The 283,324-nt window shown below is 35.8% G+C and overlaps 31 protein-coding genes and 1 long non-coding RNA gene across 54 annotated transcripts; 12 read left to right on the forward strand and 20 right to left on the reverse strand.

The window, feature by feature from the left end:
• Positions 1–853: 853 nt before the first annotated feature.
• Positions 854–5,703, forward strand: LOC109008125 (70 kDa peptidyl-prolyl isomerase-like). The gene is made up of 12 exons (XM_018988109.2): positions 854–1,058; positions 1,185–1,271; positions 1,690–1,950; positions 2,983–3,060; positions 3,170–3,256; positions 3,371–3,565; positions 3,660–3,746; positions 3,842–4,002; positions 4,419–4,541; positions 4,659–4,805; positions 5,060–5,187; positions 5,380–5,703. The coding sequence occupies exons 1-12, from the start codon at positions 896–898 to the stop codon at positions 5,477–5,479; spliced, it is 1,617 nt and encodes a 538-aa protein (XP_018843654.1). The 5' UTR covers positions 854–895; the 3' UTR covers positions 5,480–5,703.
• Positions 5,704–8,712: 3,009 nt separating this feature from the next.
• LOC109008126 (cytochrome P450 98A2) lies at positions 8,713–11,992 on the forward strand. The gene is made up of 3 exons (XM_018988110.2): positions 8,713–9,447; positions 10,697–11,094; positions 11,216–11,992. Exons 1-3 carry the CDS (start codon positions 8,796–8,798, stop codon positions 11,858–11,860), a joined length of 1,695 nt encoding a protein of 564 aa, XP_018843655.1. The 5' UTR covers positions 8,713–8,795; the 3' UTR covers positions 11,861–11,992.
• A 6,569-nt stretch (positions 11,993–18,561) lies between these two features.
• LOC109008127 (cytochrome P450 98A2-like) lies at positions 18,562–21,832 on the forward strand. The gene is made up of 3 exons (XM_018988111.2): positions 18,562–19,172; positions 20,441–20,838; positions 20,986–21,832. The coding sequence occupies exons 1-3, from the start codon at positions 18,686–18,688 to the stop codon at positions 21,628–21,630; spliced, it is 1,530 nt and encodes a 509-aa protein (XP_018843656.1). The 5' UTR covers positions 18,562–18,685; the 3' UTR covers positions 21,631–21,832.
• Positions 21,833–22,184: 352 nt separating this feature from the next.
• Positions 22,185–24,667, reverse strand: LOC109008128 (cysteine proteinase inhibitor 12-like). 2 transcript variants are annotated; one of them, XM_018988112.1, is made up of 4 exons: positions 24,220–24,667; positions 23,671–23,890; positions 22,818–22,963; positions 22,185–22,611 (listed from the first exon to the last, which is right to left on the reverse strand). In XM_018988112.1, the coding sequence occupies exons 1-4, from the start codon at positions 24,427–24,429 to the stop codon at positions 22,474–22,476; spliced, it is 714 nt and encodes a 237-aa protein (XP_018843657.1). In that variant the 5' UTR covers positions 24,430–24,667; the 3' UTR covers positions 22,185–22,473. The 2 variants fall into 2 exon arrangements, with proteins under 2 accessions (XP_018843657.1, XP_018843658.1); XM_018988113.2 differs by having other exon boundaries at positions 22,818–22,948; positions 24,220–24,649.
• A 1,359-nt stretch (positions 24,668–26,026) lies between these two features.
• Positions 26,027–26,701, forward strand: LOC109008115 (zinc finger protein 6-like). The gene has a single exon (XM_018988096.1). The coding sequence runs from the start codon at positions 26,027–26,029 to the stop codon at positions 26,699–26,701; it is 675 nt and encodes a 224-aa protein (XP_018843641.1).
• Positions 26,702–29,926: 3,225 nt separating this feature from the next.
• LOC109008130 (Werner Syndrome-like exonuclease) lies at positions 29,927–30,853 on the reverse strand. Its single transcript, XM_018988114.2, has one exon. It carries the CDS (start codon positions 30,725–30,727, stop codon positions 30,092–30,094), a length of 636 nt encoding a protein of 211 aa, XP_018843659.1. The 5' UTR covers positions 30,728–30,853; the 3' UTR covers positions 29,927–30,091.
• Positions 30,854–45,546: 14,693 nt separating this feature from the next.
• Positions 45,547–49,011, reverse strand: LOC109008131 (phosphatidylinositol 4-kinase gamma 8-like). Its single transcript, XM_018988115.2, has 4 exons — positions 48,825–49,011; positions 48,442–48,491; positions 48,140–48,262; positions 45,547–47,704 (listed from the first exon to the last, which is right to left on the reverse strand). The coding sequence occupies exon 4, from the start codon at positions 47,640–47,642 to the stop codon at positions 45,948–45,950; it is 1,695 nt and encodes a 564-aa protein (XP_018843660.1). The 5' UTR covers positions 47,643–47,704; positions 48,140–48,262; positions 48,442–48,491; positions 48,825–49,011; the 3' UTR covers positions 45,547–45,947.
• A 1,121-nt stretch (positions 49,012–50,132) lies between these two features.
• On the reverse strand, positions 50,133–61,885 carry LOC109008132 (4-alpha-glucanotransferase DPE2). The gene is made up of 23 exons (XM_018988119.2): positions 61,530–61,885; positions 60,900–61,296; positions 59,255–59,372; positions 59,094–59,149; positions 58,842–58,969; positions 58,605–58,731; positions 58,323–58,519; positions 57,833–57,911; positions 57,682–57,720; positions 56,392–56,511; positions 56,168–56,269; positions 55,986–56,069; positions 55,650–55,892; positions 55,073–55,198; positions 54,850–54,924; positions 54,656–54,727; positions 54,399–54,518; positions 54,111–54,208; positions 53,676–53,835; positions 53,466–53,564; positions 52,752–52,949; positions 50,776–50,869; positions 50,133–50,644 (listed from the first exon to the last, which is right to left on the reverse strand). The coding sequence occupies exons 2-23, from the start codon at positions 61,251–61,253 to the stop codon at positions 50,406–50,408; spliced, it is 2,928 nt and encodes a 975-aa protein (XP_018843664.1). The 5' UTR covers positions 61,254–61,296; positions 61,530–61,885; the 3' UTR covers positions 50,133–50,405.
• Positions 61,886–72,781: 10,896 nt separating this feature from the next.
• On the reverse strand, positions 72,782–74,765 carry LOC109008133 (polyol transporter 5-like). The gene is made up of 3 exons (XM_018988120.2): positions 74,612–74,765; positions 74,062–74,408; positions 72,782–73,876 (listed from the first exon to the last, which is right to left on the reverse strand). The coding sequence occupies exons 1-3, from the start codon at positions 74,763–74,765 to the stop codon at positions 72,782–72,784; spliced, it is 1,596 nt and encodes a 531-aa protein (XP_018843665.1).
• A 6,383-nt stretch (positions 74,766–81,148) lies between these two features.
• Positions 81,149–86,634, reverse strand: LOC109008135. Its single transcript, XM_018988124.2, has 5 exons — positions 86,079–86,634; positions 84,242–84,354; positions 83,791–84,162; positions 81,978–82,761; positions 81,149–81,566 (listed from the first exon to the last, which is right to left on the reverse strand). Exons 1-5 carry the CDS (start codon positions 86,332–86,334, stop codon positions 81,499–81,501), a joined length of 1,593 nt encoding a protein of 530 aa, XP_018843669.1. The 5' UTR covers positions 86,335–86,634; the 3' UTR covers positions 81,149–81,498.
• A 10,100-nt stretch (positions 86,635–96,734) lies between these two features.
• LOC109008134 (transcription elongation factor SPT6 homolog) lies at positions 96,735–109,547 on the forward strand. Of its 3 annotated transcripts, none has more exons than XM_018988121.2 (17): positions 96,735–96,904; positions 97,009–97,101; positions 97,965–98,094; positions 98,539–98,611; positions 98,735–98,888; positions 98,959–99,085; positions 99,182–99,431; positions 100,034–100,240; positions 100,330–100,458; positions 100,572–100,958; positions 101,030–101,140; positions 101,238–102,017; positions 104,911–105,052; positions 105,140–106,314; positions 107,090–107,299; positions 107,918–108,407; positions 108,726–109,547. In XM_018988121.2, the coding sequence occupies exons 1-17, from the start codon at positions 96,874–96,876 to the stop codon at positions 109,241–109,243; spliced, it is 5,007 nt and encodes a 1,668-aa protein (XP_018843666.2). In that variant the 5' UTR covers positions 96,735–96,873; the 3' UTR covers positions 109,244–109,547. The 3 variants fall into 3 exon arrangements, with proteins under 3 accessions (XP_018843666.2, XP_018843667.2, XP_018843668.2); XM_018988122.2 differs by having other exon boundaries at positions 98,962–99,085; XM_018988123.2 differs by having other exon boundaries at positions 98,738–98,888.
• Positions 109,548–110,172: 625 nt separating this feature from the next.
• LOC109008138 (nascent polypeptide-associated complex subunit alpha-like protein 1) lies at positions 110,173–116,980 on the forward strand. Its single transcript, XM_018988127.2, has 4 exons — positions 110,173–110,362; positions 115,561–115,642; positions 116,194–116,321; positions 116,441–116,980. The coding sequence occupies exons 1-4, from the start codon at positions 110,303–110,305 to the stop codon at positions 116,771–116,773; spliced, it is 603 nt and encodes a 200-aa protein (XP_018843672.1). The 5' UTR covers positions 110,173–110,302; the 3' UTR covers positions 116,774–116,980.
• A 603-nt stretch (positions 116,981–117,583) lies between these two features.
• LOC109008136 (probable E3 ubiquitin-protein ligase RHC1A) lies at positions 117,584–119,860 on the reverse strand. Of its 2 annotated transcripts, none has more exons than XM_018988126.2 (2): positions 119,721–119,860; positions 117,584–118,724 (listed from the first exon to the last, which is right to left on the reverse strand). In XM_018988126.2, exon 2 carries the CDS (start codon positions 118,703–118,705, stop codon positions 117,764–117,766), a length of 942 nt encoding a protein of 313 aa, XP_018843671.1. In that variant the 5' UTR covers positions 118,706–118,724; positions 119,721–119,860; the 3' UTR covers positions 117,584–117,763. The 2 variants fall into 2 exon arrangements, with proteins under 2 accessions (XP_018843671.1, XP_018843670.1); XM_018988125.2 differs by having other exon boundaries at positions 117,584–118,761; positions 119,721–119,832.
• A 12,517-nt stretch (positions 119,861–132,377) lies between these two features.
• LOC109008139 (calmodulin-binding protein 25-like) lies at positions 132,378–133,635 on the forward strand. Its single transcript, XM_018988128.2, has one exon. It carries the CDS (start codon positions 132,653–132,655, stop codon positions 133,367–133,369), a length of 717 nt encoding a protein of 238 aa, XP_018843673.1. The 5' UTR covers positions 132,378–132,652; the 3' UTR covers positions 133,370–133,635.
• Positions 133,636–139,509: 5,874 nt separating this feature from the next.
• LOC109008140 (putative FBD-associated F-box protein At5g56700) lies at positions 139,510–143,158 on the reverse strand. 2 transcript variants are annotated; one of them, XM_018988131.2, is made up of 4 exons: positions 142,162–143,158; positions 140,676–141,643; positions 140,408–140,575; positions 139,510–140,304 (listed from the first exon to the last, which is right to left on the reverse strand). In XM_018988131.2, the coding sequence occupies exons 2-4, from the start codon at positions 141,627–141,629 to the stop codon at positions 139,954–139,956; spliced, it is 1,473 nt and encodes a 490-aa protein (XP_018843676.1). In that variant the 5' UTR covers positions 141,630–141,643; positions 142,162–143,158; the 3' UTR covers positions 139,510–139,953. The 2 variants fall into 2 exon arrangements, with proteins under 2 accessions (XP_018843676.1, XP_018843675.1); XM_018988130.2 differs by lacking the exon at positions 142,162–143,158 and having other exon boundaries at positions 140,676–141,962.
• An 873-nt stretch (positions 143,159–144,031) lies between these two features.
• Positions 144,032–147,405, reverse strand: LOC109008141. Its single transcript, XM_018988132.2, has 6 exons — positions 146,888–147,405; positions 145,853–145,940; positions 145,266–145,360; positions 144,693–144,765; positions 144,518–144,610; positions 144,032–144,411 (listed from the first exon to the last, which is right to left on the reverse strand). The coding sequence occupies exons 1-6, from the start codon at positions 147,388–147,390 to the stop codon at positions 144,244–144,246; spliced, it is 1,020 nt and encodes a 339-aa protein (XP_018843677.1). The 5' UTR covers positions 147,391–147,405; the 3' UTR covers positions 144,032–144,243.
• Positions 147,406–148,108: 703 nt separating this feature from the next.
• LOC109008117 lies at positions 148,109–155,519 on the reverse strand. Of its 2 annotated transcripts, XM_018988098.2 has the most exons (14): positions 155,371–155,509; positions 154,336–154,597; positions 153,602–153,644; positions 153,388–153,414; positions 153,176–153,268; positions 151,854–152,047; positions 151,107–151,278; positions 150,871–151,005; positions 150,326–150,445; positions 149,895–149,915; positions 149,576–149,634; positions 149,352–149,442; positions 149,081–149,183; positions 148,109–148,250 (listed from the first exon to the last, which is right to left on the reverse strand). In XM_018988098.2, the coding sequence occupies exons 2-13, from the start codon at positions 154,548–154,550 to the stop codon at positions 149,088–149,090; spliced, it is 1,266 nt and encodes a 421-aa protein (XP_018843643.1). In that variant the 5' UTR covers positions 154,551–154,597; positions 155,371–155,509; the 3' UTR covers positions 148,109–148,250; positions 149,081–149,087. The 2 variants fall into 2 exon arrangements, 1 of the variants encoding a protein (XP_018843643.1); XR_004801196.1 differs by having other exon boundaries at positions 149,352–149,634; positions 155,487–155,519.
• Positions 155,520–156,939: 1,420 nt separating this feature from the next.
• On the reverse strand, positions 156,940–160,031 carry LOC109008142 (protein PLANT CADMIUM RESISTANCE 10). 2 transcript variants are annotated; one of them, XR_004801035.1, is made up of 4 exons: positions 159,752–160,031; positions 158,682–158,927; positions 157,715–157,941; positions 156,940–157,125 (listed from the first exon to the last, which is right to left on the reverse strand). XR_004801035.1 is itself a non-coding variant. In XM_018988133.2 (4 exons), exons 2-4 carry the CDS (start codon positions 158,903–158,905, stop codon positions 156,955–156,957), a joined length of 570 nt encoding a protein of 189 aa, XP_018843678.1. In that variant the 5' UTR covers positions 158,906–158,927; positions 159,752–160,027; the 3' UTR covers positions 156,940–156,954. The 2 variants fall into 2 exon arrangements, 1 of the variants encoding a protein (XP_018843678.1); XM_018988133.2 differs by having other exon boundaries at positions 158,734–158,927; positions 159,752–160,027.
• A 1,130-nt stretch (positions 160,032–161,161) lies between these two features.
• LOC109008144 (heavy metal-associated isoprenylated plant protein 45-like) lies at positions 161,162–162,124 on the forward strand. Of its 2 annotated transcripts, none has more exons than XR_004801210.1 (3): positions 161,162–161,279; positions 161,380–161,486; positions 161,784–161,843. XR_004801210.1 is itself a non-coding variant. In XM_035688977.1 (3 exons), exons 1-3 carry the CDS (start codon positions 161,202–161,204, stop codon positions 162,104–162,106), a joined length of 498 nt encoding a protein of 165 aa, XP_035544870.1. In that variant the 5' UTR covers positions 161,162–161,201; the 3' UTR covers positions 162,107–162,124. The 2 variants fall into 2 exon arrangements, 1 of the variants encoding a protein (XP_035544870.1); XM_035688977.1 differs by having other exon boundaries at positions 161,380–161,473; positions 161,781–162,124.
• Positions 162,125–162,540: 416 nt separating this feature from the next.
• Positions 162,541–164,665, reverse strand: LOC109008143 (membrane steroid-binding protein 2-like). Of its 2 annotated transcripts, XM_018988135.2 has the most exons (3): positions 164,299–164,649; positions 163,823–164,177; positions 162,541–163,216 (listed from the first exon to the last, which is right to left on the reverse strand). In XM_018988135.2, exons 2-3 carry the CDS (start codon positions 164,155–164,157, stop codon positions 162,937–162,939), a joined length of 615 nt encoding a protein of 204 aa, XP_018843680.1. In that variant the 5' UTR covers positions 164,158–164,177; positions 164,299–164,649; the 3' UTR covers positions 162,541–162,936. The 2 variants fall into 2 exon arrangements, with proteins under 2 accessions (XP_018843680.1, XP_018843679.1); XM_018988134.2 differs by having other exon boundaries at positions 163,823–164,665.
• Positions 164,666–168,284: 3,619 nt separating this feature from the next.
• LOC109008147 (phosphatidylinositol transfer protein 3-like) lies at positions 168,285–177,589 on the reverse strand. 4 transcript variants are annotated; one of them, XM_035688245.1, is made up of 7 exons: positions 177,332–177,589; positions 174,742–174,840; positions 173,885–174,061; positions 170,818–170,916; positions 170,450–170,692; positions 169,313–169,712; positions 168,285–168,748 (listed from the first exon to the last, which is right to left on the reverse strand). In XM_035688245.1, the coding sequence occupies exons 2-7, from the start codon at positions 174,811–174,813 to the stop codon at positions 168,708–168,710; spliced, it is 1,032 nt and encodes a 343-aa protein (XP_035544138.1). In that variant the 5' UTR covers positions 174,814–174,840; positions 177,332–177,589; the 3' UTR covers positions 168,285–168,707. The 4 variants fall into 4 exon arrangements, with proteins under 4 accessions (XP_035544138.1, XP_018843688.2, XP_035544137.1 ...); XM_018988143.2 differs by having other exon boundaries at positions 174,742–174,851; positions 177,332–177,588; XM_035688244.1 differs by lacking the exon at positions 177,332–177,589 and adding an exon at positions 176,862–177,325 and having other exon boundaries at positions 174,742–174,851.
• A 1,570-nt stretch (positions 177,590–179,159) lies between these two features.
• On the forward strand, positions 179,160–184,260 carry LOC109008145. Of its 2 annotated transcripts, none has more exons than XM_018988139.2 (3): positions 179,160–179,615; positions 179,790–182,282; positions 183,113–183,198. In XM_018988139.2, the coding sequence occupies exons 2-3, from the start codon at positions 179,840–179,842 to the stop codon at positions 183,121–183,123; spliced, it is 2,454 nt and encodes an 817-aa protein (XP_018843684.2). In that variant the 5' UTR covers positions 179,160–179,615; positions 179,790–179,839; the 3' UTR covers positions 183,124–183,198. The 2 variants fall into 2 exon arrangements, with proteins under 2 accessions (XP_018843684.2, XP_018843682.2); XM_018988137.2 differs by having other exon boundaries at positions 179,161–179,615; positions 179,790–182,428; positions 183,113–184,260.
• An 8,352-nt stretch (positions 184,261–192,612) lies between these two features.
• Positions 192,613–192,981, forward strand: LOC109008116 (uncharacterized mitochondrial protein AtMg01250-like). The gene has a single exon (XM_018988097.2). The coding sequence runs from the start codon at positions 192,613–192,615 to the stop codon at positions 192,979–192,981; it is 369 nt and encodes a 122-aa protein (XP_018843642.2).
• A 2,156-nt stretch (positions 192,982–195,137) lies between these two features.
• On the reverse strand, positions 195,138–204,690 carry LOC108984836. Of its 2 annotated transcripts, XM_035688930.1 has the most exons (6): positions 204,369–204,689; positions 204,093–204,263; positions 203,794–204,012; positions 203,542–203,631; positions 195,748–195,867; positions 195,138–195,355 (listed from the first exon to the last, which is right to left on the reverse strand). In XM_035688930.1, the coding sequence occupies exons 1-6, from the start codon at positions 204,672–204,674 to the stop codon at positions 195,311–195,313; spliced, it is 951 nt and encodes a 316-aa protein (XP_035544823.1). In that variant the 5' UTR covers positions 204,675–204,689; the 3' UTR covers positions 195,138–195,310. The 2 variants fall into 2 exon arrangements, with proteins under 2 accessions (XP_035544823.1, XP_035544824.1); XM_035688931.1 differs by lacking the exon at positions 195,138–195,355 and having other exon boundaries at positions 195,761–195,867; positions 203,497–203,631; positions 204,369–204,690.
• Positions 204,691–204,770: 80 nt separating this feature from the next.
• On the forward strand, positions 204,771–212,943 carry LOC108984835 (regulation of nuclear pre-mRNA domain-containing protein 2-like). 6 transcript variants are annotated; one of them, XM_035688924.1, is made up of 9 exons: positions 204,771–205,003; positions 206,243–206,369; positions 207,701–207,948; positions 208,956–209,012; positions 209,291–209,443; positions 209,541–209,697; positions 210,407–210,552; positions 210,743–210,778; positions 211,370–212,943. In XM_035688924.1, the coding sequence occupies exons 2-9, from the start codon at positions 206,291–206,293 to the stop codon at positions 212,243–212,245; spliced, it is 1,752 nt and encodes a 583-aa protein (XP_035544817.1). In that variant the 5' UTR covers positions 204,771–205,003; positions 206,243–206,290; the 3' UTR covers positions 212,246–212,943. The 6 variants fall into 6 exon arrangements, with proteins under 6 accessions (XP_035544817.1, XP_035544820.1, XP_035544819.1 ...); XM_035688926.1 differs by having other exon boundaries at positions 204,795–205,003; positions 210,407–210,546; XM_035688927.1 differs by lacking the exon at positions 208,956–209,012 and having other exon boundaries at positions 204,794–205,003.
• A 339-nt stretch (positions 212,944–213,282) lies between these two features.
• Positions 213,283–217,933, reverse strand: LOC108984832. The gene is made up of 2 exons (XM_018956900.2): positions 217,401–217,933; positions 213,283–213,948 (listed from the first exon to the last, which is right to left on the reverse strand). The coding sequence occupies exons 1-2, from the start codon at positions 217,674–217,676 to the stop codon at positions 213,757–213,759; spliced, it is 468 nt and encodes a 155-aa protein (XP_018812445.1). The 5' UTR covers positions 217,677–217,933; the 3' UTR covers positions 213,283–213,756.
• Positions 217,934–225,525: 7,592 nt separating this feature from the next.
• Positions 225,526–226,911, reverse strand: LOC108984834 (kelch-like protein 8). The gene has a single exon (XM_018956903.2). It carries the CDS (start codon positions 226,844–226,846, stop codon positions 225,755–225,757), a length of 1,092 nt encoding a protein of 363 aa, XP_018812448.1. The 5' UTR covers positions 226,847–226,911; the 3' UTR covers positions 225,526–225,754.
• Positions 226,912–228,314: 1,403 nt separating this feature from the next.
• LOC108984833 (protein GID8 homolog) lies at positions 228,315–236,627 on the reverse strand. Of its 2 annotated transcripts, none has more exons than XR_004801046.1 (7): positions 236,167–236,627; positions 234,703–234,862; positions 234,512–234,618; positions 232,871–233,002; positions 232,283–232,439; positions 228,800–231,429; positions 228,315–228,712 (listed from the first exon to the last, which is right to left on the reverse strand). XR_004801046.1 is itself a non-coding variant. In XM_018956902.2 (7 exons), the coding sequence occupies exons 2-7, from the start codon at positions 236,215–236,217 to the stop codon at positions 231,308–231,310; spliced, it is 729 nt and encodes a 242-aa protein (XP_018812447.1). In that variant the 5' UTR covers positions 236,218–236,257; positions 236,425–236,627; the 3' UTR covers positions 228,321–231,307. The 2 variants fall into 2 exon arrangements, 1 of the variants encoding a protein (XP_018812447.1); XM_018956902.2 differs by having other exon boundaries at positions 228,321–231,429; positions 236,167–236,257; positions 236,425–236,627.
• Positions 236,628–247,507: 10,880 nt separating this feature from the next.
• Positions 247,508–251,291, forward strand: LOC109019721 (serine carboxypeptidase-like 31). Of its 3 annotated transcripts, none has more exons than XM_019002070.2 (10): positions 247,508–247,891; positions 248,510–248,617; positions 248,913–249,008; positions 249,230–249,322; positions 249,425–249,510; positions 249,655–249,954; positions 250,141–250,271; positions 250,358–250,453; positions 250,569–250,674; positions 251,042–251,291. In XM_019002070.2, exons 1-10 carry the CDS (start codon positions 247,582–247,584, stop codon positions 251,198–251,200), a joined length of 1,485 nt encoding a protein of 494 aa, XP_018857615.2. In that variant the 5' UTR covers positions 247,508–247,581; the 3' UTR covers positions 251,201–251,291. The 3 variants fall into 3 exon arrangements, with proteins under 3 accessions (XP_018857615.2, XP_018857616.2, XP_018857619.2); XM_019002071.2 differs by having other exon boundaries at positions 251,054–251,291; XM_019002074.2 differs by having other exon boundaries at positions 249,308–249,322.
• A 758-nt stretch (positions 251,292–252,049) lies between these two features.
• Positions 252,050–256,359, reverse strand: LOC109019723. Its single transcript, XR_004801189.1, has 3 exons — positions 256,127–256,359; positions 254,363–254,559; positions 252,050–252,387 (listed from the first exon to the last, which is right to left on the reverse strand). It is a non-coding gene; the product is annotated as an uncharacterized LOC109019723 (long non-coding RNA).
• A 778-nt stretch (positions 256,360–257,137) lies between these two features.
• On the reverse strand, positions 257,138–263,003 carry LOC108980515 (S-linalool synthase-like). Its single transcript, XM_018951454.2, has 12 exons — positions 262,620–263,003; positions 262,052–262,250; positions 261,697–261,917; positions 261,419–261,542; positions 261,043–261,158; positions 260,673–260,902; positions 259,532–259,656; positions 259,043–259,144; positions 258,666–258,881; positions 258,415–258,544; positions 257,865–258,110; positions 257,138–257,759 (listed from the first exon to the last, which is right to left on the reverse strand). Exons 1-12 carry the CDS (start codon positions 262,942–262,944, stop codon positions 257,259–257,261), a joined length of 2,535 nt encoding a protein of 844 aa, XP_018806999.2. The 5' UTR covers positions 262,945–263,003; the 3' UTR covers positions 257,138–257,258.
• Positions 263,004–269,118: 6,115 nt separating this feature from the next.
• On the reverse strand, positions 269,119–274,154 carry LOC108980512 (S-linalool synthase-like). Its single transcript, XM_018951450.2, has 12 exons — positions 273,759–274,154; positions 273,378–273,576; positions 273,025–273,251; positions 272,337–272,460; positions 272,088–272,203; positions 271,749–271,987; positions 271,126–271,241; positions 270,883–270,981; positions 270,440–270,655; positions 270,216–270,345; positions 269,858–270,103; positions 269,119–269,745 (listed from the first exon to the last, which is right to left on the reverse strand). Exons 1-12 carry the CDS (start codon positions 274,081–274,083, stop codon positions 269,224–269,226), a joined length of 2,559 nt encoding a protein of 852 aa, XP_018806995.1. The 5' UTR covers positions 274,084–274,154; the 3' UTR covers positions 269,119–269,223.
• Between the last annotated feature and the right edge of the window lie 9,170 nt (positions 274,155–283,324).

A 283,324-nucleotide genomic window follows, 5' to 3' on the forward strand; every position in this document is an offset into this window, starting at 1 on the left:
GAAAAATGGCCCAAATTCATATTGAAATGCAATATATAAAGGGTAATGCTAGGATCCCACTGGGGGATCCGTTCATTTTTCCCGTTCAATTTTTTTTTTTTTAGTTTTTTTTTATGTAGTGATTAAGAAAATGTTATTTAATAATATTGGAAGTTTTTTTCTTTTTTAAAAAATATTTAAAAGTTTTAAAAAATGATGTGAAAAAAAAAAATATAATATTGATAAATAAACAGTTCATTTGTTTTCGTAGATGAAATAAGATGAGATGAGTTGAAATTAAAATTAAAAAATTAAATAAAGTATTGTTAGAATATATTTTTTAATATTATTTTTATTTTGAGATTTAAAAAAATTAAATTGTTTATTTTATTTTATATTAAAAATTAAAAAAATTATAATAATTAAATGAGATGAGATAAAATATTTTCAGATAACAAACAGGTTTTGTCCCTTGTCATGCTTTACCTTCCGATTGAAATGTAAGCTGCTCTTATTTTTTGGATTTGAAGCGGTATCGATTTGGAATTCGAGAACTCTATTTTTTTTATAATATATTAAATTATCACTTATTTTAAAATTTTATATTTATTTCAAAAACTTAAATTTGAAAAAACTAATTTAACTATTTAAATTGTATTCTATTTCTATCCCATAAAAGAATAAAAATACGACCGCATGAGTTATAACATTGCTCCTTCCAAACAAATAGAAAACTACTCGGTTGGCTCGGTAGATACCTCGTCCGAGTGAACCAGTGAGTCAACAAACCGAGTTAAGTGCCACTCGTCCCCACAGAAAAATCTTAACTGAATGCTCCAAATGGAGGGAAACCAACAACGGCTTATCTTTTTTACTTGAAACACAAACACACACACACACACAATTACTCATTTCAATGGCACTCTCTTCTGCAACTTCCTCTTTGGAAGAAACTGCCATTCAAATCGAAGATCCTGGATTACCAGAGATGAAGGTAATCGGAACCCAAGGCCTGAGAAAGCAGATTCTCAGGAAAGGAAACTCATGGCAGACTCCATTTCCCGGGGATGAAGTGGAAGGTAGTGAAAACAGGGCACCCTTCGAGAATTCACTTTGACGTTTAGGGTCTTGTCACTCTGGTATCAATAATCAGTTAGCACTCGTTATATCTGCGTGTTTAAGTCTAACTCTCTTTCGTATTTCAGTTCTTTTCAGCGGGTGCATTGAGGGCGGGGATTGTCTCTATCCGAGTCGTGATAAAGGAACTCCCTTTCGTTTTAAATTAGGCCAAAGTAAGTGGTCTGACACTCAAAGATCCATGGTGTTGAACTATTTCTCATTTTCCTATATTTATCTTAGTTTATGTAGGATGAAAATTTGAATGAACCGGAATCTAATTATGGAATCTTATTGGAAAGACAATTTATTGTAATTGCTTTGGTTTTGTCTCCCATTTGCTCGATGAAATTCAGAGTGTCACCATGCAATAGAGGGAGTATCAAGCTAAAGAGAAACTTCACAAATAGATGTTTTTGTATCAATTCTTGATACTTGCTCTCGTTCTCTAGTTTTTGTGTGTAGCATTGAAGAAGAAAACTAAAAGATTTATCATTTCTTTTTATTTGGAGAGACAATAGTTAATTAGATCTCGTTTGCATTTACTAGGTGTCGTTAATATGCTTCATTGCTTCTTTAACCTTTCAATTTCAGATGAAGTTATAAAAGGATGGGATGAAGGGGTCTTGACTATGAAGAAGGGTGAGAGAGCAATCTTCACAATACCACCAAACTTGGCCTATGGGGAACTCGGCTCTCCACCCCTGATTCCTCCCAATTCAACTCTCATTTTTGATATTGAAATGCTGTCTTGGACCACTATCAGAGACATAACTGGTGATGGAGGAATACTGAAGAAGATAACGAAGGAGGGTGAAGGATGGGCTACTCCTAGAGAAGCTGATCAAGTGCTAGGTAATATTGACAGTGTTGGAAAGTTTTTCTTTTCTTTTGTTAATCATAAAAAACAAAAACAAAAACAAAAATACAGTTATGCATCATTGAAGTTGTTTTTATATGAACAAACTACAATCTTGCTAAGCTTTGCCATTAACTTGTTAACAAACCCCAAGTTACTGTTTTAGCTTGGAAGGATGATGGACTATACTTCCTATCTTCATTGTATACATCACTGTGAAGCTTTTGAAATTTCTTGCGTTAATTCCATAGAAATCCAATCCTCAACTAAGTTCACATGAGAATTCTCATTGGCCCGGCCAATCTTCAATTAAGTTCATAATCAGAATTATTTCAGATATCAAACTATACGTGCCAAAAGGAGTATTAGAACTTTTTTGTCCTTGCATTGATATTCACTGACACGGTGAGATTTCTGAATGTATCGAAAAGAGAGAGCTTACAAAGAATTAATTCTGAAAGTACGTAGTGCTAAATCTACTGTACATCCTCACAACTATTTTTTTCACCTATCGTCGAGAAGAATTAGATATCTTTTGGTTAAATTCTGATTAGACAGATTTGCTGTTGCAAACTCCAACGCTTTTAGACTGGAGTTTGGCTTGATGTGGCCCTCTTTTCATTACATTTTTAGAGTTAATGGTCTTTATTTTGTCTATGGACCTGTTTGACATATCATTTAGTTTATTTTATTTGTTTTTGTGTGTGTCTGTCTTTGCTTTGATGTGTGAGTTTCAAACCTTTTGGACATTTTATTTGACTGGTTGGATTCTAATAACTCCTTTGGAACCTGATCTAAACATACATGGAATGTTCATGAGAAGTTGGAATTAGACTTGGCTACTGGATGATCTTGGTTGGCACTTGGATTTCTTAAGAATAACATTAAGCTTTAAGAAATGATTATAACGTGATAATGAATAAAAATCTGAAGTTAACTATCAAGATCACCATCTGTGTTGATATTTGCAAGTTATTGTCAAAATTCTGGAAGTGCTTGATTACACCAATTTCTTTCTATCTTTCCAGTGAAGTATGAGGCACGACTTGAGAATGGAACAGTTGTCTCGAAATCTGAGAAAGGCGTGGAGTTTAATGTAGGTGATGGTAAGCTGAACTTGCACTGTAATTATTATATATTTAAATTTCTTTTCCTTAAGAAAAATGATGAGTTTTCCTGTTACTGGAAGGTTTAGTTCATTCTTTTGTATTCCAGAAACAGATTGTCTTTGCCCTGCCTTAAGCAAAGCAGTGAAGACAATGAGAAGGGGCGAGAAAGCGGAACTAGCTGTGAAGTTCTCTTGTAAGTTTTTGGAGTCGCTTGCTTCCTTTTTAGCATTATGTCCTAAGCTAAGCTGACAGTCTTTGTTCACCAATCACCATGTACTGATATCATAAGTCATTCATTCCTCTCCAGATGGCTTGAGACAAAACAGAAATGAAGCTACAGAGATTGACAACGGTGTCCCTTCTGATTCTAATTTATCCATCGAACTTGAGCTTTTGTCCTGGAAAAGTGTAGTTGATGTCACCGGAGATAAGAAGGTTCTCAAAAAGATCATGAAAGCTGGTGAAGGTTTTGACCGTCCCAATGAAGGATCCTTGGTAAAAGGTAATATTGCTAACAATACACACAAAGTTTTTCAATTTATCAAGCTAGATATAATTCAATAATCCAGAAAGTTCTTATACTTCAATTTTCCCAGTTATATACTTGGGAAAACTTAAAGACGGAACCATTTTCGAGAGGAAGGGATCAAATGAAGAACCTTTTGAGTTCACAACCCTGGAAGGTGCTTTTTTTTTCCCCAACTGCAACACCTTTCGTAATGAGCATCAACCATCTCTTGTAAGTTGTAACCTTGCTACCTGCGCTTTATGCCTACAGAACAGATCAATGAGGGTTTGGACAGAGCAATCATGACTATGAAAAGAGGAGAACAAGCGGTAGTGACTGTCAGCTCAGAACATCATGTGGATAGCAATGACGTTTCTGGAATTGCAAAAGAAGAGCTCGTTTATGAAGTCGAGCTGATCGACTTCATTAAGGTTCTCTGTTCTTATAGCTCCTATTCCACTTCCACTGGGAAATTGAAGTTTAAATCACTTTTGCAATTTGACTACAGATTCCTTTAATTCCTTCAAGCACAAAATTTCCCTGGTCAGTATTCTAACAAGGTGTGCAGATGGCTTTTCGCTGACATGTTGGCAAGATTCCTATCACAGCCTGTGATGTAGGCCAAAGATGATGTGATTGAGTTTATACTATTCTTACACTCCTATATCGTATTTATCCCACTAACCTTATGTGGCACTGTAATTAACCTTTAATTGTTTTCTTAAAAATAAAAGAGTTGATCAAAGTGTTGTGGATAGTGCTACATGAATTAGCTGGCATGTCCAACCATGCTGTGTATGCTAACTATGAAGCGTTTTCTATTTCTGATACATTGTTCTGTTAACAGGATAAACCGTTTTGGAAGATGGAGACTGAAGAGAAAATAGAAGCATGTGAAAGGAAGAAAAGTGATGGAAATGTTTTGTTTAAGACTGGGAAGTTCTGGCGTGCCTCTAGGAAGTATGAGAAGGAAAGTAATTCCTCTGATAGGAAAATGAATCTACTTTAAGAGATGGACAATATATTGTGTAACATTTTTTCTGCAGACTGGCAGAAATTGAAGTATCTGCTTCATTTCTATTTGCAGGCTGCAAAGTATGTTGAGTTTGACCATACTTTCACTGATGATGAGAAGTCTACTGCAAATGCCCTATGGTTGTCATGTAATTTGAACAGTGCTGCTTGTAAACTTAAGCTGGGAGAATACCTTGAAGCTTCAAAGCTATGCACAAAGGTTCTTTCTTTCCCACCCTCCTTTTACTCTCTCCTTCCACCCATAAACACACCAAATCTTCCTGTGATATTGCCGTGATGAGTTGCTCTTAGAACACTGGTACTGATACATGTGATACTTGGAATAACTTCGTCGGGTGGAAATTAATTGATGGAAGGCCAGAAAGGTCTTCTTATGGAGAATACTTCACTATATTTATGTCTCTTGTTGGATACTAATTATGCATACTTATTTATTTAATTGCATTGTATCAGGTCCTAGAACGTGATCCATACAATGTCAAGGCTCTATACAGACGATCCCAAGCATACCTGAAAATATCTGAGCTAGAGAAAGCTGAGGCTGATCTTAAGAGAGTTCTAACCATTGATCCAAATAATAGGTATGAACCTTGTGACGCCCATCTTTCATCTTTCATCTTTCTCTCCGCTTCTCCTTCCTCTGCTAAATTGATTTTATTGACAATAAGGCAATCTATTCACGTAGATACTTACTCAGCAATTTCTGTGCTTACATTCTCTATCAAATTAATTTCCTTTTTATTTCATTCCTTGATAAAATTTTGAATTAACAGAGACGTGAAGCTCGTTTGCAAAGAGTTAAAAAATAAGCAAAGGGAATACAGTAGATATCAAGCTGAGATTTTCAGCACAATGCTTTCAAGAATGGGATAGCTAGCTAAAACTATTAACATCTTGTCTAGTATTAGAAGCAAACCTTCGCCGGTGCTGGAGTCAGATTGGAGTAATTTCTTACGTTCATTTGGCACCAACTAATTTCATGTGGTGGCTCATTGTATGTTAAGTAATAGCCTTGTATTGTTCTATTCATGATACGAAACATGTTCTCTACTTGTAGATCAGTAGCCAGTGACAAAGGAAATCCAGCTTGGCCTCGATTTCCAGTCCAAGGGACTAAAAATTATAGTTAGATATTAGCTATTTTTAGGGCTGAAGGTTGGTTGGTCGAAACCGACCGAATAGTAAAATAAAAAAAATATTTATATATATTATTTATATAATAATTATATAATTAATTATGTAATTTTTATCTAATCTATCTCTATTTATAATATAAAATTTTAAATATATAAATTGTAATTATGAATTAATATTAATGTAATTAACTAATCTACATTAATAATTTACTTAATTTTAATTTAGTAATTTTAATAATTCTTTTAATAATTTATCTAAAAAAAGAAGAAGAAAAAAAATAATAAATAATTAAGCTGGATCGAACAGACCGATCAGAATTTTGATCCATCACCCCTAGATCAGACCGACCGATTTACACCCCTAACTATTTTGACCAAGGTTAGTTGGGTTTATAAAAATTTGTGAGTAAGGTTAAATATAGGAATATGGTGTTCAAATTTCTCAAAAGTATTTTGAAAAAAATTAAAACTTCTAATAAAAAATTAAATTTTATCATATGAATCTTACTTTTTTTTCAAAAAACTTACACAGAACTTACACATTTTATAACTGTGTAAATCATTTTCCAAATTTAAGCCTGGTTTACACGAATCATAACATAGCATTTTACAAAGAGAAAAAAACACACTTTTACTCAAGAACGGGACCCATCGATATTTAGCCAAGATATGAATTACCTCTTTTAATTCAGAAGTCAGGGCAATAGTTCCATTTATCCAAATTCACCCATCATTTTCATTTATTTATGGGTAGGAAAAGTCATAGATTCAGAAGTTATCGTTACTTCCATACGAAATAGTAATAACAAAATAAAATAAGGTCCCAAAGTTGTTTAGATAAACTTTAGAATAATATTATATACAATCGTAAAATATACAAGTATCATACAGTCATTTTAAAAAAAAAAAAATTCACTAGTAAACTTTTTTTTACGTGAATATTATATTTATTTATTTTTAATAAAATAATTATGTCACGTTTGCAAACTGACGACACTGCAATTATCACTTTTCTGAACTTTATACAATCCAAGTTTGCTTTACTATTAATTTACAGTACCATCCATCCATTTTGGGGAGTAGCTTTCATTGCTTACACAAACTAGTGGGGCTTGACTTTGCAGCACAATTCATGGTGGTTGATTTGGTCACCATTAAGCAAGGTTAGGTGAACCCAAAATTGGATGGTTTCCCCTGAATTCCCCCCATAGCACCATTATTATCTCCCGTCGTCTCACCATCCCACCAACTCTCGTGGACCCCGGGGCTGCTCCAACTATTTTAAATATTAATACCAACTTTGACCCACCAACTGGAAAATAATAATAATAAATATATAATATTTTTCACAATATATTTCATAATCATATTTTAAAATAAATGATATTATTATAAAATATCATATAAAAATAACATTACTTTATAAAACTATCTTCATTTTACATCATATATTGTGAAAATTGTTGTAAACAATATTGTTTCTATCATTACTCTAATTGACATAAGGTTCTAGTAGGTACTAGCTATTTAAGGCATTATTAGAGTCACCGTTCTCGCAGGATGCTAATCAATATGTACCTTAATATGTTGACCCATATAGAGATGAAAAATTCTATTTATAAACTTAACACAATACACACTATTATTTTTATTATTTTTTTTAATTTTTTTCTCTTATCAAATATATAGTATATAAATTATAAGTAGAATAATTCAATTACTTTTAAAAAAAATATATATACATATAATATGTATAGTGTGTGGAACTTGTGAATAGTAAAGCTCTATATAAATTGCTATATATATATAAATATATATATATATATATATAGTATCTCTGAGGTTTGAAAAATTGATTGGTCCGGTCAGGAGCACTCACTCCTGGACTTCTGGTCAAAAAAATTAAGTTTTGGTTTATAATTTTCAAGTCATTTTATCCGGGGCACACATATCAAGATTTTTGCATATTTATTTAGGGAGTAATGAAATGTAAAATAATTTTTTATAATATATTTAATAATAATATTATAAGATGAGGATATTTTTATAAAATAATATTATTTTTATAAGATATTTTATATAAATACTCTTCATTTAAAATATAATTATAAAAAATATTATGTATAAATCATTTTTCTTCTTCAAACTATATATCAGCGTTGCTTGAAAATGTCATCCATCATGAGAAGCTAACGCAGATCTCATTTAGGGACCCTATTTAGACAATCTATTAATATCCAAGAGAGCTATTTGTAATTCTTGAATTAATAGCTGAATCTTTACCAATTAGTAATGGAGCAGTTGTAAGAAAAGAAGGAAGATGAAAAATGGCAATTGGCAGGTCAACCGTCAAAGTGAGTACTCTGCCTCTTTTGTATTTATAAGCTTATGGTATTATTTGTTATAACTAAAATGATACGATAATGACATATATATATATATATATAGTAGATAAGTACGAATTTCAAATTACAAAGAATCTGATGATGGGTTAATCAAAAATACAAAACTGATGTAAGAAACACTATCATTATTAAGGTTAAGGTACGTTCAGATTTTAAATTTATCTCAATTTATTATTATAATTTTTTTAAATTTTAATATAAAATATAATAAATAATTTAATTTTTTTAAATTTTAAAATAATAATAATATTAAAAAATAATATTTTATAATCTCAATTCAACTCAACTCATCTCAATATTCAAATCCAAATTACATGAATTCTGTTACTGTTGTATGGACTCTGTTTCTGACGTGGACACGGACTCGGATAATACTTCAACAGCTAGCAGTATTATCTCACAATTTCAAATAAAGGAGAACAACTTATAAAATGAATTAATTATCTTTTTGATTTGAGAAATACTAATTTTTGTTCAAAAACTTCAATCTGTGGGCTATGGAGCTGATAAATATTACAAGGGTCAATTTACTTCACCAACCATTGATTCCTCGACAAACTTCATTTTCTCTCACCCACTAATTTTCACCTTACCAACCACGCCAAAGTGACACCGCATGAACAAAACCCGCCACCATGATCGGTCCACATGTCGTACGCCCTCATCTCTATCTGTTTGCAGATCACAACTTGGACTGTAGTTCATTTCACCAACTCCATCTCTAATATTTATCCACCTCTCTCCAACCATTTCTTTGGCTTCGGCCTCGTCACAAAGCAATTTCTACATTTTCATCATCCTCGATCTCCTCCAATGGAGCCTTTCCTTCTAATACCCATCGCGCTTGTCACCCTCTTCCTCGCATACAACATCTATCAGCGGCTTAGATTCAAGCTCCCACCGGGCCCTCGCCCGTGGCCGATCGTTGGAAACCTCTACGACATAAAGCCAGTGAGGTTCCGGTGTTTTGCCGAGTGGGCTCAAGCGTACGGCCCAGTTATATCGGTGTGGTTCGGATCGACGCTAAACGTGATCGTGTCGAACTCGGAGTTGGCAAAGGAAGTGCTCAAGGAAAATGACCAGCAACTGGCGGACAGGCACAGAAGTAGGTCGGCAGCTAAGTTTAGCAGGGATGGGAAGGACCTTATCTGGGCGGACTACGGTCCTCACTATGTGAAGGTCAGGAAAGTGTGCACCCTTGAGCTTTTCTCGCCCAAGAGACTCGAGTCTCTTAGACCCATTAGGGAAGATGAGGTTACAGCCATGGTTGAATCCATTTTCAACGACTCCACCAATTCTGGTACGCCTCCTTTTGTTCTCCTTTTCGTTTAACTTTCTTCCTTTCTCGTTTGAAAAGACAATTACTGATTACATATACAAATGAAAAGAACAATATCCTATCGATGATCTCCTTTTTCTACAGTAAATTATATTCATTTGGTTAGCTGCATGAATTTATTTGTGCTGTTTATATTATTATCTTATGGTTTCAAGTAAAGATAATTGCATAATTTTTTTTATATATTCATGGTTTAAAAGGAGGGTATGAGAAAGACAGCACGAAGAGATTATAAACTCATATGATTTCATTATTATTATTATTATTATTATTATTATTATGTAATTTTGCTAAAGTATTTCTCACGTAGGGCCTATTATTATTATTATTATTATTAAAGCAATGTTAAATAAGTTTTATTATGTATAAATTTTACATATTATATTAAAAATATAGGATATATTATTAAAAATATTTTTTTAAGTGAATTTCATATCTATCTATTTTTTTTTTTTTTTAAAGTTAGATATAAGCACTCTGAAATTATAAATAGCCCAATATCATTTCTATTATTATTAGCCAAAAAGTCTCAAGTACAATTTTATCGATGACACGGAACGGTGGCACAAGGCCTTTGCAAGTTGCAATATTTGACTTGGTTTTTCATTATCAACCTTCCCAACTTAAAAAGTTAATGAAAATCCGCCTTTTTACGCATCAATGGATTGGCCACCTGCTTTAAAAATAAATAAAAATGGCCGACTTTTCTTGTCGAGAGCTTGAACGTGCTAGCTAGAGAGTGCTTGCCATTTTTGAAAGATACCCTTGGTTTGACTATTCTGGTTTGGTTATACAGATTAACATAAAATAAGATGAGATATATATATCAAACTTTTATAAAGCGTGGCCCTGCCTTGACACAGAGCAGCGACAATCTACCCATTTTCTTGGCTCTTCCCAAGCGATACTGTTTCTATCATTCCCATTCCATACCATAAAGTATAAAGAATTCTTTTTCCTATTTCTGCCAGAAATCTGCTGGACGAAGTAATGCACACCAAATGCACAAAATGGGATCTTGCAATATGCAACATGATGATGCCACTACCATGTCAGTCTATCTAAAATTAAAAAATAAAACTTGTACATATAAATTTGTAAAATACGCAACAGAAACTTGTTTTTATGACTACTTGCTTCCTTTTTTTTTTTTTTTTTATACAACTTATTCAGGAAAATTAGCTATAAATTGTCATGTTACTATATGCAGATACTAAGGGTAAAAGTTTGTTGGTGAAGAAATATTTGGGAGCAGTGGCATTCAATAACATTACAAGACTGGCATTTGGGAAGCGGTTTGTGAACTCTGAGGGCGTAATGGACGAGCAAGGGTTAGAATTCAAGGCAATCGTGGCCAATGGGCTGAAGCTTGGTGCATCACTTGCCATGGCAGAGCACATTCCATGGCTTCGTTGGATGTTCCCTCTTGAGGAAGACGCATTCGCCAAACACGGCGCAAGGAGGGATAGACTCACTAGGGCTATCATGGAAGAGCACACTCAGGCACGCCAGAAGAGTGGTGGTGCCAAGCAGCATTTCGTTGATGCTCTGCTTACACTGCAGGACAAATACGACCTCAGCGAGGACACCATCATTGGACTTCTTTGGGTAAGAGAAAAGCATCAATCCCATTTCCCTTCTCTTGGGTTGATAAATTAGAACATACATACACAAGTTCTTTTGGTAGTTTGCAATGCATTTACATTTTTGCATCCTATGCGTTATGCAGGACATGATCACTGCAGGCATGGATACCACCGCAATCTCAGTAGAATGGGGCATGGCCGAGCTCATCAAGAACCCAAGGGTACAACAGAAGGCCCAAGAAGAGCTAGACCGTGTCATTGGGTTCGAACGCGTAGTGACAGAAGCTGACTTTTCGAACCTACCTTACCTGCAATGTGTAGCCAAAGAGGCACTAAGGTTGCACCCTCCAACCCCGCTAATGCTCCCCCACCGAGCCAATGCCAATGTAAAATTTGGTGGCTATGACATCCCTAAGGGATCAAATGTTCATGTCAACGTTTGGGCGATTGCACGTGATCCGGCAGTGTGGAAAAATCCACTTGAGTTCCGGCCGGAGCGGTTCCTTGAGGAGGATGTTGATATGAAGGGCCATGACTTCCGGCTACTTCCATTTGGCGCCGGCCGGCGAGTGTGCCCCGGTGCTCAACTTGGTATCAATTTGGTCACGTCCATGCTTGCTCACCTACTGCACCATTTTGTTTGGACACCACCAGAGGGGATAAAGCCAGAAGAGATTGACATGTCTGAAAATCCTGGACTGGTCACTTATATGCGGAGCCCATTACAAGCCATGGCTGCTCCCAGGTTGCCAGCCCACTTATACAAACGTATGGCGGTCGACATGTAGTTTTTCATTTTGTTTGTTATAATCCTCCTCAATACCTAGCTTTTATGCTATATATGAACTTCGTGATGAAATTGTAATTTGTTTGAGATTTTTTTATATAAAAAGGAAAATGTGATTTCTTTTTATGCATAATTGTTATTGTTCATGCCTTTAACCTGTGTTGTTTTTTTCGAATGAAATTTAGAAGTTGTCATGACTAAATTACTTACTAAAAATGCAGGCGAGAGTTCAAAACAGGATTTATGCATTCCGTCAAGCAATTATATATAGACATTTTAAGCGTTGATCAAGTAAACTATATAAAGGGGGAAATAGGGGTGGGAATTTGTGTTTGCGAGTCATATTTAAGGGTGTAATTGGTCTGATTTTAGACAAATTTAAGACCAAACTGATGTATACCGATTTTACATTTTTAATAACCGATACCGCACCGATTACCTTCCTAAATCAGTATTTTCGGTTTTACCGGTCCAGTTCAATTCGGTTTTCCAGTTTTAATCAAGTACCAATTTGTCAATTTTTTTTTAAAAAAAAAATTATTATAAAAAAACTGCAATAAAAAATCTGTTGTATAAAAAAATCTGCTGTGTAAAAAATCTGCTATAAAAAAACTGCTATAAAAATAGAAAATGAAAATCTGCTGTTAAAAAAAAAAAAATCTGCTATAAATAAAATTGCTATAAAACAAAAAATGAAAATCTGCAATAAAAAAAATCTGCTATAAAATAAAATCAGCTATAAAATAAAACAAATCCGAACGTCCATATGACAAATTTGAAATTTACAAGTCTATATTATAAGCTACAACACAAGTTTAGATTATAAGTCCAAATTACAAGCTGCCACATAAAGTTTAGATTACAAAATAAAACTAAAAATGAAATAGTAACAGTCTCTTCAAGTGTCCACATTACCAAATAAAAAGACAATACCAACATTAATTGTTTACACAATAAGAAAAATACAACCAAAACAAAGAGTTATGCACCAAACCACGGTCCACCAATTCCAATAGTCCATTCAAACAAACCTTACAATTGTATCAAAATAAATCAAACAGTTAATTCCAATTAAAAGTTATTAATTATATTAAATGGAAAAAAACTTGAGTAAAGAAGTGTAAAAAGTTGACCTACCTTAATCATCACCAACCGAAGAAACAGGTTTTAAAGAACTCCCAACTTCTTTCATGAGCTTTACACAAAATGGAAATAAAAAATAAAAAGCATAATAACTAAAACAATTTCAAAATATGATATACAATATAGAGACAGTAAAATAAAATGTGAATGAGGCTACATACCTGTATCAAAGTTTTCAAAATCCTCAACATCATCCATTAAACTGCGAATGCTAATCGAGACAGAAGAAGAATGTAACAAATTTTATGCACAAATAAGGGCTTCTACCATAAGTGGAGATAAGCTACTGTGGAAATGATCAAGTACTTGACATGTTGTGCTAAATGCTGACTTAGAGGCCGCTGTAGACATCGGAACTGCAAGAACATCCTGCACAACTTTTGAAAGCACGCGGTATCTAATGGAATTAACCTTCCACCAAGTCAATAAGTTGAACTTAGGATCATCTTCTTCACATTTTTCAGAAAAATACATCTCCACTTCAGATTTACTCTTCGAAGAGTTTTCTGACTCCAAACGCTTCTTAAATTGAGCAAATTTAAATGACCTCATATCTTCTACCCGACTAGTTGAACTTGTAGTACTAATCTCACCCTCGCCTGATTGGCTTATAGTTTGAACTTATATCCTAACATCACCTCCGTCATTTTCACAATAACTATTGTATAAACAAGTCAAGGCATCTTTAACCCGGTACTCTACCACCATATCAACAATCGAACTGTTATCAACATACATTTCTTCAAAATAAAATGCTAGACATCACATTTTATATTGAGGATCAAGTGCCAACTCAACATACAACAAGGGACTCATTTTTTTAAAACTTCTCAATACTTCTCAAATTTAGACTTCATATTACAAGTCATTGACCTCAAATTATGTGGCCCTTCCACACACTCCAAATTAATTGCATCTTGAATTGTCATTAGCTCCAGTACAAAAGAATTGTAAGTGACATAATTGGCCTCTAAGAAATGCAAGTTTGCACCATAAAAAAGTTTAAATTTTTTTATAAACAACATACTCTTAGCCAAGTCATCCCTGGTTGGAGTCCCTAACTTGGATGTCACTTCTTTACTCAACTCACTAATGCCATCACCATCCTCACTATCATCCTCTCCAACACTCTTAACATATCTCGAATCTTCATCCTCTAGCCGTTGAAATGCTTTTTGGAACTTTTCAGCCATATTAAACATCAAATAGGTAGAGTTCTAACGAGTCGCAACATTTAAGTATACGTGACTTTTACAAGTAATATCTTCACTATCACAACATTGCTTAAATGTGCTTACCTTTGTGGAGAAGATTTCACATACTTCACAGTCTCTCTAATTCTTGTAATTGATTGATCAAATCTTTCAACCCATCCCGAACAATCAAGTTCAAGATATAAGCACAACATCTCATATGCAATAACTCATGTTCTAAAACCGTATCATTTCTATTCCTTGTCATTTTTTGATATACAAAATTATTTCATTATTTGAACTTGTATTATCAAGTGTAATTATAAATATTTTGAGCCTCCCCCATTCAATTAAACACATTTCAATTTCTTACTTAGTGTCTCATCCTTATGGTTTTCCACCTTACAAAAATTAATAATTCTTTCGTGCATTTTCTAATTTTCATCAATAATATGCATGGTGAGACACATGTAGTTAAAATTTTGCACAAATATCTATGTATCCATAGTTCGACAAATTCACTGTCACTAAAGAGCACTTTTCAACTTGTCTTTCTCTCTCAAATAAAGTCTAAAAACATCTTTTGTAACTGTTATACGTGATTGAATCCACACCCATCTAGATTGCACAACAAGCATAAATTACATTCATCTAATTACATTCAGAATAGTTTAGATTAATACATTCATCTAATCTAATTCAGTTTAATTACATATAGAAAAATTCCAATCATATCTTAATTTTTTACCTTTTCTATTAAACATCAAACACATCAAAAGTATGGATTGATTCAGTTTCAAACTTAGTTTTAGAGCTTATTATATATGATCTACTAAAATCGTAAGTATTATTAATTAGGGAGATTCCAGCAATTTTAAACAAAGACAAAACATCCATGGACCATCATGACCGATTCTAGATCCAAACATAAAAAAATCAATATGTTCATTCTCCTAGTCCTTACATTTCTAACGCTTTCTCACCAACCAAATAGAGTCACAGACGATAAAAAAAAATAATTCAAGAATCATCGAAAAAATGATTCCATTGGGCTTTCTGGCCCGCTGGGTCTTGGGCCTTTTTGGCCAATTGAGCTTCCCTTTTTTTTTCTCAGTACACATACTTACATAAATAAATAAAGTTTTGATAAAAAAATAAACTATACTTTAAAATAGTATAAAATAACTATTTTTTATTGATGAGATTCACCTTTTTATAAAATGCTCGTATAATATTTGTCTATTTGAATAGAAAATTTTTATTCATAATTTTTACACTATATATCATACATAATTTTTTTATTTTTTTAATTTTTTTCTAACTAAATATGTAGTATACGGATGATGAATAAAATAAATCAATTAATTTTTAAAAAATAAAATAAAATAAATAATATATAATATATAGTGTATAGTACATATGAATGATAGAATCAAAATAATATATATCTTTACTCGTAAATCTCTACTAGTGCATTTTTGGACCCCCAAAACCCTAGTGCTCTGTCCTACCATGTGGTACATTGGGACGACAAGGAATTCAGAGACTTTATCATGTCCTTTAACTCGTCATTAATTTGTCAACTACTTCAGTTGCTTCATTAAATTGAATAATGCTACTTATTCCGTAAATGGGTCTCGATAATTATTTATTTAATAATTAAAAAATTATTTTTAAATGATATTTTAAAGGTGTAAGAATATAACAAAATTAAAAAAACTCCAAGTAATTTTATCGGGACCCATCCTCTCCTCGAACAACACGGACCACTCTTGTAAATTGATGGGTTTGCTCCTTTGTGAATCCCACATCGGTGGGAGAAAAAAGAGAAGGAGGCCCCATGGCCTATAAAAGGGAGGCTTAGCCTCTTAGTTAGGTACACCAAATCATAAGCTTATTTAGTAACTTGTGACTCTAGTAAAATTCCTCTTTTAATTTTTCTTGTAAAAAGGAAAGAGGTGAGAGTTAAAGTTTTACTAGTGGGGAAGCTTTGTGGGTGTCATTTGGAGTGAGGAGAAAAATTGTGTGATTGTAATAATTTTTCACATAGTGTATTTTCTTCTCTGGGTCTGGTGGTTTTTTCTTCTATTTTGGGAGTTTCCACGTAAATTCTTGTGTTGTTATTATTTCTCTATTTTTCTTCATATTTCACCAAAGGGTGGATCCTAAGGGGTGAATTTAGGAGGTCTAAATTCCCAACAAGTGGTATCAGAGCCACTAGGTTCTTTTTGGTGGGTGGAGCTTTGGTGTGGTAGTGTGGATACGTACAGTCTAAGGAGGTTCTGTCTAAGAGATTGGTATTTAAGTGGTCCAGTGTGACCCTCCAATCTTTCCTGGGAACCTTGAAGTTCTGTCTAGAAAAGAATAATCTTTTCTGGGAACTTACTTAGTGAGTACCATTCATTTCTACGGTAAAATTTATCGAGGCAATGTCAGGAAGTAAGGTTTCAAATTCTATCAGATATGAGGTGGAGAAATTTGATGGGAGAATCAATTTTGGCTTGTGGCAAGTTCAAGTCAAGGATGTTTTGATTCAATCAGGATTACACAAGGCATTGAAGGGCAGACCAACCCCTGAAGTCAGCAGTGATACTAGTGTGACTGATGAAACAAAGAGCAGATCTGTAATGAGCGATGAAGATTGGGAAGATCTGGATTTGAGAGCAGCAAGTGCAATACGTCTGTGCTTGGCCAAGAATGTTCTTGCAAATATACATGGAATATCTACGGCAAAGGAACTCTGGGAAAAGCTAGAAGAGTTGTATCAGACAAAGGGCGTCTCAAATCGGGTGTACCTAAAGGAGCAGTTTCATTTAAGGAGATGTTTGGATTCGAAGATGACTTGAGATGAGCTGAGATGAGTTGAGATTGATTGTGAATAGTAATGAGATGAGTTGTGAATAGTAGTAAAATTTGTGAGTTAAAGTTACTGAATAGTAATGAATAATAGTGAGATGAGTTGAGATGAGTTGAGATGAGCTGAGATGAGCTGAGATGACTTGTGAATCCAAACAAGCCCTAAGTGTTCTCAATGGTATTGTCTCTGAGCTAGAATCTATTGGAGTTAAAATTGATGATGAGGATCAAGCCTTGAGGCTCATCTGGTCTCTTTCATCTTCCTATGAGCATATGAAGCCTATTTTGATACATGGGAAGGAGAAAATAATTTTTTCAGAGGTTACCAGTAAACTCTTTTCTGAAGAGAGAAGACTAGGTGGTGGAAGAAATGGTCCACCTGTGAACTTAGCAGTGGTAGTAGCTGGTAATGGGAAGAAGAAGAACTCCATGAAGATGAAAGTAGTTTGCTGGGGGTGTGGACAATCTGGGCACGTCAAGAAAAATTGTCCAAGAGGTGGAGCAGGTTCGGCAAGTGGCTCCAAGTCAGTAAATGGAGATACTGATAATGAAACTAACGTTGTGTCCCTCTCCATGGAAGACGATGTCTGTTAAAGGGACATGTACATCCTCATGACATGCCATTAATTCCCAAAGTTGTCATGATAGAGGATGTGTTAATGTTAGCTGGTCCACAAATTTGCACACAAGCATTAGTTTGGCATTAATGTAGGGTGTGTGGTGGAAATTTATATCGATAGCTGATGAACTTCCAGAAAAGCCAAACGTGGAAGTTGCACCATAATTTTTCAGCAAGGTTATTTTCGACATGTGCCGAAATTGAAATGCTTGGAATTGGTTTATTCTGAGTGGGTATGCTTTTATGGTGGAGCATGATAGCAGAAGCTATGAAGATCTTCATTGCGGTGGAGCGTGGCTGTGGGATCAGCCAAAGTCGCAAGGTGGAGATTGATGGGTTTGCTCCTTTGTGAATCCCACATCGGTGGGAGAAAAAAGAGAAGGAGGCCCCATGGCCTATAAAAGGGAGGCTTAGCCTCTTAGTTAGGTACACCAAATCATAAGCTTATTTAGTAACTTGTGACTCTAGTAAAATTCCTCTTTTAATTTTTCTTGTAAAAAGGAAAGAGGTGAGAGTTAAAGTTTTACTAGTGGGGAAGCTTTGTGGGTGTCATTTGGAGTGAGGAGAAAAATTGTGTGATTGTAATAATTTTTCACATAGTGTATTTTCTTCTCTGGGTCTGGTGGTTTTTTCTCCTATTTTGGGAGTTTCCACGTAAATTCTTGTGTTGTTATTATTTCTCTATTTTTCTTCATATTTCACCAAAGGGTGGATCCTAAGGGGTGAATTTAGGAGGTCTAAATTCCCAACATAAATTCCTTCTCCACATTACTTCTTGCCCCACCTAACTGTCTCGTTTTGTCCTCCTCTGTTTTGCACGGTCAAAACGGAGCATTACAGTACAATTAAAGACGATACAAAAGCGTTAAATCATTAAAATTGTCCTAACAAAGTACGTTAACGAGAACTGATGAATTTAATAGAGTCAAAGCCAATAACTTCAGCAGTATAATTTCTGCTATATGTATCGACTTCTTTCCTATCGACCATTTCACCTCCTTATCTTCTTCTTCCAATGGCTCTCCCCCTAATACCCATCTCACTTGTTATCATCCTCTTCATTGCCTACAAGCTCTACCGACGGCTTAGATTCAAGCTCCCACCAGGCCCTCGACCGTGGCCGATCGTCGGCAACCTCTACAACATAAAGCCAGTGCGATTCCGGTGCTTTGCCGAGTGGGCAGAGGCCTACGGCCCCGTCATATCCGTATGGTTCGGGTCCACGTTGAACGTGATCGTGTCGAACTCGGAGTTGGCAAAGGAAGTGCTGAAGGTACATGACCAGCAGCTGGCTGATAGGCACAGGAATAGGTCAACGGCTAGGTTCAGCAGGGATGGGAAGGACCTCATCTGGGCGGATTATGGGCCTCACTATGTGAAGGTCAGGAAGCTGTGCACCCTTGAGCTTTTCTCGCTCAAGAGGCTTGCGTCTCTTAGACCCATTAGGGAAGATGAGGTTACAGCCATGGTTGAATCCATTTTCCAGGACTGCACCCATCCTGGTACGCCTTTAGATATTTCATTTAACTAACCTCAATCAATTTCATCCCACGTTGAATTAGACTGGCTAAATTATTATTCTTTCTTTATTATTTTCAAAGTTTCCTAGAATGCACACATTGAAAACGACGATGACCATTGAGGGAGGGAGAAAATAACAATTAAAAATGACTTGCCTAGAGCTACAGTTCCTTACATATTTGTTGAACAAGTGTAGCAAAAATTCATCTTGATTGATCTATATATGCATAGCTAAGCCAATGTAGAGTTTTTTTGAGACATCTTGATTTATCTCCGAACTTAACGCATTAGACAACCTCCTTGTTAATTTGTTTGAGCTTGTGAGCACGTGCTTGAGAGTGGCTTTTGCTTCAAAAGCATTAATTATAAATGAAAAATACTATTATGCCGCTTGAGTTTATCCACTCACTTTTTACAGTTCATGTATTTAATTTTTTTTTATTTAATGATTAAAGAAATAATTTTTAATGTATTAATATATTTTAAAATATATTTAAATATATTAAATAAATAAAAATAAAAATTTGTGCTAGCGGCACGCACAGCCGTCATTGCTGGCTGCCCTTGACTCATTATAAGTTTAGTTCTCGTTCTCGTGTTGTCTTGAAGTACTCAACTGATTCATCGTAGCTTATTTAAAAGTTACAAGGCACTTTGAGTTTGAATATATAAGTTGACTTTATTATAGGATTAGTTAACCAAGCTACGATGAATAAGTTGACTTTATTATGTGATTTATGATGAGCCTATTTGCATAAATGATTTTTTGAACATTCACAATGTTTTTTGTTACTTTGTTATTTTACTTTTGTCTTTAGATTGGTTGCAAGAGTATTATGTTCTAATCAAATGATACAATCTTATAATTAATAGGTTTCGAATAATGTAACAAGGTTTTAGTTATGGCCGGATTTCAAAGAGATTAGGCATATGCATTGCGACTCGTATTTTAAAATTGAAAAGCTATGTTAAAACTTTAATGATAATTTGGATCGGAGGTCGTAAATAGGTATTAGTTTGAGGGGTTAAAATAAAACATTGCTCTCCCTAATAATACAATTAACACGTCCGTATATATATTATTAAAGAAAAAAAAAAGACCTCGTACATGGAAAATCACGAGTAAATGATACGCAACACATGAAAATTAGCTGGCGTGCATGGGGTTTGGCATTGGCACAAGCTTGTCTAACCCAAATTTATTTTATGAGTAATTGTACATATGTTTCTACATGACATGATGATGCAGATAATTCTGGTAAAAGTTTGTTGGTGAAGAAATACGTGGGAGCAGTGTCATTCAACCACATTACAAGGCTGGCATTTGGGAAGCGGTTTGTGAACTCAGAGGGGGTAATGGACGAGCAAGGGTTGGAATTCAAGGCAATCGGCGCCAATGGACTGAAGCTTGGTGCATCACTTGCCATGGCAGAGCACATTCCATGGCTTCGTTGGATGTTCCCACTTGAAGAAGAGGCATTCGCCAAGCACGGTGCAAGGAGGGATAGACTTACTAGAGTTATCATGGAAGAGCACACTCAGGCACGCCTGAAGAGTGGTGGTGCCAAGCAGCATTTTGTAGATGCCTTGTTTACATTGCAGCAAGAATACGATCTTAGCGAGGACACCATCATTGGACTCCTTTGGGTTAGTACTGAAATTTAAAAAAAAATAATAATAATGAAAAATATTACAAAAGTTAGTTCAGGAATTTGCATTAATGCATTAATTACATTTAATTGCTTGAAAACAATTAGATTTAAGTATTTTTAATTCTACGAGTTGTATATGCAGGACATGATAACTGCAGGCATGGATACCATCGCAATCTCAGTAGAATGGGGCATGGCCGAACTCATCAAGAACCCAAGGGTGCAACAGAAGGCACAAGAGGAGTTAGACCGTGTCATTGGGTTCGAACGCATCGTGACTGAAGCTGATTTTTCTATCCTACCTTACCTACAATGTGTAGCCAAAGAGGCACTGAGATTGCACCCTCCAACCCCACTGATGCTCCCCCACCGAGCTAATGCCGATGTCAAAATTGGTGGCTACGACATTCCTAAGGAATCAAATGTTCACGTAAATGTTTGGGCCATAGCACATGATCCAGCGGTGTGGAAGAATCCGTTCGAGTTCCGCCCAGAGCGGTTCCTTGAGGAGGATGTTGACATGAAGGGCCATGACTTCCGGCTACTTCCATTTGGGGCCGGCCGGCGAGTGTGCCCTGGTGCTCAACTTGGTATCAATTTGGTCACGTCCATGCTTGCTCACCTATTGCACCATTTTGTCTGGACACCACCAGAGGGGATGAAGGCAGAGGAGATCGACATGTCCGAAAACCCTGGATTGGTCACTTACATGCGGACACCGTTACAAGCAGTGGCAACTCCCAGGTTGCCTTCACACTTGAACAAACGTGTGGCAGTCGACATTTAAATTTTGTTCTGTTTGTTGTTATATCCTCCTCAGTTCTTTTAGTATTATCAATAAGTTTGAATGAGATTGTAGAAGGATAAATATCATTTGCATTTATCTTTATTTTTCTGTACAATTATCATGCCAGATTTCATCTCCGTGTTGTTTTGAATTGAGTCTATTAGATGTCATGGTTGGAATAAGAAATGTCGTGCATTTTAAATGTTCATGTGATCTAAACGGGGAAAAGAAGAAAAGAGAAGAACAGCAAACCGCAAAACATGGTGGATTTACAACAACTAAAAAGGGGTCATTTGCATGAAAGATACATATAATTCCTGTTTTTTTTTTATCAGTAAAAGTAAATATATAATTCCTGTTATTTGCATTAGAACTCCCAATTCCGTTGAACATTCTGGGCATTTGTGATACTATCACCCTTTCATCTCATGAGTAGATTAATTTTAATGACACAATAAATACATTCATCTGAAACACACACACATTAATATTAAGAAACTCTATTGTAGTGTATCATTCCTGGATCGGAATTACAGAGCACTGTCACACAAAGGGAAGAAAAATATACCAACATGAACTATAACTGAAACCACAAAACTGAATAAGAAACCAAAGTTGCATGTATAAGATACTCTGTAGGTGCGATCAACACGCATATTTACACATACAAATCAAGCCAACTTATTAAACTTATTAGTACAAAAGGTCAGAAGGATTTAGTTCAAAACATATATACATAATAGGCTGTGCCAATGCCTTTTACTTTCTTTAATCGTCACATTGTCATAAGTAGCACCATAACTCCAAAAACATATTTAACACATGTAAAGGTGAATGCGAAATTCAGGAGTTATCTTGTTCAAACTGACCCAAATAGAACTTTCCATCAATATTCTTATTTACTTCAACCCTAAACTTCACTTCCATAATTCCCCTCCTCAGCTTCAGTAGCAGATCAAATTTGGCATGTTCTTCAATGACCTGCATTTAACCAAAGGCAAAACCCGATTTCTGGATTTTAAAAACAGCACTTAACCAAACATGTTCCTTCAGTCAGAAACCAAACGTCTAAAATTTGAATATAGGAATCCAAATGGAAGGAATGAAAAAGTAAGATGAGTTTGGCAAGAAGAACTCTATCCCGGCTGCATATATATGAAGAAATCAAGAGTAGAGAAAATGCCAACCTTGGCCTTAGCTAGAAGAATCTCTAGAAGTTCATAGGGTGACAACGAGTTGGACCTCTGCTGGATGGACTTAACAGCATGATTTGCTGCGTCTAGAACCTCGGGATCATGAGTAGGCACTGTTCGCCAACCTGGTCCATGGCCATCTGAATGATTTATGGAGAGGTCCAAGTTAAACACTACTTTAGAAAACAATGAAAGAAAATGACTCCAGAGGTCACCAGTACAAGCTCTTAGATAGAGATGATTCCAGGGGCAAGGCACAACAGGAGAATATGTTTTCAAGAGATAAGAGCGGGGAGGCCTCGGCCCTAGTGGGGAAGAAAAGAAGCTTGGATGGTTACAGTATTTTTTATATACTCGTAATATGGTTCACAGCAAAAGTAACTTATTTATATTCTTAAAAAAAAAAGGATAAACTTTATTTCCTACGGTTGGAACAGAACGAAACACGGAATTTTAGATTGCGAATCACAAATCCCCTAGTCCAACAAAGTTGCTATCTTTGGTTTTCCCTCTACTCTTGACAGAAATTCCACGAGTGCTTATAAAAGTGAGAGCACTTCCATACTTTTCACAATCGGATTGTGCCCTATACTCAATCTATATTTGCATAATCTATTAGACTATCATAATCTTCCTCATTTGGCTAAAAATGTGGAGGGGAGAATTTTCTGTAACACCATCAACTTTAGGGGAATTGGAATTATTGGATATACCAATACCTACGTCATGCACTGTCACTGTGCCCATTATAGATACTTCACAGATAATTACAGAGCTTAAGGGGGGAAGAATAAACACCCAGTAAGTGAAACACAGGAACTTAGGAATAGGTTGAAGTAGTAATTACCACGGTTAGCACCCATGTCTGATTGGGTAAATAAAGGGGCATCATGGGCATGCTTAAATTCCTGCAACTGCATGAAGTTCATCCATGGCTTCACCCAGACTTTAGCTTCGTATATTGTCTTCTTACCAGCATCAATCGCTTCCAGAGTCAGATGGTATATCTTACCGGAAACCACCTGCTCTTTGGCCTTCAAAACCCTTGCAAACTCAAGAAGGGTATTCTGCACATGAACGTAAAGGATAGCACAAAAATTCTTAATTAGATGAACTCTCCTATTTAAATTACAGTAAAATAAATAGATAATTTTTTTCACAAGTAAATAGATAATTTTAAGGACCTTTTTAGATAAATCTCCAATTTTTTTCATGTTTTTTAGAAAGCATATTGAGTGATTGATCACATGGGTGTATGGAAAACAGCAATAACATATGGGAAACAGAGAAAATATCCACTAAATCTGACGGCACAAACAAAACCTAGACAATAAATTAGAGGCCCAAGAGAAAGAAATCAAATAAGGTGGAGAAATGAAAGGGGAGAAAGACAGACCTCTTTCTTGTTGTGCTCTAGGACGGCGAAGCGTGCGACGCTGTCGATCTCGGCGCTGTTCTGAGAACCCTTGCAGTCGTGAATCCCTCCAAGCTTCATCTTTATGAGTTGGTCGTCTCCAAAGCAGTGCCCTAATTCACAGACCCCAGAAAGCATCACCAAAAGGCTCAGTAACACAGCCGCAGATAACCTAATAATGGTCAGCTTCATCTTCGTAATGTTTGAATGTGATGGTAGATGATAAATCTATTCTGCGTCCTCCAAAGCGCTTTGCTTTACACCCCCAAACGAGAGAAAAAAATATATATCTAAAACATGTCGGTATCGGAGAGCGTCGCGGAATACAAGGAGAGTCCTTTGAACGTTAAAACACGTTAGTTGGGTGACTCGACTTCGAGGCTTCTTGGTCGTTAAGGAAAGCACGGAAGAGTGGAAAGAGCCTTTGGGCGGGTTTGAAGTTGAACTGAGGATGACAATTGACAAACAACATTCGGAGTCGGGTCAGATTGCCATCATCTTAAAACTCCGGCTCACTAGAGACAGACCCTTTACGATCTAGGCCCGCCCGTTTAAGATCGGCCCAATCTTTAATATTTTTCCCTCTCGAACCAGTGTTTTTCAAAAACGGGTACGATTAATATAAGAGCATTGCTATTCATAAGTCTATACACTACACACTATAACTTTTTTTATTTTTTTTAATTTTTTCAAAGTTTTTTTTAGTTTTATTATTCTTAAAATAATTGAATTATTCTACTCATAATTCATATACCACACATTTAATAAGAGAATAAAATTAAAGAAATCATAAAAAATATGATGTGTGGTGTATGAGGCTTAGGAATATAATTTTTCTTAATATAATAGTTTGTAGATAGAACAAAGATTCATCTAAAATTAAAAACGAATTTAGATACTATATATATATATATATATATATAGAAGAAGAATAAATTCTGGCTTGCTCAGAATTTATAATTAGCAAATATCAAAACTTGAATAAGTATATACTGAGCAACCGTACAAATTATAAATAAAAAATATAGAGGTGGTAGGAGGTATGAGTAAATACAATGGCTGAATCTGGCAGCATCTTTTGCTACCTCCTCCTTCTATAAGTACTACTGTTTATGCATGCATGTGAAATTATGTAATCTGGCTTTTTTTGGTGCTGCATTCACTACTCATGAAGACATATTCATGCAGATCATCATCAATTTCTTCTACATGATTACTTCTTTTTTTCTGATCTCTCTCTCTCGCTTTTCTGAAAGAATTAAATGACCATGTTAATTAATGATAACGGCATCATGAGTAAGTTTAATTCATTAATACTTTATATTTATTATTCATTCTCATACATTTTTTTTTTTCATAAGATGTGTGGCGATAAATAGTTAAATTTTTTTTTCATATATATAATTAGAGAAAATATAAATCACACTCTACTGTGTATAACACACTCTGCACACTAAGTGTATTTGATGAAAAAAAAAAAAAAATCACAGCACTGGTATGCTGCCGCTATGGGCTGATGCCCAGAAGAGCTCATATAATTATATCCCTCTCTTTCCCAGAACCCGGCCGTAACTTTTTCTTGCTGCACGCACAATCATGATAATGTCCGGCTGCTACACGAGATCAAACTCCCTGCACTGAGCTGGAATATTGTGATCTGAAGCTTCCTAATATTGTTCAGGCAGATCATGGTTCTAATCCGACACCGAATCTATTATACTGCTTGAACGCTAGCTCTGCACAGTCGCCAGGATCTTCGAGCGAGGCAGCACGCCTAAAGGAGCCGGCGATGAAGCGGATCTTCTCTTGCAAGTACTGCAACAAAAAGTTCTCCAACTCGCAAGCGCTGGGTGGCCACCAAAACGCCCACAAACATGAGCGAGCTGCAACGAAGAAAGACAACGTGATATATGTTCCACTTCTTCCTGCTTTTGAACAGTACACGGATCATCGTCCTCTGTTCAACCATCCGTATTTGGCTATGGCTGCTGCAACCGTACCTTTGCATGGATCAATGATCAGCGAAACCCTAGGGATTCAGCGACACTCAATCATGATTCATAAGCCGTACCACAGAAGAAGTGACAGTACCTGGCCCCATGGGTGGAAAAGGCTGGCCAATGTCATGAGCTCTCAAGCTGCAATTATGGATGATCGATCACAGTACTACCTACAAGCTGCCAGTACTCAATCACTACATCGTCATGTCTTGGCCAGAAGTGGTGAACTCCGACCGTTGGACATGACTGTCTTCAACACTAGTAGTACTACTAATGCGACGTTTAATGGCCGCGTGGTGCCTAGAGGCCGCCGTACTATTTTTCTAACAACGTCGCTACCTTTCTCTAATAGGAGTGACAGTAGCAGCAGTTCTAATTCACACAACCAGCAGCGTGAAACTACTCCAGTGGCAGAGGTGCTCGACTTGTCCCCAACTTCTTTCCTACCAACTTCGCTTTGCTAGGCTAATTAATGAAGGCTGCAGCAGTACTGATCTAAAGTTTAATGCATGATTGTATTTTCTTCAATAGAATATGGTGCCTTTAATTTCTAGAATGAATTATTTTCTAATTTATAAGTTTCTAAATTCTAATAATTAGTCCCTGGCCTATGTTGAACTGCAGTCCTATACAAAATTTTATATTGTTTTGTTTTTTTTATGAGATGGTTGGGGTTGGGTTTTTACTGGTCATTATATATATTCCATTAATTAAAGTTTGGAAAACACTACTTTACCCATTTTGTTTGACCGCCCTATTTGATTGCTGGACATATTTTTTTATTTATTTTTACTTAATAATTAAAGAAGTGATTTTAAATGTATTGATGTATTTTTTTTATTTTTTAAAAATATTTAAATGTATTACAAAAATGTGAAAATGTAAATAAATAAAAAACGCCTGGGCAATACGCCCGCGGTAAAGGTGGGACGGCATAATAGCCCTACCCTTAAAGTTTTATCGGACGACTTCCCAATCTTAAGAGGGAAAGTGGTCTTGGAAAAATATTTTATGAAAAAAAAATAATTTGGCCAGCAATTTGAACTGACTAGATTTAGCCAGTCAAAAACATGAAAATTAAAATTACTGTAAATATGTTGAGTTTGATGTGAATGCATTTTATGCAAGCTAGTTAAATTTTGACTATGCCTAACTCATTACTAATGCTCTAAACTCATAATCTAACACAATTTCATGTGATACATTAGATTTAATTTATAATAAAAATAACTTTATAATTTGACATACCACATCAAACCACGTCAGATTATAAATTTACTTTTATGAAATTCTTTCATGACTAAAATATTTTTCAACATAGAGAACTAATTCTCAAACGTCATCAAACTTTAGAAACCAGTGACTGTTTATGTTAGATACTGGAAAAATATAATGGAACGGGACTTGACTCATTTTGTGTCACCGGCCTTAACACAAGCATGGCTTTAGAAACCACATGAATCGTGGTGTTAACGCAAATTGATTCGTCTCTAAGCAACTCAATTGCTCGAGTTCTGTCGAATGAATGAAAGCTTTAACAAAGAAAATAGCTTTTTGTAGTGTAATTTTTAAAGAACATTTGAAAATAATATCCTCCTGCTTTCATCAAGCAGCTCGTTCGGGCCTGCTCTCGCAAGTGGTATATGACCGTAGTAATGGGTCCCACATGAGTTAAGAGGCACAAAGTAGCTGATTATTCTAAATGGGCCTAGCTCTCCCTCATCGGTTATTTAAGCCCATCACATCCATTTTCAAAAAACCATCTTGGTCTCAAGATAATGATTTATAACCTGAAAAATATTTTATCAGTCATGTTATCTCTAATTAAGACGTATTTCAGCAAAATTCAATACAACAAAATTGGTTAGTAATTTTTTATCTAAACAAAATATTTATATATTTCAAATAATTTTTTAACACTTATATTTAAATATAATAATGTGTTACATTAGTCTATCAAAATTTAAAGGTTTTCCAATTTACAGAAAAATAATAATATATATACAAGTCCAAAATGCACAAGTCTCACGCATGCCTTTTATCTCTAAAAGATAATTGTGTCACAAAAAGATCATACAAAATATACTCACAAATTGACATGATTTTATATGATACATTAAATTTATTTTACAATAAAAATAATTTTATAATCTAACGTACCACATTAAACCATATCAGTTTATAAATTTATTTTTGTGAGATCTTTTTGTGGCTAAAACATCTATCTTTATAAAAAGTGAACTTCACCCTGAAAGAGTCTTGTCCCAAGCGTTACTCATATATACTTAACGGGAATTTTTTTGTTCAGTAATTTCTTGTCCTAATTTCCTGTTCAGTACACGCACACACTAGTAAAACAATTTGATAATCGAATTCAGAGAATCGGAAGCATTGATTTCTATGAGTACTTCATCTCAATTTTCAATATTAAAAATAAAAAAGAAAAGCGCTATATGCTGTTACAAAAAGGAAGCCATCCCTGTCACCATTGCAAGGGAAAACAGAGTGGAGAAAAACAAACCAGAGAAAACCATGAAAAGCTGGCGTACACAACAGTAATCTAACATAATTAACAACTTCTTAAGATGTAATGCCTTGTTGAGATTAAGGATGAAAGGCTGCAGAATCATAAGAAACTGTATTCCCTAACAACTAAAAACCTGAATTTTCAAACATAAGGCTGTCGATGAATTCACAAAACCAAAACAATTTTCTTGACCAATATGTGCTCTAAACCATCTTTGAATCTTTGTTATCTAGCATTGGCCGGATGGTGCACATGACACTCAAATGTCCAATTCCTAGGTAGGTTTTCTGAACATTTTTCCCACAGGTTTATACAAGTAACCATCAATTCAAAATCTAGTTCAGAGTCTTCAGACCATCGCTCTTGGTATGTAACAAAATGCTAGTCTGTTTGTAATGGCTCGATGACAACAAGCCCATTGGATGAGTGATTCTGAAGAACATCAGACTAGTTAGAGGACCCTCAAAACCTTGCATTAATAGGATTTCATGACCGACCTTATTTGTAGTACTAGCTAGAGGATTGATTCATGAAGTAGGCTTGAACAGCCATTATAATCCCACATAATAAGCACATTTTAGCTTTGTAGTAACTGGAGTGAAACCGATGCTATCATAATTGCAACATCACAACTTTTAGACTCGACACTTCCACTACCACAATTCTAGATGCCATGGTACCGTCACCACCCCTAAATTCACAAAACAATATCACTGTAGCTGTAAACCGCAACTCCAAACGAGAAAATGACGAGGCGCCTGCACTAATAGCATGGCTAATGAGAGTGTGTAGCAACCCATGTATGCCCATAGACGGCTACTTTCTTTTCTTTTTTTTTTTTTTTTTTTGCACAAAACAAGAGATTATACCCCCAACAAAATCAATTGCACACAACATGTCTTTTACCAAGTTAAACTCGCCACCGTGTAAGGCGCAATCCAAGGGTACAAGTAAAACACTTCAAAAGCTGTACCAAATTCTTAATCTAAATCCTGATTTGAAAAGGGCAATAGAAAACCACAAATATTGCCTAGAAGTTTCCAAATGCGAGAAAGAAAATGTCAAGGGACAATCCTCATCATCATCATCACATGATAAACAGAACTCAACAACACCATCATGCATGCTAAAAACAAATGTAAATGATGAAGGACCCAAAATATAATTTCACGTGAGACAGAAAATGGCAATTATCATCGAACCAGTCCAAACCCAACCAAACATACGCACACAGACACTCACACAAAAGCATCCCAAATCTTCTTCGAAAGCCTGTCCAACAAAAAAAAAACCACCGACAGCCACATTTAAGAATTTCAAATGAACCCTAACCCGCTGCATTCAATTGCCGCCCAATCTCAAAAGATAGAAAGGCATCAAGACAAGCATACTGAACCTGAGCACAAGTGAGCCACTCATTGTCCCAGCGACTCATCGTAATGTTCCTCGGCTTCTCAATCCGTTTTCCAAGCACCTCCCAAGCCAATTGCTTCAACCCAGCATTCCTCAGTTGCGTCGTCCCCAACTCCTCCACGGCCAGGAGCCGAAGATCAACCACACAGGCTACTTCCAGCCCATAATCGTCAAGGAGCTTTTCGACGTCGCTCTTAATCCCAACGCCCACAAACGTGAAATCCGTTTGGCCCAGAAAATCAACCAGAGACTGAGGAATGTAAGGGGCGTGGATGAGTTGGAAGATGAGGCAGCGGCGGCCCACGCAAAGTTGCAGTGTGGCGACAGGGTTCTGGACGTGGCGATTGAAGCTGGGGCGCCACTCAAGGTCAAGTCCGACGACGAGACGGTGAAGGCGTCGGCGATGGATACGGTAGATATCAGAAATCCAGGAGTCGACCAAGGAAGGGGAGCAAGTGAGGAGGGTTCCGATTTGGTCAGAGTCGAAGGACACGTCGTAGAGGTTGTGGGTGTCGAAGGGTAGTTCGTAATCGTAAATACTGATTGCCATGGCAAACAAATTTGCAGATAGCAATCGAGAGATCGAGAGAGAGAGGGATGAAACACTTGAAAGAAAGGAAATAAAAGCAAGAAAGGAATGAAAGCGTAAAGCTAGATGTTTGGGGTACAAAAGTCCTACGATATAGCAGTCTTATAAAGGAAGTCTTTGCTTCTTCGGTTTCTTCCCGCGCAAAGAGAATGATGGGACTCGTTAATGTTGAACAGTCACAGGCTCTGGTTTTATCTCACTCTCAAAGCCCAAACAACATTTTTAGATTGCAGATCATGATTTCGAGCCCTCTATCCCTCCCCAAATTGGACCCTACTTTTGTCTAATTTATTTTTTATTAAAGAATTTCTCTTTTAAGTAAACGCAATCACGACTTCAAAAACGATTAAACTATATATATATATATATATATATATATATATATATTCTTAATTCTTATACTTAAAAGCATCTATAAGATATGAATAATAATAAACAGTAATAAATAGTAATAAATGTTTAATATTTTTATTTCATCAATGCCCTTGGTATTTAGGTGTTGTTAGGATCTTAGCCTTATTTTTTGTGTTTTACTTTTTTCAATTTAACTTTGTCAGCCACTCTTATTTGATTTGTCATTACCATTTTAGTCTTCTGGTTTCATCAACCAATTCTTCATCTTGAATCTCTAGATTTGATTTAACGGTAGAGGTTAAAATATTAAAAAAAAATTAATTTAAATAGATAATTAAAATATAAATATCATATCATACATTTAAAATTAACTTTAATTTATAAAATACTAATCTTTCATCATTAAATAAACGATGAATTTTTGCTAAATATTTTTAAGAGAGTCAAATCATATAAATAATTAGAAATTTTAATATAATTTAAATCTCATAATAATTAGGCTATTTACTAATCAATCTTAGAAACTATTTTAATCTTGATGATTGTGAACTAACATCTAATTCAATTATTCAAGATTTTATGTTGCATGTATGGAGTCAAAATTTATTTACGCTTTGGACATATTATTTTCAAGAATTTTTTTTTTCCAATTAGGCAAATGTGGCAAACGTGCTTTGCACGTTAATCCACTGTTAGTGTGTGTGTGTGTATATATATATATATATATATATATATATATATGAAACATGCTACTTTACCCATTCTATTTGACCCTCATTTGACACTTCATGTATTTTTTTTCTTTACTTCATAATTAAGAAAGTGACTATTAGTATTGATATTTTTTTTATATTTTTTAAAAATGTTAAAAAAATATGAATAAAACAATAAAAAAAGAAACTTTTAACTAGCGGTAACTGGGCCTGTGCATAAAAGGCCATAAACAGATCCATCCGCAAGACCCGCATTTTTCAACCCGAACAAACACGGGTTAATCGGGTCAAAAGTTAATTACGGGTTTTATACCAACAACCCGTCGAATCTGTCAAAACCAAAAGAAAAACCCTATCAAAGACTCAAAACAAAAACACCTCAAACTTGAAAACGAAGACTCGCCATTCGCCATCACCATCTTCTGTGATTGCAGAGGTGCGTTCTCTCTCTCTCTCAGGGTAAGATTTAGATTTTGTGCTCTTGGGTAGGCCCGTGGGTCGAAGAGGGGGTGGTGGGGCTGGGGATGTGTTTGGGACTTTGGGTCTGTTGCGGGATGAAGGGAGAGAACGTGGTGGGTGTTCTGTTAAGAGCAGTCTGAATATTTTATGTGCTTAAATACTACTGCTGGTCTTTATTTTAACTTTAGCCATCTCAGTTGCACGCCATCTACTGTTGTATTCCTTTTTCCTTATCTCAATAAGTACTAAGATGAACTTGGACTAAAGCAAGTGGTGAATGGCATATTCCTATATTTTTTAGTGATATAGCTGTAAACTGAAAAATCATGCTCCTTAGTCTAATTGTGGTGTCTATAAATGTTGAATGCTAATTATTTATTCGAATCTAGCTATATTTGTTAGTCTTTTGAAGTTCAATTTGGATTTTTGCCGTAGAAGACCCTATTCTCCTAGTTATTAATAGGAATTTTGCCGTGTATGGTCAATGGGTAGTGTTGATGTTGTATTTTGAGGGTCTGGGCAACTCCACACCCTCGATATCCAAGCGCGATCCTGCACAGTCAAAATGGAGAAAGGGGACCTTGAGGTCCATTAATCATCCGATGCTTAAGTCAGTATATGGAGGGAAAATTTAAGTAGGGAAGCCAGAACCAGGATGATAGTATTCTTTTCTATATATCCTTACTTGTCATTGGGTTAACCCTTATTTATAGTTACCATGTTGAATTTTCCCATGGTGGTGCTCTGGGTAGTGTGGGGCAATTCGCCCTTTGTATTTCATTATCGAGCAGCTTTCACGTTGTTCTCTCACCGAGCAACGATGGTCCCAGGCCTTCTCTGTTCATTACTCTGGTCCCGAGCTGCATTCAATGCCGCATATCCTGCACCCTGGGATGCATTTAATGCGACATGGCCTCTACTCTGGGCCGCATTAAATGCAACGTGGCCTCTGCTCCGTGTCCCTTCCGTCTGGTGATGCATGTCACCGTTTTCTTTTCTTTTTCCCTAGTCTTCCTCCAGATCTCCTCTCTCGACTCGATCTATTTGTCCAAGTTCCAATCTGGACTTTTACTTTCCTAGCCCGGGCTTATGTGACCGGGTTGTGCCCCATCGTCAGCCTAGCTCCCGCAATGAACACTCCCTGCCATCCTGGGCCCAAGTTAATAATTTTTATCCCCCATCACAGGTAGAGCCCTGGAGTTTTTGAAAGAAATGGTGACTTATAATTGCTTGATTGATGGGTATGTTAGTTTGGGAGATGTGGAAGGAGCAGGAGGGGTGTTGAGGTTGTCAAAGGAGGACTTCGAGGACTGCGGTGACTTACACCCTTTGTTTATAACTTGTTTGAAAACACCCTTTGTTTGTGGAATAGTTGAATTGCATGGTAGTTTGAAATAATACATAGTAGTTTGAAAATACCTTTTATTTTGTGGAATACCTAGCTATCTGCACTATAATTGAGTTGTGTCAATGTGCTATTATTATAATAACTAAATAAATAAATACATTGTGGTTTTTGTTTCCGATGGGTAGCTTTCCTAAAACTGGTCTAAATACATTGTTTTTTTGCTGAAATTATGTTATGAGGTTGAGTTTGAGGATATGTACAATATAGCTACGTATAACAATTGGTATCACTTGAACCTAAGTACTGAAAAATATAATTTTTTTTCCCTCTCATATTCATTATGTTGGTGCAGCTCTTTGTTTACACTGCTTATGATGCTGTTTTTAAAGTAGTGATTTTTCCTCTCCTTTTGTTTTTACTGTTTTTTGCTATGAACTGCAGATCAGATCATATCATCGAATTATATTTACGATACATGTAAGTTATATTACAGTATTAGCATCACTAATATATTGACTTTTGTATGTTATATTATATGTCAAGGCTTATGGTCTGCATGATGGTATGCTTTTCATCTTCACTCATTTGTTATAGAAATTAAACCACTTTGTGTTGAATTAAATTATTCGATGTGCTATTATTGATTTGGTGTTAGAATTTTTCATAATGACAGATATAGAGGAAGAGATGGGAAGCTATTGTAATTTGATCGTTGGATGCTCCTTAGTCCTTTATTAGTTGTTGTTCATATTCTTATAATTTAGATAGTTTTTGTAATAGATGGCTTTTATACATTTTGTTTATTAGTGTTTTTGTAATAGATGACTTTTGTACATTTTTTTTATTAGTTCTAAGGAAGGACCTGAGGTGATTACTAATTAGTGGTATCATGGGCAGTATGGATAAAGTCCATCCAAGGGTTCCTTATTTTTATGAAAGTTTATTTTTTAGTAAGTATTGTTGAAGTGAAGTTGGTTGCTTTTTTATTACATTGTTATGCATGGTGGTTGTTGTTTTTAATTAGATTATTAACAGGATTTGAATGCAATGTGATAGGCCTGAATAGTTATTTGCATATGCTTCTTTTTAATTCACATCATGTCTTTGCACCTTTACTTCTTTCTTGGAAGAATTAATATTATAGTTCTTCTAGTTTATTTGTTTTTTTTCATCTAGTTTATGTCAATAACCGTAGACATATTTGGATTGTTTACTCATTTTGAATTATACTATCCACAAAATGTTTCATGAACTTTCAACTTGTTGGATTACCTCCTGCATATAATAAGTTCATCTTTATATTTTTGAGATCTTACTGTCTTGTTTTGCATGCAATAATCCGTTCATTCAGCTGGTAACTTAACACAGGTCACCAACATTTAAAAAAAAAAAAAAAAAAAAGACCCCGACCCGCATATTACGAGTCAGATCAGACCGTTTTGGCACGCAAATAGTCTCAGGTCGGACCGAACCGGGTCCAAACCTGGTTAGATGGTATCAGGCTGCAGCCCTAGCAGTAACAATAAACGGTACATTCTAAGTGACAGAATAGCACCGCTCATATATATATATATATATATACACATGATAATGTCTTGTCCCCTCAACCGATTGACACATAATCTTGTTGAAATCGAAACTACTTCTATTATTATAAAGTCCATGGACCCACTTGAATTGGTTCATCAAACAATTTTGATTCCTATTATTCTTTATAGTTTATATGAAGTTTAGAACTTTTAACTCTTCACCCCGAGCTTCATACATTTTCCCTATTATAAAATCCAACTACTTTTCTTATATATAAAAATTTGTCAATATTTATTGTTTAAAATAATACTATATACAAATTTAGAGTATGCCAATCAAAATATTTGTAACTCATCACTTTCAATAGATAGAGTTAATTTGATACGCTATATAAAAGTTTCTTGACCTCTTTCTCCAATCATGCAAAAATATAGATGGTTTCATGAATAACATATAAACAAAATAAGATAAATGAGAAAAAAGATAATGTCATTGAATTAAAAAAGATTTATTCTTAAGTCGATATGTAGAACTCACATAGTAAACAACTTACATGACATAATTTGATTTAAAAATAAATCTTAAAATTTGAATATTACAAATCAAATATTACTATTTAAATAATATTGATTATGTACTCTACACACCGACTTTAAAATGAAATACCTGGTTGATTAAAGTTTTAAATCAAGATATCAATATTGATGTTCGAGTTTATCTATTATATATTGACTCATATTTCTTATTTAAATTTAGTAACATAATATGTATATAAATTAATTATAAATTTTAATTTGGCAATTGTGAGTGAGTAGAGATATAATAACGAAAATACCAAAACAAAATCCAACTAGTAAGGATATTTTTGGGATTGGGTTAGAGTCAAGTTTTTGTCTTAATAATCTGTTTTTTATTTTTATTTTTATTTTTTGGTGCTATTTTTATTATATTTGGGATGATTGTTAGAGACTCTCACTTTATTGAATATTATATTTTTATAACCATTTAGTTTATCTATATAAAGCTTAACTTGTCGAGAAGAGGGGAAAAAAAAACTAGCAAGGATATTTTCGTAATTTCGATATCGCCACGTTAAGTGGCTGCCCCAAAGAAGAGTAATATTTCCTTGGTACATTCTGCTGCGTGCGTGGCCCCCAATATGGCTGAGAACACCAACACAGACCAACAAGTGATCTCCACACTTCGACGCCCAGCACCTTCGGAGACACCAGACTCCGGGCACGACCCACCACCGATCTCCCCCGCATCCGACTGCCACGACCCTCAGAAGGAGGACCCCGACAGTACTTCCCGACAACCCAAAAGGCGCAAGAACTCCCCCAAAGCTCTGGATAACATCCCTGAATCAGCAAATTTCAACTTCACTTTTGACACCAAATTCAACGGCTGCACTCTCCAGTTCACACCCAAATTTGGGTCCTTTAATTTGCTGGAACTCTCCGAGAAGAAAATCAAAGAAGGAACCGGACAGCAAGAACAGAAAGAAGGAGAAGAAGGCCGCGAGGTCGACCTAATTGAAGGGAGAGAGGTTGTCAGTTCATTGAGAACTGTTGATGGGGTTAAAGGGGTTGAATGAAAGAGATGGGATTCAAAGCGTAGTTAAGTTCTACCCATGTGATTTTCTATGTAAGATTGGCTCTGAAATTCATGGTCGTGAACGTGTTGGAATCAATCCAAAAGCTCAATTATAATGGAATCCTTCTTTCTTCCTTTTATTTTATTTTATTTTATTTATTTTTTACTTTCTTTTTCATTCCGGGATGGAAGTGGCTTTTCTGTCTTCTGCTGGCTTGCTAATGCTTGAAGACCAGTGGGATTTCCGAGTAAAGTTTTAATTTTTAATTTTTAATTTTGAAGTACAAGTGTGTGGGGACTCACATGCACGTGCATCTCCTTTTATTTATGGAGAATGTTACTGAGACTGAGGGTACGTTTGGGTGTTGAAAAGTGTTGAGAAGTGTTGAGAATGTTTGTGAATAGTTATGAGTAGAGATTGGAGTGAGTTTGTGGGTCCCATTGAGAGTATTTTGAGTTGTTTGGATGTGTGAAGTATGTTGAGTTGTTGACTTTTGAGTAGGTAGTTGAAAAATGTGTGGGTCCCATAAATATTATAGTGATTTGATTTTTAATAATAAATATTATAATGATTTTATTATAGTGATTTTTTAATATTAATAAATATTGTAGTGATTTTATTTTACTTTTATATATAATAATGATAAATATTATAATGATTTTATTTTTAATTTATATATAATAATGATAAATATTATAATGATTTTATTTTTAATTTATATATAATAGTGATAAATATTATAATGATTTTATTTATATATATATATATAGTGATAAATATTATAGTAATGTTATTTTTTATTTATATATTATAGTGATTCTATTTTTAATTTATATATAATAATGATAAATATTATAGTATTTTATTTTTTATTTATATATAATAGTGATTTTATTTTTATTTATATATTTTAGTGTTTTTATTTTTTATTTATATATAATAGAGATAAATATTATAATAATTTTATTTTTTATTTATATATTATAGTGATTTTATTTTTTATTTATATATTATAATGATTTTATTTTTTATTTCTATTTAATAGTGATAAATATTATAGTAATTTTTATTTATTTATTATATATTATAGTGATTTTATTTTTTATTTATATATTTTAGTGATTTTATTTTTTATTTATATATTATAGTGATTTTATTTTTTATTTATATATTATAATGATTTTATTTTTTATTTATATTTAATATTGATAAATATTATAGTAATTTTATTTTTTATTTATTATATATTATAGTGATTTTATTTTTTATTTATATATTATAGCGATTTTATTTTTTATTTATATATAATAGTGATAAATATTTTTTATTTATATATTATAGTTATTTTATTTTTTATTTATATATTATAGCGATTTTATTTTTTATTTATATATTATAGTGATTTTATTTTATTTATATTTAATAGTGATAAATATTATAGTGATTTTATTTTTTATTTATATGTAATAGTGATAAGTATTATGGAATGTTTGTGAATAGTTATGAGTAGAGATTGAAGTGGGTTTGTGGGTCCCATTGAGAGTATTTTAAGTTGTTTGGCATGTGAAGTATTTTCAAAAGTACGAAAATACTTGAAAAGTGTTGAGAAACTTTTGGTACCCAAACATAGCCTCGAGAGTCGCCGGATGGCCTACCATTTTTATGGGTCCATTGTCCACGCTATTATCTCACTGATAAAAACGATATGTTTTTATTTACATCCCTCTTTATTTTTGTTCGAAAATGGTGGAATTATTTCCAACCCTCCATCAAGCTTCCCATTTCCACATCTTTATCAACTTCGATGCTTACAGCTACAGTATTTTATGGACTCCATCATTCAAAAAACAGAGTGAAAGAATAACACTTTCAACGCGAAAATAAATACTTCTCTCTATGTCCTTTCTTTTTCCATTGATTGATAAAGGAGTGTCAGTTGAGTGTCAAAGTTAATACGAGGAAGCGGGTGGGGCAGCTGATTCCTTGGTCCAATGGCCACCTATTGCATGCGTCTTTTTCGACTTCTCTTTGACCAAAGCCGCCCCTTTTTTGAATTAATCGAGGCTGCGGGTCAATTTAAGCTTCTCATATTCCAAATATTGAAATCACCGTTCATTTCAAAAGGTTGAATAAATAAAAAAATATAAATTTTATTATTTATTTTATATTTTAACATTTTTAAATTAAATATCTATATTTTTTATTTTTAAAATGGAAGTTTTGAATTCAAAATCCTCTCCTTAAGTGTATAAAAAAAAAGAAAAAATTCTCCTCATGTATGGTCTAGATTTTCATCTCAATAGATATTTTATGTATTTAAAATATTTAATTAAATAAGATAGAATATATAGTCAAGATTTAAATTTAAGACTTGATAATATGTAAAAATATTATTTATCTCAAAATTTTAAATTGATAAAAAGAGATAAATTTTATTATTTATTTTATATTTTAACTGAAAGAGAAATATCTACACGCAGCAATCAGAATCAGCATCACATTGATCTGGCCGATCGAAGGCTTCAGTAACATCATGAATTAACTTTTTTTTGCCATTTTAATGTAATAAATACATAAGTTTTCCATTGCTTAAGTTTAACGAGAAAGATTTAGTACCAATATTTTACCACGTCTACTATCATTATAACCATCAGCAATCTCCAAAACTGTAACTTTTATTGCTTATCAACAGATTTCATGATCAGTGATTATGCAAATATTCCAAACTCCTCATATCCATATATATCCAAACCAGCTTGTAGATTCAGTTAGATAGGTCTTGCGAAATCTATGATCGATAGTACTCATCTCGATCCCTGGCCTATTATTATTAACAGCATGCGCCCTACGTTTGCTTGCAAAGATAGAGTGAATATATACGTTTTTAAGGAATTGTATGCATTAGTTATTATTTACTTTCACATCTTATATCTTATAAATATTTTTTTCATAAGGTGTAGAGATTTTTTTATAAGATGTAGAGTGTGCAATACTGAATAGTAATTAATAAGAAGAATTTTTTTATGTTCTTTATCGTTCCAATTCAGTCCAGACTAGTACACCCACTTCAAAACCGTAAATATAATATTTTTTTTTTTTTGGTAGAAACGTCTTTTTCCTTTGCAGAGAAGGCTGATAGAATGATGCGATTTCTAGAACTCATTTCTCCTTGTATATAACTGTACTAGTGTAGCAGATATATATAGTTGTTACACACTTCTAGAGAGTCCGAAAAGAATAAAAAGTGGTTACAACTTGAGGTAAAAAACAGAAAGAAAGATGTCTACGGTGCCTCTGCAGTAGTACTTGATTTCTCTGCAGTGATGGTTGTTACACTTGATTTCTCTGCAGTGGTGTTTGTTGAGGCATCAGTAGAGTCTATGTTAATACGTCCCCTCGAGTCCAAGGGTGTATCAACAACCTTGAGACTCGATCGAAGTCTGAAAAATCTGTCCGCAACTAATGGTTTGGTGAAAATATCAGCGAGTTGGTCATTAGAGCTGATGAATGAGATCTTTAGAGACTTGGCAGCAACTCGAGCTCGGACGAAATGAAAGTCGATCTCCATGTGCTTTGTTCTTGAGTGAAAAACTGGATTGGCAGCCAAGTAGGTGGCTCCAATGTTATCACACCACAGTGTTGGGGCATGATTAAGAGGTAACCCGAGTTCTGAAATGAGTGTCTGAAGCCAGATTAACTCAGCTGCTGAAGAGGCGACAGCTTTGTACTCTGCTTCGGTGCTAGATCTTGCAACAGTTCGTTGCTTTTTGGAGCTCCAAGATATCAAGTGGTTACCCAAGTAAATACAATATCCACCCGTAGACCTTCTATCATCCGGACATCCAGCCCAATCCGCATCCGAATAGGCATGCAGTTCAAAAGAGGATTGAGAGGAGAAGTAGAGTCCATGATTGATTGTGGCTTTTAAGTATCGGAGTATGCGTTTCACAGCAACCCAGTGAGGTAATTTAGGTGAGTGCATGAACTGACACACCTTATTTACCGCATAAGAGATATCGGGTCTTGAGAGAGACAAATATTATAAACCTCCAACGATGCTTCTATACATGGTGATATCATCAAAACTAGGAAAATCCAGCTTAGAGAGTTTTGAAGATGCAGCCATGGGTGAAGTGACAGGCTTGGCATGAAGCATATTACTACAGGTAAGAAGATCTTTAATGTATTTTCGTTGGGATAATAGCAAACCATGACTCATTTTAATAATTTCCAGCCCAAGAAAATATGAAAGAGTTCCAAGATCTTTTACAGGAAAAGCCAAACTTAAGTTCTGAATGAAGGTATCAATAGCCGTAGGATTAGAAGCAGTGATTATGAAATCATCGACATACACTAACAAGTAGATGTGCAGATCACCAAGATGAAGTGTAAACAAGGAAGCATCGGATTGAGAAGCCACAAAACCGTAATCTAACAACCATGAGCTTAGTTGAGCAAACCAGGCCCGTGGGGCCTGTTTGAGGCCGTAAATGGCCTTATGCAGCTTGCAAATATAATCAGGGAATTGAGGATTGATAAAGCCTTGAGGTTGATGCATGTATACCTGATCTGTGAGTGTTCCATGAAGGAATGCATTCTGAATGTCAAGTTGTCTGAGTGGCCAACCCCGAGCAACAGCGATGGACAGAACAAGTCGGATCGTGGGAGCTTTTACCACAGGGCTAAAAGTCTCATGAAAATCGAGACCTTGCTGCTGATGGTAGCCTTTGGCTACAAGTCTGGCTTTTCTCCGTTCGATAGTCCCATCGGCATGAAGTTTTGTTTTGTATATCCACCTGCAACCGAGAACATTGATAGAGGGGTTAGGAGGAACTAAGGACCAGGTGTTATTTTGGAGTAAGGCATGATACTCCTGAGACATTGCTGCACGCCATGATGAGTGCTTAGAAGCTTCAGTATAGCTGGTAGGAGATTCTGGTGGAGAGATCGTAGTAGTGAGGCATGACCGTGGAGGGAACGGGATTGTGCCATCCAATCGAACACGAGGTCTAGATGAGTTGGTCTGTGCACGTGTGATTATAGGTGAGCGAGGTGGAACGAGTATGGGGGTGCAGCGGGTGCTGAGGAATTAGGGATTTGAATGTGCGAATTAGAAATTGGGGAAGGAGAAGGAGAGACAGACGGGGAGGAGGAATTATTTGGTGAAGCTATTGGGCCCGGGCCGAGGAGTGAAGGAAGTGGACTAAGAAAGGGCAGGGAAGCTTGAGTAGAAGTCGGGTTAGACTGGGTGATGGTCGGGCTGGGCTGAGATGCAGAATAGGGAAAAAGGCCCTCATGAAATATTACATCACGGGAGTAGTACAACCGATGGGTTTGTAAATCCATGCATTTATAGCCTTTGTGTGTGGAACTATAACCTAAAAAGAGACATGGGGACGACCGATACTGGAGTTTATGAGAATTATAAGGTCTTAGATTTGGGAAACATTGGCAGCCAAAGACCTTAAGAAAATTATAATCCGGATCATGATGAAAAATTTGATAAAAAGGAGATTTATTTTTGAGAGTTGATGTGGGTAAACGATTGATGAGATAAACCGCAGTTTCAAAGGCATCAACCCAAAAGGTAAAGGGGAGAGACGATTGGGCCAAGAGAGCAAGCCCAGTGTCGACTATGTGACGATGTTTTCTCTCGACAAGCCCATTTTGTTGATGGGTATGTGGACAAGAAAATCTATGATGAATTCCAATTTTTTGACAATGAGACGTAAGAGGTTTGAACTCACCACCCCCATCGGTTTGAAGAGTGATGAGTTTAGTGTTAAAGAGACGTTCTACATATGGCAAAAAAATTGAAAAGGCATGTGAGACATCTGATTTTGCTTTTAAAGGATAAAACCAAGTGTACCGAGTGAATTGATCTACAAATGACAGATAATATTTAAACCCTTCTCTAGAAACAGAGTGGGCTGGGCCCCATACATCCGCACAAACTAATTCAAGTGGTTTAGATGAATGGGCCTTCGTTGAAGAAAAAGGAAGCTGATGAACTTTCGCAAGCAGACACTCGGTGCACTGAAAAGCAGACTCGGGTGAGGAGACTTTCAAACAGTTGGAATGCAAGATACGAGACAACGTGGAGAATTGAGGATGACCCAGCCTTCGATGCCATTGAGAGAGAGAGGTTTTCTCGCCTAGATGAGCTGATGGAGATGGAGAGAAGGAGGAGGTGGAGGGCTGCACAGATGGAAAAACGTAGAGCCCATCACAGAGTGGTCCGGTGAGGAGGGTCTGCCTCGTCGATATGTCCTTCACAGAAAAAAAAGAAGCATGAAATTCAAAGAAACAGGAATTATCACTACAGAATTTGGACACAGAGATGAGATTCTTGGTGATGTTAGGAACGTGAAGCAAATTTTTAAGTAAGAAATAAGAGGATGTGGAAGATAAGGAAGAAGCACCCGTGTTCTGTATTGGAAGACCCGATCCGTCCCCTACACACACTTGATCACTACCACAGTATGGTTCTGAAGAGAGATTCAGATTATTGAAGTCATGTGTGATATGGTGAGTTGCAGCGGAATCTGGATACCATGTGGACTTCTGAAAATTGCTTGGTGTGGTGAAGTTGGCTGAGAAAGATGTTGGTGCAGCGTATTGATAGCTATGGTCAAAGCGATGGAAGCATTGTAGAGCCACATGACATGCCTTCCCACAAACCTGACAGGATGGGCGTTGTGTGGGTGCTGAGGGATTCTGCACTGCTGGAGAGAAGCTGCGACCACCACGTGAAGGATGACCAGATCTTCCTCTGCCATTGCGACCCCGTCCACCACGGAACTGATGACGACCACGTCCACTGGTATTGGTAAAATTCGCAGATGGCTCAACCGAAAAAGATGTGCGTGTACTATGAGCAAGCCGACTTTCTTGTACTAGCAATAGTTGGTATAATTCATTGGGAGAAATCGGCTCAGCTCGTGTTGTCACAGAGGTGATAAAAGCATCATAAGCTGGGCCAAGACCAGTGAGGAGATAAGAGACAAAATCCGGATCTGGTAATGGAGAACCAGTGGCTGAAAGAATGTTCGCAAGAGACCGTACTTTACTGAAATAATCAGTAATACTTTGGTCACCACGGGTAAGATTGGCTAATTGGAAACGGACTTGAAACCGCTTGGCTTGAGAGTGGGACGTAAATAGAGAGGAGAGGGAAAGCCACAGTGCACGAGAAGTGTTTGACGAAAGTACGTGACCAAGCACGGACTCCGAAAGAGATGAGAATAAAATACTGAGAACAGCCTGATCAATACGTTTCCAGGAGGAATACGCTGGATTAGGTGCAGTGGAATCGGGAAGAAATGCTGGAGGAGCAGTAAGTGTCCCATCAACATACTGATATAAATCTTGCCCACAGAGGTAAGTAGAGATTTGGACTTGCCATAGTGGATAGTTATCAGTAGTAAGTTTGGTGGTGACAAGGTGCGAAAAGGAAGAGATGTTTGCAGAGGGAGGGGAGGGAAGGGGATTAGAGACTTCCATGGATCATATTTGCAAAGACTGTCAGTCTCTGGCTCTGAGATACCATGATAGAATGATGCGATTTCTAGAATTCATTTCTCCTTGTATATAACTGTACTAGTGTAGCAGATATATATAGTTGTTACACACTTCTAGAGAGTCCGAAAAGAATAAAAAGTGGTTACAACTTGAGGTAAAAAACAGAAAGAAAGATGTCTACGGTGCCTCTGCAGTAGTACTTGATTTCTCTGCAGTGATGGTTGTTACACTTGATTTCTCTGCAGTGGTGTTTGTTGAGGCATCAGTAGAGTCTATGTTAATAAAGGCAACCTCAAAGCCAAGAAACTTTGTATTTTTGTTCCCCAGTCCTCCCCCGTCCCCTCTTTTTATACACTCTTGTTAATAATTCCATGTATGCATGCATTTTCTCTACTTTTTATTCATGTCTAGATCAATCCCTGGTTTATATTTAAGATGGACCCAGATAACGACATCATGATACTCCCTTCTGAGGGCATCATACTGCATGCATGACAAATGGAGTATATATGTAGCTAGGTATGTATATAAGAAAAATACTCTAACCACAAATAGATTACGTACACAAAAATAATTTACAAACCGATGTGATTTGATATAGTTCATCAAATGATAAAATTACTTTTATTGTAAAACAAATTTAATGAATTACATAAAATTACGTCAGTTTGTAAAATTATTTTTATATAATCTCTTTATGGCTATAGTAATACTAATTTTTTACGTAGATACCAATATATTTACTCACTTTTTTTAAAAAAAGTGTGTGACGCATGCACTTTATAACTTGTAATATCATATATATATATATATATATAATATTATTGTTGCTAATTAATTGGTCTTTGTCCATTTAAATTCTATATACAATATAGGATGATATCTATGCCGCTGTGTGTGTATATATAATATATATCATCGGACCAAGCAGCTAAGCAAAGGATGGAAAGAAAATAAAAAGTTGTGGTAGAGATGAAATCCAAGATTGTGATTATCATGAAGTTAATTCTTGCAGTTACGTACGTGATCATCAGATTAGGATGAGTACTACTACGTACTATACATATCTTGTTATTCAAACTAAATATTGTATATATGTTGAATAGGACTTAATACTGTACAGACGACTATTCTGATCATGAATAAACGAATACAGTTTATATGGCATCCGGCACTATTTATATATATATATATATATATATATATATATATATATAATCGATCGAGTAATCAGCACCATGCATGCAATATTCTCATGTAATTTTATTGTAGGCCAGAAAACATTGATCAATTAATAATATCAAACATGAGTTCATGAAATACAACTCAAATAAACCCAATAAATATTATAAATCCTTCCAAAATGAAGTATTCAAGAAGGACGTACGGGTACTCTTTGTAATTATAAGTTTACAAATGAAAATAAGACACAACATATAGATAGGGAAAGGTACGTAAAAATGGAAGGATGGCATTTCACCAAATCTCTTTTCCACTCCTGCCCTATATATTATAATAGCCTTTTATCTACAATTCTACACTAGGCGGCCTCTTGCGATAATATTATATATACATGACATGAGTTCGGAACAGGTTTATACGAGCAATAACGATTAGTATCATTCATATATCTCGCATCTGTTTCCTTTATATATTCCCTCAAAACTTGCAAGAAGTTCCTAACCTTTGCTTCAAGCTCGTGCACTTTTTGCCTTCAAATACCTCGGGCAAAAGCTCCTCGAAAATCTCCAAGAACAATTCCCATTCATTTTCGCTCATGTCTTCCAAAGAAATTTCCCCCATTTGATCACTCTCGTGGTTAGGTACCGAGAAACTCATGCTCTTCATGAAACCCCCTACCTTACGATTGTCACAGCCATCGTTGTCGTCGCTGCCTTGATTCTCCCTGACATCAAAGGTTTCGTGAAAATGGTCTTGATTTTCCTCGTGTATTAATGGAGGCAATACTGCCTCAGTATTCATCGACCCTGTTGATGAAAACCTTGATATATTAAGTGGCTTAGCTACCACAGTATGGCTCTTCAAGAGTTGTGGAAGATCTAAGAAATCACTAAAACTATCTCCGTTTTCTTTGTCAAATTGAAATATTTCCTCTTCTTTTCTTGTTTCTTCTTCGCTACAATCATCATAAAGAATATTCGGCAAGCTAGCCTTGGCTTGGGCGCAGAGATTCTCGAGGATACTCAAATTTTCTTCCCCGCAGCCAAAATCCCGAGTCATCATTTCACCAATATCGGCAAGACAAAGCCCAGTTGCTGCTGCTCGCTTCAAGAAAATAGTGCAAACCACGAGTACCCGGATAGAGGACTCTCTTATAGAAGGAAGCTCAGTCCTTAGAAGCTCGGCATCTTTAAACGGATCAAGGTTAGAAATGTACTCAATTTCGTACTCGGAGAAAGGAACCGAGGCTTGAGGCCAATGCAGCCACTCAAAATATGGATCATCAAGCCATTCAGGGAGGCAAAGCCCATGGTCAATGGGGACAAGCTCAGCAACCCCAGCCGCATTGTTATCATGCTCATGCTTCTTAACAAGTATGTTTCCAGCATGTCTATCAAGATTCAGGAGTCTGATATCGAAAGCCCCTATCCGGTGAACTGATGACACTGAGAAGCCAGAAGAGCCTAACTCTCCTGCATCGTATTTGTGGTCTACAAATCGTTGGAGTGAGGCAATCTTACGTTGTGCAGCCGGAACTTTGGCTTCAATATCATTAACGGCGCCACAGAATGCAACGCGAGAGATTTCTACTAACGCTGTCGGAGGAACCCCGGCAAAGCCGCCATGGTCAAGAAGATAAGCAGCCGATTCACGAACGCCGGCTTCACCTATCCTGACTGAGCGTTTCAACCCAGGCTGGCCGAGCATCAGACCGCCAAAGCCTTTTGGATTGTTAAAAGCTAGAGGTTCTTCGTCTATTGGCTTTGCCACAGCAATATTATCGCCATTTCGGCTACGCAAGAAGTAGGCACCGCCTAACCCACTTGACACCTGCATGGGATCGACTCCAGAGGCCAGAGCTATGGCAACTTCAACCACGAGAGCACGGAGTCTAGGATCCTGACGGCCACCAAGAATGTCAATCCTTGGATTTGCGTCGAACTCTTCCTCCACTGTGGTGGTTATGGAAAGGCATGGGGTGGATAAGCTTCGGTGGATGTTATCGGCTTGATCAAATGCTTGCTTTAAGGAATGGGTTAGATTGTTTTGGCTATGTTCAAGAAATTTCTGATCGAGGTGAGTATAGGATTGGAGTCTGCATCTCTGGGATCGGCTAAAAGGCTTAAATCCATGATGTTGATCGACCGCTACGGCCATTTTGAAGAATCTCATGCAGGTGAAAATGGCAGCAGCGGATGCCAAGGGCAGCTGATCTTCTCAGAGGACCCCCCACCCTGAGGATTAGAGTTCCAATGCAGGCGTATTTATTAGTCAAGTAATTAAGCACAATCATCTAGGATTATAATTAGCAAGCAATGCAAACTACACGTACGTGATCATATATGTGTATCAGAATAAAGAATCTCATGCTTTTGTGACTGAATCACATAATTAATGTCTTACATTTTTCATTCACTACAAGAAAAGCGAATTTCGTAGTAAATAATTTTTTATAAATAAACGTTTTTCTTGTAGTAATTTCTTTAACAATATTGATCTAATATCAACAATTAAATTATCATTCTTATAATTAATTAGATATATAACAAACTTAAAAAGCCTGGAATAGGGACAAATGACAATATATATATATATATATATATATAGTTTTTACAAATGACAGTACTACTACTACTACTAGTAGGCCAGAAATGATTTTATCACGTTACCCAATATTGGCATACACAGGGTCGACTCCCAAAAGTCTTAAACTGGGATCATTCCTTTATGCTGGGATCAATCGGACTACCGGCCAATTTTCACCCAATATTTGTTCTCGAATCCAACATAACCTGAATGTAGTCCAAGTGCGAAGGGATCATTAACCCAAAGAAAAAAAAAAGAAAGAAAGACGAAAACCATATGATCGATATATCACATATATATATATATATTGATGTTACGTTGAATTGAATGAATATTCACATATACATATATTGAAAGAAGATGGACAAAAACTATACAGACGTACATGAGAGCCAATTATCCTCAAGTCGTTCGCACATAAATCGCCACGATTTTCTGAAACATATATAAGAATTAATAGATCAACATCATGCATGCACGAGTACTAGTAATAATTCTTTCAACGTTGAAACAACCTGTTTTCGAAAGAAATTATAGCTAGTGTATGAATTATATCGAGTTAATTGAAAAAATCAAAGAAAAGGAATCAGAGAAGAGTACATGCACGTACGGTACATCGTACATGAATGCATGCATGTGATGATCACATTTTTTTCGTATAATCCAAAGCAAATACTACGAATATATACACATGCATGCACAATTAACCGACGTACGATCAAAGAAATTAATGAGAGAGGGGGCAGAGAGAGATAGAGAGAAGCAGACCCTGAACACTGGTTAAGGCATTCAGGTATACGAACGAACAGCAACGGGAGCGTGACAGAACCAGATCACCAAATGATCGATGAACCCCCACCACCCCCAGCACTACCACTATCTAATATTGTGTCTGCCCGCGCCCCTCCCTGGCCTGCTGCTCTCCCCTCTTAATTTCTATTTTCCATTCTTATATATGTTTCTTCGTCGTCGTAGATTTATTTTTAAATTGCTAATTAACAATTGACCTCTCTCTCTCTCTCTCTCTCTCTCTCTCTCTCTCTCTCTCTCTCTCCCTGTGACTGTGAAAAAGGTGTGGTCGTCGTACGTTGTCCATCTCTTTCTGGTTCTTGGAGTTTAACCTGGGTCCTGCATGCGTGCCTCATCTCAACCGTCCATACATAATTAGTTTCTTCCTAAATAACGTCTACATTGTTTTCCCCGTGCTCCTATTTTCTCTCTTGCCAAACGGTTTCCTATTTCCGACATTAACGTCGCGCCATTCTTTTTTGAGTCTAATTAACTGTATTTTTGGTCGGTGATCCAATCTTTATCTGCCACCTAACGCAAAGATATGGAACTAGAAGCGTACTACGTACCTCACGTGGCTTAGTCTGGTTGGTTTTGTTCCATGACATCTTTTTTTTTGCTTTTTCTAATTTCCTTGTTTGGACTGGTATTCCGGTGGTGCAGGCCCAATCACTGCAGCCTGGCAATTTGACCAAAATCATACCAGTCTAGGATGAACCAAAAATAATACCCTCTCCCACTCAAAAAAACCCTTTAATCCGAAAGTATAGGGATTTGACACTCATTTTATCACATTGTCATCCTTCTCCATTTTCTCATTTCTATTTCTATTTTTTTTTTATAGGATCCTATTTCTATTTTATTGTGTTTGCAAAATCATCATTTGTCTCAAAATTTTAAATTAATAAGAAGAGATCAATTTAGTTATTTATATTTATTCTAACACTTTCTCTCACGTGTGCATAGACTCTACTTCAATAAATAGATCTAATATGTGAAATATTTAATTAAATATAATTCAATTTAAAGTCAAAATTTAAATTCAAGACGTCTACTCTGATACCACGTGAAATTATCACTTATCTTATAAATTTAAATTAATAAAAAGATGTAGATTTAATCACTTATATTTATCTTAACCGATCATATAACATTATCCATAATCTTTAGATAAACTATTTTTTAAAAAAAGAAAATTAAAAATTAATGGATAATGCGTCGTTAGAATGTAATAAATAATACCATAACTCTAATTTGAAGGTTACTAACTACAATATCCAAAAAATAGAATTAGAATGGCCAAACTTTGAATAAAAAATATAGCAAGCATGCTACGCTGCTTTTTGCTAATAACCAGACTTTCACTGATGAGAAAGAATACTTCCTCCAGGAACATTGTTACTAACTAGCATCTCCATTATTATTCCATCATATTTTTTAACAATGTGAGGATTTATGAAGAGAGGATGAACATTATACGAATTATTGTGAGAATTTGGATGATTCAAGAGGGGGGTGGTAGTTGCAGGCGTATAATTAAAATATGCAGGCAGCATTAATTTAGTGGACCACCAGAGTCTCCTTTTGTGGAACGGCAGTTAACTCTGATGCCACCGGCAACTTTTCCTTCCCATTGGGAACCAGCTGTTTCTGATCAGTACTCGTGGCTGCTGTTTCTTCATTCACTTGAACTTCATTTTCTCCCACAGGATATGATCTTCCACTACCTCGTACGAGGTCTTTAATGGTGGTTTTGAGTTGATTGTCCTTCATCAACGATTCCAGCGTCACATGTACACCTGAGAACAACAGAATCCCAAAGAGAAATGAAGAAAAGATCACGATATGCAATTCTAATATCTCAGGTGGAAACAGAAGCACAGCTTGGATAAACTTAGTTTAGTCTTTAATAGAGAATCTCGATACATACGGTATCTCCAGTAGTGCTTTGGATTTGTGGGGTCATTTATTGTTTCCTCTGCTGCAGGCCGTGTTGTGTATTCTTCTTTCAGTGCCAACAGATCCTGATCACCAAATGACACACATAATTTATATATATATATATATATATGCAACTGAATACACGTTTATCAATCAGTACGACGTTTAATGCATGAATACAATCACAGGGAAGCCACAGGGATTTTTAGTATTGTGTTCCATACTGGACTTCCCACATCGACATTGAAGTTTTGAATGCGAAGTTGGAAGATATGACACAGTGTGTTCTAGAACAGCACCAAAGAACGTCTAAGTCCAAGTTAAAGAGGGTGGCTCATCTTTCTGGTTTGACTGTTGGCTTTCGAGTGGGCCTCTCAGTGCTTCAAATTTTTTAATTCAACAACCTGGTCTACATATAAAAGACGTGTGGGTGGATGGAAGGTGGGATGAAGAGCAACTTGTGACTCTGGTCGGAGAGGAGAAAATGAGGCAGATAGTGCATCAAATTAAATCTGGGAAGGAGGGACGGGATATGGTCATTTGGAAGCTTGCCAGTGATGGAAATTTCTCCTCGGCAAGTGCATGGGATGTTACTCGGATAAGAAGAACTGAACAACCAGGGATGGAGTGGATTTGGCATAGTGTTGTGCCCAAAAAAATTGCAGTTTGTATGTGGAAAGCTTAGGTTAATGGCTTGGCTACGGATGATCGGTGTCAGTCTCAGGGCATTCACCTTGCGTCACAATGCGATTGTTGTCCTTTAGGAAGTTGTGAATCTATTGATCATGTATTGGTCTCAGGGGAGATAGCAGTACAAGTCTGGGAATTTGCTTAAACAGAATTGGGAATTCCGCTTTTGATGACATGGTCTTGGTGGGCGCAGGTGCTGCACTGGTTTTCTTTGGCCAAAAAGTCATCTCAACGTGGTGTCCTCATTGGCATATTACCATGTATTATCACATGACAGCTTTGGTTGCCGCGCTGTAAAGCACGGATGGAGGGAGTTTCCGAGTCGCCGGAGAGTGTATGGCTGGCAGTCAAGGTGTGGTTGCGGAAGCTGTCTGCCATTCTTTTGAAGAGCAGGTCTCTCTCCCCTGTTGATAGAGCAGTTCTCCAGGCCTTGGAGATACCTATCTGTCAAGTGAAGAGTAGAAGGTCCAAATTGATTTTCTGGAAGAAATCATCTGAAGGTTGGATCAAGCTAAACGTGGATGGGAGTTGTAGAGGGAACCCTGGCAACTGTGGTGGTGGAGGGGTGATAAGGGACGGTTTGGGAAATTTTATTGGAGCTTTCTCTGCACATTTTGGTCATGGCACAAATAATATGGCAGAGTTGCGTGCTCTGCTAGTGGGAGTGTGCATGTGTAAGGACATGGGTTTCACACAGTTGGAAATTGAGTGTGATTCAATGGTTGTTAACAAGGTGTTGGCTAGGAAGTGTTTGTTATGATACCTGTGGGATTACTGGGATGAGATCCTGTCGCTGCTTCATGGACTTCGGTTTTCCATTGCTCATCAATATAGGGAAGGCAACACCTCGGTAGATTTTCTTGAGCGTCAGGGGGAGGAAGGAAAGGAAGGAAGATACACGGATTGGCATTCTCTACTAAGGCTTTTGAAGGGTAAGCTCAAAGTGGATAAGCTGGGGCTACCAAACTTTAGAAACTGAGGTTTTTCCGATGATGAACAGATTTCAGTTTGGGTCGATATGGTTTTTGGTAACTATTTTTCTAATGTGTATTCAGATAGGCTTGTTTAGATTGTTTGCTTGTTTTATTGGTTTTAGCTTATTGTATAGGTCTGTTTTGATTTTATTAGTTTTGATGCATGGGATGATTTTATTTGATTACTTGTAAATCCCATGTGGCCTACTTGTTACCACGGTTTTCCTCCATCACAAGTAGAGGCTTTTAATAAAATTGGACCCGTCCTCTTTGAAAAAAAAAAAAATCACCATCACAATACCTGAAGAGGGAAAATCGCCCACATTGATGGGGCTTCCACATGTTGCCTTAAGATGAAATGTGCAATATCTGGAACGCATTGACTCGGCGGCAACATGTCAGACCCAACTACATTCTTAAAGAATCGACGTCTTCTTTCTTCATCTTCTTCCCACCAAGCACGGAGGGTTGAGCAGTCATGGCAGGATGGAGCACATACCTGACAAATAAGATGAAGATCCTATAACTTAAGTAGGAGGTATTTCAGCAACAAAACCAGATTGCGATATCCAAAATCCTGAGATTTATCAGGAAAAAGAAAAGGGGCTATTAAGTTCGAAGATTTGTTGTACATGGTTCACACAACAAATTCTGAAACCATCTATGCCAAAAGAAAAATTACATGAATAATACAAATGCGAAATATGAAATCAAATCCTGCTCTGCCACTGCATTCTAAGTGTTCGTAATGAAAATATTTCGTGTTTTTTTTTTTTTTCAATTTGCAATTATGATTCCAGATATTACGCCAGAAGGCTAGCCAAGAAAAATAAACTACTAGTATTCCATTCAAGTAGCACCCATCTGCACCCAAATATAATGGCTCAAGATTGACGAACAGTATGAAAAGGTCTTACCATCATATAGTATTGTACTGAAATGATCCATTTTAGGACTCCATAAAATAATGTCATAAATGGGCACATAGTCGACTAGCAATATCACAGGATCTTACCGACATGTAGCCATATTGAGAAGGAATACCAAACTCCAAATCAGGTTCACTAGGCATACGTTGAATGCGCAAACCTATTAGTGCCAACTCTTGCATGACCTGCATCAAAATTAAACTGTTAGAAGACATTTTTAGTCAAACACAGTCCAAACCAGAAAGATGACTCTCCGTAGGAAAAGGGAAGAACCAGGAATTGCTCTATGAACATACAGGGTGGACACAAGAAGGAATAAGACCCAGATCTTCCCCGCAGGCTAACATATCTGATGCGTCAAGGAGGGCAGGCAGGGTCTTCAAAGCATTTTGCCGCCACAGACTCTCTTGCCGATGGAAATAGTAATCATAGTATAATCTTTTCAGAACATTTTTGCTGTTTCATTGAATGGCAAGTAAGCTGTTATGTTGGTACGAGATTTGAGAAAAGGGAAAGTAGAAATAATTCTTTTGGCCACCGAGAAAAGTTAACCAACATTATTCAACTATGGATACACATAAATAAGTATAAAATGCAGTGTTTGCTAAAGAGCTCTCAAGTATATGTATGGAATAACCTTTTTTTTTATAGGTAAATGTATGGAATAACTTATCAAAAAGTATATGTATGGAATAAGCTCATTTCCCACACTAAAAAGAGATCTCAAGTACCTGTGATCATCCAAATCCTTAAAATTTGAAGTATCCTCAAGATTGAAACGAGGATAGAACTTCCTTGGATCCTCTGAATCTCTGATAAGAACTATATTCTGCAGGAGCAATTGAAAAGTTCAAATCTAAGACTAGGTAACTAATGGCAATTCTAAACAACCCACATAACACTAAATACAAGTTCCCTGTATATAATCCACCTAAAATGATTAACAAACAGTTCATGAGTTGAGATAAAAAAAAATAATAATAATAATAATAATAAAATAGTTCTCTCTTTGAAATTACCCGAAGAAGATCAAAAAGATCATGCCGAGTCTTGTTTTCACTCTCCAACAGCAATGAACTTTCTGCACATGACTTCAGCTTGGCAGCAATTTTTTTCTCCGTATTGCAGTCCTCTTTAAACTAAAGAGAAAATAAAAACTATTTTGTGAGGCCCCTCGGTCTGATGTTTGACAGAAAATTCTGAACTAACCCTCCAAAGATAACGATTAATCTAGGAAACATATAAATCACTTTATCCGATAAACTATTAGTATCACCTCATAACAGTGCTTCTGATATTCATTAAGAAAATTTGAGGCAATAAAAGTCCAATAAGCTCCAAATTTATGCTGAATCGACAAAGAAAAGAGATAAACATCAGTATAAAAGTGCAGAGTAAAACCTTACAACAAAGAATTGAATAAGTTAGGTTTGGAGAAATCAGATTACAGCTAACAAGAAATTTAGTAACCTGTAACAATTCCTGCCGAATATATGGACGACTCAAGCGATCAAAGTCCCATATTCCTTCTCTTTCAAGTTCTTCCTACAGAAGAAGAAAACTAATTATGAATAGAAACACTGAATAAACAAGAAAAACCAACTGCTTCTCTTTGCAGCTACCATGGTCTACCTTCTACCCTCATTTATCCTAAGAATAAACTAGCTCCTTGATTGGAAAACTATAACTTTACCTGACTCAAAGGGATAGAAGGTCGAAACTTTCCAACTAGACCTGTCATGGCATGTTCTGGAAGCTCCCAGATTCGAAAGAAACCCAATATGTGATCAATCCTGTAAGCTGTAAAGTATTTTGCCATCTGCATAGGAACAAAGACAAAGAACCTTTGGCTTATACATGAAAGTTAGGGAAGGAACACAATACTAAAACCAGGGCACAATGAGGAAAGGACATTTTACGGGTAAATGAAACCATCCACCATGGGTTACAACCGCTTCATCACTTGCACTCATATACTTCAACTTGCAACTCGGACTATGTTTTAAAATTTCAGAATCATTTTACACCTCTTCCATAAAAAATAGTTGTTAACAGGACAAAACCAGATGTGAAAAGACATGAATACCCTTAAAAGCTTATTTTTAACATCAAGGATAAATTTTTTCTTTCCACACACGTCCATTCAAATTAACACCATTTTTTTTTTATGGATGGGCCCAAACACAAATGACACTCTGTTAAAATTTATAAGCATAAAAAAAAGGAGATATTCTTGGGGTAAAATTTCATCTACTTTTAGATAACAAAACCTGGGTTAATCGAGCCCTCCACCAAGAATAGTTGTCCTTTGACATTTCCTCCCAGTTATAAGTAGGGAATCCCCAGTTCTGCCCATTTTTATCAAAATAATCAGGAGGTGCTCCGGTAGATGTGTTCATGCGAAATAGATTTGGATGGACCCAGGTATCCACACTGTTTCTGTCAACACCAATAGGGAGGTCTCCCTTCAATACCACTCCTTTCTTTCTAGCATATCCCGCAGCGGCTGACAACTGTCATTATGTGATGTTAGATATCAATCAGATGCCTTTTTGTTCATTAGCGTGAATTGATGTAGAAATATGAGACAGAAAAATTCTACTTACTTGTAAATGTAAATGGAATTGGATATAGTAATGGAAGCAAATTACGTCATGGTGCAAGCTGTCTTTTGCGACTAATTTCTCAAGCTGAAAGCAAAGGGAAATTATTGTAACAGATATGGAAGTACCTGCAATGAAAAAATCAACTCCCCGCTAGACTGAAAATAAGTCACAAGTATTATTACCTTATTTTTTGAATACTGGGAAAACCGACCCCATTGGCTATGATCTGATGTTTCAAAAAAGTCCCGCAGAAAACAGAAGGCCGCATAGGGTTTTAACCAATCCTTGTCCATTAAAACACATAATTCAGTATGGAAATTAAGTTTCAAAAGAGAGCAACTGAAAATAAATTAAGTCCAAATGCAGCTAGCAAATGGAAACAGTATAATTCCAAAGACAGAAATACCTCATTCTCAGAGAAATATTTCTGAAAGGATTTGGAGTGAAGTATTAAATCTTTCTCCCGGGCAAAAATTTTCTTGGCAATTGAAAGTTTAGTAGCCATAGTAGCCTCATAATCAACATCCTGCATAGATACAAACCTAAATGTATTAGTATAAATGGATAGTACGTGGAAGAATGAACCATCATTACCATAAATTGGCCAGTAAAAATTTTATAATTGTCCGTCATGCACCAGAAAGATAATCACCACAGATGAAGATGACACAACTTGATCTTTTAAAATATGTAAATGCAAATAGAGCAATACGAGATTCAGCTTCTTAATATTTTTATTCTTTTCAAACCAACCCAATTTCCTTTTCTTTATAAATAAACTGTTGTGTTTGAATTCTGTTGGATTAATTATTCAAATCATTGCTGAGGTCAAGAATGTGGGTAAAAGTAAAACAATAATTTTTTTTTTAATTTTTTTGTCTTACATATATAGCAGATTAGGGCATTTATTTAATTTTTTAGCTAATTCCTAACAGAATTTCAAGTAAAATTCGTTATCATATATAGATTTGAAAATAGATGTAGCAGATTCTTCATCACAGAATTTAAAGTAAAACTCGTCTCCTTTTCACTGAAAACGAAAGCAAGCTAAAATGCATCTAGCCAAGTAAGGTAAGTTGCATCCCAGCTAACGATTTATTCAGGGGTTTTTGGACTTTTCGGCAGACCAACACTACCAGTTATGATAGTATCATGCAAAACAAGGGGTGAGGGTTCACTTTCAAGGGACGCTTGATATGAACCCGTGGCGCACCAACGCTACACAAATATACGTACCAAAATTAATTCAGGGATGTAAGCAATGGAGAAGTATGTACTATAAAGCCTCATTTGGAGAATGGGATAAGACGAGAAATCCGTAAATAGTAGTGAAATTGTTTGAGTTAAGATGTTTTATTGGATTTTGGGAAATGAGAGAAAAATTTGAATAAAAATATTATAAAATTAAAATATTGTTAGAATATAATTTTTTAATATTATGTTTGTATTGGAATTTGATAAAGTCTTTTTTTTTTTTTTTTTTTTTTTTTTTTTGTGTTTTGTTTGGAAGTTTGGGAAAGTTGTAATGATTATGTAATGATGCTTTGTCAACAGCTATAAGCAAGTATCAACTAGAAAAGGCATCTTCATTCAAGGTCTGGGGAGCTTGCTAAAAATGTTACATATCATTTGGCAAAATGGATAACTAGACTATATAATGCCAATCATCACAGGAAAAAAATGTTGGAATGGTTACCTTTCCATCCAACCGTTGTTTTGCCTCCTGAATCTCTTGCTGTTAAGAAAGAAAGGAAACAAGGCAAGACAAGCACTTCAGGTATCCGCATAAATTATGGGAAAAAGTGTCCATTTGTTTGAATGAAAAATTAAAAGGTCAGGCACATCACCTTGATATCATCTGGAATACTTTCTGAAAGTGCCTGAACTTTCAGGTATAATGGATGCAATGCAAATACAGAAAGTGAGCTGCATGATCAAGACAATAGAGGAAAAATGTTTGTCAGATCACAATTGCACATCTATGACAATTATTCAAGTATATTTGAACTGAAAAAAAGAATGTGACAGAAAAGTGTAAGATGTCATTAATCTCATACAGAGACAATACAAAAGAAGCAAGAGGATTCATGAAACTAATCCAAGTGGTAAGTTCAATTTCAACAACCCTAATTGTATTGAACTCACCAAAAAGACAATGTGAAACATTTAAAGTATCATTACTGTCTAACAATGAAGACTAGAAGAAGGGGATTCGTAGAAGTAGAGAAAACAGTAGGTTACTTCCATTTCTTGCCAAGCGGCCGGGCGAAGCTCTACAGCCCAAATAATAATTTTTATATGAAACTTGGGCTTGAGCATACCAGCCAAAAGTAATACCTGTAAGGATATGAATCCCACCACATCCCATGCACGGATGTATCGTTGATTGGTAAAAGCTGAACTAAATGGAACCCAGAATCCACAGCCCAGTCAACAAGTAACTTCAGGTCAAGGAACTCTCCAACTCCAAGATCAGATTCCGACCTAACAGAAAACATGGGCACTGCAACACCAGCACCACGCCAAGGTAATTCCTGACAAAATAATTCAATAGATAAGAACCAAAGCTCCTCAGCAGCACAACAATCACGTGTATAGAATATAGGTCCAACAACATACTCGAAACAAGCCATCTGAAAGGAAAATGTATCTTGGTTGATTATCTGAGGAGCCAACTGCTAGTTCCCGATTGGGACCTGTTTCTAAAGAGAATTTTCCTGCCTTTCCATACTTACTATACTTAAATGTGGAACAACCATCAAGGAAAACTGTTGATGGGATGGTAAATTGGCAGATGTGCAAAGGAAAAAATGCACTATGCTATCAAATTATTGAAGATGAAGGCAAAAAGGATATTGTATTGGTAGATCACCCTTTCGTAGCACACAATCACCTTGCCAGATTGAATTACCAGCATAGCTAAGTTTAAACCCATCCTGAATCTTCCATTGTCCCAACTTTACATGGCTACCTATCACATAAACCTGCACAAGTCCGGCTTCAATTATCTAACAAGAAGCGAGGTGGAAAAGATTATCAACAGAATTTATACATATCAAGTTATATTCAAAAAGCAGTAAAAATCTCATCAGAAGGAAAGAACTATACTGATGTGTCTTCTTCTACATTTGGGCAGCAAATTTTGAATTGGATGAGAAGTGTATCTGCTGACAAACAGAAGTAAACAATATATCACTAAGAAAAAACCACTGTTCACAACTGAATAACACATCGGAAGTTGCTAAAGTGCTCCAACTGCATTCAATTACCTTCCCCTTCCAGGTTATTCTGAATGGAACCTAGAGGTCTCTCTACATTCAGATTCCAACTTCTGTTAAAGATGACATTTTTGAATGCGCTTCTGAAAGGGAGGTCATCAGAACCAGTCTGGATTTGTTCGAGACAAATTTTTTAGTAAAATTTTCAATGTCAAGAAACAAACACTACTGTAAGTAAATTATAGAAGCCGTATAAAAAAGAAATTACAGTTGAATAATTTTCATCTTAAAAAAGAGAACCATGGTAAAACCTCAACCCAATGTCTGAAGGGATGCTATTCAGACGGAAGCTAACCTAGCTGAATCTGAGTCAACCAAAGCTACAATAGCTTGAAATTCTCTGATGCAAAATGGGGGAGACAACCCCAATCAATCTAGGAATCAGCGGGCTGAGGTATTCAAGGAAACTCGAAGCTTTAGCAACATAATATGTCACTTTGTCTAATGCAATCTTAAGACACAAGAATAATTGTGTTCAAATGAGGAAAGGCTATTACTTCTTTACCGCAGTGTTGAGCAGCCACCTTTCATACGGTATCACATATTAAACAAAATAACATGATATCTATGAATATTGATTAAAAAAGGAAGGGTACCTAAAAGTTATTGATCATGAATGTGTTTCTTATTGCTACTGTAGTTACTACCATAGTGGAACTAGATCTTCCGTCCTTTTGTTAAATTTCCTCTCAAGATTTGTCTTAAATTCTCTGGCATCATGACTTATCCTCTGAGCATGATGGAAGACACATTTATTCATCAACAATCAAAGCATTGAATATTGGGTTCAAGTTTTCCAATAAAAGCTTACTGTGGCAGCACTAGGAATATCTAAGGAAAACTGATCAAGAGAAGCATGTGATTACAACATATAACGACATGCGTGACTTCTTGACTTCTATAAAGTGATCTATCGCTCCCTTTTTTATGTCCTCGTTAATATTTTTTTCCTTGATTACAGAAAAGACTCTCATTCCATTTGATGACAGAAAAGAATGAGAAATAAAACTAAATTATGGGGGAAAATTCAGATTTTACAACTATGCTATGCTCGAGTGGTTATCCTGAGAAGCTTTCCTTTCTTACCCTTTTAAGCAACCAAACTACATAATGGAATAAGCAGAGATTAGTGAATGTGAGCATCTACTTAGAACTTGCAACAAAGAAATAAAAGTCGGGGGCCAAGCCAAAAAAAAGAAAATTACAACAAGGCACTTTCAACGAACATGACATCCATAGGAATATAGTAATGCTACAACTGGTTGCAGAGAAACAGAGAAAGCCAGGAAAAAGGAGGAAGTTTAGAATTTTAAGCCTTTTGTTTTGTACTGTGAATAGATTCCAGATTTGATTCAAAAGAAACTAAAAGTTCCACCTTCCAAAACGAACCAAAGCAAAAAGGTACAAAGAAGAGATTATTATAACGTCACATTTTCGATAAATTGAACTTGTTATAATCGAAGGACACTCTGAAAATTAGAAATACCCAGAGCAGAAATCTCGTGGAATCTGAAACATCAGCAATGACTATGATGCCACTAAAAGTAGCTACGTTGTACTTTCAGAAGGAATATAAAGAAACCTTCAAAAGTAGTTAAATGCGTAAAGCAATTTAGAGAGAGAAGCAAAGCAGCACCTGCCAAAGGTCGTGGAATTCCACGACCTCACCATGCTGAATCCCCTCCGACAGGAGCAGTTTTCGTCTCTTTCCCATTTCCCATCTCAGAATATTCTTATCATCGTCCACCACATAATAATTATACTCGCACCCGAAACCACTCGGAACCGCAACACTTCCAGTCCATACGAGCTCGTCACCTTGATGAACAGGGTTCAGTAACAGGCCCTTCTTGACATTCCATGAACCAAGAACTGTCTCAGAGCCGCATACAAGCAGGCTCTGACCCCAGTGCGTATAGTATGGCAATCTGAAGCTCACATTCACTGATTTCGTTGACTTGGTCCCAGAAAGCAGTCCCAAATTCATCATTTATTTGAAAATTGGATCTGCCCCAGATGAAAATCCTCAATATCTAGCATAGCCCAAGCGAAACTTGTTAGTATTATGATACACAGATTGACTTGCAGATTCAACCAGAAAATACAAGTAATTGACAAAACCCAGAAAGGCGGAGATAAATAATTCAGAGAATTGAGTCGAGCTTCTACTTGCTTTAAGAGAAAATGATTAGGACCCAGATAAAATCCTCGAATTTTAGATTGAAACTAATCGAATTCAAATGAAACACGAACTACTAGTAATCACCTTTACTTGAATTTGAAGATATATATTTCCACGTTAACTCGGAGGAGTGATGGTTTATCAACGAGAAGGAGTGGAGAAGAAACAAGGGGCTCTGAGAGTGGAGCTTGTTCGGATCGAAGAAACAACAGAGAACACAAAATATAAAATGTTATCACTTTCCCTAGTCCAGATTTTTTGGTAGAAAAAAGTTGATAGATTTTAAGCGTGAAGATGTGAGCGACACAGACAGATGGTGTTTGCGGTGCCGTGGAATTATTTAAGATATTTTTTTCAGGAGAAAACTGGAAGGGAGTGTCAATTATCTTTTTGTAGGAATAGCAATCGATGATGCAGCTTTCACGGGAGAATCACACAGTGACAGTTGGCTGAGAGACAGAAATTGGCGCTCCTCCGACTGTGTCCACATCTCTTTTATTTAGTTGCAAACAAAGGTGTTTAAAATCCGTGATCTTCCATTGCCATTTTCCTTTAATTTTTCTTAACAAGTGAAGGTATTATTAGGTTGATTTTTTCAGAGTCTGATATTTATTTCTCTTAGCAGAAGTAGCAGAGATGGGTGACATTTTGGGTTGGTAGTAGAATCATGGTTTTCACACTCTGTTTTGTGGTCTTTTACTTTCTTTTCTTTTTTCGATTAATCAAAATATAAGTGAGAAATTAGAATGCCGATCCCTATTAAAACCTTCCAATATTTTTTAAAGGAGAAAAATATAACACTAGTAGAAAATAAATATTACATGTATTAATAGAAAATAAATGTTACATGTATTTTTTAAGGAAAATAAATTAGGAGCCCCAGAAAACAAAACAAAAACAGAGGTTTTGTCCTTTTCGGCCCACTCTTCCCGACACACTCTTCCTCAAGGAGCCGACACTTGGACATTACTCTATTCGTATATACGAGAGTAAAATAAGATGAGAATATAGTATATAATATTACTCTATTCGTATATACTAAAGAACTTCCACTCTATATAATAAAGCTCTGAAAATATTCTTAAGAAAGTATTTCTGAGAGAGAAATGGTCTGAAGAATATTTGAATTTAAAAAATCTATTCATCATCCTAACTTTCATCATTGTCTCATCATCTCATGATATGGTATTAAATGATAAGTTTACAAATAAAATATAATAAATAATCTCTAATCATCTAATGACACATCATAAAATAATAGAAAGATGATAAAAATTAAAATGATGAGGAGCATTATTCATTTGAATTTGTAACTCACCTCAACCCATTCCTTCTCGTTATTATAATTTTTTTCAAAATAAGATGGCCCAAACTCACTTTAATGGGTTTTGCTCAAACAAAATCGTTCCTATTTATTGTACAGAGATTGACTCTGTAATCTTTCTCACCTTCTTTTCTTTTCACTTTTGGGCTTGAGAATGGCCCAATATGTATACAAGTACGGAGACTAAAGCAGTTTGACCCAAACTACAAGAAGTTTGAAGTTACACGGTGGAGGAAGTCAACCAAAAACTAAGGAATTGTTTGGATAATTAGTTGATCTAACTTATCTCATCTTATTTAATTTAATTATTATAGTTTTTAAAATTTTTAAATAAAATATAATAAATAATTCAACTTTTTTAAATTTAAAAACAAAAATAATATTAAGAAACTTTATTCTAACAATACTTTATTCAATGAAGACCTACGGATAACATGATTAACATAATCATGTTAGTATATATTCACATAAAATATAATAAATAATTTAATTTTTTCGAATCTTAAAATAATAATAATATTAAAAATTAATATTCTAACAATATTTTATTCAACTTTTAACTTTCATTTAAAATCATCTCATTTCAACTCACTATCAAAACCACACGTCAATTTTCTTTCTTTTTCTTTTATCAAAGAAAAATGAAACAATCCAACAAAACAGCACAATATTTTATTTTATTAAAAGGGATGCTATACAAGAGGAGCCCGGTAAGACGGAGGAGGCCAAATCCACAATAGTACTCTTCTGCATGGGGTTCGAAAATGGCATTAAATTCAGTTTTCCGGTCAGCCATCCCGATCAGTTAGTTATACAGGACAGGGATGGATCGAGATGTTTCTTTAATGTTGGGAATATTTGCAGAGTATTCACAAAAGTGGCCATGAACCAAGCCGCTAGCTCTACTACTGTCAGTTATGTGTTTAGCTAAAGATCAAAGTGATTTAAGAAAACAAAAGAATGCTAGTCATCATTGATTTTAGATGGATATTTAGATCCATACACTTATTCTCCGCATGGTATTAAAAATTCAGTAAAAACAAGTTTTTATCTCAGTTTCTATAACTGTTCATCCAAACGGGTTTTTTCCCAGCCCAGGATTGCAAAACCCTGATACACCCGATCCAGTACCTGGTTTTAAACCCGAAACCCTTTTCTTTTTTTTTAATAACAGAAACAAATATACTTAGGTCCTTTAGGAAATTTCCTATATAATTTGGTTGTCGCTTTCTCAGTTTTATTACTTCTGCAGTTTGTTTTTCCCACCCAAGCTCGTTCTAAACCTTATTTATTATAATGTCTCTGTCATACGAATGTAAAATATATATCTTCCTATTACTTAAAAGTGTCTATATTTATACTGTTTATTACTGTTCATCATGTAATGAACAGTATAGAGGCTTTTTTTTCGCATGTTTTTTTTCACATATCTTATTACTATTCATCAACAGTAATGATGAATATTAATAAACAGTAAAAAAGTTTTTTTTTTCTTCGCATATTTGTTTAGTTTTTCTGTTTTTTTTTTGTTTGTCCGTGTGAATGTCAATGTGCGACGTAATACTACAATCGTGCGTGGGGAATGAGAGAGAGGGAGAAAGGAAAAGTGAGGAAAAATATTAGTTTTTGGATTTTAAATTTCAACCCTTCATCTTTAATCTTCAGATTTAATCTAACGGTAGAAGTTTAAATATTGATTTAAACTAACGTAAAATAGATAATTAAAATATAAATATTCTATCATACACTTAAAATTAACTTCAATTTATAAAATACTAATTTTTCATCATTAAATATAAGATAAAGTTTTACTGAATATTTTTAAGAGAATAATATTACATCATACACTAAAAATTAACTTTAATTTATAAAATACTAATTTTTCATCATTAAATAAATGATAAAATTTTACTGTATATTTTTAAGAGAAAAAAATTATCTAATTAATTTGAATTTTTAATATAATTTAAATTTCATAACAAATGATGAACATAAATAAATATTAATTTTATTCTTATACATTAGACTATTTTAATATTCGAAATTACACTTTATTTTTTTCTTCAATTTGATAGATGTGGCTAACGTGCTTTTTTTTATCAATTGGAAAGTCTTACGCCATACAGGATTTTACACAAGTACCACTAATTTCAAAGTAACCAAGCTCATTCTAGAGATCAGCGCAATCACTAAATTAAATAAATAGCACAAACAGAAAAAAATAATAATAAATAAAAATAATAATAAAATATGAACTAATTAATTATGTTGTCTGGCCGATCTGACGCTTCTGTCCTTGCCGACCTTACTATACTAGGATGTCAATTAACATTTTATATATGTGTGCGTATATATATTTCCTTATATTTAAAAGTGTGTATCGTCTGATGAATAGTAAGATGAACATCAATAAACAATGATAAACAGTATTCTTATTTTACGTTTCCCTTCTTCGTCCATCTCTACATCCTCACAGCAGTCCTCTTCACAAAATCACCATAAAATATCACAAAAATTATTACAAAATACCATAACAGATCACAAAATCACCGCATACAATATCTTAGTTGAATTATATGTAATGATCAATAAACGGAGAGACCCATTTCAGGAGAGGGAGTTGCGAGGAGACGAGGGCTGCCATGAGGGCTTCGATGGTGGCTTGGGTTCATGGGGGTGGTCGCCGGAGGAAGAGGAGCTCGATGGTGGTGGTGCGGTGGCGTGGGGACAACGTACGGCAGCAGTATGGTGGAGAAACTGTGTGAGACCCATGCGGGAGAGGGAGTTACGGGGAGATGAGGGTTGCCATGGGGGCTTCGACGGTGGCTTAGGTCCATGGGAGTAATCGCCGAAGGAAGAGGAGTTCGATGGTAGTGGTGCGGTGGCGCAAGCGTTGAGACCCATTTCGGGTTGCTCGCGTGCGGCAAAGGGAGGAGCTGCCAAGGGGCTTCGACGGTGAGGTTTGCTCGCCGGCGTGAGTGGAAGCCGGTGACGTGGTCGGTGACACCCACGGTGGCGTACGGCTGTTTGAGGGAGGAGATCGAGTGAGAGAGAGAGAGAGAAGCCGTGGCTGAGTGGAATGAGAGAGAGGTAGAAAGAGGAAGTGAGGGGAAAATAAATTTTTTGGGATTTAAATCTAACATTTCATCATAACTCTCCAAATTTGATCAATGGTGAAAATTTAAATACTGATTTAAATTAATTCAAAATAGATAATTAACATATAAATATCATATCAAAAATAAATTATCAAATTAAATTTATAAAATACTAATCTTTTATCATTAAATAAATAATGAAATTTTGTTAAATATTTTTAAAAAAGTAAAACTATATAAATAATTAGAGTTTTAACATAATTTAAATATGATAATATTCTTAATTAACTAAAGAGAACTGCTATAGCTACTGAAAAAGTAGTCTGAAAATGTGTCCTGAATGTGTATTTCACTTTTTTATTTTTTATTTTTTATTTTTTTCATGTATTTTTGTAATCATCATAAACATTTTTAAAAAAAATAAAAAAATTCACAACATCATTAAAAAATACTTCCTTAATCGCTAGGTAAAAAAAAAAAAAGGTGAAAGAGGGAGAAAGAGTAAGCGAGATGAAAATGAAACTTTTTAGGATTTAAATCTAACCCTTCCTCATAACTCTCCAAATTTGATCAAATGGTAAAAATTTAAATACTGATTTAAATTAATTTAAAATAGATAATTAACATATAAATATCATATCATAAATAAATTATCAAATTTAATTTATAAAATACTAATATTTCATCATTAAATAAATGATAAAATTTTGTTAAATATTTTTAAAAAAGTATAAATATATAAATAATTAGAGTTTTAACATAATTTAAATATGATAATATTCTTAATTAACTAAAGAGAACTGTTACAACTAACGAAAAAGTAGCCCGAAAATATGTCCTGAATGTGTATTTCACTTTTTTATTTTTCTTTTCTTTTTTTCATGTATTTTTTTAATCATCATAAACATTTAAAAAAAAATAAAAAATTCACAACATCATTAAAAAAACACTTCCTCAATCACTAGTAAAAGAAAAAAAAATTAGCCAAACGTCCCTTGGACGTTACCCTGCTGCTAGTATATTCATAAACATCAAAACATTCAAATTGAAAAGGAAAAAAAAAGTACCGGGTTATGTGTCCTAAAGAGGGAGGCTTCTGTCACACGCGTTAGAGCATAGCAAAGCTGAGGAGTGATTTGGGCTGATCGTGGGCCAGGGCACGGAAGGCTTGAATCGGATACAACAAGTTGGACCCGTTATCTTGGGTTGGGCCCATTTATCCAGTTATCTTCTTTAATTGTAAAGCTTTAGACGGCTCAGTGTGTTTTGTTTAATTGTCTATTTTAACTTTATGTCCATTTTACCCTTTTAGTTGGTTATGAGTCATGCATTGTGATTGGTTAATGCACTGCAAGCTATTAGTGGATTTCGTTGCTATAAGGTCTGTAAACGCCAGAGAACAAGACACTTAATTACTTTATGATCAAATACAATTTCCTATCCAATCATTTCCTTCTTTTTCTCGTGTATTATGGAGGATTCTCACCCTCTAAGTGAGTAAAATCCTAATTTTTCATTTCCAGCAAACTGTGTGTTACAAGTCTAGTATTAGAGATTTCGATCTCATTGTGCTCACTATGACAAACGACACAAGATTAAGTCAATTACAGGATGACTTGGCAAATCTCAATAGATCAACAGAGTTTCAATTCAAAACAGTAGAAACAGAAATGTTGGCATTAAAATGCCAATCTGATGCTATCATACAATAGCGCTGCGATGAGTGTTGAGCTGCAGAAGCTGAACCACAATTCTCAACAAGGGGAGACTTCTAACCACTGCCACCGCCGTCGGGAATAATCTCTAGACTCTAGAAGAGAAGTAATACCAAGGTCAGTATGCATAGATTTTCCAAGTTTTAAAGGGGAAGATCCCACCGGGTGGCTTTATAAGGCTAATTATTTCTTTAAATTTTACAACACACTACCACAACATAAGCTGAGATTGGCATCATTCCATATGGAGGGCCAAGCCCTCATCTAGTTCCAAGACTTAAAGGAGTCTAGAAACTTGGTCCACTGGGAGGGATTCACTCAAGCTCTTTTAACTAGGTTTGGACCTAGTTCATATGATGAACCCATGGAATCTTTAACCCATTTAAGGCAGTTTAGGAAGTGTAAAGGACTACAAGTGCAAGTTTGAGGCTCTGTCAAACAGACAGAGGGGTTTATCTATGTCTTAAAAACTCAGTTGTTTCTTAAGTGGCCTCAATGATGATATAAGGCTACCAGTAAATATGTTCAAACTAGAAAATTCACTCACTACATACAGCCTAGCAAAACCCAATAGGAACATTTAGGAGTGACAAAGAGGAATTCCAAAGGGCTACTGCCCTTACTAGAAGGCATATCACCAAAAAACCCTTACAATAACCCAAACACAAACCCAAAAGGACCTCCCAAAGCCTTAGTTCCCATCCAAAAAATAAACTTAATCTAGATGAAAGATAGGAGAGACAAGGGATTGTGTTACTACTGTGATTCAAAATGGAACCCAAACCACAAATGCTCTAACCCTAAACTGTTCCTAATTGAGGAAGTGGAGGAGGATTCAGAGGAGGGGAGTAACCCAAGGGAAAACCATGTGTAGGAAGAAGTTGGAGAAGCCCAAAACCTTAATATCCAAGCAGAAATTTCCTTACATGCCTTATTAGATTCCCAAAATTCTAAAATCGTGAGACTTAATGGGAAGGTGGGAGACCAGGAGGTGGTGATATTGGTTGACTCGGGTAATACCCATAATTTTATAGACCCCAATGGTGGTAAAAAAAAAAGGGGACATTTTTGTGAAAATGGAGGATAGGGTTAAGGTCAAAGTAGCCAATGAAGAATTACTATGCAGTGAAAGAAAATGTCATGAATTGAGGTTCAGGATGCAGGGAAATAATTTTTTTGCAGAAGTGCATGTTCTAGTGCTGGCTGGTTGTGATATGGTGCTAGGGGTGCAGTGGCTAAGAGAGTTGGGACCTATACTTTAGAATTTTACAGACCTGACCATGGAGTTTAAACAGGGTGTTAACTCTATTAAACTGAAAAGCTTGAGCCCTACAAACAGTATTGAGTTTGGGGGATTAAATAAATATAACAAGTTGGAAAAAATAAGCCTATTGCTGCAACTATTGGAGGAAAAAATAGGTTTTGAAGGGGAACAGATCCATGAGCATATACAGGGCTTGTTAAGCCAATTTTTTAATGTGTTTGGAGAACCACAAAGGCTGCCACCTCACAGGACACATGATCACTTTATCAACATGTTGCCCAACACTCCACCTATGTTAGTGAGACCATACAAGTACCCTTATTTTCAAAAGGATGAGATAGAAAAAATCATCCAAGAGCTGCTAAGAACTGGGGTGATTCAGCACAGTTAAAGTCCTTATTCCTCTCCGGTATTATTCGTAAAAAATGATGATAGGTCATGGAGGATGTGTGTGGACTATTGGACCCTTAGCCAAGCCACAATCAAAGACAAATATCCTATACCAGTAGTCGAGGAACTGCTGGATGAGCTAAGTGGGGCTAAGGTGTTTTCAAAGCTGGATTTACGCTCAGAATACCATCAAATCAAGGTAAGAGAGGAGGATATCCCTAAAACGGCCTTTAGAACACATGAGAGCCATTCTGAATATTTAGTTATGCTCTTCGGGCTAACTAATGCCCCATCAACTTTCCAAAACCTAATGAATGAAATATTTAGACCCTACTTGAGAAAGTTTATTTTGATATTTCTTAATGACATCCTAGTATACAGTAAAACTGCTGAAGACCATGGGCAGCATCTGAAATTGAGTTTAGAAACACTAAGAGCACACAACCTACTTGCTAAGCCTTCTAAGTGTAGATTTGCTTGTGCTGAAGTAGCATACTTAGGACATTTAATATCAACTGAAGGAGTGAGGGCAGACCCAGAAAAAATTAGAGCTATGGAGGAATGGCCTTCTCCCAAGACACTAAAAGCTCTAAGAGGATTTCTAGGTCTTACGGGGTATTACAGGAGGTTCGTAAAGGGATATGGGGGCATTGCTGGATCTCTAACCAATTTGTTGAAAAAGAACCAGTTTATATGGACCCAAGGGATGCCTTTATTAAATTAAAGGCAGCAGTCACTAGACTACTAGTTTTAGCCCCCCTGACTTCACACTACCTTTTGTTATGGAGTGTGATGCATTGGGAAGAGCCATTGGGATTGTGTTGATGCAAAGAAATAGGCTCATTGCCTATTTTAGCCAAGCTTTAAATGGAAGGGTGTTGGCTTGGTCTACATATGAGAAAAAATTGTTTGCCTTGGTGGTTGATATCCAGAAGTGGAGACCTTATTTGATTGGGCAGATTTTCACAATAAGAACAAATCATCAAAACCTCAAGTTCCTACTTGAGCAGAAAGTGGGCACCCCTATGCAACAAAAATGGGTGTCTAAGCTACTGGGCTATGATATAAAGGTGGAGTATAAAAAGGGGACTAAGAATCGAGTGGCTGATGCCCTCTCAATAAGGGATGAAGACACTAAGGAAGAGTTGGAAATGAGAATCTCTGCCTTATCAGTACCTACTACTGACTGGTGGGAAGAAATTAAAAGGGGATACATCCAAGACCCCTACACAACCAATCTGCTAACTCAGTTTAAGGAAGGGCAGTTACCCCAGAAATTTGTAGTAAGGGATGGCCTCTTGTATTATAAATAGAGACTGTGCGTGGCTGATCATGGGGATGTAAGATTAAAAGTTTTACAAACCCTTCACAGTAGACCTTTAGGGGGGCACTCAGGGTATGACAAAACCATTCATCAGGTGAAGAGGGAATTTCATTGGCCAGGGCTGAGATCTGACTTAAAGAAGTTCATAAGGGAGTGTGAGGTGTGTCAAGGGGTTAAGGCAGATCAGTCAAAGCCCAGTGAGTTACTATAGCCCCTTCGCATTCCTTCACAACCATGGATACACATTACCATGGATTTTGTGGAAAGATTGCCTAATTCCCAAGGATTTAACAGTGTATGGGTAGTGTTGGATCGACTTACGAAGTATGCACATTTTGTCCCCTTGACACATCCCTTTTATGCCAAAACAGTGGCATAACTCTTTGTCAAACATGTGCTCAAACTTCATGGTATGCTTCAATCTATTGTGTCAGACAGGGGTAGCATATTCACCAGTTTGTTCTGGCTAGAATTATTCAAGATACAGGGGATTCAATTGGCTTTCAGCACTTCTTATCATCCCCAAACTAACGATCAAACTGAAGCAGTAATTAAAAGCCTGGAAAACTACCTAAGGTGCTTTGTGGGAGATCAGCCTAAGTCATGGGCTCACTGGATACCCCTAATCGAGTGGTGGTATAACACTAACCACACTCCTCTACCCGGACTATCCCTTTTGAAGCTCTCTATGGGAATAGCCCTCCTAAGTTACTGCCCTATGTCCCCAAGACTACTAAAGTCGAGGCTATAAAGGAGAATCTCAAAACTAGGAACCAGATCATGCAGTTACTCAAACAAAACTTACACAAGGCACAACAGCATATGAAGAGATATGCAGATTTAAAATGAAAAGAGCGGTCTTTTGAAGTGGGAGAGCGGGTATACCTAAAGCTTCAACCCTATCGGCAACTGTTAGTGGCACGACGGCAAAGCTTGAAGCTTTCACCTCGATTTTTTGGGCCTTTCAGATCACCCATCGAATCGGGGAGGTGGCTTACCTGCTTGAGCTTCCTCCATCGTCTTCCCTCCACCCATATTTCATGTATCGCAGGTTAAGAAAAAACTAGGGCATGGCGTGACAACTCTACCCATACTGTCTCCAGTCGAGTCAGAGGGCGTAATCAGGCCTGAGCCATATGAGATCATGGCCAGAAGAATGAGGAAAAGCAAGAATCAGCCTCTGGTGGAGCTCTTAGTCTGCTGGTAGGGACAACAGAGTGAAGATGTGACGTGGGAGCAGTATCACGAACTGAAGGCAACCTACCCGCACCTTGTGGGCAAGGTGTTCTATAGAAGGAGGCTTCTATCACACGCGTTAGGGCATAGAAAAGCTGATGAGTGATTCGAGCTGATCGTGGGCCAGGGCACGAAAGGCTTGAATCGGATACAGCAAGTTGGACCCGTTATCTTGGGCTGGGCCCATTTATCCAGTTATCTTCTTTAATTGTAAAGTCTTAGACGACTCAGTGTGTTTTGTTTTGTCTATTTTAATTTTATGTCTATTTTACCCTTTTAGTTGGTTATGTGTCCTGCATTGTGATTGGTTGACGCACTGCAAGCTGTTAGTGGATTTCGTTGCTATAAGGTATGTAAAAGCCAAAGAACAAGGCACTAAAGAATTACTTTACGATCAAATACAATTTTCTATTCAATCTTTCCCTTCTCTTTCTCGTGTATTCTGGAGGATCTAATTTCCCATTTCCAATTAACTGTGTTACATCTACATCGATCATAGTTTAATTAATTACCCACCCCCCACGGCAGACATCAGCCACTCCTCATAATTCATATTAAAGCAAAGCAACAAATGCCAAACATCCAAGCTATTAATTTAAGATATCAAAAAAAGAGAACCAATAATACTAAGAACAATAATGTAGTAAATTCCTTTTCCATTTAGTCATTAATGCTTGCATGTGTGTACTTTTTTAATTCCATTTAGTCATTAATGCTTGCATGTGTGTACTTTTTTAATTGCACTTATATATAACTCGCCATCAGGCATCAACCCATCAACTTCAGTAGCCTTCTCCATATCATTAATTAACAATACTAATGATATAACTTATCAAAAAAAAAACAATACTAATGATATACACAATCGTAAAATATGCAAACATCGCCCAAGCATTTTCTAAAAAAATAGTCTTTTACGAAAAGATTCAGCGAAGAAACATGTTTACTCGCCCTTTTAATCTAATTAAGTCTGCCCGTTAGTACTTCACTGAATTTGACCTCTGTTGTTCCCATTACTGACTTCCTTGTTCAGATCATGATTTTGCTGCTGCTTCTTCTTCTTGAATTCAGCAAACTTCCATCCGAAATTTCCGAACAACCCCTCCATGTCCTCGAGGGTTCGACCTTGTGTTTCTGGCAGCATGAAGTAAAAGAAGAACCATGATACCGTGGCAATCGATGCGTAGAGAAAGAATGCCCCACCGAAGGTGATTCTGCGGCTCAGCAAGAGGAAAGTCATGGAGATGACCCCACTCGCCACCCGATTCACCGCCACTCCGATACTGGTGCCCTGAGCTCGTAGCCTCAACGGGAAGATCTCTGAGCTGTATACCCACGTAATGGGCCCCATCCCGATGGAGAAGAGCGCAACGAATGCTAGAACCATGGAAATGCACAGAGCCACTGCCCACGTTAATTTTGTATCCGAGTGTTCGACGATCGTCATGCCCGTTCCGAGCATTGTGAGAGAAAAAATCATGCCGGCAACACTGCTGAGGAGCAAGGGTCTCCGTCCGATCCTGTCCAGCAAGAACGTAGCCACCAATATGAAAATGGTCTTGGTGAACCCAACGGCCATCGTTGCGAGTAGCTTGTCGTTCGTCGACTCGATCCCAACCTTCGCAAAGATTCTTGGGCTGTACAAAACTACGGAGTCGATACCCGTTATTTGTTGAAAGAAATTGATTCCTACGCCTGCGATTAAGGCGTGGCGAACCGCCGGTGTAGGATGGAGGAATAATTCTTTCCACACGTCCTCACCACGATTCTGTTTAAGCACCAGAACGATGTCGTCTGTGCAATTTTCAGGAATACCAGCTGCTCCTTTAATGTCTGCTAGTCTTGTATCGGCCTCCTCTTTGGAGTCTGAGGTTTTACCAAGGACTTTCTTCGCGTCACCGAGTCGACCCTGCATGACCAGCCACCTTGGTGACTCTGGCATGCCTAAAACAACGATGCCGAGTATAACAGAGGGGACTGCACCCGCGCCCAGCATCAGCCGCCAACCCAAATGAGTTGGGAGCTTAGAGAAACCGTAATTTGAAACGTACCCCAGCAATATCCCAACATTGATGAAGAACTGTAAAAAAACACATTGAGAGAATCTCGTCAATGTTCTGTAGAAAAGTTTATATGAAAGAGATTCATAGTCCATTGATGCATTTAGATGATTAGATACGGTTTAAAAGTACGTTGGAACCAAAAAAAAACTTTGGAATGCAACGAAGGAATATCTTTGAGATAATTATCGTGCTCCATACGTACGTCAGGGAAGGAGGTGAGGAAACCACGAGTGGAGGCCGGAGAGATCTCGGCGGTGTAGACTGGGGCGATCATGAGCCCGAAACCGACGCCGACACCGGCAACGAAACGGCCAACCATGAGAAAGGCGTAGTTGGTGGCCAGGCCCATGAGGATAGCTCCGACAAAGAAGATGACTTGGGCTACCACGATGGTGTAGCGGCGGCCTATCCAGTCGGAGGTTTTGCCAGCTGCGCAGGAATCGATGAGGCAGTAGAGGTTAAGTATCCCGATGAGGACTTCGACCTGCAAGTCTGAAATTTTGAGATCTTTTTGGATGTATATTATTGCTCCACTCATTACTCCAATATCTGAAACAACATAAGCGGACATATTTAGAAAAACTAATTTCCAAACATCAGAAAAAATTACTTCCAAGAAAACTGGAGAGAAAATGGAAACTCGTTTCTTTAGGAGTATGCTACTTTGCTAACGAAACGTCAATGAAAACAAACGCAAAAGTAAATTTAAAAATAGGCTTATAATCATCTTTAACAAGTGCAGAATCACTGACCATAACCCAGTAAGACGGAAGTCAGGGAGGCCAAAGTAGCACAAGCAATAGCATACATGTTCCTTCCGGGTTTCCTTGGAGGATCAAAATCCTCCAGAGTTTTCGGGGGTTGGCCAGCTAAAATGACATTATTTTGAGATTTCAGGTCAGCCATCTCGATCGGTTAGTTACAGAGATAGAGTGAGCGAGAAGTCTCAAACAGAGGGGATCGAGTACCGACTTGCTGTGTTGGGAATTTGGCAAAAGAATTAAGTGGCCATTTCCGAGTGTTGTAGCTTCTTCAGAGAGCGCCCTATTTAAATAGACATGAGTTGCGTGCGTCACCATGTGGAGTCAGTGTGGACCATACAGCAAGAAAATGATCTCTTAGCTTTTAGCTGGCCGGACAGTAGTGTTATTAATTTGCACGTGCAATTTGTATCCATACATCTTACATGTCCACGTTTTCTTTTTTGAGGGGGTATGGATTAAGAAATACTTACATGAAAAATAATGATACAGTCACGCCACGTCGATAGATACGTATGTAAATAACATTTACTTTTTTTATTTTTAATGAGTAAATAATATCTCTTGATCAGTTCCATATAATTGTTTGTTTGTTTGTTTTCTTTACTAACTTAATAATACCACGTGCAACTTTATTAAAATAAATTAATAAACAGAACTTTAAGGCCGGCAAGGCGGCCTCCTTGTTGTCAAATCAACAATTGTCATTAAAAAATTAAACAGAGAGAGTAAGTTTAATAATTTATTTGTCTTAATATTTAATTAAAGTTGCATTTAGTTGTAACATTCAGTCTAATTTTAAATTAAGTCTAACATCTAAATATCAAACTCTCAAATTATTAAACTCATCTCAACTCAAAACTTCCTTACACGTGAGACCTATAACTTTTTTCAATTTAACACATCTTTATACGTGAGACCCACAACTTTTTTTAACTTTTTATAAAAAATATTAAACTCATCTTAATATTCAAACACACTTTAAACTCAGTTTAGATAGATCCAATATAACTCTCTATATTACTCAACTCATTACTATTCATAAAAAATTGAGCTCAACTCAATATCCAAACGCAATCTAAATGAGTTTGGAGAATAAAATTAGAATTGGAATTCAAAATGGTTCATGTGATCTATAAATACTGCTCAATTTCGTAATGATTGAAAAACGTTTGAGAGGAAGTTTATATGTAAACTTTTTAATTCAAATACGCTTAAGACATTGGCCACCAAATTTCTTCTTTTTTCCTTTTTTTTTTTTTTTCCGTTCCATGCATTTAATTTCCCTATGATCAATCCCAAAAAATCTGACCACATATTGCAGGTTGGCCTTTGGCCCCTTGATATAAGGAAGAGATAATTGAAGTTTAAGCAAAAACAATAATTATCTATGCAAGTAGTACTACTTTAAAAGTAGTTAAAGTAGGGAATTAGGGATATGCTTAAAACAAAATGCATTTCGACCATGTATTAATCCACAACCACAGGAACATGTATATGTCGATCGATCGTCCATTCTAGCAATGCCAAAGTGTGTTCACATTTTCGGGGTCAACGTAGATGGGCTGATATATCAGATACAGAAACGATCTTATTGTTGATGTCGTGTTTCGTGGGTCTGGGCGGTTCCACGCTGACAGTGTTCGAGACACAGTACTCAAATTCTTCCCTACAATGAGGAGATAGAGATGTCGGGATTCATTGTACCTCCGACGCTCAAATTAGTTTCGATATAGGAGATGAAGAGAGAAAACAGTATAAATGTATGTAAAATGTTAACCTTTTTGTTGGTTGCAGGAGGCGTCTATTTATACCTGCTGGTCTGGTCTCCATAGTAATGGGGCGTTGCTATGTAGGAGATCGGATATTTATGCTGCCTACTCACCATGCTATAAGGCACTTAGGTTTGACGTGTGTGTTTTGAGCTCTGGGTTGCATTGAATGCAGCATACTTTCTTCTTTAAGTTTCTCTCATCTCATTAATGCGGCGTGCCTTCCTCTCTAAGCTTCTCTGTCTGTCATGCATGGGTAGTGATATTTTCAGTCAACGAGCACATTTGTCCGTTGGTTAGTGGTTTTCAGACTATCTTCATTGCCACACATTTTACTATGATTTTCCTATCTACTCATCCCCTTGATCTGGACCTTTGATGTATACATGGCCCAACCTCGACTCCCATGTCTAAGCTTGGGCCTGGGTCTGGATCTGATCTAACCCAGGGAATAACTCCCTTCACAAACTTTAAAGCTTTTTATAAGAGACTTTCAACCCCTCAAATGCCCATCATCTTCAATTATTGTTGATCACTGGTTCTGCCAATTATAATTACTCTACTTGCATGTATAATATACATGGAAAATGCTAGGGCCACCGTTGTTAGACACCGTTTTGTGTCCCGCTTGACGTGTGCATTCCACTGTAACATTTCTTTTCTTTTTTTTTATTCATTTGCTTCTGCGCTCGTGCCTCTCTGTTCCCCTCTACACATTTCATTTTCTCTAAACCAATGCTGCCCCCGATTGACTGATCCCAAACCTAGTACAAGACCAAGTCTCAAACAGAGGGGATCAAAATCCTCCAGAGTTTTCGGGGGTTGGCCAGCTAAAATGACATTATTTTGAGATTTCAGGTCAGCCATCTCGATCGATTAGTTACAGACTACAGAGATGAAGTGAGCAAGAAGTCTCAAACTGAGGGGATTGAGTACCGGCTTGCTGTGTTGGGAATTTGGTAGAAGAATTAAGTGGCCATTTCCAAGTGTTGTAGCTTCAGAGAGCGCCTGGCCTGTTTAAATAGACATGAGTTGCGTGCGTCACTGTGTGGAGTCATTGTGAACCAAAGAGCAAGAAAAAGATCTCTTAGTTTTTCGCTTGCTGGACCGTAGTGTTATTAATTTGCACACGCAATTTGTATCCATACATCTTACACATCCACTTTTATTTTTTTGAGGGGTATGGATGGCTTCGTTTGGTTATTAAATCTCTTACAACTCATCTCAACTCATCATTATAATTTTTTTAAATCTTAATATAAAATATAATAAATAATTTAATTTTTTTAAATTTTAAAATAATAATAATATTAAAAAATAATATTTTAATAATATTTTATCATCTTAACTCAATTCAACATCTAATCGTAACCTAAAAAATACTTCCGTGAAAAATAATGATACAATCACGCCACGTCGATAGATGCGTATATAAATAACATTTATTTTTATTAGTTTTAATGAGTAAATAATATCTCTTGATCAGTTCATGTAATTATTTGTTTGTTTGTTTGTTTTCTTTACTAACTTAATAATACCACGTGCAACTTTATTAAAATAAATTAATAAACAGAACTTTAAGGCCGGCAAGGCAGCCTCCTTGTTGTCAAATCAACAATTGTCTTTAAAAATTAAACGGAAAGAGTAAGTTTAATAATTTATTTGTCTTAATATTTAATTAAGTTTACGTTTGGTTACAATGTTCCTCAATCTAATTTTAAGTTAAATTTAATATCTAAATATTAAGTTTTCAAATTATTAAACTCATCTCAACTCAAAATTTCTTTACACGTGAGATCTATAATATTTTTTAACCTAACACATTTGTATACGTAAGACTCGTAACTTTTTTCAACTTCATATAAAAAGTGTTAAACTTATCTTAACATCTAAATACACTTTAAACTCATTAGATAGGTCCAATATAACTCCCTCTATTACTCAACTCATTACTATTCATAAATAACTGAACTCAGCTTAACATCTAAATGTAGTTTAAATAATTTTGAGTATAGAATTAGAATAGGAATTCAAAATGGTTCATGTGATCTATAAATTCTGCTCAGTTTCGTAATGATTGAAAAACATTTGTGAGGATGTTTGTATGTAAACTTTTTAATACAAATACGCTTAAGACATTGGCCACCAAATTTCTTTTTCAATTTTTTTTTTCTGTTCCATGCATGTAATTTCCCTATGAACAATCCCAAAAAATCTGACCACATATTGCAGCTTGGCCGTTGGCCCCTTGATATAAGGAAGATATAATTGAAGTTTAAGCAAAAACAATAATCATCTATGCAAGTAGTATTACTTTAAAAGTAGGGAATCAGGGATATGATTATAACAAAATTTTGGAACATAGTGTTCGGGACATAGTGTTCATATTCTTCCCTAATATGAGGAGATGGAGATGTCGGGGTCCATTGTACTCCGACGCTCAAATTAATTTCGATGTAGGAGATAAAGAGAGAAATCAGTATAAATGTACGTAAAATGTTAACTTTTTTATTGGTTGCAGGAGGTATCTATTTATACCTACTGGTCTGGTCTCCATAGTAGTGGGGCATTGCTCTGTAGGAGATATGATATTTATGCCGCATACTTATCGTGCTATAAGGCACTTAGGTTTGGCATGTGCGTTTCGAGCTCTGAGTTGCATTGAATGCAATATGCTTTCTTTTTTAAGTTACTCACATCTCATTAATGTGGCGTACTTTCTTCTTTAAGTTTTATTTCCCTCATTAATGTGGCGTGTCTTCTCTCTAAATTTCTCTATCTGTTATGCATGAGTGGTGATATTTTCAGTCGGTGAGCACATTTGTCCGTTGGTCAGTAGTTTTCAAATTGTCTTCTTTGCCACACTTTTACTATGATTTTTCTATCTACTTATTTCCTTGACATGGACTTTTGATGTATACATGGCTCGGCCTGACTCCCATAGGCTTGGGTCTAGGCTGGACCTAACTCAAGAATAACTCCCTTCACACACTTTAAAGCTTTTTATAAGAGATTTTCAGCCCCTCAAATGCCCATCATCTTCAATTATTGCTGATCACTGGTTCTGCCAATTATAATTACTTACTTGCATGTATAATATACATAACATGATCATGCATTGTTGAGATGTGACCATGAAAATCTTTTAGGACAGTGAAAGGGAATATATATATATATTCATATGATGTCAAAGGTTCAATATTTAAGGGGACGGCAGAAAATTATTGAAAAAAATAACACAACGTTAGCCATTTGATTCATGAATAAGCGGGTGACAACTAATTACAAATTAGATCAGTTTGAATGTTGAATTGAGTTGAATTAAAATTTTTATAAATAATAGTGAGTTGAGATAATAGAGTAAGTTTTATAGGACCTATTGAAGATGAATTTATATATATTTAAATATTAATATGAGTTTTAGAAATTTATAAAAAATTAAAAAAAATTATGAATTTCATACGTGTAAAGACGTGTTGATTTGAAAAAAAGTTATGAGTCTCGTGTATGTATAAATTAGAAGTTTTGAATTTAGATAAATTTAATAATTTAAAAATTAAGTATTTAAATATTAAATTCAATTTAAAATTAAATTAAATTGATTTGATTTCAAATCAATCTAACTTCCAAACGGAACCATAATGTCGACAATGTTGAAAAAATAACACACATATATGATATGTCATTCTGATCGGCTAGTTAGGTTTAATTAACATGTCAGGATCTGTGATTTGAAATGAATTAAAAGTACTAACTTGATTCCTCCCTTTGGGCTAAGAACGTCTTTTTTCCTTATGACCTGGCTTATTCTTATAAGTACCTCTAAAAACGAATCTTGGACCGGCCAATACTGACGATGAGCTACAAATAATTGATCCCTACGGTACTATTAATTTATTTCTTCTCCTATGTATGGGTTCTCATATATATGTCCTTATCCGCGTTCTCGTATCTCTAACTGTGTAATTATTAGTTATATATTATTTTAAATTACCTAAATTTTATTAATTTTTTTTAAAAAAATTTGAGGTTATTATTAAAAAAATATTTTTTTCACGTGAATCTGAAATTTATCTAATTTTTAAAAATGAAGTGATGGAATTAATTACACACATTAAGACTACAATTAATATAATTTCTCTTATTATATATACATATATAAGAGTATGAATTTGGGTGTAGATATCTGTGTTACTAATGCTCTTTTTATATATATGCATCTATGTAGATATCTGTGTAGATATTTGTTTCTTTGATACGTTCCAAACAAATCATGATGCAAGAAAGTTGAATATATATCAATTGTTTGACTCATTTGAGTACACAATCTGACGGCAGAAAGACGTGAAGGGGGGAGATAGGTACGTTGGGTAGGTTGCTACGTGGCATATTGATCCTGGACTTGTGATAATATCAAACAAACAATCTAAAAAAAAATGCCGCCAAAGCTTTGTTTCAAGTGATGTTCTCATTATATAATATTAAATGATTAAAAATTATTTATTATATTTTATTTATAAATTTATCATTATCTAATACTACATATGAATAGATATTTTCATACTCAAAACCCCATTACGAGGCTTCCAGATATAAATATGACGATATCTACTGTACTTGATGGAGTTAATTTATTTGTATTATTTATAAGTAGTATATTTTTCATATCATATATTACAAAGTGACGTGATAATGAAATCTAGCTACAATCATTTCAGTGTCCGAAAATTTGGGCATACTGGATTGAGAAGAAAAGGATGAGAAACAAAAAGGTAATGTTATTGATATTTTGGTTCTCTACTCCCCCTTACATTTCTCTGCATATTAGGATACACAAAACAGCTGTAAAGCGATGCATGCATAGAAGGCCTGCCACCTATGGGACTTTGACCTGAAAATGCATCTCCCGACTGGATTCCTTTGATCAAATATTTACACGCATAAAAAACAGCACATATCCAGTCGGATGTGAAACACGCCCTTTGCGTACCTCACACTTACAGAACTCCTCCGGTTCGTCCACTACTTGAAAGACACAATTTTTTTTCCTTCTTGCGTACCAGAGAAGTTATTTCCACTAGAATATTGAATGATTCTCCTCTATTATTATAGATGTAATACGAGAGCGAGGAACAGAGAAAATGGCAATTGAGCAGTAAGAAAACCTGCACAAGCTGGAAAAAAACAGTGTATTAGTATATGCTGACAGTATATATCTAAGATCCATAGATAGTTCTTGGTTAAGTTTAAAATTCTGTCCATGGTTTGAAGTCGCCAGACCAAGACGTGCACAAGAAAAGAGTAGTCACAAAACTGACAGAAAATAAAACATAAATTGATCTTATGAGATTTGAAGTACTTTTTTTTTATAAGTAGAGATTTGAAGTACTTTCTTTATTTCAAGACATTTAACTTGAACCATAAATGTGGCCCACACTCAAATTAAAAAGAACCAGAACAAAATAATAGTATGTCACAAAACAAGATAAAGAAATAATAATTTTATCAACAAATTGTATATGTTATGTCAAAATTATCCAGCTATATTTGGAGTAGTAAATAAAGATCAGTATATATATACTCACATGAAGATGGTGATGGTGCAACTGGAGGCACAGTGTCAGAATGTCCTGAATCTGAGTCACTCTTCGCTGGGGGCTGAACATGAGCAAAAACAACATTTGGCAAAGGACTAGAACCAGGAATTGTATGATAAATGGGAGCTGGTGGGACTACTTGCGCTTGTGGTGAGGCCAGAGGATAATAAGGAGAAATATATGGTGCAACAGTAGGGGCAAAGTGAGAGTGCTTTCTGGCATGCCCTTTAGAACTCCTCCTATATCCAAGTTGGCAACCAGGAGGCTTTGCTTCATAACTTTTCTCGGGTGCTGGCAAACTTCTCTTTGGTGCAGGTGAACCATCCTTAGGTGCAGGCGAACCATCCTTAGGTGCAGGCGCACCTCTTTGAGCTGCAGGCACCCCCCTCTCAATTGAAGGAGCAGGAGAAATTGCAGGATCTAGATGAGTATCATGGTGATGGCGATGATGGTGGTGGTGATGATGGTGGTGGTGGTGGTGGCGGTGGTGGTGGGGATGAGGCAAAGGTGCAGGAGAAGGTGAGGGGCCACTGCCATCACCACCATGGAGGGAGTGTTGCAATATGGATGAAAGCCGAACTTGCTTAACCCTACCAAATACGGTGTTGTTCAGGCCAAGGTTTCTTGAATGAGAATGTGTGATGGTCTGAGCCAGTTGCTTTAATCTTTGTGTTGAGGGAGTATTCCCAACAGCCAGGAGAACAGATGACTGAACAACGGTGGGCGCAGCTACTGTTGAACCTTTTGAGTTTGATAAGCTAACGTACAAGTTCTGCATCCAAATGGTGAAAACAAAAATCAGCGCCTGTATGGTGCATATTGAGACTGATTCATCAGACTTTTAAGATAAATGACAAGAAATCTTCAAGCATCTAAACAGAGAGCTTCCATGATCTATAAAACTCCTGAATGCGGGGTTTCTCTCTGTGTTGGAAAAGGGTTCCAATTATGGTTTATTATAGGTACAAATATAAATTTAGTTTGTGACTATGTATCAGCTACCAATTTCGCCCTTGCCTATCATTTATTTATATGTAGGCCTTTAAATTTTAAATATGCATCAATTTTACTTTAACACCACTTTGCAAATAGCAGTTACTGATATGATAAACATTTCTTTAAACATATGCTACTAATACTGATGCGGCACGTTAGAGCAGATGTGGGTGTTACAAATCCAAAATATATAGAGATACATGAAATTAATTTTGAAAAATAAAATAAAAGAAATAGAAAAAATGTTCCAGTTATTCGTCTCCATGTGTAATCATTTTATGAGGCCAACATGTCAGCTAACGTGCCATGTTGGTGTTAGATGCACATCTGTGCCCAAAAAATATTAAAAGAACTAGGTCACCATGAGTAATTGTCACTTATATAATAACAGTGGGACAGAATAACGATATCATTGAAGTAAATTTAAAACTTCAAGAATTAAATTGAAACTACATATGGTTTAGGGACAATTGAAAAAATATTTTTGTCAAGAACCAAATTAAAAATATGATACAGTTTAGGCACTTAATCATATTTTATATTTACAAGGTAACAATTATACACCTTCCAACACACAATCCTACCCGCTTCCTTCAAACACAAAAAAAAAAAAAAAACCAACCAAAGGAGATATTCATAGATGAACTGAAAAATAGTGAGCAGAACTGGGTCACTCGTTTTGTTCGCTGAAATCAAGAAGTCTGTAGAGATTGATACATTGAAATGTGCAACAATCACATCACATTTGTGCCTCAAGCAATGATATGCATTATGTAAGTATTCAGATGAAGAAAGGTTGCCAAACCTCATAGGGTGCCAAGCGTAATCCTGACTTCAGCTGGCTCGTCAGTTTATTAAAATTCAATTGTATTTGATAGATAGGGGAGTTTAAAGTAAAGTTGAAAAGGATTTGTACTTTCTGCAAAAGAAATGCACTCTGAGGGGGGATGATAGTAATTCCTCCAGGGAATTTTAGAACCTCAAAAAAGAATGGTTCCCCAAACAAGGTTGTAGTCAGGCGAAGAGAAAGTTGCTGTATAACCAGAGAAACAAAATTTGCCCTGATAAAACTTTGAGTAGTTTGGGATATTACTGAATATTTTGCATCAGGGTCAACCCCAAATACAACCTTTGTTGTGTTTGATCTAGCTATGGGTTCCAGAGATAAGATGACCACCTGGTCCACAAGAAAGAATTAATCAAAATACAGAAACATGAAGTATATGATAAAAGAAAACAACTGAGAGGGCTAGTACTTTGGTGGTAGAAAAGCCTATCTCATTAAGTATGTCTTCCTCTAGCTGTGAGATATTGTCTTCCAGCAAAGAAATCGGCTTCTTAAGATAAAAACTTGCCACTATATCATGATCTAGACACATAAAAAAAGATATATTAGTCACCAAAAAAGATCTAGCAAATTTCACTGCAAAGAATTCAAATATAAATACCACGATCTAAAATGCAGAGAATTTATGAGGATTAACAAGAAGAAAAACAGATTGCATTGTTTTTGTAATGTAAGTACAAATCAGAATACTTGAAATGAAGCACTGAAGCACTTGATCAAGGTTATTGTTACAGGCACATTTTGCAATTTCCATTACACCTGATGCACCGTTCCACTTGACAAGCAACAAACAGTATATTACACAAACGCCTCAGATGGTTCGCGGCATGTCTGTCAAGCCTCAATATCAATATCTTAGCACCAAATCAGATTGATCTCAAGTGCAGTAGTGAACATGCATGCCACTCTCAGAAAACATAACCATCAACGCAACTGTGAAATCACCACTTGTCCCAAAAGCTTAAGCTGCTAGGAAGAGGTAGATTTTATTATTTATTTTATATCTTAACACAGAGCCACTTTTCACAGCATCTTTTGTTGCTGTACCTTTATCTTTGTTTTTCGACCAGAGGAACAACCAAATATTTTCATGATAAATTCTTTTCATCATTCTCTTTGCCATCACCCTCTAATGTGGCATCAACTTAATGGAAAATTATTTTTCATCATTTACTTATCATCCAATCATTTGATACCACATAAGGGGATGGTGAATGGATAATGATTAAGAGGATGGTGAATAGAATTTTCTATTTTCACATCAATAATAACAGATTGAAGCATGTAGAACCAAAATTAAATAATTATGATTAACTTATCAATAAAACTATAACTATGACAATGAAAGAAATATTCCAATATCTCATTTATCAGTAGAAGAAATCTAGGAGACCGTGGAACTTGTACCTAATTGGAAACCCTCAAACCAAACGGGAAACTATTAATTTAATTGTCTCCAAATAGGAAGGATTGATATTGACAAGAAGAATCCCTCAGTTCAAAACACAATATTAATGGAAATAAATATCAAACATAATCATCCTTCAATATAGAAATGCAAAACAAAAAAGTTAGCATCTACGTGCAGTTCCTGAATGTAGGTCCATATCAACAAAAATCGGAAAACTAAAAAGGTAAATGCAAAAGATAACCACCTTAAAGTTCGCCTATTAAAAAAATAAAAAAGCCTAGTAAGATTCATACTACCCTAATTTTTCTCCACTGACGCAATTGCCCGAAATGTAGGAAAAGAGCAATAAATAAATTCCATATCGTTGATTTTCCGTTATTTGAACACCAAGCCTTGTCAAATTACTCAATATTTTCCAAATTAGGCGACATAAACAAATTACTCCACTTACTTTCTTTGCTTTCTACATTTTCCCAGTGTATGAACATCAAACACCCACAAACAACAATCACCAAGAAATACAATTCAAAACATTCCCAATTTTTGTTTTTCTGACCAAAAAAAACTTCCCAATTTTTAAAGCATGTTTAGAACATAACATAAATTGATAAATATTAATAACAGGCCTTTCCTTCCCCCCCACATATTTTCAGCAGCCAAACAAAGAGTCGCAACCACCCCACCACCCAAACCACAAAAAATAAATTAAACAAACGCCCAAAAACTTCTAGATCCAGGCCCTTCAGACAATGTTGCCAACCACAAATCCAAAAGAAAAAACAATGATACAAAAATGATAAGTAAAAAATAAGGAAGCAGAGAAACAAAATCCCACCTTTGAACTTTGAATCGAGATCCAGATCCCGCTGATCTGCGAACTGAAGAAACGGGGGCAGCCAAAATATAGCGGAGAGGAAGACGGCCGCCGAGAGCAGAAGGAAGAAGAGACATCTGAGCCCAATGAGCCTCCGAACCCCTCCACAACACCACCCAAAGCCACAGTTCCCACACCACTGGGTCTGCGCATTCTGGTCCTGCGACTGGGGACCCACTCCAGCTGGCACCGCCCGGTCCTCCTCTGTCTTCCCCATAGTGACCACCGTAATGCAGCTCTCTCAAGTGGGTCTCGCTCCATGCTCGATTCTCTCAACTGGGTCAGGCTTGCATGCGTCCATTCTGGATACTCTCGTGAGAAACGGAAGCACAAAGAGAACCAAATGCTTCAAAGACGCAGAGTTTGGTGTTGGTGTCTAATGTCTTGTGTTTTTCTTCTTCTTCTTCTTTTCAAATTTTCGAATTTAATAATTTAGGGTTTGAGGAGCAGGGTGAGAGAGAGAGAGAGAGAGAGAGAGAGAGTAGAGTAACTTGTGCTGCAAATAACAATGTCTTCTAGTTAGAGATGGTTGTTGTTTATCTTTTCTTTTTTTTTTTCTTTTTCTTTTTCTTCCTTTAGTTCAAGTTTCAGTATCTGTCTTGTTTTGTCTTTTATTTTTTAATTTCTTTGAATTTTAAAAAGAGGAAAGGAAGCGCACTCGTAGCCCACCAACAGGTGGGGGAGAAAATGCAAGTCACTGTGTGATGGTTTATTAATGGCGAAGTGGGAAACACCGCATTTATTTAAAACACTAGAAAAAGGGGTTAGATTGCTTTTGACTTCGGTTTAATCCGATGCAGAATTCTGAAAATTGACTGTGATTCTTGGGATACATTCTTGTTTTCACGATTTGGTTAGCAGGAGGACAAATGGCATCTCTGCTTCTTCCGAACCAAGCTAACTTTATTTGCTTAGCCTTTCTGATACCTTTACGTAAATATTATATAATTTTTTTAAAAAATAAAATTTATTATTAAAAAATTTATTATTTTTTATATAAATATTGTATTTTTTTTTTAAAGAGATTATACTATACTTATAACATCATTTCTCTTTTTTAATATTCTTATAGTTGGCGGCATTTTTCCAAACAGTTATACCAACTCCAACACAAAGTTCCCTCTTTCCATTTTTCTTTTTCATTTTAGTTATTTTGTATATGTATTGCATATTACTTGAAATAGGAATAATAAATTGTTAGAATGCGTTTGTATATTGAATTGAGTTGAGTTGAGTTGAGATGATAAAATATTATTTTTTAATATTATTATTATTTTAAAATTTAAAAAATTTAAATTATTTATTATATTTTATATTTAAATTTAAAAAAATTATAATAATAAATTGAGATAAGTTGAATAACCAAACGAATCACAAGAGTGGAACAATATTGACCAAGCAAAATGCATTGACTGCTCTTTACCCAATCTATCATCTTTTGGGTACCCTTTTTTCTTGCTGAAGACAAGAGTGTGTGGCCCTCCCTCCCTCTATATAATTTTCTTCCCTTTCCCCCTCTCTTGAGTTCCTTGACCGACATGTGTTTTGTGCAATAATCTTATAAAAATTATCGAAGATAGAGAAATTAATGATGAATTAATGCCATTCTTCCTACCAAGAAACAACACGTGTCTCGCTGAATGAAAGTAATGTTTATCCATCCCAATGTGTAATATCCGTATGGTCAGCATTCTAGAATATTGACAGTAATTTATGTATCTTCATATATAAAATTACATTTTTTGAATATTAATTTTGTATATAAAGAAAAATTATCACATTCGATTTTATATTTTAAAATTAAATAATAATAAAATATTTATTATTTTATAATTTGTTTCCCTATAAATCTAGATGGCCTATATTATGCATCTAGATGGTATATTATTAATCTGGATGGTCTAATAAATTAAAAATAATGTTGGAGACCAAATATAGTGAGACGAAATAATGTTGGGGGCCGAATTATAATCTGGATGTCGTATTGGGGCCGAATTAATAGTTTCCCTCCTGTTTTTTGGGACTTCCATTTCTTTAGCTTTTTCTTTTAGTGAAATGATACATTATCCGTTGAGTACTTTTTTGTTCGATAAAATATGAGCATTGAGATCGGACAGTGCAGATTTTAGGAGCCCCCACGAGTCGATTTTAAAGAGCCTTTGGCTAATTAATATCAGCGGGTACGAGCGAGTGACGTGAGTGAGCGAGCGAGCCATTGGCATTGGATTTGGGGCTACAACTTTTGCCTGTCGTTGGAAAGCGAGAGGCGTCCGGTGGAGTAATGAGCCCCACGCGCCGGTCACGGGGATCAATTCAAAGCAGTACTGCCGTTGAATGTGGACTGGGGAGGCCTACCCCGTGACCCCAATTTAAGCACAGTATTCCATCACAATTCAACTGCCCGTGCCGACACTCTCGGAGTGGTATATATACACCGAATGAGCTAACTTTTTATTAACCAGTTATACCCCCATTTTACAAATAATGATAAAAATTATTTATAAATTTACATAACTTTATATTATATATTATATTTATTTTATAATAAAAATAAATTTATAAATAAACATATCATATTAACTATTAAGATACGAGAATTATTGATTTCCTTAATCTTATATATGGTGATATAATAAGTAAAATTAATAGAACTGGATTAACTATGTGTAATGATTTTAGACTAAAAAAGTAAATGGAGAAAGAAAAGAAATTTGTTATAAAAGAATTAGGTACATTTTGTGAACAATTTGGGTATACTCCATTATTAGCTCCTTCAAGTAGACGTAAAAAATGAAAAAAAATCTACAAAAATTATTCTAATAAAAGACGAAAATATAAAAAACCCTATAAAAGTAAATAAATATAATATATAATATAACTTGTTTTCATCATATTTATAAGCATTTAATATCTGTGACTTTTGTTCGTATGAAAGATAGTGATCCCACCAGCCTTTTAATTGGCCAGTAAACCCTGTGATAATAATGTGTGCTACTTGATGATCAGTCTTTCTATTACTTTTATAGACATTGGCAACCATAATCTTAGGTACATTTTGTATAATATAACTTTATATTATATATTATATTTATTTTATAATAAAAATAAATTTATAAACGAACGTATCATATTAACGTCAATTTTAAAATTTACTCTTATGAAATTTTTTTGTAATTAAATCATTTCTCTCAATAATGTAGGTAGCAAAATTTAAATATTATAATTTTATTCTATTTTTATTGTACTATGATAGGTAATCTTTTTTAGTAATTTTTAAGTTTTTTTTTTAAATATATATAACAATGATAAAAAATAAAAATAAAAATCCATTTTCACGTGTGCTATTATTAGCTCAACTTGTTTTTGAGTTATTCTAACTGATACGAGTGACCAGGCATTACAAATAGAACAAATTAGAAGACAATGTTCATTTTATATACATTGTGATCGTGACTGGCATTGTTTATTTTTGTAAATAGGATAATATGAGACGGGATGAGTTAAATTAAAATTAATAATTGAATAAAATATTGTTAGAATATATATTTTTTTAATATTATTTTTATTTTAATATTTGAAATCGTTTAATTGTTTATTTTAAAAAAATTATAATAATTTTATGAGATAGGATGATATGAGTTAAGAAATGTTACCAAAACAAACAAGGCTAATTTCTTAAAGAACCTAAGACTACCATACAAAATTAGTGAGTTGGGTTGAATCTTCTAAAACTTGTTTAGTTAAATAGATAAAGTTATAGATCGATTATACAAACTAGACTTGACACGACTCAAATTTGACACACTTCATTTAAGTGGTAAGTTTTTGTGACAATTCTTGAATTTGACACAAATTAACGCGAACTCAACTTGACACAAAATTAATATGATAGAATTGATGGAGTTGTTTTGTTAATTACATAATCGATGTAAGAGTTGAGGCTTAAATGTAAGATTCAAATTCGAAACCATAACACAAAATTGTTGGTATTACAATACTTATCACAACTATTATTAACTCGTATTATTTCATATCATATTATTTAATTATTATAAATTTTTTAAATTTTCGTATAAAATAAAATAAATAATTTAATTTTTTTAAAATTTTAAAATAAAATTAATACTAATAATATATTTTAATAATATTTTATTCAATTTTTAACTTTTATTTCAATTCATATCATCTGTAAAAATAAACGAATTAAATAAAACGCATATATTTGGGATGAAATACTTGGACAAACTATTACAACCGATACCAACTTAGCAAGTGCTCTTTTTTCCCTAATCGTATGATCTATTATTTACTATTCGGCGGCGATGTATTGACATCAAAGGTGCGGCTACTATGCCGCCCCATTTTGACCGCTGGGCTTACTGCCCAGTGTAAAATCTTTTTTTTTTTTCTTTTTTCTTTTCACATTTTTTTTATATATTTAAAAAATAAAAATAAAAAGACACCAATACATTTAAAATCACTTTCTTAATCATTAAGTAAAAAAAAAAAAAAAAATTTAACCAGCGGTCAAATAGAGGTGTCACTTTGAAGAGGAAAAGAAGTGTTTCTCTCGACATCAAAGATTGATTTGTGCCTTTTACCAATTCGAGGAGTTTATCTGTAAGGTAGGTTGTAACATGCATGGCACGTGCAGGTATGCATGTTCTCATTGTTGCATGGCCCATGGAGGTAGGCCCATGGAGCGAAGCCCGAACATTGCGCGTGGAGCCGGTTTAATCAATTCAATGCCCATATAGGCTTAGTAAAAGTATTAGAATAGGTTTATCTATATGTAAATGTAAAATCACATATTTTAGAAATTATCTTTATTGTTCAAAAAATAATTCCACATTAGATTATAGATATTTGAGTCAAAATATTATTAATTTTTTTCCTAAAACTATTTTTTTTTTTATATATTTTGCTATTAGCACTCACTGCATAAACTATTATGCTGTCTTAAAATTAAACATTAACAAATATACACCAATTTCATCAACAAATATTGACATGTATTGCCAACACTCTGTATTATCAACTTAATACAAATTTCATATATCAAAATCAACTTAATACAAATTCCAGAATGTTGATTTTGATACAAATTCATAAACTTAATACAAATCCATAAAGTTGTCTACAATACAAATTTCATGTATCAAAATTATAATCATTCCATTACATTATATGAATATATATGTGATATAAAAAATTTCATCAATTGGTCGAAGAGAAAACATCAACCAGCAATGATCTATGGAACTAGAAACGAGTAACAAAATCACCAGTAATGATTCATAGAACCAAGAACCAACAATGATTAATGGAATCAGCAACTAGCAACTTCAACAAGTCCAGTACAATAAAAAAAAATCAAGAAGTGCAATACAAAAAATAATACCCGGCCAACCCACAAGCAAGTCAACAAATATGTCAACACACAGTAAAAAATAATTACAAAATCGCTCACATTACATAAATAAACCAACTAGTTCACCACTGATCAAAATAAACCAAAACCAATCATACATCTATGCACGAGATATGGTCTTATTCGTTTGTTTTTCAATTATTTCCATTTGAAAATTATGAAAATACTCTTGCTGCATAAATTTCATTGAATCAATATCTAATTTCATGATTTTCATATCAATTTTCCTCTTCTTAAAAGTTATTGAGTCTGATCTATCATTCTCAGCCTTAATTTCCATATCAAGTTTTCTCTTTCTAAGAATTACTAACCCACGTCTATCATTTTCAGCCTTATTATTCATTTTTTTTCTCTCCATTATTTAAGTCTTTTTATCATCATGCATATGCCTTAAGGCCTCATTAAACTCATTAGAGTTTTGCTACTCATTATCTTTACACACCACACAACAAACTTTTATTTATTTATTTTATTTTATTTTTTTGTTTTATTATTCTTAAATTTGTTGAATTATTCTACTCATAATTCATATATCACGCATTTGGTAAGATAAAAAAAATTAAAAAAAAGTGTAGTGTGTGGGATGATAAATAAAATTTTTCAACTCATTAACTTGTCTTTTATTACATTTTCTTTATTTCTTTCTTTATTTTTCAGCTTTTTGCTCTGAAGTCTCTCACCATCCACGAACACAATTTTTATGTCTTCTCCTAATCGTATTGAGTTTGGATTAATACATAAATGTGACACATTGTCTTTTCTTCTTATGAGTTCCACGTGCACTTGTCATTTCAGTTTGTGCCTCAAAAGACTCCAACAATGTTCTTGCATGTTGAAGTTGATTTTTTGGGTCTATCGATACAAAGTTTTCTCCTTATCAATCTACAAAATAGTTTCACAATTAATACGCTCTATCATTGCAAATACTTAATAATTACAACAATAAAATATTAAAAAAATCATTATACCTTGTCTAGCTCGATCGCATCGCTTGGATGCATTATTTCAACTTGGGCTATGAAACCACAAAATTTATTGACGTATTTTTTAATGTTTGACCATCGATTGGTCAAATAGGGTACAGACCATTATGGACTGTTAGGTTTTTTATAGGTGTTGTAGTAATCATCAATTCTACTCAACAATTGTGTGGAGGTTTGGTCAATACCTCATATGGGGTCTATACTAATATCAAGCAAAGCTGAAACGAGAATAGTATATTCATCTGCAGTAAATAACACGCTCAGTTTGAATTTTTGTTTAGGTGCCCTTGTTTCCATTTGAGGTTGTATCGCTTGGACATCAACATTTACACTATCTATAAGGGGTTGTTAATACCACCCTCACCACTTTCCAATAGTATGGTGAAGAAGTGATCATTATTAATTAAAATATTCATCATTCAACAAAATATTGAATTACGAAATGTTACTAAACAATTCAAAAATATATGTTGTCTCATTATCAAGATGAAATATATGAAACCATAAAATCACATGCTTAGTCATTGTCCTATGTTTAATAAATGCAAATATGTAACGATTACAAGCTAGCTTCAAGAGTATTAATTATGACACTACTCAAACCTGAAAATGATTGTAGCCGGCATTGTTCTTTATATGATCAAACAAATATTATGAGAGGTTCTAATGAATAAAATCTTTTAAATAAGAAAGGTTCAAAGCTTGGACATTTATTTAGTTTAAGATTGTATGTTTAAGATTGTTGCCATCAAACAAGAAACAAACGAGAATGATGGTTTTTGCCATTATTTATTGAGTATTAATGTTTAATGTAACATTAGTCAGGCTTGGACATCTAAGCATAATATTTAAGTTGTTTTATTCAACTTGAGAAGTTCATTTATAAGTTGACATGCCTTGTCATTTAGAAAACTCCTATCATGTTTATCTGATTATGATATACTAAAGTTTTTTGCTTAGAAAACTCAAAGTGAGTGGTTTTAAACGATTAACCACACTTTTAGTTAGAAATGTAAATTAGCTAATGAAAGAAGAGGGAGGAAGGAAGATAGATGAAACTATATATGTATAGAAGCTTGATTCAAAACTAGTACTATCTCAACCCACAAGACCAGATATTATGTTTGCAACAAATTTACTTTCAATATTCATGCATTTTCCAACCATTTTCATTATGCTAAAGTGAAAAGAGTGCTTAAATACATTTAAGGCACAACGAGCCGATATGAAATTAGATATTGCAAAAATTTTATGGTGGATTTACTTGGCTTTTGCAATAGTGATTAGGGAGGTTGTATATATGATGATATGAAGAGCATATTAGGTTATTCATTTTCTCTTAAGTTTGTTTTATTCTGTTGGTGCACAAAGAAGTAACAATCAATTGCTCTATATGTTGTATATATGATCAAGACAGAGAAGGCTGTGATAATCATGTATTGTGACAACAAACAAGCCATGACAATGGCAAAACATTATGTTTATCACAATAGCACTAGACACGTTCCATGAATAAAAATTGTTTCATTAGAAAGAAGCAAATTAAAATTTTCGCCAAGCTATTGCCAAAGGAAAACTTTCAGAAACTCAGGGAAGCTTAGTCATAGTCCCATGCTTACTCATATGAAATCATAAAATCATATGCTTAATCTAAAACCAAGAACAGAAAATCAAAACCCAAACTAGATTAAGCAAAATCAGAGGACAAAGCAATAAAATGTCACCCTATTACTCGTACATATTTACAAAGATCAAATTTACAAAAATTATCAAATTGAAACCTTAAATTCATCATTAAAATCAGTTCATAATTTAAAACCTTAATCTAGATTAAGCAAAGTATTCAAATAACAATTGCAACAAGCTAAAATTTATGTAATAAAAATTTCGAGACAAAACACAGAGGGGGGAGAGTTTATTTACCCTAGCTAATCGATACAAAAAACACTAAGCAAGGGCAGCAGCAATGGTGATGAATAGCGACGAGATGGAGGAAGTGTAGCATCTTCATGGGAGATTGAATCCCTGTACTACATGATAAAGAGTTTTGAGAGGAAAAAAATAGGAAACTTTCACTCGGCCAGATAGAGAGAGAAGGAATACATAGATAATTGAGAGAGAAAATCATACATTTGCTATCACTAGCTACTGTTATTCCATCGAGAGAAAGTTATGTAGATTTTACTCGAAATAAAAAGTTCTGTCGAGTGTCAATGGAGAAAGAAGAGAAAGGTTGAGTTTGTTTTTGGAAAATAATCCCGCTAGAGAGAAAGAGAGATAGATGATTATGTCGAATGTTGAGAGATAAATAAAAGGAAGGTTGAGTTTGCTTTTGGAAAATAATATCGTTGGGGGAAGAGAGAGAGAAGTAATAAAATACAATTTAAAGAGTGAACAATCAATTTACAAAGATGTAATAGTACTGTGTATAGCAATCCAAATATTTATATATGCATAATCCAATATAGTAAATTTATTAGTCTAGTTAGTTAAATGTGTTTACATAAATAGACAAATCAATGCCAATGCACTAAGAGCGTTATCGTTGATTTAGACAAATATAAAATTAAAATTTGACTAAAATTATATATTTTGTCTTTTGTCAATTATATTCAAAAGATATTTTTTTATTAAATATTTAGATTATCCATTTATCAGTCAAAATAATAATATGATATTATTAATTTAATTTTTTTATAAATTGTTAACTAATTTATTTGTTTTCATATTTTGCAATTCAAATCCATTATAAGTTATAAGAACTCAAGCACCTATATATATAAAAATAATAATTAGTGATGTAACTGTTATTTATGAGAAAAATGAAAAAGAAATCAATATAAATTATTCAAGAGATGGTGAATAGTAAGCATACAAACATAAAGAGTTATTGTAGCTAGCTAGCAAAATATTTAAGTTTTGCCTATTCTAATGTAAACAATTTTAAGGGATTGTTAGCTAAATTTTAGTTTGCATTTATATTTGACTAAGTCAATGAGAATGCTCTTAAGGCTCGTTTGAATATGAATATTTCAAAATATCTGTATATTGTAGTAAAATAGTTCATAAATAATAGTAAAATAGTTTGCATTAAGATGTTTTATTGAGCTTTGTAAAAATAGAAAAAGTTTAAATAAAAATATAATAAAGTTAAAAATTGTTTGAATATAATTTTTATTTTGAAATTTGAAAAAATTGTATTCTTTTTTGTATTTTATTTGTAAGTTTGGGAAGTTTGTATTGGATTTAATGTTTGGGTAATGATAAGATGAAAATGTTAAATATTTAAAATTGAAAAATATTTATGTTTGAGTGATATTTGAGAAGAAAATATATAAAAATGCTTGAGAATATCTTAATATCCAAACTAGGACTAAATATTACTATTCAATTACATACACAGAACTATTCCATATTTTAGTATCTCGTTTGTTTTCACAATATTTTTCAATTCATTTCATCTAATCGTTATAATTTTATCAAATTTTCACATAAAATAATATAAATAATTTAACTTGTTCAAATTCTAAAATAAAAATAGTATTAAAAAATATTATAATAATATTTTATTTAATTTTTATTTCAACTCAATTCATTAAATCTACAAAAACAAACTAGATGACCATCATTTACAAATATATTTCTCTGAAATCAAGGTCACCAATAAAATTGTGGTATCACTATTTTATAAAAACAATGTATATATTTTAAATTTAGTTTGTTTTATTTAGGAAAAAATTATTGTTTAAGAATTTTAGATTTCATTTAGATTTAGATATGAGTTAATATGATCTTAAACGAGTTGAATAAAATATTATTAGAATATTATTTTTTAATATTATTATTATTTTAAAATTTGAAAAAATTAAATTATTTATTATATTTTGTATAAAAATTTTAAAAAAATATAATTATAAGATGAGATAAATTTACAATCTAAATTTGGGCTTAATTTGAAATAATTTTTTTAAAAAATGATTACGTTGTCCACGTAAGGTTGTGAAAGTTTGTTTTTACATATGAGATAAGATGAGATGAGATGAATTAAGATTAAAATTAAAAAATTGTGTTAGAATATATTTTTTAATATTATTTTTATTTTAAAATTAAAAAAAAATTGAATTATTTATTTTATTTTATATTAAAAATTGAAAAAATAATAATAATTAAATATGAGACGAGATTTTTTCTGAAAACAAAGAAGAGTGTCCGCGGCATTTTTCTTCTCGGTCTCAGCTCTGTTTCTCTCGCAGGTTCGCAAACACTCCCTGCTTCCTCTCTCTCTCTCTCAATCTTCCTCAGTCTGCTCTTCTTGGTGTTGCCCTAATTTCCTTGTTCGAGAATGGGAAAAGCCGTAGTTTCCGACGAAGAAGGTGAGCCGTTGGAAACCCTAGATTTACTTTCGTTTATTCGACAAACGAAAAGCCCTAGGACTTTTTCTCACATTGGTCGTCGTTGTTGTTGGATTTGAATGCAGATGAGGTCGAGGTCGAAGAGGAGGACGAAAGGGATCCCGTACATAGAGACGCAGCCCGCGATGTAGACGAAGACGAAGAGGATGAAGACGACGGTACGGGCTTTAGGGTTCGGTTTTAGGGATAACATTTTTTGGAATCTGAGGTTATTGGGTTTCGTTGCGTTTTTTTGTTTGGTTGAATTCTTTGGGGTTTAGTGGATTTATTAGTGTGTGAGTTGTTCAAGGGCTCAAATTAGGGTCCGTGTTTGCATGGAGAGTAAGAACGGTTTCTGGGGACGATTTTGGGGCGAAGGTTTTCTTTTTCTTCCTTGATGGAGATGTTTGGTTGATGAGAAAATGCGGGAAAGGGAACTCGTTTCGGGTTTGCATTTTTTTTTTAATATATATTTCAGGTGCCAAAACCACGTGAAAACATTAATTGCGTTTCTTTGGCGACAAACTGCGGGGGAGGCTTTAAGGTTTTCGTTAGTTTGGACAGGAGAGCTCGGGAAGCCGAGCTTGATCTAAGAAAGACAGGCCCATCTCAACAACATGCAATGTTTTCTCTCTGCAACCCCCATTTTGTAATTTTGAGAAAGCTTAGATTTTCTTTGGGTTCAGTTGAGACTGACGTTTTCACAATTTTGGAAACGCAAGCAACATGATTTTTTTTGGATCGGTAAACAAGATCAAAATAATATGTTTTCTCCTCAACATGAATTTATAAGAATTGAGATTCTGAAATATGTTTTATCTCAAGTAAACACTGAGCTTTGGAGAGGGTTGATAACTCGACGAGAACCTTTTAGAGTTTCCTGTATGTTCACATATTATAAAAAAAGTTTCCCTTTTGTTTTTTTTTTGGGGGCGGGGGGACGTTTTGGTAGTTATCCACCCTTGGACATTATCTGTGTGAGTGCTCTGGTAGGCGAGACTAATTCATTTTTGTTTTTGTTTGTTCTTAATTATTCCTGCAGAAGAAGGGCAAGATGAATATGAGAAGGATGGATTTATAGTGGATGACGTTGATGAAGAAGAGGAACAAGATGAAGAAGAGAGGGAAGACAGTGACGAGGAGAGGCAGAAGAAGAAGAAAAGGAAGAAAAAGTGAATTTTTTTCGTTGAGATTTATTTAATAATATTTAAAAAGTGCTTTTTGTGTTTTAATGGACTTGTTTTATGTTTAGGAGATTGTAAGAACAGAGGTCAATTACTGTATTTAACAGGCTAGTTTTTCATGATTTTATTGTATCCAGTGCACATATAACCCTTCATCCTGTATGAATCCTGTGTACCTTAGTGCGCCTTTCACCCTTTTTAATGAGTTTTTTGTTACCTATCATCTAATAAAAAAAATGAAGTCAGTTTTTTGACCAAACCTTTTAAATTCGTGGCTAGTTGATATGTGATTCATTTTACCCTCCCCTCTCGTTAATTTGAAAATGTGGTAAATTACAAATCTTTTACTGTCTTTATTTTTTATTTTATTTTCTGACATCATCCAGGCTAAGTTCTTGTTTCTAACCACCTTGGTTTCTTTTTTTTTTTTAGAGAGAATTATACACTCGATGAAGATGATTATGAACTCCTTGAGGACAATAATATCACCATTCCCCGTTGGAAGGTTGCGAAATTTTGCTGATATCTTATCAATTCATCCTCTAATATTGTTTTCCATTCTGAAGATCTGGGTATATGTAAAGTTTGATAGTTCATGTCTCAAGGTTTTTTCTGGAAACTTTTTCAGCAGAGCAAAAAGTTTAAGCGGCTGAAAAAAGCTCAGGGGGTTTCTGAGGAAGAGCCCTCTGGGTTCTCTGATGAGGAGGAAATTTTTGGAAGTGGTAAAAGTGGGCGGACTGCTGAGGAGAAGCTCAAGCGCAGTTTATTTGGCGACGATGAAGGTATTTTTTTTCTAAAAATAATTGGTATATGTACCTGTTGGCTGTTGATTGACTATTTCAGTGATTATAGCAGCTCCACTTGAGGACGTCGCTGAAGAGGAGGAACAAGCAGAAGAAGAGGATGGGGACATTGGTGAAGAGGATGAGATGGCAGATTTTATTGTGGATGAAGAAGATGAACATAGAGCTCCTCCCAAGTACATATTGTCGTGTTGTGTGCGTTTTAATTTATACTGACGTATCCTATTTTAACCAAGCAACTTAAATAACTATAAACTAATTGACTTTTGTAGAGGAGGCAGGCGGCTAAAGAAAGGAGGGAATAGAAGGGCACTGGGAATTTCCTCATCTGCTTTGCAGGAAGCTCATGAAATATTTGGTGATGTTGATGAACTCCTGCAGCTCCGTAAGCAAGGCTTAGATTCTAGTGAATGGAGGGAAAGGAGACTTGAAGATGAATTTGAACCGATTGTTCTTTCTGAGAAGTATATGACAGAGAAGGATGACCAAATACGAGAGCGTGATGCCCCAGAGAGAATGCAGGTTTGACAGGCCTAAGGGGATAGGCCTTTATTTTTTTTATAATGAGGCATCCTAGAGATATCCTAGAGATTGTGCAAACGCAACATATCTTTTACCAATTAAACCCTGAGAGGATTTTCTTTTATTTCACATGAAAAACTCTTTTTTGTAAGTACAAATACCACACTTTATTATTATTTTTGATCGGTAAACAAATTTTATTGATCAAAAGGGAGACAAAAAGAGCCCAAGTATACAGGACATATATATGAGCACAACTATGTCTAGTTTAGAGATACAAGGAAATCATGAAAAGACCTGCCATGAAAATCAATTACAATTGACCAATGGCTTGGGGCGCAACCCAAATGAAATAGGGGTATACATTGGGGAATGCCTAATTTAAGGGGAGGGAGCAATGATTGATAAAATTTACATAAGATGCAAAGTGGGTATTGTGAGGGACCGTAGTCCACCCATTCAAAATTTTCAGCATAGTAGTTTGAATTTTTGGCAATGCTCTCTCCACTTTCAAAGTGGGAGTTTTCATGTTTCACATGAGAACATCTAGGTGACATGTTGAATAAACTGTATATATTTCTTTGCTCTTGTATTTTTTGCAGATATCTGAGGAAAGTACGGGTTCACCTCCGTTAGATGAAGTTAGCATAGATGAAGAGAGCACCTGGATATACAGTCAACTCGCAAGTGGTACTGTACCTTTATATGGCAAGAGGGGCAGGGGGACACCTAAGGATGGGTGGGATCTTTCTATCAACAAGGATGACATCATGAGATTTTTGGACCTGCTGCATGTGCAGAAATTAGATGTCAGTATTCCCTTATTTTCACTTGTGGTCGCTCTTTGTTTGATCTGATCTTGATCATATTCTTCTGGCAATTTCTTTCATGCCTTCAGATCCCCTTTATTGCTATGTATCGGAAGGAAGAGTGCCTAAGCCTATTGAAAGATCCTGAGCAACCTGAAGCTGATGATGATGATAATCAGGATAGGAGTGATAGGACGCCCACGCTTAAGTGGCACAAGGTAAATGTACTAGTCATGGCATGCAGTTGAAAGTGTATTAAACTTGCAGAGATGATATTTATTTGTTGTTAATGGTGAGACTAACAAGTGAATAACATTTGCATGTATAAAAGGTACTTTGGGCAATTCAAGACTTGGACAGAAAGTGGCTCCTACTTCAGAAGCGAAAGAGTGCCCTTCAGTCATACTATAATAAGCGGTTTGAGGAAGAATCTCGGCGTGTTTATGATGAAACAAGACTCAATTTAAATCAGCAACTTTTTGAATCAATCATGAAGTCACTCAAGGCGGCAGAGTCGGAAAGGGAGGTTGATGATGTTGATTCCAAGTTTAACTTGCATTTCCCGTCTGGCGAAATTGGTGTTGATGAAGGACAATACAAGAGGCCTAAGAGGAAATCCCTGTATAGCATTTGTGGGAAAGCTGGCCTATGGGAGGTTGCGAGCAAGTTTGGCTACAGTTCTGAGCAATTTGGATTGCAACTATCCTTAGAAAAGATGGTGAGTCACTCTGACCTGAAATTGTTATTCTGTCGAATGAAACTCAGTGTTCCTGTTTCACTGGATTGTAGAGAAATGATGAGTTGGAGGATCCTAAGGAAACACCAGAGGAGATGGCATCAAACTTTACATGTGCCATGTTTGAGACACCTCAAGCTGTGCTTAAAGGGGCCAGGCACATGGTATGTTAGTTTCTTGTCATAAATGCAGCAGTTTCCCTTTATGATGCTTGATCGTAGGCAAAATATTTTGACTGCCAAATTTCTTTTACTGGTCCAGGCAGCTGTGGAAATCAGTTGTGAGCCATGCGTTAGGAAACATGTGCGTAGCAATTTTATGGATCATGCTCTGGTATCAACATGTCCAACACATGATGGCCTTGCGGCAATAGATCCTTTTCATCAGTGTGCTGGGGTAAAGTGGTTGCGGGAGAAGCCCTTGAGTGCATTTGATGATGCACAATGGCTCCTTATCCAGAAGGCTGAAGAGGAAAAGCTTCTTCAAGTTACTATTAAGATGTCAGAAGAAGACTTGAATAAGTTGACAAGTGACTTTAATGAGTACTATCTTAGTGATGGTGTTAGTAAATCTGCTCAACTGTGGAATGAGCAGAGAAAGTTGATATTGCAGGATGCACTTTTTGGGTTTCTTCTACCTTCGATGGAGAAAGAAGCAAGATCTTTGTTGACTAATAGAGCGAAAAATTGGTTACTTGTGGAGTATGGTAACGTTTTGTGGAGTAAAGTCTCAGTAGGGCCATATCAAAGGAAGGAAACTGATAGCAGTTCTTATGACGAAGCTTCCCCAAGAGTCATGGCTTGTTGTTGGGGTCCTGGAAAGCCGGCAACCACTTTTGTGATGTTAGATTCATCAGGGGAGGTGCTGGATGTGCTTTATACTGGATCCCTTACTTTGCGGTCCCAAAATGTTAATGACCAGCAGCGGAAGAAAAACGACCAGGAACGTGTATTAAAGTTCATGATGGATCATCAACCACATGTTGTTGTTTTAGGAGCTGTGAATTTGTCATGTACTCGCCTGAAGGAGGATATATATGAGGTGAGCACTACTATATCTTTCCATTTGTTCTTCTTGATATGCTAAACATTGATCAGATCGTTGGAATTATGGCACCATGCAAAGCTCCAATGATTCATGGATCTTATAATTTCTGTTACTCTTTCGTGTTGTCTTATCATTTATGCTGCACAAGGGAGTGAGATGCAATGTGCACTTTTCCTTCTCTTTCTTTCTTCTTCGGCCGGGATTTTCATATCCTCTCTCTTTATAAGATAACTGTAGCACTGTTTTCACAATTGCACATCTAATTTAATGAAAACTGCTGTTTAAGGAAGACAAGTAATTTGAGTTTTAGGGTTTGATTTATATGCTTTTTAAAGTTACGTTATGATGGGTCCTTGCAATATTGATTGTGAATTTGCTTTTTTTTTTTTTTTGATAAGTAATAATCTTTATTGATGTGAATGAAACTAGGCAAAGCCCAAGTAAGTGAATTTGCTTTTTTTCCTATAAGTTAATACCTAAGGACAAGTTTGGTAAGTGAACTTCTGTAATCTTTTTGAGCATTCTTGAGAAAAGAGAATTAAGATGTGTTTTTTTAATTTCGAGGTATTTTGTATTGGGGTTTGTAAAAGTGAATAGGTAGAATTGAAAATTTGTTTGGACAAGTTTTGTGAGATGCGTTTTTGGTTTTTTGCAGAAGTTTTGGTTTTTGTGGGTTTTTATACACGGAAACTTAGGCAAAGGATCAAATGCCTTTTCTTTTAGGAAAAAAACTGGTGTTCAAAAGATGTTTGAATTGAAGTTAAAAACAAAAATTCTAAAAAATTCTGAAAATTTCTGGAAACCAAACATAACCGAAAAACTCTTATTTATGATTGCCATTTTCCTATCAAATATCATTTTAAAAGAATCTAATCTGTTTTGGAGCTTATGATTTTATACACATAATGCTCCACTGATGTTTCATTCCCTCCTATCAAAAAATGTTTCATCCTGTTGTTGATTGTTATGTTTCCTTAAAAAAATGTTTATTGTTGTTAAAAGTGCATATGAAAGCTGTATTTTTTTTTTTTTTTTTTATTTTATGTCGGGGAACCTCTCCAAGGCAGGGCCCTTCGGACCCATCCGTGCAGAGTAAAGGACCCGTGCACAGCACCTTCTGAAGTTTTCCTACACGGAACTGGTTAAATCACTGGCTTTTCACTAGGGGTGTGGCCTTAAATGATTGTTTGCATCCATGAGGTGTTGAATCTTGGACCTTGAAGGGAGTGATGTCCCAAGACCAAGACCTTCACCACTTGGGCCAACCTCTTGGGGTTGCTGTATTTTATTTTTGTTTTATAGATGGCAGCTTTAGGGAAGATTAGCACAGGGGATATCAGGGGACTAGTGGGGAAGAATGTTGGTTGGTGTTGTATGTGTAAATCTATTGTAAATCTAATGTCGAGGGCCTGTGCACCCTTGGGATTAGCGGGGATGCTGTTCTTGGACACCCCCGATGCCAATTAAAAAAAAAAAAAATTTGCAGTGGAACCACTTGGGAGTTATTTGCTTTGGTATTATGTTTTTTTTTTTGCGATTGTGTAATCCCCACCATGGTTATTGAATTACTTGCTTTTTGGATTGGAAACTTTGGAGTCCTTTCTAGGCATTTTTTTTTTAATAAGTGAAAATGTATAAATATCAATAGGCATGATCAAGTACATTGGGTGTATACAAGAGAAAACACCTAGCCTATAATAGAGAGCCCCTAATGAACATTGCCCAAGAGGGAGAAATTAGAAACCTATCCAATATACACCAAGCCCGATTGGGACAAAACACGCCTCCCCAAAGCAAACCAAATCATTGTAACTACCCCAACCCCTTGTTTCCCACAAGACATACTCCACCCAAATTATCCTATGACGGAGGAAGGCTTCATACTCCTGCCCTCCCTCTAGTCCTCCCTCGACTTGTACTACCTCCCTTTGCATCGTAGTTGATTGCCCAAGTAAGTGCTTTAACTCCCTGCTCTTCTTAAATCTTGATTTTGTTTCAAGCGAGTGACTGGCCTCAATTGCAGTGAGTAGTGCTGTGAATTGGTCGTCAAACCTTTCTAAGCTAATAAGCTTTCAGTTTCATCATGCTTCGGCGAAAGATTTAGACCGGAACAATCATATGGATGCCTTCAATGGTGTAGAGCTTCTGCTAAATTTACTGAAGTCTATGTTATTAAGATCTATATTAGATGAGTTATTTGGGAGGTATGCAGTAGTGCCCTTAGGTGGTTTATTTAGGCAGTATGTAGTAGTGCCCTCAGATGATTTACTTCGGCAGTCTATAGCAGCACTCTAAATTTTGGAAATCCTATTGTACCCTATGTCTACTTCGTTTTTTGTTTTTGTTTTATGAATTTATTACTTGAGAGAAATTTTGTTGTTCAAGTGTTCTACTCGGGTGTCTGTTGCATTTCCATGTTTGGATGTATATTTGATTCTCTAATGGTTCCAAGATCTTCAGATGTGAATAGATTGTATTGTGTCGATTATTAGGCATTGGGGGAGAGAAGTGAGATCACACGTCATGCTTTTGTTTTAAAACTCTGGCATATCACACTAGTTCGTTTACTCTTACAATGTCTCAATAGCAAATAAAAGATTAAACTTGACTCGCTGTAATTTTAATATCGTGAGAATATCGGTGTAATGCATTTGCCTTGATTTATTTTAAGTTGGTGATGTGAGCATCAGCCTTTCAGTTGTTTTCCCTTTTTATTCCTTGCCCTGTTGGGTTATCACATAAATCTGGTTTAGCTTTCTGTAGACTTGAGTTCCATGGCTATATGATGTTTTATAAATCTCGTTCTGTGGAATGAGTAAATCAGTTCACATTTTTCATTTCTCATTTGATGCATGTGGTCTTATTTAGCGTACTTTGTGTTTATCAGATTATTTTCAAGATGGTGGAGGAAAATCCCAGAGATCTTGGCCGTGAGATGGATGGGTTAAGCATTGTTTATGGTGATGAATCTCTACCTCGTCTATATGAAAACTCTCGGATTTCTTCTGATCAGCTACCTGGGCAACCAGGTACGTGGTTCCTTTTTTTTTAAACTTTTTTTAATTTTATTAAATGTGTTCTGGTGGATTTCTCTAAATGTTGGTTTATTTTGTCAGGCATTGTTAAGCGAGCTGCTGCCCTTGGGCGATATTTACAAAATCCTTTGGCAATGGTTGCTACACTATGTGGACCAGGAAGGGAGATTTTATCATGGAAACTCAGTTCCCTAGAGAACTTTCTTGCCCCAGATGAGAAGTATGGAATTATTGAACAGGTTATGGTTGACTTAACAAACCAGGTGGGCCTTGACATTAATTTAGCCATTGGCCATGAATGGTTATTTGGTCCTTTACAGTTCATTTCTGGAATTGGGCCCAGAAAGGCCGCATCTATGCAGAGGTCCATGGTAAGAGCCGGGGCAACTTTTACCCGAAAGGACTTTGTCACTGTGCATGGACTTGGTAAAAAGGTGTTTGTCAATGCGGTTGGTTTTCTGCGTGTCCGGCGGAGTGGATTGGCTGCTGCTAGCTCCCAATTCATTGATTTGTTGGATGATACAAGAATACATCCAGAATCTTATGGGCTTGCACAAGAGTTGGCCAAAGATGTTTATGATGAGGACATAAGAGGTGAAGCAAATGATGACGATGATGCCTTGGAGATGGCAATAGAGCATGTTAGAGAAAGGCCTAGTATTTTGAGAGTCCTTGATGTTGATGCCTATGCTAAGAGCAAGAACCGTGAAAATAAGAAGGAAACATTCTATGATATTAAAAGGGAACTAATGCAGGGTTTTCAAGATTGGCGTAAGCAATATGAAGAGCCAAGTCAAGATGAGGAGTTTTATATGATTTCAGGTGAAACTGAGGAGACCCTTGCTGAGGGAAGAATTGTGCAAGCTACAGTCCGCAGGGTGCAAGCTCAGAAAGCAATTTGTGTGCTGGAATCTGGATTGACTGGGATGCTCATGAAGGAAGACTATTCAGATGAGTGGAGGGAGAGTCCTGATTTATCAGACAGGCTACATGAAGGTGACATTCTCACTTGCAAGATTAAGTCGATTCAGAAGAACAGGTATCAGGTCTTCCTAGTTGCTAGAGAGAGTGAGATGCAAAATAATCGACATCAGTATGTTAGGAACTTTGATCCCTATTATCATGAAGACCGGAGCCAGCTACAAAGTGAACAAGAAAAAGCTCGCAAAGAAAAGGAGCTAGCGAAGAAGCTATTTAAGCCAAGGATGATTGTTCATCCTCGTTTCCAGAATATAACCTTGGATGAAGCCAAGGAGGTAAGTTGTCAACTGTGTTTAAGTTCTAATAAGCAAAACAACATTGTTAATATCCAATGGCATGGAACTGTATCCCTCTGTATGCATTCTCTTGGAACCTATAGGAGGTTTGGTTGAACTTTCTTGCACTCTGAAATAATATTGTTTTTGTGAGGAAAATGGGGTCCCTTTATGAAATAACATATGTGATTACTTGAAAAGAGTGGTTTGACCTGTATCTCTTCAAAGACTATAAAACATCATTATTCAAAGAAATGATGCCCATGTAATTTTTGTTTTCAGGATGTTAACTCTGAAAAAATTTAAATCCCTAGGGCATAGATTTTGTGTAAAACAACCTTATATTTTGGCTCTAGAGGGATTTTGTGTTTCTTGGTGTAGTTGCTCTTTCTGCATGCCATTGTAAGGATAAAGCTCTGGTTCAAAGTGAGCATTTATATAATTCACTTGATAAGTTGAGATCTTATTTTCTTTTACTTATTTGAAGATTATGAAATTCCATTCTACCTTTCAGATTTGAATGACCTGAGATATTTTAAATTGTTTCAGTCTTATTTGCTGAGGATATTTTGTACTTGGGTTTTACTTGAATTAACATGTCTTGAAAGGACCAAGAGAGGAATTTGTGAACTCTTTCGAAGTCTTTCTTTTGGGTATTGTGTTGGCAATATTTTGATATTGATTGTTGCTGCCACGCTAAGTTCAAATTATCTTTTTTTATAAGTATTTTTTCTAACTAAATCTAAAGTTAAGCTCTCATCTGTTATATCTACAGTTCTTGTCTGACAAGGATCCTGGCGAAAGTATTATCAGTCCCAGTCGCCATGGGCCTTCACATCTGACTCTAACTCTCAAAGTTTATGACGGAGTTTATGCTCACAAGGACATAGTTGAAGGTGGAAAGGAGCACAAGGACATCACAAGCTTGCTTCGTATTGGGAAGACGTTGAAAATTGGGGAGGACACTTTTGAGGATTTGGATGAGGTCAGTACTGTTTTTTGAGGTTTGTTCTCTGATTGGTTGTGTCCAATTAAAAGAATAATGACAGGAGTGCTTTTTTGATAAGTTCTGAATCTATTTCACTCTTTTGTTTTTTTTTTCTTGGACAAGTAAGCTGTCTAACATCCATATTGGTTAATGGGGCATTCTGATAATTCAGCTCAGGAGCTTTACGCCCAAAGCAAGCTGAATCTGCTTGGCATTAACCTAGCAAATGAGCTGATGTATTGTTTTGGAATGCCTTCTGTCTAATGAGTAGATCTAATGAGAGAATGAAATCACAGTATCTTCTCTTGGAGTGAAAGACTGAATGCATGCTTAAGTGTCTACAGGCTATAAGTTTCACTCCTAGACGAGTAGATGTTATCCACACCAAATGTGTGGATTTTATATTTATTCCTGTAAGAAAGGCGTCCCCCATGTACAGTGTTGCTTAATTTCATGTCACAGTGGCTAAAACTATTTCAGCATACTAGTACATCTACAAATAGGCATTTAAATAAAAAGATTATCTTGATGTAGAAAAATATTATATTCTTCCCGTTGTATTTGCAACAAATAAATTGATAATCATTTTTCTGTTTTTACTGACCAAAACCCTAGGTAATGGATCGATATGTTGATCCTTTAGTGTCTCACTTGAAGGGAATGCTAAGTTACCGCAAGTTCAGAAAGGGAACAAAAGCGGAAGTTGATGAACTCCTCAGAATTGAGAAATTGGAGTATCCTATGAGAATAGTTTATTGTTTTGGCATCTCTCATGAGCATCCAGGCACATTCATTCTGACTTATATAAGAAGTACAAATCCGCACCATGAGTATGTTGGTCTATATCCAAAGGGATTCAAGTTTAGGAAAAGGATGTTCGAGGACATTGATCGGCTTGTGGCATACTTTCAGAGACATGTTGATGATCCTCAATCAGCGCAATCTCTCAGATCTGTCGCTGCTAGGGTGCCAATGCGAAGCCCTGCAACTGGGGGCTCTTCAGGGGCATCCATGGGTAGTGGATGGGGTGGTTCAACCAACGAGGATAATTGGAGAGGCCAGTCTTACGACAGGGATCGTTCTTCTACTCCTGGTTCAAGAACAGGTAAACTCTGCAGAAACATGAATACATCAGGTCTGTTTTGTGTTACAGTGCTGTTATCTGTTTTGGTCATTTTGTAATGTAAATATACGATTTATATTATGTAGCCTTCTAGCTGAGTGTTCTTTTTGCCTTCTTTCTTTGGTTGATTGCTTCATATTCCCTCTTTTTTCTCATGCAGATGTTCTTTTGATAAACACCTCTTCGGCTATAACTTCTGTTCTATATATGTTTTTGCTGCTGATTTGGCATCAATTTCGTGTATTGCTTATTTGCTTTGTTGTTTTATCCAGAACTTGACTTCTCTGTTTGGTTTGACAGGACGTAATGATCATAGAAATGGCAGTGGCCGAGATGGACATCCGAGTGGGGTGCCAAGGCCATATGGTGGGCGTGGCCGTGGTCGAGGCTCATTCAACAGCACGAGAGGAAATAATTCCAGCAATGAGAGGCAGGATTCTGGTTATGATGCTCCTAAATGGGATTCGGCTACCAAGGATGGGGAAGATGGATGGGGCAATTTTCCAGGTGCCAAAATTCAAAACTCACCTGGCAGGGAGGCCTTCCCAGGTGGTTGGGGTAATGGTGGAAGCGACAGAGGAGGTAGTAGTAGTAGTTGGGGTGGGGATGGGGCTAGTGGCAGCGACAATGGTGGGTGGGGGAATGGAAATGGTGGTGGCAGAGGAAATTGGAGTGGTGCCGGTGCAAATGATGCCGCTCCTGATAACAGGAGTTCAGGGTGGGGAACTACTCCAAAGAGAAGTTCTTCGCAGTCCCAGGCTGGGAATGGATGGTCTGGAAGCGGTGGCGGCAGCGGCAGCGGCGGTGGTGGTTGGTGAAGCCACATAAGCTTTAGGATATCGCCATCCCCTTTTCCAGGTCTCTCCTTCCCAACAAGTGTCGGATGTTCAGTCGGTAAAAGTTGGGACCCATTTTGGACCTTCCCGGGCCTCTCGAGTAGTTATGGAATTGATTGTAATGGCCAATACTCGACGCTTTTGTATGTTCATTTACAAATTATAGTACTGTGGTAGAAGTGTCTTATCTATTGATTGGTGCAGGGTAATGGCTTTCCTTTTGCCCTTTTTCTCATCTATTGATAGGCTCCAGAGTATATTCCTTTACTTTCTTATTTTTTTAAAATTTTATTTGTTGTTGTGAGGTTCTCTTGCTTCCCACTAATTGGCTAATTGCCTCCTATACACTATATTGAAAGCAACCTGGTACACCATAAGATCGTGCAATCGACTAGTCATACCCTGGCTATATAGAGTTTTTTTGAGATATAAATGACGATTATTTGAATTTTTAAAGATTATGATTATATATTTAAAATTTTTAAAGTTGTAATTATCTTAAAATTATAAGTATTTATGTTCATTTAGTCTTTTTAAAAATTGAATTATGTTTCTCGTTATTTGGAAAAGTAAGTTTGATGAAAAATATTAAAATAAATTTTGATGTTTTTCTTCAAGCTTATATTTTAACTTATTTGAGATTAAAAATGTTTTAATATGTAACACCTAAATAATTTAATTTTTTTATTAAATAACTTTTAAAGGCTATTTAGGCACTTTTTTAAGATTTTTACAACCCCAGACAGACCCTAAAAGTAGAACATAAATAAGCTTTGTGATAGCGATTGAAATTGAAAAGCAAAATCTGATATATCAATTTTATAAATTTACTTCGAAATTCCTTTCAATAATCCGCAGAATATAAACTATCAAGTGTTAAAATAGATTATAAACAAGAAATAACCCATTATTATTGTGCAGTTTGATTCAAACCCGAACCCGAGTATACCTCCTTATATATATTGTTTAGGGTTTTAGACCAAGTGTGGCGTCCTTGTGTCGACTTCTGCGAAGACATCTCAAACGAACAACACGAGCACGATGACTGCTGAGACCCAGGAAGAGCTTCTCGCTGCCCACCTTGAACAGCAAAAGATTAACGTAAATCTCTTTGTTTTTCAATTATGTGCTTCTCAGTTAATTTTTTGAATGGGTATTCGGACTTTGAGAGTGTGAAGTTATACGACCATGGTTGGTATCTCGTATAAGGAGTTTCTGAAATTCATATGGTATATAAATTCTTTGGAGTTAAGGACATTCGTCTAATGCCATAAATGGGTCTAATAAAAGTGTGATTAGATGACTTTGTGATGGTATGACACTTTGGATTGACTTGTGCATTTCTGGTCGTGTTATGTTCTTCTTTACATTGCTTTGATGAAGTTATGAGCTTCAGTGTCACAATAAATTTTGACATGGGTTTTCAAGTTTCTGACTGAAGAATTTAGAATATTGTTTGAATTGTTGTTTTTGCGTGAATTATGGAGGTTATGAAAAGTTTATCTTACTCAGCCAAAAAAAAAAAAAAAAAGGGTCTTAGTATTGTCTTGCAACTTTGTGATCAGTCTTATGTTACATTGGAAAGCCTCTTTTATTCGTAGGTCTGGTAATGGGGTAGCTCATTTGTTAGCTAAGCAAGCTTTATCTATGGTTGGTTGTAAAATTTGGGTAGAAGAGGGTCCTTCTATGATATAGGACTTGGTTTGTTTCTGAAATGCTTTGTACATGACTATTTTGAAGTTATGAAATGGGTTGCAGTTTATTAAAAAAAAAAAAAAAACTGTGAAAAACTTCGCGTTCCCTATTTGACCCCGATTGCGACGGTTGTTGGGAGGGCACAAACCCTCGAGTTGGGTGCCTGCATGTCTGACATCCAACTCAACTTTGCGTCAGAAGGAGATATCACCCCCGTCCTCTGACCAGTCAGGGGGTAGGTACTGACCTTGCTTCCACAGTTCCACTAATGGCTGTCATTGCTGGCAACCAAACAAAATCCGAAATGACTATTTCACGACCTGTACAGTATACAGCCCAATCAATCAATAAAACTCAAGAAGCCAAAATGCTGACCAGCTTGCACACCCGAAACCTAAACACCAAGAAATTGACCAAGAATCCCTAGATCAAAGAGTTTGTTGAAGGAATCAAATCAGAGAAAAGGAATACCTGAGATTGACAATAGGGCATGATATAAAGAAGTGTATGCTCAGTACAAGAAGACTGTTGTCTCTACAATTGCCATGCCCAAAATGCAGAGTGCGCTCATTGAGATTCACAGAGAAAGATAGCTAGTATATGAGAGAGAGAGGAAGTTGAGCCATGAGCGCAATGGTGGCTGGGGGTTGGAAGATAGATTAGGCGAAGGGGGCTGAGTATTCTCAGTTGAATTTCATTGGCATTCGAGCACCTAGGGTTTGATCAAAATAAAATGTATTTTTATATTTAAGGATCTCACCCAACCTGACCCTCCTTTGGAATATTTTTTTTGATAAGTAAGATAAGTATTATTAACAAAAAGGCAACAACTACCAGTTACAAAAATGTATGCCCTATTTACAAAGGCACGTTAGAGACTAGGAAATCATGAAGTTCCATGCCATTAAAGTCCACAGCAATGGCCCAAGTACAAAGAGTCCTAAAAAAGAAAATTTTTAGTTCTTCCATCGATCTCTCCTTGTCTTCAAACGTCCTCTCATTTCGCTCTTGCCATAGGCACCACATGATACAAATATGAATCATCAACCAAATCTCTTTGATTTGATGCACACCTCGAATAAATGTCCAACACGCCAATATATCCACCACGGATTCCGGCATAACCCAAGCGAGATCCATCCTTTGAAATACCTCATTCCAGAGCGTCCTAGCTACCTCACAATGCAAGAGTAAATGATTTACCGCCTCACCTCCTCCTTTACACATACAACACCAGTCTACGATAATTATCCTCTTCTTTCTCAGATTATCTGTAGTAAGAATCTTGCCTAATGCCGTTGTCCACACAAAGAAAGAAGCTTTTGGAGGGGCCTTGTGTCGCCAGAGCCTTTTCCAGGGAAACTGTGCCCCTGGCGCTTGTGTAAGGACCTTATAATAGGAACGAACAGTGAAAATCCCTTTTCTTGCAGGAATCCACCAGAGGCTATCCTCATGCTGGGTATTAGGACTAAAAGAGTATAGATAACTATAAAATTCTGCAAAAATCTCCATCTCCCAATCCTGTGCCGCCCGGTTGAAATTGATATTCTAGTGGATACCCCTTTCTGAAATTCCCATGACCTCCGCCACTGTAGCTTCTTTGGCACTTGCTATCTGGAAGAGAATATGAAACAACTCTTTGAGGGCACTGTTACCACACCATGTATCCTTCCAAAATCTGATCCTGGCACCTGACCCCACCTGAAATCTCGTGTGTCGATAAAAAACCTCCCACCCTTTTCTAATATACTTCCATAGCCCCCTTCCATGTGCCCCTCTAATTTCTCTAGTACACCAACCTTCCCCTAAACCACCATATTTATTTTCTATCACAATTCTCCATAGGGCTTCTGGCTCCTTGGTATATCTCCACAACCATTTACCAAGTAACGCCCGATTAAACAGCTACATATTTCTGATACCCAAACCACCATTGGAGATAGGATGGCATACATTCTCCCATTTGACCAGATGAAATTTAAACTCGTCTCCCATTCCACCCCATAGAAAATCTCTTTGTAACTTCTCAAGACGCCTCGCCACACTTGCCGGAATAGGGAATAAAGATAAGAAATAAGTAGGTAGATTAGAAAGTGTGCTTTTAATCAAAGTAATCCGACCCCCTTTTGTCAAGTACATTCTCTTCCACCCTGCCAGTTTCCTTTCTATTTTTTCAATTACTGTGTCCCAAATCGAGCGTGCCCTCGGAGCTATACCCAAAGGTAATCCCAAGTAAGTCATAGGAAGAGACTTTATCTTACAAGCCAACGTGTCAGCCAACTCTCTAATATTTTGAATCTCTCCAATCGGTACCATCTCAGATTTATCATAATTCACTTTTAGACCAGACACTGCTTCAAAACACAGTAGACACGCCTTTACAGCCCGCACCTGGTCCCGATCAGCTTCGCACATAATAAGCGTATCATCTGCAAACAACAAGTGAGAAATGGTAGTAATGTCCCTGGTTGGAGAACCAATTTGGAAACCCCTAACAAAACCATTAGCCGACAAGGCCGAGATCATCCTGCTTAGTGCCTCCATCACAATAACAAAAAGTAAAGGAGATAACGGATCCCCTTGCCTCAGACCACGAGAATTCTGAAAGAAACCCTTAGGGCTGCCATTAATCAAAACAGAAAACTGTACCGTAGAGATACACCACCTAATCCATGACCTCCACCTTTCACCAAAACCACACCTACCCAAAAGATGTATGAGGAAGTCCCAATTAACATGGTCATACGCCTTTTCCATATCCAACTTGCACATAATACCTGAATTTCCCTCCTTCAATCTGCTATCTAAACATTCATTGGCAATTAGAACCGCATCGAGGATCTGTCTTCCTTTAACAAAGGCATTTTGAAGCTTAGTTACAATTTTTTCCAGAACCTCACTTAAGCGATTTGCAAGCACTTTTGAGATAATCTTGTATACTCCATTCACTAAGCTGATAGGCCGAAAATCCGAGATCTCAATAGCCCCGGCCTTTTTAGGAATCAATGCAAGGAACGTGGAATTAAGACTTTTCTCAAATTTTCCAAACGAGAACAACTCCTGAAACACCTTCAGAAGATCTTCTTTAATCACCTCCCAGCATTCTTGGAAGAAACCCATAGAGAAACCATCCGGTCCGGGAGCCTTGTCTTTTACCATTTTTCTTACTACATTAAGAACCTCTTCCTCATCAAAAGCCCTCTCCATCCTGACCACATCCCCTGGTTCAATAATGTTAAACACCAACCCATCAAGAGTAGGCCTCCACCCCTCCTGTTCAGTAAGTATCTTTTCAAAAAAATCAACCACATGTTCTTTGATAACCTCTTCTTCTCTACACTCCACCCCCTCAATTTTCAACACCTCAATGTTATTGTTTTTTCTGTGCGAGTTTGCAATACTATGAAAATACCTAGTGCTCCGATCCCCTTCCTTTAACCATAATGCTCTTGACTTTTGGCGCCAAGACATTTCCTCCTGCAATATTATCCTCTCAAGATCTGCGCCCAACAAAGTTTTCTGTGCTTGTTCTTCTTCAGTAAGAGGCCTTCCCTCCTGTAGTCTTTCTAACACCTGTATTTCCATCCACTTGGTGTTTTTGTTCTCCTCCACATTGCCGAAAGACTGTTTATTCCATATTCTTAGATCTCTTTTTAAAACTTTCAGCTTATTTGCTAAAATAAAGCTGGGTGTACCCTCAAACTGATAAGAAATCTACCACTGTTTGACCCTCTCCACAAAACCTTCTGATTTCAACCACATATTCTCAAACTTAAAATACCTTCTACTACTCTGAATACCTCCACAATCCAGTAAGATAGGCCAATGGTCCGAGGTTAACTGGCCCAACCGCTTTTGCCATACGTCCGGATATTGGCTTTCCCACTCTCCTTTGGAATATTTCCTACAGAACCCATATCACGACTAGGGTGGGAACCCAACCGACTTGGGTATGGTTCAGTCAGCTGGATCGGGTTGTCACCCAGCCCTGGTGGGGTTGAGTATTCAGTTCTAGCGTTTGCTGTAGAATGGGGCAAAATGTTGTGGATACATTATATGTGGAATATGCTCTTATATGCCTACTATGGTAGGAATGATAGATATTTTTGGGGAGCTTTAAACCTTCTCCTTCAATATTGTTTCTTTGGGCAGTTGCAATTCATAGGTTTTGTGGCAAGTGGATTTCGTAGCCATGAGGTCCGAAATGACTGTAGCAGATCAATAAATCTTGTTCCTAGATTAATTTTTGCATTTCAGATGTCATGCATTAAATATATGTACTTGTTTGACTATTCAAAATGCCATGTACACAGGATGTATACCTAGGTACATTATTTTTGCTTTGGTTTAAATGTTCGATATGGGGTAAGGATTCTCTCTCCCAAAAGGCTTGGTTTGGTTTAATAATCTCAAAGTACAAGGTTTTTTGTGTGGTCTATATTCTTTGTCCCCTTACAGTACTTTCGTTGATTTGCTAGCCTAAGGATTGATGATTGTTGCTGATTCTTTTTCATGCAGATAATTGTTAATGATGAGAATTAGCTTTTGCAGTTTTGGGCCTAAGATATGATAGCCTCACTAAGTTTTGAGTGATATCCTTGCAGCCTGATGAGCCTGTAGTCGAGGATGAAGACGATGAAGATGATGATGATGAGAGTGAGGACAAGGAGGAAGATGATGCTGAAGGTGAGAATACTATTTGTGACTTATTCAAGTTAGGAGATAACAAACTCAGCTAGAAAGAAGCTCATGAAATCCATAGTTTTTTGCGGTCTTTACAAAACCTTGCTAATCTTTTGGATGATGTTCACAATGTTTGGAATGTAGATGAACTACTTTAGCAGTTAGCCTGATTTTATGGTAAGTTAGGTACTGTCAGGTAAATTCATGATTTTGAGGGAAATGTGCAAAACATCTTGAAAATAAGCGCATTCTTTGTAATTTCTGATTAACTGAAGCCAATGGTCTTGAATCAATTTGCACCTCTATCGCTATACGAATTGGGTGATTGGTGAGATCATGAGTTTGACTCCCATGAATGCATGAGTTATCAATGGAAATTACGTTCTAATTAGCTTATTATACCACTCTGTTTTCTTATAGAAAACAGCATTCTAATTAACTGAAGTATGATCTGTATAATCTGCTTGATTTTCTTATAGAAAAAAAAAAATTCTAATTAACCGAGGTATGATCTGTATATCTCACAATTTTTTGAGATCGTGGCAATATGGCAGGACAAGGAGATGGAACTGCTAGGTCTAAGCAGAGCCGAAGTGAGAAGAAGAGTCGCAAGGCAATGTTGAAACTTGGAATGAAGCCAATTCCAGGTGTCAGCCGGGTTACTGTCAAAAAGAGCAAGAATGTTAGTTTTCAATATACTTGTTCGTGTCTCTTGCTGTCGCCGCACTATTTTTTCTTCCTTGGCTTTCTCATGTGCTGTTAGAAATTGAATTAAATCAGTTTTTTTTTTCCTCTCTCCAGATTCTGTTTGTTATATCTAAACCAGACGTTTTCAAGAGCCCCGCTTCAGACACGTATATTGTTTTTGGGGAGGCAAAGATTGAGGATTTGAGCTCTCAACTGCAGACTCAGGCTGCAGAGCAGTTCAAAGCTCCTAATATTAGTAATGTGATTTCAAAGCCTGAGCCATCAGCGGTGGCACTAGATGATGAAGATGTTGATGAAACTGGTGTGGAACCCAAGGACATTGAGTTGGTAATGACACAAGCTGGGGTCTCGAGATCAAGGGCTGTGAAAGCACTCAAAGCTGCGGATGGTGACATAGTTACTGCTATTATGGAACTGACAAACTGAGGCACTGTCGTTAAGATGTTTCATTGCAACTAGAGGACCATACATTTTCCCGCTCCAAGTATAAGTTCTTTGAATTCGCTGTGGAGGTTTTGAGGTTGCAGCTATGTTATACTGTCTTTATTTTCTTTCTTGTTCAGAAGATAAAAAGGGTTTTTACTCGTTCACCTTCTTGATAATGGCTCCCCAGTTTCATTCTGCTTCAGGTTTCATTGCATTTTAATGTTTCAGTGCTTCTTACAAGAAAGCAAAATGCACGCATTTTTATTTGGCAATGAAATCTCGCACTCATTCGCATTACGTGTGAAACAATGATGCCATTTCACATATATGCAAAGATGCATGATATAAATTCCCAGTTTTGCAAAACTTACGCATGAAAACCATGTCAATGTTTCAAAATCCGAAAACCGATGTGGAAACGTTGGGATCAAGAGTGACGTCTGTCTGACCCTCCACACTCTACAGAAAGTAGTTGCTTTGGCAATCGAAAACACCTCCTGGTTCTCATCTGGCTCCAGCTAGGATGGTCACAAGGTTTGTTTGAGGGACCGTAAATTCTACTTCAAGTCAGAACAACTATCAAAACTGGCTCAATTGTGAAAGAAAGGTTGTTCACCATAGATTTTGTTAATCCCTAATAACACGTGTTGATGACAGATTTAAGTGACGGTCTATTAAGTGGTAGACCTATAGAGTCACTTAAAATGTAACCATAATTAACAAGGATCGCTGGGGATTGAGAAAATTTTAGATGAAGAGTAACATTGCTCCAGTTGTAATGCTCACGGGTCAACATTAAACTAACAGTAATGAACAATTAAAAGGCATAGACATAGAAGCAGCATAGGTAATTCACCCAAAAGTAGAGTCATTTACATAAAAGGCAGCAAAGAACGAAACAGAAAAGACCACCATTCACTATCAAGCAACACACTCCAGTCCACTAATCTTTATGAAAATGGCAATAAATACAAAACCACGTTCTGAACTTTAGTCAAAAGGCCATCCTGAATAACCCGTATTCTGGTTGTTCTCATGAATGGTTGGAGAGCTGCTTCCAGCAGTTCCATTATTATGGTTAGAGCTAGAATGAGACGAACGGAATGGCCACAGATAAGAGAATGGATTCCGTCTTCCTGGATTATCCCTGCCACTATTCTCCCTTCCATTGGCATTACTACCATAACTGCTACTTCTACTTCGACTACTTGAGCTGCGGCCAATATTTATTCCTTGTGGTGGCAGTTCTTGGCGGCACACAGGGCATGAGTTGTGCTGGACTAGCCATGGGATAATGCAGTCTGAGTGATACATATGATAACATGGCATTTGCCTTGCTTCAGACCCCAGCTCAAATTTATCTTTGCACACAGGACAGTGTGAATCAGAACGAAGATGCCTCTGAGCAATCTTAATGGTTGGCATCGCATCAATTGAGGATCTAGATGCCGGGGGAGGGCCTCGCCGATCGTTAGCTGAATGTTGTTCAAACAGCTCTTCCAGTCCTGGACCTATAAAATAATCACCAGCATTACCCCGTGTAAGACCAATCCCAGGGGTCCCATTCAAAATAGCTTCAATCCCACCATTTCCAGACAACCTAAAAGGAATTTGGCCTCCAAAGATCAGCAGAGGACCAAAACCAGGAGCATGTTCCGGAACTGAATCTGATCTAGCTCTGATGTCATGGCTATGGCTTCTGTCTGCCAATCGATGCCTCATAAAGGCTGAGAAAGCTTCCATAAATCCTGACCTCCTGTCGTGATTTTCATCAACGTCCAGTCCAAAGAAATCAAATGGGCTGATGTGCACCATATCATCAAGTTCTTGAATAAATCCTCCATTACAGCCAGGGCAAACTGCATCACGTCCTCGCAGTCGAACTGGTCGATTGCAACGGTAGCACCAATGGGTGTTTCTTCCATTTGACATCCTTTTCTCTCCCTCTCCCCTGGAAAATTCTTGAAAAATAAATCCAAGCCTTGTCCCTGCAACTCCTCAATATTTTTAACTCTTATTGGAACATGCTGTCTAAGTTTGCAATATAAATTAGATATCACCTAAGCCTTTGAAAAAAGTAGGGAGTAAAAACAAATCAACAGGACTGCTGAATTATAATATCAAAGCCTCATCTCCACTAGTAGGACCAAAAGCGAATATTGGAAGATTTCATAGCCATCAAAGAGAATGGCTGTCATTGTCACCAATCAAAGATGACATTAAACAAATAACAACAGAGCTTCATCAAATGCAAATCTAGTTACTATCAGTTGTGGCACCATTCACGGCACATCCCAATACTCAATGAGATTCCAGCTGAAAAGCACTATGTGGCACACAGTAGAAATGTTCAACTTAAGCATTCCAATACACCACAGAAAGTATAAAAGCACAGAATATCCCGAACAGAAGCACCAGAAGGCAATCTGCAACGGGATCGAAAGAAAGAGGAAGTAGGAATTTTCCGAATTCTAAGCTTTATTTGTTAAGTTTTTCTAGGTCAACAAAAAAAATTAACTCCAGATCCATCCTGGAAAATATGATTAAATTCTACATATGAACAGAAACAGTTACTTAATGTGACAGATCTAATCCAGCACTTCAACATAGAGAAAATTTACCAGACCTTCGTTTGTTGCAGAGAAAACAGTGGAAAATCAAAGAAAATAAAATAAGAATTACCAAAGCATTGTCCGTATCATTTCTGGTTTCAAAATCATAGAACGTTGACCTCAATCAAAACCCAGGGTAGAATAAAGCTTAAATGGATTACAATTTTGGTCATTTATAGGATTCGAACCGATAGAAACCCCAAAAATCGGATGCTCTAAATTTCTCAGTATAATTTTCTCAGCTACCTACCAAGCAGAATATGAATCAGAAACTACATAATTATCTCATTTGAAAAATTTATTTAAAGAATTTCAGAGACTGTGTTGGGTCGTACCTTTCAAGAGGAATGAGTGGATCGAAAGTCTCTTGCGAAGCGCGAGCCAGCGAGAGAGGGAGAGAGAGAGAGAGGAAGTCCCTGACTCCCTAGGTCGACACTAATTGTTTTTTTTTTTTTTTTTTTTTAATATATAAAAAATACTTTTCTGAAGTTGGGATAAACAGTCAAATCATTGTCGTAAAAGAGTATCATTATTTCATATCAATAATGTCTTTGTTCGTTCCAAACTGGGCCCACTTGCACTTAAATGAGCTTGGAAAGAGACTTTAAAAATCTCAAACGGGCCTGGGTTTAGAGGTCCAATCTGCAAACCAATGGGGCTAAGTTTTATATTGGTCTTAGGCCTTAGCCCAATTTAAACAAAGGATATAACTGCAATAATGTTTGCTGCACTCAAATCATAGAGCATTGAGAGTTTAAATTAAGTGCTAGTTTTATAAAAATATCTTACAAAAATAAATTTACAAATGACTGAAACTTAATATAATATGTCAAATTTACTTTATAATAAAAAGTTATTTATAATCTAACGTATTATATCATGCAAGATCCAAGTCGTGGGTTCGAGAGCTGGTGGGAGAGAGAGATCAAGATCAGTGCTATCTCTTAGCATACCTTACCTAGATATATATATAATATATATATATATATATATTTATACAATGGATAGCTTGAGCCGAAAGCCTTCAAGGACCAAATTAGTCATGTTGAGAGTTTTGATTATGAATTGGAAAGCCCAATTAATCTATGCACCAATGCCTTAGTTTATGATCATCTCTACTCTCTGTCATATTCGTTGACGTGTTACATTTTATGTTGAATAAAATAGCATTAATCATGTACGTAGCATACATCAACTAGTATGATTAGCTAGGGATGTGAAAATTCTTGTAATGAACAACATTTCTCTATTTTAGGTGCCACGATTAGACCTATCTCATTCCTTTCATTCGAAGCCAATGAATGGTCTTATATATGGTCAATGGCACCACTCATGCATAGTTCTTAGGTACGTACCAATATTGGGTCCATGATTGGGGGAGGTTCAACTCCCCAACTACTAGAGCTGATATTTCTCAACAAATTTCCTAAAAAAAAATAATATGTATGTATATTCTCATTCCAATTATTTTTCCCTTTTGTTGGCTTTAAATCATTGCGAATTTACCAAGAACCTGATGGCTTGATGTGACACACACACACATATATATAGCCTAGAGAACCTAGGTTCGAAACCCTTGCCTCCTTGTATAATAATAATAATGGTGAATTTACTTGCGTTTCTATTTTGCTAAATGCTCTCAAGTCTCAACATGAACATATCCTAATCACTGTGGACCATTTGATTAATTAGTTTAGTAGAGATTCAACATTAATTTGAACACGTACGTACAATATGCTTTTTAAAACTCATGATGTAATAACCAGATCTTAAGATTAGGTCATAAGATAAGTTTTATGTATTTTTTTTATAACTAAAAATATTCTATTATTATTATTATTATTATTATCAGATTTTTGAATTTTTGGTTTGAATTCAAATCTTAGTTTTTTCCTGTCTCTACTGAACCTCATCTCTTAATTTTAGCCTCTGAAATAATCACATTAACCTCCAAACCCATACGTTTCTCAGTGTTAGTTGTTAGTATTCTAATGGAAACTGACTCTGTTGATGATCAATTACTCCACTCCGCACGTCTCCACTCCCATGCACATGCACGTCTCTATTCATCTAGGTTTCCTTTTGATTCTCAATCACCTATATAAATATATATATATATATATATATATTACGCTTATCATTTCTGCATGGAGAGGAAGCTCCAAGCCGCAAACCACCATCACCCACATTCCTCCACGACGACTCCACACTGCCCAGACCTTCGTGAGCCCTTTGTCCGTTTGCCATACAACACCGCCAACCACCTCATCACATGTAAATCCAAACCGTTGCAAAACACATTAAGACAACCTCCGTTCTATGTAACCAACCACTAGAATAGCCGCCCAAGCAACACCTCGGAAACAAGACGCACAACACCCTTCGCTTTCACAACCCACTCCCACCGTAGCCTCCAAGCAGTCACTGTGCCCTGCAACACAATAGCACTCGGTCATTCCATATCCCATGCAGAAGCAACCATAGCTCTTCCTCTCCACCCTCGAAAGCAACCCAAACACAATAGCCACCTTCACCAACTTCCGTGGAAAGCGAAACTGGAGTTGCTCTGTTTTGAAGCCAGGGAGATAGAGCATCCTCGCCCAAACCGAGAGCCATGTTTTTTTTGCCACAGTTGGGCCGCGACACCACCATCAGCGGCAACAGATGACTCCGGAGGTCAAGCCTCCACCGCCCAGTGATGCCCAGCGCCACCATCTGAAGCCCCATGCACGCCGCATGGTGTGTAAACTTTCTCTCCGTTCTCTCTCACTCATTCTCTCTCTCGGCGTCGCACTACATTGCCCAGAGGAACCCAGCCGCGCCACATTGACTCCCAGCCGTCGAGCACTTCCGGCCGCCCAGAATCGCCGAATCACGCCTTTGCCCTCAGTGAGCCCTCTGTTTTGCTCTCGCACGGCTTTTCTTCTTGATCTGTCCGTGTGTTTCGGCTTAGTTTTTAAGGAAACCTTGATTCACAACGGGCTAGTGTGCCCTAAGTATGCAGTGCTTATTTCAAGTGGACTTCTGTTTTTATGGGCCAGGTTGTAACTCTTACATATTCTGATCTTTAAATGAATTTGTATTTTAATTGGACTTGATCTTATTTTTATTTCAACAACAATTTTAGTAATGTTATTGGGCTTAATATTTTAAATGTCAGTTTTTAATTAAATAAATATATTAGTCAAAAGCGATTTTTATAAGGAAGTGTTTAAAGAATTTGAAATATATTTTAAAGTATATTATTGAGCTTAATATTTTGTTAATATTCCTTTGTCTATTTAGTAGAATTTTCATAAAATTATTATGTTAAGAATATTTAAACAATATTAGTATTTATTAGGTTTCTTATAAGATTTAATAATTATGTTATTTATAAGAAGGGAAACCTATTTTAAGAATTGAAGTTTTATGACTTATTTAAAATAGCCCAAGTATTCTATTAAATTATAATATGTTATTAGTATTTAAGTAATTTAAATGCAAGGATTTATTGATTAGTGTTAAACAAAAGATTTATTTAACTATATTTTAGATTGTGAATTTAATTAAGTAGGATATTAGCACATGTTGTTCCTAAACAGATTTAGTGATAGTTATTATTGCGTATAGGTGACGAGCTACGAAGTGAGATTCAGGAAATAGCTCTGCAAGGTAAGTAATTTAATCATAAATTAGGATCATTACAATTCAGCTTATATATAAGTATTATTCAAGCCAGTTCATTGACAGCCATTATTTATGCACCACTCATATCATCCAGCATAGCATACGATCATATTATTCTGCATCATATTCAAATTCAAGAATTATAATTATGTATGTATTATGTCATGCATCTCATATGTATAAGATATGTAAGCTATCTTAAATTCAAGTGTAAGATAAGATCAGATCAGTTAATCAGATGATCATTCAGATGCATGGTACCAATGCAGTTCAGTTTCAGGGTGGATGTGCAAGCCATGGACTCAAGCGTGATCCATCATTATATGCCAGAATACTATCAGCGACTCCTTTTGCTGCAGCGGGACGTGGGGCCGGTGCACAACCTCGCACACAGAGTTAAGTGTGTTGGACAGTCAGACCAGTCAGTTAATTCAGATAAATCAGTCATACATAGCATAAACATCAGTATGAACAGTCATGAATTTTAAGCTCTCAGCATGAAAACTTTTATGAAAATTTTATGTTTATTATGTTTTCGTTGTGATGGATTTCTTGCTCAGTCTTTGACTCATTTTAATTTATTTTCATGTTTTTAATCACCCAGATGAGGATGATGAATATGAACAGGCATGCCAAGATTAGAAGGATAAGTTGATTTAGTTTTAGACCTTTTAGAATAAAATTGTTTTCATGACATAAATTTTATTCAGTTTATTCATTTAATATTTTTGGAAGACTTTATATTGGACAATTTTTCTATAAAATAAATCTTAAATTTATTTATTAAATATAAGATCTCTTATTAAATTTATTTTTAAAAAATACGTGAGATTCCTATCCTACAAGAATGAAGTGTACATTACACTTGAAGAATACACTTTCAGGCTTATATCCTTGGGATCTGAAGGGACTATATATTAAGGAACTTTAATTTGCACCTAAAAGTGAAGACAGCAGTACCCCATGCAATTTTGATCAGAAATAATCTAAAAGAAAGGAATGAGATGAGTGGTAGCTGCTGTGACTTCCTCTTTTTCCCTTTTCTTGGATCCCCTCGTCTTTTCCCTTCCCCCATCCACTTTATCCACGTGTAATTTTTTTAATTTTATATTTATTTATTACGAGATAGATATACTTTTCTTGTATTGAACGTAAGCAAATCCAATGTCCTGTCTGATGATCTCTTTGGCATCAACTTTTTATCCAGAATATTTTCATGATGTGCTTTTTAAACATGACTGACTAATTATTATTATTATTATTCTTTTAATTTCGTATGATCTTGATTATCTTTTGTGATATTAAAGTGAAAAACCAAGAACCAATTGCATCCATGCAAAGAACCTTCCAGCTAGCTACCCTTGATCCTTTTTCCATGATCGTGGCCACGCGGGCGGGTTTATTTCATTTTAGATGGCAAGCTTATCTTGGAATCTCTTCGATCGATCTGTGTCATCCAATTTAACCCATTCATCAATCACGCAACATCAAATAAGAAAAAAAAAAATTAAAGATGGATGTGGGGCGGGGTTGACCGCCAAAACTCAAATTGACTACCCATGTATATATATATATATATATATATATATATATATATATATATAATGTCATTCTCAGAATTGAATGTTGCCGGTACTGGTACGTCCTGGTATATAATTTATTAACAATGGATGAAAGAAAGAGAGCCAGCAACACAAACAAACAACTTAAAAAAACAAAATCAAAAATGTGTGGCCAAACTGCTCCTGGAAAAGTCATTCCAATGAACACAACACACCAGACGATCGTGTTGCATGCGTCCCACAGGCCACAGCCGAGGTATCTATGCGTACCCTTACTGTCGGCATATATATATAGAATTTGCCAAAGCTTTTTGGTCATCATGCCCAAGGCCGCAAGTCATGCATGCATGCACGGCCATCATGTCATGCATGTGAGTTTTAATGTTATCTCCATATATATATATATATAAAATATTCATTATTTTATGGTAAATAACATAACACATAGATATCAATTTAAGTGGCTTAGAACGATCATCAACGTACGTACAGTACTCCCATGCAGTAAAGAGCTTACTAGTAATAATAATAATAATAATAATGGTAACTTAATAATTAGAACAACCTTTTCAAACTTTCTTGGTAAACAATCATGTTTGGGCATTTAAAATTGTGACAAGTATACAAAGATCTGGACGGTTGGAAGGTTAAGCTTAATTTGTTATCGAAAACTAATGAAGAGGGCGCGCGCGGACGTGTTGTACGTACGATGTCAACTCTTGTTGGGTAAGGCAGATTGAGGTAGCTAGAGAGGGATGATTCCATGAGTTTCATGTTATCACATGAGCTTCCTCGATCAATCAAAGGAAAAAGACAGGTCATCCCAGAAGACGTACGTAGTACGTGGTCCTAATGCATGTGTATCATGATCATGAGTATGTGGTGGGAGTACTACTTGATCAGGGAGTCCCTACCTATATTAATATATAGCTAGGTCACCTTTTAAAATATATTAAAACCTCCATACATTATTTTTTTTCTAATTTCGACCGCGTTACTTCATTTTTTTAAATATTAAAAAATATACAATTTTATCGATAGTAATTAACTTTTCTATACGTTTGAAAAAAAAAAATTAAAAATTAATATGATCAAATCCAGAAGCTAAACAAAAAGTTAAAATTTTATTGATAGTAATTAACTTTTTTTCATTTGTTAATTTGTTTCAATATTGCTATTGGGAAGTCAATGCGTGACCCACAAAAATCTGGGACTGATCTTCATTTCTGTAATCGATGGTTGAAATTTAAATATTGTTTTTTCATTGATTGATGGTATATTTGGTGTGATTCATGCATAATATGTAAAATTCTCAAAAGTTGTAGGCTAGCGAGCTAGAATGCATACCTAGCTAATGAGGTTCCTAAAACAATATATACCAATGACATGACTGATCAGAATAGAATCTTTTTTTTTTTTTCATTTTGTTTTTCTTAATAATGACATCAAAAGAATAAGTGAGTTATCATGAAAGATACAAGCTTTTAATATCGAATAATAATGCAATATTAACTGAAGAAAATGGCTATTCTATTGGGTAAAATCGAAACTAGCTATATATTTATGCATGTGTGTACAATATATATCCTTTGAACTTTAATATATATATATATATATATATAGATCGATACCAGAAGTTATATATATATATATATATTGAGAATATAAAACAAGTCGGTAATTGTCACATGGGTTTGATCTTATTTTTATTCAATTTTCAGCCCAAATATATATGTATGAGCAATTTTATATGTAATCGTAGAGTGTGCAATTGTCATGCAATCGTTTTGAAAAAAAATGAGATCTATTATTAAAAAATTAATTTTTTTTTTACATGGATCCAGTATCTTTTTACTTTTTTTTAAAAATAATTATACGATGTTTATTTACTCACGATTATAACTATCATTTATATATATATAGATATAAATATATTTATATTGGGATATATGTTTGGTTCTAATATATAAAAACAAGCAGAGGATTTTAGATGGCTTCTAGTTTTTAATTCTATTTCTAATGATAGTGGGATATTGTTTAAGACAGTTAATTTGTTGAATAATTGAAAATATTAAATAATATTAAATTTCTAATGATGGTGCATGTACGTACCATCAGCCATGGAATATTGCTAATCTGCCCGTCAAAAAATTACACGCTTTTCTTATGAATGAAATGGTCGTTTCTAATATTCTCGGTCAATCGTCTCTCTATGATTCTGAGATTGTGATTTCTTCAAATATAAATTTTAAAACATTAAATACTATTTTTTTTTTATGACTCAAACATTTAAAAAAAAAAATCATGTGGTTTTCAATTACAAAAAGTAAGGGGGGTTCAGCACAAGGGTAAAATCGAAAAGGAGTGAGTACTAGATCGAAGCTCAGTCTGGCATGCTGCAAACGCCGTTATAGATGCTGCAGCTAGCGGAGCCAGCCAAAGAGATGAGCCGACGGTACCGAAGCCAAAGAGGTGTATAATAATATTATATTATTATTATTATTATTTTAGCTGTGTAGAATATTAACTTGGGGAGCAAGAACTGGGGAATAAAAAATTAAAAATTAAAATGCAGAGCTTTCGGTGTAAGCATCGGATGTCAAGTCGAACCCTATCTGTACTCCTGATTTTGTTTTTTAATAAAACAAAATTATATATATATATTTAACGCCCATATCACTCCGCGTCACCTCTTCGTCATGCCACGTTAGTCCTTTGCGTCACCGCTGGCGTATTCTTACCCTTTCCCTTTCAAATTTCATTTCAAAATTTCTTCGAGCTTTGCTACACAACCTCCACCACACTCTACACTCCACACTTTTTTAAATTTTTAATATTTTTTTAATATTTTTTTTGAGTTTATTCTTTTTAAATTATTTCAAATTTTTTATTCATTATTCATATAATAAATATTTAATAAAAGAAAAAAATAATAAAAATAAAAAATAATATGGAGTGTGGATGTTGTGTGAATAGTAGGAGGTTGAGTAGATTTTTTGAATTTCTTCTAGAATGTGATGACCTTTCCTTGCCTCTCTTCAGTCTTCTCCTATATCTTCCATTGCTTTCCACTTTGCTCTTCCTATTTGATTGGGTATATTCACCAACAAGTTTCACTCTTTTCAGCCTTTTCTAATTTATTTATTTATATAATTTTCATATTTAAAAAAAAATAAAATCAAGAACAGCTTTGGAAACTGTACTACATGGGATATTACAGTCTCTATTTAAAGATTATATATATAGATTTTTTATTAAATAAAAAAATATCATTTTAAGAGGAATATTTTTATAATTTTAAAAAATTTTAAAAATAAAATTTTTTAAGCTTGCTTTACGGTCCTTAAATAGAGATTGTATATAATATTATTCTTAATGTACACTTCCACGGAGAAATTAGATTAGTACACTATGATCACAAAGATCAGGTCGTGCAATTAACCACTATTTTTCCAACAATATGAAAAGGGAGTGAGAAAAATAAAGAAGAAAAGAAAAGCAAGTAAACTTGGATATGATATATATATCTATATATATATATAATGTGTCAATGCAGCTTGACCAGATCATAATCAATACAATTATAATAGTGATCATATATGACTCAGTCAAGTCACCAGTCCATTCATGTGCTAGCTCCAACCCACAATATGTCATGTTGTTATCAATTACTTATTGGATTCTTGAAAAATTATTTACTTTTTTCTCAAACTTTCTCATGAGCATGCATACATGTGTACACACCTACTAGCACCATATAGATGATATATATATATATATATATATAGACACTAGTAAGGGTGGTGCGTTACATATTAAAAGTTAAAATCTTTAGTAATAATTCATCTAAAAAAATGTAAAAACTAATATATTTTTTTAAATAATAAAACATCATCATCTCATAGCAACACGTATAAAAAAGTGTAAAAAAAAAAAAACACTTCAAAGGCAAATTGTGAACAACATATATAAGGTAAAAGTTTTTTTTTTAAGTTAACAAAACGGTTTTGTTATAGTTTGAGGGAAATATATACATTAAATTATATATAGCATGCGTTGCAATGTTTTTTACGCAAATGTTATTATATTTAATTTTTATCCTATTTTACTCTTGTTAAACTAATTAACTTATTTTATTCATCATCTATGATTCTATACATCACATATATTTATTATGAGAAAAACGAAATAAAATTAAAAGAGATGTGGTGTGTGATGTAGGGTATGATAAATAAATTTTTTATTAAAATTAATATTATAAAACTGTTAACTTTCGATGTTGTATCCTTCTCATAAGTCATGTAGCTCGAGACATCTGATCGATAAGGCCAAATGAACTTTTATTTTTCATAATTTTTTTATACTCTTAAACATTTTTTTTAAAATTATAACATTATTAAAAAATACTTACTTAATTATTATTAACAAAAAACAAATATAAAAAATTAATCGATATAAATGCTCGAATCCAAAATGGGTATCCTAAACGTTTTTCTTACTTCGTAGTTCGAAGAGAGGACACGTGGATAGTTGCAAACCAATGTTTTTCTTCTTTTCTACTTTCCCTCTCTCTCTATCCTTCCCCTTGTTCCCCTCCCACATCGAAACTCTCTCTTCCCTTTGTAAGTCATTGATGTCTATGTCTTCAAGCTCAAGTTCCCCCTTTCTCTCCACCACAAAAGCTCATCGCATCCTCTATCGTCACCGACGACTTCGCAACAACTTAGACTAAGCATTTTCATTCTCTCCCACTTTTTTCTCCACAAAATTTTATCAATTTTCTTCTCTTTCTCTTTATGTTTTTAGATCTAAGCTATGTGAATAGATCTCTGGGAAAATTGTGCGTCTTGGGTTGGATGTTTGGGAGGAGACGTTTAGGACCGAACACAAAAAATGAGAAGTTTGGAAAGTTTGCATTTTTCTATCATTTCTAAAAAAAGTATACATTTTTTATTAGTATATTAGTCTTTAATGGTTTTCTGGTCCATTTGGAAATCAAATGAATGACATATTTTTCTGCCCTATCTGAAAATTACACAAAATAGTATTTACTCTCAATAGAAATGACACAAGATGCCTATGATTATAGCCCACCGATATGGTTTCTTTTGTTGACCTCTCAGATCTTTCCACTCTTTTGTTTGTTCTACAACTCTTTAGTGAAATAGAATTTTAAATTTTTTTGGATTAATTGGTTATCCGATTTAAGAGTCGTTTCATTTGTTTGGGAGTTGATTATCTTGTATACGACCTGTGTATGTTGACGTTGCCTAGATTTCTACTAAGAAAGTTCTTATAAAAAAAGATGGGGATTGATGTAAGACAAACTAGAGCAAAAAAATGCAAAGAAATTTTCTCGGCAAGAAAGTGAGATACAACTTTTAGACTTATCCGTAAAAGAGGCGACATCGCATGAGGGACAAAATTGAAAAGCAAAGAAATAAGTCGGTGAAATGAAAACAAAACACAAAAGGGAAGGGAATATCTTGAGAAAACACTTGGTAAAATTGGGAAAAAATGGTAGTTGAATAAACACTGTTCACCAATCAATGGTAAAAACGAACTAATATTCAGTCAAATATGGGCATTAGCAGAACAAAAAAAAATCAAATAACACATAATCAACGGCAAAATTGTAATAAAGATCACTCACAGAAGAGCATAAGCATAAAGTAAAATACAAGAGTCAGGACAAAAACTGTAATAATAACTAGCTACATAGGGACAAAAATGGAAAGTAAAGTATTAAACAAAAGTGACTATTAATTTTTGTTCACTTAAGATAGCCACTTTTATGGTATAAGATATATATATATATATATATACATTTATCCTGTTTAGAAATATTGCATAATACATAGCTCGAAAAGACGCGTATATAATACATATATAGGTCAAGTTGAGGTGATTTATTGAAAAATATGCCCTTTGTGGAGTTTCGATAGCATATAAACAATATATAGAGAAATACTTTAGATATAAAAGAATTATGCATAAGTAAACTTATAAATTGATGTATCTTGATATGATACGTCAGATTATAAAATTATTTTTATTATGAAATAGATTTATTAGATCTTATAAAATTATATCAATTTATAAATTTTTTTTATATAATTCTTTTTTAGTGTGTATGTTACCGTTTTCGTTTATAAAACTTAGCGTATATATTAGACTTTTCATATTTATAATTTTGAAGGAAAAGAAAAAAGAATAAATTAAAAGCTTTTTCATAAATTGGAGAAAGAGGCATATTGGAGAGAAAGAAAGAAGGGCACCCACCGACCGTTGGCGAATGTAGGAGGTGGTGGTGGCATTTACGAGGAACATAAGAGGAGACATGTCAACTCCAATGTTACCTAACCCCATATTTGTCCGTTTGACGATCAGTGAATGAATGCATATATATGGTGTATCCTTTTTATTGTGAGAGTTGCTACCCCTTGAGCCACGTTGCATTAAACCCAACAACCCCTTTAATCGATTCTGTTCATACTTTCCCTTGTAATATTTCTCTTCTTATTATATAATCTATATTAATAATTAAATGATCTACATTTATATATTTTTTTCACAAGAATATTAATTTCATTTTCACCAGCATGCCAAATTCACCTGGCGTCTGTGGTTTTTAACATGACACACTCGTGTATATGTATAGATCAGAAGGGGGGAAAAATGGGGATGGACCGCTGCCATTATTGTTATTACAGTACAGACAGGGGCTGAAGAGCAACCTCATTAAGAAATTAAAAGGAGATGGAGCCCACACGCTTCCAACGTCGCATCTCAAAACTCGGCATCATGTGATGTGCAGTGGATGGATATCTTATAATATTAATATATATCTTTTTAGATGATTTTTTTTTAAAATATCAACAGCCCCACACTACCCGTGACTGACAAGCAGTTTTAAGGTCAAAATTTGTAGACGAGACGTTGTGCTTGCGAAGGACAGGGAATAATATTATGGTTATGGATGATTAATTATGAATTTTCTAGGAATATGAAAATCGTAACATCCTTTGTAATTGAAGTACTCTAACCTCATTCTTTAAAATTATAAAGCAAACACAGCTCTCCAATTTTTACTTAAAAAAACAGTGGATAAATTAAAATTAAAGCGTGCAAACGGTAACGGCGCAGATTTTGAAATGACGAGAGGGGGGGGATTTTGAAATCAAAAAAGAAAAGGAGATAAATAATTGAGAGAGGAGGGGATTGGGAAGCGAGCTTAACGCGTAAGATGAGAAGGGCCAAGGACGCGGCTTGACCGTCCGTCAAGGCTCAAAACTCAAACTCACTCTCTCTCACTCTCTCTCTCCTTAACAGCATTCTTATAACTTCTCTAGTCTTTGCTACTACTAGTAAAACGAACACACCATTAACGATTCCCAACAGTGACTCCCCCCATATACTAACCATGGTTACTTTAACGTACTACTTTATTTTATTTTTTTAATTTAACCCACCCAGCTTACATCATGAGCGTTCATATCATTTTTCATCCTTTTTGGATATTTTCTGAAAATTTATAATTATCTATTTTGAATTTCATGTCATCAAAAGACAGTATTTTAATAATTTATTAATTTGTTAAAATAATATATACAGTGTTTGATGTGGTAATAATAATATTCCATCGGAAGGGAAGTAAAGCAATCATCGTGCAGCTTGACTCGTAGCTATAGTTTAGCGCCGTACAGGAAAGCTGACGCGTGTCCCTCACAAAACAACGCGGTTTCTTCCCCCACTCACCGCCCTATTTATTCCCCTCCCCCCGACTCAACTCTCCTTCCCTCTCATTTCCTTCCCCTCGACACCACCACAAAAAACCTCTTTAAGAACTTTCGGCCACTGCCTTATCTATTCCTTCCTTCTTCCTCACAATCCACATGCCGTATATGCGAATCGGAATGGCCATTTGGAAAATGCTTTGAGCGTTTCTTAAAGCCTCCTCTTTTCGAGCTCTGCTTCTACTCATAGAGAGAAACACTAACCCCGTGGCCTAGTAAACGCAACGACTATATATAGTTATGGCGTCGTCTGAGAACTTGGCAAGTATCGAACCTTGGGCCTTCCGTTCGGCCTTCGCGGATTCGTGGATATCCGAAGCTTTTGCTCGCGACAACGACTCCCTCACCAAGGCTCTCCAGAAATCTTTCTGCGGTGCTAACTTGGACTTCCTGCAGACCGATACCATCTCTCCCTTGCTCAACCTCATCAAGCCCGACACGGCGCCCACCACCCCTACCGTCTCAAGTCTCTCTGGCGGCTCCGACCCAGAAACGGTGGTCCCCCAGAAACGCCAGCGTAACTCGATTCCGGCGGTGCCGGCGGGAAAGGTTTCGAAACGGAAGTCTCGCGCTTCGAAGCGGTCCCAGACGACCTTCATCACGGCGGATCCGGCCAACTTCCGTCAGATGGTACAGCAGGTGACCGGCGCGAGACTCGGAAACTCGCAGATGCCAGTGGTGCCGATCCTGAAACCAGAACCTCAGAGACCCGGCAGCCGGTTGCCGGGTCCGGGATGCTTACCGACCCTCGATACGTCAGCTTTTTTGCTGGATCATCACCAGCAGCAGGCGATGCGACCCAACTCGGCTGCTGGAGCCGTAACTGGGGTTTCTGGTGCTGGCCAACTCTCTTTCGGGCCAAATATGGGATTAGCTGATGGTGGCAGTATTGCTGGCTTAGATTTCGACATGACTTTTCCGAGCTTTCCAACTTTAGAGTCGTGGAAAGTTATGTGAAACTTCCAGGATTAAATTTTTTTCTTTGTTTTTTTTTGGGTTCATCAGATATGAATATGTTCCTTTAATGTCTCTTTTTGATCTTTGGGACCCAGGAGTACTGGTAGTGTAGCATAATGGGGGGTGGATCTGTTTATAAATATTGGGGGAGACCATGTTTTGGATAGCTCTGTTTTCTGTTGCGCATAGTTTCTAGCTCCTTGTTGTCAGTGGTGTACTCGTGATATGGGAATATCAATATGGATGACTCTTTGTTTATTCCAAAATTTATGTGCATTAGCTATTTTTCCACCCAATAATTAATGTGGGCTTTGGCTTCTTTTATTTTCACTGCAAATCATCAACGCATTTAAATTTTTGAGAGAGAATCAAATTCAAGGTTCTGCATTCCGGAAGAATTTGAGTCATTTTCCGAGAAAAAAAAAAAAAGTAATCTTCTTTTTGGCCATTTAATTTCTTGGGTCATTAATGGACTAATTACAACAGCAAGCTAGCACATGATCATGATCAGAAGATATTTGAGCAAGCAAAGAAGATATATAGGTTACTTTTTTTGACTTGACCTGTTTGCTAGATGGTAGGTGTAATGGCTTAATTATAAACCGATTTGCACATCCTTGTGGAGATTAAAAAATCATTTAGCCAATTGAACTACTTATTTAATAGTGCAAGTTACCTAGTAAATTAATCGTATTATCTTTCAATAAATAAAATATAGTTATGGGGTGATCAAACGGTGTGATATGCATCGATCATAAAAATAATTTAATCTCTATACATATAACTTATATTAAATTAAAGGTTCAAAGTGTTTATTGATCAAGTCAAAAAGCTTAATTAAAAAAAAAATCAGCCTTATGTTGCGTTTGGTGAGAGAGTGGATGACTTTGGTCTTGCTTTTCATAGTAGAGTTTCCTTAAATGATGGCGTCAATAATGTTAATTATTGTTATTATCATTACATATTTTTAACCCTTCAAATAGTGGAACAAAATTTTCACTTAATGGTAAAAAATACTATTGCAAAAGTGGCTTGAAATTTACTTTTTTAAGAACATGATATATATATATATATATCGTTTTGAATTAATTAATGAGAGGTATATATTTTCTGAACCGATATATCATGTAGAATAGCTTTAATCCCATTAAACCTAATAATCGATCGGGGCACGAGGTTTTTCATTAATTCATCTATGGAATATTCATTGGCCTTAAATCGATCGATGTATATACGAGGATGAGATATGAATTTAAAGAGGGTCACGTGTATTGGTTCTGTTGGATTGCACAAATTTCAGATCAGATGATCAATAGCATGCTGCATGCATTTGTGTATAATTGGTGGATGCAATATTATGATCATTCGTGTTTCGTGAAAGCAGCAGCCAGTACATGACTACTACTGCTTGTCGACATTTACGTGAGCAGTGAGCTCAGTCACTTCATCAATGACTATTAATTGACTGCTACCCAAGAAGAAACATCGGTTTGAACTTTGAATATTGTGAGGTGAGTCGACGACCGATACGCAGTGTGGCAACAAAAAATGATCACATATTATTATAATTAGCATAAGAACGTTAAAATATTTATGATTTTTTACGTGTTTCCCCCCCCCCCATGTTATGATGTCAGGTACTGCCCGGAGTCCGGTAAAATGGCCTGGAAATTGAAACTGCTTCCTGATCAAAAGCTGATCATAAAAAGAAACAGTACGCCTTCAATCAATCATATATACATGATATATATATATATATATATATATTTATATCAAGAAATGAAGTTTTTCCGAGCTGAGAGATGAGTCATGACAATCGCTGACAAAGACGGTGAAAAGAAGGGCGGGAGGCTCCCGTGAAATATGGACAGTAAACTTGGGTCGCTGTCAGACCGCTCATGGATCGAATAATGGCAGAACAAGAAACCCATGGTTTGAGGGCAAGATGCATGACAGATGCCATCACGTAAGCATTCCAAAATTAAGAAAAGAAGATTATTCCGTACTCGACTTAGGAAAAAAATGACCATTAGGGCATCTTAATTATTGGACCCAATTAAGAAAAAATCTGTAACTTCTAGATTGATGGGTACAGTTATCCTCCGCACTCAGAATTCATAACTCCAGAATAATAATAATTAATACCATATCAATCTTTACGGAATTCAATTTAATTACTATATATATATATATATATATATATATATATATATGAAGACTGAAGACTGCTCTCTCAAAAAAAAAATTAAGGATTGGTTTGAATATAGAAATAATTTCGTCTGATCTTATAATTATAATTTTTAAATTTTTTTTTATAAAATATAATAAATAATTTAATTTTTTAAAAATTTAATATAATTATAATAATAATAAAAAATAATATTTTAATAATATTTTATTCAACTTATCTAATATCATCTAATTTCATTTAACGAGCCTAAATCTTAGGAACTTAATTGGTTCATGATTACTTGGCTATTGATAGAGGCTAAAGCTGATCAGACTCTGAATACTTGAGTCAAAACTTGATAAAGATGAATATTGTGTAAGCAAGAGTTGAATGCATGAACTTGTAGAGATTTCCAATTTTCCACTCCTTTTTAGTTAACAAATGAACGAAGCTGGCGTGGCGTCTAGATGCATATATATATATATGGAAATATATGCTTAATTCCAACTGCTAAACATGATGAAGAACATACCAAAAAAAAAAAAAAACAATAGCACAAATTAATTTTGTCAATTAATCATAACTCGTGAGCTCTTTTAGTTTTAGGTCTCAACATTAATTATTTCCTGAAATATCAGTCATATATATCATGATCTTCTAACCCTGCAAGTTTCTAAACTGTCATCATGAATTTTTGGTAGAATAATTTATATTTTTTTCCCAACAAGTAAGATTTTGAAGCCCATTTATATTAGTAGATGCATGATAGCATTAAGATCATTTCCTAGCTAGCTAGGATTTGGAAGTATTCTATATATCATGGAGAATTCTCTAATAATTTATATTTAAGATCATCATCTCAGTACTTACATGTAAAGGTATTTGGAATTGATAGTTTGGCACATATCTACTCTGCTAGATCTAATATTATCACTTGGAAGCTGGTCATGATTTGGGTATCTTAATTAGAGTCCACAAATGACTTGAGGACAACATCATGATTTCCATTAACTCTTTGCTGCATTAACAATCAAAATATAATTTTGTCAAATGTCAATTATATATCCAGATCATCCATTTGACATTTGAGCCTGATCATATTAATTGACATCTAGCAAAATCTGAAGAGAAATGGATTGAATTCTTAAGTATTACCACCACCAAACACTACAATAAAAAAGATTTTTATGATTAATTTATTATAATTAAAAGATTATTTATAATTAATTTTAATTATAAATAATTATTTTACTGAAATTAATTAGTCGTAAATAAACAATTTTTTTATAGAAAAATTTATATAAAACTTGCACATCATGATCAATTCCTCTCAAAATTTACTTTGTGCATGGCTTTGGCTTCCTAAAAAAATCAAAATATATGTTTTTTAAATATTAATTTTTTGGGATTTTCTTAATAAGCTATATTCGTACTTATAAAAAAATTTGAAATTTATTATTATTACTGGAACTTTGTTGATAATTAAAATCATGATTCCAATCAGCATGGGCGGATGCAAACAGCGAGATTATGAGTCATTGTTTGGGGAACAAGTCAAAGGTGGTGGGCTGTACTTGATGGTACAGTCTTGTCCTTTTCCCCTAGTCTGACTGCTCTTTATCTCTGCCACGTCACCTCCATCATCATGACTCCTGACTTTTCTTTTTTAAAGCCTTGCCACGTATCCAAATTCACGACCTAACCCGAATAAAATTAAAAAAAAAAAACTTCACGACCTACCGACTATTCCTCCTCCGTCAAGATCGGCATTTATTGTGAATCAACGGTCAACAGTCACGAAATTTCCATCCGGAGTAATAATATCGTGTTGTCGCCCGCAGAGTTAGACCATGAATGCCCAATCGGGTTTTTCCTATTGGGGGAGAGGTTGTTGACTTAAGAATCTATCTATGGTTCAATGGGGACCACATATGGGTGACGTGTTCTTTGACTTGTTGCAGTCATTGTCAAACGCGTCAGTTTAGTTAATTAAAGGGCTCTTTTTGTCTCTTTTCCAGTCGGCGGGTTGATTCCTCCATGACCTCACGCTTACGGCTGCACTGCCTCATAATTCTCTTCTATTATACAATTTAATCTTGTCTAGCTTTCAAAGGATAGATTATATATATTTATTTAGAAAAATATTTTGAATACAAATCATATATTATATTGTAAAATTATAATTTTTATAAAATAGATTTAACGTATGAGATGAAATCATATTAATTTATGAATTTACTGTTATAAAAATCTTTTTGTGACAATAAAATTTTTCATTTATTTCAAAAGAGAGTATTTGAAAGATATTTAAAATCTGTGTTAAAATCAGTAAAATCGATTTGTGATAATATAGAGAATACAAACTTTTTGAATTTTATGACTATAAATCCTTGAAAATAACTGAAGTCAGTAGATATGGTCGGAGAAGAATTATTGAAGGGGATTTATTAGAATCATTGAATTCAGAATAATTTCGATTTATTTCTCAACCCAATATATAAATGCATTGATTGGATCATGCATGCATTAAACAAACAAGTAGACCATGATCATGATCATGAGTATTGGTGCATGTGAGGTTGAGGGCTCGGGACTTGAAAAAGGAATTCTACAAAAAATTCAATGTAAGATAGGATTGGTTAATAGCGAGTGCTTTTAGACCAGACACCCAATTGGCTTAATATTATAGGTAGGATATCAAATGTGGGTCAAGCTTAATTTACGTCCGAATTATTTATTGATTATTGATTGCCTGCCATTTGATCCATTTCAAATGGTTTCCTAAACGACACAATTCAGAGCTAGTACTCCGGTCGGGGATCATTAGTAATGCCATGATAATCATGCACAAGTCATATATATATAAATATATATATATATATATATATATATATATTCTCGAATGAGGAACATACAAAAAAACAAAAATTATTGTCATCATTTCCTTACTATTCCTTGGTGATAAATCTATAAAATCACTAATTATTTTGAAAGCTTAAACCAATGAAAGATGTGATTTTAATCATGTTAATCTTCGTGTAATTAACACCAAGGATTATATACTACAAGAAAAGTACTGTTTATTTATGGCCAATTATTTTGTGTGTCAAAATAACTATTTTATGCCAAAATGAGTATTTTCGTCTCAAATAATCATTATCGTTACAAATAATTCATTATAAATACCTATTTTACTTGTAGTATATCTGCCTGAACTTTGAAGTGAGGTGACATCTTAATTGCTCCTTGTAATTACTCATAGATAAGAATTTGAACAAGTTGTGGATATTATATAGTTGTGTAAAGTGAGTAATGATATTAATCATAGATAACTACTCATCGATAAGATGTTTTATAAAAATACCTCTCATTTAAAATATAGTTGTGTAAAATATTGTGAAAAATATTATGTGTAAATCATTTTCCAATATATATAGGTCAAAGGACTATTGGAGAGGGGCCTTACGAGAGATAGGAGTAGCTAGCTAGTTCTTTAATTTTATTCTTTTTGCAACTAATTAAGGAACTCTTAATGCATGGCAGCTTGCTGGCCATAATTACAAAGTAATTAAAGAGAGAAGAATTAAGGGTTCATATCCTACCTTGGATTTACATAATTAGGGCAAATACGATTTTGCTGAGGAGGGGGATTTTGGTGATCATGCTCCTTCGGAGCTCTATGAATTGTCAAAAGACCTTTTATTAATGTATCTCAACTTTTTGCATTTACACATTAAGTTCATTGATTTGATGACTTCATAGGCTCTCTCATAATATGACTGTATTTCAATTCACTTTTAAATTGACAAGATTACTATAATATTTATAACAAATGCATATTGTCCAGATATGAAAGTTTAATATGAATGTTGAATATATACAAGTACTAAAAGGAAAAAAAAAAAGCACAATAAAAACAAACCATCAAACGTGGACTGCTTTTGTCTTCCAAACGATCGAGGTCAGAAAATGAGACTGAAGAAGATCATCCCATTACAGCAATAAGACATACGGTTAATCCATTAATAGCAACTTAGAAACACAGTTGGATAGAAAGTGAAAGCAGGGAATCTTAAAATAAAAGTTAGTTACCATAAATTCTCTTTTTGATTCCACCCCTCCCCCCCAGTTAATGGCAGCAGGGATGAAAGCAAGTCTTTCAAAAGTACACAGTGATAACTACCATATATATATTTGCAGGATGTTCCCAAAAAAGTAGGAAAAGGGACTTGAAATGGCTTTGCTGAAGGTGAAAGCTGGAAACGCTCACGAAAAGATTTTAACTTGCAGTTTTTTTAGCCTCTAAACTGCTATAACCACTGTTTGAGACCTTTGCCAATCCAAGCACCCTCCAAAAGCCACTAAACAAAATTTAACTATCTTGTCCAATTCCATCGACTTCTTTAGCATATCTTCACTCCATATAGCCCATATCATCATCAGAAGTTCGAACCTCCGTTATGGCGGGAAAATGTGTTTCTATAATGCAACTGGTTGACCCTTTCGGAAAAGACAGTATTCGTTCAAAGATCTCCAACTTTCTCTTCAATAAATGAGGAGCAAGGAATCCCACAGGATCGAAGGAAATGGTCATCTTCTTCAAAACTGTTGCATATTTTAGAAACATTTTTATCCCATACAGCTCCTCTTTATATCCATAAATCATAGAGATTTCAATAGTCTTGAGGTGAGTCGAGAAACATGCAGGCACAGGATCTAAGTTCCATTCATATCCTTCATGAGCATATGAAGAATCAAAATATTCCTATACGGTTATGAAAGAAAACATATTTAGCTGTAATGTCTATTTTAAATGCTGGTCAGCAACATAAAGACGAAACTTTTGATCCTAGGAAATTAAGTGTTACCCCTTCGAGTTGAAGCGACTCGAGACAAGGTGAATTGTGGAGTATGGCCACAAGTCCTTCACGGGAACCAAGATCATTATAGAACCAGATACTCCAATGTGTTGTAAGGTTCGTCAAGTGAGAAAAAACAGGCAGCCGCGAAAACATCTCCCTTGAAACAGAAAGAACCTAAAACAACATATCACAACCTAAAAAATTCAGACGAATCTCTTGCGGATGATAATTGTGAATCGAAGAAGAATATGACAATGGGAAACTTGGTAGATACCTGAACAAGAACACACAAACAAACGTGTAGGCTTTTGGTGTAAGAGAGCCCCATAAGAAGCTTAAATGCACGATGATGCAATATCCAATCTCTAAGCTCTGATTCAATGGATACATTGACTGCTGAGGATGAGCGACTAAAGCAATAATCATGATTTAAACTACCGCTGTAACAGAAGTACTCCAGCTTAACTCCACAGATCACAAACTCTGTATCCACGTTGTGGCGGTAACAGATTCCAATATTCTTGATACACATCTCTTTTATGGTTAAATTTTTAAGCCTGGAACCAGAGATACAGACGGCCTTGACATTGTCCCAGCAGCAACCGATTAAATTCAATTCCTCCAGCACTGGGCAACCAGACAGGAGCGTCTTTGCTGAATAATCGTCTGGAAATCTAACACGCCTGAGAGTCAAGATTTTGAGACTTGAAAAGCAAACAGAAGAAGGAACCCTGAGATCGTATATCTCATTCAGCTGTCCAATTTTTAACTGCAGTAGTGATTTACAAGTAAATACGCAACAAGGCAGCACGAGTGGCTCTCTAATTTCCCAAAAACGAAGATCTAACTCTTGAACCTTATGCTTCACTGCAGTGGATACCCAACTACTAATGCGAGACGAATCATATCGAACACCACACTCCAGAAAGAATTTTGTTATGGCAGAGGACTCACGAAGCAAAAGAACCCTCTCCACAAAATTCACAAAGAGTGCCCTATCATCCTGTGCCTCTTCTCTGAATTCAAGATTTGAGATGGACATCCACTGGTGTTGCCATATCTTTGCTAACACGCTAGTTTTCACAGCATCTTTTGTGGGAAGATAAGATAGGATGAGCCCGAGAAGTGCATCTCCTAGATCAGTGATGCTACGTTCATCCTCATCGATTTTATCAACTATGCTGAGCTTTGGCCTTTCGGCATTGTGTATTGCAGAGCTTAAATCCATGAAGTGATGGTTTCCTTAAGGAACACTAGACATTGTCAGATTTCATATGACATACAAGGAAATTATAGGGAGGGAGACAAGCATTCAATCCATATGCAAATGCCACAGCAAGAAAGTAATAGGCAGTGAGACGTGCGTCTAATCCCTAATACACTATTTGACTAGCAGAACACATCCCGTTTTAAGATTTTTTTTAGGACCGAAGCTCTTAGACACAAAACCACATTTGAAGTAAGATTTCTACAAAACTCCGATCAAAATTTCTTCTTTCACCCATTTTTGCCTTTAGAATCCAAGCAACAAAAATTAGAGACACAAAAAACGTGACTTGCCCTTCACCAATATTTTTCATCATGCACTTTTTCACAAAGTTTACCTAAATAATCTTAAACTACATCTAAATCCATATCATAATACACATATTTTTTTCTTTTCCTTTAACAACTGAGATAAATTCAGACTTTAATCGAACAAAGGGTGCAAGGGTTCGTGAATTTCAGGAACGCAATAGAGAGAGAGGCGCGGGACTGACCAAAGAAGTTTGATGGCGGCGGAAGCGCGGCGCAGTGAAGGGGCAGAGAGAGGGAAATACAAAGGAAAAGGGAAGGCTCGGTTGAATGCTATGTGAGCTATAAAAAAGAAATCATTCGATAATTAGGCTTCGCGGTGAAATCGGGACGATCAGAGTTCTTCGGAGGTTGGACTTCGCTGCCTATCGCCGTATCTTTTATCATTTGAGAAACATTTCAAATCGGATGGGTGTGTAGTTCTATTTTACACTGTCCAATAAAAATCGGACTCATAACTAGAAATCTATGTTATTTACAGTAGAACCAATCAGAGGAAATAATTTCTCAACCTTTCAGTCTCTCTTTCTCTTGAAGCCTTTTCTCTCTCGTTCCCTTTCTTCCCCAGGCTTTCCTCTCTCTTTCCGTCAGTCTCTCTCTCATATTAAACCTGAGCCAGTATTACTGTCATCAATGAAAAGTAACACACTTATCAAACGAAAATCACAACAAACAGGCAGATAGCTCTCTGTTTTTGCTCTATTCTTCCCACTGCTTCCTCTTTTATTTTTTTTGATTGATTTATTTCTCTCTCTTTATTTTTTTTTTGTTGTCGTCGGGTTTCTGATGGAGAAGCAAAAGTGTTAAGTTATGCTCGAGGGGCTTTTCCAATGGCAGATCTTTGGGAGTCGCATGAGGTATCGCATGCTGAATCTTCCAATTTCTGCAAAACCAGAGGAAACACCATTTTCACCAGTAGCACCGCCACAGCCACCGCACGATCAGCCTGAGAGGTGAGAAAGAGAGTTTCGGCTTGAGAGAGAACCGACTACGATGGAGCCAGAAAGAGAGGGAGAGCAACTGAGGGGTGAGAGAGTCGAAAATCAGGCATTTCGGCTTGAGGAGAGAGAGAGATGTGGCAGTGTATGGTGTTTGTTTACCTGCAGCGATTTTAATTTTCCATTTGTTAAAAGATATACATGTCACAAATGGTGTAAATTCTCTCTATTAACAATTTAACACTCATCCGGCCCCAGGACCTTTCTTATCATTTTTCGACTTTCAAAACTTAAAAAAAAAAAGTCATTACCTTTTCGCCGCCATGAAGCGGGAGCTCGATTGTTCGTGCTTATATGAGTTGTTAATTTTTCAGATATTGGATAGATTATAAAGAGTCAGCATCTCTCTCTCTCTCAGGCAATCATGCAAACATCCCAGAAATTCCTTCCTCACTCGATCGTTAGCTTGCACTTCAACATTAAGGATAAATAAGCTCAAAGAATAATACTACGCACAATCGTAAAATACGTAAACGTCGTGTAATCATTTTAAAAAAATATGAAGTCTATTATTAAAAAATTAATTTCTTTTTATATAAGTCTTATATTTATTTATTTTTTTCAGAGCGACTGCACAACGTTTATACACTCACGACTGCAAGTATCATTTCTCTAAGCTCAAAACATTTCTTAGCCATTGAACTTTCTCCCACTCTAAAATGTTTATACTTTTATGCAAACCAAGTGTTGTTCTAGAGATTGTAAAAAATAAAGCAATTTGAAAATAATTAATTTTTTAATAATAGATCTTACTTTTTTTTTTTAAAAAAAATATAACATATTTGCACGCTTTAAGACTATATCTAGTGTTAACCCTTTAGAAAAATTGCTTTGTTAGTTTGCCAAAACTAAATGCTGTTCTACAGATTTTGTCTCGCTCTCTTCCATATTATTCTTATATGAGATGAAATATTGCTTATCTAATTCACGACTGATTTTTATTTATTTTTATTTTTTATAAGTATAATTCACAACTGTATTTCACTGAAGTGAAATGGGAATGATTGGGGTTAGTTGTGGCCCTGATGCATGACCCGCACAAGATAGTAGACTTGTATGGATATAAAATCAAGCTTTCCAATAACTTGAGCAGATCACAAGCTTTAACATTTTGCAGTTATCTAAAGTAGACTTGGATTGATATAAAATCAAGCTTTAACATTTTGCAGTTATCTAAAGTAGTCGTTGGAAAATTGTGCTAGAAGGCATCTACATATCTGACACAGTACTAGGGATTGGCAGATTGTGCTTTCTGGGAAACTTGCATACCTATTTTGAATGTATCTCCTTGTGTGCAATAAAGGAGAGAACAACATTCCATACAAGAGCAACAAAATTAGCAGCGAGGACCTGAAATTGCTGGGGGACAAATCGGAAGTTGAGAAATTGGAAAGGTATCCACAACTTCCAATTTGCAAGAACAGCAGCCAACCACTCCTACAAAATGACAAATAATTTAAGATACAAAAGAAACTGCAAAAAATCCTGCCAATTAATTCTTTCTAAAGATCATATCAATAAATGCCTTTCAAATTTAAACCACCTGCTGAAGCTTTGGAATGACTTGTGATGGCCTTCCTTCAAGCGTCACCAGCGTAGCTAAGAAAACTCCGATAAATATAGGAGAAAAGAGGAACTGCAATATTATCGTCTTACATTCAGATACCAAAGAAAAAACATGATGCCAAGTGACCTAAAAATTATTCTACGTAGGTCACCTGATCTAGTAAGAGCCGCAAGAAAGCACCAGATGCTCCAGGCAATGTTACCAATCTACTCAAATAGAAATACCTAAAGATACATCAAATTGTGAGAAAGAATGAAGATGGAATAATGAAACTAAATAGAAGCCAGAAATGATATATATATATATATATATATATTCAACATTCATATTAATCTTTGGGTTTTTTTTTTTTAATTTTTTACAGTGCACATACTCTTCGTTACAGACCATCCTTGTATTTTGATAACCCAAAGGCATATCCAGGAATAGAAAGAAAAATATAATTTCAAAGAGTTTTTCTATAAAAAGCCGCTTAAGATGGTGAAGTGGGAAACCTTGACTGGGTAGAATGTATGTACATGAAAACTACATGAACTACTAAAGAAACTTTAAAGACACTACTTTTCTGTAAGTAAGGAGACGATGGAAAATGCAAAAGAAATCATACCAATCTTTGTTAAATCATTGCACCATAATAACATATTAGGTGAAAATAACAATAAAAGTTGGCATTGCTATATGTCCAATTTCCAGGCACCCAGAGGCATGGACTCTGAAGCATTACCAGAAATGCAATGTGGGACCCACTAGCACCAGACCCAACAGAGTAAACAGGAAGGTCCTTTTCCAGTCTAGCGATGGCACTTGATCAATCACAACCTGATGCACATAAGTTCATGTTAAATCTTTGCAACATGAAGTTGGAAAATAAAACTGAAAGCAGCAATTTTTAACATTGTAATATAACTGATCTGTGTTGACAACAGCAAACGCCACTGTAACTCCACTGTACCAAGTTTTACAGTCAGCAAACCCCACAACCCCCCATCTTTTCCAGCTTAGCGGGAGTAAAAGATAGGACTGTAAATGTCATGAAAAGGCGAGAACGATGGAAGACATACAACATACATCCTGCGGTTTGACTAGTCCATTAATTCAGCAGCTCCATAACATAGAAATCCCTCTTACTGTTACTTTCATCCAGGACGTGGCATCCTAGACTCATTTTAGGCAGTTACGAAAGCTAAACTGAAAGTTTCTGTCCTAACTTCTAGTTGGATAATTAGGAAGATATGAGTACAGAAAGTCGTTAATCTTTAAAAAACCTCACAAAGAAATACCAGAAATCTATAGTTTTGGTTGAAAGTGTACCTGACAGATTAAATCTCCAATTAAAGTTAAAAGTGCAGATGTCAGAGCTTTTGTTGACACAGGATACTTTGCAAGAAGAGCCAAATACCTGTAACGTGAAGTTCATGTTGGAATTAAAGAATGTGGACCATACCGGAAAGCCCAAGTATAAAGGATAAGGCACCGAATGATCAGCACAAAACTCTACTTAGATCTTACTCTGTATGAAAACTAGCAAACAAACCTGACGAGAAAAAACAATAGGAGCATTCAATAAAATTACTAGTCTAAAAAATATGTATACTTATCACACCATATAACGTGAACATCTTGTTACAAGTAGTCTGCTAATACTAGCTCACTAAGTATTGTATATTTGCCACCACTTCATCTCAATTCATTGGTCACCTCCTAAGGAATTTCTCTTTTTCTTCTGCCAAAAAAAAAAAACTCCTTTGCAGGTGACAGGTGAATTGAGGATCTTCAACTTTCATTCTGAACTATTACCTTGGCGAGGGAAGGGATAGGGAAAAAACCAGGGAAGTTTGAAATGGAAACAGAAGGAGAGGAAGAGAGAAAATCAAGCGGGCTGCGAGCAGTTAAAGAAAAAAATTGAGGTTCTTTTGAGTTGTAGAATCACTTTTGTAGAACTGCTTTGAAAATGTGGCATTTCCCTAATTTGTAAAAAGTAGTAGTTTTTGTTTTGATGCTTGTAAAAGTTATTATGATCTTTGTGGTAATAACCAGATTATTTTTCAAAATTTTTTAAAATGTTTCAAAAGAATTTAAAATTTCAAACCAAACATACCCAAGTAGTTTTGAAATCAATGAGAAAAGGCTGCAGGAATTCCCGGAGGCAAGGTGAACAAAAGGTTCAAAGGACTAGCAAGTTTATAAACGTATAACTTGAGTTTCCCATAAAAAGGATAAAGTCTTCAGCACGGGCTCGTATGAAAAGACGAAATCATTGTGGCTATACAGCAGGAGTAGATATTTAATACTCCTAATGAAAGAAAGATACAGGATAGCTCAGAATTTTGCTCAACGCTACATTACCAAGATAGTAAGGGCAAGTTATTTCCACCGTCACCGTCACTGCCATCACCACCCCCACCACCTTCACCTCTCCCACGAGAATTTCCATCACCAGAACCCCCATATCCACCTGTTCCAACCGACACGCCATCCGGGACTGCTGAAACCCAAAAATGAGCAAAACCCAGCTGCCTGAATCCCATTTCAGAAAGACCCACATTCTTCAACAAAGATCCATGACCAAACCTCGACGGATAAGAGTAAGACTGGCACGAAGCACAGCCCCGAGACCCGCTCATCTGGACTGGGTTTATGGGAACCCGGTTAAGGTGGCCGGAAAGCGTAGTGGGTCTACGAGAAAACCCCACGAAACGGTGCAGGAGTGGGGCTTTGAAGGTAAGCGTTACTGAGTCTGGAACCATATTTGCTCTGAAGAAACGGGTGTTTGGGTTTTGGGGAAGCGTGGGGTTTGAGGTTTTGAAGAAAGTTTGGCTTTGCTGTGGACCGACCACTGCAGCAAGCATGGGCTCGTTTTGAAAATTGAAACGGTGTGGCGCTGAGCTCTAACCCGATCTTTCCGTTGCCTGGACCGTGGGTCGATGCATAGGTGAACGGTGAACCGCTCCGGTTCGGATGCTAAAATATAGATGAATGAATAATTATAGAGCCAGACTGCCAGAGACATCAGTATGCTTGGTTAAAATATATTTTCGAGAATGTTTGAGGGTTTTTTTTAAATATATTTTTTATTAGGTTTTTTTTTTAAAATAGACTGGAGAATAAATTCTTCATTATTTATTATTATTATTATTTTTTTTTATCGAGTACCCTCCTCTTTTAATTAAAAAAAAAAAAAAAACTTGTAACGATTGGGTATTATTTCGCAATCTTTTACGGAAAAGAAGCTGCACAACTAATTCCTACAACTCCATTAACTGATAAATGATTGGCCTCGTATGTTTTTATAGTTCATTTTATCTTAATTCATATGATTTTATCTCATTATTATAATTTTTTTAAATTTTCATATAAAATAAAATAAATAATTCAACTTTTTCAAATCTTAAAATAAAAAATATTATAATAATATTTTATTCAACTTTTTAACTTTAATCTCAACTCATCTCATCTGCAAAAACAAACAAGGTAATCTCATACAAAATTCATTAATCGCAGAATCATCACGAGAATGAATTACAAAACGCAACTGTAAAGTAATAAGATCTCCAATAGTTGCAGAGCATTGTATAAACCAACTACACCAAATTAGTATTTTTGTATCAATACTCCAAAAATAAGCTACTTCCACGTCCTCCAACTCGAACCACCAAAGTCTTCAATGACTCCTGAATCTCTAGTCCAAAGGGTAGGTTTACTGTAATACCTGGAAAAATGTTAACGAGATCTAGTTAGTCAACCCAGTAAGGAAAAAAGAAATGGATCCGAATGTGAATTCAAGCTCTTGTATTGCTTCTTTTTTTTCTTGTATCACACTCTTTTTTTCTCCTATTGCTTCTTTTACTATTACATCAGGTATACAACCTTACATTGCTTGAACTGTCCTCTCATTGCTGAGGTTCTTGTAATTTTTTTTTTTTTTTTTTTTCCATCAACGATCATTCTGATGACCCAGATCCATTTTCTCTCCCAATCCACTGAGCTTTGAACAACCCCAGAATCAAGGCTAAAATGGTTAAAGGTCATTTTAATATGTCTGAAGGCAAACTGGGTACTAAATATTGGTGGTGTCATCAATGGTCAGTTCACAGGCTATCCTTCAAAAGAAAAATTATTTACTTACTCTGGACAACTACATGCATCCCAATAAAATTCTCTACCCAGTGATCTGCCTTGCCCATTGACTCTCATGGCAGTTAACTGAACTTGGGGGAGCTCATCACGAAAGAACTCTCATAGTGGTCTTCTCCATTTAACATGCCATTTAAGTGGTTCTTAAAAAGAAAGAAAAGGAAAAAAAATTGCATTGAAGAAGAAGTCATTCTTAAGCATTATCCTTGCTTCAATCATTTGGGGAATTCAACAAAGTTGTAAGCAGGCTAATGAAAGTTGCAAGCTATGATTTATATGCTATGAAAGAAAATCTTAAAAGCTCTAGGAAAGTTGATTAATTATCTACGTCAAGCAACTTTCATGCCAGGAGATGACACCACAGAACCACAACCACAAAGAGAGAGAGAGAGAGAGAGAGAGTACCTCAAAATCATACTATTCCTTTGTCATCTAAGCTGGCATTGTAGTGTCCAAACTTATTCTCTTTGGGTTTCCAATGACGGAAGTAGAAAAATTGATATAGTATCTAAAAGGATAGTTAAGGTTTCTACAAGTGTATCCACAGGATCTTAGGTGGTGCCAGGACTGAACAATCAAAACATCCAACTTTCCAAGCAAACCGCAATCTTCAGTGTTCAATTTTTACACTAAATAAATTCTACCCAAACACATTGTGAGCACATTTTAAGGATACAACTGTATCAAGAAGTAAGCATCCTCCTGCATCCACCAGCCATGGTAGATTTGGTTTAATTCTTGACCAATCCAAGCTGCTTACAAGTATGCTGCACAAAAAGACAAGTAATGCTCCTGTGAGAAATGTGTTAAAGCTCACAACCTAACACCCTAGTATAGAGGTAGTACTTTAGTCGAAGTAAGTAGGCACAAACTGATCAAATAAGGATAGATGATACTAGCCTGGCTATGTAAGTTGCATTTCCAACCAAAGCAAAGATGAACATGAAAGGATTAAGCCCCTGCATATCATGTGAGAAAAGTATTATCTCTCTCTCTCTCTCTCTCTCTCTCTCTCTTCATCAGCCATGCACACACTATTGTTCCTAGTTTCTTTTCTTTTTTTAGCGATGGGGGAGGAGGGTTGCTAGAGCTGTATGTACTACAAGCCGATGATGCTTCATAAGCAATCCTTCTCAAAGCAAAAAGCAGGAGTTTTCCACTTATATTATCATAAAATTATATGAGAAACTCCAACTAAATAGGTGAGATTAATGCTCACCTCAGCATTGCCCCTTTTAATCTGCAAAAATGGATCAAGAAGTAGAAATAAGTATAATATTATCAACTCTAAAGACTTATTATTGATTTTAAACATTAAATCACCAGGTAAATAGAACTCAGGGGACATACCCAAATGGACCAAATATAACTACTTCCACAACAGAAATGGGAAAGTACCGAGATAATTAGTCCATTATTTTTCTCATCTTTCTGCTAATGTAAACAGAGGTAGCATTTAACCTATTTGTCTTTTAGAAACCCACATGTCACTAAAGCAGGTCAAACCAAAGGTATATACTCACAATCACAGTCCACGCATTTGCCACCAGTTGTGAAAAACAATAAAAATTTGTGGGATGGAATATACCAAAAAAAAACAGAAGAATACCAGAGTCATCTAAAAGCTGCTTTGAAATGTATAAGTCTCACATTTAAGAAAATCTGAGGAAGCCTTCCACCCATGTATAGAACTGCCATTCCCCAGCCAAGGAAACTTCCAATACTCAGGCTTTCTTCAAAATCATTTTCTTGCAACAGCCCACCACCTACCTGAAATCCCGTTAACAATTCAAAGATGATTAGTTCTCAATATTTGAAGGTGTTTTCTGTTCAAATATATTTCAGAAGAAATTGAAAACTAAAAGGGAATTTCCCAGTAAAAGGATCCAAGAATCAACAGATACGAAGCCAAGTGTTGTAAGATTTTGGCTTTCTATGTTCACAAGGTACATAACTCATCTTATAGCCCATACCTCATCCACAGCCAAAATAGTCTGCCACCTTACCAGTCTGAATCCCAATTTTTAAATAATAGGCCACTTACTCAACTAGCCTTGGCCCAATAACCAAGTAAACAAAACATTAGAAAAACCGGGAGACCCACCAAACAGAGGACATCTCAAATGAGAAACTGCTATCCAAAGAGTTATTCCATGGTGTAACCTGCTATAATCACGTAAAGGAAACTAAATTACCATTCTGCTTGCCTGCAAAAGCTTTCTGCCTACTTGTATTACAACTCCTTCATTTTGACTTTTGAACACTGAATAAAGTTTGCTGTCCGCTGACCGATGGAAATTGTAAATACCAAGAAAATTCATAACAGAGACCTGAAGTAGAAAAATATTAAAAAGATTGATCCCCACAATCAAAATTGGATACTGGTTTAGGTAATCTCATCTAATTATAAAATTCACCATGAAAAGCTCACCACACAAAGAGTAGTCTTGATGCTTGGTGGCGGAGTAGATTGTCTGGAGTCAAGTCCACGAAGCAAGGGCTCTTCAATAGAATTATGAGCATGAAGAGATGCATAATTCATTCTTTGTGCTAGAAAAGATCCTGCTGTGGGAGTATGACTCCTTGATAGATATCTTGCTGACCTGATGCATATTCGATCAAACTAATTTAGCAATGAGGATTACATTATTGACTGAACCATGTTATGATTCTTAGGAAAATCTACGAAGTAAAACATGTAAAAACTTCCACACAGAGAGAGAGAGAGAGAGCAACCGAGAACCTTAATCACTTTAAGCAAGAGAAAGATCATAGGGAGTAAAGTGATTATTGTACCCAGTCAGAATAACCGCAACCAGATACAAGTAATGAAGCCCAATTATGATTTCTAGGCAAAACCCTAATTTAAAAAAAAAAGTGTTTTTGGGCAGAACCAGTGTATGCTTTGAAACTCATCTCCTGATGATCATTGAGTTTAAGGGACACTGCAAATTCACTATGGAATTTCTGGATGGCCACACAAAGCTCAAGCTAATTGCAATTTAACATTTATATCAAACATTACTAATACCTTCCAACAACTGAAAAGTTTCACGAGTAAAAAATAACAAACATACTATAAGGTACATTATTTCTCATATTAGCAGTTAATGGTTTAATCTATGAATCTAGAGGGATAGGTGTATTTTCAAGAATCTAAAGGAGAAAAATCAATTACGTGTAGTACAGTTCTCTTTCAAGAGAACCACTTCGAGGAATTTCTGGAAGAGGAATAGGTGAACTCAAAATGTGTTCTCCACCAAAAGTGTCAGACCCATTACTCCTCTCAGCGTCATTTACTTGTTTCCCACCAATTTCACCATCCCCCGGTATAACTTCTACTGGTGCCACCAACTTGTTAGGCTTTGGATCCTGTGTTACAGATACAAAGTTTTACAGGCATGAGTTCAGAAGAACATCAAAACAGAAAATCAAAATAAGTCAGTAAAGTGCCTTAATAAGTTCACCCAAAAAAGCATTTAGATAGCCACAAGATTGGAAATAAAAAAAAAAAAAGAATGTGGATTTACAAACAAAGTAAGAAAAAAATATGAATCTAGCCCTGAAACTTAACACTTTTCTCCAATAATTTATATCCAAACTGAAGACTTACAATCTCTATAAACTATTACTTTCACCGGTAAACTTCATTTTTAAACTTTTTCTTCCAAAAAACAAAAAAAACCTTCTTCTTTCGTATAAGAAGGTTAAAAATGGCTAACTTATCTTCCACCTAAATTATTCTTGTTCCAATTTCTCAGTTTACAAATCTATTATGTTGTAAAGCTATTAACATTTTAGATTCAAACCCAATTAAAAAAATCAACTATGATATGCAATATTTTTAATTAAAACATGGATCATGAAAATCCATTCACAATGAAGTTAGATATGAGAAGAAGTAGGGCAGTATGATTGATATTTCGTTAGTGCAGAATCGCATATGAATATTACAAAGTGATAAATGTTATTCACCAATCATTTAATCATCGTATGTTCATCATCCCTTGATTTGACATCAAAATAGTAGAAAACTATTTGTTATTTTTCAATTAATCCCACAAGATACTTTGAAAGAATTCTTAAAGCACAAGAAGCCTTGAATCACTAGAAATCTTCAACCGTTTATTTCAACTGTGATCAGATCTAAAGTGGAGATAATACTCTGAGTTTTGAACTCAGATTTCTTTAGGAACTTTAAATTCCTTTTTTTTTGGGAGGGGGGTAAATGATCTTCCCAATTGTTGAATAGGATCTTCTCTGTGTAAGTTTAGAGTAAAATACATTGTTAACAGGATTTCCATACAGGCAATCAGTTTCAGCCCTTACTAAAAAGGTTGTTTCTAATATTCCCTTACATTTCATTTTTCATTAAAATTTCACCAGTTCCCAGTTCCCAGAGCATGGAGCTTTCAGGTTTTTATCAACACATCAGCAAACATAAACTCATCGGAAAGCTTGTGCAAGCTATTGTGAGAGAAAAGTTAATAAAATTCCAACCTTGTGCTGACTTCTATTGTATTTCAGTTGATGATATATGTGGCCGTAGTATAAGGCCTGTGCAATAAGGATCCCGCAAGTCACTACATATAACTGCAGACCACATAACAAGGAGAACTTCACTCAAACTTTCAAGCTGAAGGAAGCAAACTAAGACAAAAATTCAAATCTATTAGATTCTAGATCACTCTAGGCTTCAATTGACATCTTACCACTGCCATATAGTATTGTGTTGGAAGCTGCATAAACGAGAAGAAGAAAGTTCAGTAAATCAAGTCAAGCAAGGTATGCATTTCATAAATCATGGACATATCCTGTTTACGCTCTCATACAAAAAGCACGGGCATTGGGATAAAAGTATAACAAGTAGGTATGAGTGCAATTCCGTTCCTTTCTCCAGAGAGTGAGAGAGAGAGAGACACTCACAGTAGCCGGTTCCAGCCAGCAGCCGAGTAGGTTGAAAACATCCCTACCAAAGAAGTGCACCCAATATGCAATGACATGGGCAAATAAGAAATCAGGGAGAAATTTTAACTGACATAATCAGCAAACTGTAGCATACATATACGGAAAAAAATCAACTTAAATGTATGATTTAGCATGTATGCATCTTAAAAGTTGAAGGAATCCGGTGAAACTTTGAAAAAATATTCATAAGAATGACAAAAATTTAATCAACCCAAGGCCAAAAAAATCCAAGAACATTCATATATATATATATATATATATACACACACACACAGATAACTACAGTTGAATATATTTTGCCCTCTCAATCTATACGGGATACATTTTGTACTCTCAAACTACATAGGGTTTTGTATTTTGTAAGAACTGTTACAGGCACTAAGAGATTACACAAAGTAAACCTACAAACTAATGTGTCTTCGTGGAATCTATTAGATTTTACAATTTGACGTACCATGTCAAGTCACATCAGTTTGTAAATTTACTTTTGTGAAACCTCTTTGTGGTTAAAGTACTTTCCTTTTGGTATAATTGGACGGAAGTGCTATTTGTTATTTCTAATAGTTTGTATTCTTTTCCCAAATAACTAAACTACAATAACCAGTGGATAAATCACCAATCAGGAGTCCGACATCCAATCGACGAAAACAAGATATGAATAATAGTCAGCTAAACATATCGAACTGCAATACCCAAGTATCCATGTCAGCAAGAAAGTGATAGAGAGGCCCTCTGCGGACTTTTCCCTGTAATTAGTGATTATTTGAGGTATCTCAGCTACACTCCAACCGATAATACTGATTAAGCCCAAGGTGAAGGAAACTTCATCTCTCACACTCAGAAGAGAATATTTCATGTGTTCACTAATCGCTTCCGAGCAACGCCAATCTTTGGGGCACACTGGCATAGAGCTCTGTAAGAGCCTTGTATAAACTAGAATGAACCAACTTTAATCTGCCATGGATTAGGAGAGAGAGTGTGAGAGATTGAAGGCCATTTTCTAGAAACGATATAGGGGTAAAATTAAATTAATACAAAAAAATAAATCAAATAAAAACAACATGTTATGCAAGAGTAATTATCTTGGAGCCACGAGATTTCATATTATTAAAAATTAATGCTTGAGTAAACAATTTAAATGATACGACATTCTTTTAAAAGATATGAGTTCAAAAACACCCGAGCAAACGTTCATCACTAGAACATATCATAATGCAGTGGCACACTAATCAACAGATGAACATGGAATCGCAGCTCGCATTTTGTAACAAGAAAAAAAATATATATATATATTTTTTTAGAAAATTATTCTCAAACTGGTGTGGTGTGTATAGCATTATATGGTATAGTTTAATTTAAAAAATAAATTTTAAATTTTAAATTTTATAAATTATATCTTACAGAATTTTTTAATAAGAATATAATAACCTTTTTTTTTTTTTTTATTTAATCCCGTAAGGCTTTCCTTCTAAATTCTTCTCAAATTTGGCAACAAAGTTTCTCAAATGGTGTGGTGTTTTCCAGTTTTTCTGCTTTCCGGCGTTCCCAGTAGTTTTATGTCTAACTTTGTTTATAGAAAATCCACCAATGAATTCTAGTCTGACATACGGTTCGTGAAAATAAAAATAAAAAAAAAATAAAAAAAGCTAATCTCGCAGCAATCAGAATATATACAAAACGCACACAAAATATCAAAGAAATAAATTCTTGGAGTTTTTCAGACATACGATTCAAACGAACGCTCGTCCGTTTCTCCAACGACGGAAACGAAAGAATGGAAGTTTACAAACGAACAAACAAGGGTTTAAAAGATGTAGAGGAAGCGTCGGAAGGAATATCTTACGATCTCTTCCGTCTCTGGTAGCTGTTAATGTTGTTCTCTGTTTTGTCTTCTCTCCTCTGTTTTTGCGTGCACCAACTCAGCTATCATGCAACTATATATAATATATGGATCGGTCTCCCTCTCGAATTCGGATTAATCGTAGGTAGTTAGTTGGCACGTAGGACTGTAAAAGGACTATGTTGTTCGGTCCTTTAAGAATTAAATAATATATATATATATATATTTGTACACGTCACCAATTATTAATAACATTAATCATTTATATTGATTTAATTATTCTGATATTGCATTAAATTTGAGAAAAAATATTTCCAGACATGCCAATATAGTTATAATCTTACAATATTTAGCTATGCAATTAAGTCTAACTATTTGCATTTTGTAAATATTTCCATTTAGGTGTTGTTCTCATTTCTATAGGCTGATTAATAGAGTTGATTGAAATTATAAAGGGTAGTGTGCTACATGATAGAATACCTTGCAAGTGGTTGAAATCTATAATGCATTCTTAATGCTAAAACAATTGTCACCTGAAAAATGACACTCTCTATATCTTATATTGAAAAAGTTTAAAAATTTAAACTTATTTTATAACCCAACTCGTGGATCGATTAAAATTCGTTTGAATATTTAGAATATTTTAATATATCTATAAATAATAGTGAAATGATTTTAATTAAGATATTTTTACTGAATTTTGAAAAAAAAAATATTGAATAAAAATATTATAAAATTAAAAAAAAAATTGTTTTAAATTTTGAAAGAAGTAATATTGTTTATTGTATTTTGTTTGAAAGTTATAATTTTTTAGACGAAAAAATTAAAGATTTGAAATTGAAAATATTTTTTATTTAAATGATGTTTGGGAATGAAAGATCTGAGAATAGTTATTCTTAATGTTGTATCCTTATTATTAGAAGGCACGAGAGGGTGGTTATAACGAGGGTAAGTAGAAGGCCGAAAAATAGTAATGGCAGTCCAAGGCAAGCGCAGCCGACCAGAACAAGACTAGGAAGAAGGGCGAAATCAACGACCCAACAGGCAACAACCATCCTTTGAAGTTTTCAATTAGTTTGCGCGAGGGACGGGCTTCTACACATATGATACTAGAACATTTATTAGAACACACACGACCACGTAATAAGCTGCACGCATTCCCCATCTAAACTGAAAACATAAGAATCATAAGCAATTAGTAGCTACTTATCTAAAATATCTTTGCATTGTTCAAATTCAATCACTTTAAAATATCCTTTTTACCATCCAGTCACCTGCAATAGACACTCTCACTGTGTAGGAAAAACTCATTACCGCTAACACAACATTCTATGCTGCTACAAGGAGAATTTCCGAAGGAAATGTGGTAAAAATACATGAAGCACAAAGTACAACCCAAGACTGATGTTGCCGATTTCCCCTTTTATTTCATTGAAAGATCTTGCAGAAAGTTCTAGGGTACAGTATGGCGCTACTCCTTGGAAGCCGATTCCATTATCTGCACTGGTGGAGCAGTGACTACAGCCAAATTCAGATCAGGGGATCCCAAATCACCAGACCTTTCACGGATCTCCCGGTACTCTTGACAGATGGCACACAAATGGCAGAAGAAATGAGTAACAAAGTCCCCGCATGGCGCTTCCTTCATAAGCAATAAAAATGTGGTGGTAAGCTAGAGCAAGTTAATATAGCAAAACAATAATTTTATCACAAGCAGTACTTAAAATGGAATAGAAAAATTGGTTATTAACCTTGTTTACCACCATAAATTGCTACGAAATATTTTTACATGCCAAGACCTGTTAGGGGTGGTTAACCCAAAAGATTGAATTCAGAGAAAGGGGATAGTCTTAGGTTGCCAATCAGCAGGGCATAGCAAACGCATTCATTTTTTTTTTTCTTGCCATTCAACCTTACTAATCATGGCTGCCACTCGATGAAGCCAGACAAACCAGCAAATAATTTGAGAATCAAAGACAGTGCCCATCTTCTCATTTCTCATCAAAGTTTACAAGGAGGCCGACTAGTCTAACGACATTCTCAAGGCAACCTAGTAATAGGCCTGGTATTTTTTGGCAGGGGCAGAGGAGTCAAAACCTCAGGTGCCTTTAAAGTCTAACCAAGATACAGAAAAAAGAATTACCTTAAGAAGTGTTTGATGGGAATAAAAATAAATAAAAAGAATTGATGACTATATCTTCTAAATACATGATTGAAGTCTAAAACTGTACCTGCAAATTATACTTTGACCGTAGAGCCCTACGGTATCCACAAGCATAGCATGAGATAAAGAATCCAGGTAAAGCCAACAAAGTGCCGTCGGTCAACAAGCAACAAACAGAATTGAAAAGAGCCCACAAAATAAAATGGGTCATGCATGATCCTATCAGAGTCCCAGAGCCGAGAAATTCTGCATTCTTCCCAAAAAGAAAGCAAGGACAAAAAAAACCTACACAACCTGTATCATGTAACAAACTGCAGTCAGCCGATAATCTTGGTTTAACAGTCATACCTTGCAGATCTGAAGGACAAAATTGCAATTCCCTGCTTCTATAATTTTAAAGCTTATCCACTTACTGACTGTTGATTGAATATTAAGAATTATACCTTGGCTTTGTCCAACATACCATAACATAATTTTTTTTTTATTGGCACTGGGTGTTCGGGAACAGCGTCCCGACTAATCCCGAGGGTGCACAGGCCCTCGGCAAGGAGTTTTCCGCAAGTGCATCTCGGGTAATTCAAACATACCATAACATAAATAAATTCAGAGAAGTCATGTCATAGACCCTCCACCTCAATTCCCAAAACAACGAACAATTGAATGTTTTTCTCCATCGAACAAGTGAGAATAAAGAACTACCATCTTATTGATGTTGTATACCACTGAACCAGACTGCTACTGCCCTTCTATTTGGTTTACAAAATATTTTAAAAATACAAATAAAGCATCTTTAGACCAATTATGCCATCAACAGAATTTGGCTCTCAAAACACATACATTCAGCATTTATCATTACGTCAGGAACTTGATCTCTTAATAGATACTTAACACACTAGTATAAATATATTTTCAGCATCATGTTGTTTCAAAGCGGAATAACTGTAAACAATAACATCCACAGAAAGTAAGCCCAGTACCAAGAAAAAGCTAAAAAAAAAATTTCATTTTTACTGATTGTCATATTCAAGAGGCACCTTATAATTTTGCTTCTGATAAATCAAGGTCACAAGGCAGAAAGTAGCGTACAGCTCTGCATATCATCGAAACATGCACAGATTCCAGAAGACCATTGCAACGGTCCGTTGCTGGCATGACCATGTGCAGGAATATCTTCATTGCCCAGAACAATCTCTGATGATGAATCTGACTGTCCCAAAGGAACATAAGGGGGCGGCACATAACTGCTCTGGCTTTTCATCTTTCCCCACTACACAATCAGCCTGTAAACCGTGAAAAGTGTCAGAAGGCAATTACTTAGAACACAAATATTTAGACCATAAAATCCACAATCACAAACCCTTACAAACAAATGCATTTACTTATTTATTTAAATCCTTGTAATCCTAAGATACGGCGGGAACAAAAAATCCTTATCGAATGCCCAAAAAAGGGGGCCAAATTACATAAGTTCCCATGAATTTAAGAGTGGTTTCAAGATTAAACCCTAGTTTCTAATTGTTGCAACTAGAACCCCATAATTTCAAACACTTAATAGTGTACCCCTTCCGGCAGGCCCGTGTACTGGCCGTAAGATTCCTCTGGCCCTCAAAGAAAAGCCAGGGAGAGGAGGAGGCCTTTAGTCTTTAGGGCATCCTTACTACTTTCGGGAAACAGCCTTTTTTTAAAGCCTTTATTTATGCCTTTGGGGAAACAGCCTTGCCTAAGTTGAGTCTTTATCCATGCCTATTGTTCGTACTCTCCCTCTCTTTTCCCCTTCTCTCTCGTTTGCCGCATAATTTTTACAGATTAATGCATGGCCTTAGGTTTGGTGATTTGTTCAAAGCAGGTCCAAGAGTTGTTCTCTCAGCAGATATTCGATGTGCAGAATGTCAAAAGAGAGTAGCTGAAATTATGTCTAGAATGAATGGCAATTCCACCAAGTTCTTCTAAATTGAGATATTGCCCTTTATTATGAGGATTTTCATAAACCTACTTCCCGTTCTCCCAAAAATAACTGATCGCATAAAATCCCAACAATCAGATTATTATTATCATCATGTATAAAAAAGACTAAGCCTTTAGTTGGAAGAACTATAAAAATTACCTCAATGTTTTTAAGGGTACCGACCCTGGAGGGCCTAGCTGGTAGCTCCAGTGACCTCGTCGGAATTGCGCCGAAGAGGGCTTGAAGCGAGCGGCAGGTGGCGGAAGGTGGTAGTAGCAAGAGAGAATGGAGGTGGGAGACCCAAGCGTACGGTTGTGGGTGTGGGTGCAGGTGATGGGTATGTCAAAGGCGTCGAGCAGAGAGAGAGAGATAGAGGGAGGGAGGGAGGGAGAGGAGAGAGAAAAGTGAAAAAGAGAAGAAAACGGACAAACGGGCCTAAGCTTGACGTTTATTTGAAGTTTGGCAATCCATGGAGGCCGAATCAAGCAGACCTCCTGAGCTCAGCCCAAAGAAGGCCAGGAGATAGGTAGGCCGGCCCGTAGAGCAAGCTTAAAAGGAATTAGGCAGTTGTTAAGAAGCCGAGATGAGTTTGGAGATGAAAAAGTTTCTGCTGGGTATATTAATTTCTATTTATTTATGGTCAGGAATAAATTGCTGCTTCGTATTCGTATTATTGGATTGTGAAAGCTACACATTATAAGCAAAGCAAGCATATGCCGTAGAGATGAGATAGATATGACGAGTGTGAAAGCCAGAGATTCCTTTAGCGTTGCATGCCATAAACCACAGCCAGCAACTTGTCTGTGCATAAAAATAACATGCAAGCAAACGTTGCTATCCTTTTAATATTCCGATCCCTTTCTTCCTGAAATTATTTTCCCCAACCAACTCAACCCAACCCAATACGTATATAATTAATTATTATTAAGATTTTGATTAATTTAGCAGAAAATAATGTGACAAATTAAGCCATATAATTAATTAGTATATACACATGATTTTGTCACATTATTATTATATATTCAGAAAGTAGTAATCAAATCATGGAGGACATGATCACATGAGGATGATCACCACCACCTGGATCGCATTTACATGACTTTTATCATGACTACAGCTTCCATTTGTCTTGCTCTTGCCGGAACTATTTTCCTGATCATCATTCTCTAATTTCAATCAATTAGAGAGTGCGCGCGTATCTTCTTCTTTTTTTGTTTTTAAAGAAATTAATAACATGTATAGATATAGGAGGGATTTAGCCACAAAGAATAAAGAATCATGTTGAGCTAGCTAGACAGATTCGAGCTGAGACCAATTTCAACATTTTTGCCATTTTAACGTTGATTTATGGTATACTTTTTATATACGACACATTAAGTAAATTCGATCGAGCATTTCAGCCAAAAAAATAGTCATGTGCGAAAAAAGATAATGAAAATTGAAATGCATGCATGGGATATCTCAAATTAAAGGAATGGAACATTATCAGGGCTATATATCTTATGCTTGAGACACAAGCTGAACTTTGTAAGAGCAAAGATCACATCCGCCCGCACGATTAAGAAACGAAATAGCTACCTAGCCCAAGGGCATATCGCCGGGAGAGAAAATGTGGCCAGAAGCTAAGACTCTGCCCATGATATTGTTTGGTCGCCGAGCTACATGTGCATCTAATCATGTCATGTCTGTAAGTGCGTGCTAGTTCGATCTCTTACATGCATGTCATGTTTAACTAGTAGTCTACCATCTCTGATCTTTTCATTTTCATTTGTCCATACGTATGACAGATTGTGGAACTCTTGGTGCATATGGATTGCGAAGGATGCGAAAAGAGAGTTCGAAAAGCAATCTCGAAAATACATGGCATGAGTTCATCGATCCGTCTTAATTATAAGTTATATCTATACATCATCTCTTTTATATATATATATATATATATATATATATATATGTATATATATGTATAGGTTTTCAAACCCATTTGTTTTTCTTTTCTCATATATATTCATCAGATTTATTTCTCATCAACTTCTTATGGAAAGCTCATGTATACTCGTGCACCATTTTTATATTTATGAAGATGATAAGCTTCTCAGTTGGTTCCTGCATGGAATAGATCTCGCTTCTGTAATCTGCTCTTATATATATTTCTGCATGTGTCTCTTGCTTGCAACAATTGGCCTGGAAGCAGGTGTTGATAGCTTGGAAATAGACATGGACAAGCAAAAGGTGACGGTAACGGGATACATTGACCAGAGGAAGGTGCTAAAGATGGTGAGGAGAACAGGAAGGAAGGCTGAGTTTTGGCCATTCCCATACGACACAGAATACTATCCATACGCATCCCATTACTTAGACGAATCTACTTACTCCTCTTCCTATAACTACTACCGCCATGGCTTTAACGAAAGCGTGCACGGTTACTTTCCAGACCAAGCCTACTCTACTGTCTCAGATCAAACCGTCCATCTTTTCAGTGATGATAATGTTCATGCCTATTGCAGTATTATGTGATTATACTTGCATTAATCATGAATTAAGGAAATAAATAATTTATAATACCATTTCAAATGCAAACAAATATGATACGGCATATTATTATTATTTGCTTGTTAACTTTTTTTAGAATATAAATTAATTGGAAACTGTTTTTCTCTATTACATCAATAATTTAACATGATATCCTTCTAGAACAATTATTGCTATCCTCTTCCTGAATTTCTAATAATAATAAGTCAAATCCATATTTATTACATCTATGATCGATGTGTCACAAAATTTATAAAAACTTTATAGTAAAATTTTATAAGAAGTTTAACATGTCCATTACAGAATCTATGGAAAGTTTTATTGCTGTTTGTATTGCATGACATGCAGCTTGGTCTTATCCGGTATAATGAAATAAAAGTGGGATATGAGTGTGATTTTGCTGGTATATAACGCCTTGGTGAAGGTAACCATTGAAATTAATATAAATCTAGCCCTGCAATTGCAAAGACTCCATTCACTCTGTTCAGACTTCAGCTTGCTCTGCTATGCACAATATTTTAGCAGTATTGTAAGCTTAGTGATAACCTTGATGCAAGAAAAACCCTCAACAGGGAAGGAGCAGGTTCTACATTACATACTAACCATACACATCAATATACAGATTTGGAAACCATCTGCCTAGCAATAAAATGCAATCAGAAGGGTCTCATTTATTCAGCTCTCAGATCAATTTTGTTACTGCCATCCACAGCAGCAACCCACTACAAGATTAAAACCTCAGCTATATGCTCTGAAGCTCAACCTCATGGAGAGGAGAAAACCAAGAAAATGAAAGCATTTTCTTTTTCCCCCCTCTATTGTGCTTTTGCTTTTTCTTGCCGGTTCTGACTCTCTTCAACTTTATCTCCACTTTCAGGGTGCTCAATCCTCGTTCCTTCTGGGACAAGCTGCCCAACTTTCGCATATTTTTCAATGAATTTATCTTCCCAATCCTGCAAAATTTCAAGCTCGGAAGCATCCAGACCTTCAAGGTTACCATTAATGTCTTGGGGGTTAAAAGATAGAAGCGCTAGGGCTCTGCTGGCTTCCCTTCCCGCAAACATTCCATACGGTCCACCAGGACCATAAAACATCCTGCACGTAAATGTCAACTCAACCTTGATGCTCGTTTTAACCAAAATCCAATATTATGTAAACATTACTAGCACATTCAAATTGTAAAGAATATATCAAGACATTAGATGAATGGTATTGAAACTGAAGACAAGGTTGTGATGAAGTGCCAAAGCAACAACAAGCATACCAGTCTTAGTAATCTCGTACAATAAAATCTAAGCACAACTTGATTGGGGGTATTTGTCAAGCAGAGGAGTTCCAGTAAGTCCTCAATGCAGAACAAAGAGTTGTTTGGACGAAGAACCAATCTACTCATGAATTTTATAGGTTTGAGTAAACAATATTGGTTTTTTTTCCCTTTTCTTATGACGAAAATATTTTGGTGGTTCACAAGTCACTAATCTCAAAATTTTTATTCGAGTTTAAAGGTTCAGAACCAATCCAAACAGTAAGAATTTCAAACCAATTACACTATCCGCAATCGGCCCAGTTACATGATTTCAAAACACCACCAAAGAACTCCCTTAAAGAACCATTCAAGAGAGAGAAATTAAAAATTTTGAGGAACCAAATCATGATCCTGCTGAGAATTGAAACAAAAAGAACAAGATTTTATTGGGGTACCTGGAGCTAGAGACGTCGTAGATCTGACCTTTGATGGCCATTAAGATGGGTTTATTGGAGTCAGAACCGCTGTAGGCTCTTAGTTGCTGCTCAGTCATGTCTCCCAATTGGACCGGGTTTCCATCATTAGTACTGGAGAAACTCGAGTTAAAAAGGTTGGAGTTGATGTTTCCGGCGGTAACGATGGGGGGTTTATTGAAATCTTCAGGTGAAACAAACATGCCGCACACCATCTTATAAACCACGACCATAAGAGCCGCGATGGTGAAGAAGGCCGCCGGAGATAGCCCCGTGTACTCCGTCATCTCTTCCATCACAGTTGTATAAAGCCCCATCCCAATTCCCTATCTTCTTCCTGGTTGCGTTCCAAGCTTTGTGGTTTAGCAACTTTACTTTTTCACAAGAAGCTAATAAGGAAGAAGAATCGAAGAAAGAAAGAAAGAGAGAGGAAGAAGGGTCTAGGACTCTACGCTTACCTACCTACTGCGACCAACCAGCATGGCTTCAGCCTTCACCTACCCACTTTTTATTCCAGTTTAATTTGCAAAACTATCCCTCTAAAAAACGTCGACGTGTATGACCGTATTCCCTTAAAGGGGAAATCGGAGCCGACCCAATGTGCCGACTCCGGTGACGGTGAGGGGTAACTTAACTACGAGAAACAATCAGTCTTTTAATATTATCAAGAGACAATCTGTTATGAATCTAGATTGTGATGGTGATGAACTGAAGAAAATAATAATCAATTTGCGAGATAAGAAATGGATTCAGAGAATGGAAAGGGAAGATTGTATTGATACGTTGGATTTCGTTCGAGGCAAATCCTTCCTCCCATGTAACAAAGTTCTTAGAGCACTCCCGGCTTTTGTATTATAAAAAAAACATAAACTATTTGAAAATTTGTTCTAAAAAGAAGTTTAAAATGAATCGTAAAATACAATTAGTTCTAATTATCTGCTATATGTAATGGATATTGTTCATCTTATAAAAAAAAATTTATTGTTGATATTTCATTTACTCTCTTATTTTTATTTACTTTAATTTTTATCATGTAAGTAAATTTTTTTTATTATTCATCATTTAAAACACATATTTCATTTTCTTCTAAAAAATATCTTGAAAATATTTTTAAACCAATTTTTTCATATTTAATTTTACTTTTAATTTGTATTTGGCTTACATGTTTTTCTTTTATTTCTATACGACCGAATTATTTTACATTATATATAAAAATAAATTGTAAATATAAAAGAATATATGGATAATGTAAATTTATTGATAAAAAAAAATATTTAACAAGAATATTTAAATAATATAGAAAAAAAATAGATAAATTGATGGATGACATATTGTAAAAATAATATATAAAATAAAAAAAATAAATTTTGATGATATATTTTAAAAGATATGATAAAGAAATCATTAAAAATACTCTTACAAGATAAATTCAGAATAATCCTCTCACTCTTACTTCTCCTTTTTTACAATTTGCTCAACATCCCCGTGTAGCCACTCCAAAATAGAAACGTACAAAGTATAAAATGACAGAAGATAAAACCCTACAAAAATGATAGACAACTTAAATTGTAAAGCCTAGCAAAAAAAAATGCACAGCTTGACTCCCAAAACCAACAGCTTCAAGCCACATAAAACGCGACGTCTTATTTACTTCAACCAAAACGACATCGTCTTCTTTAAAGCTCCTGCGACACCGTTTCCAGATTAAACTTCTGAAAAATATTTGCATCAGCCTACTATTCATCACACACTCAACACACTTAGTGTATTGAGGTTTAAAAAAAAAAAAAAATTAAATGCATGGTGTGTGAAGTGTGTAGGCTGATGCATAGAATTACCCTTAAACTTCAACCCCTTTCATCACTTTGACACACACTTGGCATATTCACTTCATAAGCTTGGTTCCGCCATATACCCACCCCTTCCCTTGCTAGGTTCCTAACAAACCCCCTTCTCAAAGCACCTTGCTCTCAAGGTGCTACAATGCTTCAACAATTCCAAGTCAAGTGGCTTCTCTTAAGTCCTCTTGGAAACAAGGAGGATAGCCTTCAACGGAAGAATGTTTCATAGCCAAGTAATCTTCCCAAACATTAGTAAGGCTCTTATGGAATGCAGCATACTCTCTTGCAATTGCATAAACTTGCTCTACATGCCCACTTAGAGGGTTCAACTCATCCTCATCAGAAGTAAAATGATCCTGGCTTTCCTCTAGAAGTTCAAACTTGGCATCTTCAGAATGGTTTGGTCTCTTATCAAACTTGACATGTTGAGTGACTGAACCATGCTCCATCCAATTTAACTTGTCTAACTCTAATGCATAAGTATGCTCCTTTAACCAATCTCTTAAAGCTGATCACTATAGCCGACCCGTTGGTAATAAATTGTGTCCATAACTTTTGCAGCGCTAACAAGTAAAACCAGGCCTTTTCTTTTTCTCTACCTCTATCAAAGGGCCAATGAGGTGGCATTATATCGAGCAACTAAAGAGCGAAATTATTATCTACTAAATCTTGCAAACTTATAAGCCTTTTCCATTGCCCTGCTCCTTCAATCTCTTGTTGTGTGGGTAGCGATTCCTTGATGAATGTCCTGCTCTAAACATGGCGGAAGCCATGCAATTTTCTGCAAATTCTTTTGCTAAAAGGATAAACCCTTTCCAACTGACTTCCAGCCACAATAATAACCCAGCTTCCCGTTTTCCTTGAAGCATGTTGTTTTGAGGTAATTGGTGTCTTCATACTGAGGGTGACCCTTGCAGCAATAAATCCTTACCCAACGCCATTAATTTCGTTTTTAAGGACATACTAAGGTCTCTGCCACCACCATTACCAACAGTTAAAGTAGTGAATGTGGTTGTATCAACATCACTAATGGTGGTGGTAGCAGAAGAAGTTCCATGACAGTGTGACTTGTCTCTTTTCCTATATGATCCATAGCTCAAACCCACCATAGAAATCCTCCTCTTCCTGTAACTGATCCCACAGGCGTTACATAATGACTTAGGCTTAGCAGGCCCCCCTCTCCACAAGGGGGACTTCATGGTCTTGCAATCGACACCCAATAATGAACAACACTGAAAATTACTGTGTAGAATTTCTTCCCCCATGTAGGCGCAGAAGACTCCCACGTATCCTTAGAATTCTCAACAAGGGGGCAGGCATTAGTAATATCATCATATCCTACAACCAATTTTAGAGACATACACCATGGGAAAACTACAACATAGCATCTGGCATTGAAAAGTGGAAAAACAAGGGTATGCTCTCTTCCTCTATCAAAGGGCTCAAAAACCACTCTAAATGGCAATAAATCAAGCAGATAAGTAGCCAACAGTTTCTTACCCTTAAAATTCTCAGCAAACTCAACCATGGGAAGTGCACAGCCAGCCTTCAATAATTTTTTCAGACCCATCCGAATTCTCACATCAAACCCACTCCCAACTCCACACTCCAAATTCTTTTCCCACACCTTCTTCTCCACCACACAAACCACACAATTACTCTCCCTCTCAGTGACATGATATACTAGATTATTTGCTATAGAAACTTTATAGGATTCTTTCAGAAGCTCAATGGTGTCTCATTACAGCTCAATCCCACAGGGTTACGTTCTCTTCCTCTATCAAAGGGCTTAAAAACAACTATAAGGGGCAAAACTTCAAGCAACTGAGGAGCAAACAATTCTTACCCTTAAATTTCCCTGCAAACTTACCCATGTGACATGCTTCATCAACCCAAATGCAGTGGTACACTTTTCATCCATGGGTAGTGCTGCCTCAGTATAGTACTTCTCTGCTTCTGGGGTGCTCATAATTTTTGCTGCATGGTCCCGATTGCCAATGTCCTTCAAACGAAGATCCATCTGCACATAGGAAGCCTTCTTGTCAATCAACTCCTTCACGCCAACAATGTGCTTGGCTGACTCTCTTCCCTTCTCAATTGCTCCATTTTTCTAGCCAACTCCTCTACCTCCTCCGTTTGCTTTGGCTCTTCTTCTCTTACCTCTTCAATCTCATCTTTGCTAGCAACAGTTCCTAAGCCATTCCCCAAAGGTGCAGGTTTCACAGGCATTTTATAATTAGTAGTTTGTTCCTTCACCTTTTCAATTTCCAGTTGTACAATTTGTTTTCCTTGTTCAGCAGCTAACTGTGGGGGCAAGGATGATTGCTCACTCGTTGATATTTTTATTAGACATTACGATTGTGAAATTTATTCTGATTTGCCATTAAGGTTCGTGCCATCTCCATCAGCTGATTCAAGCAATCCCTGAGCTCCTAAAGACTCTTCTCCTGAGAGTCGACCTACTGCTGTAAAACTTCTTGTTGCCGGTCGAAAAGTGTGTCGTCCTTCATTGAACCTGGCTCTGATACCACTTGTTATGAATCTAAATTATGATAGTGATGAACCGAAGAAAATAACAATCAATTTCTGAGATAAGAAATGGATTCAAAGAATGGAAAGGAAAGATTGTATTGATATGTTGGATTTTGTTCGAGGCAAATCCTTCCTCCCATGTAACATAGTTCTTACAAGATAAGTCCAGAATAATCATCTCACTCTCTTCCTTCCCCTTTCTACAATTCGCTCAACATCCCCATATAACCACTCCAAAACAGAAACATACAAAAGTATAAAATGACAGAAGATAAAATCCTACGAAAATGACAGACAACTTAAATTGTAAAGCCTAGCAAAACACACATCTTGACTCCCAAAACCAACAGCTTCAAGCCACATAAAATGCAACGTCTTATTTACTTCAACCCAAATGACATCGTCTTCTTTAAAGCTACTACCACATCTTCTCCAGATTAAACTTCAACCCCTTTCATCACTTCGACATACACTTAGCATATTCACTTCATAAGCTAGGTTCCGCCATATCCCCTTCCCTTCCCTAGCTGGGTTCCTAACACAATCGAGTACATGGGTTACTTTTTTAAGCATTCTAAACATCAAAGTTTGATAATTTGCGTCATAGATTTTAAAATCTGACAAAATTTCATAATTTAAGGTGTAAAGCTAATAATTTGATCATTTATGATGATTTTTTTTTTTATATGACAATTTGAAGATGCAAAATGATTTTTCCAACGGAATTTGGAAAAATCATTCTTCTTTCCGCATTATCGACACACGGGTAAAGAGGAGCAGCAATCCTAACTGCAAAGTTTTTGAGCAATAACTCAAAATCATTTGTACCGGTCTAGAAACGATCTCAATGTTGATCAATAGTTCAGCATGCCAAACAAATATAAAATAGACAAGTAATGATACAGTTAAAAAATGGACTGAATGAAATCATTAATCTCAAAAGTTTGTATCTGTACAAGGTAAAGAAAACGTACTTTGATGTTTGCGTTCATATCTATGTAATAGATGCACAAAGTACTGTATATATATTATATTCATATGGTATAGCAACATTTAGCTACTCAATTTTCATTACTAGGTTGCTGCTTCAAGGCCTCACCATTTGCAACATCATTGGAGCTTGGTGATGGATGGGCTTGTATTTTCTCGTCAACAACCTCCAAGTTTGAAGAAGCTGCTTCATCACCGGATGATTCATCCGAGGCCTCTGAACAATGATCAGTAACCAATGAGTCTGATTGCTGGCATTCAGACATTGCAGATGATAATGATGGAGATAAACCACCAGAGTCGATTAAATCAGAAATTTTCCCATCATCTTCCATCATTCTTTGAGCATAATCTTGGTAGACAAAACCAGCTGAACTTCTCCCACCAAATCCGGATTCCAACTTGTCCATATCAAAGAGCTCTTCCATTATCTTCTGGCTTTCTGGGTGTTTGGGGTAGACAAACTTCACTTTCTTGAAGGTTTTGGGCTCAATAAATGGTTTTACCATCTATTTCAAAGGGAAAAAAATTTGTTCAATTATTTAAATCCGAAATGCATGAAACATAGATTAGTTGGTGATATTGAAATCCAAAGATGTCTCATTTTAGAGTCCTTTTATACAATTTCTCTCTTTGCCTATTATACTAAAAAGTTTTCATCATTTTTTCAGGTACCATAAAAAAAAGGTTCCTGTCGCACTCACTTTTCTGTAATTCTGAAGGAGTCTATAACTGCAGAATATCTGAAGTTCCAAGAATCTCTATGCTATAACAAATTAACACAAACGGGTTCCAAGAATTGTAATTGAATATTGAAATTTAGTGTACACGTATATACATTGAAAACTAACCCATCGCTTCAGTTTATTTTACAGGAAAGAGCTTTCTTTAAAGCCTGAGTTCACCAGGATTGGGCCTATGACTCTATTTTTTTTTTATAGGTAATAAATTTTATTCAAAGAAATAGGCATAAGCCCAAGTACACAGGACGTATACAAATCATCAGTACAACACGGAGGAGTGCTGTTTGATCTAAAAACCACTGGCAACTCATCCCTACTGTAAATATGTTAATGTAAGAAATTTGTCTTTTGATAAGGTAATAGGGTAACAAGACAGATGTCACATGTTCAATTCTCAATATGCATGCACATATATATAGCCAAAATTTACAGCTTAGAGGATACCACAATAAAAATTAACATAAGATGATAACAAAATAGGGCAAGGGTATATGATGACATACCGTCCAAAAGGACTCAAATACTTTTGGCGGATTATAGAGAATTGCGAGTCCCAGCCTCTCTGGGTAATGATGCTGCAGGATATGAGCCGTTTCCCGAGTCACCTTCATCGATATGCTTGATGTGTTCCACCCTTGAAAATCAATTAGCCACACCATATGCTCCTGATCTAAATTCAAATTTTTAATGGCATGTTCCATACAGTATACCAAGTACCTGATCTGCCCACTTGTTGAGTTCGTATTCTGATATCATAAGAGAAAAGGTACAATCACATATACTTCAACCGTACCAACTAAAAAAAGAAAGAAAAAACAAAATACAATAATTCATGTTGTCTGAGTGATTCTTATCATTCTATTTGAACTACCTGATAACCAGGTCTCATGATAAGAACAATTCGTCCAAACTTGTCAAAGTAATTTGCCATATATACTTTTCCCGTCTCAGCTTCATGAGAAATGTCCTCCTAAAAGCATGAAAAATACTACTTTCAATAAGCAGAAAATGGACAATGCATCTTATATTGTCGTTTTAATTTGAGAGCATGCCTGAGAGAATAAGCCTACAACATAAGTAGCATCACTTACTATATATTAGGTAAATCAAACTCCAAAATGGATGAAAATCAAATTCACCGTTACATATTTAGGTTTTATGCCAAAATCTACCAAAATAAACATCACTTCTCCCAATGATTTTCCAGAACATATCATCTTTCCCTTGATACGGTACCAACTCATAAACATTTGAAGTAGCAGAGCTGCAAGGTAAGGAGTAAAACCTTGCAGAGCGTCCCACCCGGAAGTGGGAATGCCAATCAGCTGGAGAGCAAATATGATCAGCGACACTGCAGCCCATATACATTTTTTGCTCGAGTATAAGAGGAAAAAGAAAAAAGGCAAGTCTCAATGGATCATATACACTTATAAAAAAAAAAAAAGGATCATATACACTGTATACAATGATATTTACTTCCACATTTTTGAGCATATGTTTATCACACAACTCAGAAAAGTGTCAATAGCAAGAAGCAACCCTACCAGCTTTAGGCAGCTACAGCAGAAACTGCAGGTTTATCCATAAGGGTATATTTTCGACGTGGCTGGTAAATCTATTTCATCGTAGTTTTGGTATAGGTTCGGCTAGGCAGTAAGGGTCTTACTCTGTAGGCTCATTTTAAATATTGAGCTAGAAAAGAGTGGGAACCCGGACTGATAATTACTTATAAAAAAATGGAAAATGATACCCTTACCTTTCCTCTACTACCACTCTACTACCCAGCCCCCATGTGGCTTTCTTTTTTCCTTTTTCTTTTCTTCTGCTTTTAGCACAGCAATTGAAATTCAAACACATTTCTCCATTTCAGAAGCCCCCTCTCCTTCGCATGGATAGCAGCCTCCCAGTGTGGCCTCCTCTCCTTCGGGTTGCGCCTCTCAATATGGTCACCGTTTGACAGCACCATCTCGGGTGAGATATCCACCAAACCGTCTCCTTCGCCTCTCTCCCATACACTCTCTCTCACACACACACACACACTCTCAGAAGCCTCCCTCGCATCGCACCAGTCCGTAGGGGTGACTGTGAGATTCCTTTGGCTGCTTTAATTCCAAAAGCAGCAGCTTCTTTTGCTCTTGGGAAGCTTTAGTCTGATTTGGTTCTCTTTTGAAAGCAATGGAGTTGATGATGAAAGCTTCCTCTCCCTGGCATGTCTCTTCTAGAACAAAATCAGAGTCCCTCTCTTTCTCTCCTTTGCTAAAAAATTTATTCTGCAGCCAATTTTTTCTTCCCCTTTTTCTGGTTTGAGGGTATATAACATAAAATAATATTGAACAGGAAATTTCATTGTTATAAAAAGGACTTGAAACCAAAGTTTTAAAATTCGTTTAGTACCGGCTGGAATGTTCCGTGCCGGAACAGTATCTGGTACAGGATAGGGTACTGTTTCATGCCGCCTCAAATTCCGGCCATTCTGTCCAGTTTCGGCCCATTCCAGCCAGATTTCGGTATTCTGGCCGAAATGGTAATTTTGGACCGAATTTGACTATTTGAGGTAAATGTTATTTTTGAGAATACATTAAAAATGGAGGGACAGAAACGTAATTTACCCTCTTGGTCTCTTCTCAGAATCTCAAGTCTTCTCCCCCATTCAGCCATTCCTTTGAAATCAGATCTGAAAGTTTGAAACCCTTACTTTTCTCTCCGTCTGTATCTCTCCAATCCAGGCACCAGCGCCAGCTACACTCCGGCGACCAAAAATCAAAGGCATCCCAGATTCGCAGCTCGAAGCTCTGTCCCAAGACTCCCACCTCTCGATTCCGTGTGTTGCTAACTTGCAAAGTCCCTTATTGGCAACTCCATAAACTCTTTACACCAAATGAAAAATATTTCTTCACTGTTGCCGGTGGCTTTTTTTGGATGTGGAGACCAAAACAGAAATTGTGTGTTGTTAAGTTTTATTAAGTTTTACAAATATGTGTTGATAAGACTTGTATTGATAAGTATTATTGAGTTTCTCATGTATATACATTTTTAAGACTTACATTGTTGTTATTTTGGAATATATAATTAATTTATCAATATATAGACTATCCCGAAATGGTACACCGAAACAGTATCGGTACTAAGATATTTTGTTCCAGTGCCTCGACCGAAACAGTCACCGGAACGGTATTCAAAACTTTGCTTGAAACAGAGCTCTGTTCCAAAAAACCAATGGGTAGCCATTACCCTTAAACCAACATAACATGTTTTTACTACTGTCTCCGGAGACCATGATTTTGATACTCTTTAAAAGAACAAAAGAAAGATAGATCACAGCAAAAAAAATTATAGAGTTTTCAGCCTTTGCTTTTTACCAAGGTTCTCAATTGAATTGACAAAACTCAACAAGCGTAAGATACAAACCATAGCTGCAGATAGTTTCAAGTCAAGGTGAAATGGTTTAGAGTTTCTACATCATAACCTATTACAGCAATTGGTACTGGAAGTAAAACAGCTTCAGTGGACACATATAACCAAAACAACCTGAATTGCAGACAAAATCAAGAGCAATATCAAATGTATTCACAGTGGCTTTCGGGTGGAGGGGAGAGAGTTTTGAGCTTCTGAGCAAGCATGGCTTTTGGGCATAAGAACAGGTACTAACCTTTCTGACAGCGTTTTTAATCTGAGAGACCAAAAGGCAGGAGGAAAAAAAATGAAAGCCATGTGGGCAGGTAGTAGAGCAGTAGTGGAGGAGATGTAAGGGTATCATTACCCTAAAAAAAGGGTCTTATCTAGTTAGTCCCAACAAGTGCTATTTTCCCATTGAATGCGTGATGTGTGCCAATATTTTTAAACATGATGCATTTGATAATTGAGATTTTTACATAGAGAGGAGAAAATGGAAATCTACTCTTACATATCATTATTTAATATAGCGCACATATGCATACCCATCGGATCTTCTCTGGCTTGTACTCCAGCCTCCACTTCAAGGTTTGCTTCAGCATCTTGCCTGCCTTCTTTGTATTCCAGTTCTGAGCTCTAAGAAACCTCAATATTGATGCATTGGAACACAGGACTGGAAGCTTATCAGCAATTGGACCAATCAATTTTCTTGTTTCATTGATCTGGAGAAAAAACAGAACCAATGTTTCTGATTTCATCTTATCAAAATGTTTAAGATTTCACCTAGTAAGAGATCCCCCATAGATTATCTCTTACTCACCACTTGAAAGATCATTCCAAGTAGCAACTGTGTTTCCTACTCACCTCCATGGTGAAAGAGACTCTATGACATGATTAATGTCTATGACCCAAAGTTTGAAATTAAATTTAAGCATAAGAAACACGCATATAATTTCTATCACACAAAATGAAGCATAATACCAATAAAACTAATAACAAACTTCAGTTTCTCCTAGAATTGATCTGATTCACAAAATTGGCAAGTGAGAAGAACCATGGACTTTCATTTTTCATCCTAAATTTTCTCAGTAAAAAGGCATACTGGCCAGTTAATATTATTTAATATTATTCCTTAAGTTTATAAGCAGTTCTAACAGACAATTTTACAGTTCAAAATCACCAAAACAAGTAAAAGATTTACAAAAAATAAAAAGGAAATGGTAAAGATAAAGCTTTTATCCCCACTTTTCTCATATCCAGCATATGGAAAATGCAAAAAGTACAGGCAAAAGAAAATTTATGATATCAAGTACTCACAGCTTACCAGTTAGAATCCCATTCATTGGTACCGTAGTCAAGTAAATACATAAACAATACATTGAAAACCATACTCAAATAATACCTTGGCCTGTTGCTCTTCAGAAGATAATGTTTTCTCAGTTAAACTTCCTTGCAACTTCTTAGAAGACATCATTTCAGATTTTGGCAAGTCTACAGGAGGCTGAAATGATTCTACAGATATGCATATTGAGCATAAGTAAGAGATTCATAGATGTCAAGTTACAAAATTGAGCATTAGTGATTACAGATATATTGGCATACAATATTTCTTGACCAAATAGATCTGACCCAAAACAATGGTGGTTTGGATAGTGAGATGAGATGAAATAGTTTTAGATGAAAGTTGAAAGTTGAATAAAATATTGTTAGAATATATATATTTTTTTGATAAGTCAAAGTATTTTTTTATTTTTTAATATGATTATTGTTTTGAGATTTGAAAACGTTGAATTGTTTATTGTATTTTATGTGGGAATTTGTGAAAATTATAATGATGAGATGATATGAGATGAGATGGGTTGAGATGATTTTGGTATCCAAACTTAGTATGTATAATGAAAAATGACCACAGCACATTAAAAAAAATTCCTGCCCATGTATTAAACCCAATTGACAGATAGATTAATAGGCCTGGTTTGTACAGGACATGGATTCGAAGAGAAAAAGAAAAAAAGAACATGCTAGGCATCTAAAAACTGTAGAAAACTTGCTAAATAATTGTGGAGATTATAAATCCTAGGTTCCACATTTGTCTTAAGTGCATCGCCAATAGAGATCTTCAGATAAACATAGGGTGTGCTATTGCTTTAACACATGGGTGAGGTCGCTTTAGAGTCTTCAGAAATCTCTCTCTCTCTCTCTCTTCCCACTCAAGTTTTGCTAAAATTATTCTCAGATATCTGCTCCATTTTAGACCTAATCCATCTGGCTCTAGAGTCCTCACTAGGATCAATTACAGACTCAATATCCAAAGGCTCGACATGGGAAACACTCCATGTTCCAAATGGTTCTAAGATGTCTCTTCTCTTGGGCTGGTTTTATTTACCACCACAAGTATCCTCGACACCTTCTCAGTGTAAATGCTTCCTTCCCCATCTAGCAAAGCCAACTTTGTGAAAATGTCCCCATTTCAATCTTGGGGATCCAACTCCCCCATAGGCACCAAAAATAATTTCTTTTGTTTCCAATAGGCAGCATCCCTCCCGTCAAACTTTAGACTGTACTTAAGACCTATGATACTTCCTTTCAGTTTCAACTGTACTTGAGATCTTTTTGTGCATTCAGTTTCATACTCCATAGCCTTGACACAGTCCAGCAATATGAGAGATCCCAGCCTTTTATATGAGAATTGATCTGCATAGAGGCTTCCCCAACAAGGCTTTTCCAATCCTACTCATGCAGGGTATCTCGTATAGGCTTCCAATCCCAACCTTTTCGAGAAACTTATTGACTCATATAGGCTCCAGTAAAGTCATGCAGGATATATCTCTGAAGATACAGACTTAGAAATAATGAGTAGGAGCAGTTAAGCTTTAAAACCCAAGACAAGCACACGATGTTCAATGATGCAAACAACATCCTGGGGACTTTCTTAAGAATTAACATGCTATAAAAAATTCTTCAATAGAGTGACTAAAGGACTAAAAAATTTAACTCCTCTCTGCTTCATCTTTTTAGACCTTCAATTATCATTGACAATTGTATTATATAATGTTAAATACCACAGAGATTCGGTTCAGTTCTCTTAACTTGTTTATTTTCACTCCTCAATTCTAATTTAACATATCTGCAAAATTGAACAACTGTAGGAAACAGTTCTTTAAATTTTCCAGATGCACAAAGCACCCTCAGTCAATAACGAAGATATCAGCGTAATATGTGCCTTCAACGTGCAAGGGGTGGCAACTTCAAATTACGAGCTCCTCTTTTATAACCAAAGATACTTTTAAATTTGTACAAAAGCACTTCCATACCCACATCTCATAACAGAGTAAAACAGTTCTCCCCACTCAAACTCCTTCACCAGCGATATTACCACGTCTATCACCGCAATAATATCAACCATGCTTCCCATTACATGACGCTTATAAATTGATATTCTTCTCTCTCTCTCTCTCTCTTAATGAATCCACCTGCATATATAATCGTTTTAAATATTAAAAAAAAAAAAAAAGACTTTACCTGGAGCACGATCTTCCTGGTGAAACCGCAAGACCTTGATAAATAAAAATATCAGCAAGAACCGAAAAGGAAAAATAATAGGATGGTGTTTAATCCGAAACCAAGCACCAGAATCCGCAGTTTCCACCCCCTCCACCCCCGACCCCAAAATCAAGTATTCATGATGCCCCAAAAAGTTATTTCCTTCCCCACCTGTCCCTGCCCAAACTTCTCTCTGCTTCATCTTTTCTTTTCAGCTCCTTCGTGAGGGCTAAAAATTTCTTTCAAACAAGATAGCCAAAAGAACCCTTAAAGATCTAAACAAAACTGTCAAAACATGTTCACTCCAATATCGCAGTCCCCAGAAAATCAACCATATTCTGACTTACACATACACATGCATATGCATTAATATTCTTGTCGATTCATAAATCTCTTGAGTTATTTCAAAAGCAAAGAAGACAAATGCTACATCAGACAGTTTTTAGTACCTCTTGCAGAACCAGGAGGATTATCTCAAAGGGAGATAAAATAATCACAGATTTGTGCTTTAGGAAATCAAGCCGCAAGGGATATGCAGCGCGGCCCCATATGTGCGTGGGATTGACGACTGAGTACCAGGAGCGAGAGGAAGGGAAAGACAGACGCGTCGCGTACAACTACCATCCATACCTCCTCGTGTCTTTGACCAGAAGGTAGGTAGGCCGTATGGCTAAGCTTAATGGATTTGGTTCTCCCCCTGGTTTGGAATGTCTTGGCATTTGTTTGGTTACAGAACCAGCCGTGGCATAATAAACTTTGGTAAAAATTTAATTAAAAAATTTACTTTTACGAATTTAACAAATCGTTTTTCAATAACACTAAACTAAATAATAGATTCGATAAATTTATTATTATTTTCTTAAAATATTAATTTTAAAATTTTTAATTATTTTAATTTTAATTTTAATTTAAATATTTATTTGTTATTAAAAAATAATATTCATAATCAAAAACTACTTTTTTTTTAAAAAAAAATGAAAAAAAAATAGTCAATACACGAAGTTCAACCAATTGCTTAATAAATAACTCATTAATACATGTCTCTGTATGTGTCGTTTGTGTGTGTGTGTGTGTGTGAGAGAGAGAGAGAGAGAGAGAGAGAACCAGCGGGAAGCAGCTTGGGAGTAGAGGTAGGGAAAAGGAATTTTTTAGTACCCGAGGGGCTGGCCAATCTTATAAAATATTATATTTTTATTACCTTTATATAATTTTTTTATTTAAAAAAATTAAAAATTTAATCCATAATATCCTATGAATATATATTCATCCATATACACACAACTATATATAAGAAAAATACTTTAGTGATAATCACGTTTAATCATTGCATACAAAGGTACTTTAGTGATAATTACGTTTAATCATTGCATACAAAGGTACATATATACATTGCGCAGCTTACTTAAAATAAAGAAAATGGGATATTTCTTACAAAGATATATTTTTCATTATTGTATAATACAAAGTAAAGTACAGGCTGGAGAAGGACTTTTTGTGGAAGAAAATGATTTTGAGTTTTTAATTTATTTTATTTATTGTAACTGAGATAGTATTTGTTTATTAGATTCGGTTTTTTTTTTTAATTCTCTAGAAGAAAATATATGGTTTTAAAATAGAAAAAATGAAACAAAACTTCTAAACATATTATTAAGAAAAACTAAGAAAAATTTATCAAACAAAACTTCTAAATGGATTTAACGAAAGTAATGTCTTGGGTATTTATAAAAAAAAAAAAAAGATTTTACAAATAACTCATTGATTTATTATTTAAAATTTATACAAATCATACTCTAATAAAAGTTTAAATAAAAACCACTTTTCTCTTAAAAACTACAAGATTGTGTGATAATATTTGATCATCTTTAAAATTGTAATGCTCTGGAAGTGCTTAAAAATAAATTTATCTTGAATTTTATAAAGAGTTACTTCACTCATTTTATTAGATTTAAAAAAAAAAATGTTTGTTTTTATAAATAATTAGGAAATTTTTATTTTTATGGTAACTCCAATCCGCTATTGGCCGGCCACAAAGGCAGAGGGATTGGAATTGGGATTGGGAACAACGTTACCTTAAAATTTCCAACCGCCAACTTGTGAGGAAAGCAAATATTATACTAATGACCGATGCCGAGGAAAGACATGATGGTCCCCACAACCCCCATCTCACTATTTCTTTATCTAAACCAATCCATGGCGATGGCGACTCCATGCAATACGTTCCACCGTGCTATTTCAATCTCATTCTCACTCTTTGAATCATTCCAACAGCCTTAAATGTTATGCGCTGAGATTAAGGATAAACAATCAAACAAACCAGCCAACCAACCGACCAACATCGTGTTAAGTTTGATTGAAATCCAATGGCGACTACGTAGATAAAAAAAGAATTGTCTTTTTCAATCTCTCATCTTTTCGTGCCGCCCCATTTTGTCTCTCTGTCAAAAACGATCAAAGATCATGACATTAGCATATGGCTCCCCACACCGATTCTTCTTCTTCTTCTTCTTCTAAACTATAAAGGCTTTTCATAATCTTAAATAGATAAAAGAGAGTAAAGGGTAAAGGAGAAATATCAAAAGCAGAGGGATTCTCGTTGTCTTTATTTTTCTCTGCTTTCTTTAATCCGAGCTGTGTTCAGTCTTTCCTCTTTACAACATTTTCTCTCATTTTGCCTTGTATTCGTTTTCTCCAACGGGGAGATTCTAAGATTTTAAGTAACTTTCTGGTTATCAGGTATTTAATTATAATCTTCATTTGATTACCTTGAATTTCGTTTGTTTAGATTGTTTTCCAATTATCTTCTTCTTCTTCTTCTTTTTCTTCGTCTTTTTCAATTTTATTGTGTTTACTTTTGAGACATCGTTTTCATGGATCTAATGGGTTCCATGGATTTTGTTTTTGGAACAGTTTATAGAAACGGATTGGAATTGGAAAGATCGTCCGAGATTCAGAGACAAATGGGATCAAAATTGGAAATTGCACTTCAAATGAGGAAAATCTTGATCCTACCAATCAGAACATGTTATAGATCAGTTTGCAGTCATCCATTCCTTATGGGTATGCTCTGTTTTTTGTTATTTGTGTATAGATCTTTTCCTTTTGTATTCTCCCTTTTGGTCTCTGCATCCCCTGTTTTGTTCTGCACTGCTCTACTCCTGGGGACCCTTTTGAGTTTTGGGCAACCCAACCTAATGCCCGAGATTGAAAAACGTGATGATAAGGTTAGCCATGCCCATGATGTCTCATCGCTTAAGGCCTGGGTTTTGGGGGATACCACTGTTGTTGTCGATGACGAGAGAGATGAGAACTTTATTGTAGAAAAATACACAGGAAAGGGAAGGGATATAGTAGAGGAGGCTATTGAAGGTGCTAGTTCGGAAGACGAGGTCAGGAAGATTGAGACAGATGATGGTCTGGTTGATTACGTGCCACTGATTGATCACAGTTCACGGGAAATACAGTTACAGGAGTCTATTGATGGTTCTAGTTCGGTGGAAGATAAAGTTGGGAAGATTGAGATTGACGATGGTCTGGTTGATTACATGTCCCTGATTGATGATAGCTCCCGGGTAATTCAGTTGCAGAAGCGAGCAACTGGGGAAGTTGAGGGGTACTTTCACGGTTTGGAGTTGGAAAGAAAGAGGGGAATTTATGAGGAGAACTTGGGGATTGAAGGAGTGGAAGGAGTGGCAAATGATGGGGAAGCAATTGAGAATCAATGTTTTGTGGTTCACAAAGAGGGAGATGAGATTCTTGAAGTGGAAGGTAATAGTATTAAGCACCCGGGAGAGTTAGTTGATGCTCGAAAGGGAGATCAATTGGATTTATCTGCTAATGATGATGAGGATGGTGATGATGGGTCTTCGGGTTTGGGATCTGATCTGGCGGAGAGTTCCTCGACAGCTGCTTCAATGGCTGACATCATTCCCATGCTTGATGAACTCCACCCACTTTTAGATGTGGAAGCTCCGCAGCCGGCTCATTTGTCCCATGACGAGTCAGATGTTGCTTTGGAGCACTCTCATGAAAGCAACGATGTCAGTGTTGAGTCGGATGAAGAATCCGAAATTCATGGAGAAGTAGAAGAAGATGGTGTTGAAGAAAACGAAGATGATGAGGAGGAAGAAGCACATGGAGGTAAAGAGGATGAAAGTAAATCAGCAATCAAGTGGACAGAGGATGACCAAAAGAACCTCATGGATCTGGGGACTTCCGAGCTTGAGAGGAATCAACGCCTGGAGAATCTCATTGCAAGGAGGAGAGCACGGAAAAACACAAGATTGATGACTGAGAAGAATTTAATAGACTTAGACGGCGCTGATCTTCCCTTTAATGTACCATCCATTTCAACGGCAATACACAATCCTTTTGATCTCCCTTACGATTCCTATGATCCACCTGGTTCGGCACCGTCTATTTTGTTGCCAAGGCGAAACCCTTTTGATCTTCCTTACGACCCAAATGAAGAAAAACCTGATCTCAAAGGAGACAGTTTTCAGCAAGAGTTCACGACATTTCAGCAGAAGGATGCATTATTCCGTAGGCATGAAAGTTTCAGTTCGGGACCATCCAGCCTTGGGGGTCCCAGGCAAGAGAGGCGTGCTACCAATCTCAGACCCTTTTTTGTGCCCGAAAGATTTAGTTCGGAGGGGACAAGCTATTCCTCGTTCGAGAGACAGTCTAGTGAAGTTAGTGAATCAAAGTTGAGTTCTGTTCCTGACACTGAATCTGTGAGTTCTGCTGCTGACCAAGACGACAAGAACGTCAATGAACAAGATTTTTCTCGAGAAACAGAACTCATCTCCAGCATAGGCCATGCTTTTGATCTTGTTGAACGTGGAAGCCAATTGTATGAAGATATTGATTCTGTGGAGATGGAACCAATTGAGAGGAGGGATGTTGGCCATGATGAGGTTGAGATAACATTGGGGCAAGTGGGAAACAATGCTAAAATGGATTCTAGCTTGTCTGAAACCAGAGGGGTGGTTATTCCTCTGGAACTTAGTAACAACGAAATTCACTTAACATCACACCTAGATGTTGGCCATGATGAGGTCAAGATCATATTGGGGCTAGCGGGAAATCATGCTCAAATGGATTCTGGCTTGTCTGAAACAGGTGGGGTAGCTATTCCTTTGGAACTTAGTACTAGCGAAATTCATTCAAGTACAGAATCAGTTGAAGAGGACTACAACAGTGCTTCAAGTTTTTCATCGTTGCCGGAAATAGATGGGAATGCTGAAAACGAGGGATCGACAAGTTTGGAGCCAAGAGGCAATGATATTGAAGAATCTGGTAGTTCAATGCTACCTTCCCTCGAGGAGCCAGATTTCCACGTTCAGTGTGGGGAGGTGGATGACAACCAACACGAACCTGTTTATGATTCAAGTCCCCCAGCAGGTGAAAAGATCCTCCATTTTCCTTCTATTTCTTCTGAAATGTACAATTCGCAAGCAGAGATATCCAAAATGAGTTCACCGCCTGTATCAGTTGAAACATCTGTTCCTATTTCCGATAAGGGATCTGAGTTGTACAATGAGAGCAAAGTAAGTTGTCTGGTTGTAGTTATGCTGCTACTTTAATATTTGCTTATATTCTTGCTGTACTTTTTGAAATGTTGATCTTACTAACTAAAATTTGTAATTCTCTTCAATAATGACTTGACATCTTCTTTTTTTTCAGTAGTATCAACTATCAAGTGGCATACGCTATTTGCAATTCCCTGTTTGGAATGAATAGATTCATTAACCTTCTTGCTTACGCCATAAGAAACCCAGCCCAACAGAACTAAAATGGCCATCCTTTTTAATCTTGACCTTGAAAAGTGTCCCGAATAGAGCATTTTTTTTTCTTTTTTTTTTCATGTATTTTTTTCATCATCATAAACATTTTTTAAAAAAATAAAAAATTTACAACATCGTTAAAAAATATTTTTTTAATCATTCGGTAAAAAAAAAAAAAGTCCCATTCGGGACATTTTTTGGGTCCCGAGCATTTCTCTTGTATGTATGCTACCTAGGTGATGGGTCTGCAGAAAGGGATACTTGTACCAGAGAAACTAACATAAGAAGAACTCCAAGTTATTTTCTTATTTGCTGATTTTTCCCCAATCTGTCTGCATATCTTGCTTTGTGGTATTTGCATGTCGGTTTGTTTGATTGATTTTTATGGCATACACATCACTTAGAGCATAAGTAGGAAACTAATAGTGGTGCTTTGACATTTAACAGGAATCAAATAGCGTCCAAACAAAATTTGCAGAGGTTGTGAGAATCACCGAAAATGGAGATGTGCCAGAAGTCACTGATCCTGAGTGCAAAATTCTGCCGAATTTGTCTTCCTCAGCTTTGGATTCTACCCAAATTGATTTCCCAGCCGAGAGTCCTGAATACAAATCACCTTCTGGTGGAGTGAATTTGAAAGCTGATATCCTTGGCCAAAATGTAAATGAAGATCAAGCAAAGGTCTCAAAAGATTTAAACTATTCAGCATAAACTTACGGTTCTCTTGATGCCCTGCAAACTATCAATGAAAAGGCTGATGAAATAAAAGAGATTGATGAAGAGTTGTTGTTGGAATTGGATACAGTTGGGGACTTTCATGTCAAAGTAGTCGTTGGTGCTCCACATGACATTAACCTTGGGGATACTGACTTTGAGTTGTTTTCCAAAGATTCAAACCGATTAAAGACTGAGATGGACCTCCCGGTTCTTGAAGCAAGATCACTTGAAGATATCGACTTGGCTTTTAAGCAACTTCGTGAAGGCGCAAATGTTGAGGAAGTCATCCTCCCTAGTATGGTTAATGATTGGCTAGTTGTGGAAGAATCCAAGGATCATGTAGAAACTAAATTCAAACTTGAAAGTAGTTGATGCAAAATCTCTGGAAGATAATCATATTGCTCTCAAGCAAGTCTCCGAGGCTAATCTTCATGAGCTGCCAGAAGCGTTGGATTTGAAAGAGAAATCGGCATCAGTAAAACCATATGAAATGGGTTCTACCAAGGAGATTGAATCAACTGATGTAGGATCTGGTGTTCAAGGAACTAGCACAGTCGCTGCTGATAAACCAGAACATGGATCCGATGACAGTTTGAACATATCAGGTACTTTGGATACAAAAAATAAGGAGGCAAAATCTCATAGTGCAAGATCCAGTGCCAGCTCTGGCTCAAGCCCAAGTGATTCTGATTGAAAATCAGGACTTAAGAAAGTGAGAAAAAAGTAGAGCGTGTCATTCATGGTCTGATCAATGCTAGTTGCCTTTCTGTTTTTTATTTATATGTATTGCTTTCTTCAAGAATGAGTTTTGGTTTGAATCATTGAAGCTTGAGAGTGAATAACAATACGAGGCTTATTGGGAGAATTTCTTTTAAGCTCTGCATATATATATACATAAAAAAAATGTTCCAAAAAGAGATATTTCCACTTCTTTCTCTCCGTACACATGCGAAATATTCACACAGTTAGTGTTTCTCTCCTTTAGCTTTCTGTTAATGGCGTAGGTGTTGGTGGCTGTGGGTGTTGGTTAGTGTTCTGTTACACTGGATAGTGCCAGTCATGAAACGTGTTATGATTGAGGCTAAGCTTTTTGAGGTGAGCAGGGATGAGCGACAGCGTTACGTATTTTTGAGTGAGAAAGGACGGAAAAGGGTGAAAAATATGAGAGTAGGGGTGGGGACTGCTAGGTGGTTTTGTAGAGCTTTGGAGGGTGGTCTGAAGGCTACAGATAGGGGTTTCTACTCTGCTCATAGGGATGGGGACAGAGGCTATATTGCTCAAAGCTGTTCCAATGCTAGAGGGAGTTGTATGGTTCTGGCAGAGTATGAAGGTGGTGGGAGAAGGAGTTTCATCTTTATCTCTGAAGGCAGAGGTGGTGTGGTGTGGCGTCTCGACCCCCTCGTACAGCAACGCGGGGATCGTGACTTTGGGATGATGACAACACGAGTTACACATCCCAACGATAAGTGCCAAGTGTGTGTACATACAGAAAGTGTACAACAAAACCAACGCAACAGATAATTTAAGTAAGTCAACTAAGTACCAGAAATTTAAATACAAGTCTTCAAAATAAATTACCTTTAAAAAGTTATACAGATTCCCAAAATATTACAAAAGACAAAACATAGACAAGAGATAAATCAAATCTCGATACACGAGAGCAACCCCAAGTCACTTCTCCAGCGGAGCCAAAGCTTAAGGCTCGTCATCCGCATCTGCATCAAAATCTACGATACCATAACACGGTACCGCATGTAAGTAATAATCCAACAACCCTCGAGATAAAAACGTATTAAAGCAACCAACTAACAGATCCCAAAATCTCAGTTTTCCTGAAAATGATTATTTTCCAACACACGCTAAAATCCCATTTTAGCCAAAAATATAATTTGACATTTTCTCAGAAAATGATTCACAAAATATAACCATTTATTGGACACTGTAGGCGGGAATCTCAGGCAGGACTATACCATCATCACTACCGTATACACCGTAGGCGGGAATCACAGGCGGAACACAACCACCATCCCTACCGCGTACAATGTAGGCGGGAATCACAGGTGGGACTCTACCACCATCCCTACAGTTCATTTCCATACAATGAATACATATTAGAGCATGTAGGCGGGAATCACAAGCGGGACTATACCACCATCCCTACCGCATGCACCGTAGGCGGGAATCACAGGCGGGAATCAACCACCATCTCTGCTTACCATCATCCCTACCACATGCACCGTAGGCGGGAATCACAGGTGGGACGCAACCACCATCCCTACCGCGTACACCGTAGGCGGGAATCGCAGGCGGGACTCAACCACCATCCCTGCTCACCACCATCCCTACACTCTATTTTCCTTTTTCTCAAACCAGTCAATCCAAACATTTCAAACATATTCAAATCATTTCTCACATGAAAACTCAATTTTCAAATAAACACATGAACATGCATGCAATGATGCGAAAACTCAATTTCAGTTACAAACATGAACATGCGTGCAAATGTAATGAACACGACCTGACAACAATATCCAACTAGGGGTGATACCCGCATGGTACAGGGCGGGGGGTACCCTCCCCCGCACCCCGCCCCACACCATGTGGGTGTTGGGGGTTTTCCCCCCGCCCCTGGGAGGCGGGGGCGGGGGAAAAAATTCAATCCGCCCCGCCCCCCGTCTAGGCATAACATTGTGTTTAAATTTTTTTTTTTTTGTTTTAAAAATATTTTTTTAAACCCAAATTATAATATAATTTAAATAATAAATTAAAATTTATAAATATAAAAAAAAACTTAAACTCATTAGGGTTAGATTTTAGATTAATTTGATCTCTTAGGTCTACCTTTATATAGGAGGCCAAGACAATACAATAGTCATCCTTAAGCAATGTGAGACTTACTACTAAGTCTCACATTGCTTAAGGATGATTATTGTATTGTCTTGGCCTCCTATATAAAGGTTGACCCAGGAGGCCAAAGCAATCCAATGACTTGAATATAATTTTAAGTCTTTAATAAATTGTATATATCTATATACAATATATTTATTTATATATATATATATAAATAAATAAATAAATAAATAAATTTTTATATGTGGAGTGGGGGCGGGGGGCGGGGTTAGGCCCCGTTGGGGTCATCCCGCCCCCGCCCCCGCCCCCGCTAGGCCCTCTCTATGCGGGGCGGAGCGGGGTAGACCGCCAGCCCATATAGAGGCGGGGCGGAAGCGGGGCGAGGCAACAAGGGCGGGGCCCCACTGCCCACCCCTATATCCAACAACTAACAAATGTTAACACAATCCAATCACACAAATAACTTCATTCTCCAATCCATCCAACCCCCGTACTCCTCTGACTCAGTCTGGCAAAACCAATCAATTCACAGTAAAATGAGTTAGTGCAAAAATACATTTAAATCACGAAAGTTATTTGGGAAAATACTTATAGTGCTATATAATAATTTCTGAGGGATCACGAAGCTGCAAGAAGTGGCAACACAACTACAGAACAGTGCCAAATGCACTGTGGCCGTGGGTCTCAAAAACTCACTTTTGAACAGGTACAAACGAAGACCTGAGATTGATAGAGAAGAGTTTAGGGATGTCGGTGAAACTAGTGGTGGTGGTGGTTAGTCGTGGGTGGCGGCGTAGAGGGCGGTCGATGGCTAAAGTATCCAAAACGAAAATATTGATGGTGGGGCTTCACCGGTGGCGAATTGGAGCTGGGGTTGGGTGCATTGGGTTGCTAAGAGGTCGATGATGAAGTAATGAAGAAATGGTGGCCGGAGGTGGTGCGACGGTGGTGTTGGAGCGAAGAGAACGCCGCGGCTTCAAGCCGTGCGTGGAGGAGAATGGCGGCGAGTTAGGGGTCGAGCTTGGTGGGGGATGATGGCCAGCGGGAGGGGAAGCTGTGGTGGTGGGCGGTGCCGGACACGGGCGGCTCACGGCGGCAGGCTGGGGAAGGAAGAAATGCATGGGGAGAGAGAGGGAGGGTGGCGTCGTGCAGGAGAGAAAGTAGAGGGAGAAAAGAAATGGGAAAAAGAAAAAGGAAAGAAAGAAAGAAAGAAAAAGGGAAAAGAAAATGAAAAGGAAAAAAATGAGATCCAATCCTCACATCTTGGGTCACAAAATGATCCAACGAAAATTATTTCAAAACAATAAATTTAAATAAAATAATTTAAACACAAAGATTAAGTAAAATAAAATAATTAAATCCAACAACATAATAATTTTAAAACCCACAAACTAATTTAAATTAAAGAACAATTTAAATAACGAGTAATAATTAATAACAAGAAAACACATTGAATTAACAATTAAAAATATTAAAATAATAAAACATAAATCATCTAAAATTTAAAACCAGAAAACTCATAATCTTAATAAATGCAATAATTAACTTAGGGTACGTTTGGGTGTTGAAAAATGTTGAGAAGTGTTGAGAATGTTTGTGAATAGTTATGAGTAGAGATTGGAGTGAGTTTGTGGGTCCCATTGAGAGTATTTTGAGTTGTTTGGATGTGTGAAGTATGTTGAGTTGTTGACTTTTGAGTAGGTAGTTGAAAAATATGTGGGTCCCATAAATATTATAGTGATTTGATTTTTAGTAATAAATATTATAATGATTTTATTATAGTGATTTTTTAATATTAATAAATATTGTAGTGATTTTATTTTACTTTTATATATAATAATGATAAATAGTATAATGATTTTATTTTTAATTTATATATAATTGTGATAAATATTATAATGTTTTTATTTATATATATATAATAGTTATAAATATTATAGTAATGTTATTTTTTATTTATATATTATAGTGATTTTATTTTTAATTTATATATAATAGTGATAAATATTATAGTAGTTTATTTTTTATTTATATATAATAGTGATTTTATTTTATATATATATTATAGTGATTTTATTTTTTATTTATATATAATAGTGATAAATATTTTTTATTTATATATTATAGTGATTTTTATTTATTTATATATTATCATGATTTTTTTTTATATTTAATAGTGATAAATATTATAGTGATTTTTTATTTATTTATATATTATAGTGATTTTTTATTTATTTATATATTATAGTGATTTTTTATTTATTTATATATTATAATGATTTTATTTTTTTATTTATATTTAATAGTGATAAATATTATAGTGATTTTATTTTTTATTTATATATTATAGTGATTTTATTTTTTATTTATATATTATAGCGATTTTATTTTTTATTTATATATAATAGTGATAAATATTTTTTATTTACATATTATAGTGATTTTATTTTTTATTTATATATTATAGTGATTTTATTTTTTATTTATATATTATCATGATTTATTTTTTATTTATATATTATAGTGATTTTTTATTATTTTTATATTATAATGATTTGTTTATTTATATTTAATAGTGATAAATATTATAGTGATTTTATTTTTTATTTATATATTATAGTGATTTTATTTTTTATTTATATATTATAGTTATTTATTTATATTATAGTGATTTTATTTTTTATTTATATATTATAGTAATTTTATTTTTTACTTATATATTATAGTGATAAATATTTTTTATTTATATATTATAGTGATTTTTTATTATTTATATATTATAATGATTTTTTTATTTATATTTAATAGTGATTATTTATATATTATAATGATTATTTATTTATATTTAATAGTGATAAATATTATAGTGATTTTATTTTTTATTTATATATTATAGTGATTTTATTTTTTATTTATATATTATAATGATTTTATTTTTTTATTTATATTTAATAGTGATAAATATTATAGTGATTTTATTTTTTATTTATATATAATAGTGATAAGTATTATAGAATGTTTATGAATAGTTATGAGTAGAGATTGAAGTGAGTTTGTGGGTCCCATTGAGAGTATTTTAAGTTGTTTGGTATGTGAAGTATTTTCAAAAGTACGAGAATACTTGGAAAGTGTTGAGGATACTTCGTCACCCAAACACAGCCTTAGTCAAAATACACATAAATACGGGGTATCACATGTGGGCTGGAGGAACCTAATGGTGGTGTTGCAGGATGCTGTTAAAGATGGTGTTGCACCTGCGAAACCTTTGTATGGAGTTCTTCTGTTGTCATTAAGGGAGGCGTTAGTTGGTCGACATGAGGGGCCTTGGGTTGTGAAGGGGTCAGAGACATCAGGATTGCTCAAGCTTGGTGGTGTTCCAGCTTTGGGGATGGGTCAGTGCAGAGACGTTAATGGCAGGGAGGATGTTGGTCCAAATAAGGAAACATTGGTAGAGGCCTTAGCTGTCATCAAAACACGCTTGGGAGAACTAAATGATATAGTTGGTTGGCTGAAACGCAACGTTTTGGGGCAGGAGATGGAATCTCACGGGGGCTTAGGAAAGGGACAGGCTTTGGGAGCAGTAGATGGGCCTCAGCCCAAGGTTATTCTCGACCCAGCAGAGTCTGTCGGGACTTCAAAGGCCACAGCTGACCCATTGGTCCATGGGCCCATATCAACATCGACGATGAGACTTCAAGTGGGTTCGCCACAGGTGACCGCGCTGATGGTCTCACCGCAGGCCATCGCTCCATCGGCGAAGGCATCTAAGCCGACAGAGGGTCCTTTTCCAGAGCGTGAGGGTCTGGTTCGAAGCCAAATTGAGGGATCTCTTCCTCCTTTGGCTGCGGGACCTTCACAGACTTGTCCGACGGTGGTCGACGACTTGGCCTCGACTCAGGTTACGCAGGTGAGGGTGGTAAATCAAATTCTACCGTCGCGCGAGGAGGAGAAATCGCAGATTTCGTCTCCGTTCAGCAGTTTTCAAGAAGTTGACTCCCAGAAAATGCAGATCCATACTGTAGAACCCTCATCTCTTCAGTTAGGTCTTTGTTCTACCTACAACGAACATCTGGAGGTACTATCGGAAGAAGGAGAAATAAGGAGGGGGGTTTTCTTGGAAGATAAAGCCGGGGGGTTATCGCAGGGACGCTTGGAGGTCAATATGGACTTCTCGGATTCTCTTGCAGTGGACAAAGTGGGCACTGTAGTAGAATGGAAAGGAAATAATCTGTTCAGGGGGGAGGGAGACGCAGTAGTAAGGGAGCCTTTTCCATTATACTGTTCGTTATCGAATGACTTTGAATTCTCTGAGTGGTTATTCCAAACGGTAAAGGACATCCAACAGGTTGTGAGTATGAAATGTATGGGATATGAAGAACAATTTATGGCTCTCCTCACGTCCATTGAGGCAAGTCATAATCAGTCCACGAAAGCTGATTCTAAGAAAAAAAGGGAGCTTAATAGGCTTAATTGGTCGTTGAATGAGGGTAGCTCAAGCCGCGTTAGGTCCAAAGGGAAGGGTTTGACTGTGTCTTTATGAAGCCAAAAATTGTGTCTTAGAACGTTCGCAGGTTGAATGAGGCTAATAAACGGCTACGCATAAGAAATCTACTTCGGGATTGGAAGGCGGATATCGTATGTTTACAAGAAACCAAACTGAAATTGGTAAACAGAAAGCTCGTGAGAAATGTGTGGGGTTGCCCGTATGCAGATTGGGCCTATCTAGCTTCTGAGGGGGCATCAGACGGTATTTTGGTGATGTGGAATAAAAAGGTTGTGGAGAAGATGAAGGAGTTTGTAGGGGAATTTACAGTGGCTTGCTCCTTTAAGATGGTAGAGGATAATTGCTTGTGGGCTTTTGCAGGTGTTTATGGACCGAACATTGACAATATTAGAAGCCGTTTGTGGGATGAAATGGCTGCTATCTATAGTGGTTGGGGACTTCCTTGTTGCATTGGAGGAGATTTTAATGTAGTAAGGTTCCCTAGTGAAAGATTTGGAAGCACCCGATTAGATCCAGCCATGGCTGAATTTTCAGAGTGCATTTTTTACTTGAATTTGGTTGAACTCCCTTTAGTTGGCAGTCTCTTCACATGGTCTAACAGTCAAACTTGGTTCCGGCTAGATAGATTTTTAATATCGTCGGACTGGGAAAGCCATTATCCAAAGGTATGTCAGAAGCGACTGCCGCGTCTATGCTCGGATCATTTTCCAATATTATTAGATGGAGGTGGTATTCAAGGAGGTCGTCGTTATTTCAAGTTCGAAAACATGTGGCTTAAAAGCGATGACTTCGTGGAGATGGTAAGGCTTTGGTGGTCTTCCTATCAGTTTTATGGTACCCCTCTTATATCCTTGCAGGCAAACTGAAAGCGTTAAAGGAAGATTTAAAATTTTGAAATTTCCAATCGTTTGGAAATATAGGCGAGCAAAAGAAAACTTTAATGGAGGAGTTACAGAATCTTGTAAGGATTATTGAGGATAGAGCTCTTACCCCAAAGGAAGCTTCAAGCAAGACAATGCTGGCATCAGAGTTGGAAAGGGTTTTAACTTTAGAAGAGATCTCTTGGAGACAGAAGTCAAGAGCTCTTTGGTTAAAAGAAGGGGATCGAAGCACAAAATTTTTCCATAAAGTGGCTAACTCTCATCGGAGAACTAACTCTATTGAGATGCTGAAAATCAAAGGTAGTGATTGCACAGAGGCCCTTGTGATCCGGGAACATGTGGTGAATTTTTATGATCTTCTATTTACAGAAAATGAGGGTTGGAGGCCCAAACTAGATGGACTTGGTTTTGAGTCCATAGAACCACAGACAGCATCCTGGTTGGAAAGATCTTTTGAGGAGATGGAGGTTTTGGATGTGGTTCGTAAGATGGTAAAGGATAAAGCACCAGGTCTCGATGGTTTTACGATGGGGTTTTTTCAAACATGTTGGGAGGTCGTGAAATATGACATTATGAGTGTGTTTCAGGAGCTTTTCTCGGCAGGGAAATTCAAGAAAAGTCTGAATGCTACTTTTATTGCTTTGATTCCGAAGAAATCTGGAGCTATGGAGTTGAAGGATTTTAGGCCCATTAGCCTCATTAATGGGATATACAAAATCATTGCAAATGTGCTTGCTAACAGGTTAGGGGTGACAATTGATAAAGTAATCTCAAAGCCACAAAATGCTTTTGTAAGGGGTCGTCAGATTCTGGACTCAGTCTTAATTGCAAATGAATGTCTGGATAGTAGACTAAAGTCTGGCACTCTATGTATTATTTGTAAACTAGATATGGAAAAAGTATATGATCATGTTAACTGGGAATTCCTTTTGTACTTACTGAAGAATTATGACTTTGGGGAGAGGTAGTGTATGTGGATCAGATGGTGCATTTCAATGGCAAGATTTTCAGTCTTGATCAATAGTAACCCAGAGGGTTTTTTCAATAGCTCTCGAGGCTTAAGACAGGGTGATCCCTTGTCCCCTCTGCTTTTTGTTATCGTCATGGAGGCTTTGAGTAGGATATTATCGGCTGTGGTTAGTCATGGTTTTATGGATGGATTTTCTGTGGATGATCCACAAAGGAGCCTTATCTTGGTCTCCCATTTATTATTTGCAGATGAAACTTTAATTTTCTGTGATGCAGAGCAAGATCAACTTAGGGCAATGAAGGTGCTTCTTTTTTGTTTCGAAGCAGCGTCAGGTTTAAGAGTTAACTTCGATAAATCAGAATTAGTGCCTGTTGGAAACGTCAACATTTCTTGACAGTTGGCTAACACTCTTGGGTGCAAGGTCTCTTCTCTTCCTATGACTTATTTGGGGTTACCATTGTGGGTTGCTTCACGGGCTTTGTCTATTTCGAACACTGTTATTGAGAAAATTGAACGAAAATTGACTGGGTGGAAGAGACTGTATTTGTCGAAAGGAGGCCGAGTGACTCTTATCAAGAGTACTCTCTCTAACCTACCAATTTACTTTCTATCTTTATTTCCAATTCCAGCTAGTGTGGCGGCTCGAATCGAAAAAATTTATCAGAATTTCTTATGGAGTGGGATGAGAGATGAATTCAAGTTTCATCTAGTCAGTTGGGATAAGGTATGCAGACCAATTCATTCATGTGGATTGGGGATAAAGAATTTGAGAACTTTTAATCGGACATTACTTAGGAAATGGCTTTGGATATACAATGTGGAACCATAAGCTCTATGGAAATTAGTAGTTGATTGCAAACATGGTAAGATGGGAGGGGAGTGGTGTACTAGAGAGGGGAATGAGTCCTATGGGGTGGAGGTTTGGAAGCACATACGACGTGGTTGGGGGGTGTTTTCTCGTCATACTAAATTTTTGGTGGGGGAGGGCACTCGTATAAAATTTTGGAGAGACATTTGGTGTGGGAAGGAGGCTCTAGCAGATGCATTCCCTTCCATTTTTTGTGTGGCATGTGATCAAAGAGGCTTCTGTGGCGGATCTCATGGTTCATTCAGGGGATCAACTCCATTGAAATGTCATCTTTAGTAGAGCAACACATGACTGGGAACTTAACAGTGTTGAGGCCTTTTTCAGTCGAGTGTACTCTACAAGGATGTCTGGTTTGAGAGAAGATAAGCTGTGGTGGAATCCGGCAGCTAAGGGTGTTTTTTCGGTTCTCTCCTTCTATAAGTCCCTTACTAAGCTTCCAAACAGGCATTTTTCTTGGAAATGTTTGTGGAGGAATAAGATACCTCCAAAAGCTCTATTTTTCACTTGGACAATAGCTCTGGGTAAGATTTTGACCACTAATAATCTGCAGAAGCACCGTGTTATTATTCTAGAATGGTGTTGTATGTGCAAGAAAGCTGGCGAGACAATAGATCATCTTATGCTACATTGTGAGACAGCTAAAGCATTGTGGAGCGATGTGTTCATTCGAATAGGGTTGATTTGGGTCATGCCTGCTACAATGGTAGAGTTATTGGCTTGTTGGGTAATGTCGGGCGGTGCTCCACAAATCAAAGCTGTGTGGAAGATGGTTCCTATTTGTATTATGTAGTGCATATGGCGAGAGCGTAATGAGTGGACATTTGATGATAAGGAGCGGACAATAGAGGATCTTAAAATTTTATTTTACCGCACCTTACTTCTGTGAGCTAGTGCTGTAGATTTTAATGGCCTAACTGTACATGATTTTCTTCTTTCTTTTTTAGCAACTAGATAGGTCATATCTCTTGTATTCCACTTTGTATACCTGGGCTTGGCCTATTCTTATTTATATTACCGTTTAATTATAAAAAAATATATATATATATACATAAATTATTTTTTATGTTAGATTTATATTTCGCAGTTAATTTTCTATTTTTTTAATCTTTTATTTTTATCTCCCCCTTCTTTCCATATCCTTGATCCAACACATGCCTTCAAGATCATCTTAAATTAATGGAAATTATGCAACGGTCCCAAAAGCTCTATGGTATTGTGGGAACTCCATTACCATATCATCATTATAAGCTTGCACTTCAACAAGAATAAATATAAAGGCAACAAGCATGCTTTGATATATAAGCATGTTACTTTTGGGAACAGTGTTTGATTTTTCTTTTCCATGCTGGCATATTATTTCAAGCATCATTGTTTTTATGTTATTCCCATGTTTATTTCGTAATAATACTGTTACACTATAGTTTTATTTAAAAATAAATTTGACCAAATCCTCGAGCTTTCCTCCATTAACCCATCTAATAATTTCCCACGCCGAGGTACAAAAATAGAAAGAACCATAACATAAACATCTCAGGAATGAAAAAAACTAAAAATGATCATCCACTAGTGTTATTATGGGAATCCTATTGGCAGGCAACCAAATTCACCACAAATTAACTCTAATTTAGCACCAAATCTACAATTATCAACTATGCAATTCCATAAACTTCAAACAACTCACATAAGAAAAAATCAATAGTCGCATTTGATATATAGAATGTTAACTTCACACATGGTTAGCCCCCAAAAGAAAGCAATAGCAAAGAAAAGAGGCTGGGGTGGAGGGGTAACATATGGACAGGATTGTAAATCATTCTTTGACATAAACAAATATCAAAGTATAGACCAAACGAAATTACTGCCTTTGCTTCTTTTGTGCTGGCACCGATGGAGTCCCAACCTGCCAAAGAGATTTGTCCACTAGACAAGCTCAGATATACCGCTTTCAACTTTAGGATTCAAAAGAAACAGAACATGTGGGAATACCTCAATGCATGCATCTTAATTAATCACTTGTTTAGGTTTTCCTACTAGTATACTAAGAGATTCAGACCCCAGGTATACTTTGCATCATTATTTTATTTTTCATGTTTTCAAAAGGATCTCTTCAATCTTTCCTCTACTGGACAAGATATGAAAGGCAGGCACTGATAATTGAATTTTATGGGCTAAAAATTATTTTCAGTCCCTGAAGTAGTTTATAATTCCTACGGTTCTTTTATAGAGGCTGCAGAAACCAAGCAGTTTAATTGCCCTATCTATTATCATAATCAAAATAAAGAAACTGCTTACCATGCTTGATAGCTGTTCACTAATGTAGGTCATTGATTTCAGCATAGCTTCAAGTGTGTCTCTACTAAGCTGAAACTTCACCTCAATTTCACCTGAATGAGACTTGCTGTAGTCTTGCAGCTGCAAATAAGAAGATAAGAAAATGACGCTCTATAAACCGAGATGGATGAGAGACAAAGAACTGCATACAGAAGGGAATCATTTCACAGTAAAGGTCCTTTTTCACATCCAACTTAACAATTACATGAGAATATTTGCAGTTCAAATATTCAAAAATAATAATGCACATGTCCTTCAATAAGAAAGCCAATTGGGAAGATTGTTTTGATGAGTAATACATTTCATTAAAAAATGCAAAAGGCACAACCCAGATACATGGGATGTATAAAAGAGAAACAACTATCAAGTAGTGGAAATAAAGAAGAACGTTGAGAAGGAAAGTTTTGAGCCCCTCCAATGTTCATTCTTGGTCCTTAAAACTTAACCATTCATTTCCCTCCAAACACATCACATGAACAAGTAGGGACCATCTTTCACACGATCTGCCACCCAACCCTCTACAATCACCAAAACGACACTCTTCTCTTCTGGACATTACCCAAGTCAAACCCATCCGACTGAAGAAATCATTCCACAAAGCACTAGCAATCTCACAATGGAATCGAAGATGATCAACAGAATCTCTATCGTTAACTATACATGCAACACATCGCAATGATATTTCTTTTCCTTTGATTATCTGGTCTGGAAATCTTCACTAAAGAGGTTGTCCAAGCAAAAACATTGCTCTTGAAGGGACTTAGCTTGCCATATGCTTTTCCAAGGAAAAAGATAACAAGAAAGAATGAACATTATATAACCCTCTCTTGGTAGGAGCTCAAAGACGCTATTCTTCCCCACCTTTCCTCGATATGGTGGAATATAACAGATTTAAAAATGCATTCAGAGAGCTTTCATGCAGGAATGTCAATTGAGAAAGTCATTTTAAATGAAACCTTCCATCTAAGGACTAGTTATTGGTCTGATTAAGTGTGCTTTCTCTCTCCTAAAAAATTTTTCTCTCCGTACACATGCATTTTTTCTTGGTCTGGTTCTTGTTTCTTGGTCTGGTTCTTGATTCATTCTGCTTCACCAACTTGGGTTGATTGGTGATAGTTAGATGGGTAGTGTTATAGAACTAGTTATTGAGTCCAAGTGCTTCACTATAGTATTATGTGGAGGTGGCGGTCTGAGAATTACTGAGAGAAGCTGGAAGACAGAAAACTCGGTGTTGCTGGGCTTCTCCTCTATTCATTGGCTTGGGAAGGTGTTAGAGGAGAGCTTGAGCAGAAAAAGGAGGTTTACTCGGCAACACGTGAGGGGTATTGTAGTTTTATTGCTCAACGTTGTGAAAATAGGAATGGAAGATGTGTTGAAATATCAGAGTATAGTCAGGGGGGAAGAAGAAAAATGCTATGTATTCCAGAAGGAGAGAATGGTTGGGGATGGAGGAAGATGAGGGAGGCTTTGGTAGTGAAAGGGAAAGAAAAAACCAATGAAGGTGGTCTGCATGGAGGAGCCAAACCGAGTGATGGAAGAGGGAAACTGAAACACTATGAGCGATCGTATAAGGAGGTCCTTGCGACGTCGATACCGAGAGCTGCGAAGGAGAAGATGGCTGGTGCGAAGGTGGCTGGTGCGAAAGTTTTGGACAGAGGTAAGGGACGTTGGCAACGTGATGGTACGGTGAACCATGCCCATGGCAGGGCCTCTGTCGAGTGTCAGTCATGGGAAATGCAAAGGAAGTTGTTGGAAATGCAGGGGTAGCTACGCGCATTGCAGAAGGATATGGCTACTATAGTAGCATTTGTCGGTTCAATAAAGGAAAGTGAGGGAGCTGAGAAGCTGAAGGAAAATGGGCTGAGTTTCACTCGGAAGAAGGCTCAACAGAAGGGAAAATACACAAAAGGATGGAACGTTTGGCGTCGGGCTAAACCACAAGAACATTTTGGGGCTGGGCCGTCGCATGTTAAGGCCCATGGTTTCGGAACCCAGTCCAAGGCCCATTTAGGCGGGTCGGTATCCAGGACCCAATTAAACGGGTTAGGATCCGGGCCAACAGAACTTGCGAAACCGAGTTCTAGCCCGATACGGTCCATCGAGCTTCACGGGCTCGGGTTCGTGCCGGAAAGCATACAGACGGCGCCGATAGAGGTTGAGGGGCTACAGACGGCGCCGACGGAGGTAGTGGGGGTCGCCGGTGTGGTCTCGCCGGAGTCTTGTGCTCAAAATCCCCTGTTAGGCGTAGAAGCTCGGGTTCCTTCGGCGCTGGAGAATCAGACCTCGCGGACGAGGGAGGCTGGGGTGTCTCTGAGTCCAGTGGCAGGGTCGGGGAGATCAGTAGAGGACCTCGAGTTGGCTGAGGTTGAAGAAGACTCAGATGACTTCATGCATTCTGTGGAAGATGAACTTTTCATCCCTTGTGGTTTGGAGGATTTTTCTATGGGAAGTGAATTTCAGAACCAGAATAATAAGATGGGGAATCCTACCCCATTAAATTATTATTTTCCAGATCAAGCATCAGATTGGGTTATACATAAAGCTAAAGAAATTCAACATGTTGTGGGAATTGAGTGTGTTGGGTATGAGGAGCAGTTTATAGCCTTGTTAACTGCTATGGAAGCTGGCCATCATCAAGAAAAGAGGGGGAGCACAAAGAAGAGTCGGGAATTAAAAAGATTAATGTGGTCGATGAACTCGGAAGCAAGTTCTAGTAGGAATAAGGCAAATGGGAAGGGGCTGAATGTTCTCCAATGAAGCCTAAGATTTTATCTTGGAATGTCCGGGGTCTAAACGAGGTAGAGAAGCGTCTTCGGATTCGTCGTCTACTTCGTGAATGGAAAGCGGACATAGTATGTTTACAAGAGACAAAGCTGAAATTGATTAGTAGGAGGATTATTCGGAGTTTGTGGAGTAATATTTATGTGGATTGGGTATATTTGGCCTCTTCAGGGGCTTCGGGAGGAGTAGTGATAATGTGGGATAGACGGGTAGTAGAGAAAGTGGAGGAGTACATAGGGAGATATATGGTAGCTTGTTCTTTTAAAAGTGTATCAGATGATTTTTTGTGGGCATTTGCAGGAGTGTATGGGCCTAACTTAGATGCTGATAGAAGTATATTATGGGATGAACTTGCAGGGGTACAAAGTTGGTGGGACCTCCCTTGGTGTATTGGGAGGGGATTTCAATGTGGTGCGCTTCCAGAGTGAAAGTCTGGGAAGTAGAAGATTGAGACCAGCAAGCCTGGAGTTCTCAGAGTTTATTTTTGATTTAAACTTGGTAGATCTTCCATTAGCAGGGGGCCCAGCTACTTGGTCAAATAATCAGACGTGGTCCCGCTTGGATCGTTTTCTGATTTCCCCTGAGTTTGAAAGCCATTTTCTGGATATATGGCAAAAGCGTTTGAGTCGTATAACTTCGGATCATTGGCCTATTCTACTGGATTGTGGAGGTGTTCGTAACAGCAGAAGGTATTTTAAGTTTGAAAATATGTGGTTGAAGTCAGAAGGTTTTGTGGAAAGGGTTAAAAGATGGTGGACTTCGTATCAATTTGAAGGTACATCTAGTTTCATTTTTGCAAATAAACTGAAAGCCTTAAAAAGGGATCTAAAGGAGTGGAATAAACAAGCTTTTGGAAATGTGGAGGAGAACAAAAATTCCAAGTTGATGGAAATTCAGTATTTTGAAAGGCTACAAGAAGGGAGGTCACTAAATGAAGAGGAACAAGCACAAAAAGTTTTGTTGGTTGCTGATCTTGAGAGGTTAATCTTACAGGAAGAAATCTAATGGCGCCAAAAATCAAGAGCTCTTTGGTTGAAGGAAGGGGACCGGAGTACGAAGTTTTTCCATAGAATTGCAAACTCACATAGAAGAAATAATAACATTGAAGTGCTGAGAATTGAAGGGGTTGAGAATAGAGAAGAAGAGGTTATCCAAGACCATGTGGTTGTTTTCTTTAAAAAGTTTCTCACGGAAGAGGTGGGTTGGAGGCCTACGTTAGATGGTTTGGCTTTTGACACTATTGAACCAGGGGATGTTACTAGATTGGAGAGGGCTTTTGAAGAGGAAGAGGTATTTGAAGTGGTAAGAAAGATGGCAAAAGATAAGGCTCTCGGACCGAATGGTTTTTCTATGGGTTTTTTTCAAGAGTGTTGGGAGGTGATCAAAGCGGACCTTTTGAAGGTATTTCAAGAGTTTTTCTTGTTAGGAAAGTTTGAGAAAAGTCTTAACACTACTTTTCTTGCACTAATCCCTAAAAAGGTAGGGGCCATTGAGATCACAGATTTTCGGCCTATAAGCTTAGTGAATGGTGCTTATAAGATCATTGCAAAAGTGCTTGCAAATCGATTAAGTGGGATATTGGGGAAGATTGTCTCCAAACCACAGAATGCTTTTGTTAAGGGTAGACAGATCCTTGATGCGGCTCTTATCGCTAATGAATGCTTCGACAGTAGATTGAAGATGGGCAAAACAGGGATTATGTGCAAATTAGATATGGAAAAGGCGTACGATCATGTTAATTGGGAGTTCCTTCTTTATTTACTGGGTAGGTGTGGGTTTGGTGAGAGGTGGAGGTCTTGGATCAGATGGTGTATTTCTACGGTACGGTTCTCGGTGTTGATTAATGGTAGCCCAGCGGGTTTCTTCCCAAGCTCTCGTGGCTTGAGACAAGGGAATCCGTTATCTCCTTTACTTTTTGTCATTGTTATGGAGGCACTGAGTAGGATGATCTCAGCTTTAGTGACTAATGGTTCCATCAGTGGTTTCCAGATTGGATCACCGAGTAGGAGTATTACAACTATTTCTCACTTGTTGTTTGCAGACGATACGATTATCATGTGTGAGGCTGATCACGCTCAGTTGAGGGCGGTGAAGGCTTTGCTGCTGTGTTTTGAAGCAGTATCTGGCTTGAAAGTGAATTATGATAAATCCGAGTTGGTACCGATTGGAGAAGTTCAAGATATAAGGGTTTTGACGGGCATTATGGGGTGTAAAATTGCGTCTTTACCTATGACTTACTTGGGATTGCCGTTGGGTATAGCTCCGAAGTCTCGTATGATATGGGATACAGTGATTGAAAAAGTAGAGCGGAGATTAGCAGGGTGGAAGAGAATGTATTTGTTGAAAGGGGGTCGGACTACTTTAATCAAAAGTACACTTTCCAACCTTCCTACCTACTTTTTACCCTTATTTCCTGTACCGGCAAGTGTGGCGGGTAGACTGGAGAAGTTACAAAGAGACTTTCTGTGGGGGGGCTTGGGAGATGAGTTTAGATTCCACTTAGTTAAGTGGGAGATGGTATGTCGGCCTATCTCCAATGGCGGTTTGGGTGTCAGAAATTTGAGAGTTTTTAATCGGGCTTTACTAGGCAAATGGTTGTGGAGATATACCAAGGAACCAGAGGCCTTATGGAAGACTGTGATTGTAAGCAAATATTGTGATCTAGGGGAGGGGTGGTGTACCAGAGAAGTTAGAGGAACAGCGGGTAAGGGGTTATGGAAATACATTAGAAGAGAATGAGAGGTTTTCCAGCGATACACTAGATTGCACTTGGGGACAGGTGTCAAGATCAGATTTTGGAAGGATGCATGGTGTAGTGCCAGTGTTTTACTCGATATGTTTCCGTCTCTTTTCTTGATTGCAAGTAACAAAGATGCCACAGTGGCGGAGGTTATGGAAGTCTCAGTCTCAGGTAGAAACATTCACTGGAACATCAATTTCAACCGGGCGGCACAGGATTGGGAGATGGAAAGTTTTGCAGAATTTTATAGCCTCTTATATTATGTTCGACCGAACATTCAGCAGGAAGATGAGTTGTGGTGGCATCCTGCAGGGAAATGGGTATTCTCAGCTCGCTCTTTTTATAAGGTTCTCACACAAGAACCAGAGATACAGTTTCCTTGGAGAAAGCTTTGGCGTCATAAGGCTCCTCCCAAAGCTTTTTTCTTTGTGTGGACAGCGTCTTTGGGGAAGATCCTCACTACGGATAATCTAAGAAAGAGGAGGATAATTATTGCAGATTGGTGTTGTATGTGTAAAAGTGGGGGTGAGTCGGTAAATCATTTACTTTTACACTGTGAGATAGCTAAGGCTATTTGGGACGCGGTGTTTAAAAGGATGGATATGGCGTGGGTGATGCCGGAAACAGTTTTGGATGTATTGGCTTGCTGGAATTCTATCCGTGGGGTGAGACAGATTAAAGCAGTATGGAAGATGATCCCTATCTGTATTATGTGGTGTCTATGGCAGGAACGAAATGAGAGGACTTTTGAAGACAAAGAGAGATCTGTGGAGGAGCTAATATTGTTATTTTTTAGAACTCTTTGTACTTGGGCCATTGCTGTTGACTTAAATGGCATGGACCTTCACGAATTCCTAGTTTCCAACATGCCTACATAAACAGGGCATTTTCTTTGTATCGTGTTACTTTGGTGATTTAATAAAGTCTTATTTTACTTATAAAAAAAAAGGTAGTGATAAGAGGTAGAACTTTGTTGCATTTATCTGAAAAGCCATCAGAATGTCATCACAAACTTCCCGAGTAAACCCCTTACCCCAATCCCAAATAATGCAGTCATCTGAACTTCAAACTCTCTCTTATTCGAGATCATAAATTGCCAATCTCACTCTTCAAAATTGATATGTTCGCAAAGGAATTGATCGAATCAATACTTGAACTTTTTTTTTTAATGTAAAATGAAAATTTTATTGATACAAATGAAGTAGGCAAAGCCCATGTACACATAAAGTATACAAAAGAACACTTAAATACATTCTAGGAACCAGAAATTAAAAATAGAAAATCATGAACACTAGTTCTGTTAAGCAAAATGGCTGAAAACCAGAGTAATAAGGTGTGCACAAAAAAGTTCCAAAGTTCCTCCATTGTGTGCTCGCTATCTTCAAAGCACTGATCATTCTTTTCCATCCAAATACACCACATAATGCACAAAGGAATCATTCTCCAAACTGCAGCCACTTGGGGACAGCCTTGAATATCCTTCCAGCAAGCTAATAAATCCACCACCCTCAAAGACATAACCCAAGCCGCACCAATTCTTCTAAAGATCTCATCCCACAACACTCTTCTCACCTCACAATGCAGTAATAAATGTCCACTGATTCCCCATTCTTCTTGCACAAATAACACCAATCCATAACAACTCTAACTTAATTAAGACTATTTTACTAGTTTCATATCTAAATCACATCGTATTAGATGCAGTAATAGATGCCGTCTCAAAATTGATCATAATATTAAGGGAAAACCTTCAGTAAGTCTATATCATATTGTATTAGATTTGGAAAAGAAATTTTCTACATTTCTTTAACATGACTTCTCCCTCCAACTACTCACCTCTATAAGAAGCACCTCCTCATGGTATGTATAACCCTATACTCTCTCCACACACAAACATAGTCACGCATGGACATATGAAGGTGTTTTTAACGTGAACAGGACTAATTCACAAACTTTTCAAGTAAATCTCAAATGTTTTTCAACTAGTCTTTTAAAGATGGTGTTTTGGACAAGTTTAGATCCTTCAATAGTGCTGAAAGCTCCAGTGAAAGTTGGCATGTCTTTCTGTTATTTTGATGCATTTCCACAGTAGAAAATACACTTGTGCCACTGGAATTGAAATCATGAAGGTGCAAACAATACTGACAAATGACAATCAGAAAGTTAACAGGGTCACCCATTAATCTTACTTGGCTTCTAGATTAAAGACACAATGCTGCTCTGGATCTATATACCTTCAGGCTAACGACAGCCACTCTATTAGTTGGCGCAGAGTTGCGATTCTCAATAGTCCAATTCATTGACTTGAGGCAGGGTAGACTTTCCTATAAATTAAAAACCAGTTAGAGCCGGGATGTAATGTCAAATTAAAATCTATTAGCACTTCATAACAATCATAGTTTGTAAACTTGATTCCTATGTGATGTCAAATGAGAAACATAAAAGGGAAAAAGAAGAATCTAATAAACCTAAAACAAAAAACATACCAAGTCACTGGGAAGAACAACATCACGTTGGATCCCCGAAGCAGAAACAATGGGTGTGAAAGCCCCAAAATCGTTGCCTCCGCGATTGAGTCCCGCACCGGGATCATCTTGACGAGGCCATGGCGGAGTCGAAATCTCGGAAGATGATAGCAAAGAAGTGAAAGACGGTGGCACACTTGTACTCACCTGATAGGAAACACCAGTCCTAGGAAACGACCGCTGGAAATGAGAAACAACGATTGCAGTAAGTCAAACAAGAACAAGTGCGCGGTTTAATTTGTAAAAAGAAAGCAGGTAACCTGTTCTCTGGAACAATCGTCCTTCCACAGACCCTGATACTTCTGGAACGACAAAACAAGGATGCTTTGTAGGTCAAGCGGAAGATCGGGTGGGAAAAGCTTCAGAAGATGATCCCCGCTGAAGTTTTCGTGTACGCATTTTCTGATGAGCGAACGAAGGCATGCCAATACCTATCATGCTTATTCCTATTATCCACCAAGGAATTAACGAAATAAACCACAGAGAGAGAGAGAGAGAGAGAGAGAGAGAGAGAAGGGAATAATCTATTGACATACGGGGTCCAATTCGGAGGGAGAAGGAAGATCGAGGAGGGACTGAATGTGGGACTTCTCGGGAGGACGGAGACCGGTTCTTCTCGTCTTCCAAAGGGTGGACAGTATCTGGTCCACAGCTTCCTCCGGCTTCACCAGGCTCGAGAGCTTTTGCAGTTGCTGGTACAATGTTGCCCCGTCCTCCATTTCTTTCTCTGACGCTGCTTCCCTCTCCGAAATTGTCTGAATATGAGTTCCCAGGCTGTTCCTCGCATGCTTTATCCTTCGGCCCTTTTGGGTGCTTAAAACTGTAATTTTAGGGATTTCCATGCCCCAACAATTTAAAGGCCTGTGATGGCTTGGCCCAATTATATTTTAGGCTACCGAAAAAATGGCTAGTTCCCCAGGGGCCTACACAAGCACCGGGACGGAGCGTCACTCACCGCTCGTGCCACCTCCGCATCTCATTTATCAGTTCGATCCTTTTCTCCACTTAGAAAAAAATTTAAAAAAAAAAAATAATAATAATAATAATTCAGCAGGTTGTCTCTGTTCTAGGGTTTTTGAGTCCTAACAAATCTGTGTAATTCAATCCCAGAGCCATTCTTAAGTTCTGTAACTTGAGTGGGACTTTCTTCAGCTCTCTCGCTTTTTTGCTGGTAAATCTTAACCCTTTAATCATAGTTTATGTGCTTTTCGTGTTGTTGCATGTTATGTGAACAAAACCCTAACCTTAGTTTTGGCTTCCTAGTGGGAAATTTAAGGGGAAAAAAACACAAAAATGAAATTCAAGATTCTGAATCGTAATTCAAGATTCTGGATCGTATCTTTAGTTTGTATTTTAGGCTTACCTATCGTAAAACTTGCACAGAATTCTTTGTCTCGTCTGCGAAGAAATATGATGGAAATAATGCCTTTCATGCTGTGGGGCTCCGTAAAAAGAAAGACATGCTACTAATTATCATATACGATATGTATTAATCGTTTTCACAGTTACGGGCATGAAGGGTTTTGTACGTTGTTTTCTCGAGCTGAAATACAAAGTAACTGGCACTTCTTTTTCAATGCAAAAGATTGTGTGTTGCACACGATTTGTTGTACTTGGCGTGTTATTAATTTTTGTATGTTCGAGACGATGCCAATGTGGAAATATGATTTCTATATAATTGTTTCTCTTGTTTTTGACCTGCAGCATTTTTAAACCCTTGTTGCCGTCTAATTATTTTTTCTTGTTCCTTGGGGATTTCTCATTGCCTAGCCGTGGGATGCATTTAACATGCTCATTTGAGGGGGAAAAAGTCTAAAAGGGTGAAGACATTTTTTTATAGAGAAAGTTTGGAATTTTATTTTTCAAAACAGATTCAGAGCGCCTTACTTACCTTTTTCCCTCTTAATCAAACTACTTGGATTTAGATTATATGATGGAGAATGTTATCCTATAAATAAACTCAATCCACTTTCTACCATAAACTCGATGTTATCTACACTCTACAAAACAATTTTTGTAGTTTGACATGATGAAAAACTTCATTCTTCAGTTGTCGTTGATATAATAGAACCTGAAACATACACACTAACCTTCTTGTGGACTCATTCCTGTTAAACTGAGCATATTCTCGTGTGTATTTTGGCCTTAACACGGTATGATCTGAAACATATACAATGGCCCCATGCTTAGCTCATTCTCGCTTAAAGAATTATTTTTCCTACTTATGATAAAAAAGAATTGTTTATCCTATTAATGTAAAGATAAATCTCTTGCCCATTTGCAAAGATGAGGAGATGTGCTAGCATTTCACAAGTGAGGATTTTACCTGTTTTTGTTTCTTCCTTGATTTTTTTGTTGACAGCCAGGTTTACTCTGTCATTTCAGAGCTGTAACGCTTTATTTTTTCCAGAGATATAGGACATCCTTCACGGAATGTAAAAACTTGGTAAACACCAGGATGAGCAACAGCGAATTTGACGGACAGATTTTGGTTGAGAAATTATCGAAACTCAACAATTCGCAACAAAGCATTGAATGTATCCTGCAATGAAATCCCAATATTTATATCTGAGTTATGGTCATAACAATTTTACTGGTTGATGGTTTTTTAGTTTGTCGTGTGTTGTTCAGTTATAAATTCACCATATTTATTGAATTCTTACATAATTCCAATGTTTATTTGAGGAAGCGTGACTGTTTTCTTTGTGGCAGAGTTAGCAATAGAACATATGTAAAACAAATGTTTCCGGCATATCTTATTTTACTGATCACAATTACTTGTCTCCCTGAATTTTATATGTGACATTGGAACTGCTGCTGTTTTTCCACTAATTTGTGCTTTTTCTTCTTCTGAAACATGCTGCGTGTGCATTTGTTGTAATGGACTATTTAATATCGTGGACATCATCTGATTTTGGTCCATTGAAGTCTATGGGCTACACGATCGAAATTAATCCTCTCATCTCCCTTAAGCTTCCCATGCCAAGCTGTAGGCAGGATTTGATCTCAGGTTTCTTCTGCAAGGACAAGAGACTTTAGAAACTAAGTTAGCTAATACCCACAGATTTTGGGCATCGTTACTGATGAGAATATTCTGATATGTTTTTGACGTGCATAAATACTTCACCTTAAGCTACTTATTTTCTTATGGGAGGCTTGAATGCCATATCTCAGAAATACCTCACCTTAACATACTTATCAAATAGAGAGAGAAAGATTATGAATCGAATTAGCTTTTGATAAATTGCAGGTGCTTAAGTACCCCTTTGTCATAGCTCCTTGATATTGCTTTAGCTAATGATGAGCTTCCAATGGGTATGAACTTTTAGTCCATCCGTAGTAATTGTCATTTTTTTGTTGTTTTATTTCATATCTAATACTGTTGCACTCACTGGTGCAATGGTTGATTCAGATTGAACCAGCCAATGAACTGGTGGACAAGTCTGAATTTTTAAAATGGTCAGCTTTTTAAAATTATAGAACAATAAGATCTTTTTTCTTCAAATACTCAACAAAAAAAATTACACTAAACTAACATAACTATATTATCTTTATGTATTTAATTATAATGAATGTAATTGTGCTGAAATTGATTGAGCCAGTTCATATGTTATCAACAACAATGATTGTTGGAAACTTGTAGTGCATATTATGCGTGGTTTCTTTAATCAGCAATTGAAAACTTTTAAAGGAAAAATATATTCAGACAGTTTTTGACCAAAAGTTCAACATCTTCACATAAATGGTCTATAAATTGAATCCCGTTGAAATGGTGTCAGTTTCACATTCTCTACAGACATGAGTTTTTGTTCCCATTTGATACTGTACTTGGATATTGTGGTATGTTTTTCTTATATTTTTTTATCAGCTTTGTCCCATTGGTGTATCTCTCACCGGAAAAAGGCAAAACAGATTGTTGAAACATGGGATAAATTGTTCAACTCTTCTCAGAGAGAGCAGCGTGTTTCTTTTCTGTATTTGGCTAATGATATTTTGCAAAATAGTAGGCGAAAGGGCAGTGAGTTTGTGAGTGAATTCTGGAAAGTTCTTCCTGTGGCCCTTAGTCATGTTTACAAAAATGGCGACGAACATGGAAAGAAGGCGGTAACCAGACTGGTAAGTCTTTTTTAAGTTAATGAATCACTTATAGTTTCTTGTTTCACACACGCCACATTAGACAATATGTAAGAAGTCATATATTAGAGAAATTATATTCGCAAGCTGGTGTGGAGGACACACCTTCCACACCATTGACATGGCATAATTTGATTTGTCAGAGAACTTTATAAATTTGAATCTTGCAAATCAAATCTTATGTTGTAAGCAGTGTAGATTGTGTGTCCTCCACATTGGCTTGCAAGTAGGACTCTATATATTATACTTGTTTGAATATATATGTCTAACTTTTGGGGCTTGCATATTGATAGTTATTCTATCATGGGTAGTATTTTGTTTGTTATTGTGTTTTTTTAATGGGTAAGATAAAGATTTTTATGAATGATGAAAAAGGGTGTCACCACAGTTAACAGTACATAGGAAGTATGCATGAGATCCTTTCAACAAACAAAAGTAAAAAGAGCTAAAAATTCATGAAAAGTAGAATTAGAGAGAGCAACACGATCTTGGGCCATTATCCAATGAAAAAAAAAGGTATCTAGAATGAAATACTTGTGCTTCGACATTGATTTTTGACAATGATCAAAGCTTCGGTTCTCTCTCTCTCCATAGACACCATAGTAAACATGATGGAGTCATCTTCCACAAAGGTGCACCAATGGTTGCCAAATTTCTCTTTCCAATATGTTAGGAATTCCATCACTCGAGAAGGTATCACCCAGGTTATCCCAAAGAGGCCAAAAATCATGTTCCATAGAATGCTAGCAACCTCACAATGTAAGAAGAAGAGATCCAACGACTCCCCACTTTTCTTGTACATGCAACAATGATTAACTTCCCGCATGCCTTGCTTCCTCGTCCAAGGTAAGAATTTTCCCAATGCTGTTGTCCAAGTAAAAAAAGCCACTCTATGGGGAGGCAGGTCTAGGATGAGCTGTAGACTTTGACATTCTCTATTCGATTCCATGCTAGTTACCCTGGATTATCTAATACACAGTTTATGGCAGGTGGGGTCATGTATCCAGGTTTACTTCCCAAGGGTGGATTTGAAGGGCCCTACCTTGGTGAAGTTCCATGTCATCAAATTTTAGGAGAAAATCCCATTTGGCACTACCACTTCTTTCATGAATAGCGCTCTAATTGTGTTGCCTACTGTCTTCCAATATTTGGCCCCATGCCAAAAATTTGGAAGTCTTGATGTTGTACAATGGAGGAATCCAGTTTGGCATCCACCATTCTGTATTTTGTGTTGCTTCATGGCTCATGAATGTTGCCTTCATTTTGCATCTAGTCTCGTTACATCATTCATTGACCTTTTTTTGTTTTTTGGTTGTTTGTGCAGGTTGACATATGGGAAGAAAGGAAGGTTTTTGGTTCTCGAGGGCGGAGTCTTAAAGATGAAATGCTGGGTAAGAATCCTCCTCCTCTCGTGAACAGTGGAAAGAGTTCAAATCCAATCAAGATAGTGAAGAGGGATGCAAGCTCAGTTAGAATTGTAAGCATATAGCTTTTTGTATCTAATTATAATCTGTGGTTTTTTCTGCTGCATTTTTATGTAATTGATCTTGGGTCTTTGTTTATCTTAACTTCAGAAATTGGCTGTTGGGGGTCTTCTAGAGAAAATATTTACTGCATTTCAATCTGTACTTGATGAATATCCTGCTGAAGAAGTCGCCTTAAGTAACTGTAATGCTACTGTACATAATGTGGGTATAATTGGGCAAGATGTTGAAAGTGCCTTAACACAAGGTAAGGGTTCAGTGATGGGATTTGATGTTCCTACATGGAACTTTCTTCTAACATAAAGTTCTGAATTTGGATTAATGGTAAATAATCATTTATCACATAATGATGATTAATGATAAATGTAAAATTTATTTGCTGAAATTGTTATAGTGAAAATTATAGTCTTGGAATTTGGATGGTGTGTAGTATTAAATGTGAACTAGTAGTAAGATATAATTAAAGCTAGACCCTGGAGGAAAGCCTTATAGTTGTGATGTTTTCATTGACTTGTTTGACATATGATGTGTAGGATGTGGCACCTTTATTGGAGGTCCATCTGTCTATTGGAGAATATAATATGTCTGATGAATTGATGGTTTTAAAGCACTAGCTCTAGTTTTGTTGTTTTTTATATTGAATGGTTTTTCTTTATCCATTGGCAATGAGTTTTAATGTACTTCTCCTTGCTTTGGAAAGAAAATAATATACTTATGTAAAATAAGAACTACATGCTCAGCTTGGAAGCAAAAAGCTTTTCAGCAGTAATATCTTCTGTTGTATTAGGGATGGAGGGAGGGAGACGGGAGGGTCCAGAGGGATAATTTGTGGACTATGAACAAAAATGTTGTTCTAATTTAAGATGTTTGCTCTAGTTTATTTTAGTTTGTCAGATACTTTTGCATGTTCTGCCAAGGCTTATTGATTTTTTGCCCTTTTGGGGTAATGACATTAGGAAATCAGCAAGGATCTGCTGTGGTAGATGAGCTGCAAGAACAAGAAGTGATACTTAAGCAATGTGTTGGGCAACTTGAGAGTGCAGAGGCAACTAGGGCTTCCCTGATTTCCCAGCTTAAAGAAGCACTTCAGGACCAAGTATGGGTGTGTTATTTTTATATTTTCAATCTTTTATTTTTTATTTTTTGATCGGTAAACAAAGTTTTATTGATCATAAGGATAGGCAGTAACCGGAGTACACGGGACTACTTTTAAGTCTTTTATTTTACCTATCCAAAAAAAATTATATTTTAAATCTTATCCTGTAACTGCAAGTAATCTAATTTTTTTTCAGGAATCAAAGCTGGAATTTATTCGCACTCAGTTGCAAGTAAGAATAAGCATCATCTCTCTATCTGCTACTTGGAATTGTTTGCTACTTTGAAATGCTGCTTGGAAAACAAAGATTTTGATGTTTTGGCATTTGGTGATCGTTTCTCAAAATCACTTTTTGGGCCTCATTGTTAGATGAAAACATCTTTCTGCATATGTGCCAATTTGATAGTTATCAAGCCATTCTGCATTTTGTGGAAAGTGCCGGCAATAAAGGGCGAGCAGAAAGTCACCTGGTTTTGATAGTTCCAAGGGTAGAGATTGCTAATAGGTTGTGACACTATTTGACTTGTAGAATGGGCTTGCTCCAACCATTCTTCATGTGGAAACTACTTGCCAATGAGAGCTTCCAGTTGCACTTTTCATTTCTTTCAGGAATGGTTACTCTCCCACTCTTCCATAATGAGCTTCTCTCTTGTCAGATTTGTCTGTTTTATAACGGGTTTCCCATTCCAAACCAATAAAATTTTTGGTTCCGACAAAATTTTAATGGTCAAATATTTCTTTCGTCTTTTATTACCTGGAAGTTTATCTTCTTTACGGAAAATATTAAAGTACAAACTAAGACTGAACGGTTGTGGTTTTGTAGGTTGCTCGGGATCAGATTGAACAAGCAAGCAAGATTAGGAAGAGGCTAACATCACCCACTGTTCCTTGTCCCCCGGCCACTAACATGAACCCAACAACAGAAGCAACGACGAGGGTTGTAGAACAGAATCGGCTTTCAGTTCAATCAACCAGTACCCTACCTCAGACTGCCCTTATGCAACCTGTGGTTTCTTTTGCACCCACCAGAACTACTGAAGAAGAGAACAAAAAATCAGCAGCAGCTGCAGTTGCTGCTAAGCTTGCTGCCTCCGCATCCTCTGCACAAATGCTTACCTCTGTTCTTTCATCCCTTGTTGCAGAAGAAGTTGCCTCCATGAATGGTGGCATAAATTCAACTGGATTTAGTTCGGCACTATCCATGTTCCCTCCAGAAAAACGGCCCAAACTTGAGAAACCAATGCCTGTTTCTGATGAAAGCAGTTCTGATGTCAGCAGCACAACCTATTTTACCCCTCTGCAACAGCAACCAATGACCAATGTGCCACCTGCACCATCTACTAGCTCTTCACAAGCCAGCCAGATGCAAGGTCCCTTTGCTGCCCTACCACCACCACCTCCACCACCACCTTTATCCCCTGCAAATCCACCAGTGAGTCAATATGTCCAATCTGCTGGACTGGTTGTAATGCCTTATGGGTATGGAGCAAATACTCTACCCCCTCCACCTCCTCTTCCTCCACATGTTACAATGAGTTTAGCGAGGACTGCCCCCCAGCCACCTGGACAGCCACAGCCTCAGCCTCAGCAATCACAACAACAGCAACAGCCAGCCACTGGAGGATTTTACCGGCCACCGGGTGTTGGATTCTATGGGCAAAGCCATCAGCCAACAACGCCGCCAGTACCTCGGCAGTGAGTTCCCACTGAAATCACTGGGCCACATATTTTGTGGGGCCTTGAGTACCTGAATTATGGGCAAATGCATCAATGCCAAAACCTCAGTTAAGTTCCTCTTGAAATCATGGAGGTTGGATTGTCATCGAAGAGGTGTTGTGTTGTTATGTAGATTATTAGAGAGTTAGTGATGTCTTCTTGACTTTAGCTGAAGTCCTGCATGCACCTTTCCTTAAAAATTTCACACCTTCCCAACCCAATAAGTGCAAAGGATCCTTTTGATGCCTTGGCACTGGCAAAGGAGTTACTTGATACCGATGCTTCAATAATAGAAGTTCTCAATGTACCTTTACTGACTGCATTAGCATCGAGGCTGTGATCATCAAAGAACCTGACTGGAGTCTCACTAATGTGGGTAATGAATCCCACAATTGCATGTGCTTTGTACTTTTTTTTTTTTGTTTTGGGGGGGGGGGGGTGTTGCCCAGCCGCCTCCTCCCTCGTAGCTGCTACCAAACTGAGTAAACAATCCCCAGCAACCATTTTAGTCGTAAGCTTTCTTTGGATCTAGCACCTGGGAAATGATTGCACCACCGTGATTAAATGGTATCTATTGTAATTATAATGCTACAATATGTATTAAGAAAAGACCAATTTGTAGTACAATTATTCTCAACTGAGGTCTTCTAGTAGAGAGCCATGAGGTAGGTTTCTGTTGAATGGAATTTGTTTTTGTTTTTTCGTTTTTGTATTTGGCTTGAGTTTCTGTTGACTGCATTTGGTTGTTTGATGTTGCTGTGTATGAATTTGGCGTTCAAAGAGGGTGGCCGGAGCTTTTCTCGCGATTTGGGGATATTGGTATATAAATTCTGTAGTTTCTGTACCCCTTGAGCACAATCAAGACGTTCATATTTAAAATAAATAAAATAAAATAAAATAAATAAATAAATAAAAAAGATGAGAAGAAAAGAGGTGGTAATTATCAACAACATTTATCTAACTAACGTCTTCGAAAAAATTGCACTTGCGCCCTGATCTCTAGAGCAACAGCAGCTAGTGGGCTGAGTAAATAACTCGACAGTTTCAATCCAAGAGAGTTGCTCCACTTTTACACGAAATAATGTTGGGGTAATTGCAATGATGACTTAATTCCCTGTTCAGAAATTGTCTGAATTACTGCCCATGACTTCTCCCCCATACAAACACCAGTTGTATTTTTCAGTTTTTATAAAAGGGAATGATCCATCTGATGGGAAATGCAATATATTTCTCAGAATCCAATCATATTTGAAAACCTAAACATTAATATGCAAGCAATCGCACTTGGATGGAGACTCATATATGCCATAGCCAGCCTGCTGTCAATGCTATATACAAATCAAGAGCCCTGGGGCTAAAAGAAAATGAGGGCAACCTTGGATTCCGTCCGGACATGCCTGTTTTAGCGTCTAGTCCCCTAGGGAGATAACTCCTGCTTTGAGTGTACAATTGTGATATGAGTTTGAAATAGGTAACATGCGTTTCTCAGTACGTTTAGTTTTCCCCTGGTGAGCTTGAGTTTGTACTCAAGTTGGAGTTTGAGTTGAGACTGGGGATTGAGATTTGTTGATGGTGAGGCCACGAAATGCGTTCGGGTGGACACGGCATGGGAGCTGGGTGTGCAATGAAGGTAGGAATATCATCACCAGGCATCAATACCGAAACTCCACTAGCATATACAGTCATCTGCAGAAACAAGGAACAGAAAATGGTCTTAACATAAATTGAAAAGTGAGATTTCGGATTTGGAAATAGCATAATAGATGGAACATGTGAGACCGAAAGCCCCGTGCCAGAACAACTTAAATAATCACAAACCCATGTCGGATCAGGAGGACGTGGGGTGAGTTGCAGGACATGCAGCCAAACTGACTCCAGGAGTTTATAAATTAGACAGGAAGCTGGCCAAAGTCTTCTTACCATTGAAATACTCATTTCAATGGTAAATTACTATACCACTAGCTATACACAAATTTGGACAGAAAATCTCCGATGCCAGCATTCAGACATTGTTTGTTGCATGGTCATCCAGGAAATGAGTACACACCGTGTTCGTATACTCATGCATTGCATTGCTACCACTAACTTCAAAGTGATGAACAAATACAATGATTTCGGGACTTCAAGAACATCAGGACATGACTAGCAAACAACTAAACTTATTTAGATGTAATTTTTGCGTTGTTCTGAACCGGAGATAAGATATCAGTCTTAAAAATCGATTAATAAATGAGACAACTTCAGGCATGCAACTCGGATAAATGATTAGGCATGGCCAATGGCAAGGCCAATAATAATCCACAAATGGACCTTACAGACTAGAAACAGCTGAATCCATTAAAATGTATAACCGGAACCCCAGTATGCTTTAAAGAAACGTTATCTAGAAGATGGTGCTACAGCTGGATCAAATTCCACTGCTTGCTCTTCCATATACTAAGCTGACAGGTGGAAACACTACACGATCGAGGAGATAGTTGGCCCCATCCTTGCAAGTATTTTAAAGTAGCATACACCAATAAATGTTGTGGCGCAATAAAATGGAGTGATTTAAGGACCATTCAGTAATCTGAATTACTTGCTACATATTTTTAAAACACAAACAGGAAGCAAAAATGATAAACAAAAAAAAAATTCATTGAACCCAGTCTCGTGGTCGTGATTTGATTAATGATTATGCATTTTCTATTACTTCTTTTGTCTTCTTCTGTTTTTTCTTTCTTTAACTTAAGATAAGGTAGCAACATTATCCCCACTTAGCATATATGTTTGACTTTTTGCATTTCACACATAAGGTTAGATATAAATGGCGGATACTGGACAGGAAACAATATTTTATGAAGGACAAGACAACTTTAAAATAGAACTGATAGGTGCACAGTTTATGGCTTCATATAAGACAGCCAGTTGCCTAATTATTTAATTGAAAACATTCATATCGAGCTAGATTCTTCTATAATAGGCTATATTACATACTTCAATATTTCTTACCGTGCATTTTGGCTTGAAACCATATGTATATTCTGGGTTGCTAACCTATTGAAACTCCCATGTGTAATTTACCAGTGACACACTAGTAGGACATCAGATCAACTTCACCATGGAGCTGTGGCACATTGCTCCTGCAACCGTTTCGAGCTCTCTATTGATTTTCTATTTTGCCATCATCAGGCATCATAAGTTTCTGCAACTGACACCAATTTAGATATCTTGCGTTTTAATGTAGTCACCATCTCTCTAATGGCCTGAATTGAAAAAAATCATCCGGCAATCCTTTAAAACTTGCAGAAAAAATAGGCTCTCAGTCCCAAAACATTTGGTTGGTTCTTTAGTTGTGTAATGCTAACTTACCATGTTGATATTCTTGTCAAGGTGCTCAACAAACAGGCCATTAATTCGCCACATGACCCTCTTTAGGAGATGTTTGGATTCGAAGATGATTTGAGATGATTTGAGATGAGTTGAGATGGATTATGAATAGTAATGAGATGAGTTATGAATAATAGTGAAATTTATGAGTTAAAGTTGCTGAATAGTAATAAATAGTAGTGAGATGAGTTGAGATGAGCTGAGATGACTTGCGAATCCAAACAAGCCCTTAATGTTGTCTAGATTCCTAAGCGTTGGAATCATCCTTTTTCATTGATAGTTCTAGACCTACAATTCTGTTCATACCATCTTGTAGGTTATTTGCCACATAAAAGATAGTCCCCTAATTGAACAATTAGCATGGATGAGTAAGTGGGCCTTGTCTGTTCCTTAGAAAAGGTATATATATGGTACAAGGTAGACCAACGATGTGTTTGTTGCATATGAGAGACTCCTGATAAGATCCTCTGGAAAAATTAGGAGGATTCAGTAACTTGAATGCAATTATGGCACACAAATTATCTTTGCTTAAGGGATGTATATAGCTGGATACAAGTTGACATGGAAAAAAGAAACAGTAAATTAAGACTTTCCTACAAAGAAAAGTTGACTACCAGCAGCCTCAGACTCCCCGGACGAGCCATGCGGGGTGTCATAAAGATTGAAAGTGATGGGCTCGATGGCCACCGTGTACGTGGTGGGTCTAAATTCTAAGTACATTTAGTCCCCCAGACTCTTCCACTGGATCAACCACCGACCAATAAACAGACAACTACTTGGATGGGCCATTCTCCAACAATCATAATTACATGACAACATAGGTCTTTGATAATGAAAAATGCACAGAGAATGTAAATGCGGATAAGCAAAACGGTATGCAATGGTGCCAAATCATTAATTTTATATCAATTTGGTTTCTGGGACTATTGCGCAAAGCAACCAATCTTTGGAACCGAATTTTCATCTCGACAAGCCTGGTACAAAAAGTTGGGTTTAAATGACGAAAGAGAGAGTAATTTGATCTGGGAAAAGGGTTGGCTGGGTATTAAATAGAAAGATCATCTGCATAGTAAATTTTGGTGGTCAGTACAAGGAAAGGGGAGGGTCCCAAAAAGAGAGAGTAGTTGGGCCCTTGTGGAAAACTTGATGGTTAGGGATGTGCTTATCCCACAGATTAGGGTGCTCTGTGTGATTGGATATTTCGGTAGTAATAGGTAATCTGGTAACTCAAAATAAGATTGGGGCTGATGAAACAGGAATGCAATAAAAACTGAAAAAACAAAGAACCAGCAATATAAGGGATCATACTTGAACTGAGTCTGAGACACAAAAACAAAAAGAACAGGGAAGAATTGAACTTTCTGAAGCAGATGGGTCATTAATGCCCAGGATACCAATGTAACTAAACAACTCAGTTAAAACCCCTGAACTGTCGGACTAGCTAAAAATATTAATTAACTGAAGTCATTATAAGAGAACACAAATTAGGCAGCATGACTTTATGTCTGGCGAATAATCATTGCTATTTACTAGAAATCAAAATAACCTCCCAAACTGTCAAGAAAGGAGAATGGGAAAGCATTTCTGGGAAAATGGAAGTCCATTTTCCATTTCCCTGCTTGGTCCTAGTGAAAGACTGAAGAAAGAGAGAAAAAAAACGGAACTTTCAAGCATCATTTAGAACATCAAATTATATGACCGAAATAAGCTAGACCAAAATGGAATGGCAAAAAGACCCAAATATTAAAAAAAAATGAGGGTTTGCTTACTTTAGGAGATGGGTGACCGAGCTTTGCGTTGAAGCCCATCTGGGCCTCAAGGTCGCGGTGGTTATGGCCACCGGACGGAGAGAGAGCCGTCGACGTGGGTCTGAGGAATCTCTCAAAGATGGCCATGACCAAGAACATGGAGATGAGAATGGCAGTAGCAACGAAGCCAAACGACACGGCATTGACCGAGTTGTCGAAGTGCCTCCAGTGCTCCTCTCTCTGCACGTTGTTCAAAGGAGACCCTATGGGTGCCCATGCATACCCTTCTGAAACCATTTTCTTACTTCTTTTTCTCTTTTTTTTGGTCTTTCCTTCTCAACTCCCAACTCTAGCACGGGTTCCCCATGTTTACGTGGTTCTTCTTGGTCTTGGCAGTGCAGTTTCAGAGCAAGAGCGAGGGGTTTGGACTGTAGTGAAAGTTGTGGCGGTACTTCAGGCTTTACACCATTACCAAGGCTTTTGTTGTTGGAGTACTTAAAAAAACTTGTGATTTAGGACCGATGCTCAGAGAGAGAGAGAGAGTGACGTGAGAGAGAGAGAGAGAGAGAGAGAAAGAGAGATGTGGGCTGTGGACATTGGACAGCTCTTTAACTAAAATTACTAAATGGGGGAAGAAGGGATTTTTCTTCTCTTATTTTTTTCATTTTATTTTGGCCAGTAGACTAGAGGAGTGTAACTACTGGAAATTAACATTTAACACTTCTGCTCTGATCAAGATTTTCTTCCTTTTTTTCCACTCACCTTCACACAAAGCAATGGAGTCTCTTGATCTGTAAAGACTTGAAAAGTATTGTTTTAAAAGGAAAACAGGAAAAAATAAAAATAAAAAAGAGTGGAAGCTGGTGGTAGTAGAAATTATGGTTTAGACGAAAAAACATATTTTTTAAAAAAACTAAATAAATATGTAAGCCCAAAATTTAGAATGATTTGGGAAGAAACATGATAAAAGATGCAAAGTTTAAGGATTTTCCCTTTTCCCCTTTTTTTGCTACTCCATTTTGCACAAGAGGGCCACGATGCCTTCCATTAGAATCTTTGTTGAATTATTCTGGCTTTGTGTCCAAATCAGAATTCGGCCAACTTTAAGCAAACTTTTCACCCATCCATGGTTTCACCAATATCGCAACCAACAACATTTTATCATTTTATAACTTTATGTACGCAATGATCTCTTTAACTGATCAGAGAGAGAGAGAGAGAGAGAAAATGGAGCTATTAGTATTAGACACACATGCAAGAATCCAAACAAGGAATATCTTTTCCCATTAAATTTTTCTCCCTTTGCTTTCCCTGAACAGACAGACCATTGAATAATTATTTAACTTGAAGCAAGCAAGCAAGCAGCTTAATTCTTTCCCACAGAAAAACACCAGTAATGGCCTGGGCCATGCATGCCAGCTCCCCCCCATCGTTTACTTTTCTTATTTTTGTAGTTGCCTCCCAAGGGGACCCAGCCCGGCCAGTTGGTTGCCTTAGTTTTGGACTTACCTCCTGCAAATAATCCCATACTTATCTTCAAAATTATAAAACTGCCCGACTCTTGATCATCATGATTCTTCGGGCCGCAATACTGCTCAATAATGTATGCATGTATGTATGAATTGCATGCCTAGCTCGCTCATTGCATTTGCAGAAGGGGCAGCTGTGAAATTACAGGGGAGAAGTTGGTCTAAGAGCTTTGTGCAAAGGTCCAAAAGGTGGCAAATGTAGGGCTACAGATGATAAAAACACAAGTACTACGATCGTATTTGCTTTCTTTTCCACGTCGTGAAAAGAGCAACACAGTAGTCTTGGCCCCCTCATGGCCAATGAAAACCCTACCCACGGTCCCCCCGAGTACTGTCATAATTACGTATATAGTCCGACAAAGCAGTTCGTGACCCCTCGTGCAGCTCACATCATTAGAACTCGCTGCAGCTAGCTTCATGGTGAATTTTCTTACGTGGTGCACGAGGAAGGTAAAAGGTTAATTATGTAGTTATTTTTTTACACTTTTTTTCTTCAACTCTTTCGTGTTTAAGACTGACCTGTTAGTTGTAAGTTTTTTTTTTTTTTTTTAATTATTATTTTGTAAATCAATTATTTCTTTTATAATTTAATTATGTAGGGGTTAATGGTAAGAAAAATGCTGTCTTTACTCAACATATATTTTCTAAACTCTTCTATCAAATCTTTTATACAGTACTTAGCAATAAGAAAAAATCTTTTATACAGCTAGGTAGTGGCGGAACCAGCAATTTTGTAAGGGGCTAACTTTTCTATTGTGTGACATATTTATGTAAAGAGTAATGCTAAATATAATTTTAGGATATGTCAACTTTACGCACTCTCTTTGAAAAAAAATAGAGTTCTCTATTAAAAAATAATTTTTTTCACGTAAGTCTTAAATTTATTTATTTTTTTCAAAGGGAGTGGACGAGACTTGCACATGATCATAGGATCGCAAATATCATTTCTCTTATATAAATTAAAAAGATTGAAAAATCATAAAAACATAACTACAAACTATTTTTCATAAATATCATCAATCTTAAATAATTTTTCTTGTATTTTCACATTGAATTTCATGTTTTTTTATAACAACAACATAACTTCATTCGTAAAGAAGAGACAATATAGAAACCATCCCTGCATAGTTACATGGCAGCATCTAAAGAAATTCTAGCTTGAATAAATTCTGGACATGAATGCCACCATTGCAAAGTATCATCAATATAATAATTAGCATGTCTTTCTAATAGATGGATGAGCAGCCTCATTCCCTTGACGGCCAACATGGAGAACTAAAAATGAATTAAAACAACGAAGAAGGCTTTTAATCTCAGTGATCACAAACCCTTGCTTAGACAAATTAGCTTCATTGGAACAAATAGTTTCAACAATAATAAGTGAGTCACATTCCAAAATCATATTTAACAAACCCATATGAAGTATTAACTACAAACCTCTCAAAGTTGCTAAAGTTTCAATGTCATCAACTTCAAGAATCGCATGATCCTTACAACTTGTAGACATCAAAACATCTTCACTATCATTTCGTAAAATAACACCAATACCAACTGATGCAAAAGAATGAAATAAAGCTTCATCAAAATTAAGCTTCACCTTACCTTGAGTAGGAGCTATCCAAGAAAGTACTTTTTTCTTATACAACACTACATGACACTTCTTTACATGAAGATAGCTCTCAACATACCCAAGACAACTATTAATTAATTCAAGAAGCTAGGCAACGATCAGAGTTTTGAAAAATTTGTAGATTCTTATATTTCTGAACATCCCATGAAATAGTAATAAATATAGGATTAGATTTTATCAATACCCATATCAACTCTAAAAAGCTACACACCTAATGTAAATGATGCATAATCTATTGACAACGGACTGTCCAAGCTTCATGCACTAACGAATAGCCACAAATAGAATGGAAAACATCATCATCCCACTGCATGTAATGAACACATAGGGTTGATTGTAGGATCCCTCTTCTCAACAAGTTGTTCTTGTTGGTAAACTATCATTACATGCCCTCCATCCAAAGTTAACTTTATTAGGCAGCTTTAAATTCTAGAAGTTTCTCCAAAACCACTTAGTAGCTTCTGAATGAGAGCTATCAGGACCATCATTTAGAGAAAACAAGTTAAAAGTTGAATAATACCCTGACTTTACAGAGTATACCTCATTCTTATTACCCAACCATATTATTCTATCATCTTCCTTTCTGGACAGCAAAGGTAGAGAACATATAGAGGCAGCCACATTAGCAGGATAAATTGAAAACACCAATTTCCTGTTCCATAAAGGTAAATTCTGCATTAATAAATAATCAATAGTGATATCAGATTGAATAATACGCTAAGAAGACTGAGGTAGCAATTGAACATTCATAGGCAGCCATTTATCTAGCATGATTCGGACTTTGTCACCCTTACCAACATTCCACATGCAGCCATAACACAAAATTTTTTTTAAAAGCAAAAATGCTTCTCCAAACATAAGATGGCTTTCTTGGTAAACTAGCATGCAAAAAATCTCCATTAAGAAAATGCTTGGCTTTAAAGACCCGAGATAACAAAGATTGAGGTTCCATTAACAACCTCCACCCTTGTTTAGCAAGTAAAGCCAAATTAAACATTTTCAGATTCTTAAAACACATCCCTCTTCTAAATTTCAAATCACATATCTGCTTCCAACTCAACCAGTGCATCTTATGTTTTGAATCTCTTTGTCCCCACAAAAAAGAGCAAACATATACTCCAATTAACCACATATTCGCTTAGGCAACAAAAAACAGCTCATTATATATGTTGTTAATGATTGAACCACTGCTTTAATCAATATTTCCCTTTTGGCTTGAGATAGTAATTGTTCTTTCCACTCCTGAAGCTTACCACACACATTCTCTTTCAAATATTGAAAAGTAGCACTTTTAGACCTCCTAACAAATGAGGGAAGCCCCAAATACCAAGAATGGTGCTGTAAAAAAGAAACATTCCAAATTTCCATAATAGTGGAAACAACATCTTCACTCACGTTAGGGCTAAATAGCAACTCAATTTTATCCAAATTCAATTGTTGCCCCGATTGGATTCCATATTAAAAAACCCAATATTGTATAACAAAAAACTTTGGGATGCATATTAATAAGTTTATTATTTCTCCTAAACTTAGTTTTGATTTTAATTTTGGAAAAGTTACATCCATGAAAATAGATAATATATAGAAATTAAACAAAATTTTAGGACTATAAAAAAAAAAAATTAGAGAGAGACATTTTAGGTATATTGAAATTTAAAAAAATTTTAGAGAGCATATGAAGATTATAAATTTTTTTGGAGGGACATTTTCTATATTTGTAGAATTATGTATGAAATCTAGGGGGTATTTTATGATTTCAAAAAGTTTTGGATGCCACAATATCCTGACCTATCAAATAAAAGGGATGAAATATCTTTGATTTGTTGTCCATTTCACAATCTAATGAACTCCAAACAAATACATGGATTGTAAAAAAAACAGGGAGTAGAGCAGCATGCATGCTGCAGCAATCTGCAGATCCGCCGATAGCGAAGATATTGTCTTCCTTAAAACTTGTTTTGTTGATCATATTCTTAGTCCCAACTTCAGTGAAGCTGAAATGGCAGCAAAAATGGCCATGCATAGAGCTAGGAAGCAGGAAAAAAAAAAAACCTTATTGAAGGAGACATATATATATATATATATATATATATATATATATATATACTAGTAAGATGTTACGTGCCTGAGGCACGTGTGCGCAGTTCAAAGTACTAATATATATTATTAAAATAAAAATAAAGTACATATATCTTATTATTTTATTACTAATATATATCTTAAAAGTTATTGAAAGATAGGCTATTTATAAATTATTATAATGCTTTCCTATTATAATGAATACGAAAAGACAAATCTACATAAATCTGTTTTCCTATTATAACGTATTTTCAAATTGAAAATTGAATCCATGATTGTTATTATAATAAATATGCTTTATTAGCATATTTAAAGATACTAATAGTGAAATAGAAATCAACAGAAATAATAAAAGTAGCCATAAATAGAATGTAAATAAAAATACAATTGTATCCCTGTGTTCTGTAATTATTACAAACGGATGAAAAGTTAATGAAAACCAGCATATTCCGTTAAAACAAGAAATTTCTGTTAAAACAAGAAAATTCCGTTTCATAAACTCTTTATATAGAGAAATATATATATATATATATATATTTATATAAGTGGTCACAACGTACTGCTGTATCTCAACCACCTGTATCGACAAATTGGTCCATCAATTCTTTCCTAACGAATATCAACCACTTTCCACGTTGCTTTGAAGGCTTGCATTAATATATCTTGAAAATACAAAGCAATTAAAACCAATATATATAGGCCTCAAGGGACGATGTAATATATATACCAATAATTATTTGCATGAGAAATTAAATTTAAATATTATTTTTATAAATGTATTATGTCAATATTAATGTAGAAGATATAATTTCATGATAATTTGTAAATATATATATATATATATATATATAATCTTTCATTTGTGGGAAAACATGATATCATTGTCAAGATCCTCCTCCTATTCCTATGTTTTCATTTGTGGGAAAAACCTATACTACTAGATGATCTGTAACTTCCATTAACGAAGCAGCTTGCTTGCTTAGGAATTCAGAAAAACAAAACAGAAAACAAAGATATGGATTGGCGATCAACTTGGCTAAACTGTAGAGAGGGCTCCCCCCAAAACAGTGATCCAAGACCCCACACTTTCAAAGTTGCAAAACCCTCGCACTCTCCGTGTTAACTCCCTCGCACATGCATCATGTCGAGGTACGTGGCGCTGTCCCCCCCCTCATGGGGCCCTTTGCACCTCCATTGTCCCCACCTGTAGTCTCTTTTTTTCCACGTGTCGTCCAAACAACCAATCGTAGTCTATCTCCACGTGGCATGAGCTGGACAGGTCGGGTACTGGGTTGGGAAAAGCAATAAAACGCAAAACCAACGATTCCCATTAACAATGTAACGTAACACAAAAACCGACATAGCAGCTTCTCATGTCGGTGTCGGCCTTTTCAACTCCTAACCAACTTGTGAGAGACCCCGAATCCTCGAAATTGTCCCCCATTTGCACGGTGCCGATTCCTTTATCACTGTATCGCCGAATCTCGGCCCTCGATGCGGGTAGCAGAGTCAAACTCACACGAGTTAAACATCAGCTTCAGACAGTTGGTGATGAGATGGAGAGAATCTCGCGCGTGCGTGGTACAGTTGCACGTGTGATCGCGTGTCCAAGTGTAGAAATTGTCAAGGTCACTCTGAAGCGTTCTGACCGGGACTAGGAAAGATGTTAAGAGAGTGCTAAGGGTGTGTCAGTGGTGGGTCAGCGGTCAAGAGTCATGTCAGAGGGCAGGGATCTGGGGTCAAAGCTGTGGCTCGTATTGTGGGAGAGCCTGAGCTCATGGCTCACGTGAATGATCCATCCCTTTTCTCTTCTTTTAATGTAGGAAAAAGCTTGGAAAACTTGACCACTTAAAGAGCTAGCTGCAGCCTTGGGCTTGCTTTTCGGGGCTCACAAGTCTATGGACAATACTTTAGTAGTGACCCAAAATCATTTTGAGGGTGGGTGGGTCCTACTGTTTGATCGTGGCCCACCTAGACATGGACCCAGAATGGGGTATTGCCTCTTTGCTTCATGAAGAAGGTCCTGCCCATTTAGGGTTGTATCTTGATAGTACAGGGACTTCCAAAAGAATGGGGGAGCATATGGGGACATTCACAGGGTCCAATTGGAAAATAAGGTTGAAGTAATGACCCTGTCTGAGACCATATTATAAGAAAAAATATAAACAAGTTATAATCATAACATGGGTCACTAGGAAGAGGAACCAGTACTTTTCTTTTATGAAGATTAATGGAATGTTCAAAACAAAGTCCAGTGAGAATATAATCATGATTTGGGTCAGTTAAGTTCTTTCTAATTCTGGACAAACATTATCAAAATGCCTCGAAGAGATCCTCGTTGGTCCTTTCTTTTTGGGTATATATTAAAGGTATTATGATCTGGTTCCAACTTCCACACTGGACCATTTAATATAAACCTTCGTGATATAGCAAAGCTCTTCCTCAAACGATTTGTATAAATTTCCAACAAGAGTGATCATATATACTATGATGGTATATATTAAACTCTAATTGAGTTTTGTTACTCATTACCCCATACATTATACATCCCATTTTTTTTTTTTGGTTTATTTATATTAAACTAATTAAGTTCTTCTATTCATCATCCTTACACCACATACTTGTTAAGAAAAAAAAGAGGTCAAAATATGAAAAATCTTTCGTAATATGTGATGTAAGTATGATGAGTAAAATTTTTCAACTGCAAATACACAATCTTAGTTCCTTTTTTCTGTTTAGTGCTGCAATTAGTACAAACAATATCATAAAGACATCAAATTTCAGATCAAACTCGAATCTCAATTGGAATGATCAAAATCGTAATCTTCAATAAAATTGTAGGCAATGCTCTCTAAATCAAGACATTTGAATGTTTTAAATTCCAAGAAACGCAAAAGCTTAATTATATGGTACAAGATTTTTCTTATTTGCTAATAAAGGTAGGAAAAATCACGTGGAGTGTGGACTCCCTAGTGGTCACAGTTTGAGTAATTAATGCATCCGACCAAGATGCCTAGGATACAAACTTAATACAAGTGAAATTGGTACGAAAACTCACACATAATATTACTTAGTCCACTAAATTGAGCCGGTACCATGATGTTGATGGTGGCTGTTAGTGGCTAGAAAGCTTGCTGCTAGACTTGAACAACACAGCAATGGCTACAGAGCTCTTTCTCTCCCTCCTCTTCCATCGGCTCAAAGCTCCTCCACGTGTTGCTAGCGGCCGCCGATGTGTCGAATACATGCACCCTAGACATTGTTCTTGATGAATCCGCGGCCGTCCGATAGCCTGTCAAGAAATACAAGTGGGTCCCTATTGGTGCCATTGTGAGGTAAAGCCGTTGATTTTGTCGCCAATCTACATTAAGAGCACGTTGTGACCCATCGAGTTCGTTCCATATGTTAACTCCATCATAGACCTCAATGTGACCCTTTCTTGCATTTAGGCAATCCCCACAGCTAAATAGCCTGCCATTCATCGCGACAATTTGATTTGGTGGCACATCTAGTGGCCACATACTGGGTACGTGGCCCCAATTCCCCGCTTGCGCATCATACACGTCAGCCGAGCTACGCAACACCATGAAGAGCCCCGGGTCTGAGTCCTCTCGCTCTGCGAATCCCCCGACCACGTAGAATTTACCTTGCCATGTCACCCCTACACACTTGTATCTCAATATGCTCATGTTAGGCAACGGGGTCCAAATGTCGAGTTCGGGATCATACACCTCAGCAGAAGAAAGACCCCTTACACTAGCCAGAGTGGACTTCCCCCCTGCCACGTAGACCTTATTTTCACAAACGGAGCATGCAAAATCATAACGTGGCGTGCCTAATGGTGCACATTCGGACCATTGGTTGGACCCAACATTAAAACACAAAACAACGGGCAGGACTTCAACATCCACTTCTGCATAGTCATCTGAATCTTGAGAGCCTTGAGCTCTCTCTTTGTGAGTACATAGCCTCCCACCAATCACGTAAATGGAGTCTCTTAGAGAGACCATTGCAAAGCCCTTCAAGATATGGTTTTCAAGTAGGCCAGGGATTGAGGTAACATGACTCCAAGTGTTGTTAGAGGGATTGTAGGACTCTATGGAATTAGATCTGTTTGTGTTTGGGAGTTGATCCCTAGGGCAAAAAGAGCCAAAAACTTGATAATTGGAAGTAGAGTTTTCGGGTGATGGTGGAGTAACTGGTCGTGGAGGGGAAGGGAGTGAGCCCATTGGAGAGCTGGAGGTAGTACTCGATCGTGGCTCCTATGGTTTTTCTTAGTGTCAAAGAGGAAATGAAATATAAAGAGATGTAGATGTTATAGAGAAAACCGGAGGGGAAAACAAGAGGGTTTGCTTGTGAGCATCGATGGGGAATAAGAGATTCAGAAGAATTAGGAGATGAAATCTAAACTTTTCTTCTTGTAATGAATGACATGATTGAGGGGATGGGTTGGTGGGTTGTTGTCCCTTTCCTTGTCCATTATTAATGCTGAAAAAAGATTATTTTCGGAAAAATCGAGGACTAACCAACTGATCATGGAGAGTTGAACAAGATTACTCCGAGGAAAATTTTATTAGCTTAATGAGTAGTACTCTCCAAAGCTTCTTCTTTTATTATACCAGTCCAGTCCCACGTTTTTGGATGAGAAGGACGGTTTGGAATTTCTGATTGAGAAAGTTTTTTTTTTAGGATCTGATGACCATACAGGTGTCCTTAGATGGTAACATTAAAAAAATGGCCACTCAATTTAGGTGGAAATTTGGCTTCAAGTGTCTTGATTTTTTATGAATTTGTCCCCAAATGTTGGGATATTACATTCCGATTTGACCAAAGGAACATCATTTCTTAGTTAGGTAATCAACTGCTCTACAGTAAACTTGGAAACAGATGAAAAAGAAATGAATGGGTTTGAGGCAACTAACTATGAACTATAAATTTCAAAAATAGTATAAAGTTTGTGATATGGTGTCAGTGGGATAGCATCTCTACTTTTAATGGGGTTTTACTTTCAAATGATGCAAATCGAGAGGCTGGCTATATATATAGGTAGGCTACAAACACCAATGAGCCATTCTGAAAAAGGCCCACAAAAAGACTTGGGCACCAAATCCATATATGATACTGCTGCATGATACTTGCAGGTCTAAAATCTTTAGACTTCCAGCTTTTTTTTTCTGGGCGACTTTAGATTTCATCGGGCCAACACAAATTCGGGGTCTAGGAGTTTGAATTGTTTTCTAGAAATGTGAAATGTCCCTTCTTTTCAAGTACCAATACGTTTTATATATATATTGACTATCGAGTAAAGTTCATGCTCCTGGGATCTCATATCTTGATCCGCTTTTCATCATGCATATAGATTTGACACAGTTAAAAGAAGTATGTATGTTTTGGGGAACAAACAGCAACCAAGGCATGTGACAAGAAAGCAAACCTACCTGAGGCTGTACTCTTGTCAAAGAATATGGACTGCCCAATCCTTTTGTAACACGTGTCTTCACTGTACCTTAATCATGTTACTCCTCTCAACATCTGCCATTATCAATATTTTAAGTTTTCTTCTGTAAGGGTAGCAATATTTAAGTTAACAGTAATGTGTGGGGGCTTTGACGATACCCATCTACAGTCTACTGAAAGTCATCAACTTAGACCTAAATCCAACACAGAATTGTTGTTAAAGATTCCAAAAGCAAGGTGTTGCAGCAACAGCATAATTTCGATTAACCTGAAGTTTAAATGTTGAAAAGAATGTTCTTTTCAATCTGTATTTTCACAATTGGCAGTGTCGTGTGCAACCTTTTGAAGTTCACAAGAGCACCCATTATCCAACCTCTCCTAGACCTGGATGTGCACTGTTTGTGATATTTAAAATGAAAGCAATTACAGACAGAGCATCCTTACTCTTAGAAAGATAGAATTACAGATACAATGAAAATAGACAAGTGAAGGCACAGTTACAGATATGTGAAAGTTCCAAATAGAAAAGGCCATAATTCTACGGACTGTTCCAGAAAAACCATACAAGCAAATATCGTGAATGAAATAAGACAACTAACTCCGATGTGAATAATTTGGGCAGACAGTATGTGTTCACTCTGCATGAGTAACATCCAGCTAAATTAGAGAGAGAGAGAGAGAGAGAGAGAGAGAGATACAGTAGCATTTAAAAATTTGGGCTTTACCGTTCGGCTTCAATGGGGATACCATATGGGTCAAGCTCTAAGCCAAATCCTGTTGCAATCAGCCGAAAGAGGGACCCACTTCCAGCAAAATGTCAAGCAGCAAAACCTAATCCTTGAAAATCCAAATTCACCCAAGGCTAAAAAGAAGCCCAAATCCACACAAAGGTAAAAGTTTAACAAAACAGTTCACAGAGAGGAGACCAAGGCCTAAGACAAAGGTTGCCTGGTTGACAAGAATGACAGGTCATTTGTGCGAACCCACATCCCAAAAGAAACCATAGTAGGTCGGGGTCTACATTATACAGTGAGGAGTCAATAGGCCAAAGCAAAGATCTGAGAAAGGGAGCTGTGGAGATAGACAAAGGAGAAATAAAGGTGGATGTAAACAGCACATGGATTTTGGAGGTCAAGACAAAAAGAGAAGAAAAAGTAGGAAAGATAATCAAAGTGACCACATCCCTCCCACATTACATTCTGCAGGAGACAAACCAGTTAGGAGCAAAAAGAAAAGTTTGAATTGATTGATCACTGTAGGATTTCATAGCCGATTTAAAATGTTCAAAAGAATGGACCACTCTCATTCTGGCAGTGACAAAACCTTGACGATGATTCTGCAGATCCGCTCGGTATTTGTCAATGAGCCACATGCATTGATGCCAAAGAAATATCAGACAATATGCGTACATAATATAGCGAGGGTAGAATTAAAGCAAGGAAAGTTGGGTTGAATTGAAACTTGTTTTGAGAAAGAGTGTTAAAGGACTAGATGAATCCAATGATACAATGCCTACATTTAGGATTGGCTAAATGGAAATTTTGGGATATTTAGGTACAGTTTGTTGGGTGAAAAGCGACTTTTTTTTTGGCGTAGGGAGAAGGGTAGGCCCTAGCGACTAATGAGGCTGGTTTGAAACATCGTAAGGCGTGATGAAATAACATTGATAGGGTTAGCCAAGAAAATCAGTGAGAGTGAGAGGTAAGTGGACGGGGTCTCACAAATCACAATACGTGTCCCGGGAAGAAAGGCAGAGCCCAGGAAATCTACATTTTTAAGTGCCGAGGAATATGGATTCGTTATGCTACAGCTTGCACAACCACATTCTGATGGTGAAAGGACCTTAGATAGGCTCTCTGCCCACTACACACCACCCCCCCCCCCCCAAACTCTCTCTCCTCTCTGTGGATGATGGAATTTCAGCATCCCAATGCGATTCCCAAAAAAGTATATTACTGTGAAGGCTGCTGCTGAAGCTGCGCAGCTTTTTTGAAAGACCAAAAAGATTGCGTTCTTTCTCATTTTCAATTTCCCATTTCCGTTTTCCTTCTCCTGTACTACTCCCCCTTTCGGAGCTTGAATCCGTTTATAAGTCTTCTTATTCCATCGTTGTGCATCGTAATATATTGGATCGCATTCTGTTCTCTGTCTCTCTCACAGGCCCACAAAGAACTTCTCACAGCCTGGCTGTTTTTTCTTCTTCAAAGGTATTTTTATTGAGACTGCATCAAAGTAACGAAAAAAGAGCAGCCTTTGGCAACCAACTGAAGCCATTTGCAAAAAGAAGAACTGGGTTTTTATATTGAGACTGCTAGATGCCGATAGATATGGGTTTGGGTGGAAGTTTAGAGTGGGTGAGTGCCTACAGTAAGAAGCAATGCAGGAGTCTATTCTGGAGGATGAGAGCGGCAGTGAAGAAGGCCGTCAAGAATGCAGGAAAGCAGCAGCAGCTCAAGTTCCAGTATGATCCTTCCAGTTACGCTCTCAATTTTGATGATGGCTGTAGCAATTTGGGAAAGGGAGGAAATGAATTTAAACGTGCAAAATTTCAGGATTTTCCAGATATTAAAAAAACTGCTTGGGTGTATGTTGTCTGGGTCAAAGCTGAGCGTGTAAAGGGGTAAAGAGCAGTTTCATGCTGTTTCAATTTGTTTCAATTTTAGACTGCATCGGCATTTGCATATTTATGTGCTTTGCCAGTTTATGTTTTTCACTTGGTAAATAAGGAACACAGTTTCAGGGGAACATTGCTAGTCAGTGATTGTATCATTTGCCTGGAAATATGCGAATTTTGTGTTACCGAGTGACAAACATGGCAAAAAAAGGTGCTTTTACAGTGCTCTAGCATAAATCTTAGTTCTCCATAAAATGGCAGACAGCATAACAGCGACATTAAATTGCATCAACTTCAGCTCATCCATTCTTCATCAAACTGGATTTTGGAGAAATTCTCGACCACCTTAGTAATGAATATAACGAGACAATATTCAAAAATCGTTTGTACAACAGAATAAGGCCACTAAAAAGCGTTAGGAAAGGAATTAAATCCAATCTGAATGACAAGCAAGAGACAACTAGATACCCTCTTTTTTCAGATGAAATTGCATACATCACGTTCCATTACACCAAACTTGATCTAAAGTCTAAACGCCTACACCTCCACACTCAGGACCCGAGGTCACACCAAGTTTTACTTTTCAGAGAGCAGGGTCTTCAAGCATGGCCACCCCTTCTCAGATGGCAGGGTCTTCAAGTATGGCCGTAGACAATTCGTTAATGTGAGGATAAGCAGCCTTCTCATCAAGCTGGTTTTGGGCCCATATCAGTAACTTTAACAAGCTAGGAAGCTTTGGGTCTGTAGTTACAACCAAATTATCAAGAAATCATTAACTTGGAGATTTAACTGGAACAAGATTTCCAAAATACGTTAATTAAAAAAAGTTGGGTGAGCTAAATTAGCAATGACTACGGAAAGCAACACGTAGCATTTGAGAAAAACATTGCTTACAAACCAAAAGATCCAACTCCCAACAACCAAAGTTCAAAACGGCCCCATTTGGTTACACAGACGAGACGAGACGAGACGAAATGAGATAAAAGTTGAAAATTGAATAAAATATTATTAGAATATAATTTTTTAATATTATTTTTATTTTGAGATTTGAAAAAATTGAATTGCTTATTATATTTTGTGTGAGAGTTTGGAAAAGTTGTAATGATTATATGAAACCAGGCAATCGCAGCTATACAAGTCACTTGCATTGCTTTGTTTTTGTTATAAGCATTCTATGGAATCCGTATGACATATAATTATTGAAAATTGACGATAAGAGTAGAAGTTAGAAAGAAAAAGGGCCAACTTAAAATGTGCTGTCATTCCCACTTCACACAGGTCTTCATTTCTGTGTACACAGAATGTCTCTGTCCAAACTAAACTTGCCAATTTTACCCAAATTCTTCATTCAAGTAGAATAGGTTCAAGACTCACAACCATATGTAGGTCGATGGTGACATAGACCCAATTAAATTGGGAGTCTAGGAGGATGAAGAAATTTGTTGAAAATTATATGATTTTTTGCAGTACTATAATATATATATATATATATCAAAGATCTGGCGGCAATACTTTACAATGAGAAAACCACGTATCCTAACAAGATCCCTGGTATTTTTATTGCTATTAAAGATAAGATGGTAAACACACTAACCTTTTTCATGACTCTGGCTGGTAAGGATGGCTGCATTCACCTCACTAGCAGTCTTTAGCCGCTGTGATATGTTCAGAAGCTCTCCAACAGGACAGTTGGAAACATCTTCAAAAGCGAGAAGTGAAACAGTCCTCTCCAACTCTTCCAAAAAGCTTTGCTGTAGACCACAAATTTTCTTAGGCCAAATATTAGAACTAAATTGTATCCAATGAAACAAAGGTGAATACTCATATAGTGGCCACTCATGAAGTTCTATGAAGACAAACCTATCTTCATATTTGCCACTATATTCAACATTTCAACTTTCACTAGTATCATGCAGGGATAGCAACAATGAAGTTCATCAAATCAAGAACAGACTTTGATATCAAATAAGAAAAACCTATTCATCATCTATTTTATCATCATCCGTGATATGGCATTAGATAATAGGTTCACAAGTAAAATATAATAAATAGCATCCAATCATCTAATGCCACATCATGGAATGATGAGAGGATAATGAGAATTGGGATAATGAGTAGCGTTACTCATCAAAAAAACATGCATGACTTGAAACCGCAATGGTCATAAAGAATGAAGTCACACATTTTCTTCTCCCCTTGGTGCAAGCTCCTCCTGGGCAAACTCTAGAGCCTCTTCTACCTCCCCATTCCGAATTAACTCTATGAACCTTTGCTGTTGGAGATGGAAAAACAAGTGGGGGTTTGTGTCCAGTATCTGCACATTAAATTTCCACATAATAGCAATTAAACCTGAAATTAGAAATGATTGGCTCAATGAAATTATGAGAAAGTTTCAGATGAACAGCCTACATGGTTAAATATCAAAGATACCAGTTACACATGTTCTCGATTCGGACAAGAGAACGGGCATAACATAATTATTTTCTCAAGGTTCCAGTTTAGATTCTCAGCAGCAAGTTAACAAACAAAATAGAAAACAGCATATAAATAAACAAGAAAACTTACTTATAAAAAAAAAAGCATATAAATAAACAAGAAAACTTCTCAAAAATGAATTTAATATGTAAAATTACATGCAAGTACTCTTGCCTATCCCAGATCAGAAGAATATTCCTCATCTAGAAGGTTTTTCCTGTTTCTGTAATACCATGAGGGCAATATGTACAGATAAGTAACTTAAACATTGAGTAATATAGTAGCTTGGGTTGATCCTGTGTTTTTGAGGATTTTGTGGTACTCAAATATAGGCCTCCTTTGTGGTCTCACCTACTCAAAAGTGAATTAAAAAAAAAAAGCTACAATTCCTCAAATGGGAAAAGGTTTTGCAGAGCACAGAAGGACACACCTTCATTAGTGAAGATGAATTCCTTATGGCGGTCCAACCTTGGTGCCATGAGCCAAACAACAGGTATATGATCTCATGGGATGCTCTTGTATCTGGATGTGTTGCATTCTTTAAAACAACCTAGTACCTGTCTATTTGAGAAGAATTCTAGAAGGAAGTTGGGGCTATTTAATGGGCATGAATGGCAACTTATTCTTATTTCTAGATGTATCCACAAACTTTTGAGGTGCTTTTCAACAACCAATCAGCAAGGGAATTTGTGCAGATATACAGGCATCCAATACATTCTCTAGCAAGCTAAATGGCAGTCAGGCTGATTACAGAACTACCTGTAACAAAACAAATCTGCCAGATTCTTTGCACCTACAAATATAGGACCAGAAATAAGTGAATTCCTGTTTGATGCTTTCAAGCCTCAAACAATTACTTATCAAAAAAAAAAAAAGCCTCAAACAATTAAATCCACTCGACAACAACATTAAGGAACTAAATGGTGTCACGAAAAAATATAAAACTGCTAAGTGCTAGGGATACAATTGCTTCCCTACATGAAAAACAAATATCGACCACTTGAGTTGTACCTATGTTTTCTATCTACAATAATAACAATTTCGCCTGAAATTAATATATCCATAATGAAGTGAGGGAAGCATGGATAAGAAGTAACATAACTACCTAATTTGATACAGTTGCATAATTCATTCATTTTTTAAGCCGTATTGATTGAATATAGGTTGTGATCAAGTCAGCTGCGACAAAACAAATGGGAATAGTCCTAAATTAACAAATAACTTAAATATGCAACTTCAAAATCCTATATTATAGAGGTGATTTATAAGATGTGATTTCACAACTGTTGGTAGAACAGGTGTAATATGCCAAAGGATCAGCAACAAGCTAAAGATTAGGTTACCCAACCTCAGGATTTAAGTCATTGACTTTCTCAATTGCGTCCTCCACGTTACCACACTGAACTGCCTTCTTAACTGCCATGCGATCTGTAATTGTTGCAAGATCTATATCTGCTATTTATGCATAAGAAGTAACAAGATAGCACTAGACACTGAGAGAGAGAGAGCGAACAGGCAATCATTATAAACCAAGGATACGTGCAGTTCCAGATTCGCAACGGAATTTTTCAGCAGCATCACCAAAACCTTCCGTGACAAGGAAATTCATCACCAATTTATTCACGTCTTCTTTCCTAATCTTTACATCGTTGAGCTTTTTCTCCCACTCTTCTTTCGTAATCACTTTCTTTGATGTGGCCTGAGCGCAGATAAATAAAGGAAAAATCACAACGTCAAGCACCAAAGTACTTATGCCACGTTAATACACCCCATGCAACTAAATCCAATGAGAATTTAGCTATTAGGTAGATAAATTGCTCACATTGAATTCAAACTAATTTTTAAATTTGGAACACACTATTCATTCATCAAATCTTTTTTATATTATTTCTTTCTTTCTCATTTTAATATTAATTATTTCTCTCTCCATTTTAAATGACAATTGAAAAAATATAATTAGAATACAATTACAAATTAATATATAATATTATAAATAGTAAAATATGATAAAATAAAATAAATTCATAATTAAAAAAATTAAAAAATTTTCAAAATTATTAATTACTCATTATTATATAATGAATAAATGGATAATTCAATTTGGAGATTTGATGTGAATAGTCAAAATTAAATTCATCTTATATTATTTTATTGTCATATAATGAAAAAATAGCTATTCCAATGTGGAGATTTATATAAATGGAATAGTTAAAAGTTAAATTTATCTTACATTAATAAAAAATATACTTTAATTTAACTATTCCAATGAGAGTGCTCTTACACCTGCTTCATTTCCCATTTTTTCTATAATTCTCCACAAATATACAGGACATGCTAGCCACAAAATACGCAAGAGTCGAAATTTAAAAATACGAAAAAGAAAAAGATACCAAACTCCCACTATACATGCAGGCTCCATCAGAACCTTTGGATACAAAAACCGTTTCATCTTATCTTATCTTATCTCATTTCATCTCATCATTACAACTTTTTAAAATTTCCACACAAAATATAATAAACAATTCAATTTTTTCAAATTTCAAAATAATAATAATATTAAAAAATAATATTCTAATAATATTTTATTCGACTTTTAACTTTAATCTAAAACCATCTAATCTCATGTCACTATCCAAACGGGCCCCAAATAAAACCAATTTCTTCCTAAGTTCTCTGTTTGGTTGCCAAGGAAATAAAGGTAAAAAAAATATGAAATTATGTCATCTTTGAACCTATCATTTTCCAATATCCAGAACCTAAACAACAAAACCACCACTCCACTGAACCTACTTTCATCCCTTGAGTTTAGAATTTTACTACTCATATTCGAAACAATACAAAAAACGCTTCTGCCAAATTGCCAACTTCCTTTCTTCCTCTAAATTTCTTCCAGCCAAACAGAGACTAAAATGCCACCCACACAAACACTTCCATTTACTTTAAACAATCAAGATAACCACCCCAAATTAATTAAAGGCGGAGGATTTTTAAAAGAATAATTACCATTGCTCCGATCTCTGCAAGCTGATGAATCACAGTCCAGAATAGGGGCATCAGTGCACCGTGTTCAGTGCCATCCCCACAACGGTTTCCCCTACAGAATACAAAATCAGAGACTGTTGCATTCGGGTAGCACTGCTTGAAAAAATCCCTAGACTGGCCAAAATGCTCGCAAAAAGAGAGAGATTTTCCTGATCTCAAACCCCCGTTCTCTCCAAACGAGATAATGTATGGAACTGATGCGGAGAAGAAAACTTTCACCTGGGATTCGAGTTTTCTTTGTTTCCAAGAAAATTGAGAAGCAAAGGTATCTTGTAACGTTGATTTTTTTTTTTTTTTCGCCCCGGCGTCTGAAACTGTAAACAAGGGAGTTGCTCGCCGGCAACAAATTCCGTCTGTGAGATTGCGTCAGATGTTTCCGGGCCTTTTTTTTTTTTCTTTTCTTTCGGATGCAGCCTTGTTGGGCCCGGTTTGTCTTGTACTGTTTTACGAAGAAATGATATTTGAGAGTTATATAATTTAAAAGCAAATAAATAAATTTGTTACTTATATGAAAAAATAATTTTTTAATCGTCTATTTCATTATTTTTTAAAATATATTATACTTACACAATTAATAATTATATTTAATATTATTCTGTATGATAAATATACGTAACTTCTTACAACATATTACACATATTTATTCTCAAAATAGTGTGTAAAATATATCATTTACATCACTTAAATTATAAGATTTAATCATAAAATTTAAATTTTAAATTTTATCGTTTAAATTAAATTATATTATATAAATACTTTACTAAATATTTTTTCCACGTCGACTTATTAATAAAAGACTCAAGCACTCTACTAATTATGTCATGGAGAGAGTGGGTATGCGCACATGTTATCTGCACGTATATAGAAGATGAACTACATTATCAAAACATGATAGGCATGTAAAATTAGGACATGTTTTCACATGACAATCTACATATTTGTTGCCAGAGTTAAGCTTCTCATTGATCATATTAATCACAATCACAACGAGGGGATTTTTGTTAAGATATAAAATAAATAATAAAATCTATAACTTTCCATCAACTTAACATTTTGAAAAAATTGATGATTTTATATAGTATCAGAGTATAGGTCCTAAGTTTAAATCTTAATGTACACTGTCTTCTTATTTAATTAAATATTTCATTTGTTGAGCTTATTCATTGTGAGAGTGTTAAGATATAAAATATATTTATTTCCATTAATTTAAATTTTTAAGATAGAATTTCACAATTTAGTAGTGAAATTTCATATGAATTTAGTACTCAACCTAATACAAATTTCAATGGGCTGTTTAGTCCGCACTCTTTTGCCTCTGCATGCAAAAGCTCTGTTTTGCTCATATTCGGATGATCTGTAACAAAACCCACTCTCGAGAAAAAATACTTACAACCGTGAATTGCGTAACCGCCGCGTAATCGCTTTGAAAAAAATGAATAAAACATGGGATTCACATGAAAAAAATTAATTTTTTAATAGTGGACCCCACTCTTTTTCAAAACGATTACGCGGCGGTTACGCACTTCACGGTTGTACGTAGAATTACTCCCCACTCTCCCATCTCCCACAGCATGTAGTACAATATTATTGGAAAACTCGTATTGTTCAACCTTTAAATGAAGATTAGTTCTATATAACATTTACTGTAGTGGTGTACATAATATGCACACTATAATTCATTAATTTTTTCTCTTCAGATAGATGGTTAGGATGATGCCACATAAGATATGCAAAGTAACTGGTCCCAAACGATAACTTCTTCCAAGATTATTTCTTAATTGAACCCTCAATTAAATGGCTCAGGATGCAAATTGTACAGTGAATATATATATATATATATATATATATATATATTAATGCAGCCCATGAATTAATTGGCCATGGCCTCTGAGGTCAGAAGCAAAGCAGACAGAACCGGCCTGTTGGGCAAGCGAAGACGCATGCCCAAAAGGCTTCCGCCTTGACCTCGTGAAGAGCTTAATTAAAGGCCTCTGATTTGCAGGCTCTGAGGGTTTTCTTATTCCTAATATATTCTGGGATGAGTTTGGGATCATTTATTTTAGTTTGGTTAATTTGTATTGTTTTCTTCACATCATTCTTATATGGTCAGTGGTTTATTGTCATCAGATTACAATTTCTTTTTTGTCCAACTTGATTTTCGTGAATGAAGTGGAAGTTTACAAAAATTACACATTAACCATATATTAAAAGTTATATTAATGTCCACCAATCTTGATATTCGAGAGTTGAGATTTTATCTTGCCAATCATAGATGGGCAGGACTTATTACTTTTTCAGTATTTTTTAAAAAAAATTTAAATTCATCTTAATCTATTTTATACATTTAAACACATTTCATAAATTAAATCTAATAATTCATTACTTACTTTTCCTCTCTGATCTGATCTTAACGATTAAAACTGTACAAAAGTATAAGTTATTATTTTTTAGAAATAAATACTGCGCGCATTAAGTTTTTTGATGACAAAAAATTCAAAATATATATCTTATATATATACATAAACTCAGGGAAAACTCGTGTGTATCTAGCTAGCTAGCTATGGGACCCATTGGTACGTCCTACGATCATAAGTCATTGTTGAGCATACGATTCTGTACACGTGTCAAAGTCTTCGTAGGATGGAATATTTTTATGGTCGTTATTGATGTGTAAGATGCTATAAATCACAGTCAGGTATGTCAGAAATTCCATGTTTGAATGTGGGTTTAATTCCTAGGTTAGCCTTTAGCCCTGCCATGGATAAGAATGCGATTCTAGGTAAGGTAGCTTAGCTAAAAAGTGCATGCAACACATGATCATGATGTACTACTACATCTGATGCTTTTTTGAAAAAAAGCTAGTTCAAAATGAAGCCCCAGACCTAATAATTAATTAGCTGATGAAGTTAGGTAGAATTGCAATCAGCCCTAATGCATGTTTGTTTACTGATAATCTACTCTATTAGCTTATAATTAACAACACGATTAATTGTATTGGGCAGATCAATGATGGACATGATCTATATACGTGCCTAGCATGCAGCTTGTTCGCTCAATGGTTTGCATGGACACAACAAATCCAAGTAAAAAATGGCGCCTCACCCTCTTCTTTAATTCCCAAATCTGGCTCTGGTTAATTGGAGGAAGTTGAATATTGATCCTGGTTCCTCGCTCGAAGGTAATCATGATCAGTGCATGCACGATATATATATATATATATATATAATATTTCGGAAGGATATATATGTATTACGTACGAACAAATTAACGGAAAAGATATATCTGGGACGAAGACTACCAGCTTCCAGTGGTCTTGGATGCGTGAACAAATTTCCAAAGAAAAAAGAAAAACAAAATAAGAGAAGAAGTACTCATTGCATGCTCTTAGATGACAGTAGGAGTACTGCGCGCATGTATAAGGTATCCGTTTCGCACTATTAGGTTCGGTTAATGATCAATCCGAATGTTTTTTTCATTAACATTATATGTATGATGCAGGCCACTTATCCAGAAGATGGTTCAATATATATATATATATATGAACTAACTAGCTAGCTTTTATTATAACTAGAAGTCTGCATGCAGGATGGAACATGCAGAAATAGCTAGCAGCTTTTTGGAAGTGCAGCAGGGATCTTCAAATTATAAAGTACTGAAATTGATAATATAATCAAGTCTGCGATCGAAATGGTAATATTTTAGATGGCTAGTTAAAACTCTAGCCCGGCCGGCCTTATATATTGTTCCGGTGGTATGATCCGTAGGTACGCAGGTAGCATTTTGTATGAAGTTTAATGATAGCAGGCTAATTACCATCATGATCTCCATATATATTCTTGATCTGCATCCTCCCATCAGGGTACGCATTACAAACTATAAAAAAATTGTTTATTTATTATCAATTATTTTAAATTTATCGTAATGATTATCATTTATGATTGAAATCATGATTAGATTCCCGTCAGAAGTATATAATTCATTATAAATGTTCATTTTTCTTATAGTGACGACTTTCCCTCAGGCTTTGGTTTGTTGGCTATGTGCCTAATTATTTAATCTACATATATATTTTTCTTCTCATGAAATGAGATTATCTTATTTATCCAAAAAAGAAAAAGAAAAAAGAAAAAGAAACGAATATAATCTTAGAGATCCACGTTATATATATCTAACATCATCAACAGCATTCATGCATGGTTAATTCAGTGTATTGAAGTCGACTTTCATGAATGACGTTCAGATAATATTCATGATCACAGAACTATTTCCAATCATAATCTATCACTACTGATCTCCACATGTGTCGTCTAGTCTAGCTAGCTAGGTCATGATATTGAAGTTGATAACACTCATACCTACCAAACAAAAGGCAAAAAATAAAAACTTGTGCTATATATTTATGTCAACTTGAAGTGATCCATTGGTTAGCTAGACATCATGCATATTCCAAGAAACGTCATACAATGGCACTTTAAGTGAGGCTTATCAAAATCTAATATATATTCAGCCAATCTAGATCAGCTTTATGCAAAGTGAGTCCCATATAAAAATGTCTTTCTATGCTTCATTATAGTCAGACAACCACTCATATAGAAGCATGCACCAAGGGCTCCCATACAACAAACGCTCGAGTAGTACTTGAAAGTGCTTTCGATCCCTGCCAAATTAGGGGTACTAGGAGTTCGGATGAATGGCTTTGGTCGATCTCGATCGTAGAATTGTTTCAATATTCTTAGGTCGTACCATATGCGGTTGGTACTCGGGATTGCAATACTTCAAGATCGAGCATTTTTCAATTTTCATACATGATCAAAGATTAATTAATTGTATCAAAGAGTGATTAATTGCTATTAATATAAATATCGATTAAAGTTTTCAAACTAATTATAATTAGAAAACAAAATAGATCAGTAGCTTTACAAAAGGATGATGAGTCTAATCAAGCATCCATTCAAGGATGGAACACCTAAGTTGATCATAGGAAGTCATGGTACTACTGTAAATTAAGAATGAGATTCCCCATAAATTGTTCTGGATGGTCCCTTAAGCGTATCTGGTGGATTGTAGCAGATTTGACACCAACGTCTTCACTTTCGTAGGGTGATGTGTTACATTAAATATTAGTGCGCTTTATCTCAACTTTGATCAGATAGTATTGATTTGGCCGTTCAGTACCAGGCGATCCAAGTCTGGAAAGCCGGAAATTAAATGAAGACATCATGTCACATGAGAGAAGTTGGAGTCTTTAGGTGTCCGGCAATTAGGTCGCTTAGAGCATGATTAATAAAGTTCAATTTTAGCCGTAGAATAGCTAAGGTGCAAAATAAAATATAATAATAGACTCAATGAATTAACAGTAATTTTAGTTTCAAATTATATCACTAGTCAAATTTATTGAGCCAAAGAGGTTGGTCAAATATTATTTTTAGACTAAAATATTATCTTCACGCTGCTTGCTTCTCTCCGCGCAAGTAGAATAAAACCCAAGCACTGAAACAAAACACACGCACTAAAGGCCATCGACTCCCACCATCGCAACCACACGGAATGCCAACGATTCCCAGTCGCAACCACACATATTGCCATTGACTCCCACAATCACCACCTAAGCAACACAAACTCCATTTTTCTTTCTCTCTTCTTCTTTTTTTTTCTGGGATGCCAATAACTTAATTTTTGGATTCTTCTAGCCAAACTTGATTTCTGGATTATAGGAGATTGCTATCTTTCCTAGCGAATGACCTTCCAAGCTCTTAACTTTTTCCAAATCCTGGGTTCTGCCTCCATAAAATCAAATATCATTCGATCCAAACTTAGCTCGAAACGGCATAGGACTTAATTGTTCTCTTGAGTTAGACGAAAAGGCATACTGATTTTTTTTTTTTCTGGGATTATAGGAACTTGATTTCTGTATTTTTCTTTAATTTTAACATTTTAATAGAATAGTGAAAGATTTGTTGAGTTTATTTTATATTGTTGAAAAGTGGTTAGCTAAATTTGTAAAAATGAATTTCTTAATCAAAATTTAGTCAAACTTTGTTGAATCCACTATTAGTGCTCTTAAATGATGAAAATTATAAGGGACACGTAAACCTCGATAAGCAAGCAATAGTAGTACTGTACGTAGGTATCGATCTCAATCGTGTACGTACGTCTGAGTGTACGTCTCCACATACGTACGTAATATTGCATATTGGTGTCTCAAACATGCATGCGCAGATCATGATTGAGTACTAATATTATATATGTCACGAGGCATATATTTATATATATATTTTTTCGAAATAAGAACTAATAGTTGGATGATGAGCTAAATCCGAATGAGCTTTGCACTGACTTGAACTTTTCTTTCTACATTAATTGAATATATATACCCCGAGCTTAGTGGTCATGATGATCAATTCATACCCAAGCACACGCACACACGTACACCAAAAAAGATGAATACATCGAATATTTACTGCATGCATGTAGGTGGATATCCATTAAAGCCAATACTGTAATGATCCAAAAAAAAGGCAAATACTAAAATCAAGATAGATGCATGGGGCGGAACTTTGTTGGTGGCCATTTTCTCTTGCAAAAGATTAGGACGATGCATGCGTCGGCCTGTTATTAATAATGTGATCAAAGATTTGGTATAACGTACGTACCTGTGCTAAGTTTTCATGTGTTTAATTAAGAAATTAAGGTTAAAAAGGATAATATAGATTGAGATGAGTACTAAGAAATATTGCAAATTAACATAATGAAATAATATATCGATCCCAGTCTATATATATATAATCAAGTGTGTTAACATTGTGTTTCGCAAGCATTTGGCCCAAGTTCCGACAACTCAAATCTTTAGAAACGAGCTTGCAAAAAATCACAACGAAGAAGGCGACTAAGGAAGGGCAGCCTTGGGGTTAGGGAGTTTTTGATGCCAAAATTAATAAAAATTATTATAAGTTTGTAAATAAGTGAAATAGTCTAGGGATTAAAGAGCTTTTCTCATACATGAGGCTTGCTATTTATACCATAGGTCTGGGGAGGTGCAAATCATGCTTGTCTCCACGAAATTCGTGCCCCTCCTACTATTCCTATTATTAGAATCTTTTAATGCGGTGTGGTTCTGCAACGGTACCATCAATATGTCATGTAGCTCGGTAGTGGAGCTATTAATGCGGCGTGGTTTTCAGGCTGTGCTTTCATCTCTTGTGGGCCGTTGATGTTTTCATGCCAGTGGATCGAGGGTCTTCCGCATTTCTCACTGTGTTCCACACAAGTTCCCAGGTTCAGAATGTGGCCGAACGATGTCAAACCAATTTCTCCTGTCAATCATTTGTCTCTGTTTCCTGATTGAGTTAATGTTGTGTTTCACACGCCTTTGAGCCAAGTTTTGAGTAGGGTCATATTGACCTTTAGGTCGGGTATTGGGTCGAGGCCCAATGGGCCTTGTGAAGTGGGAAAAATTCCCTTACAAAGTGTATAGTACTCCTAACATATTTTAGTTATGTAAGGAACTGCATACTAAGAGTTAACTGGACAATAATGTGTATACAATTTACTTAGACATTAAAGATCAATATGTTTATATCATGGGTATGCATTATCTTTTTTTATTATTATTATTATTTGGCAGTATCGGGGTGTCCGGGAATAGTGTCCCGACTAATTCTAGGAGTGCAAAGACTCTCGGCAATTGGGAGCTTCCCTCAAGTGCACATCAAACAATAATTCAAGGAAAAAAACCCTCTAGTCCGATAACCCCTAGGAATTGTTTGTACATAAGAGGATTCAAACCTTAGATATGGAGGGAGCATACCACCATGACAGACATTTTTACCACTTGAACCAACTCCTAGGAATTTGGTCTTGCGCGCATTGTCTACTGAGCCACCCGATAAATTCTTTTAATTTTGTCTACGATCTATATCTGATTGTTGATCAAAAGCGGACCTTATAGTATTAAAATCACTTGCTAAAAGTAGATTATAAAAGAAGAAAAATATTCTATTGAACAATATATATATATAGAATATTTTCTTCTTTAATCAGTAATATGTTTGGTCCCTTAATCTGATCCCTTTATATCATGTGAAAGAGAAAGAAGAATAATTGACTGGGACTTTGCAAATAAACAAAAAAGTGTGGCGACAACTTACAAGCACAATGAAAGAATTTCTGTGCGTCCTGATCTGAATTCTTCTTCTTCTTCTTCTTTTTAACTATCCATTATGTCCTTCGATTTATTTTGATAAGTTCCAGTACATTAAAAAAAAAAAACTAATAGGCTTGGTACATATGCACAGCCAAGGTGCGGGCGTCACATGATTAGGAATATTTCTTCATTAATCAGGCTGCTAGAAATTTCATTAAAATTCGAGCAACCTAATTAATTATATATAGGGGACTCCATTAATAAGCTGATATATAGGTAATTTTTTACTATTGCAAAGGTCGTATTATACCCTGATCTCGTGAGAACCAACAACAAACTTATTATAAGGTTATCAAGAAAATAATGCAAGATCACCAGCAGTTATGATCATCTAGCGTTTAAATATTTTATAAGAAGATCACAAGATCGATCCAAAATCTCGAAGGCCCGAAAATTACGCAAGGAATTAACTTTTTTCCCTAATTTTGGGAGGGAATTAAGATAGACAGAGAGAGAAGATGGCCGCACAAAGTACTTCTTCTCATGGAGTTCATGGAACGTGGTGGGTAGTAGCCTGGCTAGTTAGCAGGCCGTACGTTTTAGGGCGAAGATCATAAATTAGTGCTTTAATTTTCACCTGATCACAGTACTTCATATGTGTACATATACATGTATTATATGTAGGTACACGCGTAGTAGTATATATTGAAACTAGAAGTCATCATATACGTAATTATTTTGTTTTTGCTTTTGATTAGTCTCTTCCTTTGTATAACGGTTTTCTTCCGTTATAAGTGAGGTAGATTAATAAAATATGGAGGTGCCATCCTCCCTTACAAAAAAAAAAAAAAAGTACGTAATTATTAAGTGAAAAGTCATTTAAACATTATATAGCCAGATTATAATAAAATGATCAACATTATAGTCCACATCATAAGTGAAAAGTGTAATTATTACGACGTTGTTTTAAAAAAATAAGATTATTATATAGACCCATATATAATGTTTAATTGTTGTATATTAAGTGGTTCGTACGTTGATGATCTTCCTGATCTATTCGTAGAAAAATCTGAGGATCAAGAGATTGTAAGTTCTAATTCGATCCATGCATGGGTACTGCGTTACTCGATCGATCCCTTAATTTGTAGCAAAAAGTGGGAGTTGAGGTCGTGATCAATTGTATTTCCCTATGAGGTGTTGTTGGTATTTTTTAAAATAATTATTAGGATTTATGAGATTTATTGCTTGAACGTTTTTAAGCTTGCATTTATTCTCTTGATTTGCCAGTAGCCGAACATTTTGGTTTAACGTTGATTTCTAATTAATTTATTGCCGTTAATTTTTTTTTTTAATTCTTGTAAAACACTGGCTAAACCGACTTCATGGCTTTATACGTTTTTCAACGTTTCCATTGACGTTTTTAACGTTTAAACTTTTTTCTCTTAAATCCTTTATGTAGGTCGGTTTATTTTTACGTTTTAAGTTGGTAATGAATGCTTTTTGTGCCGTTTGTCGTCTACCTTCCTTTTAAATTGAAATGAGATTGGCATCCGGTGGATTTTTCTAGATAAAAGAGAGGTGTTCTTTTGAGTTAATCATGAGCTTTGGGATCAACCACTTGTGCAGAGTAGACTTGAGTCATATGACGATTAGTTGGGCTGTTATATCTTGGAGGAGTCAAGTTAAGAAGATTTCTGCTGCACCAGTTAATTTGAGACTTTGTACACCACAGAGGGCTTAAATCTCCTTAAATAGAGCGATATTTCCGTAGCTCAGTCCAAACTGATTTTGTCTTAATTTTAATTTCATTGTAATTTTTATTATATTATTGTGTATTTGACCAACAGGTGTTAATGAAGAAGAAGAAATTTATGTACTCAATTCAGGAAAGTCGACATATATGACAATATCCCATTGTTGAAAAATAAACTAAGGAAATCTACATGAATTGATTAGCGTACGGTTCAATATAATTCGATGCATGGTGATGTTAATATATAATGAATTCATAGATGTATGATTAATTGATCATGAAATTAGATACCATTTTTTTGAAAAATGGATGTAGCTAGCTACTACTCTAAATTATTATATGCCCCCTCAAACCCAATCTGAAAAACTTTGGAACGAGTACTTGAAGGTTTAAAACGGAAATTGAATTCTTTTACACTAGTACTTGATCATCTTTAATTTAGGTCAAAATAGAATTGGAATTATGTTCAATGGAAAATGATAGTATGACTCCTAAATATACCGACTCACATTTTTTTTTATTTTTTTAATGATTAAGGAAGTGACTATTAGTAAATTTATATATATTTTTATTTTTTGATCTTAATAGTTAAAGATGTTTAAAAAATACTTAAATAAAAAGAAAAGAAAAACCAAAAAACTCATTTACACTAATGTGCATATTTGGGGTGCAAATTTGGTGTATGCACCCTAGCATTATCCATTGTTCAATGGACTCTGAATTTTTTTAGGCCAAAATATATAGGAATATTGTAATAAATTTCTTGATATCTTGTTAAGGGAAAAATTAGTGGTCAAATCTAGAATTTGATCAAATCGAATCTAATTATTATTAGATAATTACAACTAATTAAGTACTAATTCTTTTATATCATGTATATGCATGTACTTCTTTCTACGAATTGAAAACTCGGGACTAATTATATTATTAACTCTTATTTGTATTTAAAGATCGATCTCTTTTATTTATGTAATGCATATATATATATATATATATATGTGTATGTATGTTAATTGGTATAATATATATGCTTGGTATTGAATTCTTTTTTCTTTTCCACTTTTTTAGTTTCCACCACAGACGCATATGTGCCTATTACGTACTATTAGTTCTACTTTGCTATATATATTTAGAAAAGAAAAGGAACATGTCACGAAACTCATTCAAAGATTATCTATTCATCTCACTATTTATTTCAACAACAATATTGGATGATCAGCTTCCACTCATCCTCGCTCAAAGCAATTAAGAATACTTTGAAAGCTTTCCCAAATTCCACATCAGGTGCCATAGGCCGATTGCCTAACTGACTACACAATTAAAAGAGGTTGCCACGTGGGACGACACTCATCCATATCTAGCGTTTCTAATTTCATAAATAGGCATGCGGCTTCGCTTGTGTTTCATCAGCCTGCAGTTATACCTGGAAGCTCTCTATATAATAATTTGGCGATTTGTACTTCCATTAATATCCGTATATATGGATTTTGTGTCAAAGATGACAGTTGATCTCCGCAATACTCTACTGGCTCTTACTGTTCTTCTGGCTGTAAAGCCTGTTGTTTGTGACCATAGTCGACGTTTGGAATTATGGGACAGTGGGAAGAAAGGGACATCAGGAGGGAATGGGGATCTTGTGACTGACTTGCCTGGACAACCTAATGTAGCTTTCAGGCATTATGCTGGCTACGTTACGGTAAATGAAGCACATGGAAGGGCACTCTTTTACTGGTTCTATGAGGCCTCGACTCGGGCTGATGAAAAACCATTGGTGCTGTGGCTCAATGGCGGTAAGCATATTATATAGTACATGAAATATATATATATATATATATATCATCTTAGTCCATCAAAAATGTGTGCTGGTACCTTCATGATCGATCGATCCGGCTCTCAACGATGGTTACCAGCTAGCTCTAGACCTAATTGTGGGAAGATCGAGCCGATTAATGATTTGTAGGGAGAAAAACTTTGAAGTTTGAATTCATGATATATATATATTATATATATATATATGTAGGGTTTCATGATCGATAGATATGTATAGATATAAAACTTACTTTAGTCGTCATCCTGCTAATTAAGGCCATCCATTGTGCAGAACCAATCTTTTGACCGAATCAAACATATATAGCTATATATAATATCTACTATAATATTTTTAGGCGTGTATATGCATGCAAGGAAGAAAGCGCAGGTACTTTTTTCTTCGAATTTTAATGTTGCGTATACGTCTTTAGCTAGCTAGACAGTCCCCCACCCTCCATTTAAAAAAAAAAAAGAGAGAGAGATGCAAATTGTAATATTTATAAGTGCGAGTCTTTTTTTTTTTTGTACGTATGTGTTTATGAATTTATGCGTGTTCTGCTGATGAGGTGACATTATAAACGGTTTTACGTACCTTTCAGGTCCAGGGTGCTCTTCTGTGGGATATGGAGCAACGCAAGAAATTGGTCCCTTTATAGTGGACACCCATGGGAATGGACTGAAACATAATCCCTACTCATGGAATACAAGTATGAGATCAGATCAACATGAGTATATATATTCTCAATATATACTTAATTTTTTTTTCTGAATAATTAATTAATTATATATGTCATGACACAATTAATTAATTATTAATTCTAATCCTCAAATATATAGATACTTATAAATTCTTTGCTAGCACTATGAACGGCCACTATGTATATAGTATTTTTTTTTTTAATCAAGGGAGGCCGGAGACTTTAGCTAGGGAGTACCTAATTAATATTTTCTTAATTAGATAGATAGCTTCTTAATTAATGTCTGATATTGATGATATTGCAGAAGCCAACATGTTGTTCCTGGAATCTCCGATTGGTGTCGGCTTTTCATACTCAAATACAACTAGTGATTACAATAATCTGGGAGACGATTTTACTGGTAATGGTTCAATTTTTATTTATTTTTGCTAATTAATAAAGCTTTATTTTAATCTTAATTATGCGGTAAGCTTGTATTCTTTACTTCCATTTCTGAATTCTATGATCTTAACGTACGTGATCTTTGTCATTTTCCTGTTCTAATTACTCGTATTACAAGCTAATTCTGATCGATCCCATGCATCTTGGTTGCTATCAAATAATATGGGGAATTTATTACAGCAAAAGATGCTTATATTTTCCTCAACAATTGGTTCCTCAAATTCCCATCATATAGAAAGCGAACCTTTTACATTGCAGGGGAAAGCTATGCAGGTATTGCATTTTTTACCAAATGATTTGCAGCTCAGGCATTTGAACTGAATTCCTATAAATCATATACTGATCAGACTCGATCGATCCCCACATGCTCAACAGGAAAATATGTTCCAGAGCTTGCTGAGCTCATATATGACATGAACAAGGATCCCAATTCCCTTCAAATAGATCTCCAGGGTATTTTGGTATGATCCTTAAAAATTAAGTTCAGAATTATACACATTCCAAACCCATGCATGCATATTTAAACTTAGGGACGCGTATTTCTTATTTTTGAGAAATATACATGGTACTAACTTAATTAGTAATCTTTCTCAAACTGCATGCAGTTGGGTAATCCCGAAACATCTGATGCTGAGGACTGGAGAGGCTTAGTGGATTATGCTTGGAGCCATGCTGTGATATCAGATGAGACTCATAAAATAATCAGAGAAAGCTGTGATTTCGAGGGCAATGATACATGGAGCAACAATAATTGTACGGAAGGCGTTGATGAAGTACTCAAACAGTACAAGGAGATTGATATCTATAGCATCTACACTTCAGTCTGCATTGGCAATTCAGCTGGTTCAGATGACAGATCATTGCCACTTATGATACTGATGAAGCGCACATCTAAGACTAAGATGGTGAGCAGTACTTTTTATGATTTTTAAGGGTATATTAATTACCGTTTCAACTCTGCACAGAGACGACATTCGAATTCTGTCATGACCAGACTCTCAAATAATATTAGAAGCTATTTACTCTAGGCATCTAGCTATTTACTCTAGGAAATCGATATATTTTTACGGGAGGGATTTTTTATGGGTCAGATACCAAGAATCATGGGTGGTTATGACCCATGCCTTGATGAATATGCAAAAGCATTCTACAACAGACCAGATGTTCAGAAGGCTCTACATGTTAGCGATGGCCACCAGCTCAAGAACTGGAGCATCTGCAAGTAATAATTTCCCCCCTCTATTTTTCGTTGATAGCTATGATCAGTACTCTAACATTCTACCACTGAACCTAAAATTTTGGATGTAGTATGAAGATATTTGAGGAGTGGTCAGATTCAAAGCCATCTGTTCTCCCTATATACAAGAAGCTTATTACTGCAGGACTTAGAATATGGGTGTACAGGTAAATGTTCCCTAGCTACCTAATTATATATAAAATTTCCTCATTATATAATTGGGACACGCACACACACATTAAATAAATCTTTAATCATGGTGTTTCTTTGTGGGTGTCTCAGTGGAGACACGGATGGAAGAGTTCCTGTACTGTCTACCAGATACAGCCTAAGTTCACTGGGACTGCCCATTACTAAGGCATGGAGGCCCTGGTACCACCAAAAAGAGGTAATGATTACGAAGATCCAGATCATGACGCGCGGCAAAAGTCAATATTGCAGAATCCAAATGATCTTTGGTTTAGTTAATCCTGATATTGACAATATACAATCAAATCCTTTCTTTAATTGATTGATAGTAATCTTAATATATGGATAATCATGTTTGATGGATAATCATGTTTGATATATATATATATATATACACACACACACACACATGCACTTGCATATATAAAATACTGCTTAAAAAGTTTTCTCCACTAGATAATATATTGCGTGTCTTTCGTCTCAAATATGATGGAAATAGCTAGCCTCGCAATTAGTAGATTTCTATTAATTATTATGTGCTCTAACTTTCACTAAGCGAGGAGTAGCCTTTGGTTCAGGTGAGTGGTTGGTTTCAGGAATACGAGGGGCTTATGTTTGCTACATTTAGAGGGGCTGGCCATGCAGTGCCTTGCTTCAAACCAAGCAACTCACTGGCGTTCTTCTCAGCTTTTCTCCTTGGGGAAGCTCCACCTTCTGCTCGTTAAAGATTGCGTATTCTGTTTGTAGCACTACTCCAAAAGATTTTGTTCTTAGTATATTATATATATGTAATAGAAATTAGAGAACAAAATATGCCCGATGTTGCCCAGTAGTGTGCTTACATATATATCATGATCTTTTAATTCCTTTGTGCTGGGTGCGCGATAAATTTGTCCTATATATGTCCAAGAACGAAAATTGCTGGGCACCAAAGACATGGCTTCTTTAAGTAATTAGTCTTTAATTAAAAAGAAACACATTTCCTGGAATAATTTCCCTATTAAAGTTGAATTGCTTTCTTTTCCCAAACAGAGAATAGGATTTCATTAGTATTATTTCTATCTTCTATGGCACGCAGGAAATTAAATACAAATACAGACAGGGATTGGTACTTCATGATCAGTTGGTAAATTAACCTGTGACACGTCTAACCATCGTCCTAAGCATGCATGTATCCTAATTAAGACGCATTATATATAAAGGACGCGTGATTTTACTGTTGGCATCGGCAAGATCAAGGTGAGAAAATATAATTTTTCTTGATAAGAGAGCAATCGATTATGATGAGTACTTTTTTTTTACTTGCGCAAAATTGGTGCCAAAGTTTTGAGTTCCGTTTCAGTAACTATTTCGGTTAAGGTACTAAAACGGAATATTTCGATATTGGTACATTTCGATACATCATTTCAAGATAGACATTATATAAATAAAAAAATATATATATATATAATAACTGTATTCCAAATAAAATCAATACAAATCTTAAAAGCATACATACCTGATAAACTTAATAATACTTCTCAATAGTCAATACAAGTCGTAAACACACATATTTATAAAAGTCAATAAAATATCATAAGTTTTCGATCCAACTGTTAAAAGAAATAATCATTCATCTTCATCAATAAGACAATACGGATCAACATTCGAAATGTTACTCAAAATATGATTAAACCCAAATTGATATGGAGTATCTAGGTCCAGATTCTACGTTGATTGCATTGAAATACTATCTTAAGAAGATGAATCTGTACAAATATGGAAGGAAAAACTTAATATCTTCCTTGAAATACTTCCTCAATCCAAGTCTTCTCCATTAATAAGCTCTAATTCATCACCTACCCATTCCTCCATCAAGTTAATGTTCTCATGGTTGATTGAATCCAGAACATCTCTTCCCATTTTTATGTTTCTGGCAAAATAAAAGTCACATGTAAGAGAAAATGTTACATATTTTTCAATAGTAAAAAACATTATTTTTGAAAAATTTTACATCTCACACAGTTTCAAGTTATAACGAACAAATATTAGATCATTCAAATGTTTGTGCTCTAATCTATTCCTCTTCATCAAATGAATAAACTCAAATGTGCTTCAATTTCTTTCACAGTCAATTGCATTACAACATTGACTTAGTATGCGAATTGCAAACTTTTGAAAAGTTGGAACCTCATTTTCAAAATTAGTCCACCATGCAACTATAGCAAAAGTGCAATTATAAATTATTACTTAAACTAAATAAAAGAATTAAAATATAGATTCACACTATTTAACAAAGGATATTGAGGTTACTTGACTAATTTTTTCACGCTGACGAATTGCTAAACATTGTCCAAAATCACCGTTTGCATTACTACACAATTCAAGTTGTTGAATAATCTCGTCTTGTTTATCAAGATCAAGTTCTAACTTTATAATGCAATTCATAAACCCTCTTTATGAAACATCATTTTTATTTTTAAAGTAAAGGTTAAAGTAAATTTGAGGGTTAAGAAAACAGCTTGTCTCATGTAATGAACTATGAAGCTGCTTATCCTACCTAGCATCAATGATCCTGATGAAGAGCATATATGCAGTAACTTTGTTCTCCAATTTTGCTTTTATATTCTCTTTGGCTTTGTCTATTGCATCATACAAGTATTTCATTGCAGGCTTATGTTCCCCATCGACAAGTCATAGTACTCGAACCAAAGACTCACTGATTTTTACAATAAACTGACATTGACCCCAAAACTGTCTATCTTCTAGAACAATCTCGGCTATCTCCTTCCCTATGTTGCTTTTAGAATAACTTGATACAATGCACTTCTCACAAGCAAACATTTATCTAAGCTCTTTCTTAAACAAAAGTAAGCATTGGATACTTAAAAAATCTGTTGCAAACCTTGTGACTGCAAGGCGACATAAATCATGACATTTGGTAAAGTCTTTTCTCATCAAAGCCTAAACTCAAGCATGATTATAAATGAATTTCGTTATCTTCCTTGCCTTCTTTATAGTTTCAACAAAAATAGGAAAATGGCTAGGATCACAAAAATTCTCTAACACCAAATCTAGAAAATGAGTTGCACAAGGAGACCAAAAGAAAGAGTTATACTTCTACTGTAACTTTTTTCCTGCAGCCTTATAGCTTGCATCATTATCTGTTATGAACTGCACAATATTCTCAACCCCAACTTCTTGAACAACTTCATAAAAAATGTTAAATAATGTTTCAGGATCTTTTCTTAGGCTCAATGTATCATTTTCATCTTCAAAAATATTATACCTTTTGGACAATAAACTAAAAAGTTAATTAATTGTTGCTGCCTCTGGTTTGCCCAACCATATGTCATTAGTGAACAACCATTCTCCCCCAACATGTTTTAATATCTAATAGATAATTATGAACCTTAGTCACATAATTCTTCAACAGATTTCTTCTCAACTCATGTAAAGAAGGACCCTTGAATCCTGACCCAATGGCAGCTATGACATCTATAGTTGGTTGATAAAATTTGGATTGAGATGCATTGAAAGGTAAATTAGCATCATACCACCAATTTGCTGTAGCCATCTTTGCTTTGTCAATCATCTCATTTAAACATATAGCACTCTCAATGAAGGTTGAGACCCGGAGTTGTTCTTGGAGTGAAAAATCTATTAAATGTCTTCATTAACTTTCCACCTACTTTTTCCTTCCCTTTTGAACCATAAATGTGTCCCTCATCATCATCATCAACATTAACAATAACATCAACATCATCATATGATAAATCTACAGGGCTTTCAATCTCTAAGTTTATTTTTCTTTTCTTCTCTTTGTTTTTTTTTTTTCATTTCATTGACCAACTCTTTTATTTGCCATTTTATATCATCAGAGACATTTTTACATGCTTCTACATCACCTGAAATCCCACCAAGATGATACTTCAACCTTGTGACTCCACCACCTTTAATTGTTTTGGTACAATAGACACATTGAGCACCATTTCTTGCCCCTGGTACCACGCGTGCATGGGTGCATGCTGGATCCTCTTATCTAGCAGGGACAAGTGTCTTAGATGTAGCACTATTTGATTGACAACTGGACATTTACATACTCCTACATAATGATAAAAAAAAAAAAAAAAGGGATCAAGTCAAGAACCAATAATGAATATATCTTTTATCTTTTCTTTGTTTAAAACTTTAAGCATGCTAAGTTTCCGAAATTGACTTTTGATATTATTGATTTTCCTGGATTATGAGTATTCAGGCAAGTCATAATCAAATACCATAAAAAATATGAGTATATGTTTCCTAACACCAATTAATTTTAACGACGAGGCAACATTTCAAGCGTCTAAAATTCTAAATCGATCAAGGGTGCATTAAAAAGTATTTAGATAGCTCCTAGTGGAGTTCAGAGTAATCAATTGTGAGGACCACCATGGTATTATCCTTTTAGTAATTGTTTGATCCACTTTCCATAGGATTCCTTTAAAGTATTTGATGGGGTTGTAGAATTATAAAATATATACCTATACGGGTTTTGGAATGGAATCGTTGCATAGAGAACAAAGCAACAGAAGCTGTGACGTGATGGAGTTGCGACTTGCAACGTTGTGGAGGTGGCTTTATCGGAGTGTGGACAATGGAGATCGATGAATGGTTTTCAATTTTTTCTTGCTGATACTCGAATGAATTCGTAAAGGGAAGGAGGAGAATCAGAAAAGAAATAGAGAAAAACGAGAAAATGTAGCTAAATTACGAATATACCATGAGATTCAACATATTTACAAAAAAATTATCATATATACAATTTCGGACCGAAACCTTCAATCCGACCGAAATGTTCTAAAACGAGCCGAAACCACCGAAGTTTAAACCGGTAAGAAATATATAGCTACACAGTTTTGATTACTATTCCAGAACGAAGAATTCCGGCCATTTAAGCCAGAATGGAACGATTTTTAAAACTTTGGTTGGTGCACCTGCAAATCGCAATTGTTATGTTTTTTTTTTCTCTTTCACACTCACATTATCATATGTGCTAGCTGATGATGGCTGTACATGATCCATATTTGTACTTTGAAAATGAGAATTCTAGATATATACATCTAGTCAAGCTTGAGAATATCAATATATAGCTCTATCACGAAATTGAAGTAGGAGTTCTTTTATTCGCTAATTTCTATACAAAAATTACAAAAAAACTCGCAACATACTTCTACTGATTAGGAAACTTTGTCGAAATAGGAAGCGGCCAAATCAAATGAAAAAGTTCCCGATGATGCATGCAATACATCGAATCTGCACTGATTAAAATTCAATTTGAAAATTTCTATTGAAGGATTCACTTCATCTATCCAGCCATGGTTTCCATCAGAAATCTTTTCCATGACACAGTTCAAATTAAAAAAGAGGCAAAACGTGATTCCATATCTCAACTTATTTTGTACATTTAAATATATAACTTAACATATAATTTGCATTCAAACATATTTATCAATGAAATCTATAAAATATTACTATTTACAGATTAACTTAGATAATCTGATATCAATACCAGAGCATCCAAACGCAGCCTTAATCCCTCCATGACAGATCATAGGTCGATTTGCATCTCTCAAATGCCGTATTAACTCATCACAAATAATTAATTTGTATTTTGTAAATGATTTGTTTACCTTATCAACTGGTCCCAAGCAAGCGCCGCATATATGGTTTTAGACAACAGTGACCACGGAGCCGTTCCCATCTCACCAGTGACGCCATTACGTCCGGCGAGGGCCCAACCAGAAGCTTGGATATGGGTCCAAGCCTTAAAACCGATGCATGTCGGCGGCCAATGAAGAGTCAAGACCTTGTACTTGAGCCGCAGCCACCCAGCTAGACTTTGTGTGTAAGCGGCCTTATCTGAGAGCTCATGTTCATTCCGGCATATATATTGCATGTGGATTCCGTGGGGACAAGATAAGATAAGGCTGATAAAAGTCAGATGTACATTTAATTTGGATTTATAATGTGAGTTTTTTGGTTTTTTTCAAAGGTTTCCACATTTTTAACCTATTCTAATAAACCTGTACAAATCATTTTCTAATAAAATTTGGTCATATGTCTATATTAGATAATACAAAATACAAAAATAATTTTAGAAAAGAAAAATAATTATCTGGATGGACGACGTACGTTATTTTAAAATTAAACTTGGAGCTAGGCGTTGATCTGGTCTATATTGAAATTAAATGGGACAGCCTGGTGCTCAGACCGGCCTCAACTTAATTAAAATTAATATTGTGCTCCGAAGTTAAATTAGTACTTATAATTTTTAACATATATATTTTTTTTCTAAGCAATTTTTAACATATATATTTTTTTTCTAAGCAATTTTTAACATATTTTACCCTACTTTAATAGGACTGCTTTTTCGATCCATGCATCCATGTATTTATTTTTCTTTTGTTACGTTTTTTTATAATTAAGTTGACACTTAGTAATTTTGAGGATTAAGCTGCAGGCCGTTGGCCGTTGGCTCAAATTGTTTTTTTTTTAAAAGGAGAACGGCACCTCTATAACTTTATTAAAAATCTTCACTTATGACATGAGAAGAAAAATCCAAAACAAATGAAACACTGAACATTCTAAAAAACATCAAAACAAAACACAAAAGCATTCTATACGCAATTTATAGCCTAATACAAATTAGTTCCCACTATATTATTCCAACATATTTTCACATCATGCCAACATGATTACACAATCTAGTAATTTTCGGAGCTAAATACAGCAAATACATCATGATTTCGGGAACCGACTTAATTAAGTGAAGCAAAATCTAACTCTTGAAGCAAGCTGCCAAGAGACCTGTTGTGTTGTAAAACTTCTCATCATCCAATGCTTGGAGCTGGGACGGTTAAAGTACTGAGAGTTGATTTTCAGCTTTGCGCTCGTTGCTCCAGAATAAAGATCAGGTACCGGCTTCAGTGGCTTCAGATCAGGCTTCAAAGGCTGCTTTTCTTTTCCAACTTCCACAGGAATATAGATTGCTTTATTAATGTCCTGAAGCATTTCTATATTGTTGGAGTCGAATCGATTGGCAGAGTTGTAGAACATCTGAAATACTTTCAAACAAGATAGGTGGAGATACTTGCATGGTTTTGAAAAATCACTAAATCCATCCATAAGAACTTGTTTGAGAAACTCTTTCTTCTTTTGCTCAAGTATGTCTCTCACATAAGCGATTGACTCCTCAATGTCTGCCTCCGGGTTTTCTGTTAGGTAGACTGAAACGAAGTTCGCTTTCCCTTCCTCTATTTCCTTCTGTCATCGGTGCAGTACTTGTTATTAGGGTTTAAAAGCTAATTCTTAATTTGGATTAATTGGTGGAATTGAAGAAAATTTACTAGGAAAAAAATATTAAGTTACCTGGTAACTCTGTGTGTCGTTCAACAAACGAGCGATTATCATGAGTAGTTTTGTAATGTTCTCATATTGGGGTGGCCTGAGTTTGGAATTTGGCAAACTTGGGTCCAAGAAGCATGAAGCTGAAAGAACTTGGGTGTGTGTGGCTATCGAAGTCATGCCAGTTTCAAGGTACTCATCCATTGAGGGTATGTATCCAGTTTTACTCCACATCGATTCGGTAAACCATGATAAAAACGTTTCATACCACTTCATGCAACATCCAAAAAGGAAAACAAAGTTAGAAGACCATGAAATTATTTCATCACAATTCAATTAAAGTGTTATACTTATATTCTCAAGTTGGTGTGTAGAACGCACAATTCACATCATTTAAATGGTAAGATTTAAATTTTAAAATTTATCTTTCAAATCAAATATGCGATATAATCACTTTACTAGAGGTGCTCTGCACACAGACTTGGAATATAATTTTTCTTCGATAGATAAGAAAAAAAAAAAAATAACTTGGTGACAATAAAATTGATAACGGCTTAAAATATTGTTGGCTTACTATATCTTCGAGATTGTGCTTTATGTCACATCCTTCCTGTTGCATGTATTTTGCTGCAATCTCAGTTACAAGATTATCAAGAACATCAAAGATAATCTTGCAAGGGCCACTCAAGCCCTCTGAATCCCATCTGTTATTCAAATAGAAAGAGAGAATTTATATAAGGCAATTTGGATAAATTATTTTTTTTGAAAAGTTATAGTTCTTTGCTAGACCGTTATATATATTATGTCTTAGTATCAACAGTCTACCTTTGAATTGCGTTGGTGAGACCTTTCAACTCAATTAGAGAACCTTCCGTGTCATAGAAATCATCAGCCACTGTAATAACTATTGCACTCTTTGCGACCATCATTCGTATGTTTGAATCATAAGGTAAGGAACTGCTGGCAGCAATAGCAAAGTAACAATACGTAGTTTTCTCTCGACCAAATCCCATATCAGTAAGTCCCCACTCCTTGGACCACCTATCTTGGTCGAAGAAGCAAGACATTAATGCTGGCGAGAAATTGGAAAACTATTTGCATATATATGGGGATTATTAATCCATTGACACTTGCATTTGTAACGCGTTCTAGCTAAAAGAAACAAAGATCAATGATTAGATCTAATTGAAAGCGTATTATACCTTTTCAATTCCTCCAGTTCATTCTGATAGATTGACTGCCTTAATTCGTAGTTTTGCTTTGCAAGACGGACGAGTTCACTATTATGATCAGGGCATGGAAACCTGATTTCATCAAAAGATTTGTTAGTGGATGCGAAGAACTAGTACTAGCTCTGATCAGCAAAAGATCACTCTGATTCCATGCTCTTTCACTCTATATATGCAATTTAGAAAAGTACAATACTGGAGTGCGCACCAAACGTGCACTCTAAATATATGTACGTACACTAGCTAATACAAATTTGATTTTTTTTTCTTTTAAGTATTTTTTTAACATCCTGAATTATTTAAAAAAAATACAAATTTACTAATAATCACTTTATAAAATATATAAATATTGAGCACATTTGATAAACACATTTAAAAATCATATTAACATTTTCTTTTTAGAAAAAAACTTTTACAGGATGTTAGGGACTATATATCAGAAGGGAGCTGCATATATAATACCTTTCGGTTGAAGCAGCTTTAATATTTCCCATCCAGAGAAAATTGGAGTAATTTTCTTCGATCCACATCCTATGTTCCAGGTGATCCAGTCGAGCAAACCAAGGCAGACTTAGCTCATGCTCAATCTATACAAGATGTTAATTTTGCACGCGCGCGGTAAGATCGACAATATTATTTTCACGTCTCATTTTTATCTTCAAAACAAAAGGTACTGGCGCATGCATAATTTTAATAAAAATATTACTTTGCTGTCTTATTTTGGCATTTTATATATATTTTTATATATTTTTAAAATATATTAAAATTATTAAAAAAATATGAATTAAAAAATTGAAAAAAAAATAAAATGTTAAATTTTAGCTACCGGTCAGAGTGGGCTACTAGCCGACTCTAATTTTAATTGAACCTATATTTCAAGGTATTGTCACATCAGAAATGTCATGACTTTCTAGGTATTGTACTCACACACGCGTGCGGCGTGTGTAAATTTCTACATCAAGCAGCAGTATCTTTGACCTTTATGATTACGGACAAAACGAGAAAACAATGCATGGATTATATGTTTGTCGCTAGCGTGTTAAGTTTTTTTTTTTTTTTTTTTTTAAATTTATTTATTTATTTATTTTTATTACTTACGGACAAAACGTAAAAACTTGATCGTTCTTTAAATGATCCAAAATTTTAAAGACTTTTTGATAAAATAATTTTTTTCATTAATTCTATAAAAGAACAATAAGTCAAATGATCAAAAATTTTATAAATATTTTAATAAAACATGACTTAACAGATTTAATGAAAAAAAAAATTAACGAAAAAAATAAAATATTTCTATTCATAATTAAATAGTCACTTATTATAATAAAATAGATATTTAATTAAAATTACAAAAATAACAAATTATACGTAGTGTAGGGAAAATAAATATAATTTTTCTTATTAATTAATAATTAATATTATAGTTTTCACTTTTCAATAAGATCACTGATATTGTCTATAAGTATAGTTTTAGAAAGGCGCAGTACTACTCTACAAAAAAGTGATAAATGATTATGAAAAAGTTTAAGTTTTTAGATTCCAGTTTTTTTAAAAAAAGGAATACCCAGATCATTTTAAGACATTATTTCAAGTTAATAAAAATTACCACTCTCCGCAAGTTTGGCAATGAAAGATGAGTTTGATCTCTAGTTCCCACTGATAAGATTTTCTCAAGTATTTGTTTCGAAAATGATCTGGCTTCCTGAAGATCATCTTCTCCTGAAAACATGAGATCTGTTGCTCTATAGACATTAAGCAGGGCACTTGAAAAGTATTCATGGTTGTTTTCTATTTGGACTCGAATATCTTCATGATTTAAGAACCAGCAAAAGATATCTGCACGTGGAAAGAAAGATGCATATAAATATATATATATATATATATATATATATATAGTTTTAGGGCAGAATTGTATCACGCCAAAGAAAATATAAAGAGGGGCAAATGGTTATAACAGCTTGCAGCCAGATACATACCCGATGATACACTATACCCATGCATCCTCAGGAGACAAAACGCTAGTGAATTTTTTAATAGCTGTGCTGCAACGTCTGAATTGCTCTTCGGCCAAGCTTCTTGATTCAGATAATTCCTGAAAGTTGTGCTCAACAAAATGATAGTCAGATGACCGAATGGAAAACAGAAAAGAAAAAATGTCCTTCATTGAACGATGTACTTTAGCAACAGCTCATATGGATAACTACTGATCTGTATATATGTGTATATATATATATATATATATATATATATATATATATATATCTCTTAAACAAGGAAGAATCTGACGTGCGTCCACGAAAAGACTTATTTAAACAAATAGATGTGTACGTTAATTTGGTTCTTTTTTAATACCTGTAAACTTGTTCCAAGATTTCTTCTATCTCTAGGACAAAATGCTCAGCTATGCCCAACCGTACTAACTGATTAACCATGCAAAGGTTTATGAGGTCTTCATCCATGGGATAGGTCCGAGGAACTGCGATAAAGTCCAACGTACGTACGTTTGATTTAACACAAAAATCTTTATAAAAAAAAAAAAAAAAGAAATGAAACTGATACGGTACGTGAAGCATTCTACGGTTTGTTAAACCTATATAGCTATAAGGATAAAGAAACTTTCTGGTAATGACCTCCGTTATCATATCTTTGTACGAGTGATACTAAGTAAGCCATGCACTCTTTGCTTCCCGTGGCCATAAATGCACTTGCTATGGCGGAGGGGGATTGGAATAATGAGCCATCATTGCTCAGCTGGTTAAGTATAACATCTTTATCAATATCATAAGATGTAGGCAGCGCTTCAAGATATGCCAATAGTGGGGAATTTTGGTGCATATCCACAAGTTCCTCCCTACATAGAAAGCACACAAATTATGGTATTTAGCTTCGCTATCGAGGAAGCCGATCGACCAAACAGTAATATTGAAATGATAATTCAGAATTCGCAAAGAAATTTTTTTTTTTGGGGGGGTTGGGGGGGGTTACTTTTCAAGAATCTGTTGCCGTTTATTGAATAATTCTGAAACAACTCCAATTAAGCTATCTGGGAAGACAAGCTCTTCGCCAACTACTGTATTTGCAAGCTCAACCATGGCGGGGAAAACAATGGCAAACCAACGGCCACAGTATTGCTTGTTCATCTCTCTGATAAGCTTCTCCGTGTTTGCATGGACGAAGGCCAATCCTGCAGGTGTAAGAAGAAGTCCTTACGCCTACCAATGTCAAAAAACACCTACTAATACAACAAGAAAGTGTCATATGCATTTGTGGATATGGGCGATATCGTTCGTGCGTCATGTATCTTCTTGGTTGACATGATAGGAATTAGGTGTAATATGATATATCTGATGACAAATTTAGAAAAAAAGCTCGCTTCATAAAAAAAAAAAAAAAAAAAAAAAAAAAAAAGAAAAGGTAATGAAAGTGACGATGCATGCAACGTCCTAACAAGTAGAGATGGCTAATTTGGAAGCCAAGTGGGGAACGAATGTCCCCGCACATATATTGGCAACATATGTACTAATTCTATTTCATATTCATAAGCAGCATGTACCTTTCTTGATACTTTCGCCCCCAGTATTCCACTTTTTGAGTGCAACTATACAAGCAAGGGTTGAAGGAAGGCAATTAATGGTGGGCATGCCATGGGCATCACACTCTCCCCAAAACCCTTGTTCGTTCTGGTTGTAAAGGACCCAGTCCAAGCAATTCTTGAACATAGGTTGCAGAGGTTGATGTGGATCAGGTATCATGGCTAACCATGCAGTGTCATAAGCGGAAGGAGAAATGAACGAGTAGGGATCACAAGTACTTGAGAACATCTTCTCCTTAATCTTATCGACTTGCGATTGGATTGAAGAGTACTGTGAAAAATCCATGATCGCAAAAGATAATAGCTAAGGATCAAAATGTAACCTTTACTACTATAAAATGCTTAATTGAGTGTGTTTATAAGTATGTGTTTTCTCTGAGTAGGGATCAATGGCAGGTGTGTGGGATTTATACTGGTTCTTGCTCAATTAATTTTCTCGTTCAAGTGTGAATCATGTGATCATTTCGGCGGGCTCAGCATCAGCATCAGCATTAATGAGACAACTGGCATCATGACTGGGGTCAACCCCTAGCTGTCTTCCGGCCCCACGACGCCCAATAAAAATCTCCCAAGAAATTAGAAAACATCCGTTTCAAGAAATTAATTAAAATTGGATTAATTCCTTGGTAGTACCATACACAATGTTTGAGAAATCTGAAGAAAATAATTATCTTTTATTTTTTATAAATATATAATAAAAAAAACAAATTGGCCTCCATATCTAAGCTGTAGATAAATATCATGTATAGAGGAATATGCCGTACCGGCCAATTTGTACCGTACCGGTCGGTATATACCGTACTGGGCACTGGTCCAGTACATGTATTACATAAATTTTGTACCTACTTAAATACTGGTCTGTATTTCGATCCGTACCAACCGATATTTCGACCTTTATTATTATTATTATTTTCATTTTTTCAAATTACAAGTTCATTTTTTTATCTCCAATTCAGACTAGACTATTTATAATTTATATATATGTATTTATATATAATTTATTTATATATAGACTATTATTTTATAATATAATTTATATATATTTATATATATAATTTATGCATATATTGACTATCCTAAAACGGTATACGAAACGGTACTGGTATCGAAATATTTCATTCTAGTGCCTTGTTTGGTATTGCGTCCGGTACGGTATTCAAAACTTTGACCGAAAATATTTGGTCCATTGCCGGACTGGATTGACCGATTTGTACCATTAATCAAGATAATTATAAATCAGTTGTGTATAATAAATCATCGTCTCAAAATAATGAGTGCGGATTATATATATATCTATATATATATATATATATATATATATATATATATATAGATATATAGTAACCATTCCATAAAGGAAAAGGAAAAAGAGATTGATCTAGGTAGGAAGATCACGATGAACGAGATCATATATCTTCCATTTTAAGTAAAGGATCAAGATTCATAGAATTTTAAGAATATTTTTTCTGTTTTATTTCCTCTAATTTATTGCGGCTTTAATTTGTTGTTTTGCCCCATCTTCCTAAGATAAAATCTAAAAGAATCAGCCATTAACACACACATGCATGCGTGCATATATAAATGCCAACTCATGTACGTACTTATTGCATTAGCTGGAATATTTGGATTAATCCGTTGATCTTCGATCATGGATTAACCCCACCCGACTTTACGTACCCTTAGTTTATAATTAGTAAATTCATAAGAGAATGGTAAAAAGATCGATTACAATTTGGACATATATATGCACATCATGTCTCATTAATCATGTAGTCTGCCATTTGAGTGGTTGATAATTTATTTCCAGGCTAGGCCGCGATGAAATTAATGTTGATCAAACACATACACACGAGAGAATCACGTTTAGACGATAGCTTGCTACGTCTCATTGTTGATCATCTCCACGCGCATCATGCCCAGCCCATGCATGCATTTATAATCTGGTTATACGTACATGTGTTTTCCAACAATTATTAGTGCATCTTTTTCCGACAATATTATTGGGGTGCCTTTCACTAATTAAGAAAATGTTTATTAATTATGATATTTATGAAGCTTATAATAATCTTTATGTTAGATAATGTTATGAACTGTATAAGATATTATGTTGCATATTATAAAGAGTAATGATACTCATATAATATATTTTATAATATATATTTTAAAGTGAGGATATTTTTATAAAATGATATTATTTTTATAAAATATTTTATAAAATTATATTTTATTTTAAAATATAATTATGTAATGTATTATAAAAAATTATGTGTATTTATCGTTCTACCATAAATACGTTTCACATCTTGTGTCCTCTCTCCGTGCAGTCAGCAAAACTGCTTGCATGCATGCCGCAATTTGGTACATTAATTCCTTCGATCAAATCACGGGTCCTTTCTAGTTAGAGGCTTTTGCATTGTAGGCGCCGGTTTTTGTAAACAAAAAATCTACTCAACTTCCTACTATTCATACAACCTCCACACAGTACATTATTTTTAATTTTTATTATTTTTTTCTTTTATTAAATATTTATTATATAAATAATGAATAAAAAATTTAAAATAATTTAAAAAGAATAAACTCAAAAAAAAATTTTAAAAAAATATTAAAAATTTAAAAAAGTGTGGAGTGTGGAGTGTGGAGTGTAGTGGAGGTTATGTAGCAAAACTCTTTTGTAAAGTAATGCGGTATCTCATGCACGTATTGAATGAAAAAGATGACTACCTTATTTAGAGGTTTCAAATATAAAAATTTTGCATAAATTTATTTATAAAATTATAAATTTTACTAATTAATTTATTTTACTAATTATAAATTTATTTTTATATTTTTTCATAGTAATTTATATCCACTTTTTATTATAAAATGACTCGTGTACTACAACTTATTATTTGGATCGGAGCTTATATCGTTTTTCTTTATTTATTTGTTAGAAATCTTTTTCGTTGGATAATTTTTGTAACCCAAGATGTGAGGATTGTACCTCATTTCTTTCCCCTTCATTTTCCCCCCTTTTTCTTTTATTCCCCTTTTTCTTTTTCCCTCCATTTCTTCTCTCTCTCTCTCTCTCTCTCTCTCTCTCTCTCTCTCTCTCTCTCTCTCTCTCTCTCTCTCTCTCTCTCTCTGCGTTTTCCTTCCTCTCCTAGCCCGCCTCTGTCCGGCGACATCGCCTAGCCCACTGCCTTCCCCACCCTCCGGCGACCACCTCCCTCCAATCTCAGCTCCTCCCGTGCCGCAGTTTGCTCCCACGCTCAACACTAAGCTGTAGAGTTCCTTGTGCTCACGCGCCACCGTTGTGCCACCACTAGCCACCATTTCTTCACCACTTCATCCTCGACCTCCTAGCAATCCAATACACTCAACCACAACTCCGTTCTGCCACCAGTGAAGCACATTCATCAACATTTTCTTTTTGAATATTTTGTCCTTAAACAACCCTCTACGCCGCCACCCACAACCAATCACCACCACTACTAGCTTCATCGACACCCCTAAGCATTTTCCTAAAAATCTTGGGTTTTGGTATGTCCTCGTTCAAAAGTGGGTTTTTGAGACCTACGGCCATAGTGCATTTTGCACTATTCCATTGCTCTGCCACCACTTCTAGCACCTCCGTGAGCTTTCAAAAATTATGTTATAGCATTGTAAGTATTTTCTCAAAGAACTTTTGAAATTTAAATGTATTTTTGCACTCACTCATATTTACTGTGAATTGGTTGGTTGTGCCGGACTGAGTCCGATGAGTAAGGGGTTGGTTGGATTGGATGATGGAGTTATTTGTGTGATTGGTTTATGCTATGAAATTTGTTGGTTGTTTCAAGTTTAAATATTGGTGTTTTGAGTTTGACGTGGGTTATGGTGGGTATTGGTGATTTTAAAAAGTGATGATATATTTTGGGATTATGAAATTTTTAAGTTTTGAAGAATTAAAATAGGTTATTTAAGAAGCTTAGGCTTAAATATCGAAATCCGTGATTGATTGAAAATTTACAGAAATTACGTTATTATTTTTATAGGTGACGATTTATAGTCGACTCAACATTTTTGAGAAAAATTCTGAAAAGCTAAATTGTCTAGGTAAACGAGGTTCCTATGCTAGATTTGCATAAAAATAAAATTGGCTGATGTTGATTTTTGAAAATATGCATGCTTTGTTATGAAAAGAGATTTGAACTACCTCGGTTATTTGTTCTAGATTACTTATGAGATTCTGTTTAAGAATAAAGTATTTTCTAGCATGACTGGTGTAAACATGAGCTATTTTACATTTTGTTTCTGAACTGTGCAAAAGAGAGCGAATATGAAAGTTTGTGCATAAAATTATGTTTTGTGATTTCTGAAAACTCTGTTATGTTCTGAAGATGTTCTGTACTCTGATATGATGTGATTTCTGAAAACTCTGTTTTGTTCTGATGATGTTCTGTACTCTGATATGATGTGATTTCTAAAAATTTTTGGCATGCCATTCTGAATCGGGATGTGGTTTGTGGATGGTGATCTATTTGACCTATCACGGATGCTAATAGTGGTTTCTGTTTGGGTTGGTATCAACTGTTTTTTTCTGGTGCATCAACTTTGGAAACAAAGTGGTTTTTCTAGTGGTCTTTCCTGTGTGCACACTCGGGGCTCCGAGAATAAATAAGGAGAAGATTCACATTTTGTTTCTGCTCGGTTAGCTACTGGAGTTTGCACAACCCTACCACGGGGGTTAAACATTGCCTCTAATGTGATATGATGTTCTGGTATGATGGTGGTCAGTTATGTTATGTCAAAAGACTTTGAATAAGAATATTTTCTGAAACTTTCGCTTTGATATTTTTTATAACATGTTCTGACTCTGTATTCTGAAAATAAAAAGTGTTTTGTTCTGCATTCTGAAATCTGTAAATGCTCATGTTTGCATACTAGTATATGTTCTCTGCTTACTGAGTTGTTGATAACTCAACCCCCTCTTATCTCCAATATTTTCAGATGATTTTTAGATATTTCAACTGAGGATCAAGACTATGAAGAATTGGGTGAGATGACTTAAGAATAGTGGATTAAGAATAAAAAGTTTTTTATGAGTATTGGTGTTTTTTGATAATTATATTATTGAAATGTAAGTTTAAGTGACATATAGAGAAGTTCGTAATTTTTGGAGTTACTGTATTGATGATTTTATATACGTGTATGTGTGGTTAATTAAATTTAAAACTTTTTACGTTTGTTTTAAAGCTTTTGGAAGAGTATTAACAATGTTGGAGTTGATTATCAGGAAATATGAGTTAACTTTCCGGACTCTCAAAGACGGAACATTACAGTTAGTTTCATGATTCACATTAATAATTCACTTAATTTTAATTTTAATAATTTTAATAATTTTTTCTTATTAATTTACTTGCAAAAAAATGATGAAACAAAATATTAAAATAATTCAGCAGAGTCAATGGAGTCAATGGACCAACCGAGCGGGACGGCACGGGACCAATTTACACCACTAGGCACGTGGATATATATGCGTGCCCTCCGTACACCTTCTGCATGCCAAGTGAATTAATTAATGACGATTTGGAGATCACAACTCCCAGTACCCTACTATCCTTGCAGAGAGTTATATGAGAAATAATAATTCCGGTGATTACTTCTTCTTGTTTACGTGTAAGAACAGACGTAGCACAGGGATGGGATTCCGGCTAGCTGTACGCGAATAATATATATATAGTCATGTGCAGGTCCACTATGTGAAATTATCAGATTTTTTTTTTGTAAGAAGGGACAACTCTTCAATTTTATCTCAAAAGCTTAAGTTTAAATTAATAGAAAAATATAGATTTTTATTATTTATTTTATATCTTAATACTTTTCTTCACGTGTAGGTCAGACTCTCTCTCAAAGAGTGGCCCAACACGTAAAATGTTTAATTAAATGGAATAGTGTGTAGAGTCAGGATTCGAATTCAAGATTTTTATTCTGATACTATATGAAATCACTATTTATCCCAAAAGCTTAAACTAATAGGAATATGTAGATTTTTATTATTTATTTTATATCTTTAACACGTCTTTCTTTTAAAGAAAAAAAAAAGTGTGAATCATGATGAAAAGCGAGTTTTTCAGCTTATGTGTGACTTTTTTTTTTTATCTAAATGGATAATATGAAATTAAGTTACGTACCGATTATTTTTCTTCTTTACGAACATTGATCATAGTTTTACGATCGAGCAACAATTTACACACCTTTAGGCCTTAATTAATTTGCATCTTCCATAATATATATATATATATATATATATATGTTGAACAAAAAAAATTGTACATATCATATAATTAATTTACCCAATATGGCAACACAACAACCTGCATTAATCTTTAATTTAAGCATTTCTCTGATATATAAATTTTTTATACAAATCGAGTTTGCATTAATAAATCTCAAATGCATGAGAGACAATGAGCATTAAGATCAATTTAGGTAGCACAAACATAGTCGATGTCGACTTTATTACCATATAATAGGATATATAGGAACTGGCAAAGCGAAAGAGATATAGCAAACGTCAGTACTAATACCGGAAACACATCACTAATTAAGTGAAACAAAATCTAACTTTTGGTGGCATAAACATTTTCCCATGTCCATGATCGCTTGAAGCAGGCCAAGAGACCCTCTGTGTTGATAAAGTAGTACTTCTCCTCATGTGATGCTTGGAGGGTCGGTTGAAGAGAACATTGCTGGTTTTCGTATTTTCATTCATCTTTGCTCCAGAGAAAAGTGGCACCGTCTTCATGGGAGGTTTTAGAGGCTTTTTGTTTCCAACTTCAACAGGAATATAGATTGCTTTGCTGATGTCTTGAAGCATTTCTGTGTTGGAGTCGTATCGATTGGTAGAGTTGAAGAACATCTGAAATACCTTCAAACACGATAGATGGAGATACTTGCATTGTTTGGGCAAATCACTTAATCCATCTAAAAGAACATGTTGAAGCAACTCTTTCTGCATGTTATCCAAAATGTTTCTCACAAAAGCAATTGACTCTTCAATGTCCGCCTCTGGGTTTTCTTTCAAGTAGAGTAAAACAAAGTTTACTGTCCCTTCCTCTTTTTCCTTCTGTCATTTTGCACTTTTTATAATTAGATTCTTAAAGTATCTCACAGGATATACTGGTACTGGAAATGAAGAAACTATATATATACGTAGATATACTAATTAATTAAGTTACCTGGTAGCTCTGTGTGTCATTCAACAAACGAGCGATTAACATGAGTAGTTTTGTAATGTTCTCGTATGGGGCTGGCCTGGGTTTGGAATTTGATAAACTTGGGTTCAGGAACCATGAAGCTTGAAGAAGTATGACGTGTATGGCTATTGAGATCATGCCAGTTTCAAGATACTCATCCATTGAAGGTATGCATCCGTTTTTACCCCACATGGATTCCGTAAACCATGAAAAAAACGTTTCATACCACTATATATAACACAAAAGGAAAAATGACATTATCTCGCAATTTAAAAGATACTGGTACTGGATTTTATTTTATTTTGGGGACGTCTAAATTATCAAGTAAACATTGGCTTACCATATCTCGGAGCTTGCAAGTTATGTCACGTCCTTCTTGTTGAAAATATTTTGCTGCAATCTCAGTCACGAGATTATCAAGGGCATCAAATATAACTTTACTATGGCCACTCAAGCCCCTAGCGTCCCATCTGATCGATATTCAAATTAAGAGAATATAAAAAAGAGGACTTAATTAATTAATATATAGAAATATTGGTACGAGCAATATTTAGTTTGTGCTACCTTTGAACTGCGTTGGTGAGACCTTGCAACTCAATTAGAGAACCTTCCATGTCATAGAAATCATCGGCCACTGTAATAACTATTGCACTCTTTGCGACCATCATTCGAATGCTGGAATCATGAGGCAAAGAACTGCTGGCAGCAACTGCAAAATAACAATAGGTAGTTTTCTCTCGGCCAAATCCCATATCACTGAGACCCATGTCCTTGGACCACCTATATATCTCGAAGACATCAAGCCAGACATGATTATAATTAATTCATAGTTGGTTTCGAAATAGGAAAATCAAGATTAGCATATATCTATATATATATATATATATATATCTATATATATATATATATATATATATGAACGACATGATATATACTTGTGACGCTCTCAAAACTGATCTAATATAAATTGTTGATCAAAATAACCTATTAGAAAGCGAAAATAATACCTTTTCAGTTCCTCGAGTTCATTCTTGTATATTGATTGCCTAAACTCAAAGTTTTGCTTGGCAAGACCCAGTAGTTCATCATTATAAGGGTATGACAACCTGAGTTTAAAAGATTGATTTGTTAGTTAATTGATGCACTTAACAAATTAATAAAGACGTATTGGCCGTGGTTATAAGAGAATTTAGAAGTAGTAATATCCTTTTTAGGGTTACTGTTTTACAATGAAGCTAGTAGCTGCATACCTATGGGAAGAAGCTTTACCCATCCAGAGAAAGTTGGAGTCATTTTCCTCAATCCACATCCTATATTCCATGTGATCCAGTCGAGCAAACCATGGAATACTTAACTCGTGCTCAATCTATACGAGGCGTTTTCAGAGTAATTAATTATGAGTAATTCAAATTGGATTCGATAAACGAATTTTCATTTAATTCATAGATTCATTTTCCGCTTTACTTTGTCGCTATTTGTTTCATTTGAAAGGTCGTCTAACTGGTGTTCGTGAAACTTCCCGTCTCCCGCACACATATGCAATGTCGACCTATTCAACATCAACGGAGACTTTAATGATGAGAGGACTCTTATTGACTTGTGTTTTGTCCTCGTGCGACTGAGATGACGTTGATGTGTTGGTGTCTTGACGATTTGTGTTTTTTCACAGGTTTTCCTTCAAGTTATTGATCTAATTAAGACTTTAATTTCTTTTTTTTTTCAAACAAGGTGCATTTAAATGGACGAAAAAACTCTGATATTGTTTTAAAGACTATTCAGTTTTTCAACACTAAATTCCCATTTCTGTTTAATTAATAGTTATAAGATTTTAATATTTTAAAATATTTTGTCAAGAAAATGATCAATGAATTACCACTCTCCTCAAGTTGAGTGTCGACGTAACAATATCATGAGTTTGGTCTCTAGTTCCCACTGATACGATTGTCTCAAGTAGATCTTTTGAAAATGATCTAGCCTCCTGGAGATCTTGTTCCGCAGAAAACATAAGATCTGTAGCTCTATAAACATTAAGCATCGAACTTGAAAAGTATTCATGGTTGTTTTCTATTTGATCTCGAATATCTTTATGATGCAAGAACCAACAAAAGCTATCTGCACGCGGAAAATACGCATACATAGTTAGTTAAATTATTAAATTGCAAACGAATGCAAGAGGAGCTAGCTAGCTTGAAACGTGAATCTGGAAACATACCCGACGATACACCATACCCATGCATCCTCAGGAGCCGGAATGCTAGAGAGTCTCTGAATATCTGTGCTGCAACCGAATTTCTTGGTTTTGGCTGGGATTTTTTATTCAAGTAATTCCTGGAAGTTGTGCTCAACATGTTGTTATGTGAGATATGTATTAGCTAATAAAAAAAAGACAGAAACGTACGTCCGTCTTTGATCTTTAATAACGTAAGAGTCTGATATCATGACTTATGTTCTTTTTTTTAACCTGTAAACTTTTGCCAAAACTTTTTCTGTCTCCTGGACAAAATGCTCAGCCAGGCCCAGCCTTTGTAACTGGTTGACCATGCAAAGGTTCATGAGATCTTCATCCATGGGATATGTCGGCGGAACTGCCATAAAAAGATGATCATGAGTACATTTCTCCCCCGGCAATAAGAGACAGAAGTGGATATCGTATTAGCTGTGTATTTAACCATGCATATAAATTAATTTATTTATTAAACACACGTCTTTTCATGATCATTTTAATTTTTTTAATAAACAATGATTTAATATGGTATTAAATAAATTCCTTGATTTTGAAATGACTTTACTCTTTATCTGCCTATTTTAATTAATTATTATTTTACATTCATTTAGGAAATGCTTGACCCACACGTGAATAGTTTTAGAATATAAAAATTATGAGTACTGCTAAAGTTACTGTTGATGGCTACCGTTGGCTGTATTTTTTAATATGTTTTTTTAATTATTTTTTATAGAAGTTTTTTTTAATTTTTTTAAATATTTTAAAAAAATAAAATAAATTTAAAATATAATTAAAAAATACTTCAGTTTAAACTATAAGAAATGATTATCACTTTAGCAGCTTTTTAATCATTTGCTGTAGCTTTTTAATGATGCATGCAGACGTTTCAGCCAGTCAAAGTACAATGATAAAGAAGCTTTCTGACCTCCATTATCACATCTTTGAACAAGTGACAGTAAATAAGTCCTGCACTGTTTGTTTCCCGTAATCATAAATGCACTTGCGGTGGCAGAGGGGGATTGAAATAATGAGCCATCATTGCTGATCATCAAGTACTTAATTATCTCGTCTTGATCAATTTCGTAAGATGCAGGCAGTGCTTCAAGATATGCTAATAATGGGGGATTTTGGCACTTGTCCACAACTTTCTCCCTACAAAGAAATTAAGCATGCGATCAAATAGATCATCAGTATTTTTTTTGACGATCAAGCTGGAAACCAGCCATGATTAAGTTAAATACAAATTATTCACAAGTCCAAAAGAAAACTGCTACGTACTGTTCAAGAATCTGTTGCCGTTTATTGAATAATTCTGACATCATTCCTTCCGAGCTATGAAGGAAGACAAGCTGATCTACTCTTAGTACTGTATTTGCAAGTTCAACCATTGCAGGAAAAACAATGGCAAACCAACGAGGACAGTGGTGGTTGATTTCCCTGACGAACTTCTCCGTGTTTGCATGGATGAAGGCCAACCCTGAATTGAAAAAATAAGTTAGTTAAATATTTATGTCCACCTTTAGACCGATCGACGGCTAGCTAGCTCCGCAGATCTTAAGGTGCTTAGGTTTTCCATTTAAAGCTTGTTCATATATATACGTTAGGTAATTCAAATACAAGTGTTCATATATAGCCCGTATGCTATATATAGGTACATACCTTTTTCAATACATGATCCCGAGGCAATATTCCACTTTTTGAGCGCAACTATGCAAGCAAGGGTTGCAGGAAGGCACTCAATGGTGGGCATGCCATGGGCATCACACTCTCCCCAAAACCCTTCTGCTTTCTGGTTGTAAAGCACCCACTCCAAGCAACTCTTGAACATAGGTTGCAGAGGTTGATGTGGATCAGGTATCATGGCTAACCATGCAGTGTCATAAGCAGAAGGAGAAATGAACGGGTAGGGATCACAAGTACTTGAGAACATCTCCTTAATCTTATCGACTTGCGATTGGATTGAAGAGTACTGTGAAAAATCCATGATCGCAAAAGATAATAGCTAAGGATCAAAATGTAACCTTTTCTACTATAAAATGCTTAATCGAGTGTGTTTATAAGTATGTGTTTTCTCTGAGTAGGGATCAATGGCAGGTGTGTGGGATTTATACTGGTTCTTGCTCAAGTACTAATTTTCTTGTTCAAGTGTGAATATATAAAAATCTCCCGGCCCCACGACGCCCAATAAAAATCTCCCAAGAAATTAGAAAACATCCGTTTCAAGAAATTAATTAAAATTGGATTAATTCCTTGGTAGTACCATACACAATGTTTGAGAAATCTGAAGAAAATAATTATCTTTTATTTTTTATAAATATATAAAAAAAAACAAATTGGCCTCCATATCTAAGCTGTAGATAAATATCATGTATAGAGGAATATGCCGTACCGGCCAATTTGTACCGTACCGGCCACTGGTCCAGTACATGTATTACATATATTTTGTACCTATCCAAATATTGGTTTGTATTTCGATCCGTACCAGCCGAAATTTCGACCTTTATTATTATTATTTTTTTCATTTTTTCAAATTACAAGTTTATTTTTTTATCTTTAATTCAAATTAGGCTATTTATAATTTATATATATGTATTTATATATAATTTATTCATATATAGACTATTATTTTATAATATAATTTATATATATTTATATATATAATTTATGCATATATTGACTATCTTAAAACGGTATACGAAACGGTATTGGTATCGAAATATTTCATTCCAGTGCCTTGTTTGGTATTGCGTCCGGTACGGTATTCAAAACTTTGACCGAATACTTTGAGGCCACAGCTAGAGGCGGTGTTTTAAATTTTTAATGTAGATAGAGTATAAGAAAGAATGTCTGAATGAGTTGTTGGTCACGACGTTATCCAATTCCAGATCTAGTCAAGATCAACACTGCCACAGAAAGGAAGAGTACTGTGCATAGAGAATTTCTGAGCATGAATCATGCATGTTGTTTTCTCTGAGACGAGATCAAATGCAAAAGAAAAAGAACCAAAAGAGGTCATGTAGTTGGTAGATGAAATATTTGACGTGTGGTCCTTAAGCTAGCAAAAAATAAAGCTCGACTTAAGCCTTGACCCCGGGATTAGCTAGATCAAAGGGCAATCAGTTTGGACTTTTCTCGAATACTTTATTCGATGAAACCTATCTAGCTAGTTCATAATTTAGCAGTTTGGACTTTTCTCGAATACTCCAGCACTTGATAATAAAATTTTTCGATATTATATTTTTATCTATAATAATAAATAGTTTTTTTTATAACTATTTGTCATATCAGAAAAATTAACAAATAAAGATGTATGGCATTATATATTAAGAAATTTGAGAAACTATTAAATATTTTAGGAGTATGCAGAATGATGTGACCCTCTTATTTTATTATAAAATATCCAACCATTCAAATTATTTACATACATGCTAATTTTTTATGACAAAACATCTTATGATATAATTAGAAAACAATGTGTTCATACTTAAAAAACCTGCATGGGAGTTTCTACTGCAGGTGTATTGTGTACATATTATAATTAGAAAAGTGTTATAGTCACAAAGAGAAATCTACAAACTGACGTAGTTTCATATGATGTATTAGATTTATTTTATAACAAAAATAATTTTACACTTTGACGTAAAACATCAAATTATGTCAGTTTATAAGTTTATTTTTATAAACTCTTCTTGTAGCTAAATTTATTTCCCTTATAATTATTTGAGAGTCTTGAGGGCAAATGAGATCCATGTTTTGGACACGGATGTATCTAAGACTCACATTGAGTTCTAATTCTCCCCTATATATAGACGGATTGTTAATTGGTAAGCCGAACCAATATTTATAGTATTAATTACTAAAGATTGCAACCAATTACTAGGGGTGGTAATATGTGACACGACCTGTTAACTCGACACGAACACGACAGAATAAAAACGAGTTAGGGTTTAGCCTTAACGGGTTTGGATTAAAACGTATTGACATGTTAAGACACGATTACTTAATATGTTAATAACGAGTCAACTCGTTTTGATCCGTTAAGAAAGTTAAAGTTACAATTATATCCTTATATCTAAAAATAAAATTGTTGAGATTTTAATTTCGATATTTTTATAGTTTGGATTGTAATTTTGGACTTGTAGTTAGTTTTATATTTTTTTATAGATATTTTGATTTTAACATTTATATAAAATCATGCTAAACTTAACTAGGTCAAACGAGTTAATTTTATATTTCTTCAACCCATTTACATAAACGGGTAAAAACAGGTTGACACGACCCGACCCGTTATGTTAATGGGTTGTGTTAGGGTTTGAGATTTTGACACGATAAGTTTAACGGGCCGAGTTATGATTGACCCATATAATATAATATACATAGGGCTGTAAATGAACCAATATGTTCTATAGCCTATTCGGTACTCGCTCGGTTAAACTCGAATCGAACTCGACTCGTGAAAAAAAACTCATTCGTGAAAGAAGATATCCTCTCAAATTGTAAATGACACATACCCAATAAAACTTGACTTGACTTGACTCAGCTAAGGCTGGTTAAGACCCGCTCGTTTATGCTTGAGTCGACTCGTTAGCATGACTCGATTAAAACTCATTCATTTATTGATAAATATATATATATACACCTATGTTATATATGTATTAACTAATAATAAAAGCATACCACTTTTATAATTAAATATATAATATATAATCTAATTAGTTATGTCTATATAGTGAATATACTTCATAAGTATATTTTATAATTTGTATAATAATTAGTTGATAAAATTTAATAATTTCATATACTAGTATGTGAGAACCATATATGAAATAGATATATGCTATCATATTAACTGTATGTATTAATAATATATGTAGGCATATAATATATAATATATTATTATTTTAGATAAATATCAACTAGTTAAATATTAATTATTTATTAATTTTTGAAAATCTTATAATTCAATAGATATTCTACTTGTTAGTCGTATAAATTTAATCTTTTATTTTTTTATTTATTAATTATTAAATCTTATTCAAAAAATTAAAAAATAAACAATTCTCGAGCTCGAGCTCGAGCTTGGCTCGACTCCAACTCGTCTAACAGACAAGTTCGAACTCAAGTTAAAAGTTTAGTTTATCGAGTCGAGTTTGAATAAAGAATAAAAAAAAAATCTTGAGTTCGAATATTTTGAATCGAATCGAGCTCAATAAGTGAAAGACCAGCTCGACTTAACTCGGCTTAATTATAATCTTAAATTATATAGGTATCTTGATACTATACAAACACATAATATGATTTGACACTCTACAATGGAGACGCGTTGAATGACTGCATGACTAAAGATTGCAACCCCGCGTTGAATGACTGCATACAAACGTGGTGCATGGATTAGTACCGCGTTTCATCATGTCTTTGGATCAAAAAGTCGTGGGTGCGCGTATGGGTGGACCCCTAGCTCACCCCTGCCTTCAAAGTCCAGGAAAAAGCTTTTTAATTCCCCACTTTTTTATAAGGAAAAAACAACGAAACAAAACTTAATTTAAAAAAAAAAAAAACAACCTGGAATGGGTTGGGTGGAATGGGTCCCTCCTGCACCCAGCGCCTCCTTGCCCAACCTGGAATGGGTTGGCGAGCTGCACATGATTCCCTTTTGCCCAACCTGAAAGAAAAATAGATTTTTGTGTCTATATATTTAATTACAGTAAAAAAATTATTTATAATTAAAATAAATTTATTTTATTAAAATTAATTAACCATAAATAAATAATTACAGTGCCGCAAAGTTGTTACAGTTGATCACGATGAGGAATGATCTCACTTGCGGGGAAGGCGCTGCCTCCTGAGAAATCCTCCTATCCCATCGCGTCGCGACCAATGACCTCAATTATTAATGCGCATGCAGATAGTGCATGCGTACTAACTGTGGAAGAAGACAATGTGAAAAATAATATGTATATTTGTATATATAATATGCAGACAACGAGATTGTCGATACCTTATGGCAAAGTCAAGATTTCACATTTGTTTATATTTTGAAAGCTTTTCGTAATTATTTCAACATTAATTAATACTACCAAATTAATTGCATTCCTTTCATTCATGCATGTACGTACGTGAATAACGTGAGTCCGTGAATATTGTACACAACAAATTAAAAGAAAAACAAAATCCTGAACACAAAAGTCATGACTACGTACGTACACTCTATGTCGTTATTGATGTTGGGAAAACGAAATTATAAGGTCAACAAAACGAGGCGCATATATAATGCATGAATGGGACAGTACTCGGAGTAGTACGTTAAAATCTGCAGGGCGCGTCCCTAGCTAGCCAGCTTTATGATTTCGACACAGATCATCATGCGTCTAGTATTTTTCTTAGATTTGAGCCTTGAATAGTATCTTATATATACGTAGCCTGCCACTGACAAAATCATGATATGTTTCCTTTCCAACGATATATGCGTTTTAATCTGGACCGCACATGACATCTTCCTCTCATGTGGAATCTTGTTTTAGACGAGGAATATTTCTTTTTAAAACTATATCTGTTTTCGTTTTATATAAATATTTTCAATTTAAAACTTAGTTGTAAAAGTGATTGTACGTATATGATTACTCATTTTTTTTATAATATAATATTTTTTTGTGCTAATTACTTCTCATCAATCATTTTACTTATAAATTTGTTTATTTTTATATTAATTACATTATTGATTAATTACAATAATGTAATTAATCATTTTACTTGATCATGTAAATTATATGATTGATATAACATCATATCAATCAATTTAATTTTTAATATTTGATGTATTTACAACTAATTTGCTTGTTATATATATATAATACAATTTAATTGGTGTATAATAGTTGGATTATTGTACACGTGGCGTCAATGATATGTCATAATAACTTATAAAATCTAATAAATACGTGTATTGCAGACATAAAGAGATTAGACAAGATGTAACGTCTCAATGGAAGGTTCAAATCACATGATTTGTACTTCAAAAGAACCAGTTAATGATACATACCTCATATGATAAGGATAATGGTAAGTGGTACATGAAAATATCTCACATTGTTTGGGAATGAGAAGTTATTGCTCTTTATAATAGTTTAATGTGTCTACATTTATATAATTGACTAGTCATTTTAGAATATAGGTCATGTGATTTGAACTTTCCATTGGAGCGTTACAAATGGTATCAGAGACTATCACAACCAGAAATGTGGAACTTCAGTCGTGCCACCTACAATGGATTGGCCCGACGAGGATGTCGAGGATTTGAGAGGAGAGATTGTGATACTCTATATGATAAGAATAATGTTAGGGTAGGTGGTGTATGTGATCTCATATTGTTTGGAAATGAGAAGTTCTTCATGCTCTTTATAAGGTTTCAATGATTTCTAATTGTATCATTGACTAGTCATTTTGGAGTATGGGTCATATGGTTTGGGTCTTCCATTGGGACGTTATACAAGAGTAAACTCACTAATTGACTTAACTTCACGTGATCCATCAGTATCTATTTTATGATAAACGTAACTTTACAATCTGACGTATTACATCATTCTATTATAAAAGAGATTATCAGCATATGAACAATGAGTTTTGTTTGAGGTTGTTAATCACGTCGTCATGTGAATAGTATGAATAGTAGTTTGTGTTTGATGAGTAAAATTACCTCTTATCTTTGAGGTTTGTGTTAATTGATAGGTTACCTTTTGTTTACGAGGTTCTAAAATATTTTTTGTTTGGTAGATAAAACTATCAAGGTTTTGTATGCAGTGGTTTCGTATACGCCCTACAACATTTATGACCTTTTCCCACGAGTCAAAGTGGTCGGATTACATGCAACCTTGGTGGGCAAAATTTTTTACTCACCAAATTCTTCCATAGGAGCTTGGTGGCATAAAATTGGTGAGATAATGTATTTGTTCCCACTAAAGTACCAACTCGTGGAAAGTACTCATTTTTCCCCACCACATCACCTGTGGAGAAAGGCCATGGATTTCGTGGGAAATAATCAATGAAATCGAAAGATTAGTGAGGAATGCAACATTTTCCCATGAACAAGCTTGGTGAAATTTTGTTTTTCCTATGAAAAAACTTGGTGGGAAAAACTTCTTCTGGCAAAAAAAAAGTATTTGTCGCGAATACATCTCGCAGCAAATGTTAAAAGAATTCAGAAAAAAAAAAATTGAAAAAAAAAAAAAAAGAGATTGAGCCAAAAATAATTATAATAAATAGTCTAATATAGGGTAAAATAAATATATCCAAATCTTGGAGATCCAAATTCAAACTTATAATAAATTTTTAAAAAAATGTAAAATTATGTTAACATTCACAAGAAAAACTTCTAATGAGAACCCAATTTATACACATACACCACACAACCACAAAACTTTATAAGTTACAATTCATGGCTCCATAAAACCACAACCATGCAATCCATTCAAATTTTATAAGATCAACATACACAATCCATTCAAAGCACTCATTTGTTTTTACAAGCTTCATCTATACCCAATATATTTAATATACACAAATTTGTCTATTAAATCAACATCATCATCATACTTTACAAACTCACTACAACTTGGTCTTCTTGTAAGCAACTTAAAGAGAAAGGAACTAAAACTGTAGTTTAATCTATCCACACAAAAGCTAGTGAAAGAAGGGGAATAACCCCACAAATAATAAACTCCAACTTTATGAACCAAAACCTAGTCAAGCTATAAACTCTTACAAGTGCATGTAGTAGATACATATTCATGGCTTCTACTATCCTTTACTGCAACCAAATAAGAAGGCACCAAAATAAAACAACATCAGTCAACACTTAAAAAGAAAAAGTTCAAAAAACTTCTAAGGCTAACCCAATTAAGATGGAACAAATAAATACAACAGTAGTTAGTTAGTTCAAAAACCTTTAACAGACCAACGGAAATTCAAGCATAACTCAAAAATTGGTAATTTCTCAATAGTATAAATCAACTAAAAATCAGTTATTTCCTCCAACATTGTGAAGCAACTGTTGTAGCCACCTCCTTGTGGTGGGATCTTCCTGGAAGCATATATAGATCATGAAATTAAGAAACGATCAAATAGCAAGGAGAATTATAACAATATACATCAAAGTGCAGAATTAGATCATTTCATTTATACATATACACATACACCACACAACCACAAAAGACCCACCATTTCAATCAGAAGAGAGATTTTTCTCAGATGTGCAATCTTCAAGTCTTCATTATTAGTATTTGTAACCATAAATACAATCTTATTAATTTGTAATTCCATAACATTAATATTGCAAGCCAATTTGTTTTGTCATATATCACAAACAGTATGCCTTCCAATCACACACACAACACAAAACAAAACACTTAAAGTTGTCACAATTGATTAAGTAATGAGTAGTTTATCATGATCAATTACCTAAGTCTTTCCTAGCTTGTTTTGTTTTCTCCGTTCTTGCAATTTCATATATCACTCATGAGGCTTCAAGTCTTCGGGTTCTTCCACTTCATGCTCAACTTCTTGCTGATACCATCAAGTATAAGGCCATGGAATATGAACACTAACCTTATCAAGAACTATAACCATGAAATCGAATCTAAACCATGAATAGAGAACTGATAGTAGTTTGGCGAAGAACCTTTGAACTCTGATCAAGGCCATGGGATGCACCCTACCAAGAAAAATAAAACATTATTATTCAATGAGAATAAAGCAACAAAAGGAAACTTGAACAAAATACAAACAATCTCTTTATTTTCAATACTTTAGTCATTGTAGAAATTGTTCATAAGCAAGTTAACTTTATGAGAAGATATATGATTTCCCAAAACTAGACAATGCAAATCAAAAACAAACTAGCACTTCAACCGTAACATATATATCTTTCAAGCCTTTTCGTCATCATCTTAGGCCTCACTTGAGGAGCTGCCCCTGATCAGGGAACCAACACTACACCATAGCAACTATTTGTTGAGTCTTGAACAAATTTATGCATGTTATCAACAAATTGATCATGAAGAGATTGAATAGATCGAACAATATTTAACATATTGTGAAGAATATATTCAAATCAAGAATGTGAACATCATTATCAGAGCACAAGCCATCATTACAGAAAAAACTAGCACAATAAGAAGTGAAATAAGGAAGTAAGCTAATCACATATTCAACTAAAATTACTTTTCAATGGATACATAACAATAAAATAGGGACAATACAACAATAGTCTACCTTAAGAGGCCATGTGGGTGGGCAAACCAGATCAGGGAGAGAGGGGAAGGCCTTGGACTGGGCATGGAGGGGCTGAATGAGAGGAGGTGGTGTCCGCGACGATGTTGTGACTGTGAGTGGCGGAGAGGTAGGCTGTAGGCGGCAGATTTGGGTGGTGGAGACCCGTGAGAGAAAGAGGGAGTTACGAAGGGAGAGATCGTGGGGGAGCTAGGGGATGTTCGTAGGGAGCCGACAAGGGGCTGTTAGTGCTGTTGACGACGAACGGCGGTGGCTTAAGTGCGGGTTGCAATGGCGACGTGGAGAAGTCAAGAGGGAAGGAGGCTAATTTTGGAGGAGAGAGAGAGAGAGAGAGAGAGAGAGAGAGAGAGAGAGAGAGAGCTAGGGATGGTCGTAAGTGAGGTGGTGGTGGCGTGACACTGCAGTGGTGGCCGACGACTGGGTTGTGGTCGAAGGAGAACAGAGGGAAATGAGTTCCATCAGCTGCAACAGAGAGGGAGGAGAGAGAGGGGAAAGCAGCATCTCTGAAGAAAGGAAGAAGGGAGAATAGAAGGGTTTTAAATTTATTATATTTTGTGGCGGTTTATTATCGCCGCAAAATGCTAATAACATAAAATATTTCACGTTTATTTTGCGGCGATAAATAGTCGCCGGAAAAAACTAATAACCTCGTAAAAAAACCTAATAACCCATAGAAGAAGCATATTTCAACTAAGATTATTTGCAGCGAAATAAAATCGCCGCAAAAAGATTTTTTTGTTGCAAAAACTTTTTTTCTTATAAAATTTTACTTACTAACGTGATCTCATGTTAAAAGGCTAGTTCTTTTCCCACGAAAAGAACTTTTTTGTCATCAACTATGTATTTGCCACGAATGTATATCGTGAAAAAAATTTTATAGGAAAAGCCCATATTTATTGTGGTGACGGCTATGTATGTCCTTTCTTGCGGTGGCTCCAAAA

The sequence above is a fragment of the Juglans regia genome, chromosome 3 (assembly GCF_001411555.2).
Source record: "Juglans regia cultivar Chandler chromosome 3, Walnut 2.0, whole genome shotgun sequence".
Taxonomy (NCBI): domain Eukaryota; kingdom Viridiplantae; phylum Streptophyta; class Magnoliopsida; order Fagales; family Juglandaceae; genus Juglans; species Juglans regia.

Bases quoted from the DNA above. Each gene is read 5' to 3' on its own strand.
- LOC109008130 (XM_018988114.2), bottom strand. From the start codon at position 30,727: ATGGCAATCAGTATTTACGATTACGAACTACCCTTCGACACCCACAAC.
- LOC109008128 (XM_018988112.1), bottom strand. From the start codon at position 24,429: ATGAAGCTGACCATTATTAGGTTATCTGCGGCTGTGTTACTGAGCCTT. The intron at 23,891-24,219 runs GTCTGTCTTTCT...GTTCATGTGCAG, and splicing joins TAGAGCACAACAAGAAAGAG to AATACCCTTCTTGAGTTTGC. The intron at 22,964-23,670 runs GTAATTACTACT...TAAATCATTCAG, and splicing joins AGACATGGGTGCTAACCGTG to ATGGCCATGGACCAGGTTGG.
- LOC109008125 (XM_018988109.2), top strand. From the start codon at position 896: ATGGCACTCTCTTCTGCAACTTCCTCTTTGGAAGAAACTGCCATTCAA. The intron at 1,059-1,184 runs GTAGTGAAAACA...TTCGTATTTCAG, and splicing joins TCCCGGGGATGAAGTGGAAG to TTCTTTTCAGCGGGTGCATT. The intron at 1,272-1,689 runs GTAAGTGGTCTG...TTTCAATTTCAG, and splicing joins TCGTTTTAAATTAGGCCAAA to ATGAAGTTATAAAAGGATGG.
- LOC109008138 (XM_018988127.2), top strand. From the start codon at position 110,303: ATGACTGCTGAGACCCAGGAAGAGCTTCTCGCTGCCCACCTTGAACAG. The intron at 110,363-115,560 runs GTAAATCTCTTT...ATATCCTTGCAG, and splicing joins TTGAACAGCAAAAGATTAAC to CCTGATGAGCCTGTAGTCGA. The intron at 115,643-116,193 runs GTGAGAATACTA...GCAATATGGCAG, and splicing joins GGAGGAAGATGATGCTGAAG to GACAAGGAGATGGAACTGCT.
- LOC109019721 (XM_019002070.2), top strand. From the start codon at position 247,582: ATGGATTTTGTGTCAAAGATGACAGTTGATCTCCGCAATACTCTACTG. The intron at 247,892-248,509 runs GTAAGCATATTA...CGTACCTTTCAG, and splicing joins GGTGCTGTGGCTCAATGGCG to GTCCAGGGTGCTCTTCTGTG. The intron at 249,323-249,424 runs GTATTGCATTTT...CATGCTCAACAG, and splicing joins TGCAGGGGAAAGCTATGCAG to GAAAATATGTTCCAGAGCTT.
- LOC109008145 (XM_018988137.2), top strand. From the start codon at position 179,840: ATGGGATCAAAATTGGAAATTGCACTTCAAATGAGGAAAATCTTGATC. The intron at 182,429-183,112 runs GTAAGTTGTCTG...GACATTTAACAG, and splicing joins AGTTGTACAATGAGAGCAAA to GAATCAAATAGCGTCCAAAC.
- LOC109008139 (XM_018988128.2), top strand. From the start codon at position 132,653: ATGGCGTCGTCTGAGAACTTGGCAAGTATCGAACCTTGGGCCTTCCGT.
- LOC108984835 (XM_035688924.1), top strand. From the start codon at position 206,291: ATGAGCAACAGCGAATTTGACGGACAGATTTTGGTTGAGAAATTATCG. The intron at 206,370-207,700 runs GTATCCTGCAAT...TTTTTTTATCAG, and splicing joins TTCGCAACAAAGCATTGAAT to CTTTGTCCCATTGGTGTATC. The intron at 210,553-210,742 runs GTGTGTTATTTT...ATTTTTTTTCAG, and splicing joins CACTTCAGGACCAAGTATGG to GAATCAAAGCTGGAATTTAT.
- LOC109008141 (XM_018988132.2), bottom strand. From the start codon at position 147,390: ATGCTTGCTGCAGTGGTCGGTCCACAGCAAAGCCAAACTTTCTTCAAA. The intron at 145,361-145,852 runs GTACACTTTCAA...TATGTGCATCAG, and splicing joins TTGGAGATTTAATCTGTCAG to GTTGTGATTGATCAAGTGCC. The intron at 144,611-144,692 runs GTGACCTACGTA...ATAATATTGCAG, and splicing joins TGCGGCTCTTACTAGATCAG to TTCCTCTTTTCTCCTATATT.
- LOC108984834 (XM_018956903.2), bottom strand. From the start codon at position 226,846: ATGGGCTCACTCCCTTCCCCTCCACGACCAGTTACTCCACCATCACCC.
- LOC109008133 (XM_018988120.2), bottom strand. From the start codon at position 74,765: ATGGCTGACCTGAAATCTCAAAATAATGTCATTTTAGCTGGCCAACCC. The intron at 74,409-74,611 runs GTCAGTGATTCT...ATGTTGTTTCAG, and splicing joins TTCCGTCTTACTGGGTTATG to ATATTGGAGTAATGAGTGGA. The intron at 73,877-74,061 runs GTACGTATGGAG...GTTTTTTTACAG, and splicing joins TCCTCACCTCCTTCCCTGAC to TTCTTCATCAATGTTGGGAT.
- LOC108984833 (XM_018956902.2), bottom strand. From the start codon at position 236,217: ATGCCCCTATTCTGGACTGTGATTCATCAGCTTGCAGAGATCGGAGCA. The intron at 233,003-234,511 runs GTTGGGTAACCT...TTTAATGTGCAG, and splicing joins TCAATGACTTAAATCCTGAG to ATACTGGACACAAACCCCCA. The intron at 232,440-232,870 runs GTGTGACTTCAT...TGTGGTCTACAG, and splicing joins CACCAAGGGGAGAAGAAAAT to CAAAGCTTTTTGGAAGAGTT.
- LOC109008131 (XM_018988115.2), bottom strand. From the start codon at position 47,642: ATGAGATTCTTCAAAATGGCCGTAGCGGTCGATCAACATCATGGATTT.
- LOC108980515 (XM_018951454.2), bottom strand. From the start codon at position 262,944: ATGGATTTTTCACAGTACTCTTCAATCCAATCGCAAGTCGATAAGATT. The intron at 262,251-262,619 runs GTACATGCTGCT...TTACACCTGCAG, and splicing joins GGGCGAAAGTATCAAGAAAG to GATTGGCCTTCGTCCATGCA. The intron at 261,543-261,696 runs GTCATTACCAGA...ACTTTATCGCAG, and splicing joins ACAAAGATATGATAACGGAG to TTCCTCGGACCTATCCCATG.
- LOC109008115 (XM_018988096.1), top strand. From the start codon at position 26,027: ATGAAGCGGATCTTCTCTTGCAAGTACTGCAACAAAAAGTTCTCCAAC.
- LOC109008142 (XM_018988133.2), bottom strand. From the start codon at position 158,905: ATGAAAAGCCAGAGCAGTTATGTGCCGCCCCCTTATGTTCCTTTGGGA. The intron at 157,942-158,733 runs GTACGCTACTTT...TACATGATACAG, and splicing joins TTTCGATGATATGCAGAGCT to GTTGTGTAGGTTTTTTTTGT. The intron at 157,126-157,714 runs GTACAGTTTTAG...TTGCTTATGAAG, and splicing joins GGTCAAAGTATAATTTGCAG to GAAGCGCCATGCGGGGACTT.
- LOC108980512 (XM_018951450.2), bottom strand. From the start codon at position 274,083: ATGGATTTTTCACAGTACTCTTCAATCCAATCGCAAGTCGATAAGATT. The intron at 273,577-273,758 runs GTATGTACCTAT...TTTTCAATTCAG, and splicing joins GGGATCATGTATTGAAAAAG to GGTTGGCCTTCATCCATGCA. The intron at 270,656-270,882 runs GTATTATTTTCG...CGAGATATATAG, and splicing joins GAACTCGAGGAACTGAAAAG to GTGGTCCAAGGACATGGGTC.
- LOC109008134 (XM_018988121.2), top strand. From the start codon at position 96,874: ATGGGAAAAGCCGTAGTTTCCGACGAAGAAG. The intron at 96,905-97,008 runs GTGAGCCGTTGG...ATTTGAATGCAG, and splicing joins CGTAGTTTCCGACGAAGAAG to ATGAGGTCGAGGTCGAAGAG. The intron at 99,086-99,181 runs GTACATATTGTC...TGACTTTTGTAG, and splicing joins GAACATAGAGCTCCTCCCAA to AGGAGGCAGGCGGCTAAAGA.
- LOC109008147 (XM_035688244.1), bottom strand. From the start codon at position 177,084: ATGAAGCAGAGAGAAGTTTGGGCAGGGACAGGTGGGGAAGGAAATAAC. The intron at 174,852-176,861 runs GTAAAGTCTTTT...GCATATCTGTAG, and splicing joins CCAGGAAGATCGTGCTCCAG to AATCATTTCAGCCTCCTGTA. The intron at 170,693-170,817 runs GTAGTTCAAATA...TTATGATATCAG, and splicing joins TCATGAGACCTGGTTATCAG to AATACGAACTCAACAAGTGG.
- LOC109008117 (XM_018988098.2), bottom strand. From the start codon at position 154,550: ATGCCAGTGTGCCCCAAAGATTGGCGTTGCTCGGAAGCGATTAGTGAA. The intron at 153,269-153,387 runs GTAAGATGTCAA...TGTGGTCTGCAG, and splicing joins CACAATACTATATGGCAGTG to TTATATGTAGTGACTTGCGG. The intron at 150,446-150,870 runs GTAATTTAGTTT...ACGGGATTTCAG, and splicing joins TTTTGCAGGCAAGCAGAATG to GTAGGTGGTGGGCTGTTGCA.
- LOC108984832 (XM_018956900.2), bottom strand. From the start codon at position 217,676: ATGGTTTCAGAAGGGTATGCATGGGCACCCATAGGGTCTCCTTTGAAC. The intron at 213,949-217,400 runs GTAAGCAAACCC...TTGTTTCTGCAG, and splicing joins TCGGTCACCCATCTCCTAAA to ATGACTGTATATGCTAGTGG.
- LOC108984836 (XM_035688930.1), bottom strand. From the start codon at position 204,674: ATGGAAATCCCTAAAATTACAGTTTTAAGCACCCAAAAGGGCCGAAGG. The intron at 204,264-204,368 runs GTATGTCAATAG...TAAGCATGATAG, and splicing joins CTCCCTCCGAATTGGACCCC to GTATTGGCATGCCTTCGTTC. The intron at 195,868-203,541 runs GTATATAGATCC...TCTTATTTGCAG, and splicing joins TGGCTGTCGTTAGCCTGAAG to CTGCAAGACTACAGCAAGTC.
- LOC109008132 (XM_018988119.2), bottom strand. From the start codon at position 61,253: ATGATGAATTTGGGACTGCTTTCTGGGACCAAGTCAACGAAATCAGTG. The intron at 57,912-58,322 runs GTATTACTTTTG...TTGATCATGCAG, and splicing joins TGGGATTCATATCCTTACAG to CTCACTTTCTGTATTTGCAT. The intron at 50,870-52,751 runs GTATTGTGATGG...TTTGGTGATCAG, and splicing joins GGGCGATTTTCCCTCTTCAG to GATCTGTTGGCACTGAAAGA.
- LOC109008127 (XM_018988111.2), top strand. From the start codon at position 18,686: ATGGCTCTCCCCCTAATACCCATCTCACTTGTTATCATCCTCTTCATT. The intron at 19,173-20,440 runs GTACGCCTTTAG...ATGATGATGCAG, and splicing joins CCAGGACTGCACCCATCCTG to ATAATTCTGGTAAAAGTTTG. The intron at 20,839-20,985 runs GTTAGTACTGAA...TTGTATATGCAG, and splicing joins CCATCATTGGACTCCTTTGG to GACATGATAACTGCAGGCAT.
- LOC109008140 (XM_018988131.2), bottom strand. From the start codon at position 141,629: ATGGATTTAAGCTCTGCAATACACAATGCCGAAAGGCCAAAGCTCAGC. The intron at 140,576-140,675 runs GTATCTACCAAG...ATGTTGTTTTAG, and splicing joins GTTTGTGTGTTCTTGTTCAG to GTTCTTTCTGTTTCAAGGGA. The intron at 140,305-140,407 runs GTAACACTTAAT...ATAACCGTATAG, and splicing joins AGTCGCTTCAACTCGAAGGG to GAATATTTTGATTCTTCATA.
- LOC109008144 (XM_035688977.1), top strand. From the start codon at position 161,202: ATGTGGCCAGAAGCTAAGACTCTGCCCATGATATTGTTTGGTCGCCGA. The intron at 161,280-161,379 runs GTAAGTGCGTGC...TACGTATGACAG, and splicing joins CATCTAATCATGTCATGTCT to ATTGTGGAACTCTTGGTGCA. The intron at 161,474-161,780 runs GTCTTAATTATA...TTGGCCTGGAAG, and splicing joins TGGCATGAGTTCATCGATCC to CAGGTGTTGATAGCTTGGAA.
- LOC109008126 (XM_018988110.2), top strand. From the start codon at position 8,796: ATGTCGTACGCCCTCATCTCTATCTGTTTGCAGATCACAACTTGGACT. The intron at 9,448-10,696 runs GTACGCCTCCTT...TACTATATGCAG, and splicing joins CAACGACTCCACCAATTCTG to ATACTAAGGGTAAAAGTTTG. The intron at 11,095-11,215 runs GTAAGAGAAAAG...TGCGTTATGCAG, and splicing joins CCATCATTGGACTTCTTTGG to GACATGATCACTGCAGGCAT.
- LOC109008135 (XM_018988124.2), bottom strand. From the start codon at position 86,334: ATGGGGAAGACAGAGGAGGACCGGGCGGTGCCAGCTGGAGTGGGTCCC. The intron at 84,355-86,078 runs GTGGGATTTTGT...TTATGTGTCTAG, and splicing joins TCTCGATTCAAAGTTCAAAG to ATCATGATATAGTGGCAAGT. The intron at 81,567-81,977 runs GTGAGTATATAT...GTTTTTTTCCAG, and splicing joins TGCACCATCACCATCTTCAT to CTTGTGCAGGTTTTCTTACT.
- LOC109008116 (XM_018988097.2), top strand. From the start codon at position 192,613: ATGGCAAGATTTTCAGTCTTGATCAATAGTAACCCAGAGGGTTTTTTC.
- LOC109008136 (XM_018988126.2), bottom strand. From the start codon at position 118,705: ATGTCAAATGGAAGAAACACCCATTGGTGCTACCGTTGCAATCGACCA.
- LOC109008143 (XM_018988134.2), bottom strand. From the start codon at position 164,157: ATGGGGCTTTATACAACTGTGATGGAAGAGATGACGGAGTACACGGGG. The intron at 163,217-163,822 runs GTACCCCAATAA...ATTTACGTGCAG, and splicing joins TACGACGTCTCTAGCTCCAG to GATGTTTTATGGTCCTGGTG.